Below are 281,945 nucleotides of genomic sequence, written 5' to 3' on the forward strand. Positions count from 1 at the left end.
TTTTAAAGCATGGGGAAAACAGGGGCGTGTATTTGAGGGTTGTGATGTTTTCTCGCTTCTTGTCCCTCCCGCGAGGTTGGATTGTGTTTAGCTACCGGGATTTTGCAGAGTTGGCATTCTAGAGGAAGAGGTCACTCAGGTCCAGAGACGAAGCGCAAAATGCCGGGGGCTGGGGCTAAGAGGGGAGGAGAGTGAAGGTGTGGAGTAAAAAAGTTTCGGGGCTTTTCATATCTGTGGAAAAAGGCTTGGTGTGGTCATGCTTTTGTGGGAAACCCAAACCAAGGAAAATTCATGCAAGCTGGCCCTCTTCGGGTCCTGGAGGTCCTGCCGCTAACCCGGCTGCTGGATAACAGTTCCGTTCATTGACGCATCAGATTGTTTAGGGGCGCCTGCTTAGGCGAAAACGCCCATCTCGACCTCGACCGTGACATGGCTTCTTCCCAAGTGCCTCAGCTTAAGGCCCTTTTTAAATCCTTGCACATTCCTGCAAGGAACACGTTTCATTCTTGGGCGCACACAAAGTCGGCCGCTTCCTGAGGTGGAGCTGCTGACGAGTTGGTTAATAACAGGGCTTCTTTCCGCCTCCACTTCCAACCTTTGCAGTTTCTCCTCTAATGGGGCGGAGTCCAGTCTCTTTAAAAGAGGATATGGAACCCCCACCAATACCGAGTTAGCATGAGTGCTCTTCAGAAACCCCGGCGTTCGCTCTGCGGAGCGAGAGGGGAGAAAGAAACCGCATTTTCTTGGGTATCCGCCAGCGCCTGTGGGCTAGACCGTGTAGCGTGCGGGTATGTGTGTGCGTGAGTGTAGGTACGTGTATGTGTGCGCCTTTGCGTGTATGTGCGTGCGTGCCTGTGAGCGCGTGCTTGTGCAGGGCAGGGTAGAAGAATGAGAGCGGCGGATACGAAAGCTGCGCTTTGGCTGGTTACAGCGCGTCATTATTTTTATCAGATGTATCCTGTTCAGCAATCCCATTGTTAAAAAATACGAAGCAGTAAGTTCTTTTGAAAGTTCTTTTAGATTTACTGAGTGAATTTAGTGATAAATCATATTTTTAAAAATGTAAATGTCAGCTGCCCTGAAATTCAAAGTCATCTATTCCATTTTTGCTTTTCCTTTCTAGAATATGGTAAAGGAAAAAAAAAGGGGGGGGGGAGTTAAAATATTACAGATATTGAATGGGCAAAAAAAAAGATGCTGAATGGCATTTTGTGTTATCTTTTTAAGCTGCACTAACGGTATCTGCTAGCCGTATGTGGCTATTGAGCACTTGAAATGTGGTTATTTCTACTGAAAAGCTGAATTGTTAATTTAATTTTAACTAATTTAAATTTTAAAAACGGATTTCAGTTATTGGAAAACCTTTAAGTGTGTTTGGAACAACTTGGGTATACGGATATATTTTTTCAACTTAAATTTTGTGAAATCTGAATTTAGAATCCAAGTTGAGATGTGATGTGTGAACTACTAGCAGCATTTCAAAGACTGAGTACCAGAAATTTTTTTGTAAGTATATTGAAAAGCTCATTAATAATTTTTATATTATTACATGTTGAAATGATAATATTTTGAACATACTGGCTTAAATGAGATATAACATTAAAATAAATCTTACTGGTTGAGTTCGAGCCCCGCGTCGGGCTCTGGGCTGATGGCTCAGAGCCTGGAGCCTGCTTCCAGTTCTGTGTCTCCCTCTCTCTCTGCCCCTCCCCCGTTCATGTTCTGTCTCTCTCTGTCTCAAAAATAAATAAACGTTAAAAAAAAAAATAAATAAAATAAAATAAATCTTACTGGTTGCTATGGTTTGAAATGTGGCTACGAGGATATTTAAATGTTTATATATACGTCATACATATTTGTATTAGATAATGTTGCCTTCATCTATTAAACATAGAATACTAGTATCTGTTGTTCGTGGATATATTTTCTTAAGTGGTTAAAAATGAGAACATATGAACAGGATGGATACATTCCAACTTCAGGGTGGGGTTCATCTCTCAGGAGAGAGGCCATGGATACTATCTAGGAATGGTTTAAAGGTGGGGTCTGTTATATTTGTAAGTTTTTATCTATTAAAAAAGTCTGAAACAAATGTGTTAGGATGCTGGATTTCTACATTTTTATTTTTAAAATAATTCATAATGTTGTTTGGTCCTTGCCCTTAGAAGTTTATAATCTGTCTCCTGCAAAATATGACCACGTTAATTCATGCATATGTGTATGGTTTAACAATGTATCAGTTTCATATGAATTTTACTGAAGTAATGATTTGTGGCTAGGCTTCCTTTACACACAATACAGTTTTAAAAAGAGCCAGTTAAAACACTCCTTTATTGCATACTAGGATCTTTTCTAGGCCCTGGGATAAAAAAAAATAATTGAAACAGGGCCTTAGCCATTTTAGAGTTCATTGTCTAGTAGAGTAGACATGCTGCCAAAGACTGAATGTTTGTGTCCTCCCAAAATTCATACGTTAAAACCTAATCCTCAGTGTGATGGTGTTCAGAGGAAGCATCTTGGGGAGGTGATTAGGCCAGGAAGTCGAGCCTTCATGGATGGGATTAGTGCCCTCCTGAAAGAGGCTCCTGAGAGCTCCCTCATTCCTTTTGCCCTCTGAGGACACAAGTGACAAGATAGCATATATGAACTAGAAAGCCAACTCACCAGACACAGACCTGCCAGCACCTTGGTTTTGAACTTCCCAGTTTCTAGAACTATGAGAAATACATTTCTGTTGTTTATAAGCCACCCAGTCTATGGTGTAATTTTTATAGCAGCCCAAACAGACTAAAACATATGCCTCAATAAAATGAGAAAAAGGTACAAATTTAGTGCACAGGAGGCAATAATTCATCTCTGGCAAGTAGAAAGCATTCTTGGAGTAGGTGAACTGTCAATTCTCAATGCCTGATTTAAAATATATCTACAAGTGACTCTATTGTTCAGACAAAGAAATTTTCATAACAACCATAGTTCATTGTTTATTTCTACAAATCTTCACATTCAAGGCAGGTAAGAATTCCTTCCTTTAAGTATTCACAGCATAGGTTGGAATCAGGTTTTGGGGAGCTTCAAACTTCTATAATTTGAGGGGTCTTATTTATTTATTTATTTATTTATTTATTTATTTATTTATATTTTAAAAATTTTAACGTTTATTTTTGAGACAGAGACAGAGTATGAGCAGGGGAGGGGCAGAGAGAGAGAGGGAAACACAGAATCCGAAGCAGGCTCCAGGCTCTGAGCTATCAGCACAGAGCCCCACATGGGGCTCGAACCCACAAGCTGTGAGATCATGACCTGAGCTGAAGTCAGAGGCTCAACGGACTGAACCACCCAGGCACCCCAATAATTCTATTTTATTACACTATTTTACACCATGATTTCTTTTACTTAATTAAAATAAAGCAAGCATACAAAAATGCATAAAACATAAATGTCCAGTTTAAGTAGTTATGGAAAAATAAACATCTATATAACTGCTACCCGCATCCAGAAAAAAGAACTTTGTGGAATTTTTGGTTGACATTGCATTGAATCTGTACATTAACCTAGGAGAGAATAGACATCTTTACAGTCCTGAGCCTTCTAATCCATGAACATGATATAGTTTTCAATTCATTCAGATCTTCTGTAATGTCTCTTAATAAAATTTTGTCATTTTGCACAAGTTTTGTATATCTTTTATTAGACTTATCCATATGTACTTGATATTTCTGATGCTATTATAAGTAGCATCTTTTTAATATTCCATTTTCTTTGCCAATGTATAGAAATTAAGCTGCTTCCCCCCCCCCCCCCAAAATAATGTCTGGATTCAGCAAACTTTCCTGTTCATGAAATTTCCTACTCATAATAATTTACCTATATATTCATTTAGATTATCAGTGCACTCAATCACATAATTTGCAAATATTGAGTATTGTTCCTTCATTTCTAATTCATTTGCTTTTCTTTCTTGCTCTGCTACATGGCTAGGACTCCAGACCAGTATTAGAAAAGAAGTGTTAGTAGGCATCCTTGTCCTGCTCTCAGTCTCAAAAGAAAGATTTTCTGTGTTTTGCTACCATATATATATATATATATATATATATATACATATATATATATATATATATAGTGTTTGAGACAGATAATTTTGTCTTTTTCTAAATTTTTATACTGTTTACTTGCTCATAATATTCTCTTATGTTTTTAATGTACACAAGATTTGTACTGCTGTTTCTCCTTTCATTCTGGATATACTTTCTCTCTCTTTTGAAACAGACCTCACTAGAGTGTTTTATCAATTTCATTAGGCCTTTTAAAGGACCAATTTTAGTTTTCTTCATAGTTTCTATTTTTTTTCCTTTCTTTATTATTTTCTTCTACTTTGTTTATTTTGCTGTTCTTTTACCAACTTCTTTACAAATATGTGAATTAGAAGCTATATCATTTCCCTATGAATACTCCTTTGCCTATATCCCACAAGTATTGATATGTATTATCATTGAGCTCAAAATGTTATTTAAATCCATCATGGTTATTTTGTTTTTAATGTTTATTTATTTTGAGAGAAAACACGAGCATGAGTGGGGTAGGGACAGAGAGAGAGGGAGAGAGAGAGAATCCCAAGCAGGCTTGAACCCACAAACAATGAGATCATGACCTGAACTGAAATCAAGGGTCAGACACTTAACTGACTGAGCCACCCAGTCTCCTGATGCATAATTATTTAGACGTACATTTCTTAATTTCCAAACATATGCAGATAATCTGCTACCCTTACTGATTTCTAACATATTTGCATTGTCATTATAGAAATATGTATGACTTAAATCCTTTAAAATTTATTCCAGTTGGCTTTTTAACCAAGAATATGGTTGATTTTTTAAAAACATTCTGTGTTTAAAAGCACTTTATATTCTCCTATTAGGTTAGTATTCTATTTATGTCCATTGGTCCTAGTAATTGTGCTATTCACTTTAATGTATCCCTAGAAACTTTTTGTCTGCTTGTTCTACCAATTAGTAAGTTAAAATATCCTATGCAGGCTTGTAAATTTGTTTATTTCTCCTTTTCATTCTGTCAATATTTGCTTTACATATATTGAGACCATGTTATTTAGCTGACACAAATTTAGAATTGTTATATGAACCTGGAACTGAATATTTTAACATTCTGAGATGAACTTCCTTATCTCTATAATGGTTTTATTAGCCTTAAATTCTATTTTGTCTGGTTGGTATTAATAGAGTTACACCACCTGCCTTTTACTTATTAGCGTTTGCATGATACACTACAGTTGACTCTTGAACAATGTGGGGTTTAGGGGGCTGACCCCTCATGCTCATGCAGTCAAAAAGCTGTGTGTAAATTTGACTTCCCCAAAACTTAACTACCAAGAGCCTGCTGTTGACCAGAAGCCTTACTGATAACGTGATAACATGAATAGCCGATTAACACATACTTTGTATGGGTATATGTATTATATACGGTATTCTTATAATAAAGAAATGTTATTAAGAAAATTATAAGGAAGAGAAAATACATTTATAGCACTGTACTATAAAAAAATCCCCATTTAATTGAACCTGTTAAGTTCAAACCCACGTTCCTTAAAGATCGACTATTTTTTCATCTTTTTACTCTCAGTCTTTCTGTATCCTGTTAACTTAAATGTGTCTCTAGAGAACATAGTTTTGCATTTTTTAAAAATCTAGTCTAATCTTTGTGTTAACCAGGGCATTTAGTCTATTTATAGTTACAAATTACTGATATACTTGGGTTTAAACCTACCATCATCCATCATATTTTGTGCTTTCTATTTGTTGTTCCTACTTGTTTTGCTTTCTTTTGGAGTATTTTAAAATAGTTCAGTTTCCTTGCAGTGAATTTGGAAGTTATAAACTCTTTTTCTATTCTTCTGATCCTAACAGGTACAGCATATATCCTTACTTTTTAAAGTCCAATATTAATCTTTACTTTGCCTTCTTTCCAGAAAGTACAAGGTTCTTTTGAGGATCATCTCCTCCCCGCCCCCCGCCTCCTCCTCCCCCAGCTTCTTTTGTTTTATTTGTTTATTTTAAAGTTTATTTATTTATTTTGAGAGAGAGAGAGAGAGAGAAAGAGTGAGTCCAAGCAGGGGAGGGACAGAGAGAGAGAGGGAGAGAGAGGATCTCAAGCAGGCTCCACACTGACAGCATGGAGCCCAACGCGAGGCTTGATCCCAGGAATTGCGAGATCATGACCTGAGCTAAAAATCAACTCAAGTGACTGAGCCACCCAGGCTATTTTTAAGTTTTTCTCTTTGATTTTTTGTGGTTTTACTTCAATAATATGCCTTTTCTTTTTTAAAAATAAAAGTACTTCATTTGGCTTCTTAAATTACAGATATCTTAAAAAAAATTTTTTTTTAATGTTTATTTATTGTTGAGACAGAGAGAGACAGCACGAACGGGGAAGGGTCAGAGAGAGAGGAAGACACAGAATCTGAAGCAGGCTCCAGGCTCCAAGCTGTCAGCACAGAGCCCGACACAGGGCTTGAACTCATGGACCGTGAGATCATGACCTGAGCCAAAGTCGGATGCTTAACCAACTGAGCCACCCAGGTGCCCCTACAGATTAATATCTTTAATCACTTCTCAGAAATTCTAGCTATTATCTCTTCACATATAATTTCTGCCCTTATTCTCTCCATTTCTGGAACTCCAGTGTATCTCAATGTATCTTCCATGTCTCTTACTCTATCTTTAATATTTTTAATTTTTAATTTTATTTTTTGCTTCCCTCATTGTGTATTGTTTCTTTTAGCCTATCTTGCAGTTACTCATTCTCTTTAGATACACTTTAAAATTTATACACAATTTTTATACTTTTAGTTATTCTGTTATTTTACTTTATCTTTGGTTAAAATGTGTCAACTTCTGTAGTTCTAGTTCCTGGACAAAATTTATAAGCTTGACTTTTTCTTCCATGACCATAGCAAGCAGAGTGATTTTTTAGATAATGTTTGTTATTAAGTCCGTGTCTTTTGTCTGTTGTTTCTACTGGTGTTGGCTCATTCTTGATTCTTCTTGCATCCTATTATCTTTGATTGTTTGCTGTTCATTTTATTTGAAAAATTAATTATAGAAATAATTTGAAGTATTGGATGATGTTATGTTTCTCCGGAGAGGAGTTTCATTTCCTTCTTGCAGGTCCATAAGGGTGCCAATAGTCCTGCATCAATGCTTGAGGATTTCTGAGTCAACCAAATGATTCCAGTCCATATCCCCATTTTTGGACTATGCTTCTTGGGGTCCTATCATAGAGTGGGAGTTTTCACTAGGGTTATTGCATATTGGACTCTAACCTTAGATCCGTGTGACTGCCAAGTGCTTGGTTTTTCCTCTCACCTCCTTAAGTTGCTTGGTTGTAAATAGTGATATTTATGTCAAAACAACATTCACTGATACTTTTTAGAGTGTAACATTTTGGTCAGCATATCACTGCTGTTTCCACTGTGATTTTCTTCTTACCAGAGCATGAAGCATACAGAAAGCAACGTAGTTCCCAGATACTGCTGGAGCTTGCTCTGGGTACAAAAATATATGTGGCTGACTACTACCAAGATGGAATGGTATTAATCATCAAAAAGGGACTGAACATAGCTTTAAATCCCCAGGATCAGAAAAGAATTCTTGGAACGTCCCCTCATCCATAATCCAATAAGATCTCAAATGTTCCTGTACACTGTTTAGTTGCATGGGTTCAGGAAAAATAGTTTACTAAAATTCTTTTTTTTTCTTTTTTTTTTTTTTTTAGCCACAGAATAAAGTGCTACTTCTGTCTGAGATTCTTCCATTAAATTTTTTTCTACACTGTATGCCTCAAATTTCTCATCAAGACTAATTCGTTGCATTATTTCTATACATAGTCTTAAAGTCATAGCAGATGTGAACATCTAAATAATTGGCTCTAATTTGGCTACTGACAACTATAACATTCTTGTTCATTACTGAGGTCAATAATCATAGTACTTTCGGAGAATTTCTTCAAATCTTTTGAAAACATGGGACAAAAATTTATTATACTAGCTTTCTTTAAGAACACAGGGTCTGCTTAGTTCTGAACGTTTTCATTCATTCTCCTGTGACCAACCCAGAGCAGAAAGGAGAGTAGAAATAAATTCACAGACACTGAATTGTCAGCAAACAGCTGGAGAAAACCCCAAACTCCAAAATTCCATGAATGCTACAAAAGGCAAGTGAGACTAGAAGCACTAGGCAGCAAGCCCATGAAGGAAGTCAAGAGAACATTTTGAGAAAGAACTGAGATTGAGCAGAATCCAAACACTGACGAGGGAGAGACAGAGGATAGAAAGTGCCTAATCAGAGATAGGAGATCTTAGAAAGCACCAGTAAAGTACTTTTCTAAAAGCAATAATATCTTTGAAGGCAAATTGTCCCCCTGTGGCCTGTGAATAAATCAAGAAGTCAAGGACTCTGTGTGGAACCCCTTCAGAACCGGATTAGGTGATGAGAAGCAGAGTAAGGGTGGCTTCATAGAGTTGCCATATTTTAAAGAAATAGTCTTTTGCCATAGCAACAGTAGAGAACCCATGAAAGATGATTTCCATAAAGCTACCCTGGCCTGCCTTTCTACTCCTGATTATAGTCCAGGAAAATTCAAGTCATTCAAATACGAGGGTTATGAAAGTCACCTGCATAACATCCACTCAAAAATACAGTGAGAAAACTGTGAGATAGAGTAGACAATTTTCCTACAGAAGATGAAAATTTACCAGAATATTGTTATAAATGAAATTTATAATTCTATATCCCAACGTGAATTTGAAAAACTTACTGAAAGATTCATCCTGTGAAGTAAAAATCACAAAGAAGTGATAAAGATAAGACTCAGGTAGCAGGCAGCTAGAAAACAGGTTATTAATGTCTACTTTTTATATGAATCTAATCAGAGAATTGATTATTTTGACATTTTAGGAATACACAGTAAAGAATTAACTTTACTCAGAAAAGAGGTCTGGTCTTTACCCTCATGTCCTAGGAGGTGATCTCCAAGGAGAGTGGCTTTGTTTACCCGGAGCTTTGGGCCACACTGGACAGTTTAACAATGTGATTTATGATGGGGGCTTTGGGGCACATGGAATCCTCTCTACCTCTGGAGGGGTTGAATGCTAAAAATCTGCCACAAGGGCAGTCAACCACACCTACGTAGTTGAGCCCCAATACAAACTATGGAAACCACAGCTCAGATAAACTTCCCTGGTTGGCAGTATTTCCTATGTATTGTTGCACAGCATTTCTGGGAAAGTAACACTGTCCACAACTGACAAGGACAGGACAACTGGAAACTCCACGTATGGAACTTTGCTGAACTCTGCCCTGTGCACCAAATCCCTTGGCTGATTTTATCTGTATCCTTTTGTTGCAACCATAACTGTGAGTGTAACAGCTTTCAGTGAGTTCTCTGAGCCCTTTGAGTAAATTATCAAACCTAAGGGTGATCCTGGGAACCTTGAATATGAAGTTGGTATCAGAGTAAGGTTGTCTCATATAGACTTCTTCCCTAACTTTGCAGGAAATTTTTGAAGTTTTTGCCACAAAGCATATAATTAGATTCTGTAAGTCATGCCTAGTGATAGGGTATATTTTGTATTTATATGGAACAGACCCTGATGACTGTACGTGTGGACTATTTGTGTGCTTCTGTGAATTTTTGTAATACCAATAGTTCTGCTACATTTATTTTAATCCTATCTTATCTTTGATATAGATAATAGGTTTGGTCCATTAAAAGGCCTGTTTTTAAAAAAAAAAATGAGGGCGGGGGCGGCTGGGTGGCTGTCGGTTATCCATTCATTCATGATTCCGCTGTTCCTGAGTTCGATCCTAGCATTGGGCTATCTGCTATCAGCAGGGAGCCTGCTTGGATCCTCTGCCCCCTTCTCTCTGCCCCACCCCCTCATGCTCATGCACATGTGCACGTGCATGCCCTCTCTCAAAAATAATTTTTAAAAAACGAGGGCAAATTAATGATACTGTTCTGATAAGGAAAAAGATAAAATATGTCTATTTTTGCCATTGGTGTGTAAGATTAACAATTCAGTCTAGCTAGAGAAAGTGTCACTCCTATACCTAGCAACAGTGACTTCAGGATATATGGACATAATGAGAAATTAACATTCTTTTTTTTTTTAATTTTTTTTTTTTTTAACGTTTATTTTTGAGACAGAGAGAGACAGAGCATGAACGGGGGAGGGTCAGAGAGAGGGAGACACAGAATCTGAAACAGGCTCCAGGCTCTGAGCTGTCAGCACAGAGCCCGACGCGGGGCCTGAACTCAGGGACCGTGAGATCATGACCTGAGCCGAAGTCGGCCGCTTAACCGACTGAGCCACCCAGGCGCCCCGAGAAATTAACATTCTTTACGAGTTTCCTTTTCTTCTCCTGTGTTCTGTCACTTTAGCCACTTTTGTTACCTTCAATTCCCTTGAAGACCTTCCACCTGCTTGGCAAAAATCAACCTTGTATCGGTCCAATTTTAGTTGACTGCCACTTCCTCCAGAGTGTTTCACTGCAGGTTCTTCTACCCATCCCTAGTTAATATCCAGTTGTCAATACTTTTTCTGCCCTCTTGTTTTAACCCCAAAACCAGCCTGCTATTTAACAAAGAAAATTGATGCTACCCATCAGAAATTCCCTGGTTGTCTTGTGCCTACCAACAAAACAATCTGCATTCTGACAAATCTCACAGACTTCTTTGTTTTATTTTGTTTATTTTATTACCTCTCCTCTCCCACAGTTTTTTGTTCCATTAATTATCTTTCCCTTTTTCTTTCAGTCTCTTTTTACAAGCTGCAAGTTTCTCCCATGTTAAAACAAAGACCCCATACAAGCTAATACCCCTCCTTACCTCTAGGAGGCCGTCTAGATATTTAACTAAGCTCTTGGATTTCTTTAATAGTCAAGCTCCTTAAGAGTAGTCTTTGCCTCCCATTACTTCCCATGCTTAAAACTCCTCTTCCTTTCCCCATCCCCATTATTTCCTGTGATCTACAAGATGGTCTGAGCCCTTTATAAATTGGCCCCTGCCCGCCTCTGTAGCCTCTTCGATACCACTTCTCACGTTACATTCTATACTTCTGCATTACCCAGCCACCCTGAGCAAACCATACTGCTTAAAGCATGTGCGCTTTTCACCTGCTATTTCCTTTTTGTGGCAATTGCCATCCCTTCCTATTACACTATTCCACCCTATTCATCCTTCAGACCCTACTGTGGGATCACCTTATCTCTGAAACCATCCTTTTAGAAGTTTGAGGGAACCAAGAAAGCAATACTAGGACTCCTCACCTTGAAAGCCAGCTGGGACTTCTATTGCCCTTGCATTGAATCTACAAATCAATTTGGATTCTTAAACAATATGTAAAATTTAACTTTTTATTATACATTACATATTATATTTGTTTCTAGTTCTGTTACTTTTTTTTTTTTTTGAATGTTAAACTAATCTTGTTTAAATCTTGTTTAAACTAATGATGTTACCCTTTTTCTGTGTTGTCAATATTTTGTTTAGGATTGCTGCATGTATATTCATGAGACACTGGCCTGTAATTTACTTTCTTTGTAAAGCCCTTACCAGGTATTATCATCAATACAGTTGCCAGTTTTAGCAAATAAAATATGGAAATACTCAGTTAAATTTGAATTTCAAATAAACAAAATGTTAGAGTATGTGGGTATCCTGTGCAATATATTACACTGGAACATCATTCATTGTTTATCTGAAATTCAGATTAACTGGACAACCCTAGTTACCACTGTTTTGTTTACTTCACAACACAAGTTCACAGTGTTTCCTCTTTTTGTATTCTTTGGAAGAATTTGTGAACTTCTTAAATGCTTGATAGACTTTACCGGTAAACCAATATGTGCCTTGAGTTTTCTTCATGGGAAGGGTAATTAGGGACTAAAGTTATTAATAGATCAAAACCATTCAGATATTCTATTTCTTCACCTGTCAGTTTTGTTAAGACGTGTTTTCAAAGAATTTGTCCATTTCATATACATTTTCAAGTTGATTGAACATGATGTTTATCTTTTAATGTGTAGGATCTTTACATTCTCTTGATATGTTGATTCTTCTGTGAAATGTTCTTTTTATTTCTAGTAATATTGACACAAATTTGACAGATTCAGAATGTTTCCATTACAGGGGTCTTTCATCTTGTCCTTTATGGCCACACCCCCTTGACCCCTGACAACCACTAAGCTGTTCTCCATTTCCATAATTTTGTCATTTCAAAACAAAATATAAAAAAACCCATGGAAGTATACAGTATGTGACATTTTGGAATCGTTTTTCTTCATTCGATACAATACTCTGGAGATTCAACCAGGTTGTTGCCCATATCAATAATTTGTTCCCTTTTTGTGCTGAGTAGTACGGTATGGATGTAGCACAGTTTATTTAACCATTCACCTGATGAGGGACCTCTGGATTCTTTATAGTTTGGGGATATTATGAATAAAGCTGCTCTAAATGTTCATGTACAGGTTTTTGTGTGAACACAAGTCGTTTTTCTGGGCTAAACTCCCAGGTGTGCAATTGCTAAGCTGTCTGTATTTTCGTATTCAGGTGTTTAAAACTGCAGCTGTTTTCAGAGTGGCTGTACCATTTTACACTGTCAGCAGCATTGTATGAGCGATCCAGCTTCTGTGTATTCTTGTCGGCACTGGGTGTCGTCAGTTTTTATTTTAGCCATTCTGATAGGTGTGTAGTGATCTTTCGTTGCGGCTTTAATTTGCATTTCCGTAATGGTTAGTCATGTTGAACATCTTTCCGTTTGCTTATTCACCACCTATATACCTGCTTTGATGAGTTCCTGTTCGTCTCTTTTGTTCATTTTCTAATTGGATTTTTCAAAAAGCTGTTGGGGTTTGAGAGTTCTTTATGTGCTATAGATATTAGTCCTTTGTCAGGTATGTGGTTTGCAAGTATTTTCTCCCATTGTGTCACTTGCCTTCTCATCCTGTCTTAATGTTCTCCACAGAGCAAATTTTTTTAGTTTTCAGGAGGTCCAATTTATCAGGTTGTCCTTTCACAGATTGTGCTTTTGGTGTTAAGAACTCTTAGCTCTGGATCACAAAGATTTTCTCCTGTGTGTTTTTTTTTTTTTCACCTAAAAGTTGTATGGTTTCACATGTTACATTTAATTATATTATCCAAAATGAATGAATTTTTGCCTAAGTGCATAAGGTGTGACAGTTAGGCTAAGGTTCATTCTTTTTTTTTTAATTATTTATTTTGAGAGAGAGAGAGAACCAGTGGGAAAGGGCAGAGAGAGCAGGGAGTAGGGGGCAAGACAGAGGATCCAAAGTGGGCTCCGAGCTGACAGCAGTGAGCCTGATGTGGGGCTTGAACTCATGAACCATGAGATCATGACGTGAGCTGAAGTTAGATGCTTAACCAACTGAGCCACCCAGGCACCCCTCCCTTTCTTTTTTTAAATCTATGGGTGTCTCTTATCAGTTGTGCAAAATTCTTGGCTATTGTGTCTTCAGGTGTCTCTTATCAGTTGTGCAAAATTCTTGGCTATTGTGTCTTCAAATATACCTTTCCCCCATTTTCTGTCTTTGCCTTCTGAGACTGGAGTTACATGAATGTTAGAGTTTTCCACGATGTCACATTTATCTCTCATGCTCTTTTCTGTATTTTACACTTTTCCTTGTTTCTCTCTGTGCTTTTGACCGGTTATTTTCTTCTTACCTATCTTCCTTTACTCATACTGACACTGTTTACCTTTTTTTTTTTTTTTTTTTTTTTTTATGCTCATTATTCACAGTGCCAGGATGGCTCAGTCAGTTAAGCATCCAATTCTTGATTTTGGCTCAGGTTATGATCTCACGGTTTGTGGGACTGAACCCTATGTTTGGCTCCACATTCAGAGTGCAGAGCCCGCTTGGGATTCTCCCTCTCTCCCTCCCTCCCTCCCTCCCTGCTTGCATGCTCTTTCTCTCTCTCTCAATAAATAAATAGGCTTGAAAAAAAAAAAAAAAAAGAACTTGTGGCCATTAAAAAAAATAAAATAAATGCTTATTATTCTTTCTTATATTCCTACTTTATTTTAGGATTATTTTCCTTATAGTACCTACTTCAGAAGTCTCTCTTTAGAGTTAGGCTGTTGATCTCACAAGTTTCCTTAATCTTAAAATATTTTTGCCTTTATCTTTAAAGTTTTGCTGGTTGCACACAGTTCTAGGATGGATCATTCTCTCAGCATTTGACAGGTATTTCACTGTCTTCTGGCTTCCATTGTTGCTATTGAGAAGTCTGCTATCAGTCTATTTTCCTTTGTAGGTGAGCTTTCTTTTCTCTTGCCTTTTTCAAAATCATTTATCTTTGATATTATGCAGTATCTGTGTTGTGGATTTCCTTTTATTAAACTACTTGAGTTACTTTATGCTTCCTAATTTTGAATTCATGTTATGTTTTATTTTAATTTTTTCTAATATTTATTTTTTTGAGAGAGAGAGCTGGGGAGGGGCAGAGAGAGAGGGAGACAAAGAATCTGAAGCAGGCTCCAGACTCTGAGCTGTTATGACAATATAGAGCTCACCGCGGGGGCTTGAACCCACAGACCGCAAGATCATGACCTGATTCAAAGTCAGACGCTTAACCAACTGAGCCACCCAGGCGCCCTGTTATTTATTTATGTATGTATGTATGTATGTATGTATTTATTTATTTATTTAATTTATTCTAGAGAGAGAGCACGAGCTGGGGATAGGTGCAGAAGGCGAGAGAGAGAATATTAAGCAGGCTCCATGCTCAGCACAGAGCCCAACATGGGGCTTGATCTCACAACCCTGGGATTGTGAACTGAGCTTAAATCAAGAGTCGGATGCTCAACCAATTGAGCCACCCAGGCACCCCTGTCATTATTTAAAAATTCAGCTACAAAATTAAAATAATACCATTTCTTGCTTTCCTCTAGTCTTTTTTTCCTAGGACTAACCATTTTGGAATATTGATAAACATTGTTCTATTTTCAAACTTCCTCAGCTTCATTATTTATATTTTTATATCATTCTTCTGTGCTTCGTTCTAGGTAATTTCAATAATATCTTCCAGTTTAATTTTGTTTTCAGCTATAATTGGTTTAGCCCATTCATTGAAGTTTCAACAATTATGTTCTTTATGTTTGAAGGATCCATTTGGTTATTTTTCAGATCTTTCTTATCATTCCTGATAGACACCTGTTGTTTCCTCATCTTTATAACTTCACCCTTTTTCTTACTAAAAAAAGTATTCTTACTATTCTGAATCTAATGATTGTAATATCTGAATTACTTGGGTGTTCAGTGCTGGCTTTCTTCTTCATGTGCTTGGTCATCTCTGATTTTGTAGTTATATTTATTTGATCAATCTGTGATTCTTCTCTTAAGGTTAATTTGGGCTATTTTCCATAGTGAGGATTTTCATATGTTTCTGCCAAGAGAAAAAGTGTGCTGCCGACATACTACCATTATAGTTTCTTTATTTAATGTCCCCACTTCATTTTCCCTTGTTTTGTAAACTGCTGCTTTGGGCATTTGTTCCCATGGTCCTCAGATTTACTTACCACTTAAAGGTAGCAATTCTGAGTTTAGCTCATGGTTGGTGCCTCTCCCTGGCCCTTATTTTGGTGGCAGGAGGAAATTCCTTAGATATTTCCTTCATTTTTTGCCAAACTAATGCATTAAAAAGAATAATTTACCAATAACTAATTTTTGGAGGAATGTAAAAATACCCAAGTATCTAGTTTATCATAATACAGAAAGCTGCAATCACATGTTCCTCTTTTACATGAAAGATGCAAATAATCCATTTTGGGATCTGGGGATTGCTTTCAGGTAAAATCACTACTAATAATTCATTCAATTCATTTAATTCAAATTTACAAGCACTTAAGTGCCAAATGCTGTTAAAGGAGGAGAAGGAACCATGTCTCTGCCCTCTTGGGATCTAGTTGACAGCATATGTACTAATAATGAACTAACTAATGAACTAATAAGCAAACAAATACATATAGTATTATAGGAGGTGATTAATGTCATAAGTGTTATGAGAGAAAGTTGGGCAGTGATGTTTATATATTTAAGCTTAAACCTGAAGTGAGGGAGCCAGCCATGATGAGAAAGACGGTAAGGGCATTCTAGACAGAGGAACAGCTTGTGCAAGGGCCTTGAGGCAAAAAATTTTTTGAAGTGCTTGAGGAACTGAAAGATTATCTACAGAGTTACACCATAGTGAGAGGGAGGGTGATTGGAGATGAAGTTGAAGAGATGGGAAGAAGGCAGATCACAGGTAATGATAAGGTGTTAGATTCTGTTTTATGTAAATGGTAGGCCATTGAAAGGTTTTATGCTGGGAAGTGATTGATCTGATTTGTTTTGAGAAGATCATTCTTACTATTCTGTGGTGGATAGACTGTGACGACCAAGAGTTCCTGGAACTGGGAGACTAGTTCAGAGTCTGTTGCCATATTCTAGGTAGGAAATGACTGTGGCTTGAACTTGAACTTGTGTGGTGATAGCAGGGATGGAAATAAGTAGAGAGATTCAGAGAATATATTCTGGAGGGAGAACAGAGAATGTGTTTTTTTTAAAAATATAGCTGAGGATGCAAAGTGGCTGTGTAGGAGGAGATCACACCTAAGTAGTTATGCTACATTAACTCATATCTGAAAGGCCATCATCTCACGACAACCTTCTCAGTGATACAGCCCTCCTGAGCTGCTTTAGATGTAAGTTTTAAAATGTCAAAGTGAATATTGAAGGGGAGAGCATAGGTAGAAGGCTGTGAGGAATACTGTGATCTTTCCTCAGAGGGGAATCCAGGAGGATTAAAACTAGAATGGCCAAACACTTAGTGCTCCTCTGGGTTTTCTGGTGAATTTATCATAAATAAGTTACTCCAGAAATAAGATTTGTCTTGCTTGGGGTTGCAATGCAAAAGGGGAAAAATGTTGTTTAAAAAGTTATGAAACACTGGCTAGGTGTAACTGTTAATATTTAACAGTATTGATAGGAGTTTATTTTTCTGATGTAATAAGGCTGAGGGAAGATTGCTACTGGTGTTACTTCAGCAGTTCAACAATGTCCGGGTTGGCATCTACGATTTTCTTGCCTTTCCCTCATGCTAATCAGAGTAGCATTCTCATGATTTAGCATTCTCATGGTTGGTTTGAACCAGCCATGTCAATACCCTATTTGTAATCAAGATATTTTTTAAAGGAAGAAGGTTATTGGGTAGGCAATTAAAAAGTTCTGTACAATGGGAAGTGATTGACCTGATTTAAGAAGAGTGATAGAAGAAGGAATAGAACAAGACCATGCTGCTTAAAATTCTTGAAACAGATAAAAAATTCTTTCAAAAGTTTACAAATTATTTATTGATGGTAATGACAGCTAAAAATAATCCCAGCTTTGTAAACCTACAAAATAATATGTTCAGGTACTCATTAAATTGACAAATTCACTCAGTAAATCTATAAGCCTAGAACATCTAGATAGCAGTGTGCCAGGTCCTATGGATATAAAACAAGATACACATTCCCCGTCCAAGAAACTTCTAAACAATAATTCTTTCTATCATACTTTCTTTATAAAACTCTGTCATTTATTTGTTTTTGAAATCGTAACAACTGTGTGCAAAAGAAACTTTTATCTGATGAAGAAATTAATAGTAGGCCTTGTAGATTCTTGCCCATACCTCTCTGGCTTTTACCACTTCAGTGTTCTCAGGCAGATTTGTAGCTGCCAGTTTCTGGATCTCTTTTCTCCCAAGCATGGAAGGCAGCCCTGTCCCCGTGTAGTCAGGGCAATTTGCAAATGCCTGACAGTTATCCACTCCCCATCTCAGCAGCCCTCACCAAATGATACCCCAGCCCTCTTGCCCCCCAGGTGGGATAACTTTGAGGTATGTGTTTCATACCATTTTCCTGCAGTTTTCCCATGGGATTATGCTTCAGTCATTACCAGTGTGGTTGCTGGCTTGATAAGGTACCCTCTATTTATTGCCTTCCCTTCTTTGTCTTACTTTCCCACCTCCTGCTGCTGTTTCCTGAATCCTCCAGATAAACTACCTGCACCCAAATCCTTGTCTCAGGCTCATCGTGGGCATTTCCACCAGGTTGTTTTCTCCATACCCACGCCTCAGCTAAAATGCTTAGTTCAGCGGGTGGACACACGATTCAAGCCGGTTGGAATCCTTCTCAGGGAATTTTGTTCAGTCTGAGACAGGGAGAAAGGAGCTCTCTTCCCTCTTTTTTTTTTTCTTCTCCCCATCGTATTTTCAGGACAGTGCCTGGTATAAAAGTAGGATCTTGCTAAATATTCGCTGAATATTTAAGAAATACAATTCCTGTAGTTTCTTTGCTGCCAGCTGCATTTATGACCAGACATTAATTTTAAAATGTATGAAATACTCTTCTGGTAGATCACAGTGTTAAGGCATAGTATTGCAGTTGAGAGCATGGACTCAGGAGCCAGAATACGTGAGATTTAAGCTCTGCCAATTGCCAGTGGTTCAACTATGCTGGTGTGTCTGTTGTCTTTCAGCTCTTTCTACCCTCTCCTCTGTAGTGTAAGGGTACTGGAGTCCTAAAAATCATTTCCCAGATTCACTTGCCAGTTGGTCTCCAGTTCCATTCTGCTAACGGGAGATTAAAAGGCAAGAAGAGGATGGAGGCATTTTTTCCCTTTCTTTGGGCTCCAGCAGCTTCAGCAACACTGTGCTCCTCTACTCTGGCCCAGGAGGTGGGGGTGGGGGTGTGTGTGTGCATCTGAAGGCTGCTAGCTTCTCGGGAAGCAGGTAGAAATAGTAGTCCTAATAATGCAACAGCTAAGTTCCAAATGCCTTAGAAGCACAGTATGTGTAGGTTTTGGATACTACTGTCTTCTTGGTTCCTCCAGTGGTAGGATGCTGGCTCTGCTTGCAGTTCCCTTTGGATAATGATACCTTCCTCCTTGTTACTCTTCCAGACTTTCTGTAAAGATTCTCCCAATAATAATAGAGGTAATAACATTACCTCTGAAATACCAATTTTGGTTTTTCTTTTCCTGACTGGATACTGACTGATCATGTGACCTCGGGCAAGTAACTTTTTGCCTCAATGACTTCCTCTAAAAAAATGAAGATAGATAATAGTGTATTTATCTCATTGGCATTACTAGGATTAGATGAGTTAATGTTTTTAGAGTACTTAGAACAGTGCCTGGCACAGACACCATGTTAAATAAATGGTATTGTGTATCATATGCTATTGTTAAATACAGATGGTGTTAGCCATTAAGTGTATAAAATCTGATGTCCCTCTGTACGCACCTGTCACTTTGTGCCCCCTGCCCCATGATCCTCCCTTGTTATTACTACTTATCACTATCACTTCCCTACCTGTGACCTCTGTGCCCTATCTTCTTTGCTCATCTCTTCTTTCATAAATCAGCACGTATGGAGGCACCTGGGTAGCTCAGTCAGTTAAGGGTCTGACTTCAGCTCAGGTCATGATCTCTCAGTTCATGGCTTTGAGCCCCGCATCTGTGCTGACAGCTCAGAGACTGGAGCCTGCTTCAGGTTCTGTGTCTCACTCTCTGCCCCTCCCCTGCTCACACTGTCTGTCTCTCTCTCTCGGAAATAAATATTTTAAAAAATTTAATAAATCACGTATGTTTTTCAGTGTCTTTTTCTCTCATTTGCTTTAGATATGACATAGACATCTTGGAGTCCCATAGGTTTAAATTTTTTATGAGGTTATTGTATTTTAAGATGTGCAGTGCTGAGAGCAGTATGCAGGGCAGGAAGTGGCCCTGGCAGTGGAAGACTAGCACTAGAACCTGAAGATGAATCCTGAATCTTCAGAGTGGGATGTCAGAAATGCTTGAGAAATAGATTCTTTTAGTTAAATCTTGTCCACATTAAGACTATTTTACATTTGTATGGAATTATTTCATTGGCTACTGTTTTGGGATTTTGAGAATAGCTTTGTTTTTTTATTTCATACTCAAAAGGGAGAGCAGACTCAGATTTAGGGTTACCTTTACTCCATTCCCAAGATCCTTGAGACCAAATCCCCCCTGAAAACAAAATAAAAAAATGTGGGAATGAGATAGGCCTAGACGTTACTGGACAGACAAAATACTGCTGTGTCTTTAGAAGGGTTGGATCATTGTCCAGAGAACTGGTTACAGAAATTCCTAGAATGCTTGTTGAAGTTGTCCACAAAAAGGTCACTTCGATTTTTACTGTGCTGTAAACTTTCAGTTTGTCTTACTAGACACAGAGTTTGTACAGGTATCCCCCACTTTATGAAAGTTTGTTACACCATTTCACTTTTAGGAAAGACCTACATCAGTACCTATTTTCACCGACCAAAAGAAACCCTAAGGGGATTTTCACTTTACAAAAAAAGCAATTACTATCCCATAAGCCTTTCATAAAAGTAAAGTGGTGTAACTTGAATTTTTGGGAAGTAGGGGATACTCTTCCCTGTATACTATTTCAGCTTATGGAAGGTTTCATAGGAACGTTTTACTATTGGATAATAGGGGAAACCTGTATTTTTTTTTTTATTATAAATTAGTCCAATCTTCAACTATGCATAAGTGCATTTTTCAGTCTAATTAGAATTCTAGCTTTAAATTTAGATGGATATTTATAAAACTACATCTGAAAACCTGTTGCTTTGTAATAGATTATTAAATACGATCGAACTGGGGCACCTGGGTGGCTCAGTCGGTTAAGCGGCCAACTTCAGCTCAGGTCATGATCTCGCGGTGGGTGAGTTCAAGCCCCGTGTCGGGCTCTGTGCTGGGCTCTGTGCTGACAGCTCGGAGCCTGGAGCCTGTTTCAGATTCTGTGTCTCCCTCTCTCTCTGCCCCTCCCCCGTTCATGCTCTGTCTCTCTGTGTCTCAAAAAGAAATAAAAACGTTAAAAAAAAAAAAAATTAAAAAAAAAACGATCGAACTACAAAGCACAGTAACAAAATTATTTTTATTTTTTTGGTAACAAAATGATTTAGAGGACAAAATTATGTCACACTTATATTCATATTAATATGAAATTTTAGTCATTACCAAACTCAAAACTATCATTGGCTATATATAAGATCAGTATAGTATTAATATACCACAAATTAACTGGAAACACCTACAAAAAAGTAGATAATTTGAAAAGAATCTACAAAAGAAGTATTTTCCTATTGTATGAAAGCCATAGATATTCAGGCAAATATGGGCCAAAGTAACAATGCTATTATAATTCAAGAGCTGCTGACACTCTTAACTACTATTTCCTAAAATAGAAAAGTAGTATTCACTTCCTCTCAAGTGATCCCTACATTTTCATATTGTCTTCTGCAGCTCTCATTGTTAAAGTCTAAAGTTTTTACCATTTTGTTATAGTGCTCTGCTAATAGAAAAACAAGTCACTGACTTAAAAAAAAAATTCTATTGAGGTAAAATGTACATACTTTTTACCTAGTATAGTGTACAGCTTAATGAATTTTTTTGTTAATATATATAGTTGTGCAACCATCATTGTAACCCAGTTTTAGAATATTTCTATCACCTAAATAAGTTCCATCATGCTTCTATACAGTCAGCCCCTGCTCCCACCTCTAGCCCTAGGGCAACACTCTTCTGCTTTGAGTGTATATATTTACCTTTTCTTTTTTTTAAAGATTTTGAGTGAGTGTGAGTGTGAGAGAGAGAGAGAGAGAGAGAGAGAGAAAATATGAGCGGGGGAGGGGCAGAGTGAAAGGGAGAGAGAATCCTAAGCAGGCTCCTCGATGTCAGCACAGAGCCCAATGAAGGGCTCAAACCCATGAACCGTGAGATCATGACCTCAGCCGAAATCAAGAGTTGGACACTTAACCGACTGAGCTACTCAGGTGCCCCTGTATTTGCCTTTTCTAGAAATTTCATGTAGATGGAATCATACAGTATGCTGGCTTTTGTGTCTGGCTTCTTTCACTTAGCATGTGTTTAAGGTTCATCCATGTTATAGCTTGTATTAGTGTTTCTATTTCTCATTTCTATTAGTGAATTGTATTCTAGTGTATGGATATACCACATTTTTGTTTACTTACTCCCCAGTTAGTGCACATTTGGATTGTTTCCAGTTTGGGGCTATTACAAATAAAGCTGCTGTAAATATTCACATACAAGTTTTTTTGGGGACATAGGTGTTTATTTCTTTTAGGTAGATGCCTAGAAGTGGAACTGCTGGGTAAATACATTTTTAATTTTTAGAAGCTCCCAAACTATTTTATATGCTGACTGTACTATTTTACATTACATACATAATATATGAATGTTCCAAATTTTCCACATCTTCACGAACACTTGTTATTTTCTGTCTTTTTAAATTACAGCCATCATAGTGGGTCTGAAGTGGTAATCTTATTGTGGTTTTCATTTGCATTTTCCTAATGATTAATGATGTTAAACATATTTCAGTATGCTTAATAGCCATTCATCATTGGCTTTTTTAGCATAGACTAATTTAAGACCTGGTAGCCTATGTACAGAAGGGGGAGTTTTTGCATGTACGTGCGTGCACACACACACACACACACACACACACACACACAAACATATCTATGTAACTAGCATCCCAAGGTATAGCTCGCTGGGCATATGGTTTTATACATATTAACTTTTATCACTTTTTGAATAATGAAAGACCCTTATCCCTCTTACCATTTGCGCTATTGTTATATATTCTACTTACACAGATTATAAAAAACCACCAAGACATTATTATTATTGTGATTTTAAACAAGTAATAGTCTTTTAAAATTTATATAATTACCCTTGCTTGTGTTCTTTTTTTTTCCCTGAGGATATAGGATTATTTTCCTCAGTCAGAACTACTGGCAGTGACTTCTTTCAGCTTTTGTTTGTCCAAAATCTTTATTTTGCCTTAATCTTGAAAGCTTTCCCCTAGATATAAAACAAGGTTGGCAGGTTTTTTTTTTCTTTAGCAATTTAAAGATGTAACTCCGTGGTCTTCTGGATTTCATAGTTCTATCGAAGAGTCAGCATCCAGATTTACTGCTTTCTAAAATTTACTCTTTTTTCTGGCTCTTTTAAGATTTTGTTTGTCTTTAGTTTTCAAATTTTATTTATTTATTTATTTATTTATTTATTTATTTATTTATTTATTTGAGAGAGATAGAGAGGGAGAGAATCTCAAGCAGGCTAGTGTGAACCCTGACAAGGAGCTTGATTCCACAGCCCTGGGATCATGACCTGAGCTGAAACCAAGAGTTGGACTCAACCAAGCTACACAAGGGCCCGTTTTCAAATTTTTTATTATGATGTGTGCCAGATGATATCTTATACTAAGAGGATCTGACCTTTCCTCTGTTAGGCAGAATCAACCCCTCTAATAGGTAGAAGGATAAGGAGTTATCTTAATCCAGTGAAGGAATAAGCTGTACGTATCCAGGCTATGCTGTAAAGTTTTAGTAAGACCCAGTTCACCTCTGGCTCATTCCTGTTCTTCAGATATCGTTCCACGGCTTTTGATTGAGGGCTTGGTGGTCTGAGAGACCTGAGAGACTATGGAAGATTTCTGCTTTTTGATGGCTTTGAGTTTGTCTCTCTACCTTCCCACCTACACAGTTTCAAAAAATGGCAAATATCTCAGGAGATCAGTCTTGTGTTTGTGACAGAACCTCTCCCTCTCACCAGACTTTTATCCAGTAAGCACCATAAAACCTTGGGAGATTTCACTTTGTTTTTAGAATCCTCTGGCAAAATTTTCTAGCCTTCCACACCACCTCAGAATTTAGCCCATGTAGGTAGAAAATAGGTCATTATGTATACTTAGGGGTCCTCTAGTTTCCAACTGTGTTAACCCCACACAGCTGCCAAAAGCTTGCTGGGTTCTCTTTCCCTTAGTAAAAGCCCTTCAACCTGGGATGAGTCCGATTGATCCTCAGTTCCACACTGAAAATCTACAAATTATTCTCAAAAATCATCAGTACACCTAAAAAGAGCTCTTCTGTGTCTGGAATTTTAGTTTGAATTATTTTCTGATTGCTTCGATAGATCTACAATGTACTTAAAAACATGATTTTTGCAGTTTGTCCTTTTTCCTAATTGTGGCAGTGGAGGCTTTTAGAAAATAAATTACTTTATGGCAGACATCTAGTTCATATTGATTCATAAAAATAGTCAATAGTGTTTTTTTGAAGAAAAACAGAATAACTTTGTTTTCTTACCATTTTTTATTGAAAATGCTGGCAGTAGAATGAAAGACTTAACCTGCATTTCCCTTTCTTCAAAAACATACTGTTGAACTACATCACTAAACTGAATCTCTGGAGTCAGTATACAGTTAGGCCTCAGAACCAGTGGTCTCCCCACAAGTGGATGTGCCTGCTTGATAATACTCTAATATGCTTATCCTTCCCCTCTCTTTTAAAAACAACCTAAAAATATTAAATTTCAATATAAGACTAATCTTTAAGACACTAATGTGTGTGCAGGGTAGCGGTTTTCAGTTTTTTTACATTAACTTGGCAACTTGAGGGAATAAGAATTATTTTATATGCAACTAACCTTATGGTAGAGAATATTTAATTTTAGCTAATTGTAGGAGTTAATTAAGAAATAAAAAATAATTATTGAGTTTATTATTTACTGCTTAGTGTATGGTGGGGAGGGAATTTATTAAAAAAAAAAGGAAAAAGTATATAATATTCTCTTTTATCAGGATTTCCCAATCTGGTTTGATGACTAGATTATAAAAAGTCCAAATTTTTAGGATAACTGAATGAAAAAATGATGGGAATTTCAATAGCACAACTCAGTGCATTGCTACACAATCCAGTTTAGATGAATTCCAGTTTATCTACAGAAATAGCTACCTATATTTTTAGATAGATTTATTTTGAGATAGATATTTTTAGCTAGATTGACATTTTAGATGAATTCCAGTTTATCTACAGAAATAGCTATCTATATCTATATCTATATCTATCTATATCTATCTATCTATCTATCTATCTATCTATCTATATATATTAGAAGGAAACTACATTGGAAACAACTTCAATCCTCACTCACAATTAGCTTATTGCTAAATATATAAGTTGTTACAATTGTAAGAAGCTGAACTCAGGTAAAGTTTGGCAAATAAAGTTATATATTCGCATTGTCTTGGGGGGAAAGAAAAACCCCTGGTTAAATAAATTTACCAGGAGAATAAAGTGACTAATATTGTGTAATCTAAAGTTTGGTTTATATAATTTATTACATTTGAACAGCTATAAACTCTTCATCAAATACTGTTTTGAAATAATTAGGCTCACTACTAATTGGTACTCATAACCTAAGGATTTCCTAGAACTTGAGTTCTTTATCTTTTAAAATTTTAATTATAATCTCTTGACCACCTAACAATTGCAAAAGTTCAAGTATTTCTTCCCACATTATGAACACGTATTCACAGAATTATAGAATCATACAACTTAAGAGCTGAATGGTACCTTAGAGATTATCCCCGAAACCTCATTTTATAGTTTGTCAATCAAAAGCCTAGAAATGTTCAGTGTACTGTTCAAGATCACAAGCCCTTGCTGGATTTTAAGTTATGCATTCTTTTTGAAAAACATAAACACTTTCCTTTTCATCATCTTTTAGGAAGATACATCATACTAATAATAATAAATTTAGAAAATTATTTTTTAAATACATGAAATTGATGAGTTCCTAAAAAGAAATGTCTTTAAATTTAAGTTTTAGAAAACAACCTTCTTTTCCTATTTAGAACCATAATGAGTAGAAACAAGAGAAAGACCTTTAGTATTACCTATTTATAGGACATTTTAGTTTTCTGATGAAGTCAAAACAGTATACCAGGTAATTTGTAATAGTGAACCAAACCTCGAGTATTTAACTCATCTTTACAGAACTGGGACTAGATTTTGTGTGTGTGTGCTACCAGATTCTGTGTATAGGTTTTATTTTAAAAAAAAAAGAAAGATAGAAAGAAAAAAGAAAAGGGTGCTTCTGTAACCAACAATTGTGTAGATCTCACTTAAATTTTATTTATCACTTTCCAGTGCTTTTTGATGTTACTTCTAGGCCAGGAAGTACAGCCTAAGAATAAAGTCTTAGTATCCAAATTAAAAGTAAATTGAATATGGAAATGTTTTCCTGTTCTCCACTGTGACGGGAGTAAAGAATGGAAATTGGTGTGAGCAGGGTTGGTTCCTTCTTAGGGTTGAGGAAGATTCCAGGCCTCTCTCCTTACCTTGTAAATGGCTAACTTCTCCCTGTGTCTTTTCTCATTGTCTAACCTCTATGCCTTTCTCTGGGTCCAAATTCCCCTATTTATAAGAACACCACTCATTGGATTAGGGGCCTGTTCACCTCCATATATAATATATACTTCATCTTAACTGATTACATCTGCAACGACCCTATTTTCAAATAAGGTCATAGCCAGAACTGTGCTATAAAAAGCACATAAAAATCCAACTTAACAAATCATACTACATTATTCAAAGAGCAATAAACATTACACTGTAAAAATTTATTTATAAATTCAGTGGCATTAGTACACTCAAAACGTTAGCAACCAGCATCCATTTCCAAGGAAAATACATTTGTAAAAATCTAGTTTTTAATAGTAAATCTAGGTAAAGAGCTGCTAGTTCTGAGTTATTATTGACTACGGTTGCTGTATATAAAACCAAACAGACACAGTCTAACATTTAAAGCCAGTGAATTTACTGAGAAAACAAGAGAATATTTAAAATGTGTTGAAACCCAACAGTGCAACACGTGGGCCAATAGGAAAAAACAGACCTCAAAACTAAATGCGACACAGAAGTAGCATACTAAGATGTCAGTGAAAGTCCTGCTACTTTGGGGAAAGCAGCCTGTGATGCTAGTAAGCAGTAAGGTAGCTTTGGTGCGCTCTAACTGAAACGAAGATTCTCAACCTGGGGCTGGAAGAGTTTGTAAAACGCTGCAAAATGCGCCTGGCGAATATAAGCAGTTGGTGGGTGCGGAGCATTCATTGCTTTTATGGGCGTCTCGACAGATCTTTGATTTTAAACAATTTTTACATTTTCATATAAGAGGCACAAGACGTGAATACCGAGGTGACACCTAGGCTAGGCAGAAGGGGCGGACCAACGCCAGGAATCCGATTTCTCTGCGCAGCGCTCCCGAAAGGCTGAGCCGGGGCCAGCCAGGCCGGCCCAGCCGGGAGTCCAGACCCGGAGAGAGGGGGGCGGAGCCAGGGGAGATAACTCCCACCTCCAACCCTTCGGGACCCCAGGGCGCCCTTGTTTACCTCCGGGTAAGGGGCACCCGAGACAAAGGGGGGGAGGGAGGGACTTGCCGAGGGAAACTCTACCGGCGGAAAACGCCTCGCTCAAAAATCGTTTCGTAACACCTCAAAAGAGGGGGAACAGCCACCCTCCCGCGACCCCCGCGCCCACCCCCAGGTTCCCCCCTACCTCCGGTCTCGGGTTCTACCCTAGCCTCAGCGAAAACGGGAGGAGCTAGGCAATAGGCTCCTTCCTCAGCTTCTGTTTGTTATTTTTTGGACCCTGCGGGGGTCACACGGCCCAGTGACTACAGCTCAGGAGACAGCGCTGCAGGGCCTAATTGGGGCTGAGGAGACAGGACCTGGTCAGTGGTCGGAGAAGGGGGAGGGCAGGCTGCTTCTGTTACCTTAGCGCCTGGAAACCTTGCCGCCGCCGCAGACCCCTGGAGGACAACCCTGTTTCCTGACTTAGTATTTTTAAATCTGGCGGGGCTTTCCCTTTCAGGCCAACCACTCCCCCCGTTTACCGCCCCAGCCAGTCAGAGTCAGGCCCGCCATTTTTCAAACCCTTTTCCCGCCGCCAATCAGGATCGAGCAGTACATTCCTCTCCTGACCGGTTCTAACGGGTCTGGGAGTTAACGACCTGGGCGACCCACCGAACCTGCTAGGCTGGGGCTGGAGGGACGGGCCTGGCGAGACATTGACCAATCGGAGGCCTCTGTGGCGTGGGGGCGGGGCCTGCGAGGGTTTGAATAATCACCAGAACCAATCAGAGAGGCGGGGGTGTGATCTGTGGCCCGGCTCGTCAAGTTACCGTGGCGCGGAGAACTCTGCAAAACAAGAGGCTGAGGATTGCGTTAGCGATAAACCAGTTCACGCCGGAGCCCTGGGAAGGAAGCGTCTCTGTTGGATCCGGCCCCTCCGCGGGACTCTGAGGAAAAGCTACCACCAGGCAAGAAGCCCCTTCAGCCCCTCCGTGTTGGTGGGCCTGCCCTTCCCCCTTTCCTCCTACCCTTCTAGCTGGGCCGGGTGCTGTGGCTCTCGGGGGTTCGACCCGGCGAGCGGAATCTGGGGTGCGGGCCGGTGAGGGCCAGGGACTGTGGAGGGCGGGCGGGCGGTCGGGGCCGGCGGGAGGGCGGGAAGCTCATCCGGGCCCGGTTTCAGTCGTTTTTTGTTTTATTGTTTTTGTTTTTGAATGTCGGTCGCGAGGCGACAACTCTGAGTGGGGCCGGCGACGTGGAAGCCGGGGGAACGTTTCTGTCAGGAAGGGTGTCTCGCCGGCGCCCCCGGCGTTCCCTTCCTCGGGCGGGGGCCGGGCGGCGGCGTTTCGGGCCTTCGGGAGAGACGCGGTGCCCGCGCGCGAGGAGCCCGGCCGCGGCGGCCCCGGTCGGTGCCGGGAGGAGGGCGTGTGCGCGGAGGCGGCCGCCCGGGGCGGGCTGGCGGGGGAGCCGGGCGCCGGCCGCCTTCCTCGCGAGAGGGGGCGGGCGCGCTTTTGGGCGGGAAGCCGAGCCCCGCCGGCGTCCGCCCACCGCTCGTCTTGTCCCCGCTAGGTAGACGCCGTCTGTCACCATGGGCAAAGGAGACCCCAACAAGCCGCGGGGCAAGATGTCCTCGTACGCCTTCTTCGTGCAGACCTGCCGGGAAGAGCACAAGAAGAAACACCCAGACTCTTCGGTCAATTTCGCCGAATTCTCCAAGAAATGTTCCGAGAGATGGAAGGTGAGACCGGAATTCGGACAGAGCTAAGGGCTTTTCAGGTGTGTTGTTTTCTTGGCTAGGACCTTAACCAGGTAGGTCACTTGTCACCTTCAACTTTCCTACGGGGGGGGGGGGGAGTGACCCGCCCAGATACTTTATTTAGAGTTTTGGGCAGATGGCTTTAGGTTTTTGTTGGCTTCTAAGACTGCTAAAAGTAGAAGGCTGCTAACCAAGGAAAATGTGGCCCTTAAGGATGATCTCGAGCTTTTTTGGGGATGTATGTAGCTTACGGTTTTGCTGTACTTTGACTGCTCCTTTCATGCCCATAGACCATGTCTGCGAAGGAAAAGTCGAAATTTGAAGATATGGCAAAAAGTGACAAAGCTCGCTATGACAGGGAGATGAAAAATTATGTTCCTCCCAAAGGTGACAAGAAAGGAAAGAAGAAAGACCCCAATGCTCCTAAAAGGCCTCCGTAAGTTCATTTTAAAATCAGTCAGATTGCCCCTTTAATTTTCCATTCAGTATATTCACTGTTGGCTTCCTTTCAGGTCTGCATTCTTCCTGTTTTGTTCTGAACATCGCCCAAAGATCAAAAGTGAACACCCTGGTTTATCCATTGGGGATACTGCAAAAAAATTGGGTGAAATGTGGTCTGAACAGTCAGCCAAAGATAAACAACCATATGAACAGAAGGCGGCTAAGCTAAAGGAGAAGTATGAAAAGGTACGTTCCTAACCTTTTTAAAGCCAAGGTTAAGGTAAGATATCTTCCAAATAAGGATTTTGGAAATGGGTATGAACTACAGACTTAGGAAGTTAATCTTGTATTTATGGTTGTCAGCTGCCTATGGAGAAGGTCTAGTGAAAAATAACACACTTAACATAAGCGAATTGAAACTTCCTTTCTTTTAACTGAAACTGGTGTTGGTAGCGTTGGTAGATTCCTGTGTATGGACTCGTGTGTAGTTCTAGGTCTCTTAGTTTTAAGAAACGGAGGAAGAGATATGTTGTTTTATGTAGATGTGTCTGAGATGTGAGGTTTTAAATGGATATTGGTAGTGAAAGTTCTGACATGTATATATAACCCCATCATTTTAAATCATTAGCCTTCTAAAGCCTAGAGGGAACAAATGCTCTCAACTGAGGTAGACTTTGAATACCTTTTTAGACAGGGTTATTGGTCAATAATCTTCAATTGTTTATAACTTTGTGGTTTTCACAGTTGAGTAATGACACCGGATGCTGATTTTATTTTTTTTGACAATATTTCAGGATATTGCTGCATATCGCGCCAAGGGCAAAAGTGAAGCGGGAAAGAAGGGCCCTGGTAGGCCTACAGGTTCAAAGAAGAAGAATGAACCAGAGGATGAGGAGGAAGAGGAGGAGGAGGAGGAAGATGAAGATGATGAGGAAGAGGAGGAAGATGAAGAATAAATGGCTATCCTGTAATGATATGTGTGGAGTGTGCGTGTGTGCTCAGGCAATTGTTTTGCTAAGAATGTGAATTCAAGTGCAGCTCAATATTAGCTTCAGTATAAAAACTGTACAGATTTTTGTATAGCTGATAAGATTCTTTGTAGAGAAAATACTTTTTTAAGAATGCAGGTTGTAGCTTTTTGAGGGGCTACTACATACAGTTAGATTTTAAAGCTTCTGATGTTGAATGTTTCTAAATATTTAATGGTTTTCTTAATTTCTTGACTTGTGTATTGTAGCACAGCAAACTTGTAGGAATTAGTATCAATAGTAAATTTGGGTTTTTTAGAATTTTGCGTTTTGTTTTTTAAAAAAAATTTTGTAATAAAATTATGTATATTATTTCTGTTGTCTGTCTTAATGTGCTATGCTTTCTCTTTAAAAATACTTATGGTCTGGAACTGTTGACTTTTTCTTGTATTTCTGCCTAATAGTTCTTAAACACATTGATTTAGTTGATTTAGTAAAATATTTGGTTTAAAAGAAAGTTAAACATGCCCATATTCCTTTTTACAAAGTTTTTTTAAAAACAACTGGAATTTAATGAACTTCAAAAATTGGTGCGGTTTTACAAAATGAGTTAAGTTTTGTTCTTGACACTGCTATTCATTTATTAGCTAACTTGTCCCTTGGGTTGTTTTTTTTTTTTTTTAACTGACTATCTTTAGGGAAACTTTAAAATGAGGCAGAGGAGCTGGTATATAGTGAGTCCATACCTAAAAACATAAACTTTTAAAAACCCTCATTAGTAACAGGTTAAGTTTTCTGTTAGGAACTAGTTCAAAGTAGATTACCAGAGTGAATTTTGAACAAAGTCTTCAAAATTGGTGCGGTCTTAAGCTTTAGAATTTTGGGTGACCTAACAAAGCTTTCAAGGTGGTTATTGTGATCTGCCATGACTAAATTTCCTCAGGATTTGTATTTACTAGGAATAGCAGTTATTTGAGAAATGCTCATTTGAGGGAACAATTGTTTCTATTTGAATTTAGATAGCTATTTTGAATAATCAGAGACTTCTAATGAAAGTTGACCTGTTGGCCAAGTGATCACAGAACAAATCTATTTGTTAAATAGTTAAATCTGACAATCCTGGTTACCTATCAAGCTTAAAATAGCCAACATTCAATTACCAATACTTCACAGCATTTTAATATTAAAGGAAAGCATTAAAACTATTCAAAACCTATCTAAGATGTTAAATAGTTGCTTCTAAAACTGAAATAGGGTAAAAGTCTGTTTTCTTAATGATTTCTAAGTCTGTAAATTAGACCCATTAAGCAGATAATATCAGATTTCTTGTTATCTTTTGGGGTTTTTCTGACTGCTTCAGTTCTGTACTTTATAGTATAAAAACACCTCATGTGTCTTAAGCTGTGAACAACTCATTCTTGTAATTAAGAACTGCTCCGCAGTAGGTTCAGGATTTGGGGTGAGTAATGTTTGGTATTTTCTAAGTGTGGATCAAAATTTCAAATACCTCTGTAAAATTACATCAGTAAATTTTCAAGACTAGGTGACTTCAAGGAGTGGTTATGTTGGAAAGCATTGAAATAGTGTTTAAGAATTAAGTTCCATCCCAGACCTGCTGATACTTGGAAGTGTTTATGAAAACTCCACCCCCTTCCTTTTTTTAATTAGAAAAAAAATAGATTGTGTCTTGATAGAAAATGTAAAAGAGCTATGTAATGGATAATTTATACCCTTACTTGATTCCCAACTACCTGGTTCTCCCAAGAGGCAACCACAATAATGCAATAATTTATCCTTCAGTAGAGACTTAAGCATAAAGAATCCTGCATATACATGGATGTAAATGCTACACAAATGGAAGCTTTATGTATTGTTCTGTCCCTTACTATCATTTTAGAGATTCTGTCAATACAGTATAACACTGTATTGATAACACAGTATAACAGTATAATACAGCTGCCACTTTTGATAGCTGCATGGTATCCCCTTGGATAGAGTATAATTTAATCAGTTACCTAAAAGTATTTTAAAGAACAATATTGTGAATACGTTTATATGATTTCAAGAAATATACATTTTAAGATTTGCTGAGTATAATAGCCAGAACCTGTACCCCTTGGAACAATATGGGGGTGATGGGCACCAACCCCTGCCCCTAATGCAGTCAAAAATCTGCATACAACTTTTGACTCCTCAAAAACTTTACTTCTAGCTATTGACCAAAACCTGTACTGGTAATATGGCTGATTAACATACTTTGTTATATGTATTTTGTATTGTATTCTTGAAGTAAGCTAGAGAAAAAAATGTTTCTTAATCATAAGAAAACCATAAAGTATATTTACAGTATTGTACTGTAAAAAATCCACGTGTAAGTGGACATGCACAGTTCAAACCTAAGTTGTTCAAGGGTCAACTGTACTTGGTATATGCTAGGAACTGCTCTTATGTTCTGTTAACTTACTAAAGCCTGCCAAAATTGCCCTTTATAGAGATTGTACTAATACGCCACAGCAATGAATGTTTTAGAGTGTCTATTTCCTCACCTCAGCAACATAACAGTCACTGTTTTTTTTTGTTTTGTTTTTTTTTTTTTTTTACTTGTTTTGAGAGACGGTGAGCAGGAAAGGGGCAGAGAGAGAGGGAGAGAGAATTCCAAGCAGGCTCTGAACTGTCAGCACAGAGCCTGATGTGGGGCTCGAACTCATGAAATTATGAGGTCAAGACCTGAGCCGGAACTGAGTCAGACGCTTAACCGACTGAGCCACCCAGGTACCCCAGTTATCAAACTTTTTAATCTTAGCTATTCTGATATTCTGATATAAAAAATGGTTTCTCCTATTATGAGTTCGAGCATAGTTTTACATTTAAGAGCCGTTTATGCCCTTTGGTCTTCTAACTGGTCTTCATATTAGTGATTTGTGAAGATTAAGGAAAGTGACCCTTTTGTGACCTGCATTGTAAATATTTGTCATTTGTCTTTTGACTTTATGTTTTCTTTCCGCAAGGATCTATTTTTATGTAGGCAATTTTACTCTAGTGGTGTGGGGAGGCCTTTCCCACTCAAAGATTATAGAAAATTATCTGCCTTACTTAAAAAAAATATTAATTAAATCTTTGATCTTTCTGGAATTTATTTTGGCTAAGGACTTAAGTGGCTCAAATTTCTTTCTTTCCAGATGGCAGCTACTACTTTTGGTCTTTTTATTTGTAAAAGGTGGGTTAGAAGATCCTGAGGTTTCTCACATATCAATGCAATCAGTTGCAAACTTGCTCCATAGATGACAGCATGCCTTTTTGTAATTATTTAAACTGCATTATTTACTAAGTAGTAAATCATAAGCTTGCCTTAATACTAGTACAAATACAGCATTATCTTAAACCTGACTATTACCACATATGTCACTAAAAATACTTTACAAAGCAGCAATGATTTTATTTTTTGGGGAATAGCAAGAAGAAATATAAAGGAGCTGTTAGGTTAGGAGCATAAGATCCAATCCTTTTAAAATAAGACATCTCTCTAGAAATAACCCATTTTTGGATTCGTTTTCATAAGATAACTATTGGAGACGATGGCGTTTTCAGAGAAAGAATATTGGCAAGAAATGCAAAGATGTATAGAGCATACACAGGGAAAAGGGCTGGATGTGGTGAAGTGATGAGCATACAAGAAAGTAAGCTCAATGAAGGCAATTAATTTTTTTGTTTTTGTATAATGCTCGGTACCCTGTGCCAGAAACATAGTAGGTCTTCTATAAATATTTATAAACAAAATGCCCAAGAAGAGGCAGCTACTGTTTAACTTAGTCCTGGAAATATGGACTAAGTTATGGAAATATGAGTGTAAGATTCCCAAATACCCTAAAATTTCAAGTGGAAACAGAAATCTAGATTATTTTTTTTTTTTTTAAGTGAAATGTGAATCCTAAATGTTGGCAATGAATTCAACAGGGTCAAAGAAAGCATCTACAGGTAAGATTCTACCAAAGGGTTAACAGTTTGCCACTTCTATAAATTAAATAGGTAAATGTAAGATTATTACTAATATTGAGTTAGACCTCTTGATAAAAGTTTATGTATGCCTTCCAGCTGAGCATTGTTTTTGTAGTTGTATAAGAAACCCTTCTCACCCTGGTAGGAAACTCCTGTAGCTTCTTATCGTGTAGTAAAGGTACCTATAGACATTGTTTCTGAGGTCTTAGTGGAATTCCATTTTGTTCCTGGTCCTCTCTGTTCTTTTGGACTTACAGTGCGGACTCCCTCAGTGAGCCTCCTCCTAGGAATTAAATAGTGGGCTCAGGAGCAAAATTGTCCATTAAAAGAAAAGAAAAATAACTTTTAAGCAACATGTAGCATCAAACTTGAGAACTGGAAGTGACCTTTATATCAAATGATCCAGTCTCCTTCCTGAAGAAGACATGAAAATCAACAAGGATAATATCCTAGGGCATCAGGTAAGACAATAAAACACTAATCCACTTATATTTGTTATGTTATCCTTTGATTCTTAACATTTTCCCAATGAAGATGAAATGGCTTATATAAAGGACAAATTAAAATACAGGGGGCACCTAGCTGGCTCGGTTTGGTTGGGCATGTGATGCTTGATCTTTGGGTTGTGAGTTTGAGCCCATGTTGGGCATACAGATTACTAAAGAAAAAATACAAAGGGAAAAACAGGGTTATGAGGAAGAGGAGCTTACCCTTGGGACTCAGAGTTTGAGTAGGTCTCTATTTCTTACTGGTTTGATAGCATCAGACAAGTCATGTAACCTTTCAATTTCCTTATCTATAAAATAAGAAATTTTGAGGATTAAATGAGGTAATACATTTAAGACACTTAGCTTGGTGGCAAGACATAGTAAATAATAAATATTAGCTAAAAGTATACATAACAGCATGTAGGTATGGGTTAATATAGTTGCTATGGCTAATAGTATCAGGTTCAGTTCTGAGAATTTTCAAATCGCTTTGTTTTTTTCATCATGATAAATGTACTCCCTATGTACTTCCCATCCCCTATTTCACCCATCCCCTAACCCACCTCTCCTCTGTTAACCATCAGTTTGTTGTGTGTTTCTTGGTTTCTCTCATTTCTTTTCCTTTGCTTGTTTCTTAAATTCCACATGAGTGAGATCACATGGTATTTGTCTCTGACTTATTTTGCTTAGCATTATACTCTCTAGCTCTATCCATGTTGTTGCAAATGGCAAGGTTTCATTATTTTTTATGGCTGGGTAATATTCCATTATGTAAGTGCCACATCTTTATCCAATTGTCTACAAAAGGCCACTTGGGCTACTTCTGTATCTTTGCTGTTGTCAATGCTGCAATAAATATGGGGGTGCATCTATCCGTTTGAATTAGTGTTTTTGTATTTTTCTGGGTAAATACCTAGTAATGCAATTACCGGATCATAGGGTAGTTCTATTTTAAATTTTTCCAGGAACCCAGTTCTGAGATTTTTGACACTCAAGGTAGAGAGAAAAACGTTACATGGAAAACAAATTCCTCCCACGTGGTTCTGGAGGTACTGATACTGGAGTTATGTCCTTGCCTTTATGTCCTTATGTCCTTGACTCCCAATACTAAATTTGAGCTTGGACAAGTTATTTAATCTATCACATATAGATGTGTGACTTCCTGTTTCAGTTGCTTTTGATTTTACGAAAGTGTTTGCTGATGTCTTGGGAATTGCCTTTTTCACTTAACATTATCTTACTGACTTGTTTATAGTTACTTCATTCAGATTCATTGCTGTGTAATGTTGATGGGTATTTAGGTTGTTCTTGGAGGTTTTGCTATTGTAAATGGCAGTGCTTTAAAAATTCCTGTACCAGTCTCCTGGTATTCAAGTGCACTCCCTCCCCTCCAGTAACCTGCCCTGTAAATTCCAGCTGTCCCAGCAGCCCAACTCTATTATTTGCCTCTTCAGCTCAGCAATACCACCACTGTTTGCGCTCCACTTTCCTGTACCTTGATCACAAAAGTTCTCCAAGGCAGACAGACATGGTAAACCTAGTATTCACCTTGCATGTTTCCTTTCCCTTGAGTATCATAGTCTACTTTGCCTATTAACCAATTCCTCAAAACATGTCATGGCCAGAAATGGAAGTCTTTTCAGCTGTATTTTCTACTCAAAATTTTAGTTTTGTTTTTTTTCTATGTTTAAGCATTAACACAGTTGGGAGTTTATTTGGCCATGTGAAAAGTCCAAGAGAAATTTCATTCATTGAAAAAAAATTTTTTAATGTTTATTTATAAGAGAGACAGAGTGCAAGTGGGGGAGGGGCAGAGAGAGGGTGACACAGAATCCAAAGCAGGGTCCAGGATCTGAGCTGTCAGCAAGAGCCCAATGCATGGCTTGAACCCACGAACCGTGAGATCATGACCTGATCTGAAGTTGGACACTCAACCAACTGAGCCATCTAGGTGTCCTGAGAAATTTCATTTAAAGATAATTAAAGACTACATTATCCTAAACATGCTTCAAGACACACTTAGTTCTATCTGAGGGTTAAATTAGACCACTGAAAATTACATTTTACGCATGGAGGTGAGGTCAAGATCATTTTTTCCGGTATTGAGAAACCATTTACCCCCAACTTAAGAAGCAGCTTAACTAGTGAGCTTCATTTCTTCATTTGTAAAGTGTAAATGTTAGCTCCTATATGAAACACAGGTACACACAAATAGCCTTTATGTAGGGTTTTCAGTGTAGCTGTCTTCTGATTAAAAACAAATTTTAAGACTTTGAAGCCAGATAATAGCTAATGTTTATATTACCTTGACTGTATGCCAGGAACTGTCCAAACCACTTTATGTATGTTCATACAATCCTAATAAAATTCCTTGAAATAGGCACTGTTATTTTCCCCCATTTGCAAATGGGGAAATTGAGGCATAGATAATTTTCCAAGGTCATATGAGTAATTTGTAGTTGGACAGAGATTCAAAACAGACTGGTTATCATACTATATTCATTCAGATGAGCAGGTTGTAATATCGTTCTATTATGAAAATAAGGAACCTCCCATACCACCTCGGCTCAGATGTGAGGTCAAATATGGGCATTTCAAAATCTTAAAAATGAGAATTGCAAGGCAATTATTGGATTTAGCTTAGACTCAGTCCTTCCTTTAACCTCAATTCCAGGAATAGCGGTCCACAAAAATCATTCTCTGACTTCTGTCCATTTTCCTGCAACCAATTCTGATGAACGATATGCATTTTCATAGTGCTCGGTACTTTTTAAATCTGCTTTCACATGGATTAATTTTCACATACCCAAATGACTGGGCTACTAGGTATCTGGCGCAGGTCAAATATCTGTCATGTTTTCCATTGAATTATAAGTGGATTTTTTTTTCAATTACATTCTGTCCAGAAATGAAATATATTCCAAGATCCCCATGAGACTGTTTCTGAAAAAATAAATGAACTCCCATTAACTCCAGTCTGGTCCAATGTGACTTTTTAAAATTTCTATGGTATAGCAGCTGAGAATTAGAGGACGGGACAATAGCCAAGTCAATTGAGAGAAAGTTTCCCAAATGAACTCTACGACTTATTGGAATGTGAGCAGCCACATCCTCTTTTGAGATGTCGCCTGTTGTGCCAAAAGGTCCTATGGCCTATTTTTTGGTAGGCTTCACTTCTCTCTATACTCACTTATCTGTCACGTTGCAAAGAGTTTTGACTTAAAGAAATTTTTACTTTCAATAGGCAATCAGATAACAGAAAACACTGCCAAGAAAGATAGATGTTGCTGGGGTTTTTTATAATTGGATAAGTGATTTTTGTTTTAATTTTTAAAATATTTTTTATTTATTTTTGAGAGCGAGAGCAACAGCACAAGTGGGAGAGGGGCAGAGAGAAAGGGGGACACAGAATCCGAAGCAGGCTCCAGGCTCTGAGCTGTCAGCACAGAGCCCGATGTGGGGCTTGAACCCACAAATCGCGAGATCATGACCTGAGCCAAAGTTGGACGCTTAACTGACTGAACCACCCAGGCACCCTGGGTAAGTGACTTTAAAAAAAAACAAAAAAACTGCTATACATAGGCAACCAGAGGCGAAAATAAACCTTTGTTTCTTTCCTACAGATAGGTAAGCTCCGTGTATGCTAAGCACATTCTAAGCAGAATTATAACCAACATTCAAGCACATAGTCAACATATTACTATGGTATATATTTTAGCTATTATGTTAGTGTATCTGGTAAACAATAAAATAATTATTTCAAACATGCAGTGTTTGGATTTAGAAATGATTACAAATACTGAAAAAAACCATGGATTAAAATACAGTATTTTATTTTTTTCTCACCTAAAAAACAAGCAACCCAGAATTAAGATATACATAAACTTCTCAAATTTATCCCTAATAAAATTTGAATATTTATACAATTTCTACAGAAACATACAGTGTATCAAAATCTGCATAAATCAAATTTATAAAATGTGTAGAAATGCATAGTGATATTATCAACTTACAAAGCAAGGATATGGGAATTATTTCCAAAGCAGCCTACAGTAGAAAATAGTCCTATGGCAGCAGCTTCTGATGTTTTTCATGTTTGGTACAGTTTCTGATTTCAATATATAGAATCATTTTCATAGAGTATTAACGAATTGCACAAAGTACCCATTTAAAATTTACATGCACAGTTTATGTGCCACCTTTCTTAGGCCTATGCATAGTTAGCAAGGTTATAATCTATTCAACAAGGAAAATGGAGCCTATTTGCAGAGATACAAGTAATTGAAGTACCAATTGTCTTAGTTTCCTTTTTATAGTTGATTTCTTTTGCAATTATATAAGCATATATAAATGTATTCCTTTTTAAACATCCCTAGAGATGAATGAAAGTTAAAATGGTTGATCACAGATCAGTAGCAAAATACAAATTGACAATTCAAAATTATAAATAAAATTCCATTCAGGATGTTTAAATCTGACTCTCTAAATTTAAGAGCTAAGCTTGGAAGAAAGAAATCTGTAGGCTTTTCTTCTTTCCTTTTTTAAGCTGTAATTAAAAATAGTTCCCTCTGGCAGTAGTTTGTGAAATTCCTTTCATTGTAATGATATCATGATTACAGGATCAAAAATGCTTAATTTACTTGCCATTCCCCATTTCATCCTTTTTCTTTTTCTTTCTTTCTTTCCTTTTCTTTCTTTCTTTCTTTCTTTCTTTTTTTTTTTTTTAGCTCAATGTAGCATTTTAATCTTTTGGGTAACAAAAGACTATTTAGAAATTAAAACTGAATTGACCACTTGCACTGTTTGGTTTTCCTATAGTAAGTCTTATCTTAATAAATGTTTAAATCCAAACAAGTCTTCTTTTTCACTGGAGAAATACTAATAGGAATATGCCTCCTAAAAAAAATTAAGAAACACTAGAGAACCAAAACCTAACCTAACAGAAGTTCATATTTGTTAATGAACTGTATTTTTAAATAGATTTTAATTTAAAAAATGTGTAGGGAATTTCATTTGGATGAAGATATACATGAAACATCCATTCACTCTTGGCTTCATAGGTTGCACAGCTTAGGTTAATAATGCACAGGAGTTTTTGTAAGGCTTAATCTAAAAAGGGCTTGGAAATTCTTACGTTGGTCAGAATGAAACTCTGATGTGTTTACAGTGGTGTTTTGTTATTTTTGTTACCCCCATATTTCAAGATTTCGAAACTGAGAATTACTTATAGTTTTCTATAGTGACAGGTACTGGGGAAAAGTAAATCCCAGATGTCAGTGGACAATTTTTCTCTAGTTGGTAGACCCTCTTGACTGATCTTGGGAGTCAGTATCAACAGAGAGCATTGGGAATGCCAGCATGTAAGGAAGTTAATGCCATACAATCTTCAACCCTATGAAATAGCCTTGGGATGTTCCATACTGTCTTTTCTTTCTCAAGCCGCACAACATTCAATTTCAGAGCAAATGGTAGCATGTAAATTCATTTCTGAGTAATAAAAGTATTCCTCATACAGATGACAATTCCATCAATACCATCCTAAAAATTTCATCAAAAGCTCTTGAAATATATACTGAGAAATGAAAGAGGCACTAAATGTGTTGAAATTCACCTTTCAAAAAAGCAGCATGACTGTGAAGGAAGGCCACCTTGGCTAAGAACCTGTGGCAGTGCTTCATAAAGATGTAAAATTAAATAAAGACACAACAGGTTGATAATCACCAAGTTATATATGAAAGTCTGGTTACTCCAACCTTTTTTCAAGTGTGTTAAAGAAAAAAAAAAAATCAAACTGCCTTTCAGACCCCTGAGTGTAATCCCAAAGAAGACAACAATGCTTTTAACTCTGTTCTAATTAAAACAGAGCTAAATGCACAAATTACCAACATCATCTTAAAACAAAACAAAAAAAGATGTAAACATCTACAAAGTTTAAGGTAAAAGCAGTTTTGTAAACAGTAACTGCAGATGATAATGTTATTGTAAAATCACAGTTTATCAACATCCTTCAAACTGATCAGGAGGTTCTGGGTTTGGAGCTGTACAGAGTTAATAATAGTTGCAGCAGGTTTCAGGCGGTTTTCAGTCCTGTATAAATTTATGTGTCAGTAGGTAGGTTATTGGTTTCTTTTATTCTTTCTAAACACTATGGATGTTATTCATTTCCCACTTTTGAGTCATTTTACTGGAGTCACAATTGGAGATGAACACTTGATGTAGGATGTCTGAGCGATCTAAGCACTTTCCTGAAGGAATGTGAGTAAATCTGTGCAGGTTCTGGAAAACAAAGGAGAAAGGAGTTTTAAATGTGCACTTTTTTTGATATCACTGACATTAGAAGAGTCATTACCTGGCTTTCACAAGGAGATGGTTCTAGAAAATTGGACAGGCTTAAGCTAAACATACCTCAGACTTTGGAGTTTCCCTGATTGTCACTCTTCTAAGTCCTTTTATTGTTAAGTCATAATGTACTGCTGGTACCATAAATTCAATGGTATACAAACTTCTTCAGTTCCCATCCTGGCTAACGACAAAACTCTCCTTCGTGTCCTCAGGACAGAGGCCTTTCATGCTACACTTCCCTTCATTCATTCTGTTTGTAGCAGCAATTGAGGACTGATAGTTGCAAAGTCTCTGATCTATCTCCTTTCCCACACCCACTGCATATGCTTTAGTTTAGCCCTCATCATCTATTGTGCATTTCTTCAATATAACTCAGGGCTTTGCATACTGTAGTCCTCAGACTAAGACTGGGCCCGTAAGGTCAAAACTATTTTCATAATAACACAAAGACCCTATTTGCCTTTTCACTGCACTAACATTTATACTGATGGTGCAAAAGCAATGGCAGGTATAAGTGCTGGGGCCTTAGCATAAATCAAGCAGTGACATAAGTGTTCTAGTAGTCTCCTTATTCATGGCCATACATCCAAAGCTAAAAAAGAAAATGCTAGTTTTACTTCAGGATGTCTAATGATGAAACAGTAAAACGACTAAGTTTTATTAAATATTGACCCTTGAGTATACTTTTTTTAAATTTTTTTTTTCAACGTTTTTTATTTATTTTTGGGACAGAGAGAGACAGACAGAGCATGAACGGGGGAGGGGCAGAGAGAGGGAGACACAGAATCGGAAACCGGCTCCAGGCTCCGAGCCATCAGCCCAGAGCCCGACGCGGGGTTCGAACTCACGGACCGCGAGATCGTGACCCGGCTGAAGTCGGACGCTTAACCGACTGCGCCACCCAGGCGCCCCCCTTGAGTATACTTTTAAAAATATTCTGAGCTGAAATGGAAAATAGGCATAAAGCACTTCCGTATAGTGAAGTGCAATGGTTATCCTGAAGGAAAAGGAAAACACGTGGGCACTTGTTTGACCTGAGTATCCAACTAGCTGCTTTTTTCATGTAATGTCATTTTGACCTGAAAGGAAAACTCTAGACAAACTGTGATTATTCAAACTTGGGACTGGGTAGACATTTTCTGGACAATGAAGTAAGCCTGTCACTTAAAAAACAAAACATCTGACAGTATTTGTTGCCACTGATAGAATTTGAGGTTTAAGCAAAAATTAGAGTTGTGGAAAACGTGTACCCACCACCATGAACTTGACAGCTTTACCATGAAATCAGTGGTTATATCTGTGATTTTTTTTTGATACTGTATGATGAAATGTGTCAACATATGGAAGACCTACATAACTTGGTGAATCAATATTTTCCAAACAAGCAGTGCATGCGTGATATTACAAAAGCAGACATGGGTAAAATAGATTTTAATGTAATATAGGGCAAAATGTTCACTGATATGGTTTCAGAGTCTATGCTGCAAATGATCTTTAAGAAACTACCACTTATCTAGTTGTGGGGTGGCATCAAAGAACAGCTACAATGACCTGAAAAGCCTACTAAATGAACCCTCTCTTCTCCAGCTGCATGTTTGAGTCTGATTTTCCTCATATATACTTCAACTAAAACGATATATCACATCAAATTGAAGGTAGAAACAATATCAGCTGTCTTCTATTAAGCCAGACATTTAAAGGGATTTGAAAAACTATAAAGAAATGCCATTCTTCTCACTTTGTTGAAAAACTGTAATTTGTCATTCAAATTGTTTATATGAATATGTAGTAGGGTTATTATTACTTTTACATGAATGAAAACATACATACAAATACAACAAAAATACATACTTACAAAATTTGTCAGGTTTAATTTCCAACCAGAAAATATTGTTAGTTATAACCTAGATAAATAAAATCTGCGTGTGTGTGTGGGGGTCTCAATAATTTTCAAGAGTGTAGAGGGAATCTAGAGATCGGAAAGCTTGAGAACTGCTGACTGAGCTGATCTGCTTATCAGTCCATACTTTGCACAATGTTTCTAGAATTATTTTCCTAAAAGTATCCACTGTTTCCTATCACTGTGTTCCTCAAATAATGTCATTCACTTTCCAAAACTTACAAAGTGAAGTTGAATGTTCTTTCATGTGGACTCCAATTCAGGGATACCAAACTAAACATGATCCCTAGAGTTTTCTACAGTTTTACTCCATGCCTTTGTTCACCCAGTCTTCTTATTTATCCTCCATGAAAAGCCTTTTTATCTCTCAAGACCTGGAACAATAATACTTCCTATATGAAACTTGTCAGAGATAATTCCTCCTATTAATCTCTTCTTTGTTAACCTAAAATATATACATTCCATTTTTTATCCATTAAACTACTTTTGGATGGTAGTTTCTGGTCTGCTAGAGCCTTCTTTTACTATTTTACTAATACCATTTTACTAATACCCTATCATTTATTGCTATTATTCATCTTTGTGGAAACAAATGCTCTGTTCTTCAGGATTTATGTTCATGTTCTCCTTCCTAACTTGTTATAAGAAAAAAATCAGCAACTGACATATACTTACCACTTCATGGTAATTATCTGGGAATGATGATAACTGGGAATATTAAGCTGGGTCATAATACCATCACTACATAGCAAATAAGGGCTTGCCTAACAGACATGGTACGATAACAACTACTAACTGAGCAAATGAAGTTGAGAGTTGCCAGATTCTTTTGGTTTGGGGCAGCTTTCCCAACTTTGTGTTTCTCAATAAATTTAGTCAAGTCTAGACTCTGAAAATTATACATCAATCCATTAATAGGTTGGAATCTTCAACTTGGCAAAGAGCTTTGAATATTCACAGGTGAAAGAGCAAAACTGCTCCTGCAGTGTCAAGTGAATAACTAAACATGACCTTTAAGCAAGCAATAGGCAATATTTATCCAGTTGTGTTTAGCAAATAACGCTAATAAAGAGAGGTCACGAAGGCCCAGATTTCCAAGTGTTATTTGTTTGTCTCTATCTCCACCTGCTGGACAACATGAAATATAAATGCAATATTTTAAAAGATTTTATATACATATAATTTCAATTACATATGTAATTTTTAAATAATTTTACTTTAATGAATGACTCCTTTAGATTTAACAAATAAGATTTCGATATTAGAACAATGGTGATTACTGCCTCACAGAACAGATTTTTCCCGTGTTACTGAAATTAGCACTGGGTCTTCATAGACATTCTGTGACCTCATTACAGGACGTTATACCAGAGAATGAAAGTGATGCTTCATTATGGAACAAGGAGTCACTCAATGCTCAGGAAAACAAATGACTAACTAGAGGGAAATGCAAGTCAACCTGAATGCAGGTTTTAAGGTTTATACATCTAAATTTTGTATGGTAGATGTTATTAAAATGAAATCACAAATAATATCATTTCAGGAGTTGAAATGCACAATACCTTGAAGTACTGCCATTCCTTAAATTCATTTAGATTACAGTGTGTAATCATAATTTTTGATCCATCAGGCCCCTTTGTCAAACACTGGTCATATTGCATAAGTTGGTTAGCTTCGTTGATTCGAAAAAGCTATTAAAAAAAAAAAAAGAAATAAAGTAACAGAGGCACTTTCTCTTCTAACATACATTATTTTATTTTAAAGATTTCACTGTTAAGTAATCTCTACAACCAACGTGGGGCTCAAACTCACAACCCCGAGACCAAGCCTCTCATGCTGCACTGACTGAGCCAGCCAGGTGCCCCAGATATACATTATTTAAAAGAAAAAAAGAAAAGAATGAAAGAAAGAAAGAAAGAAAGAAAGAAAGAAAGAAAGAAAGAAAGAAAGAAACTTAACTCAAAATTAAATTCAGTGACTATCTTACTTTTCTATAATTTTTCTGTATGTTCAGAATTTTAAGTCCAGAGAGAAGAACTATATTCATTTTGATATTAACGAAGACTCCTATTAACACCTAAAGGATTATGTTCTTTAGCCTCTTGGATATAGAATGGGTCACTAACACATATTTATTATGTACCAACAATGTAAGCAGATGAAAAAGTAGAAACAGAGCTGATGACATTTCACAGTCTAAGTCAGAGACAAGAACAATACCCATATAAGGAAATAAAATATATTAGTGAAATATACTTACTGGCAGTAACATCCTAGCTTATAAGGGGGAAATGTGGAATACTGAAAAATATTTGCAAATAAAATTGTTCAGAGAGTTGGCTTACATGATTCTATACTCACACAGGAATATATTCTAATCTCTTATATCAGACATAAATTCTAGGTTCAGATTGGTTCTGTGAAAACCAATAATGCTGTCATCCTCCTCATCTAAATAAATGTTTTAGCACTGTCAATTTTTTTTATACAATGGTTTACTTTACCCAAACAAAATTATCAAATTAAAAAGCAAACTAAGCCCCGTGATCAGTAAGACATTCTGCTCCAATGCAGCAGACCTATAAAAACATAGAAATATGGTTATTTACCTGATTCCCTCCCATCCGGTGGCAGGGTCCTAGTTCAACAAAGCCTCCATTTGTTTTCCCCATGCTATCAATGCAGTAAACAGTTTCAAGGCCTCTGATCTACAAAAATGAACAAAGAGCCAAAGAGCAGGCAACAGGTTAGCTGTAATGCACTCTAGCTTCAGAGAAAGAGGGTTTCATGCTAAATACTGCTGTTCACGGTAGAAATCTGGGTGTGTGTAATGCCAGGTTTTGACGGTACTATCAGTCTTGGAGTAGTTTACAGCATACCAGTCATCTCTGAAATCGTTTATGATCTTGAAGTCAACACTGGAATGGGCTCATCCCAACTGTGGGCACTGGTCTATAGATTTTGATAAAATACCACAGAGGAAAGAAAATTAAAAAGATATCATTAAATACAATTCCAGATTCATGCTGATTCGTGTGGATGAGAAGCAAATAGAGTACAGTTACCTATTACCTCAGTGGTAAGAGACACTGGCCCAGAATTGAATATGTAAGGGAACTCTTCCAAATGGCTCTGTGACAATTTTGGCAGCTGTCTCCAAGGGGCCTAGGGAGCAAAGATTATGGCGAATGGGCCAGGCAGTAAGACTTTTCCCTGACAGTGAATAATGTAGGTGAGAAGCAAACGCAGGGGATCATCTTTGGGACGCACATTTTGTGTAAAAATCACCTTTTTTCCTTTCTTGGAAACACTATATATTCGTATCTCAATTATAAATTACTATAGTATTTGGATAAAATGTTAAAAAAAATGTTTATTCTTTCAGCAAATATTGACTGAGCACCTATGATGATGAGTGCTTTAGCAGATACAAGGAGAATCAAGTCATGGTCCAGGACCCTCATGTCCGTGAGAGACTGAAGGCTAAGTGTCAATCAGGATGGAGGGTTGGGCATGTGAAAAAAGGAGGCTCTTGCCCTGCCTGGAGGAACTCTAAAGACTGCCTCAAGGGGACATGCGGTCTAAACGGGTAGGGGTTTACCTTGCAAAATGGAAGGAATGCTGAGAAGTGAGGTGTAAGGTACAGGGGCCAGGATGGGGATAGGGTTTAGGGTGAAGCTATATTTGGGGGTGAACTTCTAAAGGGAGAACAGAAAATTTCATCTATCCATTCACTCATGTCTTTATTCATCAAATATTAAGTGACTACTGTGTCAGGCATGTGGCAGGCTCTGATACACCAGTGAGCAAAATAGATAAAAGGTCCTCGCCCCAGCGAACTTACATTCTAGGTAGGGAAAGAAACTATAAGCAAAAAACATAAACACGTTTGGAAGCAGTAAGTGCCATGGGGGAAAAGAAAAGAACAAGTTAAAGGTGGTGGCTAAGGCTGTTTGGGGACGGCAGGCAGATTCTCATTGAGAAGGTAACACAGTTTGCTATAATATGCTATGATAGAACATAGAGATGAAATAAAGAGTATGGGGAGGTACGTATTAAATCAAGATGTGCACAGCGTAAGTGTCGGTTTCTTTTATTCCCAAACTCTAAATGTCAGGGTTCCTTAGGGATGGATCCCATCTTCTTTTATCCATCTCTGTTTTCTCCCTAGGTGAGTTCATTCAGTTTCATGAGACAATCTACCCGCTGATGGCTCCAAATGTACATTGCCTCTTTTCTGGGCTTCAATATCACATAGTCTGTTATCTACTTGACAGCCGCACCTGGATGTCCAGTAGGCACTTCCCACAATCAGAAAGCCAATAAAGAACTTGCTATTCCCCCACGCTTCCCCCTCATCCCCTCCATCAGCATCCCAATCTCAGCTGCCACCGAATCAGCTACTCAAATAAAAAAACACAACTAGTCATCTTGGCCCTTATCCTTCACATACCCGTCTGTCAGCGATCTGCCTCCAGATGAATTATGTACCTTGCATTTGTCGGCTTGTCTCTGTTCCATTTTTGACATCCTCGTCTCAGCCACCATCGTCCTTTCTTACCAGAACTACTCTACTAGTTTCCTAATTGGCATCCTTGTTTCTACTCTAAATCCTCACAACAGGGTGATTAAAAAGCAAGGCATCAATCAACTTATGTTACCTGCTTAAAACCCTCCCACGGCTTCCCATACCTATAGGATAAAGGCCTCCCTCCTCATTAATCTCTTTTCTGATTATCATAAAGGCAAAGCATTTCCTGACTCAGAGCCTTCAACCTCACCATTTTCTTTACTTGGAACACTCCCTCCTGGCTCTCTGGTTGATCACTCAGATTTCAGATTAAATGTCACCTCTTCAAAGGTGGCTTCCTTAATCTGTCCCTAAATTCTCTTGACCGTCACCTGTTTATTTCCTTTGAGGGCCTTACCACCATCTGCCATTATCTTCTTTGTTTCCCTTTTGTTGTCTTTTTCCCCCCAAGGGGAAAGACCTGATGAAAGGGACCTGTTTGTCTTATGTCTACAAGAGTGACTGGTACATAGTAGGCCCTTGACCACTATTTGTTGAATACTTAATTACACAATGATACATAAGTTTGAAAGTTCATGGCATGTTTAATATACCCATGAGGCAGCAGCATTAGGCTCATGGGTGGGGGGACATGAGAAATGAGATTACAAATGCAAGTCTGAAGAAACAAAAAAATGACAACAGCAACCAATGCCTGACCTTACTTATTTTCAGTTACCATCAATCCATTCACTCATTTGACAAGCATTGTTTGAGTGTCTGTTGTGTATGGGGAGGTCTCTGTGTTAGTCCATTGGGACACAATGGTGAACCAGGTCCTGGGTCGAGAGACTGGCTGAGAGATAGGCAATTTTGAATGTTATGAGAACCCATGGAAAGATCCAGAACTCAGTTTTTCTGACAGAGTGGGGAAGGATAAGAGAGGCTTTTCAGAACTGGTGCTCTCTAAATTGCGAGCAATAGGGTAAGTTGGAATTGGTCAGGAAAAGGAGTCAGAGTGAGGGGCAGGGAAGTGGCAGAGGCTGCAGGGAGTGGACAGTGCTCCAGGATGGAGAGCCAGGAGTCCAAAAGCTGAGAGCAGGGGACACAGTGGTCAGGTGGTCAGGGGAGGTGTTAACAGTCTGGTAGAAAGGTGGGGGAGGACAGTTTTTAGAGAAACTTTTCCCCAAGAATTTTTCTCTTTCACTCACACATTTCCATCTTTCTCTGCCTTCTCCCAAACTCAAGTCTCCAAACATACATAGTTTTTGAGATCTGAATACCAGCTGGTACTTACTTCTCCCCATTCAACATTTTTGGGTGGCAAAGGGTAGTGTGAAGTTATGTCATAAGCTATTTCTTCCATGAACCATTTGAAACTTTTGCAGTTGTGATCCTCTCGAAATTTTTTCAGCTCAGATATATCCCCATATGCTAATGCCTTTGATTCAGGACGACTGGCATAGAAGTAGTCTTTATATTCATCCCACCACACCTCTACAACTCGAACATAATTCTGTGAAAAAGAAAAGATGATGAGAAAGGAAAAGATCTGCAATGCTGTCAGCAGCCCATCTTAGACACATTAAATATGACCAACGTATAATAAACTCATTTCAATAGGACCTGATATTTAATAAAACAAACGCAAGTGAGTTAACGACTCTAATATGTCAATTGCTAAGGGCAGAATGTGATGCATGTTCAACTAAGAAGTGATGGACACAGAATCTGACGTCACTGAGCTGTAAGATCGCATATTCTAAGATCATATATTCTATCCTGCTTTTAGAGGAAGAAGGTGAAGCCCAGAGAGGGTTTAGGGGAGGCTGGCGGAAAATGGGTGCTCCTTTGCTCAGAACAATCTCTTTCATTTAGAACCACACTACCAGCATGTGTAGGGAAAAGGCTCATTTCAGGAACCAGCGTGAAAAACAAGAGCTCTGTTGAATAAAACACATTTTGTTTGCAAGTGGCTTTTTTGGTCACATTATGACTGTACTAGAACCATTTTGCTATAACCCAGAATTTATAGGATACTTTCACCAGTTGATGCACTTTAAGGGAAAGCAACTAAAGAACAATAAAATAAGTTAATATTGTGATAACTGACAAAGATCTATCTGCTAAGGCTTAACTGAACAAATGCCTGTAGGCATGAACGTTGTAACAGATTGAGTACATTCTCAATCTAGTCCCTTGGTCTTGTACGTTATTCATCAGCATATTTTCTTTGTAAAAGGCCAGAGAGTAAGTACCTTTGGCATTGCAGGCCATACAGTTTCTGTAGCAACTACTCAGCCCTGTTGTACTGAGGAAGTAGCTGGAGACCATACGCACACAAAAGGATGCGGTGGTGCTCCAATAGCAATCACTTTATTTACTGAAAAGGGCTGGATTTGGCCTAAAGGCCATAGTTGCTGACCCCTGTGTTACATCAGGAGTAGAAAATACCTTGCGTTCAGACTAAAATTCTCCTAGGCTATAACTACCAAAAGGCGAACATGCTCCCACAGGCATGCTGTTGCAAAAGCCCATGGGTTCAAAAAAGTTTTAAATGTGTAATATTGCTGAATATGTTTAAAAAAATTTTTTTTTATTTATTCATTTTTGAGAGAGAAATAGCGCGAGTGGGGGAGGGGCAAAGGTGGGGGGGTTGCGGAGAGAGAATCGTAAGCAGGCTCTGCATTGTCAGCGCAGAGCCCAACACAGGGCTCGAACTCATGATACCGTGGGATCATACCTGAGCCAAAACCAAGAGTCGGATGCTTAATCGCGCAAGCCACCCAGGTGCCCCCATTGCTAAGTATTTTTAATTTTTGCAAATTCATCCAGAATTAGACACAGCCCGTGTCTAATGAACACGAAGCTAAATACTAATGAACACGAAGAATGAAACGTGCATACATAAGGTTATAGCAACACAAAGAAGGAGCATTTATTTGTTTGGGATGGAGAAATCCAGAGGGCCACCATGGAAGGGCACTGGACAGCTGTGTCTTGAAGGAGTGGTTAATTCTGTGTGAACGGTAGTCCGGGCAAAGAGGAACCCAAATGAAGTATGGCAAATCATGGTGCATTTGTAGTCCTAAAAGTAGTTTACCACAACTTACCTTGTGTTTTGCAAAAATTAAGGAGTTCATCTAGCAAAGCATTTAGATTCGTGACTGGTACATAATAAGTTGTCAAAAAGTGTTAGCTATGATTATTATTCTTTTCTAAAATTCTTTGAATTTTATCTTTTGGCTGACAGTCATCAAAAGGTTTTAAGCAGGTACAGGTATGAGATTTAATGATCAGGGGAACCACACTGGTGGTGAGTGGAAGACAGATTAAAGGGGATTGAGCCTGATGGTGGAGAGCCAAACAGGAGGCAATTCAATTATCTATATGGGAGAGATCTGAGGACCTGCACTAAGTATAGGAAGGAATGGATTTCGGAGATAATGTATGAGGTAGACTCTTCAGGGCTTGGTTCAGTGGGAGGGAAGGGAGGACTACCCCAACATGCCCTGTAAGTTTCATTTGTGGGCAAACAGAGAATATAGGAAAGGGAAATGCTTTTGAGAAAAAGTTAAAAAGTTCAGCTTTGACTCCATTGAGTTTGAAATGTCTGAGGGTCATCTGAGAACATAATTCTGAGAGGCAACTGACCATTAAAGTCTGAGGCTCAGAGAAGACACACGAGCTGAATAAGTCGACATAAACCATTATTAGCACACTGTGGTTGAAGTGGATGATGTTAAAGCTGGAGGGAAAAAAAGCACCTGGCACACTCTAGCACTCACTAAGTGTAGACTGAATGTTACATTTATCAGATAGTTTTTATGATATGTACAGTTCATTTTTAGAGTGGATAAATATTTCCCTCACATCTCTCTTCCTTGTAGCACAGGCCTTCATGAATCAATGTGATCTTTCATTCTTTGTGATTATGGGTCCAAATCCAAGGGCAAGTTCTTTCCTGTAATGCCAGTCAGGCCTGGTGTTAATATGGTGCCCTTTGCTTTAGCATGGACATTTTAATCTCATCTCCTATTCTGGCTGGGGCTCCCTTTGGCCATTTCTATGATAATTTGGCTGGTTAGAAAGCTTTGTTCATTCTTTAAGCCTTGTCATCTCTGCTTCGATTATCTATTTCCCTTTAAGGAACTATCCCAAGTTGCATCTGTAGCCAATAATAAACTTCCTTCTGACTTCCTTTTGACTTGGTTAGGGGCTCCAGAAAATGAATGGAATCAGAGTCCTATGCTCTTAGAATTTATGGAAACAGCACAATTAAAAAATCTTCAAAGTTGTTTGGTCGAGAATAAAGGACTTCATCTTCTTAGCCTCTGTGTGAAGCTTTTCTGGTTTGCCCCTGGTTTGAGGGACAAAAGATATTAATCTTTTGCAAGCACTGTTCAAAAATTTGATTTTGTTTACTATACAAACTTCTAACATGATTACTTTAATTTTTTTAAACAAAAATAATATTTTACTCAAGTGTGAATAATAGAAGCTGATATTTTCGTTTCAACTACTTTCCTACAGCGTGGTAGTCCTTTTTGAATTTATTTGAGATGTCTTTGTGGAGAGCATTCAATATAGAAATCTTAATCTGAGTGGGATACAATGAATAATCTTAAAAAATAATAAGATCCCTGACAAACATAGATACAAAGAGCCTCAACAAAATATCAGCAAGCTGAATTCAACAATACATTGGAACGATCATCCATGATGATTAAGTGGGATTTATTCTGGGGACGCAAGCATGGTTCAACATCCACAAATCAATCAATGTGATACACCACGTTAACAAAAAGAAGGATAAAAATCATATAATCACTTTAATGAATGCAGAAAAAGCATTTGATAAAATTCAACATTTATGATAAAAATTCTCAAGTGGGTATGTATAGAGGGAACATATTTCAACATAATGGAGACCCTATATGACAAGCCCATAAGTTAACATCATACTCAATGGTGAAAAGCCAAAAACTTTCCCTCTAAGATCTGAGACAAGGATGCCCACACTTGCCATTTTTAATCAATTTAGTATTGGAAGTCTTAGCCATGGCAATCAGACAAGAAAGAGACAAAAAAGCATCCAAATTGGAAAAGAAGTAACACTCATTATTTGCAGATGGCATGACACATTACATAGAAAACCATAAAAACTCTATCAAAAAGCATTAGAAGTAATAAATGAATTTAGTAAAGATGCAGGATACAAAATTAATACACATAAGTCTGTTGCATTTCCATAAGAAATTAAGGAAACGATCTCATCTATAATTGCATCAAAAAAAAATCTAGAAATAAATTTAAGGAGGTGAAAGACCTCCAAAAACTATAAGACACTGATGATTTTACCATATATTAACTAACTAGAATTTAAATAAAAACTTGAAATAAAAAAAAAAGACAAGACACCGATGAATGAAACTGAAGGCAACACAAATAAACGTAAAGATATACCACACTCATGGATTAGAAAAATCACTATTATTAAAATGTCCACACTACCCAAAGCAATTTACAGATTAAGTGCAATCTCTATCAAAATACCAATAGTATTTTTCATAGAATGAGAACAAATAATCCTAAAATTTGCATGGAACCACCAAAGACCCCAAATAACCAAAGCAATCTTGAGAAAGAGGAACAAACTGGGAGGTATCATGCTCCCTGACTGCAAACTACACTACAAAGTTACAATCAAAACAGTATGGTACTAGCACAAAAACAGATATAGACACCAATGGAACAGAATAGCGAGTCCAGAAATAAGCCTATGCTTATATGGTCAATTGATCTTTGACAAAGAAGGAAAAGGGGAAAAGACAGTTTTCTCAATGAATGTTGGGAATACTGACAGCTACCTGCAAAAGAATGAAACTGGGCCACTTTCTTACACCACACACAAAATAAACTCAAAATGACTAAAGACTTAAATGTAAGGCCTGAAACCATGACATTTCTAAGAAAACACAGGGCTAAGCTCTTGGACAATATTATTTTTGGATCTGTCTCCTCAGGCAGGTGCGACAAAAGAAAAATAGACAGATGGACTACATCAAACTAAAAAGGCTTTGTATAGTGAAGGAAACCATCAATAAAATGAAAAAGCATCCTACTGAATGGGAGGATATTTATTTGCGAACGATCCACTCAAACAGGGGTTAATAGCGAAAATATATAAAGAACTTACACAATTCAATATAAAAAAACAAACAGTCCAATTAAAAAATGGTCAGATGACCTGAACAGACATTTCTCCAAAGAAGACAAACAGGTGGTCAACAGACATATGAGAAGATATTCAACATAACTAATCATCAGGGAAACAAAACCACAATGAGATATCACCTCACACCTGTCAGAATGGCTCTTGTCAAGAAGACAAGAAATATCGAGTGTTGGTGAAGATATGAAGAAAAGGGAACCCTCATGTGGCTGTTTTCGAGAATGCAAACTGGTGTAGTTGCTGTGGAAAACAGTACAGAGATTCCTCAAAAAATTAAAAATAGAACTACTCTACAGCCTAGCAGTTCTACTTCTGAGTATTTACCCCCAAAACACAAAAACACTAATTCAAAAAGATATATGTGCCCCTATGTTCACTGCAGTATTATTTACAATACAATTTACAATTACAACAACCAAGATATGGAAACAACCTAAGTATCCATTGATAAAATTGATAAAGAAGATAGATGTGGGGTATATAGATATATTCTCTCTCTCCCCTCTCCCACACACAGGATGGAATATTACTCAGCCACAAAAAAGAATGAAATCTTGCTGTTTGTGAGACCATGGCTGGACCTAGATGGACAACATGGCTGGTGTTGTATGAAGTGAAATAAGTAAGGCAGAGAAAGACAAATACCATATGATTTCACTCCTCTGTGGGTTCTAAAAGACAAAGGAACAAACAAAGCAAAACAGAAAAACAGATTCATAGATACAGAGAACAAACTGATGATCACCAGAGGTGGAGGGCAGATGGGTGAAATAAGGGAAGGGGAAGCCTGTGTGTACAGCACAGGGAATATAGTTAATAATATTGTATTATTACAATATTATTGTAACAGATGGTAGCTGTTACAGATGGTGACAGATGGCAGCTAGACTTACTGTGGTGATCATTCCATAATATATATAATGCATAATGTATAATGTACATAAATGTTGAATGCCTGTGTATACCGGTAACTTATATAAAACAAATATATATAATATGTCAACCATACTTCAAATAAATACAAAACAAAACAAAACAAAACAAAACAATAAGGTGTTTCATGAATAAGTTCAGCTTAAATTAAAAGGGGGAACCAGCATGAGTGCTTAAACGATTTATCCCATTCAGGGAGCTGACATTTAAGTGACCACCACAGCATGTGGTACATAAATGTGCCACGTGTGGTGCAAAGTTCCCTAGGCTTCTCTCCTTTTACCCAAAGACTCACCTTCAGAGTTGGAGAAGACCCAACATAAATGGGCGGAGGATTCCCTTGCCAACCCTCAAGACGGTAGATGTGTCCAACGCGCGAACAAGGGACAAACAGTAATTTGCCGCCACACTGCCATATCTATCAGGGGAAAAAAAAAAAACACGTGCAAGTTGTTTCAAATGATAAAATATAGTTGAAAATTTGTCTTATCAAGGTAAATATAAAATCTAAATTAGATACAGTGTCCATGGGGAATTCATAAACTAAATAAGTCCTAAAGTGATTTGCTTGTTTTTCAAACTCTTATAATAACGAAGAATGCAGTCGGGAATGCAGTCACGTTCAGCCACTAAGGGCCTCTTGTGTACCTGCAGCTTTAAACACCCTTTCCCCAGCATAACCTTTCAAAGTCACGCAGATTCTTGACTCCTGATACTATTCACTGTTTCCACTGCTAATGTATTTCCCACCTGGGTGATTAGTATAATAACCTCCAAACTGGCTTCTTCACCTCCAGCTTCTCTCTACTCAATGCTATCCTTATTTATAGTAAGAGATTATTCTAGCTAAAGGGCAGCTTTGGGTCATGTTATTCCCTTGCTTAATATCTTCAATAGGTTGCCACTGCTTATCAAGTTCAGTAAAAATCTCTTGGCTCAGCATTAAAGGCTCTCTTCCATACAGTCCTAACATACTTGTCCACTTTATCTTCTTGGATGTCTTTCTCCATGCTGTCTGATTCTGCTAAACTGCTCCTGTTTCCTGAGTATAATCTTCATGTGCCCACTTTTGTACCTTTCCCCATTCTATTTGCTCCGAGGTCTCTCACCTCTCCTTTTATCTCTGCTTATCAATACCATGCCCGCCTTTCTAGTTTGCCTCAAATGGTACCTCCAGTAAGATGCTGTTTCATTTTGAAAATTTTTTATGTTTATTTTGAGAGAGAGAGAGAGCGAGAGCGAGCGAGCTAGGCAGGGGCAGAGAGAGGAGGAGAGAGAAATCCCAAGCAGGCTCCATGCTGCCAGCGCAGAGCCCGTCATGGGGCTTGAACTCATAAACCATGAGATCATGACCTGAGCTGAAACCAAGAGTTGGACGCTTAACCGACTGAGCCACCCAGGTGCCCCCACAATGCTGTTTCTTAATCATACCAATTGAATGCTCTTTACCTTCTCATCATATTATGAATTTGAGTACAATTCTAATCTCTTCTTATGAACTCTAAGTTCTTTGAGAGCAACGACTGAGTTGTTCTTCCGTCTCTGGACATTTAAGACAAGAGACAATAAATATCTATTTAACCCAGTTAAACCCAGTTACAGTTCTCTTTTGGGAAATGGGGGTGGGGATGGGTCGGAGCATGGAAGGTATCATTGTTCAAGGGCTGCCTCAGCAACAGGGCGGGTGCTGCAGGGAGGCAGCTCCAGGGTCAGTCTGAGGATGCAAAGTCATGGTTGGGATCGGTTTCTTTCCTGAATCATCATGTCCCATAGAGGTAAAGGGTAACTGTGTCAGTGGATGGTCAAATGTGGCTCCCATACAGTGCAGTTTCTCCAAAGGGCTTTTATAACAAACAAAGACTTTAATGCACAGAAAGCCTGGGGGGTGAGGTGGGGAGTGGGAGGAGGAGGTATTTTCATTTTTGAAGTTTGCTGGCCTCAATGTTGAGATGAGCCATATAAATATGCAACAAGTCTGGATTTTGCATTTTGCCCTATTTCCCCCCAAAGGCATGCATTTTTGTTAGTCATTCTTTATAATTCGGAGAAATGCATTAAATAGATCTTTTCCCAGAAAAACCAGCCTTATCTGAAAGTCACCAAAGTCAGTAATAACTACGTAGAAAACTGCATTTGTTTAAAGAAAACGTTACCTTGTATGAGATCTCAAAGTTTTCACCACCCCAAATCTGGAGACCTGGATCATACAGACCCAGTTCAAAGAAGAACTCTCTTTCAATGGCAAATAATCCACCAGCCATGGCAGGGGACCTAAGAAAAGAAACAGTGCAATAACTAATAAAGATAAATCCCAGAATCCCTTCACTAATAGACAACAAGCCTTTTTGGAACATAGTCTAAGTAATGCACAGAAGAGACAAAACTGATGGCCAAACATTAAGAAATTACAAAGCCTTCACAAAACAATCGGTTTATAATTCATTAATGAATTTACAATTTGTCTGAAATTCAATTGATAGTTCACTACAAATTAGGGCGTTGCATCATCTTGCCATTAGAGGGTGCCTTAGTTCCTTTGTTGGTTTAAAAATTAAGCCTTGAGAGTTAGTTAAGACAGAATTTTCTTTCACTCCTAAAAATCCCGAGCCATACAACCATGGCCTGCTAACTGCTCCTACAATGATTTATGAGTCATTCTAGGATGAGTGAAACCATAGACCATGGAAGTAGTCTGTCATTTTTTAATTTTATAGCTCAGGGGCATGCCAAATAAGGGTGTAAATCATTGTGGAACAGCCACAGTTCATTCAGAGTTTGCAAATGTAGCAAAGAAACGACACCAGGGAATTAGACATTAGCTATTTACTGTGTCAGGAGGCAGGAATGCAAAACGGTGATCTGCGGAGCTTCCTGAATGGAATCTTGAATTGGGCACTTCCTAGGGACGAGCCATTCTCATCACTAGAGCAAGTGATAAGGGGAATCATTTTCATCCTGTTCCCCACCCCCAATTAATTACTATGTACCATGGCTCTTAAGTAGACTCTCCGTCAGAGTACTTTCTTCCTCGCCACACCTGATATTTAATGTCACTAAATCCTACCGATTCTACCTTGAACATCTATCTTGAGCCCGTGTTCTACTTTCCAACATCACTGCTGCTTCCATCCTAGACCAAGCTACCACTGCTTGGACTGCTACGGGAACACCCCGACGGGGTCTTTTCTTCTATGCTGCCCCCATCCCAATCTAATCATACAGCAGGCAGAGTGGACTCAAGCTGGGCCCAGGTGATGCCAGACTCTCCCGAATCCTGAGTGGGCTTCCTCGTCCTGAGTTCTTCTTCACTGCTCTGCTCACATCTCCAACAAAACCAACTCTCTTCTATCTCAGGGGTTCACCTCTGCTGTTCGCTCTCCTGCAACGTTCTTCCTCTTTCTCCACAGGGCTGACGCCTCACCTTTCAAGCCTCAGCCTGCAGGGGGGCCTTTGCCAGGGAGGCTGTTCTGGCTCCTCCCGGCTGGATGAGGTTCTCCTTCCCGGAAGCTCCATGTACCCTGGGATTTTTCTTCACGTGACTTACTGCAGGTGCTGTTCCTGAGTTATTTGTGTAGTTATCTGTTTAATTTCCGTCTCACTCATTACATTTTAGGTGCCACGAGAGAATGTACTTTTTAAAAGTTTATCCCCGGAAAACAATGTCTGGCACATAGTAAGTACTCATTAAATATTTGTTGAGTGGATAAATAATAAATCAAGTAATACTTTCAATATGCATGGAAATCACATCAAGTGAAAGTCATTCTCTTATGCCTTCTCTTCTCAAGACATGCTGCCTAACCTGGTAATAAGCAGCACCAACATGTTCTTGGTTACTTCCTTGTCACATTTATTTAACTGTCGTTTACAATTATTATAACTATGCTTTTTTGATCTTTAAACATATCCCCACTTAGTATATCTTTTCAAATGCATCTTAACATGAAAACCACTTAAAAAAAATGTCTTTATTAGCTAAACCCAGGGAATGAGCAGAAATGTAAATATAATCATTACCCTTTATTTTTTACACCCAGAAGTATTCGTTAAATCAAGTGGGTAAGCAGTAAATTCCTGAATTGTTTCAAAACAGAACTTGAAAGAGAAATTTGGAAAGTGTCAAAGATTAAAATTCTATAATTTCCTTATGTTTGCCATCTCAGTATCTTGTATCACGGCATGCCCAGATCCCAGCAGCATTTGCATGACATTAGAAACACCTTCCCAAAAGAGTTCTAGCATCATCAGTAGTATAACAAGGAGAGAGAGACCAAAAGCAGAACCATAAGATCAGAAAAACAAAATTAGACACACTTAGAAGCCTCTGCTAACATCTGACCAAACATTTCATTTGGAGTCACTTTGAAGGACCGTAAAATGTTTCGGTTTAGAGACCAAACGAATAAAGCAGCAGAACTGTTCTATTTTATCCCGTAAGAAGGGACAAAAGCTGATTCTAGAATAAAGTTTCCTTTTAATCAAGTGCTCTTCTGAGAAGGAAGTGATAAAGGATTTCGTGTAATATTTTCCAAAGTCATGTATTTTTTTTTTTTATTCATCAGATTTAACCGGTACAAAATTAGTATTTACGAGTTAGCATACAAAACACAAAGAAGAAGAAAAAAAAAACCAAAGAAATCTCTTGCTATTTCTCTTTCATTGTTAACGCTACAACCAAGGGATCAAAGTGGACATAAAACCAGGATTGTAAGTAATTTATGCATTTTAAATTTACAGAATGAAATTATGGTCAAAAGAATAAAACTCGATGTCTAGTCTAATAGGAAAGGAGGGCTAAAGTTTTTTTCACTCGTATTCGCAACTAATGCCATATAACCTCCCCCTGCCATCCCCCCAAAAGTGGAGCTTGCATTTAGAGAAAAAAACAATTACAAAGTAGTAAAGGTGAATTCAAGCTTCAGAACTAATGTTAGGGGAAAAACTGTTACAGAATCTGAGACAGCACCTACAGTGTTAGTAACACATTTTTTAGCTTGGCAAAAGGTTAATAGGTTAGCAGCAACTGGAGAAAAGAAAAACATGTAAGTGATTTAGTGATTACCGATATGGTTCAGTTTTTGTCTTTCTCATTCTCTTCTCTCGAGGGGTCAGAGGCACCCGTTTCCAGAGCATACTCCAATCCCATGCTCCTCGGGCATACCCATCTTCGTCACCACCCCCTTGGGGTACAATTTCATATGTGTTGCCATTTATGACATCTATAATCGGCACAGTGCAAATGGTTCTGTATTGTGTTGATGATGGCAGCAAAGATGAAATGGAAGGTATGTATGGACCCACATATTTATACAAGTACATGGGGAAGGAAAAAAAAAAAAGTACTTAGATAGACATTCCACGTAAGAAAATAAAGTAGTAGTCTTTACCGATAAGGTTCAGTTTTATGTTTTCTTTTGGCCTTTTCCTTGTGGCTTAGAGGAATACGTTTCCATAGTAAACTCCAGTCCCAGGCCCCTCTGGCAAAACCATCTTCATCCCCACCTTGCTGTGGTTCAATGGAATAATCATTCCCATCTATGTAATCTATTAGAGGCACAGTACATGTAGTTCTGAAACATTTACAGAAAATGAAAAAGCATTTAAGAACCCAACACTGACTAGTTTAGCATGCCTAGCTGTATTATCTCTTTTTACTGTTGATTTTTTTCCCCCATTAGGGAACTTTAATATCTAATGGGAAACAGAAGTAAATCAATGTCTTTAAAAGTCAAGGAGCCCTTTTCTGTAACGGAAGGACACAGCAGATTTTTCCCTCAGCTTACAGACAAATGCTGAAGTTAATCATGTTTCCTCATATTTACTTTGGTCCTGTGGGCAATTTTCTCTTGGTGGTTTTGCATTATTTACAAAATTTTCTTGACTGTTATTTTCCTCCTTATACCTCCATTAAAAAAAAATGAATACAGGGGCGCCTGGGTGGCTCAGTCGGTTAAGCGTCCGACTTCGGCTCAGGTCATGCATGATCTCACAGTTCGTGAGTTCGAGCCCCTCGTCGGGCTCTGTGCTGACAGCTCAGAGCCTGGAGCCTGTTTCAGATTCTGTGTCTCCCTCTCTCTCTGCCCCTCCCCTGCTTATGCTCTGTTTCTCTGTCTCAAAAATAAACATTAAAAAACATTTTTTTAAATAAAAAAAATGAATATAAACGTGACTATGAGCGTGAATGTGAATGCGTGTGAGCGTGAATGTGTGTGAATGAGTGTGTGCATAGAGAAATAAAACCCACTATGTTCTTAGTGGTTCTCCCAACTTTCTGTTGCTTTCTATTCCTTTGGAAACAGTTACTATGAAAACCTGTTCCTGTTCCTTTACGTGATCTTCTTTTCCCTCTCCTTTTATTGCAATAAACAAAAAACACTGCCAAAAAGAAAAAACAAAATAACTGCTGTATTATATTCCTGCATTTTTTAAAAAAGAAGAGGGGAAAAAAACTCTTAAAAACCCTTAAAACTTGCTGACAAACTTAAGTAGTGGCCTGAGAACTTGGAGCAAAAAAAATATCTTATATTTGGGCTTCATAAAATGCTAGTTCTATACGACTAATTAGATGGAGGATCAAGTCTGCAAAGACAATTTGGCTTGTTTCAATAGTCATCCTATCAGAAAGGATTTTAACATGCAGTTCCCCAGAGATTACAGCTTTACATAACCATGTTAAGGTGCTTTTTAGATGTTTAGAAACCAAGGAAAAGAGAAAAACCTATAGAATTCTGACATGGGGGAAGTGGACTTGAGACAGATGCGGTATTCTCTGCGGACCATGGATTCCCATGGGACGGTGAGGGTGGGGGGGTCACCGGGGCGTACGTGGGAATGCCACAGGACCCTGCGGAAAACCACCTCCTTATGGTGCCTGAGGACTGCTCGTTTTCACCTGAAGAGGTGAAGGTGTGTTATCTTTCTTTACTTCTCACAATTCTCAGATTTCTAAATAAATAGTGTAAAGCGTCCCGGAGAGATCTCGGCTTGAGAGTTTATTGGCTGTTTGAATTGGGGCAAATTAATTAACTCCTCTAGGCCTCAGTATCTTCTTCAATACAATGGAGCTAATAATATCTATCTTGCAGAGGTGCTGTGAAGATTGAATCAGCGTGTGAAAAATGTTCATGACAGGCTTTCAGACCAAATCCATGGATAATTAAACCCCCCAAAGTTCTTCCTTTGATTCACACCATTCGCCCCAGGGACAGATTTTATTTCCCTCGATTCTGAAACAGTCAGAATTCTGGACTAAAAGCAGCGAAGGCTTTTGGAACTAGGAGATTAATGCTGCCTTCTATTGTTCAGACGCTTCTGTAAATGTGGTCATCGCCACATTTCTACCGCATGGCTACCTATTTCTAAACTTTAAAGTTTCTACAGGAACCCAAAGCTTTGACACGAGTAACAGCTGCTCCTTTGTATCTAAAATCGTAATTCAAAAAGGCTTAAAAAACCAAGAGGTATCATCTCAAAGCATGTGCCTTCAAGTCTTTAGCACTGTTATCACAGTGTAGAGGGAACAATTAACGTCACTCTCAGACAAAGCTTTTGGAGCTACAGGGTTTTCTGTTCACTAACCCAACCACAAGATGATTCTTAAGTGAGACACCCTACACTTATCCCGAATGCTGGACTGCCTGCATCCGAATCAGCTTCCAAAGGATCCGTCTGGCTCCAGCCCAGAGAACCACCGGCCGAATGACAATGCTTAAAACGCAGCGCTTGAGGCGCTGAATGGAACTAGAATCAGGAGAAGGAGAAGAATATTATTTGTCCTTCTCGGGCAAGGTTTACTTTTCACCCAGGAAAGAAAAAAAAAAAAAAAAAAAAAAGCCAAGTAACGTTACCTGTCCTTAGATATGGGAGCTACGAGCGGTGCATACCAATTAACTGCCACCTCACAGTGGGCATCAAGGTATATCAAAACCTTAAAAAACAGAGGCAGGGAGAAAGAACACTCTTCACATATGGTACATCGCATATCACACACAATTTAACATTAGATGCTAGTAATACATTAGCATTAGAGTCCATTCTGACATAGAAGGTATCGGTTTAATAAAGCCAGCATTTCGTTTCAATTAAAAAAAAAATCTGAAGGGTACTTAAAAACGGATACGATCTTTTAGTTACCAAATCCAAGATGTTAACATTGTGAAACAGCGAATGTTTCCTACCTGCCCAAGTTTAGCCTTCTGGGCACCAATACTTCGTGCTTGAATTAAACCTTCTCTTCTTTCGTTTCGAAATACCTTCACTAAGCCATTCCACAGCTTAATATAGTCATCTAGTTTTTCTTTTAAGTGTTCTATGGATAAAAGAATTCAATCAACATAAATGATATTTATGTACATAAACCGGTTAAACTCTAAATTTTCTCAAAAAACAGGAATAGGCAACAGGTACTTTGTGCAGTCCAGCTGGTCAAACAGATTGAATGTTTACAGGGAAGCAAGGTAAAGTGTATTATTTGAGTTCATTTTTTTGCTTAATATGCCTACAGAGAGCTGGTTAGCCTGACAGTCATCAAACACCTCTCCAAATGTTAAATATATAATGACTATGTCAACTGACATGAAAACTTAAAAAAAAAAATCTGCATATTAATGTCATATCTAAAATCCTTAAGGCAAACATTTTGGTTACTTTAGCAGAAGTAATGGTTCCAGAATTCTGAAGATACACGGGCTATAAACAACATTATATAACTTTATTGGAATCTACATAGGGTATAGGTTAAAATTGGTCTCCGGGCCATCTTTCTCTAGCTATACTCAGTGGTGAAGGTTGAGGTCTTGGTGTGATAAATATAGTCATCAAGTTGCCAAATAATAACCAAAGGATCCAATTTTCTCTGTATTGTGGGTATCAACAAGTATATGTATGGCTTCATGTACATGTGTATGTATATATATAACTACCACGTATACATAAGTAAATATTTAAATATAAGATTTATGTATAACAAATAAACATATACATATATTTGCAATCTGGTAGAGGAAACTTTGTCAAAACAAAGACACATTTGCCAAAGTTTCCACCTTGGTTTCCCAGTTGCAAGAGAATAACTTTTTTTTATTTTTTAAAACTGACATCCAAATTAGTTAGCATATAGTGAAACAATGATTTCAGGAGTAGATTCCTTAGTGCCCCTTACCCATTTAGCCCATCCCCCTCCCACAACCCCTCCAGCAACCCTCAGTTTGTTCTCCATATTTATAAGTCTCTTCTGTTTTGTCCTCCTCCCTGTTTTTATATTATTTTTGTTTCCCTTCCCTTATGTTCATCTGTTTTGTCTCTTAAAGTCCTCATATGAGTGAAGTCATAGGATTTTTGTCTTTCTCTGACTCACTAATTTCACTTAGTGTAATACCCTCCAGTTCCATCCACGTAGTTGCAAATGGCAAGATTTCATTCTTTTTGATTGCCGAGTAATACTCCATTGTATGTATATACCACATCTTCTTTATCCATTCATCCATCGATGGACATTTGGGCTCTTTCCATACTTTGGCTACTGTTGATAGTGCTGCTATAAACATGGGGGTGCATGTGTCCCTTCGAAACAGCACCCCTGTATCCTGTGGATAAATGCCTAGTACTGCAATTGCTGGGTCGTAGGGTAGTTCTATTTCTAGTTTTTTGAGGAACCTCCATACTGTTTTCCAGAGTGGCTGCACCAGCTTGAATTCCCAGCAAGAGAATAACTTGTCTGTGTCACTATGAGCCCTTGAAATTGGTCCATCACAGCCACAACTAGCTCTTGGATCTCTAAAGATGTTTCTTGGGGACACAAAAATTATTTTAAGTTGTTTAAAACTTTGGACCATGAATACATAAATAACAAAGAAGATATATTTAGAGATGAACTAGTCAGACTGTACACTTAATACTTGACTCATTTTTAGGGAGCAATACACTTATACATGGGTATTCAGGATTGAGAAGAAAAAATCAACCTTTTTCTATTTTGGCATCCAGTTTTCATGAGTAGCATAAATAAAATTCTCATGCTGAATTATATTTTTTCCCCAGAATAATCTAGGTAATTTTTCCCTTCAATTTAAGTGACTTTTTTTTTTTTTTTAATCTTACCTTATTTTTTTTCAGCTTGGTACAATCCTAAATTACTTTTTAAAAGCACCCTCTGAATTGCATTTCCACGTTTTTTTAATTTAAAAAATTTTTTAAATTTACATCCAAGTTAAGTAGCATTTAGTGCAACAATGATTTCAGGAGTAGATTCCTTAGTGCCCCTTACCCATTTAGCCCATCCGCCCTCCCACAACCCCTCCAGTAACCCTCTGTTCTCCATATTTAAGAGTCCCTTATGTTTTGTCCCCCTCTCGGTTTTTATATTATTTTTGCTTCCTTTCCCTTGTGTTTATCCGTTCTGTGTCTTAAAGTCTTCATATGAGTGAAGTCATATGATATTTGTCTCTCTGCATTTCAGTGCTCTCTTGACTATGTAATCTAAATAAATTTAAAATATATTGTTATGGCCAGAAATGAGTTGATGGCCTGTGCTTCAAATTTAGATTCTTAGTTAAGATGGTCCAAAAGGTAAGTTGGTCAGTCAAATGACTTCTGGCTTCTTTGGGATCTCACACCGTGGTAGATTCTAATCATGTTCAAAACATTCGCCTCTCCTCGGGGAATGATTATTCTCCCCAGCCTGCTGAAAGTAGGCTTAGACCATGTGGTTTGCCATGGCCAACCTGCTGTGGACAAAATGATGTGAGGCACTTGTGAGCGGAAGTGTTAAAATCCCACTAGTGTTTCACCATTCTCTCTTCCTTTGCACGAGGCGGGCAATGCATGAGTTCAGGCTGCCTTGCAGTGAAGGTGTGGGGCATTGCTGGGGCTGAGCCACAGAAAATGCGTAGTATGAGCCAGAGAACTGTATAACTCTGTGTTGTCATGAGCCACTGAGAGTGTGGAGACCCATTTTACCTCGGCCCCACTTGGCCTCAGCTGGCTGACGTACAAGCATAGAGGAGTGTGCTCTATTTAAAGGCCCCAACTCTTGTTTAGAGAGGACACTGTGTTTTCCAGAAACCCCAGTGTTATAAGCAGCCAGCTCCTTGTGAGGTTTGATGTTAGTAAAGTGTTTTGTCTTTAAAGGAAAAATGGTAACTCAAACTTTTAGTTTCTGAGTATATCGGGGAAAGAACAAACCAAATGTTCGCTCATTAAGGATAGGGCTGACAAATTTTACGGTTGTTATGAAATGGGGAAAATTAAAGGCCTTCTGTACTTCTGTTCAAGGGGAGCGCCAACAATGCCTCTCTGCACTCTGCAAGATAAGCAGGTCCTGCACTTGACTGCTATTAAACTGCGTTATAAGAGGCTGAATGTTAGAGCACTAATCACACAAAATAATTAAAGTCAAATGGACAAAAAAACTGAAGTCCAAATTCTGTTCTCCTCTCCTGAAGCCAAGCAGTTATTTTAGGATGGGAACACATTTTGGTGTATCTGCACTTTTTATTAAAGGATATGCTAAGCCTCTGCTTGTATTAATAACATAAGGCTTCTTAAAATCCACATAATCACATACACGAGATTTCCCAAAGTCATTTTTGTAGATGTAGGTTTTCGTAAATCTAAAACACTGTTGGTACCAACAATATCACTTCAAAACATATTTTCAAATATTTATCTTGAGACAGGAATCGTATTCTTAATGAAAGCCCTCCTGTCATAGAAAATTGCAGTCAAGATGTCTAAGGTAGAGGGCATCTGATAGGACTAAACATTTTAAAAGATTACACTTTTTAGTGTAATTAAAAGTGATTAGTTGAAAAAAGTGCTTAGTTGTACAAAGATGAGGGGAAAGGGAAATAGGCCTTATTTCTATTTCTTCTCCGTGCTGACATCTGTGTAGATCAATATTCTGATCATGTCCTTGCAAAAACAGCAGAGGTTTATCTAGACTGCGAGAGTTACAAATTAAGTTTTGGAGAAAGCTTGTGTAAAGCCATTCTGAATGGTATTTTCAGGCTACCCGTGGTCTGTCTTCACCTCTAATATATTCACTTGTACACAAAAATTCTCTGCGAGACTTATTTGCCAAAAAAAAAGCAAATACCTTGTTGTTATTGAGTAGCCTGAGTGCTTTGGTCAATTTTCAAAGAATCTAATTCAGTTTTATGACAAGCAAAGACTAGTAAATAAATATCCAGATCTGGGTTTCAGCAGCACCATTCTTTTTCTTATTTAGCATGCTGATTTGGGGCCTGAACTATAACATTATCTATCTTCTAATACTTGTGCCATTAAGAAGATATATTCCGCTTACAATAAATGTTAATTTAAAAAACCCACTTATCTGGGAAACCACTGCTCAATCTCTCTCTTGCCAAATTGAACCAAGGTTAACCAACACCTCCCTAAACGCTGTAATAGCTGGCTCCTTAAAAAGAAGAAAAAATACAACACAATTTCCTTTTATTCAACATACTAAATCAAATACAGAACGAAATAAGCTGTAGTAGATACTTCTATTATATATAACAATGGTCCGCGGTGTCTGGTCAAATTCAATGTTTGTATCATTGTTCAAATGCAAAAATTAGGCTATTAAATAGGTATATGGATTTCAGGTTGACGGCTATGGATGGAGCGTCTCGTAGCAATACAACATAACACAATTGCCCTTTTCAGTCTTTCAATAAATGATCTTCATGGCCCCATTTTTGCAAAATCCAAGGCCCAAAGAATTGGTGTAGTGTAAGATGGCAGTTAAATACACAGACTTATGAGCCTGTAGATTTGGATCTGTTAACTAGTACCTCTGTGACATTTGACAAGTTACTGAACATCTCTGAGGCTCCTGTGTAAAATAAAGATAACGACAGTATCCATCTCAAGGATTATTGCCAGGATGAAACAAAATAATTTATGTATGATGCCTGGCACAGTGCCAGCTTGGTACCAGATGCTATCAATAGATGCTAATTGTTAATTTTTAAAGACTAATTATTTTAAAATCACACTTTGCAAGTCTTCATAATTAGCTTATTTCATAGAAAGTCAATTTTCCACAGCCATTACCTTTATTACTGAAATCATCAATTAGCACAATTTCTGCTAAATATTTCCTTGGAGTCCTTTTAATGACACTGTGGACCGTTCTCATGAGGGTTGACCATCCTTCGTTGTGGAAGACAATGACAACGCTGGAAGTGAGCAGGTTTTCATCATAATGCCAATACTTGCACCTGTGAAAGGAACATTTAGTCATGTTTATTTAGAGGCAATTGGTAATGCCTCTGCAAACTCACTGCGATTAGGTTTTCTGGTTGGATTGAATATTACTGACTTAAACGAGGGAAGCGGATGAAATGCAACCTTTTACATTTTAACAGAAACGCAAAATGGAAGAGAGAAGATGCTACGAGATGAAGTCACTCACAGAGCAGCTCCCTAACCACTGGCATTTGCTGTGTGGTAAAGAGAATTAATTTCTGAATGTATGCGTCCCCGCCGGGGGCACTCCAGATTTTCACAGCAATCAGAGCTGGGCTTTTTTCCCCCCATGACTTAGATCTCAGTTTACTCTCCTTTTTAAAACTTGAGTTTCTAGTGCACAGATTTATTTCACTTGCTGTGTATGAACCACCACATAGCTGGATTTGAAAGGTGTCCTGTTCTAATGTGGCCAAAACCTTCAGGAAAAAAAATGAAATAGGCTGACCTATGGCATATAGCAGACATTACAAAATTAACTGTTGAATGAATTTTAAAAATCCTAGTAATCTGGGGTGCCCGGGTGGCTCAGTCAAACATCCGACTCTTAATTTCGACTCAGGTCGTGATCTCATGGTTCATGAGTTCTCTCTCTCCCTCTCTCACTGCCCCTCTCCCGCTCGTGCTTGCTCTCTTTCTCAATACAAATAAACTTGAAAAAAAAAAATTCCTAGTAACGTTTAGTTATTAGATTAGCTAAAGAAGATATTTAGCTATTTTACACAAAACTATTTGACACAACTACAGTAGGAATAAAGTTGCCAGGAGCCTTTTTCTAATTGAAAGGAAACTCAGAACAGGGCCTGATAAAGACTCAAGGAGCCAGGGAAGGTTTAGTGAGTTTCACAAAAAATACACACACACACACACACACACACACACACACACACACACACACACACCAAGCATATATACATATATATGTGTGTACATAGACACACACATTGATATTTGTTTGTTTTTTTAACGCCAAAGCTTTTCACGAAGTAAATAAGCTTGTTCCCAAGATTAAATTTAAAGCCATAAAAGCAGTAATTAACCTTATCAGCTTGATAACCTATACCGGGAATTAGAATAGGAACCATTATTTAAAATAGGTCCTGGTCTGATTCAGATGGAAACAACCTTTTCTCCAAGTGTGTATTTTCCTTTCAAAATTGTTCTAAATTATTTATGTTCTTAAAGGTTGATTTTTATACAAATGCAGATTGAGTCCGGTAATCCACTTAAATCTTATTTCCTATATCTGCATTTTCTCATTAAAGGAGTATTAATTACCCATTATGCTCATGCTCTCAGCTAGACACCAGAGCTGCAGCACTGAGAGGACAGCACGGTCTCTGCCCTTATGAAGCCATGGTCCTACAAGGGAATTAAGACACAGAGCAAATATTTGTACTTTCCAAGAGTGTCGATGCAAAAACCAGGGTGCCTACGACAGGTGGACCTCGCTTAGCCTCGAGACATGTGGTCAGGAAGGACCCCTGGAGCTAGTGATTTGATTAAAGATGATTAAAAAAAAAAAAAAAAAAAAGTACTAAGCCCCAAGAGATGGGGAGGGAGTGGGGAGGAAAAGATAAGAGCACAAGAATGAATCGTGTGCATATGATTGCAGGTATTATGGGAACTTGGAAGATCTATATCTTTGGAACATGTAATTAAAATACGAAAAATAAACATAAGTTAAAGAGGAAAAGTTACAAAGAAGGACATTTGCGGTAGAGGAAATAACAGCATCTACTTATTATGTGCCAGGCACTATTCTGTTTTACTTTTAGTAACTTATTTAACCTGCGAATACCACTATGAGGTTAGTACTATTAATATCCCCATTAAAAAAATTTTTTTAATGTTTATTTATTTTTGACAGAGAGAGAAAGACAGAGCATGAGTGGGGGAGGGGCAGAGAGAGAGGGAGACACAGAATCCGAAGCAGGCTCCAGACTCTGAGCTGTCAGCACAGAGCCCCACGTGGGGCTCAAACTTACAGACCATGAGATCATGACCTAAGCCGAAGTCGGACGCTCAACCAACTGAGCCACCCAGGCACCCCTTAATATCCCCATTTTATAGATAAGGGGACTGAGGCTCAGAAAGAAATGATTTGCCTAAGATCACACAGCTAGTAAGTAGTGAAGGCAGGAAATAAACCTAGGCTATCGTGAATTCACAAGAAATCTTATTAAACATAAAACAAACGTAAAAGAAAAAATACTAGCTATTCCTATGTATGAATGGCTAAGAACTGATCTAAGAACTGTTGATGATATTGAATATCATTTCAATACAAGGCACCCATGGAGCATATTGTTATGTGATGGGAGCCCTCTCCTCTCCTCCCCTTTGCAGCCAGGAGATAGCCCCAGGAATGGGGAAGGACTGGTGGGGTATGGCACCCTATAGTGACAAGTTAAACCAAGAGGGCTTTCTAGTGTACCCCAAAGTTGAGAGGGTCCAAATATTCTTTCAGAATAGCAACTTAAAAAATACAGCAGTGGAGGAATGCAGATCTTGAAAGAAGATGTGATGAGTGCTTCTGGAGAGAAGCAACCCAGGCAGATAGGTCTAATTTTAGACGGTAGGAATAACAGTCCCCCAAAACAAACTGTAACTCAGATAGATGGAGGCTCAGGCAACCTTGTTCCTTCTCTGAGGACAACCACTGGGCTTAACACAGCAGAACCGGATGGCACAGACACCAATCAATTTATAACAGACACGAGAATTGGTGAAAATATTCAAGACATGGGAGGACACTTGGGACTTGCTGATTTCTAAGGCAGAAGATGACAACTTGGGGAAATAAGCAGACAGGGACTCTGAATGGCAGACAGAAAGGAGTTGAAAACACACAGAGACTAGAGGAGGGAAGGCAGAGGTACAGTGAAGACGGGAGAGAGGGTCCCATGAGGGGCACCGTCACTGTCCTGGGGAACTGCATAAGTGGAGACAGTTTAAAGATCTGGGCATGCTACCTTGCCTTCTTCCACAGGACAAGGGGAGAAGAGAACTGGAATAGAGAGTGTTGTCTCGCCTCTCCATCTCCTCTTGCCTATGTACAGTTTGGAAATAACTCCAAAGATGTAAATGAGATTGTGTGCCAGTAACATCTCTTGGTGTATACTTTTCCTATTTGTCTCAAAAATTACAAAAGCATTATATAACTTGTGCAACACAGAAGGTTATTAAGGTGGAGGTTCCCTCCCTTACCTCTCCTCAACTATGCCAAATCTCACATCCTAGGAGAAATCACTGTTAATAGTTGGCTGTGTATTTGTAAATTTTTCTTATGCAGGCATATAAATGAGTATGTATGTGTGAGTATATATATATATATATATATATATATATATATATATACACACACACACAACATATTCAGATGAATATGTATAAATTCTTCTTCCATGTGAATATGTACAGATTTATCATATTATCTAAATCTTTTTAACTACTGCATAATATTCCATAGTATGGCTGGTCCATTATTTAACCATCTGCTTACTTTTCCACAGAAAAGGGAAGGAGAAGCTTTTCTAGTGAGGATGGGTAGAAAATCTGGAGGGAACAAGATGGGAATAAAAGCAGATGGAGAAAGGGACTTGTGCCTGGCCTCCAGTTCTGACCTTTAGGAGGAGACCACCCCACAGGGTGTGGCTACAGCACAGAACAGAAATAATTCTGATGTGTATTCAGGCAGAGAGAGTTAAAGACAATTCCCTTTTCCACCTATTCTCTGCAGGCTCCCTTGGCTCTAGGTTGGAGCCAGAGAGCCTAGGATGTCCACATGCTTTCCATGGGAACATGGAAGGTAGCTTAGAGTTAAGATCCACGGGCCTGCTGGGAGTCACCACGGTAAGGGGTAAGATGACATTTAGCAAAGTGATGGGGTAGAAGGCTTAGCCAGGGACTGGGCCGTGGGGTTCAGAGGATCCACAGTATCAGTGGAAGCCAATGTAGAGTGAGTCCCTGGAGTGGGGCAGATGTCGGAAGGGACCATGTGTCCCAAGGGCAGCAGGAGAATTGACCAGAAGTTACTACGGCAGGGGTTCCTTCAGCAGCAAGTGCAAAGACGTCATACACCTGGGAAGACAGGAGAAGGCAGCAGAGATGGAGGGTAAACAGACCAGAAGTACCCATAGCACCTCAAGGATGCAGGACCCTTCTATCATCTGGATGCTACAGAAGAAAGGAAGATGAGATGAGACCCTATGGAGGAGAAACAGCCCAGAGAGGGAGTTTGAACTTCAGGCTGATTGGCCACTAGCCGAAAGGAGACCTTTAAGCCAATGCAGACTGGGTGACTTTTAATTACTAGCTTTCACTGGCCACCATCAGCCTGAATGCAGGTTCATGAGAAAGTTTAGCTCTTTGGCAGCTTCTCTGATTTTCCATTGTGAGATGAAGCCATTGAGTGGAGCATACAGAAAGAGACCTTATAATATACAAAGCCTTGATGTTAAGACTTGTTATTGAAAGAAGCCCCCATGGTACTGTAAAACCCCCTATTTTGCATCCTTTCTCTCACTTTACTGGTGGAGAATTTGTAATCAGTTCTAATAAGAAGGAAGGCCAACTGAAGCAAGAATGCCACATTTAAGTGGATGGGTTATGTTACAGACTTTGGACTAATGTCTGCTCTCTGGCGCCTCATCTTCCAAGAGAGCTTAAAAATCCTCTAACGTCAAGGACAGTAGTGCTTTAGCATCATCAAGAGACTGTTCTGGTCGCAAATATTCACATTCAGATTATGGGTTTGCAGTGATTAATGCTATAGTTATTCTTTAAAGTCATTTAACACAGTATTCATGGGGGCTATGTGGGCCAGGTGCTGGCGATCAGAAGAAAAGATGGGAATAAAAATTCTCACAGTGACTCTTCTAGAACTTAAAAAAGTAAATTTCAACCCAAAAGTGAAATGCCTGTGTATAATTTACTTGTATTCCCTCAGTACCAGATGTTTTTAAGATCAGTAGTTTGATACATGGCCTTGTTGTGTCTAGACTTTATCAACAAATAATATCTAATTCAGCAGACTATGAAAAACAGTATTTTAGGCTGCAAACCTCTGCAATCCATAAAAACTATCATTAATCTACAGGGGTGTGTGTATGTGCGTGCATGTGCACGCACATATATGCATGCTTTTTTAGGCATAGGAAACAAATTCTCAATTTAGGAAACACTGTTTTTCTTTATACACTACCTACTTTTATTTTTAAATCAATTAAGAATCTTTCCTGTCTCCATCTAAAACCTTTTTTGCTCATTCCCATGATAAAAGGAAGTGGAAAATTAGTTATGATTTACATGAAACAGTGCTGACACCCAATGGTTGAATAAATTAGTAATGTAGAATATAAAATTTAACTCAGCATTCAGAAACCAATATACATTTTCAATGAAAGGAGAATTATCACTGTTAAACCAAATCACTCAAACTCAACAGACTGGGGGGAGTGGAATTTTACCCAAGTGTTCAGTTTCTACGTACTTTGATTGGAAATGACACAAAGTAAGCCCCTTAAGAACATGCTATGGTAGATTTTATTCCTTGCAGTTCATTACACGTACCAAAATAGAGAATCTGAGCGTCAAAGAAATTTATAAATTACACTTCCTGATCACCATTCTCTGGATATGCTCTTTTCGTCAATGTATTTCCCAGAAAAGCCTGCTATAATCCAGATGTGGAATTGCCGACATAAAGGTGCAATCTTACAACCCTTAATCTGGCTACAATTCCTTTACAAAAACAACTTAAAATTACACTGGTACTGGATATATTTTCTGCAACAATATCATACTGCTAGCTCACAAACCCCTACAACTTTTCTCCCCCAATTACTGCTAAGCCTAGTGTTTCTCATTCTGTGTTTTTGCAGTTGAACTCAGCATAAAATACCTTGTTTATATTTATTTTGCATTTTTGGTTGGGTATGAGCTCCAGCAGTCTCTGCTCTCTTAACCATCCTTCCTCGTTTTCTATATGGAAAATTGGATTAGTATGGTTTCTATCTCTGGAGCCACTGTTTATATGGACGAATATGAGAAGGTCAAATATAGTGCTTGAAAGCTATGTGTAATCCTTAAGAGGTTGCTATCACTCTACTCATCAATTTCATCTAACTGCACTATCATTCACACTATATTTCTTTACCTAGTCCACAGGGATCTGAAAACTTTACTCAGCTATCCTACTAAATCAAGACAAATTAGGTATCACACAGTCTCCTGGTCCACTAATGTAAACGCATTTTTTTTTTAAGATACAGTTACTAGTTGGTTTGATTCCTTTTCATAGACTCACACTGGTACCTAGTGAAGGTGACTTTTTAAGTATGAATAAGTGGTCTCTTCTAGGATCTTAAGAGTCGTCCATCAGTGTCAAGTTTCCAGAACCAAACATTCTCTCTCCTCTGGAAAATGTTTAAGGCAGTATTTTCCCACCTCCAGTTCCCTAAAATCTCTCCTCTTCTTCACAATACCTCCGGATTATTGATGGTACTTCCTTTCAAACTCATCTGGTAAGTTCCTCAGTATCTAGTGCTAGACGATGCTTTAAAAGCCTCAACTAAAATTTAATATACTTAGGTGCCTCCTTATTCTGTGCTCATTATATTTGAATTTAATTCCCTCTTAACATGCTGTTATAAAACTTTCAATATGGAGATCACTCCTTAGGCATAGCAGCAAATACTTGCCCAAGCTGGGCCAGAGGCCCCTTTCTGGACTTTGAGCTTCTGAGATTCTAGTTGGGCTCTTGAATGATCTTGTGAGGCATAGGCCGGGTAGCTATTTTCATGGAGAAAGAGAGAAGTAGAGATAACAGTCTATGAACTGCAGAAAGAAAGAGCATCTGACTTTGGTTCGCAACTTTTCATTTCCTAGTTCAGTCAAGTGTATTTCCTGACCTTAGGTTCCATGAGATACTCCTACATCCTTTCTTCTTTTTTTAATGCTTATTTATTATTTTTAAAGGTGCTTTGTGGGAGATTTTATTTTTTTACACTCAAAAGACATTTTTGTAAATTCTGATACAGTCACGATTATACTATCAGAGTATTTCCTTGTTTTTTACTTCAATAGAAGGATTTTACTTAGAACATTGAGAATAATTTTTTTTCAAATGTGTGAAAGTAGAGTTTTATTTTATTTTTAAAAATTTTTTAAAATATAATTTATTCTTGAGAGAGAGCGAGAGAGCACGATCAGGGGAGGGGCAGAAAGAGAGGGAGAGGGAGAGCTCCCTGTCAGCATAGAGCCCGATGTGGGGCTTGAACCCATGAACCGTGAGATTATGACCTGAGCCAAAACCAAGAGTTGGGGGTGCTGACTGAGGTACCCGGGGCACCCAAGGCACCCAAGAGATACTCCTACATCCTTTCAGTTAATTGCTTGCCACCCCTCACCTCCACCATTTTTTCCTTTTTTTTTCTTTTAGCTTAAGCTACTTGAGTAGATTGGTTTCTGGCAAATAATTCATGTTTAACATGCTACTCTTGATATTTTGGTAAACTTTCGTTCATTATGTATATGTCTTCACAGAATTAAACTTAGAGATTTTTCACTATCATTGAATCAATGAATCAATCTCTTAAAATTTGAAATTACCGGAGATGTTCCTCAATGATCATTGTTGAAGTCACAGAAAGATGAAGTACAGGTGGCCTTACTACAGGCCACTATTATCTGGTACGTCCTAAAAATAACTTGTATGAACGTACAAAATTGAGCTTAAGAGAATTACACATGCTAACCAAATAGGAGGCTGATATGTTAAACTGATGTGAAAAAAACCCCCACAAATTTTCATGTAATGTAGTCACCACTACAATAATCTGCCTACAAATTCTGATTACAATTGGAATGTTGCTTGGTGAGATGGAATCTGACAGTCTTACTGGTTTTGAAAGCTCCATGCATCTTCATCCACAATAGGGTTTGCTGAACAGAGTAAATTCCTATTGGCTGACTCAGGTCCCTTCTCCCATGGATAGCTGGGGGTATAATGATCACATAGTTTCTTTGGCTCCTCTATTCTCATCCCGTGGAGATGAATTCCTTCTTAGCAATGTATTCTTTCTTTTACAAGGCACAATAAAATTGAAGCTTTTAAACAATAGAATACCTCGATGCCTTCAAGAGCTTGTATTCCCTTCCTTGATTACTAGAAGCTCTAAGATGATCTACTTCCTTTCCTTCAATATTCTTATCAATTCCTCGTATTAGTTGCTCTTCCCTTGAAGGTCAAAATTAAGCCTATCATAATAGAACCCACTCTTCCTTAACCATCTACAACATGAAAATGTCAGCACAGCTAATCGTCAGAGGTTCTGCTCTCAGCCAAAACAGAATTTTCATGTATTTTGTTAATACATATCGGATGATTTGATCTCAAAAAATTTTCTAGGAATACCCCTTTTCTCCATGTTGTACTATATTACAGAATACCACCCATTCTCTTACTTAGTGAATTAGATATTAATGAACAAGAGAATAATAATCTTTAACTTCTGCTCTATTGGGGTTAAAGGTCAAAATCAATGAACACAGAATTAATGGTCGGGTCTACAAAAGTTTTTTCAAGTAGACCACCTTTCAGGATTAAATTAGGTAAATTGAAAACACACAGCTGTCTGCCACACTTGTTTTGGAGTTTGGTGCATGGTGCCATAGTTGGAATGTGGGACACCAGAATGGGTATGAAGGAAAGGAAAATGGGTTGCTTTAGCTCAGAATACCCATAATCTCTATCAGGTCCACCCTCCCAATCAGCTCAATCTAAATTAAAAAACCCCACAGGCTTGCTGTGTGTGCCAGGTTTTAGGACAAGTGCCCCCAGTTCTGTTCAAGTAGTGTATTTAATTCTTTTTTTTTTTAATTAAAAAAAAATTTTTTTAACGTTTATTTTATTTATTTTTGAGACAGAGAGAGACAGAGCATGAACGGGGGAGGGGCAGAGAGAGAGGGAGACACAGAATTGGAAGCAGGCTCCAGGCTCCGAGCCATCAGCCCAGAGCCCGACGCGGGGCTCGAACCCCCAGGCGCCCTCGAGACACCCAGGCGCCCCTTAATTCTTTTTTTTAATGTTTACTTTTGAGAGAGACAGAGAGAGACAGCATGAGCAGGGGACAGGCAGAGACAGAGGGAGACAGAGAATCCAAAGCAGGCTCCAGGCTCTGATGTCAGCACAGAGCCTGACGCAGGGCTCGAACCCGTAAACCACGAGATCATGACCTGAGCCGAAGTTGGACGCTTAACCGACTGAGCCATCCAGGTGCCCCAGCAAGTAGTATATTTAAACTTTTCTTGGGATGGATCTCATTTCCCAGGGTAGAGATAAGGTGTGCAGCTTTTTATCATGTCTAAACCATTAACGTGTTAGAGGAAAAGGGGGGAGATTCTTGGCAGAGCAGAATGACTAGGACCAGAAACACTCTAGCTCATCTCAGCTGATTCTTAAGGCAAGAAGCCACAAAAAAACATTAGTAAAGACCACTGCTTTACATAGCTTACGTAACAAAGAACAGGGCCATTATCTATCTGTCCAGACCACTTGTGAGCTCCTGGTACCCAGGGCTAAATAAATCTGTATTTATTTCCATTCTCTCTAACCTCTGAGGTTGCCAGTTTCCTGGCACCCCAAGTTAGTGGGAGACAGCTGTCCAGTCATTAGCCACGACAGCTCAGCTGCCAGTGATCCTCTAAACACAGCCACAGTATGGTTAGAATTCACAGCTCCAAAACCGCCGCAGGCCTCCTAAAGCTTACATCATCTTTGGGCCACTCAGCGTACGGTCTCTGTGACAACCTTAGATAATATGTACAAAGCCTGGGACGGAAACCTTCGAGCGTGGCTTTGGAGAATACCTCCATTTCAGCTCTTTCCACCCATGTTCCTCCTCAATGAGTGTCCTGACAGACGAGCCAGGCGTGAAGGGCATTTTCTCCATTTTGAGATACTCTCCGAGGTGATGGAGGAGAGAAGGTCACAGTCGACAGGGGTCAAGAGTGGTTCCGCAGGGATGAGTGTATGTCCCTTTGGTGAAGACGCTGCTGGCCTCAGCCCAAGGATTTAGCCCAAGGACCTCAGCCCAAGGATTTAGCGAGCACGGCCTGTGTGAGCAGCAATGGAAAGCCCCTCACCTCAGCGAGCCACAGAGAAGGAACCTGAATGACCTTGAGCAACCCAAGGTGATTCATTCCCGAGTGTGGGTTCAACAATCCCAGTGGACTCCCGGAACTTGGTGGGAGAATTTGAGGGCTCTACAATTCTAGCAGAGTGGACAGTACCTGAGTCAAAGAGTGTTTCTGCTATTGATTATTGTGATCTCATTTTATCCCAGAAACGTAGTTCTAACAGCTCTTCTAGTTTCCAAAGCACCACCATACACATCACTATCTCCTCTGCGTTGCACAGTAACCCTCCGGGGTACACAGGACAGGCGTTAGTATTATTCAGTTTCTACATCAGGCCACTGAGGCTCCATGAGGTTATAGGACTTGCTCAAAGTCACCATCAGTGACAGAGGAGAGATTTAAAAACGAATCCTTTGACTCTAACTTTAAGGTTCTTTCCTTTAAGCCAAAGACTTACAAAAGGATTACTCACACAATATATACTTAAAACAAAAAAAAAAGGGGAGGGGGGAAATGACTTCTTTCTTTTCACTCAATACCCAGGGGCTTCGTGGTCACTAACAAAATGACTGCACACAGTTCTGTAGATTTCTGCCTGATTTTAAGGATTGAGAATACTAAACAAGACATCAGGGCAAGCTAAGAATGCTGAACTATGTCACTGGGTAAAGGTCTTCAAATGTTTTTTTTTTTTTTGAAAAGGAAAACGTACATGGACAGATGTGTCCACTTAATGATCTGAAATGTCAAACCATAATTTAAGAAAAAACCTGGCAAGGAATCCCATGAATGGACATATGTTCATGTGCATATCTCTGAAACTCTCTGGGAAGGGAAAATGAACATTTCACAGTGTGAGCCATATGTTTCTAGCTATATTGGACTCTAATTTCAAATATGAGCTTACATGCCATATTCTGATTTTATAGAGGCACCAGCTTATCAAATACCAATACCTCTGAGCTGAAACAACCAGTAACAGGAGTAAGGATCAAGTTGGGTGGGTGCCAGTGTGTGGGTAATGACACTAACAGCATGAACCAACACAGGTTTGCATTTGCGGCTTATTCATTTATGCTGTGCCTTATTCCACAAAGGACTTTGAGCAGCTTACAAGCACAGAGAACGCAAAAATATTATGAATGTTAAAAATAGGAGGGGGAAAATGGATAAAGAAAGAATGAGGGGAAAAAAAAAAGGAGGAATCAAGAACAACGTGTTAAAACTACATACCAGTGGGCCAAGGACTCCTGTGTGCACAATTCTGAGGCACGGTTCACAAAGAATACCCTATGAATAGCACTGCCCTGAGCTAACCAACATGGTAGTCTTGGGTGCCTTCCTGTCCCTCCTTATTAATGGACAGGCCACAATTTGGCTTGAATTTCCTAGCAGGGAAACCTGGTCTAATCCGTGTTTAACAAACCAGTTGTTCAGAAGTACAATATTCTTGCTGTGAAGACCAGATGGGAGTTTTTTCTAAGGGGTCCTCCTTATGGCAAACGCAGCAGTGAGTTTCACTGGGCTGTTATTCATGAAGGCTGTCAATGGAGACCAATGGCATTACACCAAAATACAAGTTAGTAAAAACAGTTGTGCAGAGACCAAGTTGGGAATTTAAGTTCAACACAGATTTGAAAATCACACTTTGCAAACATTCTTTAAAATGTTTATTGAGTCATCTCCTCTTCCATGTTTCATCATTCAGTGAGTATATGCCTTCTCAATGTACTCGCATTACAAGCAGGAAATCACATCGACCATATGGAGGACTTGTATTTCTAAGAGCAAATTTCGACACTGCTAATGACTAAAGAGGTATGAGCTTACAGTGGTAGCATGGTAACTTTAGGTTGGAGTTAGTAAATAATTTCCCAACAAAGAATTGTGAGATATTGAAAGAGTTATCAATATAGGCTGTATGGTATTTACTTGTGGAAGTCTTAAACATGGACTGATACTAATGTTCCTACAGCAAAATGAGGAGATGCACTAGATCATTTTTTAAAGACTCTCAACTATAAAACTATGATTACAGATGTGGAAAAGAGTACATAATGTACAACAGTTACCATTTATAAATTCACAGAATATGCAATTTCTGGAGCTAATAAGAATATATTAACTCTTCAGTAATTTATCTTATTTAAGGTATTAGGAAGGTAGGTTGTTCATTTAGCATGTAATTTAATGGACACACGAGATGTTTAATAAGTATTGTGGTGAAGAAATCTGGTAATACTATTTTGAGAAATCATTAAAGTAGTCTACCTCTTTTCCTGCATTAACTGAATTACCTTTACTTCTCTCTTACATCTTTGCTTTGTTGACATTTTCTAGAAAATCAAATCGTCTATTAGGAGGCTGATGAGTCACCAAAAGTGAGTTGGAGTTAGTTATCAACAAGTTTATGGCTTAAGGGCGCTTGGGTGACTGAGTTGGTTGAGCCTCTGACTCCTGATTTCAGCTCAGGTCACGATCCCAGGGTTGTGGAATCGAGCCCCGTGTTGGGCTCTGCGCTGAGTGTGGAGCCTACTTTGGATCCTCTCTCTCTCTGTCCCCCTCCCCTGCCCCCACATACCTCTCCCCTGCTCGTGCACTCTCTAAAAGAAAAAAGTGATGGCTCAAACATGAGATAGAATTATAAAGTAAGAACTGAAAGGATATGCTAATTCCTACTCTAAAGATGGCAGAGGACAGGAAACCTCAAACCACAATTCTGGAAAACATTTTAGTTTTGGTTTTAGTTTTAGTTTCCTTGGCAGGAAACCCAAGAACTGAACACATGTGAACATCAGAAGTGAGGTACAGTCAATCGTCATCTGGAGACCGTACTCTTACCAATGGGTTACCTTCTCTCTTCAGAGTCCCTGCGGATAGGATAGGGGAAGAAAAAGAAGAAAAAAAAAGGGGGTGGGCGAGGAAGGAAAAAGAAAAGAAAAGAAAAAAAAGAAAAGAAAAGAAAAGAAAAGAAAAGAAAAGAAAAGAAAAGAAAAGAAAGAAAGAAAGGAAAAGAAAGGAAAGGAAAGGAAAGGAAAGGAAAGGAAAGGAAAGGAAAGGAAAGGAAAGGAAAAAGAAAAGAAAGCCAAACAAATCTGTTCTGTGTGAGATGGAAGCCAATAGAGCAGCATAGACCAGGGATGCTGTAGACCATGGAGGGGAGACTCCAGAGTCGAAAAACATTACCAAGTAAAAGGAAACAGCAATTAATCCTTTGATTTAGTGATTCCACAAAGAAATCTGTCCAACTGAAGTAATCAGCAGTGGGCACAATAATTGACCCACAAGCTTGCCCAATGAAGCATCCTTTGTAATAGTGAGGAATTGGAAACGACCCAAATGTCCCCAAATGAAGGACTGGTGGAATAAATTCTGGTCATCCATGCAGTGCAATCTTTTTTTTTTTTTTTTTTTTAAACCCTACCAGGGGTAGGTGATTCTTATTTTCTTCTTTTAAATTTTCTATTAAACATATGCTTTCCTTTTTTGAAACCTTTACAAATAAAATTGCTACTGAAGCAGCAACTACAAGTGAAAGAACGTTACTTGGCAGCTTTGTAATCAGCAACCCCTGGGCAAGAGGTCTGTCCCGATAACTCTTTTCTTATTAAAACTATCACATTAAGGCTTTCCCCGGAACCAGAGCTTTACCTGTGTAACAGACTTAGACCAACTTTCGGCACTCGCTTTGTAGCCAGAATGCATCTCTTCCAAAAAGTGAGGGCATATTTTTAAAAAAACATTACTGTTTGTACCCATTCACATTTTGATTCAATAATGGGCTATTTGAGGGATTGGCAAATCATACTTAAGGTGCCTCTGCATTTCATTTCTGCCAGTTTTTTCCTTCCTGATACTAGTTGGTTACTCCGCCAAATTCCACCTGACTATAAAGCCCTTCTAGATAGTTGCTATCATGTCATGATAGAGCAAAAGCCCCCTTAGAGCAGAGCTGCTACGTCTAGACAAATGGGCTTAAGTGGGAAAGGAAAACACAAAGATAATAAGAGCTCTGTTGGAAGAAATCTTTTATGAGGGCCAGCGGTCAACTTAGGGAAGTCTATAAATCTAAATAGGAAAGCCAGTTCTTCTCAGTTCCAGTATGGCGTTTCCAATATTACTAGATATGCTTGATTATCACCATTTCAGAAATAAAGTATTTCACGTGGTGCACAAATGATACCTCTTTAAAATCTGCCAACAGCCTTAGAAATCCTGAATATTCCAAAGCAATTCAGGCAAGTCCAATTACGTTTCTCAAGAGTATAACAGTTTGGCTTTTCAATTCCTTTCTAGAGCTATGAGTGGACATCACTTCCCAGGAATCTAAAGAACTGTAGTGATTTAATACATCGACTGCCTTTTTAGTTCCTCCACTCTCCGAGGGCTCCTCTGATCCGCCGTGCCATTGCTGACAGCCTGCTTGCATCTGAGGGCCCCAGATTAATGTCACGGTGCTAACCTCCATGGTGACCTTTTGTACTGAAGCCTTCATGAAAGAAAGGAAGCCATTTCTGCAGCTTCCTCATTACCTGAGATACCAGGACGCAGAACACCATTTTCCTCCTAACATTTTTATTTACAAAATGCTTGTCGCCAAAATAAAAAGCAATTTTTTTTTCAGTTGCTAAACTCAAGACCTTACAGGAGCAATTTAATTGAATCTCTTGGATACCTGAAGTCTTGCTTTCTGAAGCGGATGCCAATCTATTGAAGCTTTTTTTCTGGGGAGCACAGACAACTGTAAGGGTTACTGCCACCTTTTAAAGGAGAAACGCCTAGGTGGCTCAGTCGGTTAAGCGTCCGACTTCGGCTCAGGTCACAATCTCACGGTCCGTGAGTTCGAGCCCCGCGTCGGGCTCTGGGCTGGTGGCTCAGAGCCTGGAGCCTGCTTCCGATTCTGTGTCTCACTCTCTCTCCGCCCCTCCCCCATTCATGCTCTGTCTCTCTCTGTCTCAAAAATAAATAAAGGTTAAAAAAAAAATTTAAAGGAGGAAAAAAAGGGGCGCCTGGGTGGCTCAGTCAGTTAAGCGTCAGACTTGGGCTCAGGTCATGATCTCACGGGTTCGTGAGTTCAAGCTCAGCGATGGGCTCTGCTTCCCATTCAGTGTTTCTCTCTCTGCCCCTCCCCTACTTGTGGGCTCGCTCTCTCACTGTCTCACTCTCTCTCAAAAATAAATAAAAAAACGTCAAAAAATATTTTAAAGGAGAAAAAAGTGTACTTCTTTCTATTTACCTCCAAATTATTCCCACCTTAATTTTAAGAAATTTCTCTATGAAATTATCCATATCCTTACCTATTGGCAATGACATTGTTAAAACTAGTGACTATACTTCAAAGCACATTTTATTAGCATTTTATATTTTCAGGTTCTGGTAGTATGCACACACTTACATTATCTTGTTCTTTTATCCACAGGAGTTATGTCAATAACTTCCCCCAAATCAGCTGTGGGACAAGGTCTCTCTAGTTTTACTGGACCCCAGGAGTATATAAACCCTTCCCGGATCATCCCTGCAACTACTTCTGATCCTCAAAAACCATTCATTCCTTCCCCTGCCATTATTACAATTGGACTTCATGGCCATGGTCTTTTAGACTTTGTTGTTTCTCTGAGACCAAGACTGAGGTAACAGGGGTGATATTCTTTTAACTATGTGCTTCCTGGAAAGAATTTATGTCACTTCTCCTGAGGAGGGGAGATAAGATTAGTAAGTATTCCTGATATTAGTCTAGGCTAGTTATTAGGAAATTAAACAGATTGAGTACAGCATCTAAACATTTAGGTAAGGGGATGCACTTGCCTGAGAGTGTCCTATCTCATTAAAGGGCCACCAGTACCTTTGAAACTCAGATTAGGTGTGCTCATCAACAGAGACTATTTCATCACTTTGTCTAATAAATATTCTGAACAGTGCAGAAAACCTCCCATGTTTCATCGCCCATGCCACTGACTGCAGGAGCCTCTGTTGAGCACATCCTGGCAGGATTCCAGATTCCTTCCCAAGATCATTTTAGTAGTAAGATGTAGTAAAGGAAGTGGGAGTGAGGTGGGGAAGGAGGGGTGGGAAGGAGGCAAAAAAGATGAACTGTGGAGGTATATTTATAATAACTAGGCCAGTTTATGTCCATTCTTTAAAAAGAAAAACCTAATATTCTATACTTTTTGGTATTGACATTTCTAAAAGCCATTATCGTATTTCCTTTCCGGCATAAATTAGGTAAAAAAAATTGGTTTACTAGAATTACCATTTTCAGTGTTCCTAAAATTTGCATTTACCATTAATGGGATAGTGAGCACGATGTTCTTTAACGATGTATGAAATATTTCTATGAATAACCTGGGCTCCAGGTTCATACATACAAATATATTCAAACATATTATGCGTGGAATCTGTATTTGTTAATTTGCGTACTCCCTAAATTTTATTTTCCACCCCCAAATCAATTCCTGGGACACGGTTACAGTCATTTGAGAACATGTGCACAGCAGCCAAAAAAACGTGAATTGCAATTGAGTTGCCTATGTGAAGACACTAGAGGGTACTCTGCCTTCTTGTCGTCACTCTGACAACTGTAAACAGTGTCCTTTTCTTTGGAGGGTGGGTGATGGGTATTGAGGGGGGCACCTGTTGGGATGAGCACTGGGTGTTGTATGGAAACCAGTTTGACAATAAATTTCATATTAAAAAAAAAAAAAGATGTGGAAACCCTCAATGTCTGTCAATGAATGAATGGATAAAAAACACTCTGGTATAAATATACAATAAAAAAATTATTCAGCCATAAAAAAAATTTAAAAAAAATAGTGTCCTTTTCATAGTCTATTTAGGGCCATCTCCTTCTCAGTTTTGTGCTTTTTGTTGGTGATTTCATGGTTTAAAATGGCTCCCAAACATAGTGGTTAAGGGCCGTCTAGCGCTCGGAAGTGTGAGAAGACTGTGTCGTGCCTTATGGAGAAAATACTGGTGTTAGACTGACCTCCTTAAGACATGAGTTCCAGCGCTGCTGGCCATGAGTTCAATGTTAAGCTGCAACACTATATGTTAAATAGGGTGTTCTTAGAAACAAAACACACATATATCAAGGTTAGGTATTGATCAGCTAATGAACCGATGTGACCGGAGTCTCACAAGAACCTAACCCTGTGCTTGCCCTAGGAGCAGTGCCTCTGTCTGTATGTATTCCTAGCCCCATGCTCACGGTGACTTCAGAGAACACAAACACCTTGGTAACAAGGACTGACTGCATAGCAAAATGCACACGAACAGAAATTCAAGTTCACCAATAAGGACGGCTACAAAAAGTCAGCTATAAAGTCTGTCACACCTTTGCACCACCCACTATAAAGGGAAAGCATGATAGGTGGATGAATTTTTGTCTTATGGGCTAGTGCTGCTGGCTGCGTTGTAACTGCAAGCAACTTGCAAAGATTTAAGAGACAGAGACAATCACATTCTCTCAATTAAAGTGAAATTCATGCTTTGAAAACAATTATGATGATGCCAGAGAATAGGACTTTAACCAGGAGGGCCATAAAAAGGCAGGGTAAGTGAGGAACATTCTGTAAACTATTCAGGGATACCTTATATAATAAGGAGGTGCCTGAGAATTACAGGAAGCTGCCAAAAGAAGAGAAGCAGGACAGAGTCAGAGAAAGAGAGGTCTTCGCCACTGAGCGGTGGGAGTAACCAAGAGCCTGCCACTCAGAAATGCACCTGTTACACACACTGTTTAAAGAACAGTGTGGTCTCTTGCTTAAATGACGGTCTACACTATAAAGAGATGCTTAGAGTTAAAAGAAAAATCGGGTTAAAACATTTCTAAGTTTAGAAATGACAAAGGTGCTTATTATTATGAAATATTTACAGACCTAAGCCCTACAGCCCTGATGCATCTTCCTATTTTCTTCACCTAATGATACCAATGATAGCTTCATCACCCAGTACTTTTGAGCAAGTGTTTCTTTTACTGTGTGCTATATCAGGGACTCCCTTTATGTTTTCTCACTGTCTTTAGGACTATTCCTCCTCTTGTACAGAACTGCAGGATGAAAGACAAAGATGAGGCTGGGAGCGCACACCTAGCATGACGAGACCTATGTAGGAGAAAAAGCTTCTGTAGGCTTCTTACCCCCCAAGGATGAGGGTGGCTTCCAACCACTGGGACCTCCATCCAAGCAGCAGGGCTCATGTTACCTACTGTTTTACGCCTTCACGTTCTTTGGCACATTTCATCCTCACGATGATGTTATGAGCCAAGTATTTTACCCCTATTTGCTAGAAGAGGCCAGCAAGGTTCTCTAGATGTCAACTATCGTTCAACTCTGTGTGGGATCTCCAAGAGGTACTTCCTGTGCCCTCATGAGCTCAGCACTCTCAGGTACTGCCCCCTTTTGCCTCTAGCTCAGGATCATCAGGGGGTGCCCTGTGGCAAAGGGGACTCAGCTCCTGTGAGGCTGGTCCCACCGGTGCACCTGCTATAAGTTAGGGACGTGTCGAGGACACCTGCCAGGCTAAGGCCATGGTTTCGTGTTGTTTCAGGACCCACTGGATGATGATCTGCCCCCAGCTTCGACACACCCTCGAGTGTGGGAATCTGCTGTCCCAGAGTTCTGCAGACATTCTAGCGAATGTTTTTTTGTATCATCTCCTTGGTATTTGAGTATAAATGAGTGCAGGGGCCAGGCAGGGAGCACGATCTAAATGACAGGCACTGTACAAACACTGCTGCTCTGCTCTGGGACCACACTCAGGTGCCTTTCTGTTCTCTCCTTATGATGGCTGCTTCTACGTTAGATTTAAGCAGAGACCCTTGTTGCAAATAGTTGGGATTTTAAACACCTACATTTGAGGGGACAGTCACTTTGGAACTTGACAACATACTCTCCTTTTGTTTCTAAGTATAAAAACGTTAGTACTATAAAAATGTCTCAAATATTAAATTTAAAATGACTGCTCTGGGGGTGCCTGGATGGCTCGGTCAGCTAAGCGTCCGACTCTCGATTTCGGCTCAAGTCATGGTGTTGTTGCGTTTCCTGCGTTCGAGCCCTGCATTGGGCTCTGCGCTGACAGAGGAGAGCCGGTTTGGGATTCTCTGTCTCCCTCTCTCTCCGCCCCTCCCCAACTCGTTCTGTCTCTCAAAATGATAAATAAACTTAAAAAATTGAAAAAAAAATATATCGAAATAACTGATCTGATAAACAGACCTTCCTGATCCTTTACCTGGTGTGGTAAATAATCCCAGAGACTTGCATGCACCCCTGGCCGCCACGTAATCTCGGACGCGTACTCTTTGGACTTCCTGTTCCTTTTCCACAAAATGTAGAAATGGTACCGGAGACCCCCCTGGCTCCATTTAGCTCTAAAATTTTGAGTCTACGAAATTCGTAATGTCTTACGAGCATGTTTCTTGAAGTGTCCAAGCCATGCCCTTTAGAAGCTGCCACGTGGCTCTGAAAGTGCCATCTTGCGCACTTGGCTCCCGTGCGCCGTGATCAGCAGCTTATCTGTGCGGTCTGAGGCGTGAGAGGAAATCAGACACCCGGATGCAGGATGGTGACGGAAGGGGCAAAACCAAGGACGGGAGTGTGTGGGAATCCAAGGCAGCGTGGGGGGGGGGGGGGGGGGAGGGGGAGGGGGAGGGGGGGGAGGGGGGGAGGAGGGGGGGAGGAGGGGGAGGGGGGGGAGGAGGGGGAGGAGGAGGAGGAGGAGGAGGAGGAGGAGGAGGAGGAGAAAAAATAAGGGCCCACACCGCCATCGCTACAGCCATAAACAGCGCATCCTTGCTGCCTACGTGGTGTTAGCAGGGCGCTAATCGTACCACGAGACTTAGGTCAAGTAGAAGAGGCTGGTGAGGGGTGGGAGGGAGGGAGAGGAGGGTGGGGTGGGAGGGAGGGGAGGGCGGGTGATGGGTATTGAGGAGGACACCTTTTGGGATGAGCGCTGGGTGTTGTATGGAAACCAATTTGACAATAAATTTCATATATTGAAAAAAAAGAAAGAAAAAAAGAAAGAAAAAAAAGAAAGAAAAAAAAAAGAAAGAAAAAAAAAAAAAAAAGAAAAGGCTGGTGAGGCCGAAGCACAAGGTCGGAGGGAAGTATAGAGAGTGATGAGCTTATACAACAAGTTTTTGTTTTTGTTTGTTTAGGTTCAAAAAAGTGTGAATATATGTACATAAATGTATGGGAAAAGAACTTGAATATTCAGCAAACAGCAGCTGCCTCTGGAATGGGAGAGAGGGGACTCTCTTTCACTTCTTAATCAAGGTGGCAAAATGGGTTTCCTCCGACTCCCCGGAGGTGACAGACAAAGGTCAACAGGAAGAGACATTCGCACAGCAGGATTAGATCCTAGAGGTGCCAGCAGGGTTGAGTTTGGCAAAATAAAACGGCTGAGTGCCTCCCTGCTAATCCGTCCCACTCCCCTTCCTGCTCCTGGGGAAACCAAAGAGGGCTGAGCCTGGTATCCTGGCAGCCAGTCTGTTCTCTCTGCCAGGCTGGGCATAGCACTGAGGGGCTGGATATCAAGTGCAAGTTCTGCCAAACAGAGCATATACTGCTAAGGTGCAGGAATCAAAGCAGCGCTTGCCTCTGCTTGGCTACCGCGCCGCTTAAGCTAACAGATCCGGTATCTATTGTTACTTTCCAAGAAGAGCTGTCGCACCTGGCACCGGCCCAGGAGCTGCCAGGCTCCTCAGCTCTTCCAGGAAGAAGAGGCAATGCCAGAACAGAAAGCACTCTGCTAAGCTAGAGTGGGAACAGCTGCACACCAGCTGCTTTGCTGGCTGGTTCTATTCAGCTTTTGTATCTAGAGAAACATTGTGGAAGACCCAGGGGAGAATGTAGTAACATAGAAAAAAGTAATTTTTAAAGGGAAGGGGCCTTGGAAGATGTTTAGTGGTTTCCAAACTGAATTCAGGAGCCTGGGGTTTCAAGGAGGTGCAAAGACCCAAAGCGGAGAGTTATGAAGAAAGTCACTTGAAGGAAGGATTCTGGGGGTTGTGTGGCCAAAAACACGGAAAACTCCTTTTTACAGATAAGGAAAATTGAGACTCAGAGAGGGCTACGTGGGGTGTGCTCTCAACTCATTCTATATGAGGACAGAAATATGAGAATCAATAACAAAAGTGTATACACATATATTGTACTTTATAATGAACGCTGATGAGAAACATAAGGCTTAATTCAACTGTCTTGTAGAGTTAGCTTTTTCTGATTTCGTTGTGTATCTATTTAAAGTTTTACAGTCATGGGGCGTCTGGGTGGCTCAGTCGGTTGAGTGTCTGACTTAGGCTCAGGTCATGATCTTGTGGTTCATGAGTTTGGGCCCCGTGTCGGGCTCGGTGCTGACAGCTCAGAGCCTGGGGCCTGCTTCGGATTCTGTGTCTCCCTCTCTCTGCCCCTCCCCAACTCATTCATTCTCTCTCAAAAATAAACATTAAAAAAATTAAAGTTTTATAATTATTAGAATAGGAATAATAAGCACCGTCTGATTACTCAGGTATTATACAAAAGATATTCTTTCAAAAATGGAAGGGTAGGATGGAGTGAAAAAAAAAAAATTAAAGGATCCCCTCCAGTTACTAGATTTTCCTCATTAAAAATTTGGTCCTGGGGTGCCTGGGTGGCTCAGTCGGTTAAGCATCTGACTCTTGATTCTGGCTCACGCCATGGTCTCAGGGTTTGTGAGTTGGAGCCTTGCATTGGGCTCTGGTACTAATAGCTTGGAGCCTGCTTGGGATTCTGTCTCCCTCGCGCTCTGCCCTTCCCCCACTTGCTCTCTCTCAAAATAAAAATAAACCTAAAAAAATTTGTCCTAAGACTAATTTTAACTTCATAACTTAATTACAATACATAGGATAAAATACCAATAAAATGGCTTTTTTTTTTTTTTTTTGGTCTAGTAATTTGCTAAAGAGTAAGGTTTTGAATGGAATGGCTTAGCACATGTGCCGAACCAAAGAGCTGGCAGTTTGGAAGCTAACTTAGCTCATCTAGTATAATGGCTGATCAGAAATTACCACGTTACTGCTATTGGCCTCATTTTATGATGCACTTAGATGATGTATTGATATTTATCCTAGTATTTGCTCTAGACTTTAATAAATATAAATAACTTGTTGGCCCTCTGCTGTGAATTCCTGAAATATCAAAAAATGCTCAATACAAAAATATTATTATAATGAAGTATCTGGCCAATACATTGTTGAACTTTGAATCCTTGGTCTGAATCCCTGTTTACTCCCATGAGATAATTTCTGAATCATTTAAATGATTATGATAATAAGCTACTCCAAATTTGGAGGCTGGCTGCATCGTACCGTCTAAAAACATTTCTGTCCCAGGAATGGTAAGGCTGGCCATTTTTTTTTTTTTATTACTTTATCCATCAGTCCCACGTAATTAGTCCGGTGATAGGATCTCAAACTATCAGGTCATCTACCCTTCTGCAGATGTTCTAGCACTTCTGTAATATAAAGTTCTTCTTTATCAGTTAATTAAAATAGCGTTCAATTAAGTTTTGGATTAGGTAAGCATCTTAATTATCTGAATCGTCACTAACCATGGAATCTGGTGAAACTTCCCATGAATCAGGTAGAAGAATTCCAACTTAACTTTATAAAATAACATTATGATCTGTCAGTGATCAAACCGAAGACTTGAACGTGACAATTGTTTTTCTGAAGGCTCATTTTTATTATTTATCTAATTTATTCTAAAATCTATGACGGCGCTGCTTGAAGTATGATCCACACAGATCCCTAGCGTCCCCAAGACCCTTTGACGAGCTTGGTTAGGTCAAAATTATTTTCATGATATTATGACCTCAATGCCCTTTTCACCGTGTTGACACTCACTGTGATGGGGCTTTGGCGGATACAACTGCTGGCATCCCAGCACAAATCAAGGTAATGGCACCAAAAGGTACTTGTGTTCATGATATTCCTCATCAACACACAAAACAAAAACAATGCCATCTACACGGAATGTCCTTGATGAAGCAATAACTCTTCCTAGAGTTTTAATTTATTAATTTTGTTAAGCCCATGCCTTCTTAATATTCTGTGAGACAAAACGGGAAGGATGCCAAAAGGACTTCTGCTACAGATCTAACTATGATGGTTGTGGCAAGGAAAAGCACCTGTGTAACTGAGTTCCAAGGTGAACTCGTCAATTTTCTCACAGCCTGCAATGTTCACTTGAAAGACGCAGTGGATTAAACTAAGGTCACTCAGACGCGGTTATCTGGCATTTTCTCAAATGTGAATGAAAGGAACCTGTCACTTCAAGGAAAACAACTGACATCATTTGTTTCTGAGGATAAAACTTGAGCTTTCGAGCAAAACTTAGGATTTTGGAATTATGCCAGCCTCCCAGGAGATAAAGCCATTTCTGATGAGACTGATGAGGCTATATATAATGAAAGTGTCAAATTTCATTACAGTTGAGTATTTGGAAAATCTGCATTATGCGGGATGCTAATATTTGGAAGATCTGCGTTACTTGTGATACCAGTATTTTCCCAGTGACGAACACATGATGTTACATCACTCGAGGGGAGAAGGCTCACTAATGTGCAAGATACACTAACAACAGAGTATTACTGTTCACCGGTATGGTTTCAGATTCTACACTGCAATTACTACTACCTGTTGCGTTCTGGTACAGTGTCAAGGAAGAATATCGACAATTATCTGAAAAGGCGATTAAAAATACTCCTCTTTTCCAATTACGTATATGTGCGAGGCCAGGTTTTCTTCATATATTTCAACCAAAACGACATACGAGCATAGACTGAATGTAGAAGTAGATACTGGAGTCTAGCTACCCTCCAGAAGCCGGGCATTAAAGAAATCGGTAAAAATGCAAAATCATTCCACTCTTATCATACTTTTTTTTTTTTTTATTTTGGAAATTTTATTTTTCAAGAAATGTGTTAACATGTCATGGGTTTATTATTAATTGAATAAAACTTCTGCTTGAATTTCAATATGGTCAATTTTGATAGGTAGGTCCCACATAATAAAAGCCTAATAATGTGGGGCTGTTAGTAATTTCTAAGCATGTAAAAGGGGCCTGAGACCAAAAGATGAAGAACTTTTGGTCCATAGGATCCGAACAGGCCGTCACTCAATAGGTATTTTGTTATATGTTTTACTTTTACATCATTCGTTCTGATACCTGCTGATACGTAATTAAAATATCAGTGCTTTAAAAAATAACTAAAAAAAGAAAGTATCAGTGCCTTACAATCGTCCTAATATGTATATTATAAAATTATCTTCACAGGTTAATATATAAGCATTGTCAATATTTTTCCTACTACTTAGAATAATTCCCTCCAACAAGTATTAGTAATTATCCAGATTTTTTGAAAAAAAGGGCGGGGGGATAGAAATAAGATAATTCAAGAGGAGAATGGGTTGAACAACTTAGAAAAACGTTCAGACAAAATGCACCAAATTCTGAAAGTGTCATCAGTGGCCACCACTGACTGAAAGGTGGGATTAGATAAAAGGCAGGATTGTTTTGTTTTGTTTTAAATAGTGGAATAAAGGGTGGCTCCCTGCATCGAACCCCCCGGTATTTGTTACACAGAAAAAAAAGTGAGAGAAAGAGGTATCCTATATCTGTGAATGATTACTGTAATGCCACTGCTCATCTTCAGATATATTCTGCCATGATGTAGCCCAAGGCCCCTCACAGAACCCTCCAGTATGTAACAACTGATTTTACCAAGGACCAGGTTTTCCTATTTGTTTGGCTCATTCGATCAACCTGTGCTTATTCTTATCCACAATGCTATAAACATGATCTTGGTTCCTTCCATTGTATTACCACCCGCCCCCCCCCCCCAATGTTACCTTAGAGCCTTTTAATCAGGGGAGAGATTTTGCCCTACCCGGGACATGTGGCAAACTCTGGAGACATGTTTGTCTTGTCACAACCAGAGACAGGGGTGTGTGTGCTACTGGCATCTAGTGGGTAGGTGACAGAGATGCTGATATACATCCTACAATGACAGCCCCCGTGACAAAGAATGTGATAGAGCGGAGACTGAGAAACCCTGACTTAGAGGGAAAAAAAAAAGGTCTGCAAGAATGAAATAGAAAGTCTTTGCCTTTTACCTTTTCCTAACTTTCTCCGTTTTTCCCTTTAAGAAAGTTAACACACTGTGGTGTCCGGTAACGTAACCCCTTGGCCATTGATTAGTTGAGCATCACCAACAAGGCAGTGTGCTCTAGAAGCCAGATTTTGAAACCCGGAGCCACCATTGTACAGTTACGTGACCTTCAGATTACCTAGTCCTCTGAGCCTCAGTTATGGCACCTAAAAATACAGTGGAAAAAAAAAATATATATGAGGTTTCAATATGGGGATAAAGATTGGATATAGTGCATTAAAGCCCCTAGCACGCTGCCGGACATCCAGTAGGTGCTCAATAAATGGACAATAATGCTATTGATCCTGTCATTTAATGAGGACCTTCTGTCTTCACTACCTGCCACATCAGAAAAAGAAGGGAGCAAAGCACCGTCACAGTGACAGAACTAATTCCGTGCAAGTGGAAGACATGCTTACACTGCTTTTCAAGTGACTGAGAAATCTTTCCAAAAAAACCCCAAAAAACAAAAAAACGCCCTACATATAAACAACTATAAATAAATGCCCAATGGCTGGAACCTGCCCTTCTGTGTCTTTTTAGGCCTATGGCGTATGTCCCCCAGCACACCCTTAACTCCAACCCGTCCTGCCCCGGCCCCCCACCCCCAATGTCAGGCATATGACTGTGGAGGCAGAGGCTAGCGTCACATGACAGAAGACAGAGAAGGTTAAGAAGTAGCCAGATCTAATCTAGACGGTTTCACTGATTGAGTTTGTGCTTCTTCTTTGCTTGATTTTAAGTAAGACGACCTGGGGGCACCTGGGTGGCTCAGTCAGCTGAACGTCCAACTCTTGGTTTCTGCTCAGGTCATGATCTCACGGTTCAGGGGTTCAAGCTCTGTGTGGCGCTCTGTGTTGATGGCATGGAGCCTACTTGGACTGTCTCCCTCCCTCTCTGCCCCTCCTCTGCGCGCACACTCTCTCTCTCTCTCTCAAAATACACACACTTAAATTTAAATAAGTACCTGATGGTACTTTCCTAATAAGATGTGGTTCACACACACCTCAAAAAAAACTTCTATGAAAGAGTTTTTCTGTTTTCCTTCAATCCTCCTTTCCTATTCTCTCATTCAGAGAAGAAAGAGAGGGATAAAGATCTTCCCAGGAAGGGACCCGCACCAGCAGCCCTGTAGCAGAGTGTGTTGGGGCTCTGGAGGGAGCTCCTGCCTCACAAAAGATGAAACAGCAGCCGGCCATTCACATTTGCTTTCGGTGAAGACTTTACAGCTCTTTCCTTTAAAGAGACAGCAGTGCATCTCCAGGGTCTTAACATGCAGTTTAGATGCTCAAATCTTTCTCCAGAGCCCTTTAGCCTGGCTTTTGATTTGCTCACTGGGACCTGCTATCCTGAAGAATGAGTGGATATTTTTCTTTTGGTTAGAATGGCAGTGCTCATTCTGAAATAAGTTACTGGGTTATTAAAAATGTGATTTTCCTCCTACACGTGGACTACGTTTTGGAGAGTGGAATCTCCCTGTCTGATGGCATGAGGAGGAAAGCAAAACTATGGGCCATTTCCTAGTGATACGCTAGAAGATATTACTGAATTTAAACTGCGGTTTTACATAATTTTAACTCACGCAATTACCTTGACTGCTTTTTACTTCTTAGCATGTCCACCTTACATGTCGCAAGAATGATAAAAAAGAAATTCTATTCATGACATACTAAGTGCATTTTTTACATGGTCAGCTTAAAGTGAGCAAAGGTAGGTTATAAGTGCATTTAAAAATTTTTTTTTGAATATTTATTTTTTTGAGAGAGACAGACAGCACAAGCTGGGGAGAGGCAGAGAAAGGGGAGACACAGAATCCGAAGCAGGCTCCAGGCTCCGAGCTGTCAGCACAGAGCCCGATGCGGGGCTCAAACCCACAAGCCGTGAGATCATGACCTGAGCTGAAGTCGGACGCTTAACCAACTGAGCCACCCAGGTGCCCCTATAAATGCATTTTAAGAGTTGCATAACAAATTATTCATCTTACTACTTCTACAATCCTTGCTTAAGAAAAATATATTGGTACTCGATGATCCTGCTTTACAGCTCTGTCCAGGGACTTGTCTTTACCCTGAGGGAGTGGTCAAAATTGCTCCACAGACTGAGGAGTAGATATCAGTTGGAAACTCAATCAAGAGGAAGGAAGGTTTTAAGCTGGTTCAACCACTTTTAAAGACTGTCATCTCTCCCAGATCCTACTTTTTGCTTCTCTCCCAAACTGGTCCTTTTTATCAGATATCCCAGAGGTATCTGCATGTGTATGTGTGAAAGGCGTGAGGCTGTCATCTGTGGTTTTTATAGCTTATCGTGGCAGTAGTGAGTTCTGGCTCTAAACTGGGCAAAGTTTTTCCTGAGTTCTGGCTCTAAACTGGGCAAAGTTTTTCCTGAGTGTGTGGCCCAACGAGAGTATTCCCTTACTGAGCGCTATCTTCCAGAATGGTTGTGGGGTTTCCAGAATAAATAAGGGGTAAGGTTCTTCTTTTCCTTAAATGTTGATTTATGTGTGGCTTAGCAGTTAACCAGTTTCATGTACATAATTTATCTTAAATGTGGAAACACCTTATAATGACTTTGCAATCATACTATGCTTCTATGTCCAGAAGTTTAGCTCTAACTACCATTTAGGTAAAAATTCAGACACTTCTGCTACACTACTAGATAGGCAGACAGACAACTCCTGGTAAAACTCTGTTTTGCAAAATCATGTATTTTAAAAAAAAAAGGAAAGGAAAAGAAAATAGGACTTAAAGGAAAAATAGGGACAGGACCAGACCACTCAAAACTGAGGGAATGTTGGGACCACATTCCCCGAGGAAAACAAAATCAATCAGTGTAGTTAAAAATCACCACTGACGTGTGCACTTAGCACCAAAGGCCTCCTTTGCAGGCTGTAAGCCCACAGCTTGTGTTTTCCTTCCTATAGGTCCCGGGACCTTCACCAATCAATTTCCTCTCAGCTTCTTTGGATGCACCGGCAGCTTCCCTGGACAGCTTAATATAGTGGCAAGTGTAGTGCATCTTGAAGCCATTAAACCCCCCATTTCTTGCCCGAAAGAAAAGTATTTCAGCAGGATTGTCGGCTTTGTTCTTAAGGTCTTCATAAATATATTGCTACGGTGGCCACTTTGTGAGAAGCCTCGTCCTCGATCACTTCCAAACATTAACATGCAGGAGCTCTAGGGACCGTCAGGACTTCCCCACTGAATTGATACCATTTCTCTTACTCACTGAACACACGAGAGCCCACATGCATTAAGGAGGCACACGCTGTAATGAGCAGGCTGTAGCTAATGGTCCTGGCTGCATCTGCCAGTCTGAGCTGCTAAATTACCAGAGCGGGTCATGCCAACCCTCTGCGGGAAGGGCTGTGTGTTCTGACAGCCACACTGCGCGTGGCAGGCCTGGATCTACGTCTGGAACTCTCCTTGGTGAGGAAGTGATAACCTTGTGGCAGAGGACAAGGACTAAACACTTTGAAATGATTGGTAGCTCCAAAACTGAGATGCTTTAGTAGGAGAGGGAACAAAAACCATCCCTGAACCATGGCAGTGCTCCTCATGGGTGGGAAACTTATCATAAAGAGGATTCAAAAAAAAAAAAAAAAAAAAAAAAAAAAAAGGCAAGATTTTCCTGAAATTGTCATTGGGATGTTATGGGATATCTAGTAGTGCCTCCTTATTTTTTTCTTTTTTAAAAATATTTACTTTTGAGAGAGACAGACAGACAGACAGATAGTATGAGCAGGGGAGGGGCAGAGAGAGAGGGAGACACAGAATCTGAAGCAGGCTCCAGGCTCTGAGCTGTCAACACATAGCCCGACACGGGACTCGAACCCACAAACTGCGAGATCATGACCTGAGCCGAAGTCGGATGCTCAACCAACAGCCACCGAGGGGCCCCTCCATAAATATTTTTCTAACTAGCCTGCAGGGAACTTATTCTGAATTGCTGGTTGGGGGCGGAGGGCTGTGAAAAAACAAAAACGAGCAACCTGAGTCTATAATTTTTCATCAGGCATATCTTACAGTTTTGTAAGGCTCGTGGTGGGGATGAGAGGGAGGGGGTCGCAGATAAGGGCAAGGGAAATGAAGCTAAGTCCCCTTTTAAAAGAGCAACTTGGAAAATGACTAAAGAATGGGAAGGACCTTCTCAACCAAATGAGGTCTTGGCAGGAGAATCTCGCGAGCAAGGGAAGTGAGCCATCCCAGGACTCTAGCAAGGAGAGAGGGGCACTCCAGATGGCTGCTACTCTGGTAATCGTGGCTTAGAGCACATTCCCTCCATTTCCAGGTTTTGTAGGCTCACTTTATGAACGTGCTACCTTCTCAACTGCTGTTGAAATTGGGGTGACATAAGTTACCCCCGATCTCTGTAATAATTCCGCTTGGGCTAAATCCATGTCGTTAGCCAGGAGCTTAGACAAAAATCAGCTGTGCCACCATCATTGAGAAAACTCTGAAGTGCAAAGTGTGTGTGTGTGTGTGTGTGTGTGTGTGTGTGTGTGTTCATATGTAGGTGTTTAAAGGAAAAGGAAAAAGAGAAACTAAGCAACACAGCACAACTTATTTTTAAAGTTAATCTGGAAAACCTCTGAACTCATAAAAAGTAGCTTCTGAGGGCAAGCATTTTCAAGCCAGTTAGAAAGTAATATTTTTGGGACGAAAAAGAAGGAATATGTCCATCATGGGTCATCTGAAAGCAATTTCAAATGTGCTTCTTATGGCCTGGATCTAAGGTTGCCAAATTGTGGTTTGAAAAATGAGACATATCTTGGGCCATCTATGAGAGAAAAGGACAACGTGTTAATAATTGTGATCAGTGCAGTGTGAACGGGGTCCACCATATATTATGATAATAGAATTTGGGACAAAGTGCTGAAATACATGTGCATATATACACATATACACAGGTATATATGTGCATATACACATATACATGTATATATAAATATATATATGATTTACATATTATTCTAATAATTCGTTTTGACCTCTTATGACCAGCTCCTTAGAGTTTTAGTTACCTCTCACTGAAACCTACGGGTTGTACGTGGAAACTGAAATTTAAAAATAACTATATCATTTCAATTAACTCAATGTTTTAAAAATAGCATCTGCTTTTTCTGAATTTTTTATTTTAATGTTTTATTTTCAAGAGAGGGAGAAAGAATATGCACAAGCCAGGGAGAGCGAGAGAATTCCAAGTGGGCTCCACACCCACAACCGTGAGATCATGACCTGAGCTGAAACCAAGAGTTGGACACTTTACCCACTTAGCCATCTGGGCGCCCCCAAAATAGCATCTGTTTGGGGGCGCCTGGGTGGCGCAGTCGGTTAAGCGTCCGACTTCGGCTCAGGTCATGATCCCACAGCTTGTGGGTTCGAGCCCCGCGTCGGGCTCTGTGCTGACTGCTCAGAGCCTGGAGCCTGTTTCAGATTCTGTGTCTCCCTCTCTCTGTGACCCTCCCCCGTTCATGCTCTGTCTCTCTCTGTCTCAAAAATAAATAAACGTAAAAAAAAAAAAAAAAAAAAAAAAACAAAATAGCATCTGTTTTATAAATTATAGCACTATATTCTAAACAAACACATCAGTGAGTGAAAGCTGTTAACACGAACAGAGAAAGAAAAAAGCTCATGATCACAATTCACCTTAAAATTAGAGTAGAAGCATGAATATTTTGCTATCAGGTAAGAAGACAACTGTTTGGTATATACGTCATGAGTGTAAATGTAAAATATCTTTAAAAAAAAACCCTTCAATTTCCCACAGACAAGCTTAAGAAAGGTATTAGCAATTAATCATATTAACATTTGTATAGCTCTTAGAATTTTTGGAGCACTTTAACATCTTTGTAAATGCAATGAAGATAGCTTTCTACAAAATAAAAATGCAATTGGTGTGTAGGTAGGAGGAAAGGTTAAATATTAGAAGCAGATGAATTTGCTCAGCAAGTCAAAATATTTGATTCATTTGTTTGAAACAAAATAGCTCAGATGATATACCTCTGATTGTCTGCCTTCTTGGGCAGAAAAAGGGCAAGAATAATTTCCATGTATTTGTATCAGCAGCTAGTTCATAGTCGGGGAAAGAAAATCTGGAGCTTTATTTCAAGGAAATGGAACAGACTTTTCTACCTCTTCCCAGGAACAGGCTCCTCATCCTGATGGGTTGGTTCTGCATGAATTCATCTAAAGCTGGGGGGCAGGGCGCCTGGGTGGCTCAGTCATTAAGCATCTGACTTCAGCTCAGGTCATGATCTCACGGTTTGGGAGTTCAAGTCCCACATCTGGTGAGCTCCAGCTGTGCTTCAGGTGAGCCCTGCTTTTCTCTCTCTTTCTCTCTCTCTCTCTGCCCCTCACTCACTAGTGCCCTCCAAATGAATAAACAAACAAACAAACAAACATATACATAAAGCAAGCAAGCAAGCAAGCTGGAGGGGAAAAGTGGTTTAGATAACTGAGCTCTGGGCAGAGCAGAGGATAGTGCCATCCTTTGTGTTACTGCCCTTGGATTTATCTTTGATTCCTCCTTCCACTCCGTCAAGCTGCCAAGACCCACTGATTCTAACTCTTCTATTCTCTTACTTCAAGTCTCCTTCTTCTGGTTCTATAATCTTCGCTGAAGTTCCGGCTCTGATGCTACTAACCCACCAACGGGTCTCCACTCCCAATCTACTCTTGACACCTTTACCAGTCTGATATTCCTAAAGTTCTCTTTGTAACCTTCAGCGGGTCTTTCCTGACCACCAGTCGGTATAGACTTTGTGAATGGCACTGTGATCTTCCGCACATGACCAAACCTATCGTACCAGCTTCTCTACATATACTTCCTGATCCAGGTATGCTATACCACTTGCTTTCTTTCTTCCTAGTCAATGCCTACCTTTACGTCTTCTAAACTTGTAACTCTTCCTGGGGAAACCCTACGCATCCTCCAGGCTTTGCTTTGGTGTCCGCCCCATCAAACTTTTTCTGACTCTCCCGTAACTTGACATGCCCCTCACTCCTCTGAACCATATCATTTTGCTCAGCCCTGTCCTACGACCCATATGCTATGTATTTCTTGCCCTTCTCCCCAGGGGCAGATGGGGAGCCCCCTGAAGGCAGGGACTGTATTTTGTCTTTGCTGTATTTTGTCTCCTGATGGGTTAGCACAGTGTGTTGCTCATTGGAGATACTCAATATCTGTTGAACTGTGAAGAAAACGGAATGTGTTTTTTATAGAAAATACGTGTGAAGGCAGGTGAAGTCATCCTTGGATCAAGTCTCTAAAAAAGAAGCAGGCCTCCAGTTCACTCAAAATACAATTACTCACTCTTTTAACGAGCAATCAACAGCCAGTAAATTACTCAGCCAGTGCATGTAATTCAAAGCTGTAACATACATAAGTATGAGTCATGTTGGCAGCTGGGCAGTTCTGTCCTGCTTCTAAGGTAGAGAACATTCATCTGAAAAGCCTGTGGAGCAGCCACAAGAATGAACAAGTTAACCACAGGGTCAGATGCCACAGCTGGACAAACAGCCCCAAAGCTTGGTTTCTAAGTTTGGCAGGTGGCTCATTTAAACGTCTGATGGAAGCAAGAAAACAAGGCTGATAAGGTCTATCTGCCAAAGCTGCAGAAAGTCAGCAACACCAAGCCAGTCTCTGGTGGGCTCTGTGTAGCGTATTTTCCGTGAGGGATGAGCGTGAGGGACCCTGTGTCTGTGTGATATGGATGCATGCTACGTTTTCAGTATGTTTCCACTAAAAGAAGAAAAGTGCTAATACGCAAATTGGATAAGACGCCAAATTTAGGGATGTTTTGTTTGTTGTCGGTCTGTTTATAAATTCTTAAGACTATTTACATCCTAATTTATGAATAACTCTTAGAAATTGTTATTCTACACTGAATTTTCAGTGTTCAAAGAGGAACGAAGCCTATCTCTCTTTTTTAACTCAAGTTTAAAAAATAATCTGGACTCAGTTAAAAAAAAGTTTTCGGGGGTTATAATGTTTTGAGTATTTTGAAGCATAAAAAAAAAAGGTGTTCTCACTAACATAGAAATATTTAAGAGGGGCTTAGGAGCATTTGATGAGATAGCCTTGGGTCCTTTGGCTTGACTGGGGACACAACCCTTACAAGAATGATACACAGAAACATGCAATATCCTATTTCTAAGCACTTATGCAAGAGAAAAGAACATGGAAAACAATCAGCCTATGACATGAAAGAAGGAAGGGAGGGAGAGGAAAGTAAAGAAGGAAGGACAGATGCAATGAGGAGAGCAAGAAAGAAAGGATGGGGGGAGGGAGGGGAGGGAGGGAGGGAGGGAGGGAGGGGAGGGAGGGAGGGAGGGAGGGAGGGAGGGAGAGAGAGGGAGGAAGGAAGGAAGGAAGGAAGGAAGGAAGGAAGGAAGGAAGGACATTATAGGAGAGCAAGGAGGACCCAGAGAGATGGGAGGTTCGAGTGGCAATTGCTGTGTCTAAAACATTTATCAAAGGAGAGGTGAAGGCTTTGCCATCATGGAAGGTACAAGTAGAAGTGAGATGAAGATAAGGCCGCGTGTGACATTTACATTTTCCAAAAAGCAACAGAGGACCTCAAACTTAATAGTAACTGAAAACATTAAAATTTTGACATGAAGATATGTGATCTGAAGAAAGTACCACCGCAATAATACAAAAATCATAATAATAAAGTGAAGAACACTTAAGTTTCTAACACCAGGCCTGTGAAAAAACACTTTTAACCTATTACGTCATTTAACTCTAGTGCCAATCCTGGGAGACAGGTGTTGTTAGACCCATTTTAAGGATTAGGTAACTGAGGGTTAGAGAGGGTAAGTAACTGATCTAAGATCTCATATCTGGTAATGGAGCCAAGGTTTGAACCCAGCAGATTCCATTCATTCATTCACTCATTCATGGTCTCAACAGATATTTACTAACTACGTGTCAGTTACTGAAAGACAGTCAATAAACAACTAAATAAATCAGGATCTATATAAATTTGATAAATTATAAAATTAGACAAATACTATGAATGAAATGGCCAGAGAGCAGTATTAGAAAATAAAGCATGGCATTTGCAACTAGGCAGCATGGTTGGAGAGGTTCCACTGAGACCTAAACGATGGCAAGGAGCCAGCCACAAGAAGGGGAAAAGCATTCAAAGAAGAGGGAAGAACACATCAAAGAGACCGGAAAAGGTCAGCCTGGCTAGAGCATGCTGGGCCAGGCGGCACAGTAACAAGAGGGAGGGAGGGGTTGAGGCTGCTGGTTAGAAGTCGGGGTTATATTTAAGTGCACTGGGAAGGCAAAGCATTGTTGAAGATAAGCTAGATCTGTGTGGTTCAAAATACCACACTGGCTTCTGTGTGAATATGGAGGAGGAGAAACCATGAAGGAGACTCCTACAGGATTCCAAGGGAGACGATGGTGGCTTGGAGTTGGGTGGAGGACTTGGGTGAATGCACCTCAGAAATAATCGGAGACATATTTTGGTGACAGGAGCTAGAAGCCTTGCAGATTAGAACGGATGTGAGGGGTGAAGGACAGGGAGACACAGAGGCAGACTCTAATCCTGTGTGCTTCTGCATTATAGGACATTTGATTTTCTTAGCATATTTCTTATATGGAAAAACGAGCTAGATTTATATTGGTGTTTTTAACAATCTTTTATAAATAGTTCACGTGCTAAAAATCTCTGTTTCTACACTTAGCTCACCCACTGACTGTAACAACGCACTGAGGCATATCACTTGTGAAAAGACATACGGTGAGGTGAGGTGAGGTGTGGTGGAAAGATAGGGCTTTCACACCAAACCGCCTTGCGCTGAACCACGGGGCAAATACAAAGAAGTCAGAGCTCCAAGCTTCAGACTTGACTTACACAGGTAAGAACTCTCTCACAGTTTGGTTGTGAGAATTAAGAGAAACTATAGTAAGTCCTGGCAGGGAGTAGAAAGTCAATAAATGTTACTCGCTGCCCACCCCCTTCCCTTCCCTTCTCAGTGATGAGAATGCCATCAATAGGTTCTCAGAGAACCTTCTACAACACAGATCAACAGTATGATTAAGTGCTATATTTTAGTTAACTGGGACACACTCCAGATAAGGGACTGCAGAGCCTCTTCTGGGTCCTAAAGAATACTGGCGTGGCAGTTCCAACTCTGTTAAGAGCCACCCTTAGCCCCTGACTGGGGAGGTACAGGACACCCAGTTAAATTCAGGCTTCAGATAAACATCAAAGTATAAGTATGTCCCATACACTGTTTGGGATATATTTAGGCTGAATGTTTTTCATTGTTCATCTAAAATTCAAATTTAACGGGTGTCCCTCTATTTTTATTTGCTAAATCTGGCAACCTTATGACTAGGCAAGCCTCTACTTTGATTTGGAATAAATTGAACCAGGAGAATTCTTCCTTCACAGTCCCTTGAGATGTTCTAGCTCTTCTCTGGAAAAGAGGTTAGGTATCTCACCACCATGGTTCTATACTTCTATTCCTCCAACCTTCTTTGCACATTTCATTCACCCCATCTCACTCTTACAGTAAATATATGAATGGGGGCGCCTGGGTGGCTCAGTCGGTTGGGTGTCCGACTTCGGCTCAGGTCATGATCTTGCGGTCCGTGAGTTCGAGCCCCGCGTCGGGCTCTGGGCTGACCGCTCAGAGCCTGGAGCCTGTTTCAGATTCTGTGTCTCCCTCTCTCTGCCCCTCCCCCGTTCATGCTCTGTCTCTCTCTGTCTCAAAAATAAATAAACGTTAAAAAAAAAACAACAAAAAAAACCCAATAAATACATGAATGGCCAAAGTCTACTAAGTAGGACTATGTTAGGTACAGAATCTTTTCAGTGACAGTGACAAAAGAATGCAGTGACAGTGACAAAAGGGTCTGCATGTGTGTGCATAAAGGTGTCAACCTCTTAAGATAAGGATATATGAACAACACAGCAGAATACATTGAGATTTTCTAGTAGCATGGAATTAAATTTGCATCTATGTTAATGGAGGCTACTTAGATCCTGTATGAGTAGAACCTGTTCAGAAAAAGCTGAGTTCATCCCATAACCACTGTCTATCACAAGTTAAGAGCTGGAAATCCTTTATTTTAAATCAAACTACATGAAAATAATGTGAAAGTTTATCTGTTTGGGCGCTCCTTTTGCATATGCTCAAGAGTTTCAATTTCCAGTTGCAGTACTGAGAAAAAGAATTAAGGGAAACATCAGTATCTAGTTAATTATGTAAGACATCTAAAGCAGCGTTACTATTTGTTATTATTCCACAACAAGACAAGGAGCTTGATCCAGAATGAAAATCAACACATCAAGAAAGTTTTGTCATTAAAAAATTGTCACTTGTACTAAACAAAGTATTTAACGGTTGGTTTACACTTTGGTACAAGTTCACGTTCTCATTGTGGATTGGTAACAAAAAATTCACAGACCGGTGCCAGTCTAGCGACATTTGCGTAGCACTGATGTAAAACCCCCAGAATTTTATATGTCATACCTTCAATCTAATGGCATAAATGAAGTGATCTCCTCCTTCTCGCCATTTTGCGGACCGAAGAGCCTTTTACCTCCTTGAAATAAAGGCAAAACTATTTTCTCCATCCTAACAACCTAACTAAATATCTATCAAAACAATAGTTGCCCCAGTTTTAGAAAGAAGAGGATGTGTGCTTACTCTTCTTGTCGTAAGTCATTGACGCTGCGGTCCAGTGAGATCATGTCACTTGCCACCATGTTAAATCCAAACTCTTTAATGCTGGCTTGAACTGCATGTTTGAATTCTGGTCCCAAAACCAATGGCTTGGCTTTCTCTCCAGGGCCACCAACCACTCCATGAGGCTCAGGTTCTTTGGGTTCAAAGTTACCGAGGATCCCTGGGCGTAGCACAGGATCTCGGTAGGTGAATGTCTGAGGCTTAAATGTGAGATACTGCCTCTGTATTATGTCTTTCTGGTTATCTCCTCCAGCATGGCGCTCTTGTTCATTTCTCGCCTTGTTTTTTCTTCTAATAGACTCTAAGTCCACTTCTACTCCTTCAACATGAGGCCATGGTACCACAGGTTTGAATCTGTCATCCCCAGGAGCTAATCCATTGCCTCCTCGGTTAGGCATGGGGTTATTGACATCTCTGTCTTCCTATACAAAAGGGAGGGGGATATACAATGAGTACATGAAGGCAAACCACAGCAGAGTTTATGATACGAATTTTCATGTTCATAAAAGGCTGAGGCAACAATAAAATGATTTAAAATGTTAAACAGAAGCAGGCTATTGATCAGGACTTCCCATTAAAAGATATCTTTTGGTGGGGGGAGGACATCCCAAGAAGGACTCTTTCTTTGCCTTACCATTCCAAAATAAATGAATGGATGCATTTTTTTTTTTTTTTACTTCTCCCCTTCTAAAACAAACTTTCTATCAAAGACTTCTTAATAAAGCACATAGTTATGGATTAAAGCAATGGGATTCTAGGAACTTTGACAAAAAAAGGACATTTAATAGGTCATGTACAATATGTGGTTTTCCCTGATGTCTGGTATATGATAAATAGAACTATTTGTCAGTAATACAGCCATATGGTGGCAGTGGTGTTAGATGTCACCCATCACTAGGCTGGCTTCGTGCCTCTAATGGCAGAGGGAAAGGCAGGGATATGCAGTCAGTATTTTCTACTGAGTGAGAGTGTAGCTGAATTCAGAACTATAAAAAAATGAACAAAAACGCTAATGACTAAGCAAGTCAGTTCAGGCTTTTAGACCACACCCAATACCTAGTTTGCCTCATTCCAGAGGCAGCCCAAGTCAAAACAGCTTTTGCACATCAGGATATTCCTTAAGGGCTGCCTCGCTTTTCTGTGTGGACCTTCCTCATCACCAATGCCAAGCTTTCCGTCAGAAATCCTGAGTGCTTCTGCTTCTGAGCTATTCTATGTGAAGTTTTTGCTAAATCGCTACCGTTCTTTGCACAGAGCAGTGTTTCTCAACATTAGCATCACCTCAGTGGCTTTAGACAATCCTGAGGTCTGTGTCCCACACCCCTCAGGCTTTGTGATTTAATTGGTCTGGGCATTCAGAGTTTTAAAAGCTCCCCAAGTGATTTTACTATGCCTCCAAGCTTGAGAACCTCTACCTTAAAGGAAGAGCTGCTAGCTATAATTAGACAAGAGGATTATTGAGTATGCACAGCTGGGGAGGCAAGGTGAACTTAGAACTGCAAAATAGGCTAGCAGGTCGGCCGTTTCACTGCACACTACAATTATCTGATTCCTTCATAGATTCATAATCGAGTTAGTGCCATCGGACCAAGACGTGTCGACAGTGGTAGAGCTACCTTGAAGAGTTAAGTTTAAAGACTTTATTTTAAAGAGTACAGAAGGTGCCAGGTATGATGTTGTGGCATAAGATGCTATCTGCTGGCAGTTCTAGAAACAAAGATCTCTTCAGAAAGCCAGTTAATCTGGGTTGCCCGGGTGGTTCAGTCAGTTAAGTGTCCGACTCTTGGTTTGGCGCAGGTCATGATCTCGGGCTTCATGGGTTCAAGCCCCGCATCGGGGTCTCTGCTCTCAACGTGGAGCCGAGTTTGGATCCTCCGTCCCCCTCTCTCTTTGCACCTCCCTTGTTCACGTGCTCTCTCTCTCTCTTTCAAAAATAAACCAAGAAAAAAAAGAAAGAAAGAAAGAAAGAAAGAAAGAAAGAAAGAAAGAAAGAAAGCCAGTAAATTCAAATGTGAACTTAGTTCAAGAGTTGGTAATAAGGGCTAACGATTGATTTGAGGGGTGTCAAAAAGGAATTAAAAAAAATGTCTTTGTTTAGGTAATGTAAGCACATGATAGAAAATTCAAAGGATCCAAAAGGGCATATAGCGAAAAACAAGTTTTCCTGACCCCCCTTCTATAGAGGCAACCATAGCCAGCACTCAGTGAATCTTTCTAGAGAGGTTATATGCATGTATAAACGTACATATGTATATGTAACACAACATTTTAACATGGGATGTAGATTTTAATTGGCTCATTAATTAAAAAGGAAACCTGTACGATGTTACAAGTGGTTCAAAGGTGAATCCAAAGAACAAATATCTAAATATCAAGAATAGGGCGCCTGGGTGGTTCGGTCGGTTAAGCGTCCGACTTCGGCTCAGGTCATGATCTCACGGTCCGTGAGTTCGAGCCCCGCGTCGGGCTCTGTGCTGACAGCTCAGAGCCTGGAGCCTGTTTCAGATTCTGTGTCTCCCTCTCTCTCTGCCCCTCCCCTGTTCATGCTCTGTCTCTCTCTGTCTCAAAAATAAATAAGCGTTAAAAAAAAATTAAAAAAAATATCAAGAATACTGCAAAGAATTTACAAATAGACACAAAACTGGTAACATCGGTTAATATCTATGAGGCAATAGGCAATTGTACTCCACGGTAAACAATTTCAATTTCAGTGGACAAGAATCTTTTGCATTACCATCAGTCTTCCATCATTTCTAGCACTGTAAAACAGCCCAAAGATACTGAAAGGGCAAGATAACCTAGAAGCTGAGCCCGATAGTACACCTAGTAATCTTTTGGGCACATTTCAAAGCTTTTCCAGAATGTTCCTCCTGTAACACAAAACTAATTATAAAATTCACACTCAGCCTGATTACAGAAATGTGATACCTTTCTTCAGGCATGTGTAGGTAGATAAGGCTTCTGGATCAGCCTTCTAATCTTCACACACCTCAGGAGCAAGGACTTAGCTGGAGCCTAACCTGTGAGCCCTACTGATTCTGATGATGGAAAAAGTGTTCCATGTCTCCAATTCATCTCCTGGTTCTTTCCAGAAGAGAAGTGTTGTGGCAGTGTTGTAAGGAAATTCAAATAGAAAAATCATTACAAAACTCTTAAGATACTGGACCCAAACTGTTGATGTTGAATGAAGTATAGCACATACAGAAGAAAGACAGTCTCCCCAACCCCAACTTTTCACATCAAGACTCTAGTGAGTCATTAATTGGAAAGGTAAAAAATGAGGAGAAGGAAATGCCAATAAATACAGAAAAGTAGATTGGACAGGTCATTGGATGTCAACATCCATAACCATAGCATCCACTCTGTATGTTGCCTAAAATTCCATAAAGGGAAAAGTGCATATTGGAAGAGTATGGCACACAATAGTACCTAAAATCATAGTATGTGAATAAATGCATACTATGGTTTAAGCTGGCCTACGCTAATGCAAAACTTGCAAATTTAAATATTTCTCAAATTCGCCCACCCCAACAAGAGAATATTTAACGGATTTAAATGTCATGCTTATCTTCCTCCAAAAGTTGATCTTTTCTTTAAGGGTTCTCTTATATTCCACTCTTGGTGTCCTTTCTAGTTCTCTTAGAAGTCTACCTATCATTCCAGGGGCACCTGGGTGGCTCAGTCGGTTAAGCAACCGACTTCGACTCAGGCCATGATCTCACGGTTCATGGATTCGAGCCCCGCATCGGGCCCTGTGCTGACAGCTCAGAACCTGGAGCCTGCCTTGGATTCTGTGTCTCCCTCTCTCTCTGCCCCTCCCCAGTTCACACTCTGTCTCTGTCTCTCAAAAATAAATAAAAATGTTGAGAAAAATATTTAGAAGTCTACCTGTCATTCCACCTTTATTCTGGGTTAGGTCATTCTTTTCCAAGCATCACGACCCGATTTACACTGACCATTCCTGCATCCCATTTCCTCAGCCCACATCACACTTCTGATCTCCAAATCTTACAGTTGGTTACTTCCTAAATTTCTACTTATATCAATCTAGTACCTAAGTTTAAGATACCCCAAACTGAACTTACATTTACTTCACATCACAAACCCATTTCAATTACTGTCTTCCCTACTTTGGAAACTGGAAGCACCATCCACTCAACTGATCAGATCCAGAGCCTGCATTTCATCCGCAGCCTCTTGTTCTCTTTTATCTACCCTACTGGTATCTAATCAATCACTAATACCTATTAATTGCTATTGTCTTTGTAGCTCCTGAATCTGGCCACTTCTCTCCATTACCCTCACTGCCACTGTTTGAGTTCAGACCACCCTCACTTCTTAACAGGATTACTATAAAAGTGATAACTGATGACTACAAACACTATGTTCTAAGTATTTCATATATATATGCATATATATTTCATATATTTCATATATATTTCATATATTTCATATATATATCATGTATTTCATATATATATCATATATTTCATATATTTCATATATATATCATATATATTTCATATATTTCATATATATCATATGTATTTCATATATATATTTCATATATATATTTCATATATATATTTCATATATTCCATATGTATTTCATATATTTCATATATATTCAAATATATATTCAATATATATAAGAATATATATATTTCATATATATGGGAATATATATATATTTCATATATATAGGAAAATATATATATTTGAAATATATGTATATGAAAATATATATATATGAAATATATATATTCCTATATATATGAAATATATATATATTCCTATATATATGAAATATATATATATTCCTATATATATGAAATATATATATATTCCTATATATATGAAATATATATATTCCTATATATATGAAATATATATATACATTTTTTTTTTTTTCACCAAGAGTTGGTTCTGTGATTACCATCCCTATTTTACTGATAGAAAATCTGACAGAGGGGTGTTTGGGTGGCTCAGTCAGTTAAGCGTCAGACTTCAGCTCAGGTCATGATCTCATGGTTCATGAGTTCGAGCCCCGCATTGGGGTCTGTGCTGACAGTTCAGAGCTCGGAGCCTGGAGCCTGTTTCGGATTCTGTGTCTCCCTCTCTGTCTCTGCCCTTCCCACTCATGCTCTGTCTCTGTGTCTCTCAAGAATGAATAAACGTTAAAAAAAAAAAAAAAAAGAAAATCTGACAGCGAAGTTACTTAACATCAGAATCAGTACATCGTAGGGCCAAAATGTGAATCGAGAAGTCTGGCTCAAGAGTCCATGCTCTTAACCACTCTACTGTAGTGCTTCTCATTTTAATGCATGCACTTACTGTCTCTCTTCACTATTTATTCTACACAGCAGCCATAGTGACTTTCCTAAAATTCAAATATGACCATGTTACCTTCCCAATTTACAACACTCCACTGCTGGTCCACTTCCCTCAGGAGAGTTTATATTCTTTAACCAGGTTAATAAAGGTTTTCAGGGTCCAGCCTGCACTTACTTCTTCACCATACCCTCTAGAGGAGGAGTTAGTTAGCTTTTTCTGTAAAGGGTCAAGTAGTGAATGTTTCATACCTTGCAGACCACAGGGTTTCCAATGCAATTATTCAAGTCTGCCATTATAATGCAAAAGCAGCCACAGATACATAAATGAGTGGGTATGGCTGTGTTCCAATAAAACTTTACTTACAAAAAGACAGGCAGTAGGATGGATGTAAAGCCACCACTCCCTCCCAACCCCTGCACTAGACTAAGTTCTGTGAAAAGGTAGGCGCCATGTCTAAAGTATGCACCATCGCATTCCCAGTGCTTACCCTGGCACATAATTCCTCAATTATATTTACTGAATACATTAATGAGTCCCCAAATTTCTCCTTTGGTTATGAGAGAGACTCTAAGAAGAAAAGGAAAAGAGAGAATGGAGAATATGGAATGGGGAAGAGGGGCTTGGATCCCTCCAAGCCAGAAAAACTGAATTTGCTCACTTCTTGAAGCCTGTTATGTCATTAAATCTGAAAGCAAATAGGAGAATGGTCTAACCCCAAGCCAATTAAAAATAGTCATGTCAAGTCTTAATGTTATAGGATTCAAAAAATGGCCACAAAGCAGTGTAACACTCAATTTCCCCGAGAAGGAAAACTACATAGTACTTCTTCCTGAGCGTGAATGAGAATCAGTAGATGCCTTTGTGACTCACTGGTACTATATCATCTTCATAAGCACAAGCTGATTTACTCTATGGTCAAAAATCAATAAATCACTGTTGACTAGACATGGAAAAGAGACTCGGTAGATAACTGCTTAAGATCACTATGCTCCTAAAGGTGGAAACTAAAAAGGATAATCACTCATCATCAGACGGAACTATGGGATTATCAGAAATCAGGTCAGACTATTTACTTTCCATCTTACAATTTACAAAGTTCCCCCTTCACCCCCAGATTCTACTTATGTGTGGTATTTTTCCAAGATGGCCATGCCTTGGTAGGAATATGAATACAAAGGGATTTAGAGAAATAGTCTTGAGATATAAGCTTGTTTGGATTTCAAATTATAGGTGAACCTAGAAGACTTAAGCTCTCATTGACAAGCGTCTGCAGTCACATGGTCGCCTGAGAAATTATAATTTAGCTTTAGGAAGTAGTCACCGCTAACAACATTCACACTATTTGGTTATCATGCTGCATGAGCCACCGAACTTAAAAACATAAGTCAAATTTAATTTTACGGTTTAAAAACCCTCTTGATAAAAAACACTTTTAATTAGAAAAATTACATCAGCATCTTTTCTCTAGCTCCACTTTCTTCTGCTCCTTCTAGGTGAGTAACGGGGACAAAGATCAGGGACAGAGGTAGTAAAAACAAGGAGGTGCCTAAGTTCAGAAGACACAGGGTATGCCTGTAGGCTGGACCTCTCCAGACTCTCATCATATGTGGCAGAAGGTGGGTGGGAGAGTGGGTGCTCCAGCCTCGGTATCCTTGTCTCTCTCTGATTAGCTAGAGCTGGATTCTTAGCTAACTCATCCCCGCTGACGTTTTGTGCTGACTGAATTCCATTCACTCTTGCTCCTTTCAGAGGACTGATAGTGACTGCATTGGGGGGTGGGGTCAGTGGCTCTGTTGGTCATGAGAGGAGGGGCAGGGGTCAAGTGATTTGTCTGCGTTTAATTAGAGCTGAAACTAGAAAAATCCAAGGTTAAACCGAGACCTTACCAGTCCTTCAATTCCTAAGAGGTTCTCCCTTATGGCAAGAGACCGATTCCAAGTATGTTTGAAGACCCATAAACTAGGAAGAGATTTTAAGGCCAATGGCAAGGCCTCTGTTAGCAACTCGGGTAGAATTGAAAATGGAGAAGGGTGTGAGGGTGTGTATCACCCTTCTGAAAGAAACAGACTCACATAGTAGGGATTTCTATTCTCTACTCCCCTACGACCCCTTTGTAAGTACCAGGCCAGGTTATAAAACAAAAGGTAACAGAATAGAGAAAACAACGTTTGACATCACAATAACGGCCCACTGAAAGAAATCCAGGTCAGCACCTCTAATACTATGTTAGGCTTTGGCAGGGTAGCAACTAGTCACAGGCTAAGCTAAGTACTGTACAGTAAGCCAGACTGACCCAGACTTCGTCTAGGCACCACAACATCGAGACTGGACCGTGGAGACCAGCCTATCACATATAGCTAATGGTTAGTCCTTTTATTTTCTCTCAAAACTTACGATACCCTACGGCAACCATAGTTACAAATGGGTAAGTTAGTTTGGTTGTTCTAACCACCTAATGGAAAGATTTTACCAGGTTCATACGGGGGCATTTTGAGTCAATTAAATGCCACCCCTCCTTAACCAAATAAGCAAAATACAAAGTGCAGTATATAATACAGATCTATCCTGTACTATTGTGAACACTACTGAAATTAACAGGTGTTCTCCTAAAAAGTTGACTAGGTCATAATTTGAACATTCAGTCATCTTAATAAAAGAGAGATTTCCATTATAAAAGAGCCTCCCAATAAACTCCATAGCTGTGTAACTAGTCGGTTTTTGCAGATTTGGATTTCCATGCATATCACATGTTATTTCTGCGTCGACATAATTTTCTGGAGATCTCTGCACATCTTGAATAATCACGGTCAACAACAGAATATCTGGATATGGCAAATTTTAAGTCTTGGGCTCTTTTCAAAATTCAAAACAAAATTTAGCTCGACCAAAGTAAATGATCGAATTGGTGAAATTATAACATCTACTTTTAAAAACCAGGTCAATGCATTGCATTTTTAAAGGTATCAGGCTAAAGTACAAAGTCCTCAGTAATAAACATTTTCAATTTTCAACATAGAAGTTCAAACCGTAATTGAAAAAAGGGAGAGTTCACGCAAAATCCTTCTCCATATGAATACTATTATCTCTAATGTTCTATGTCGCAAATGTGAAATGACCATTCAGCACCAGTAGTTCAAGCCAGCAGTTCTAAACTCAGGAATCGGCTCCGGATAAATGCCCTCGCAGTCCTATGAATATTTCTAACACCGCTCTTTCTGAATTGCCTTAATATCTGTTTACATGCTTCTCCCAGTCAGACTGAGGGCTCTTTGAAGACAGTGAGTGTGGATCTGCGTGTCCCCACACAGGGTAGACAGTAGGTACCCAGTTCATGTTCGTCACAGACCGAGTAAAGGGAGAACACTGAGCTGTGGGTCATCTCTTCCTATGTTAACAGAATGTAAACGAACTTTGGAGCCACTGTCTTGTGCCACTGCTTGGCTTGATTTAAGCTAGCATTTTGAGAATCCAAATGAAATAACTAAAAACATTACTTTCCCTACAAAAACATTGCAAATCTAAAATTCGAATAATCCTTTTTTTAGTTGCTTCTCTTCTTCAGATTTGGATAAATCATGTCGGCAAGTGAAATTTGTTACTTCATGGAAAATGAGTACTTTATTTAAACACGAGAAAGTAAATCTGCTGGTGTTCGTCTTAGTCCTCTAAGCCAATTTATCTTGCAAATGGTTTCCAGCTAAATTTGGTGCTTGTTTTAAAACAGTAATAAGATAGGGCTTCTAAATCAGGTCAGAAAGATATCAGATAATAAATACTCAAGGGGGAATAAATTAAGAGAAATAAGCAACTAAAGGACCAAAATATAGGTTAATGTCTCCAACAGGAAAAGAACAAATTGGTTATCCTTTTACAAAAAACAAAACATTTTTATTTGGAAGACTGTTTAATGGTCCAGACAAGTAACCTGTCTATGAAACGTGAATTTTAAACATCTTTATGCAATCCAAATATTTTTTATTTTCCAGAGACCTTATGAAAATGCATGCCTTAGCTCATGAACTGAGTCATGTATATTTACAGGCTTAAAACAAATACTTCTCTTGTGAATATTTAATATTAAATCTTTAACTGATTTGAACTGAATTTTAAGAATCGAACATGAATATCAAGCAATGGTCAAGAGATCATTTTTCAGTATATTTCAAAATATACTGAACAAAGCCATAGCTGTCAAAGTTTATGCCATCATTTCAGTGGTAAGAGCGCTGATGTCAAGACAAGGCTATAAATACAAGGTACACCAATATCATTTAAAAGCTCCAACTCCCATAGGTACTAAAAGGCAGATTATAATACCTCTTAGAAATCATAAAAGGATGTAGAGAGTAGATTTTAACTCTCTCTGTTTGGGAGCTAAGCAATTACTGAGTTTTGAAAAGAAAGCTCCTAAGAGGAGCTTTTTCATTCTAAAAATGTTCATTCTAAAAATAGCAAATAATAAGTTACATAAAATATTTTAATAAAATTGTCAATATTTTACAATAAATATTCTAGTACATTGTTACTACAAAATGGCCCATCTAAAAATAAGAAAGGTATTGAAAAGGAGGAAAAAAAATGAGAGCAAAGCAATGAGAGCAAGATTATAAAATGAAATCTGTGCAGATTTTTAAGCACATGAATAATTTATGCACGCATATATATGATATATGCACATGGAGAGAGGAAATACACATTTAAAAACCAAATAGCTTAGTGGGATAAGAAATAAGAAATTAATCAGGCTGAATGGACCCTTCAAAAGAACATTATGACATTTCATCAGGTGGAGAAAGGAAGAACTACTTAAGAGCTGAACTGATTGAAAATGAGGTCCCATCTGCTCCTCTTCTGCCCACTCACTTGATGTTCTAGAACCTTCTTTCAGTTTATGCCAATTTTAGTTTTTTACCTAGAAGAGCTAAGAATTATCCTTTACTCTCTTTCTTCGATCATCTTCAAAAGAGCAATCTCTACATCAATCCTTGGGGATCACAGTGTTAACACTTTTTCTTAAACCGAGGAAAGTGTTTATTTAGTCCTATCCTTTGATTCATAGTTCCAGTACAATGCACTTCAGAATCAGATACCTGCCAAAGCTAAGCAGTTTAATTCTTAATTCTCCTTCACATCTAGCAATCCCAGGGAAAGCATATAATGATTTTCAAATCCTCCTGAAAACTTTATTGGAAATTATATCACCAACAGAACCATTAATAATTCTTATGACACCAAGGAAAACATTTTACGGAGTGAGAGCAGAATGAGGTCAAATGCGGTATTTGTGTTGGGAGAGAAGGTCTGTAATACCCTTTTGAAAGCTGAAAAAGCAATGTCCTATTATCCCTCTAGGGGAGAAATTCTAGAATGAATACAGCACTCCCACATGAAGTGTTACTACTTTCTGCAGCTGGAAATCCATAAAACAACAGCCTTTCCTCTAGTGCTTCCTTGCATTGCCCTGAAGCTTGGCTTTCATAACAACTCAGGAAAAGGTACTTTAATGCACAGCTTCAGAACACATACATTTTGACTGGTGTCAGATAATCTTCTCTTGTGAATCTTAGGAAGAAAAATCTCCTCAAGAGCAAGAGTACCTCAAAGTTTTCAGGGTGGAGCTATCATTTAAAAAAATTTTTTTTAATGTTTATTTTTGAGAGAGAGAGAAACCAAGTGTGAGCAGGGGAGGGGTAGAGACAGAGGGAGACACAGAATCCGAAGCAGGCTCCAGGCTCTGAGCTGTCAGCACAGAGCCAGACGCGGGGCTCAAACTCACAAACTGCGGGATCGTGACCTGAGCCAAAGTTGGATGCTTAACTGACTGAGCCACCCAGGCGCTCCATGGAGCTATCATTTTAAAGCGTGACACATTTTACTACCACGTCATGACTAGATGTCCACTTTAGGAGGATGGGTCAAGGAAACGGATTTTTTTTTTTTCCTGTGAGACAGGAAAAATACATTCAGAGTAGACAGAGGTTATTTACGTAATAAACTTTGTCGCATTTTACTTTTCAATTATCAATTACTGATTTCAAGGGAGAATGCTTATCCCATGATGCTCTGGTTTATCCCAAGTGTTTCTTGGCATTCAGATTAGTATTTACATGTGTCATTAAAGGTAAAAGAACTGTTCTTTGAGTTTTCCAAATATTACAGGGCTACCGCCTGCCAGGCACTGCGTGCCCTACCACGGAGAGAGACACAGAGGTGGAAGGGAGGTCTGAGGGGGCTGTAAGTGACTGAATCTTTGCTTCGAAGCAGTGCACGCTCCCCCAGCACGAAGACGGTGAACGGTTGGTAGGCAAGGAGGCAGGGGTAGAAAGTGGAGTTTGGCAGCTATTCTAGACGGAGGCAAAAGCACAAAAGCATAAAAGCACAAATGGTTTGGTGTAACGAGTGCAGGGGACATATGGGGAGGTGGCAGGAGAGGAGACTTGAGATACTGGCAGTATCAGAGTGCCTCTTAAGAAGTGCCAAGAAGTTCAGGCTTTATCCCCTTAGAAATGGGAGCCCTGAGAGGGAAGCATGCCAGAGCAGAGCTGAATTTTGGAATGAGTACTCTGATGGAGCAAATGAATGGGAAGAGGTGCCAAGATGTTTTCAGTGGGAGAAGAAAAACAAAAGCTTAGAAAATACGGGAGAAAGTAACGCAGGAGAGAATTTCAAGGAGTGGACAACGGGGCTAAAAACTGCAGGCAAGTTGTTACATCAATGAGAATTCCAAGGTCTGAAGGTACGGGCGATGGAGGTATTTTAGTCTCGGTTCTGCAGCATGAGTCACTCACCAGCTCTGTGCTCTACAACGCTGGCAGAGGCCCCAGGAGTGTGGATCTAGAGGGGCCTCGGGACTCCTCACAATCCTCTCCTACCCAGCTGCAGATGGAACTATCCTATTTTCTATCATCCAGAGCACCTGAGGCATTTCTGTGATCCTCCTGTTCTGCCCAAGACATTCCTTTGGAATAGTTTAATTGATGGATGCCAAATACGTACTGAGCACCTACGCTGTACCCGGCTACAGGGCTACGGTGATGCGCAGACACATCCCTGCTCTCGTGGAACTTTCTGTCCAATGGGGGACGCACAGAACTAGTCATAAAAATATGCTGTTGTAAGAGCCTTTTGGGGAGGGTTGATCCACCCTACTCGAGGAAAGGCTTCCTTGAGAATGAAGCACTGCTGAGCAGAGGTCTGAAGGAGGAGGAGAAGCGAAGTCAGTGAAAAGAGGAAAGAATATTCAGGGAGAGGACCTGCCACGCAAAGTCTTTACGGCAAGAAGTCTATGGTAAGGAGGGAGGACTACACGCGGCTGGAGTGCAAAGAATTAGGCAAGCCTGACGCCAGATGAGGCAGAACGTTAAGTAGTGGCCAGACCAAGCGGGGTCTGGTGTCGTGGTGGTTGACCTTGGTTGTCATATGGGGCCCTGAGCAGCCAGGTCAGTTTTAATGCTCCTACAAGAGATGGGAACATTCTGAAAAGAGCCAACTGGCTGGGGAGTAAGAGAAGAGACTGGAAGGAGGCCAGAGAGGATGAGGGTTAGTTAGGAAAAGGAGAAATTTCATGAAGGGCTGGATATGGGCAGTGTCAGGGATGGCTCTAAGGTGTCTCACGTACAACTGGATACTGTCTATTCACTGAGAGGGGAAGCTCTGAAGAAGACAGAAGTTCAAGATGATGATGCCATTCTTGGACATGAGAACGTTAAAGTGCTTCTGAAACATTCGAGAGAAGATGGAAAAACAGAGTGTGTATCTCAGTGACCGGACTGGAGAAGATACATTTGGCAGACATCTTTATATAGGTAATAACTGACATAAGGACTTGGATGAGTCTATTCGTTAAGAGGCCATAAGATGGGAAGAGGAGGGGGCCATGGACCTTCTCCTTGAGAAATCCAACCCTTAAGAGACTGGTGAAGGAGTGTGGGACTACCAAGCAGCCCACATAAGAGGAGGGCTGGATTTAGCGAGACCCACTCCAGTGGCGTAATGGAGTCAACAGCCCAGAGTCACTGGGCTGAGGTGTGGGGTGGAAGGTGTGGAAACGGTACCAGCAAAAGTAGGCTACGTTTGTGAAAAGTCGGCCGGTAAAGAGAACAGAAATGGAGAGGTGGCTGGAGGAAATGAGGTGGGGTGAGAGGTTTTGGTTTGTTTTTAATGGGCAACTCCTGAGCGTCTGCAAAAGAAAGGCAAGAGTAAAATATTCAAACACATGTGAGAGGAGGAATCATCAAAGGGTAGGGAGTTTCTGACACTGGGGATAGGTGGGAGCCAAAGCAGAGGTGGGATTAGCCAGGTCAGGCGGAGGGCAGCCCTTCTGTTGTAATGCCAGGGATGAAATGGGTGCAGACACGGGTACTTTGCTCTTCCTTGGGATCCAAACCCTCTCTGCTGCTGTCTTTATTACTCCAACAGCCTTCCTGATCTAACCTATTCTACTACCTGGAATCAGACTTACCTCTGCTAAACAATCCTTTTCACAGTGCAGGTCAGAGATTTCTTTCAAAAAACAAAACAAAACAAAACAAAACAAATGGAAAGTCTTCCCATCTTTTTCTAACACATCAGGTTCAAAATCCTTTGCCTGGCCTTCTAACTGTCACTCTTGGTTACTCATTCAAGCTGTCCCCCATACTCTAGTCAGCTGGACCCTTTCAGGAGATCATAAAAGCACATCTTCAGCCCGGCCTCTAGTTTGGTTCACGCTGTCAGCCTTAGCCCCCAGCACTGCCCTGTCGCCCGCCTCTTTCTCTCTAGGGTTCGGTTCCAATTCCTTTGATGAAGATTCATCCCTGCCATCTGTTCCGGTTCCAGTGATATTTTCCCTCTCATGAATTTTGCCTCCTTAATACTTTCATAATTCTCTGATTATCCCATGTGCTAGTTTTTCTTCTCCAATCCGATGAAAAGCTCTACATGAGGAGAGTCTTAGTCTTTCACTCCTTCTGAGCAGTAAGAGTTTGTATTATGTATCTTCCTTTCTCCTAAATTCTCTGACATTTCTATTTTCCTTATTCTTAAACCCATATGCAAATAACACCTATTCTATAGGAAACATGTTCCCTGGGCTCCGTATTTTAGAGGGGAGTTCTGCCTTATGTGGTTTAGACGGATCTTAGGTGAACAGCAATGAAAAGTTTGATTTAAAAAAAGAAAATAACCGGGGGCGCCTGGGTGGCTCAGTCGGTTATGCGTCCGACTTCAGCTCAGGTCATGATCTCACGGTGTGTGAGTTCGAGCCCCGCGTTGGGCTCTGTGCTGACAGCTCAGAGCCTGGAGCCTGCTTCGGATCCTGTGTCTCCCTCTGTCTTTGACTCTCCCCTGCTTGCACTCTGTCTCTTCCTCTTTCTCAAAAATAAACATTAAAAAAAAATAAAAAATACATAACCAGACATAGGTAATTATGTTACATTCTCAGGGGGCTCACAACAATCCTACGATAGGTCCTATAATTTTATTTTCACATTTTATAGTTGAGGTAGTCAAAGATTAGAGAGATTGACATGTCCGAGGTCACATAATTCATAAGTGACTAATCTAGGACTTGAACCCTCATAACTACAAGTCCTGAGCATTTAGCCACAAATGCTAAGCTACTTGACATACAAATGCTTGGTGATCACTTCCACTTTCTAGAAATTTATTAAAAAAATTCAGTTGAGAGGCCTTTAAAAATGTTCAACTAATAGACACTTTAATGTCTCTTTATTCTCCTTTTTCATCGCATTTATAAAGTCTGCCTTTGGCAACTTCTTACACCAAAGAAATGGCCCATTCTGACAGTCTAAACAATGAGATCTGCCTTGTCAAAGGCTTTTTCGCTCCTTTAATGTGTTAGATGATTTCCCCTGACAGCGTGTGAAATAAGGGGAAGACATTTTGAACTAATTTTACACAAAGAATTAAATCAGTCTCATAAGTAAGGGCTGAAGTATTTTTGGTCCTGCTAAGCTGACTCTTGTAACCGATGTTCTACTGTGTATTCTGAGCTGTTCAATCTCCCGCGAAACAATACTCTTGGCCTTTTTGTGACTAAAAAGCATTGCTACAGCCGTGGAATAAAACCAAATTCCTCACAAGCCTGTGACTGTGGCTTCACTAATAGTCTACTCTAACTGAAAACTTATCAAATGGCTCCATGAAGATGGTCCCAGAGAGAATTCTACCCTCAGGGAGGAGTTTACTCCTACATTTTTCAGGACGTGCTGCCCAGATACAAGACCAGAGCTCCATTTTTTTTTTTTTTTCCTTTTACGATGTAAGAGGTCTCACTTAGGGACAGGAGGGAAAAACCCTCCCAGAGTATGTATCCACAAACACCACAGTCTGTCTTCTAGGATATGGGAGGGTGCTCACTATGAAATTCCAAGGAGGATTAGGAGTCGCTTATCAAGTCACTGCTTTCAGAGAGGATTCAGGGTGTTTCCCTCACCTATTCTGCTACAGCATGAGGTAGGTTATATTTACATTAGAACATGAAAAATAGGACACAGTCAACTTTAACTTTCCATTTCTTCCCAGTTCCATCTCTTAATCTTGCTCACCACCATCTTTTAGAAGTGAAAAGCAGTATTCTCATTTTAGCATAACTATGTTTGTAATGCTTACATGTCTTTCTGGAAAACCTTAAAATGATAAACCCAAGAAACTTTTTGGCACTTTGGGAGAAGGCACCACAGCAGCTGTTGAGCAACAGGAAGCAATCCCACCAGTTAGCTGAGAGAAGCCGGTCAAGCAGATATATGCTAAGTTTAGCTGTTCTAACACATTCCAACCAACTTCATTTGGTCACACATAAGCTACCAAAGTAGTACAGCTGAAATCTGAGATCCTTTTGCAACTGAAGGTGAAATGGTGGCAAAAAATATGCACAGTACTTGGAATGGTCAAGTCTTACCCAATACCTCAATTTTATTTTGACATAACCTTCTGATGACCCTAAGTCATTTTTTTTTTTGTTTTGTTTTGTTTTTCTATAAACAAGATTTCCCTTTACCTGGCACAATTAAGGTAAGCAACACATTTATCTTTGCATCTATGAATGAATGGAAAAAGGAGGCTTACTGTTACTATAGTACATCCAAAGATAGCCTGCTAAAGATAGCCTGCTAAGGTGTCAGTCATAAGCATTGTCAAAGTAGCAAAATTAGCAAAGAACCTCCAAAGCCTTAAGCAGAAAAATGGAACAGATTTTAAAAACAGTGATAAAATCAGCTTATCACTGGAAGTATTTTATTGAATGCTGATTCAATTCACGATGATGATGATAGGGTGAGAAGGAGGTTGAAGAATCCTTACAATGTTACAAGTGCGATTTCAAGTGCATTCCACCCATCTCTTTTCATCCTTGAAATAACCCTTTTAGCCAGGTACCGTCATTATCCCATTCTCCAGATGAGAAAAATGAGGCACAGAGTTTAAGTGACTTGCTGAAAACCATACACTCAGGTGGTAGTAGGGACAGGATTCAAATCCAGGGTCTGTGGCTTCAGAGCCCATGCAATTAACTATTACCCTCACGGGAGGTGCGGGGGTGGGAGGGTGGGGAAGGCATCCATAAGGTCTTTAGAAGTTTTAGCTACATAAAGTGGTAGGTACCTTTAAGATTTTATAAATACCAAAACCTAAATATATTCCTTAGAATCAGTTCATTTCAGAAGTTCATTTTTTTTTTTCTAAGTTTATTCATGGGGGGGGGGGTGGGGGGGGCTGGTAGAGAATCCCAAACAGGCTCCACACTGTCAGCGCGGAGCCTGATGCGGGGCTCGAACTCACGAATCAAGAGATCATCACCCTAGCCGAAGTTGGATGATTAACTAAGCCACCCAGGCACCCCCAGTTCATTTTAATAAAGTTTCCTTTATGTTAAAACCAATATAATGCTCTTAACAAGAATTCGTAGAAAGATAGTTCGGAAAGGGCTATTTTAATAGAAGTAAACTTCTGGAAATCCGATTCCCACTTCAGAAAGTAGTAGTAACTAACTGAGGCCCACTAGCCTAGGTGAATATCAGGATGAAGGTAAATGTAATATACCTTAGAACGATACACTCACATGATTTTATTTCTACAGAGAAAAAAAGAAATGATTTCCAGTTAGTCACTTTGGCACCTAAGACAATCAAACTGAGCTGCTATGCTTGCTCTTCTGATTTCAGAGAGAGAATCGTTTTCAAATATCGTCTATTTGTCTGCCACTGGCGAATATGAAGTAAATAAAATAGGGCTTTTCAAATTGACGCTAAGGAAGAGTTACCACCACCTCTACTCCCTGAGGCATGTGAGAGTTTCTGAGAGGCACCCTCGGTCTGATCACATGCAGGTCTCACTAAGATCACATTTTCAACAAGTTTCTGGCACAGCTTCTTCAGGCTCTGCTTGTTGCTAGCCTCCTAGAAGGCTAAAAGTCAGTGATGACCTCAAGAATCATAAAGTCTTTTTAGCAACATATCAGTGGTTCTCAATCTTTTTAGGGTCATGAAGATCTTGGACACTCTCCTAGGGGGAAAAAAACCCCAAAAAACCAGTACAATGTTGGTAGAGTTCTTTGTAGAGCCATCTGACTGTATGTATCAAAATCCTTTAAAACGTTCATTTTTTTCTCTAACTGCCAAATTTCAGAGCTGGAAATATATCCTAGGGAGATAACTCTAGTTACAGAAAAGACAGTATGCATAAATATTCACTGCAGCATATACTAGCAAATATACTAGAAACAAATAGAATGTTTATAACGAGAGAATGGCCAAGAAAATGATGTTACCTTCATACCACTGGATAGTCTATAACTATAAAAATGTTTGAGAAAAACAATTCTTTGGGAAAATTCTTACGATTTAATGCCAGTTTTTAAAAAGTAGAATACAGGGGTGCCTGAGTGTCTCAGTCGGTTGAGAGTCCAACTTTGGCTCGGGTCATGATCTCGCGGTCTTTGAGTTCGAGCCCCGCATTGGGCTCTGTGCTGACAGCTCAGAGCCTGGAGCCTGCTTTGGATTCTGTCTCCCTCTCTCTCTGCCCCTTCCCTGCTCACACTCTGTTCGGTCTCTCAAAAATGAATAAAATGTTAAAAAGTAGAATACATACATTGAATATATATACTGCTTACGCCATATAATCAAACATGAAAAAAAAACCCAAAAATGACTACTAAGAAAGTTAAAAGTAGTGATTGTCTCTGGAGGTGAGATTTTAGATGATATTTTCTCATCCCTTGGTTTTCCTTATTTCCAATACTGAGCATATGTTTGTATAAAGTTGTTAAAAATTATTAGTTTCCTCCTAAACTTGTTTTAAAATTTACTGACAAAAATCCATTAAAAACAGTTGATAGTAGTAACTTAAGATTTTGTTTTCCATTAGGAGGATCTACATCAATAAACTGTAGAGCTGGTTGACTGCCAAAGAGGTCACCGTGCATAATTTAGTGATAAAGAGGGGATATACTACAAGCTCAGCTGAGAGATGGCTCAGAGAAACAATACTTATGATCACAAAAATATTAAGCCGAAAGTTCATACACAAGGTGCAGGTAGCATATTTCTCATTTGAGTACACTACCAAACTTTAGGGAGCGTTAAAAAAACAAAACCAGGGGCACCCGGTGTTGCTCAGTATGTTGAGTGTCTCTGCTTGGGTTTTGATCTCACAGTTCGTGAGTTAAAGCCCCATATCGGGCTCTTTGCTGTCAGCTTGGAGCCTGCTTCAGATTCTGTCTCTCTCTCTCTCTGCCCCTTCTCCACTCTTTCTCTCGCTCAAACAGAAACAGACATTTTTTAAAAATTAAAAAAAACAAAAACAAAAAAGAGAAACAAAACCAAAGGACAGCTTTAAATTTTTTAAAAGTACAAAAAACAGAGCACAGGGAATTCAATGACTAATCACTTGGTCAGTTATCAACTCCTTAAAAGCAAAGAGGAAAGAATTATGTTGGAGGACATCCTCTAAAACAAGTCATTCATGAGGTAGAAGCCCAAGTGCTTTATGTGAACATGCATACATCTCTTTCAAAAAGAATACTTTATCACACTGTTCTCTATTGATCTCTCTTGCTTATTCTTGCTTCCAGTTCATCCTCAAGATACTTCTTTAAAGGGAGTTAAATTTAAAATTTTTTAATTAAGTTTAAAAAAAAATTAAAGAAGTTGTGGGGTGCCTGGGTGGTCCAGTTGGTTAAGTGTCCGACTTCAGCTCAGGTCATGATCTCACAGTTCACTAGTTCGAGCCCTGCGTCGGGTTCTGTGCTGACAGCTCAGCGCCTGGAGCCGGCTTCAGATTCTGTGTCTCCCCGTCTCTCTGCCCCTCCCCTGCTCATTCTCTCTCTCTGCCTCTCTCTCTGAGAAATAAATAAAACATTAATTTTTTTTTAAATTAAAGAGGTTGAATTAAAAGCACTTCATTTCTAGCTTACAGAATACTGTAAAGCAAAGAAATGTTGCTGGTTCCCAAAATTCAGTGCAAGGAGAAATGATTAAGTTTTAAAAACTGCGGAACGAACATACTGAAAGTATTTCGAGTTCCTCCAACAAAAATGAAGACCAGATATATGCCTAAAGCAAGAAGATAACAAATAGTGTACTTACAGATGCAGGCTGACCTAATTCAAATATAAATCAAGCATTTCTTGTGCTGAGAACACTTACGCCCCCGCAAAGGGACGGGGTACACCCAGTAGGAGGGAAGTGGCAGTTGGTTGTCAATGACACCCTATTCCAGCCCTTGCCATCCACAGCTCTAAACTGACAGGTGGAAGTGGGATCTCTGTGAACCAGGCCACTTCTCGGTCTCCAGCTTCACACGGAGGACAGACTGCTGGGACAGCTGGGGAGCAGGCTAAGAGAGCAAGGAAAAAATCACGGGATGACGGATGCATGTTGAGCGTCAAAAAGGAACAGTTTACCAAAGAACGCCTTGAAATTCAGGAGTTCCCAAACTTGAGTTAATGGGAAGACTATCTCTTGCACTGACCTGAGAACCATCCCAAACATGGTTACCAAGTGAAGTAGAGTAAAATTCTGATGACTGAATGAGGGACGACAACCACGCGATGCCTCAAATGAACAGTATGAAAGTTATCTGCACGTAAGAATTTTGGCCCAGTCAATAGCATACAAGGTAAGGAGCTGAAAGCTGATTAAATTGGGTTTAAAAAAAAAAAAAAAGACTAGGCTTATGTTGAATGGCATGAGAACAAACTTCTCTGAATGTGAATTCTTCAACAGGAAAAACAAAAGGATAGCCAGGAAGAAAACAATGGTCTTTGTCAAGAACAATTTGCTTTGGAGAAACTATAGCAAATCCACTGGACATGCTGTGAACACTGCAATAATCACCCAGAACCCCTCCAGGACTTACGGACTTAACTCCCCCAGCTGCTGAGATTGCTGGTGGAGAACGGCCCTCACTGTCGGCCCTTGTTGGGATCACCCCTGCTGAAGAAACAGCCTTGCCCAAAGTCAAGCCTCCTTCAGGGACAGTCTGAGGACCAACCTCATTGGTCGCTGCAGAGGTTAAAAGGGCCAGCCTCCCTGCTCCAAGTTGGAACAACTCTGAAGAACCGTCCTAGCTTGAGAGCCCTCCATGGGGTTGGCTGAGAACTTTGCAGAGACGGTTTACAGCTCAACTTCTCGGTGTATTTGTGCTTCCAACCCGTTCCCTCAGAGGTGTTGAGCCCCAGACACCCTCTCCAATAGAACCCGCATCTGAACCTCCATCTCAGAGTTGGCTTCCTGGATAACCCAACCTGTGGCAGAAGGCTAGACTTGCATTTTCCTCGAAAAGTCATTCCAGAAGCAGACACTACATATATTTAAATCCATCTCCTCACTTATAAAAATGGAATAATATGGGAGTACAGGGCTACTGCAAAGATTAAATGCAGTCACGTATAAAATACTGAGTGCCTAGCAACACCAGATATGCAATATAATGTCACATCATTATTAAATATTAAACTGGTTTTCAAGTCAGGATTACTGTTTAAAACCTCCTGAAGAAATGTAGGGAAGATGTTGTAGAGAACGGGACTTTGAAAATACAAAAAAAAAGTTATCGTTCATTTTTTGCTTCCCAGTCAACATTTTCCCCATTTCTTCACATTTTTCTCTCTGTGCCAGTTATTGCACATTACATTGTAATCAAATTATGAAAATGTCTTAGGAGGAGAAAATGGAAGTGGGGATATTACCCAAAGCAAAACAGATCTCACACGGTCCAACACTCCTGAGACTGACGGGGGCGGTAGGTCCTGGATTTGTTATTTGAAAACACAAACCTACAAACTGACACCGATTTCTCCCCAAGATTCTCAGGCAAAGGGTCTGGGGGTATAGGAATTAATAGGTTTATCAACTCCTCAGGTAGAAGAAAAACTGCAAAGAAATCTTAAACTTCAGAATTTTATTTTTAGTAGCAATAATACTCATACTATATCATTAGCAATAATACTGACACAGTATCAGTATTTCCACTAATACAGTAACTTTAAACATACATATATACGAAGGAAGTAGGCAAATCTACTAATAAGGACCACAGTTTTCAGAATAAGAGACACAAATGTATTCAAAAAAGCTGAAGTTAAATTTAATTACAAACATCAATATGATGATTAAAAAAAGTAAACATACTTCCTAGCCCCATCTGCCGAAAGGGCTTAAAAGCAATGAGGGGAAGGAAAAAGAAAAAAAAAAAAAGAGGTTAGAGTGGGAGAGAGCCAAAGCATAAGAGACTCTTAAAAGCTGAGAACAAACTGAGGGTTGATGGGGGGTGGAAGGGAGGGGAGGGTGGGTGATGGGTATTGAGGAGGGCACCTTTTGGGATGAGAACTGGGTGTTGTATGGAAACCAATTTGACAATAAACTTCATATATTGGAAAAAAAAAAAAAAAAAGCAGTGATATAAAAGAACGAACATGCCCAATCCTTAGAACTTGATTACGAAATACCATGCCCCACTGAAAGGAACTGAGCTGCTTGGAGAAGTGGCTGATTCTATGTCTGAGGCAAGAAATCACCAGGTAAGTCAACCTGGTTGTGTCAGAAAGAAAAGTAGCACTGAAAAAAAAAAAAACGGGGAAATTTGTTTAGTGAGATCTACTCCAAACAGGGTAATTATAAGGGAAGAATTAGACATTTACACCTTGACTTTTTAGAATGAGCTATAGACCATCCACGGTTGATGAAGGGAGGCTCACCTTTGCAGAAGAATGCCAGCTAACCATGTAGATGAAACCATCAATTCTGACTGAACAACAGTCTCCAGCAGCGACCAAAGGATGCTGAAACCTTTGGGTAAAAGGTTGTTGGGGGAAAAGGATATTCACATGGTCCCAAAGTAGTGCTCACATGCATTTGCTACCAAAAAAAAAAAAAAAAAGAGATCTGGCAGCTACCACTATAAATAAGTGATTCAATAGCATCATTAATAATGGAATCATCTGACATAATTTGCCTCCCAAAGTGAGGCAATATGAAGTCCACGCATCAAAGAAGTATTTTTAACAATGTTTTACCAAATCAAATCAAGACCTATAGAGGTAAGTCTACGTATACAGGAAGAAAGGGAGGGAGAAGAGAAAGCAAGCAAATTTGTCAAGAGATGAACAACTGTTGAATCCAAGAGGTGTTCACATGGATGCTCGTTGTATTGTTTTTTCAACCTGTGTGTGCATTTAAGGTGACATACAATGTTGCATTAGTTTCAGGTGTAGAACATAGTGATTAGACAGGTCTATATGCTCTGCTATGCTCATCACAAGTGTAGCCACCACCTGTCACCATACAACTATACTATACAACATACACTATTACAATACCATTGACTATATTCCCTACGCTGGACCTCTCACCCCCGTGACTTATTCATTCTATCACTGGAAGCCTCCCACTCATTTTCACCCATTTTGTCCATCCCCTGCCCCGTTCTTGCATATTTGAGGAAAACTTTTATTATAAAACGCTAGAGAGTAAAAAGGTGGTTTTTTGTTGTTTTTTTTTTAGTTCTTTGAATAATTTAGTTTGACATATTTTGGACTGGGGGTCTCATTCATGGGAGTGTTAGTTTTAGTCCAAAAGGGAAGTAAAGGAATTCCTAAAAAAAAAAAAAAAAAAAAAAAAAAGCATACACAACACAATGCATTGCATAATTCTTTTTAATTCAGTAACATTTACATTATTGACCAGACATACTCAAGAATTACACAATTGTTTTGTATGAGAACCAGCAGGTCTGCTTTTCTTGGACCAAAACTAAACTATCACAATGAAAGCATACAAATCTTGCTGTACTAATAAGAAAAAAAAAAACCCTACTAAATTTACTCACTGAATTTATTGACATTTAACATGGGTTAGGATCAAGGCAAGATATAGGAGGAAAAAAGGGGTGGGAAGGACTACGTCATTTAAAATGTAACAAAAGGGGGCACCTGGGTGGGTTAGTTGGTTAAGCATCCCACTCTTTATTTCGGCTCAGGTCATGATCTCATAGTTCATGGGATCAAGCCCTGCACTGGGCTCTTGGCTGACAGTACAGAGCCTGCTTGGGATTCTGTCTCTCTTTGCCCCTCCCCCACTTGCACTTTCTTTTAAAATAAGGAAACATTAAAATAATAAATAAATAAATAAATAAATAAATAAATAAATAAATAAATAAATAAATAAAAAAAAGCAACGAAAGGAATCCTATGCAGAATACAGAGACTGTCTGACTTGACTTTTATTTTTTATTATTTTTTTAAATGATTAACTGATTTATTTATTCTACATTTTTTTTTAAACATTTTATTTATTTTTGAGACAGGGAGAGATAGAGCGTGAACAGGGGAGGGTCAGAGAGAGAGGGGGACACAGAATCTGAAACAGGCTCCAGGCTCTGAGCTGTCAGCACAGAGCCCGACGCGGGACTTGAACTCACGGACCGTGAGATCATGACCTGAGCCGAAGTCGGACGCTTAACCGACTGAGCCACCCAGGTGCCCCTATTCTACATTTTTAAAAGTAATCTCTACCGTCAACGTGGGACTCAAACTCACAACCCTGAGATCAAGAGTTGCATGCTCTACTGACTGAGCCAGTCAGGCACCCCTGTCTGACTGGACTTCTAAATGATCAGAGGAAGTATCAATGATCAAAATTCTCAGAATCATTTGGTAGATGCCTTTGAAGGGCTCCCCTTTTGTTAAAATTGAAAGACTGCTTATATCCTTAGGAAGCTCCATCTAAAAGTACAAGTGTCTCCCAAAATGGATTCAGAGAAGTGCTGAGGCTAGAACAGAAATTTTTTTTCCCCTAAAGGATGATTCTGTCTGTGAAAAAAAATTATAGTACTATTGCCAAAAAGAGCCAGAGCCAGAAACTAATGTTTGGTGCTTCTGACTTCAGCAGCAATTTTATTTAAAACACTGATGGAAGTCAATGATAAAGGAGTTCAATCTCAGCTCAAAAGGAGGAGTCAGGAAACCTGATTTCTGGCCAGTGTCTTCCGCTAATTAGCTATATAATCTCAGGCAAATCGCAGTTAAGTCATTGGTAAAATTGGGAAAATAATAAGTATCCAACCTCACAGGTCTGTCAAGAGGATCACATGAATTAATCTGTGGGACAGCATTTTATTTAAAGTCCTATTGAAATTAATCTAGAATGGGTAGGAATAGTTTAAAATTCCTAAAGAAGTGCTCAGAATGTAAAAATCTTTGTTTTATGCCCATAACTTTTCCAAATAGCCAATTTAAAAGCAAATCAACACCAAACCTAAGTATAAGGTACAGATCATTAAAATAATATTGAGATCTTCTATGTGCAACAAACCCTCCATTCGTGAAAAAGTTCACTAAGGGGCTACTAAGGAGGTACTGACACTACAGAACAGAACAATTCTGTGGAAACTGTGTCGGGGCTCCATGAGGAGGTAGGTACAAAGGTAAAAGGCAGCATTCACAACCTTTAAGCTAATTTTATGTCTTAATTTTATGTCTTTTCAATCTCACATTTTGAGTCTTTTCAGGCTCACATTTTGTATTTTGCTTTTTAAAACAGTCGTTTTTCTATTGATTCACTTTTACTGTATTATACAGAGTATCCATTTGTGACTGTATAGAAAGAAACAAACCAAAAAAACCCAAACAGATTGTTTGAGGAGCCGTATTGGAGCCGTACTGGAGAGCATAAAGTGATGAAAACTGCCTGCCCCCTCCTGTGACTCATGCAAAAATTTCAGTATCTCTCTCACTAGATCAATTTCCCTCAAGAGTAGAAATTAAAGAGTGGGAGGAGTCAGATAAGTCAGAATGACACGCCACTGAGGTAACTGCAATCAATTAATATCCTTGCCTATTTAGTAAAGCCTGATGTGACGGCAAAACTTGCCAACATTTGAATCAGAGATGGGTTTTAAAACTGGAACCTGCCTTTTACCTTTTTAAAATAAAATTAAAACAGTTAATCTAATAACTATTCAATAGTCAATACTACTGAAATATTCTTGAAATATTAAAATTCTCAAGAGAGCAATGCTACGTAAAGACTCTCCCCAGTCTGCCTCTAGAGACTGCTATTTAAAAAAAAATTTTTTTTAACGTTTATTTATTTTTGAGACAGAGAGAGACAGAGCATGAATGGGGGAGGGTCAGAGAGAGGGAGACACAGAATCCGAAACACGCTCCAGGCTCTGAGCTGTCAGCACAGAGCCCGACGCGGGGCTCGAACTCACGGACCGCAAGATCGTGACCTGAGCCGAAGTCGGACGCCTAACCGACCGAGCCACCCAGGCGCCCCGAGACTGCTATTTTAGATTGTGGTTTTGTCCTATCGGTGGTACCATAACTTCAAATAGTCCCTTAAAAAAAATAACTCTCCCTGGGGCACCTGGGTGGCTCAATCGGTTAAGCGTCCGACTTCGGCTCAGGTCACGATCTCACCATTTGTGAGTTCGGGCCCGGGTCAGGCTCTGTGCTGACAGCTCAGAGCCCGGCGCCTGCTTCAGATTCTGTCTCTCTCTCTCTCTCTCTCAAAAAAATAAAAATAAAAATAAAAATAACCCGCCCCCCATTGAAAAAAAATGAGCTGGAGACCTTAACAGGCACCTCACCAGAGAAGATATACAGATGGCAAATAAGCACATGAAAAGATGTTCCACAATATATGTCATCAGGGAAATGCAAATTTAAGAAGTGAGATACCACTGCACACTATTAGAATGATCAAAATCCAGAACACTGACAACATCAAAGGCTGGCAAGGATGTGGGACAACAGGAACTCTCATTACTGGTGGGAATGCAAAATGGTACATTCTGGAAGACAGGTTGGCGATTTCTTACAAAATTAAACATACGCTTATCACATAGTCCGGCAATCATGCTCCTTGGTATTTACCCAGGAGTTGAAGACTTATGTCCACACGCAGCCTACACACAGAAGTTTACAGTAGCTTTACTCATAATTGCCAAAACTTAGAAACGACCAAGATGTCCTTCAGTAGATGAATGGAAAAACCAAACTACGGTACATCCAGACAATGGAGTATTATTTAACTTGATTAAAGAAATAAGCTATGAAGCTTGAGAAAGCCATGAGAAAACATGGAAGGATCTTAAATACATATTAGTGAAAGAAACCAGTATGAAAAGGCTGTATGATTGCAATTATATGACATTTTGGAAAAGGCAAAACCATAAAGAGGGGAGAAAGATTAGTGGTTGCCAGGGATTGGGGCGGGGGTAGGGGGTGGGGCAGGAGGGACTAATAGGTGGAGAACAGACGATTTTTACGGCAGTGAGAATATTTTACATGCTACTATGATGGTAGATATGTACACTGGTCCTAACCCATAGAATGTAGGACACCCAGAATGAACCCTGTTTTACAAACTTTGGACGATAAAGATGTATAAATGTAGGTTCATCGATTCTAACAAATGTACCACACTAGTGAGGGATGTTGATAATGGGGGAAGCTGTGCATGGGGGGAGGGCAGGGGGTATATGAGAAATCTCTACACCTTCCTCTTAATTTAGCTGTGAACCTAAAACTACTCTCAAAAATAAAGCCTATTTAAAAAAAAAAAAACCTACAATATATTTCACTTATTAATTAGCCTCTCACCAAAAGGTTAGGTCTGTATACTCATATTATTCATAGCTCACTCTATTTAAAAAGTTTAGCTCAGTACTAGTTACTTTGTTATTTCATTTACATTGACTTATTAGTGGGCTGGAGAAAAACTCCATAAAGGAAGAGACTATATCCTTAGTACTGTATCTTTCTGTTATATCCTTAGTACTAAGCATATCTCCAAGAAGACAGATACTGATGAAAAGAAGTAAAAATAAAACAACCAAAATGACCAAGTCTTTGGAAGCTGGTGGCTCCCTGTGATGAGGGACCATGACCCATTCATCCTTGCACATTGAGCAACAAGCTGGACCTAGAAACAGCAACGGTTGGTAAACGCTTGTTGAGTGAAATGAGTGAAATGAATGAATGAATGAATAAATGAATGGGATCATGAGACAACTGCCAAAATTTAAAAGAATATGCTTTTCAGCCTCTACTTAAGATATTTTAGTATTTACTCTGTAACTGTGCAGAAATTTTATTTTACTATTATTTATACTGAATACTATCAATCTTTCTACAATCAACAAACACAATGTGAACCGTGATGCTTAAACTAAAAAGAAACAAAATCTTAGTGGCTGAGCAACTTCCCTAAATTAATCTTCTTAGAGTACATGTATACAATTCCCTTCAAACAGCACTCAAAACATGCACATACACATACACCCTTCTCAATGGCTACTGTCAGATGTAGTTTCTATAGCAAAGGACACAATATATTCAGGGGGAATTTTAGGTAAGTGTGATACTATCTTGATCTCCGTAATTAGAAAACAAAACAAAAAAAATCCTCTCAAATTTAAAATAAAGCTTTATGCCTTTCCGAAAATGTCTCACATTTATTCAATTAGAAAATGGTTAAAATAAAACTACTCACCCAACCTCTGAATTCCAACAATTGTTTCTAAGCCTGGGTTTGCAGAAGACTTTTTTTTTTTAAATGTAAGAAGCCATATTTCATTCAAAATGAGATGACTTCTAATCTACAGAAAATGTGTATGCTAAGATTTGAGATAAACCAGTTTGCTTATCTATCTTTATTATCATTTAAACTTTTAAAGAAACTCTGCCAAGTCCAATGCCAATAGCTTAAGGTATTGGAATTTAATCGGTCTTCCTATCCTGTCTCCAGAAGCCAGATGACAATTTACTGAAGTGATCCAGTCGGAGAAATTAAGGTTATTTATGAAATTTAATCAGAACCCTCTGGAGCCTGATGGCTTTATGACAGTATTTTATAAACAACTGTCAGCACCCTTAGCATTTTTTCCCATTAAGACAGAGTATCTAATAGTAGGGACTATCTTCAAAAAGCAAGGTTGCAAGTTTTTCAGCCCCACCTTCAATGACTGTCAGAGGGAAGTCAGGCTGCAAAACATTTGTGCCTCACCAAATCTGCACAGAAGTTCGTTCTGTATTAAATTTCATCCTCACTGTGTGCCCTAAAGTGCATACGGGGAAACGTGGGGAGAAAGGTTTAAGAAAAAAGACATATGGCAAAAACACCACCTCCTGACATTTAGGTAAAGAAATGGAGAAGACTACCACCTGAATCTCTAGGCAACGCAGATATTAAACCCAATTAAAATAAAAATTTTTTTAATGTTTATTTATTTTTTGAGGGAGAGAGAGACAGAGTGTGAGCAGGGGAGGGGCAGGAGAGAGAAAGGGAGACACAGAATATGAAGCAGGCTCCAGGCTCTGAGCTGTGAGAACACAGCCTGATGCAGAGCTCAAACTCACGAACTGTGAGATCATGACCTGAACCGAAGTCGGACGCTTAACCAACTGAGCCACCCAGGCGCCCCTAAACCCAATTTAAATAAGGCTTTTCAAGGAGATTTAGGCTGCTTTCTTTGTGCATTTTATTTTTAATTTAACTTTATTTTTATTTATTATTATTTTTTTGAGAGAGAGAGAGAGAGAGAGAGAGAGAGAGAGAGAGCGCGCGCGAGCATGAGCAGGGGAAGGGCAGAGAGAGAGGCAGACACAGAATCCGAAGCAGGCTCCAGGCTGTCAGCAGACAGCCTGATGCAGGGCATGAACCCACAAACCACAAGATCATGACCTGAGTCAAAGTCGAACGCCTAACCAACTGAGCCACCCAGGAGCCCCTCTTTGTGCATTTTAAAACAATTTTCTGCAGAACTAAAACATGACTTCACTTCAACATTATGTTCTTAGACATGTCAAATACAGGTATACCTGGTTTTACTGCACTTGACAGATACTGCATTTTAAAAAAAAAAAACACAAATTGAAGGTTTATGGCAACTCAGTGATGAACAAGTCTATCGGTGTCATTTTTCTAACAGCATTTGCTCACTTTGTGTGTCTTGTGTGGGATTTTGGTTATTCTTAGAATATTTCAGACTTTTTCATTTTATTTGTTATGGTGATCTGTGATCAATCATCTTTGATGTTATTACTGTAATTGTTTGGGGGCACCATGAACTACACCCAGATAAGGGCAAACCTAATAAATGTGTGTGTTCTGTTCCACTGATGATCCATTCACCTCTCTCCCTCTCTTCAGGCCTTCCTATTCCCTTAAGCACCACAATGCTGAAATTAGGTCAACTATTAACCCTAATCCTAATAGGCCTCTAAGTGTTCAGGTGAAAGGAATACTCACACATTGAACACTTTCAATCAAGAGCTAGAAATGATTAAGCTTAGTGAGGAAGGCATGTCGAAAGCCAAGAAAGGCTGAAAGCTATGCCTCTTGTGCCAAGCAGTTAGCAGAGCTTTGAATGCAAAGGAAAGGTTCCTGAAAAAAATTTAAAGTGCTATTCTTGGGAACACACAAATAAGAAAGTGAAACAGCCTTATAGCTGATGGGGGGAAACTTCAACGGTCTAGATAGAGGAGCAAAGCAGCCACAACATTTCCTTAAGCCAAAGCCTGATCCAGAGCAAAGCTCTAATTCTCTTCAATTCTATGAAGGCTCAGAGAAGTGAAGAAGCTGCAGAAGAAAAGTTGGAAGCCAGCAGAGGTTGGTTCATGAAGTTGCAGGAAAGATGTCATCTCCACGGTGCAAGGTAAAGCCAGAAGAGCTAATGTAGAAGCTGGAACAAGTCGTCCAGAAGATCTAGCTAAGAGAATTAGCAAAGGTGGCTACATTTAACAGATTTTCCATGTAGATGCAATGGCCTTCTATCGGCAGAAGATGCCATCTAGGACTTTCATAGCTGGAGGGGAGAAGTCAATGCCTGGCTTCAAAGCTTCAAAGGACAGGCTGACTCTCTTATTAGAGGCTGATTAGCTGGTGACTTTATGTTGAAGCCAAGGTTCACTGACCACTCCAAAAATCCCAGGACCCTTAAGAATTATACTACATCTACTCTGTGCTCTATAAAATGGAACAACAAAGTCTGGATGATAACACATCTGTTTACAACATAGTTTACTGAATATTTTAAGCCCACTGTTGAGAACTGCTCAGAAAAAAAGATTCCTTCAAAATAGGACTGCTTACTGACATTGCGCCTGGTTACCCAAGAGCTCTGATGGAGATGGGCAATGAGATTAATGTTGTTTTCATGCCTGTTAATGCAACGTCCATTCTGCAGCCCATAGATCAAGAAGTAAGTGTCATTACTTAAGAAATACATTTTGTAAGGCTATAGCTGTCATACATAGGGATTCCTCTGATGGATCTGGGCAAAGTAAATTGAAAACCTTCTGGAAAAGATCCACCATTCTAGGTACCATTAAGAACATCCATGACTCATGGAAAGAGGTCAAAATATCAACATGAACAGGAGTTTGGAAGAAGTGGATTCTAACCCTCGTGGCTGACTTTGAGGGGTTCAAGACTTTATTGGAGGAAGTAACTGCAGATGTCATGGAAACAGCAAGAGAACTAGAATTAGAAGTGGAGCCTGAGGATGTGATTGAATTGCTGCAAGCTCATGATCAAACTTGAAGAATTGCTTATATGGATGACCGAAGAAAGTGTTGAGATAGACTCTACTCCTGATGAAGATTCTGTCAAGACTGTTGAAATGACTACAAAAGGACTCAGAATATCACGTATCTTGGTTGATAAAACAGTGGCAGGGTTTGAGAGGACTGACTCTAATTCTGAAAGAAGTTCTTGGGGGTAAAATGCTATCAAATAGCATCACATGCTACAGAGAAATCGGTCATGAAAGGAAGTGTCCATTGATGCAGCAAATTTCATTGCTGTCCTATTTTAAGAAAGGGTCAGTCATCAACATTGAGCCATCAACACTGAGGCAAGACCCTCCACCAGCAAGAAGATTACAATTTGTTGAAAGCTCAGAATAGGTTAGCATCTTCTTTTTTTTTTTTTTTTTTTTTTTAGCAATGAAGTCATTTTTTAATTAAGGTATGTACATTAAAAAATTTTTTTTAATGTTTATCTTTATTTTTGAGCAGAAAGAGAAAAAGTGTGAGTGAGGGAGAGGCAGAGAGAGAGGGAGACGCAGAATCTGAAGCAGCTCCAGGCTCTGAGTTGTCAGAACAGAGCCTGACGCGGGGCTCGAACTCATTAACTGCGAGATCATGACCTGAGCTGAAGTCGGACGCTCAACCGACTGAGCCATCCAGGCACCTCAAGGTATGTACATTTTTAAAGATAAAATGCTACTGAACACTTAATAGACTACAGTATAGAGTAAATATAGCTTTTATATGCACCAGGAAATCAAAAAGTTCTTGTGACTCAATTTATTATGATATTCGCTTTAGTGTGGTGGTCTGGAACCAAATCCACAATATCTCTGGGGTATGCCTATATTCACTAGTTATTAGTAGACACAAACTAATGGATTATACTGTCACATGATATAAAAATGAATTTTTGACGGACGTAGGATGGATAAAACACTTCATTCATTTAGATTCTACTTATTTGGAATTGTCGATTAGTAACAAGGTTTAAGTTTACCTTTGAATTTTTTACAAATTAAGTGTTTGCTAAAGTAAATCAGTGGTTGCAAAAATATTAAAGGGAAGAGCTAATATTGAACCATCTTAGATAGAAACAGCATATGGACATCATTCTCAGTAATCATTAAAGCCAGCTTCAAAGATAAGAATGTCTGTAAAAATGCAGTTGATACTGTCTATCAAACCTAATTACTACAACAGTTTCAAAATAATTGACAAGAAAAATTACAGTTTTTAGATGGTTCTGTAATTCTAACATTTCATTAGACAGAAATGAGCCTCTTGATTTTAAAAGGTAAAGGTTTATTCTATCACATAACTAAAGAATTCTTGAGACTGGCATCCTGTCAAGATAGTTAAACCTACAGCAGTATTAAATTTTCTCTAAGTGACCTTACTTCCCAAGGTTGATTTTTTTTCATATCAATTTCAGTTGCATGTAACTTTATCCTTCTCATAAATGAAAACATAGGCATGTTTTCATTTTATGCCTTTGTAAGGTTGTCTGGAGAAACAGATTCACACAAAGGCTTTTTCTGTTTTGCTTGTTTTTTTTAAATATAGATTACTGTCCTCACAGCTAGAAAAAGATACTAAGATCACCACTGCTGGAACTGTAATCCCAGAATGCTCCTTGAAAGGATTCCTTGAGCCCAACAGTCTCCAAATCCCAGACTTCTCAGGTATTCGGGTCAGCAACGTGCTCTCCCCCAGCTAGCAGTTCTGATCCTTACTTAATTCAGTTCCCCTACAACTCAAGTGTATTAAAAAGAGAAAAACGGGCGCCTGGGTGGCTCAGTCGGTTAGGCGGCCGACTTCGGCTCAGGTCATGATCTCGCGGTCCGTGAGTTCGAGCCCCGCGTCGGGCTCTGTGTTGACAGCTCAGAGCCTGGAGCCTGTTTCAGATTCTGTGTCTCCCTCTCTCTGACCCTCCCCCGTTCATGCTCTGTCTCTGTCTCAAAAATAAATAAACGTTAAAAACAAAAATTAAAAAAAAAAAAGAGAAAAACAGGTTTCAGAGGGTTAATTCAGAACCTCTTGGAGAGTTGGATTGGCTCCTTCAACTAACCTCCTATGTGCACCCGCTATGTTCCTGGTAGACTCACCTCTGGAGGTAACAGAGATAAAAGTCATAGCATCTGCCTTTTAGGAGCTTAGATTCTGATGGGGGAGAAAGAAAGCAGGCAATTATGATAGGGTTACAGAAAGGAATGGGTCCACGCGTCCAAACCACAACTTGGCTACATGAACTGGCATGTGGCCATCAGTGAGGCTACAGGTATTCCTGAAGTACGAGCATGGCGGGATGCCAGTATGTGTTGGTACTGCCTCTGGTATTAGACAAGTGTTGAATAACATTTTGGAAAATACCATCCAACCACTGGGGCCAGAAGGAATATAATGGAAAAAAATCCATGAAACTGCAAATCTGGGAGCAAGCAAAGGACAAGGGTGACAGGTTACTACTTACTGCTCGATTCCTTCGAGGTATTCTACAAATTTTCTGCTGCCAAGTGCCAGGAACGTGACTCCCTACCAGACTTGAGAACCTGGCTTTGGATTCTTGGTTGGAACAGCTCTACTGAGAGTGTACGTAATGTGTACATGGACCAAACATGTCACTTTTTCTTATAAGGGCTCATCTGGGCCTGTGTCTTTCTTCTGTTTGAAGATTTCTTAAACTCTGGTGTCTTCTTAGTGCCCTCAGTCCCCTGCAGACTCCGTTTAATCACACCAAGATCTCGTTCTTGCTCTCGGAACACACTCTGTGGCCCAAGGGAGCAGGCTAGCTAGAGATAAGAAGCCTGAAGCCACCATAACCTCACAGAGTGATCTGGGTCAAATCACAAGTTAATGACTTCTCTAAATAAAGCTTCTTAGGTTATCAAAATCCAAAGACTGAAATATCACAATGTGGACGCTTAAGAGTTTTTAAAGAGCTTTGTACTCTGTCTTTTGAACTGAACAGTTTTAAAGGAAACACTTGACCTTCTATTAAAACATCGAGAATAAAGGATATAGTCTAATGATTACATCTTAGTTATGCTTTGCAAAAAATAAAATAAAATAAATAACATTGGGTTGTGTACTATTTTCAGAGGCATCCTGATCTTTTTTGCAAACCAGAGACCGAGGTTTACTAAATTTGACCGGAGTAGTGTTAAAGCCTATATATTAACTTTATAAAGTAAAATACTCAACATTAATAAAGTACAGTATCAACATTTCAGAAAATGAAGAATCCATTTAAACTTCTCTAAAACGCCCTCAGTCTAAAATTAAAGTTACTATGAAATATTACGAAGAATCCTTCTTAGAAATAATAGCAAAGGATGTTCACGTAATTCACTTAAAGAAAAAAAGACTTTTAAAACTAAAGTTGGTAAAAACAACTAGATTTGACGTGCTGTATGCATAGCAGTGCTTTACTATTTATCGGAACAGTTGTATTTTTGTCATTTAATCTTTAATTTCGTAAGACTGAATTTTATTACAAATTTCTTGGTTGGCAGCCTTTCAAATATTACTAAAAAGTAATCACCATGTAGTTATCAAATTATAGTTTTCAAGATATGGGCAAACAGTCTCCTTGATTTGATTGTGGAGTACAGTGCATAATAAAAATATCAATCTGGGACTCTTCTAAGACAATGTATGATTATTCATATTTGTTCATCACAGCTCGATTGTATTAGAGACTACTGCTCATTGCCTGATCAGTTTTTACAAACACTGCCAGAAAAATAATAACTCCTTTTTTCTTGCCGGCTTTCAGCCTAGTTCTCTTTAACATTCATAAATGGCAAATACTTAGCTTCTAACAAACTCCCAGGTTTGTGGGGAATCGTTCCTCACTGAAGAAGCCTGAATAGCACAGAGTTGAGGATGGGGTTTATCAGCTTTAAGTCTGCAGTAAAGACTCTGTCCAGAAGAAAAAGAAAAATACCACTGGATAGGAAAACAACGTAAAAAAGAGAAATCAATTTTTTTCTTATTTAGCTTAAGGATCTTGAATACGAAGAATACACCAGAGCACTCAAACAGCGTGTCTTCCGTTTATCATTTGGTCAACTGAAAACTAATATGTACATATTCTCAGATAATATGTTAGCAGTAACTTAAGCAACCCTTATGTCCCAGTACATTATATATACAATTATGTACCCTTGCCCAGTGTGATTTCTTCCTGAAGTGAGCAAGTATTTTAAAAAAGAAAATCAGGGTTGTGGTCCCAAGATTTAGTACTTTCCCTAAAAAGTATTTTAAAATTCTGGTTCCTGTACTCAGTCTTAAGAAACCTATTTTTGAAGAAATAATCATTCTCTATTTCATGCCCAATGATGAACAGAATACAGATGGAATTTTCAAACACTGAAGTCACGCTATTATCTTCATTGTATTGTGTTTATAAGTTGAATAGATCGATCTTAAAACATTTTTAATCATTTTGTTATTGCAAATCATATCTTAATAAGCTATTACATTCCAACAAAAGAGGGCATCATAGCCAATTAAAAAGAGAAGCCAGTGAAGTGAGTCAGAAGATAGTGGCAGAACAGAGGAGTCTGTGTGTGACCTGCAGTTAATCCCTTGATCTCTTTGGATCTCAGTCTGAACTTTACATTTGTAAAAAGAGAGGCAAAACTAGATGGTAAAAAAGAAAAAAGGAAAAAAAAAATCAGTGGTTGCCAGACGTTGGGTGGGGATGAACAGGTAGAGCACAGAGAATTTTCAGGGCAGTGAAAATACTTTATGATACTATAATGATAGAGACAGGTCATTATACAGTTGCCCCTTGAACAACAAGGGTTTAAACTATCATGGCCCGATTATACATGGACTTTTTTCTCTTAATAGAGTACAATGCTGCAACTATGTTCTCTTCCTTAGAAGTTTCTTAACATTTTATTTTCCCTAGCTAATTTTATTATAAATAAATTTAATATGTGACACCTATAACATACAAAATACGTGTCAAACGAGTGTTTACATCAAGGGCAAAGCCTCTGGTCAACAGTAGGCTATCAGTAAAGTTTTGAGGGAGTCAAAAGTTATATATAGATTTTCCACTGCCCAGGGATTGGAGTTACTAAACCCCCCACCCCCCGCCCCATGCTGTTCAAGAATCAACTATACATTGTTCAAACCCAAGGAATGTGTAACACCAAGAGTGAATCCTAATGTAGGCTATGTACTCTGATTATGATGTGTCATTGTGGGTTCATCAATTATAACAATGTGCAACTCTGGTTGGTGGGGGAGGTGTTAGTAATAGGGGAAGCTATGCAAGTGTGGGGTCAGAGGGTATAGAAGTCTCTGTACTTTCTTCTCAATTTGACAGTGAACCTAAAGTTGCTCTAAAAAGAAGTCTTTGGGGCACCTGGGTGGCTCAGTCAGTTGAGTGATCGGCTTAGGCTCAGGTCATGATCTCACTGTTTGTGAGTTCGAGCCCCGCGTCAGGCTCTGTGCTGACAGCTCAGAGCCTGGGGCCTGCTTCGAATTCTGTGTCTCCCTCTCTCTCTGCCCCTCCCCCACTCATGCTCTGTCCCTCTCTAAGAAATAAACATAAAAAAATTTTTTTAGAAGAAGTCCTTAGAAAGAATATATATTCTTTTACTTATATAATGTGTGTGTGTGTGTATATATATATATATATATTCTTTTACTTATGTAAGAATATATATATATTATTTTACTTATATAAAGAATGTATATATATATATTCTTTTACTTATGTAAAGAATGTATATATATTCTTTTACTTATGTAAAGAATGTATATATATTCTTTTACTTATGTAAAGAATGTATATATATTCCTTTACTTATGTAAAGAATGTATATATATTCCTTTACTTATGTAAAGAATGTATATATATATTCTTTTACTTATATAAAGAATGTATATATATATTCTTTTACTTATATAAAGAATATATATATACACTCTTTTACTTATATAAAGAATATATACATTCTTTTATTTATGTATGTATTCTTTTATGTATATATTCTTTTATTACATATGTATATGTATATACATATACACTATATATATATGTCTAGATAATCTAAATTCAAGACTCTGAACTAGAAGCCACATAACCATCCTGATCACTGTTTAAAAAACTGCTTAAACAGACTGTTTCAACAATCTGGAACTTTAAGATGCTTTTTAAAATCTAGTAGTTACTTGTAGGGCACTATGGATACCCATTACTTTTTCTAATAGTCCTTGTTAATTACTTATAATTTCTGTAGACTTACAATGATTAAGAAAACAATTATCAATTAAATAAGTTGCAAATATTTAATTGTTAAATTCACTCGCCCAAAATTTAACTTTTATTAAAGTGCAGTCACTTCATATAAAATTAGTGTTAAAAACCACACATTTTTCTCCATATCCTCAACTAATCTAAAATAATCCTGGCGTTACCTTTGGATGACCTGAGATTTATTATTTTTCAGTGTAGTACTTGTGCTGCCCTTGTCAGCTCGACGTAAAAGAAAAAAGAAAGCTATTGTGACTCACCCTACAAAGAATGCCCATAAAATTACATAGCAGTCAACCATACTGCCTGCTGATAGCTGGCAGTCTTGTCATTAAAGATAGGAAATTTTAACCTGAAATTCAAGGCTTGAATGTGTTTTTCGCACTTTGAACATGGATAGGCTGAAGAACTTTTATACCGGATCATGATGTCCAGGGATACATTAAAATAATTACAGTAAATCCAACTGCTATTTTGTTACAGATTTTTTTAAGACGTTTCAAAATAGTAGCCCATGATGCTACATAGACTCATGCTAACGTCTAAAAGACGTGAAGAATGAAAGTACATATAAAATCCAGTCATGCCCATCACAATGAAATTTCAATTAGCAAAAGTATTTAGGCAATGTGTGCGTGTGTGTGCATGCCTGCACACATCACCAGTGTGGTATTCTTATTCTACACTTAATTTCCTCAGAAACTAAAGATTAATCTGAAAATCCATTTTGTTGCCAACCCCTGTTGTTATTGAAAATCCACACAATGTTAGTATATGGTACTTTCTTATCGGGTATGTTAGACATGATGAGCAGTGTGGTAGAATACTGGGATGTCCGATTTGTCAGTGGAAGACAGGTTTATGTATCATTACTCTGTGGGAAAGCTCATCGTATGGACACGTTCAGTCACAGGTAAAATGAAGAAACAGGACTGGTTCAGTGGTTTTTAAAGGTTATAATCAACGATGTACCTTCTTCATGCCCAGACTCACACACAGAGTTTTACCTCAGTAGAACTAGTGGGGGCGGGGGGGGGGGGGGGGTACAGACAGGAATGCATATTTTTTTAAATTTTTTAAATGTTTGTTTATTTTGAGAGAGAGAGAGAGAGAACGCATAGGAGGGGCAGAGAGAGAGGGAGACACAGAATCCGAAGCAGGCTCCAGGCTCTGAGCTGTCGGCACAGAGCCTGATGTGGGGCTCGAACCCACGGACCGTGAGATCATGACCTGAGCCAAAGTCAGAGGCTTAACCAATGGAGCCACCCAGGCTCCCCAGGAATGCATATTCTAAAAAAGTTTTGAGGTGGCTGTAGACAAGCACCCTCAGCTAAGAACTCCTAGAAATGGTTATTTTCAATACAAGGACAAAGTAAGACAACGCAAAATTTAGAAAATCATCACATGTGGCTATTGAACACTTAACACGTGGACGAGTCCCAACTTGAGATGTGCTGTAAGTGTAAAATACACACCAAATTTTAAAGGAAAAAAGAATTTAAAGGATCTCAATTTTTTAATATTGACATGCTGATCTGGCATTACTTTGGATATGTTAAGTTAAATAAAGTATGTTAAAATTAATTTCACCTCGATTTTCAAAACTTTTGAATGAGGCTACTAGAAACTTACATCATGTATGTGACGTGCATTGATTTTTCTGTGGGGCAGCACCAGAATAGTGTTTCAATAAAGTATCTTTACAGAAAACATTTCATTTTCAACATTTTAATGTTTTGTTGAAGAATCAAAACAGAGGGATGAGACTAATATAGCAAATAGAAAAGGGAAAAGAATAAAAAGGATAAATGTGATTTTCTGCTCTCCTGGGCTCCTGATAAAGATTTGGGCAAAGGTTATACCATTTTTCATTTTGCTTTAGGTAGGTTTATGAAAGAGTCAATGTAGGTGAGTTTCCAACCGTTGAAATTCTATCTGCCTCAAACACATGCTCTCTGCCCACAGGGATTCCAAAGCATAGGTTTCTCGGCATCCTTCCTGCCAGGAAACAAGTGCTCATTCTTCTGGCTGGAATGAGTCATGTTTATGCTACAATGTTTCTGTGTAAGTATAATTAAATAAGTATTTCTCGAATTGTTAGGTGCCCGGCTCCGCCTGGGCACAGAGGCATGCGAGGTCAAAAACTTTCTGTGCTGGTACCCTATGCAGGTAGGCTAGGCGTGGGCTGTCAGAGGAGGTGAGAAAGGAACCTGATAAAATGGCCTCAAGGTCATCTACACATTCCCGAGGAAGGCAGTGACGGAGGCTGGGTAAGGCTGCCAGCGATAGGGAGAGCAGATTAGGTGCTGGGGAAGTACTGGCAGGTGCCAGGGAGTGGAGACACACCTGCAGTGTTGACAGTGAAATCCGGCTAAGTGACCATCTTCCTTTTGGGGCCAGGTAACTACTCAAAAATGTCAGTGGGACACTGTACATGTTCACAGAATCAGAGAGGAGCAGGGTTATTGGCAACGTACTGCATTTTCCAATGCTGGTCTTGGAAGCAAGTGAGAACAAAACCGACAAGGAACTGGTATAACATAGAAGTTCTACTTCTCCAGCCCCGCAGGAAAAAAAAATACTGAATAGCTAAGAAATGGGTTGACCCGATGCAACCTCATTCAAACTGTATAATAATACAGCAACCTTTTCTTCTTATAGAAGGGAAGACAGAACACATCAGCTAAGAATATTTTTAGAAAAAAGAACAATGATGGGGGGGGGATGGAGGTGGGGGGAGAGACTTGCCCTCCAGATATTAAAATGGATTTTGAAATCACAACAATTAAAAGTGTGGCACCAGTGTAGGTAAGAGACAGATTAATGAATCACGGTTTAGAAACAGACACAAATGCATGTAAGAACTAAGTATTTAATAAAAGGCGGTACTTCAAAACTTTAAATTATTTAATAAATTATATTGGGGCAACTGGGTAAAAGAACTCTGAACCATTCCACCCACCAAAACAAATTCTGGAAATGAATAAAGATTTAAATGTAAGAAAGAATTCATAGAGGTATTGAAAGAAAACAATCTTAAATTGAAGGACTTTCTACATACGGCACCAAAGGTAGAAACCAAAATAAATCATTGGTAGGTTTGATTATAGAAAAACAATTTTTTTTTTTTAATTCTCTATATCCAAAGCCACTGTAAAGTTTAGCTGGAGAAGGCAGGCTAGGCACATTCTCATCTTCCTGAGAATTTAATTTAAGACATAGGTACAAGAAAGGAAACTTGTAATAAGAGAAAGGCATAAGCAGAAAGGAGTCTTTCTGGAAGACAGGAAGCAAATGAGAGAGGGCTGAGACATGAACCAGGCTGAAAGAGGGGCTTTGGAGATGGATGCCAGTCCCGTGAAGACTACAGAGGACAGGGAAACTTCTGGAAAAGCTCTGGTCTCAGAATGCCCAGGTGTAGATGAGCAGGAGAGTGAAGGTGGGTCGAAAGGGTACAGATGCTAATATTCTCATTTTATAAAGTTGGGGGTTGAGAGAGGCTGAGAATGTAATACAAAAACAGGAGATGAGGTGTGTTATTTTGAGTCATAAAGAGAAGAACATTTAAAAATCTCAACTTTTAGGGGCACCTTGTGGCTCAGTTGGTTGAGTGTTAGACTTCAGCTCAAGTCATGATCTCATGGTTCGTAGGTCTGAGCTCTGCATCAGGCTCTGTGCTGACAGCTCAGAGCCTGGAGCCTGCTTCAGATTCTGGGTCTCCCTCTCTCTCTGCCCCTCCCCACTCGCACTCGGTCTCTCTTTCTCAAAAATAAACAAACATTAAAATTTTAAAAAATCTCAACTTTTACTAGAATCAGAGGTTAAAAAAAAAAAGAGTAGGTCAAATTTGCATCTTTTATATCAAGGAGCAAATAGAAATTTTCCATTGTTAAATCAAAAACAGGAAGAATTGCCTATTTTCTAATGTTATTGGAGAAACAGTCTAGACTGTAGTTTTTCACTTTTTAAAGATTTAAATCTTTAACCATGAGTAATATTTTAATTTAGAATATGAAAAAATGGGGTGTCTGGGTGGCTCAGTCAGTTAAGTGCCTGACTCCTGATTTTGGCTCAGGTCATGATCTTAGGGTTTGAGGGATAGAGCCCTGTATTAAGCTCTACCCTGTGGAGCCTGCTTGGGATTCTCTCTCTCTGCCCCTCCCCCATGCTCATGCATGTGCACCCAGGCTCTCTCCCAAAATAAATAAACTTTAACATATAAAAAAATAAAAATAAAAATGAAAGACAAAAAGCTGTCCAAGTATTTATAATATATATGGCAACCAAAGTGTTAATAGTCTTAAATCCCAGACACCCCTCAACCCTCCACAAAAAAATCTCTCGCGAATTTTTAGGAAAAAACAAACACATCTATGGAAGAGAATGGGGGAAAACATAAGCGGGTAATTTACAAAAGATGACTTCAAAAGGTTAGCAATAAAAATGATGTCCAACCTAAAATTTTTTAAATGTTTATTTATTTTTGAGATAGAGAGCTAGAGTGCAAGCCAGGGAGGGGCCAAGAGAGAGGCAGACACAGAATCTGAAGCAGGCTCCAAGTTCTGAGCTATCAGCAGAGAGCCCAATGTAGGACTCGAACCCACAAACTGCGAGATCATGACCTGCGCCAAAGTCAGACACTTAACCAACTGAGCCACCCAGGTGCCCCTGCCTGACTTTATTAGTAATATAAAAACAAGATTTCTTTACCTACAAAATAGACACAATATGAAATGATAATGTGGTTTTCATTTATTAGTAAGAGAATAAACTTAACACCTGTGTAAAAGGCATACTCTTTGACCCAACAATTAAAATTCTAGGAATGGAGGTGCCTGGCTGGATCAGTTAGTAGAACATGTGACTCTTGATCTTGGGATCATGAGTTTGAGCCTCACATTGGACGTGGAGCCAACTTTAAAAAAAAAATTCTAGAAATTTATCCTCAGGAAATTATAAGGCTACGGATGAGGGGAGACAGGCAACCTATGTACCACATATATACATATAACTCAGTCAGTTGAGCAAACCACCTTGGCTCAGGTCATGATCTCATGGTTTGTGGGTTCAAGCCCCGTGTCAGGCTCTGTGCTGACAGCTTGGAGTCTGGAGCCTGCTTCAGATTCTGTGTCTCCGCCTCTCTCTGCCCTTCCCCTGCTCGCACTCTGTCTCTCTCCCAAAAATAAACAAAACATTTAAAACAACAACAACAAAAGAACGTGTATACAAAATGAGCTATATCTCTTACAGAACGGCTTACAACAGCAGAGGGGTGGGAAACAACCTAAATAGAGCTTTGACTTAATAACTTTACTTCTAAATAATTTAGAAAGTATTGAATGAGGGGTGCCTGGGTGGCTCACTTGGTTAAGCGTCCAACTTCATCCTGCAGTCCATGAGTTTGAGCCCTGCATGGGGTCTGTGCTGATAGCTCAGAGCCTGGAGCCTGCTTCAGATTCTGTCTCCCGCTCTCTCTGTCCCTCCCCCACTTGCACACTGTCACTGTCTCTGTCTCTCTCTCTCTCTCTCTCTCTCTCTCAAAAATAAACATTAAAAAAAAGTATTTAATGATATGGAAGATAAGAGTTTTAAAAGAAAAAGACTGAATTATGGATGTAAAATGAGTCACCTCCCCTTTTTCAAAAGTGTTTATGTATTCTATATGAAAAAATACATAGATGTGGGCAAATGTTAGAATAATATACACCCAAATTTAGCAAGTTACCTTCGGTTAATAATTCTTATTTTCTTCTTCTTCATAGTTTCTACAAAATTTTGAACCGAGAAAACATTTATGATGGGGCAACTTTCACGGCAGGATCACTTTCGTGTTGCAGTAGCAGGCACATCACTAGCCTCAGTGACAGGGCAACAGGTTCCCTTTGGAGAAGTTCTAGAGCCTACGACAGTCCCAGGTACTGAAAACAGTTATAACTGGGACAGCTAGGAGAAAGAAGGAGAGGGCAAACTATCGCATTCCAGACTCAAGTCAACACACGGGGCAACACAGAAAGACAGCAGACGTGGAGTCCGCTTACTGGATGGTAAACTCCAGCGACTCAGGGACAGGAGACGTAAATGGAGAAGCTGGGACGGCCACAGTGACAGACAGCAAAGCGCCCTCTTCCACGGAGGGCCCAGGTGACGACAACAGTGGTTTCCAAAGACAGCAGCAGCAGAGGCTATGTCACATCTTGGCTGCCAGCTGAGTTGTCTAAATCCAGAACTACTCAGTGGGAGGGAGACCGTGGACTGGTCAGTAAGGACAACCTGTCCTCACCCCACCCCCACCCCCAGCAACAGGCCTCTCGGGGCTACTGCACACTGTGCAGATGTGAGAAGGGTAACTCCCCCGCATCTTTCCAGATTCCTTTCTATATTTGCCATTTCTTAGAACCCAGAAAGGCAGAACACTCTTGAGGAACCTACAGATGAGTCTGAGAGTCCAGATGCACACAGTGGAAGCAAGCAGGCCTCTGAACGCTACTTCGTGGTTTGGGGACTGGCAAGAGCGGTCATCTTTCTGAACCTCTGTTTCTTCATCTGTAAATCTGGGGCCACGATGGTACCAATCTCAAGAGGATGCTGTGAGATCAGCACAAGCTCCTAGTGTGTATCCGACAAAACAATAGACTTTATGAGGAGAGACCAGGCAGCATCCTGTCAAGGACCAGATCATACGGCAGAACAGATGCCGTAACTGGCCCAGAAAAGAAGAAGTTGTTGCGAGCCGGAATGCACAGGTCAGGCTTCCTGGAGGAGAGGATTTGAACTAGACTTTGCCAGCTAGCTAAGAATGGAAAAGGCAGGAAACAAAGTAAAGAGGGTAAGCACAAAAGGCGACTGCATGATCAAAGGCGGGGAGACAGGCCCAGCCCCTCTTTAAGTGATTTTTCAGGCTCTAACCCCTGTAGATCTGCACTAGGAATCAACTCACAGGCTAGGGGAGAAGTAGGTGGCAGTGGTTTCTGCCTTCTACAACGTATGGTGCAGGGCTGGACCCACAACAATCTGTGCTTCTCTTTCAGAGAGTTCTCATTCACCCTAGCTGTCTGAGTAGCCTGGCGTTGAGGATGAGTCAGGAAAAGCACTTTTTAAGTAATGTTTGCTTCCCAAGTTTTCAGAAATACAAGAGTGTTTCCATTTCTCAAAAGGAAAATGGTTGGTATCGTACAATATCAAGGCTGCTACGAAATAGCAATAATCACCATCAGAAAAAAAAAAATCAATGCATATTATGAACTTGAAAATCAGACTTCCTGATCAATAATTCATAAAGATAGGATCTCTTGCATTTTCTTTTAGAAAGATTTTCCTCTCTTCCTCACTTTAGAAGCGCAAGATCAGACCTCCATTTATAATAGGGCTGTCCCTTTTCTCAAAACTTCAAAAGGCACAAGGACACCAAAGTCTGAAAGTTCTCTGCCTTCCTGTTGAGGAAAGGCTGCAAAATGGCATCTTAATGAGAGCTGATAAAAAGATGTTTGTAGGGTTCTAGACAACCTGGCCAGAGCATTACTAGGCACTCCAAGCCAATTAACAGGGAAGGTTGTAAGACACAATCAGGAATTACTAGAAGAAGGGTGTTTTTTCTAAAATGTCCTCTTTGATATCACTTGTTGGTTATATGCTCTGAATGGGAGTTGGCATTTTCATTAAGTTAATACAATGTTGAAGTGAATCCTATAGACTGAAAATGACTTACTAGTTTGGCTCAATATAGAAATAGAATATAACCCAGTTCTCTTTGCTCAAAATAGATCATATTCTAGTCATACAAATAGCTGTGAATTCATTCAAAGCACTTAAAATTTCTTCTTTATTTTTGTCCGGATTCCATAAGGCAACAAGGTGCCTTCAGAACAGCAAGTACTTTCCAATTAATCATATGTGGGTTTGTATGAATGTTTGGCTCTTCCATTTCCGATCTGTGTAACTTTGGCCAAGTTTGTAATTAGTTAATTTATTAGTTTAAAAATTCTACCTCATACTGAAAAGAATATGAGGTGGCCTACCTGAAAACAGTTCGTAAAACTATGATTTAAAAAATACTAGGCAGAAAGGAGAAATGAAGGCAAGAAAATCAGGGGAAAAAATACAAAATTCATTCTAAAAGATATTACACAGTTGCGAAAGGTAGGTAAAAAAAACAAAATGGCTCTGAACTTAAAGACATTAAAGTCAAAAAAATAATTTACAAAGCCATTAGGTAAACCACTTAATCTGAATAAGTTTGAGATGGATCACAGATCATGACGGTTTATTGTAAGAATTAAATCCTCAATGAAAACACCTATCATAATCCCTAGGACACAGTAGCTGTCTCCTAAATGTTCTTTCTTTCCTTTCACTTAAGATTCTCTGTGATACATCTATTTTAAGCTGAGGTTCAAAAGTGGTATTTGAGAAAGACTCTTCTAATCTTTTTCCCATTTCGAACATTACTTTTGTCTCACTGAAATAAAAAGCAACACTCAACCGTCTACCATCTAGAATTTCAGGATTACAGAATCTTGTACTAAAAATATGGAAATAACTCTACCCTACAAAATATACTTCCTGCAACGTCCTTTATGAGTAGACATTCACTCCCACTCCTTAGCATATTCTAAAGACCAGACTGTCATAAAAAAAAAAAAAAATGCTATTAGCAAGCTGTGAAGGATACATGCTATTCAAATAACTAGAACAACACAGTCTTGCACATGGAACCCTAAAAAAATGTGTAGGAGGTTGTCAGTTCTTTGATATTAGTGTGTTAATTAGGATTCCCTAGAATAAAATGATATGTCAAGTGAGATACTCATTTTTTTTTCTTTCTTTAAAGAATAGAAACCTACAGATTTTAGAAAGCAGTGTCCAAGAACAAAGTGGTCTTAGAACATGACAGCACGTATGACATACAGATAGCTGAAAATAGTTTTAAAACAGATTAATCTCAGTGGCTTTCTTTCTGCCTTAACTAAGCAAGGGAAGATCTGGCTCTCTGTAATGGAAAGACCTGACATTTTCGTTCTCTTGGCATAAAATTGTCATGTTGCAAAAGGTGAGTGACTTTCAATAGAATGCAATTAGATGAATTCCAAGGGCTGCTACAGAGTTAGACATATAATTGGTTAGCTAAATGGCTTCTTCCACGTACAAAATAGAAGTTTAATAATTTCTTTAGCTATATAAAAATCTCTCGTTTTTATCTAAATGGTTAGGGAATGAATTCTTCAGGTTATGAATGTTTGCAACAACTGGCGTTTTTTTGTTCTATACACGAATTGCCAATTTTCTAAGATTCAGAAATCAATAAAATGCTACAACTATTCCAGATAGATTTTAACTCTGGTTGATTCAGAAGGGACACGGTGAATCTTTTAGTGCCTTAAGGTCACTTTGATCATCATTACAGAACTAGGATTCTCATCTAACCTAACCCTTCCAGCAAGGCTGACTGCAGATTCTAATTTGTTCCTTCCTACCCTCAACCCTATTACCAACTCTCCCCTTGCCCACCCACCACTACCCCCCCTCCCCGCCAAAAGGCTTATGAATCCTTCAGAACTTTTTGTTAAAAAAAAAAAATTAACTTGGGTAGAAAGCAGACAAAGCAAGTTTTGATCTCCTTTGCTGAGTAAGAATAGTTCATACATAATGAGTGATCATATCATATAGGACACTCATGGACAAGCCTGGGCACTATTAGTCGGGAATGAAAGATATCCAGGCAGCTGGGCTGTGCCATGTCACCAGGAAGTCTTCTATGATGATGATATCATTACCCTCTGATGATGCTGACAACGACCATGGCAATGATTTTGATAGGAATATCACACCATCATCATCTATTTTAGCAAGTGGTGCCTACGTTAGGGGAGGCACTATTCCAAGAACTTTGCAAAAACTAACAATCAGCTGAAAGAGACACTTCAGGGTCCCTAATATTCAGTCACAGAGGTTCAATAACTTGTCCAAAGTTATAAAACTAGAATGAGACAGTGCTGGGATTTCAACTTAGGCAGTCAGGCTCCCTCTGGCCTCAACCACTACAACATGCTGCCTCCATCATACATCTTAGCACCTGTCCCCTGAATCTGGAGTCTTTCGCCTTTGAACTACTCTACTCTTTAAAACATAACTGTATTTGGGGCACCTGGGTGTCTCAGTCACTTGAGCGTCATGATCTCTCAGTTCATGAGTTCAAGCCCCACCTTGGGCTCACTGCTGTCAGCGCAGAGCCCGCTTCAGATCCTCTGTCCCCTCTCTCTGCTCCTCCCCCGCTTGCACCCTTCCAAAAATAAATATTAAAAAAAAACAACAACTGTTCTGTGTCTGTAGCACATAGTACCTAGCACACAACGCTAACAGAAATGAACGATTTATGAGACACACAAAATTGGGATTATGAAATCTTTCTCACATGTAGGCTCTTTGCCTTTATTCTCCTCAAAGTGTGCTTCAGAAGACATGAATTCCTGTTTTGATTTTCTCTCTGCCTAGAGTGTTCTATCCTCAAAGATTTTTGCAAGTCTTATTCAGCTGCATGATTCCAGTTATCATGCAGACTCCAGCTCAAGGATCACTTTTTTTTTTTTTTTAAACATTTATTTATTTTTGAGAGACAGAGAGAGACAGAGCACAAGCAGGGGAGGAGCAGAGAGAGAGGGAGACACAGAAGCCAAAGCAGGCTCCAGGCTCTGAGCTGCCAGCACAGAGCCTGACGCGGGGCTCGACCTCATGGACCGTGAGATCAGGACCTGAGTGGAAGCCGGCCACTCAACCAACTGAGCCACCCAGGTGCCCCACAAGTATCACCTTTAAGAGGCCTTTGCTGAACATCGCTCAAAGACGGTTCTCACCTCCGGAATATCCGGGGGGCTCGGCCAGTTAAGTGTCCCACTCTTGATATTGACTCAGGTGATGATCTTGTGGTTTAGGAGACGGAGCACCATGCGCAGAGCCTGCTTGGGATTCTCTCTCTTCCTTTCTCTCTACCCCTTCCCTGCTTGCACTCTGTCTCTCAAAATAAATAAACATTAAAAAAAAAAATGGTTCTCACCTCTCACCCACAGCACTCACACTGCTTTAAGATGTCCAAAGTAGTCATCGTTATCTGAAATCATCATTTCAATCTTTTACCGGTCTCTCTCCACCTCCCCCAGCCCTCTCTGGGGCAGCCTATGACGGTGTCTGCAGCACACGCACGGCAAGTTCTCAAACAATATTTACTAAAATAACGGGATTAAAGTTAAATCAATGTCTTTAAGACTTTTCAGACTTGTTAATTTAAAAGGGATGGGGAGGCGCGCCTGGGTGGCTCAGACGGTCAAGTGCCTGACTTCGGGTCAGATCATGATCTCAAGGTATGTGAGTTCAAGCCCCGCATCAGGCTCTCTGTTGTCAGCACAGAGCCCGCTTCAGATCCTCTGTCTCCCTCTCTCTGTCCCTCCCCCGCTTTTCCTTGCTCTCCCAAAAATAAACATTTGGGGCGCCTGGGTGACTCAGTCGGTTAAGCATCCGACTTCAGCTCAGGTCATGATCTTATGGTTTGTGGGTTCATCGAATTCTATGCTGACAGCTCAGAGCCTGGAGCCTGCTGCAGATTCTTTGCTCTCGCTCTGCCCCTCCCCTGCTCATGCTCTCTCTCTCTCTCAAAAATAAATAAACATAAAAAATAAATAGTCATAAATAAATAAAAGCGATGGGGGTATAGTAAACAGTTTTTGCCCAACTTATCTGGCCCTAGCAATATTTTGTATTGTTAATGGAGCCCCTCACAGGAGGGCACGCTGGGAAGTACCACAGAGATATATCTACTCTATGAGAGACTCTGGACACTGCTTAAAGAGTGGCTTTTTCCTCAAGCCTTTTTTCACTAAAGGAACAGGTTAAGTAAGATCACTGAAGTAAGTTAGCAGTAGTCTAAGGAAGAGAATTTGGGGGTCGCAAAGCTGAATAGTCAGTTAACTTATTCATATATCTCCCACTTGATAAACTTCCTTATCTAACCTTGATATACTTCCCTTTTCTCACATTTTTATTACTCCGAAAACTCAAAACCAACCAAAGAAAGGAGGGCTTTTCCTTTAGATATTTTTCTCAAGGCGGGGAGAACAGCCAAATAATAGCTGGCTAATAATAGCTAAATGCAAGAAAGACTATTTTCCTCTCAACTGGAAGTATTGACTCGTAGATGCCACTTCTTTGTGTTATTTTCCACAGTTGGGAAGTTATGAAAAGTAGGGTTAAGCTAGGGTTTATATTCCTGCCGACCACTTCTCACTTTCTCCCTTTCCTTCTTCGCACACACACAGAGCCCTGGGCTTCTGCTACACCCAGTTACACCTGCTTCCTGCTTCCCCTAACCACTTCCCAGAATGCAATAGGGGTAAGGGAGGCCAGGAACCTTAACCTGGAAACATGCATCAAGCAATGTTTAATCCTCCTGGCAGCAATATGAGGTGGTACAATCTCCATTTTACAGATCATGAGGGTAAGACTCAAAGATTAAGTAAGATCTCCCATTACACCTAGGAACTAAGGCTGGACCAGGGCTCATAATCAGAATTTTGTGGCTCGAAAGCCCATCCACCTCCCACTATTGCACATTCCACCTCTTCATCTCCCAGCTTCTCTCCAACCAGAGCCTGGACACCCCTGGGTCTGGGATTTGGGAGAACCCGAGTGAAGCTGGCTAGCCATGAAGCAGCAGAAAGAGGATCACGTCTCCCCCTTGTGCTTATGCTGCTGCGTGTAAGAGTCCCAGACAAGAATAAACTGTGTCCAGAGTTTAATATTTGACAACATTAGGTACTATGGAATCTAAGCTCATTAAAAAAAAAAAAAAAAAAAAAAAAAAGGAACACCTCTGATGACAACAGACATTTTTCATCCTTTTACAGGACAAGATTTGAGAAAGAAGAGAAAGGTCTTTTCCACATTTCTGAATTAAGTTAATTAGGAAATGAATTACTTTTATCATAAAAGTCTGGTCCAGGATTTATCAAAGCTATCCCTATTTTTTCTTTCCCCCCATATACATGAAATTTCTTTACTGTTCTCAGAGAACATGTTAGTAGGGTACCTGAGTGGCTCAGTCAGTTGAGCATCTGACTGTTGATTTCAGTTCAGGTCATGATCCCAGGGTCATGGGATACAGTGCAGATCTCAACAGGGGGCTGAGCGTGGAGCCTGCTTAACTTTCTTTCTTTCTCTTCCTCTCCCTCCCTCTGTCCCTTTCCCTCTGCTTGCACCGTAAAGTTAAAAAAAAATGTTTTTCTAAAAAAGAGAACATGTTATAATAGGCTTCAGATGCCATATAAATGTATAAAAGCTTAGATTACAGAAATCCTGCATGGCAGTATTATTTGGTTTAAGAGGAATATAATTTCAGTGATAAGAGTCTGAAACTCTCGGGTTACTTTCCAGAGTTTGCAAAAAGAAAGCATTCATGGAATTAGATCCCGACTATCCATATCTTGACAATCCCAAACAATATAGTTCCTTCTGTTTCCCTTCTAAAAAACAAGGAGGAGGAGGAGGAGGAGGAGGAGGAGGAGGAGGAGGAGGAGGATGACGATGACGAGGAGCAGGAGGAAAATTTTAAAAATTTCACCTTCTTTGAAACACATATGCCTCTCAAATGTACCTCTGGCTGTCTGGGCAAAGAACCCAACTTTGATATACCTCAATCTGATATTTAAACAACAGGAATAAATGATGATAATATTCAGGAAGTAAAGCAAATTACAAACATGGAAACACGCATGGAAAGTGCTCTGAGATTAGGCCATTATTACACTACGGCACCATAATCACCAAACTAATTTGTTTTCATGACAACCAAACAACAATCTTCATATTACCAACTAGTAGGACCTATCGCTGCTCCAAATTCCAAGTTCTTTTTAGGAGGTGTTACGCAACACATAAAAAGTTTTCATTTTAAACAACTTGGACACATTCCCACTTAATGTCTCCATCATTACAACGTGAACTAGGAAACTATAAGGCAGTTATATGCAATATAATATAATGCACTGTCCAAGAGTTCATTTTTCCTATTAATTAGTAAATTATCAAAACTAAGTATCTCGTTCACATGGGAAAGCAAGTAAAGTAAGCAGTTTGCAGTTATTAGCAATTTCCATTATCAATGGGAAGACAGTTACTCTTTGTATAATGTCAATAAGATGCACATTTTAGTTTTAGGGTTTACATTAAAATGTCAACAGAAGGCACATGGTGAGGTGTATTCTTTTTCCTCATTATTAAACCCCATGTGACATTTTTGAAAGCTTCTTCGGATTCCATGTCAGATCTAGCGTCTGTCTACTGTCTAAGAGACTGCACATCTGAGGAAACCAAATATAAATTCCTTTACCTATCTCATCCACGTCATCAGTTTAAATAGCTGTTTAAGAGGAACAACATTCATAGTATGCATGAAACAATTTTTTTTAATTTTATTTTTTTGAATTTACATCCAAATTAGTTAGCATATAGTGCAACAATGATTTCAGGAGTAGATTCCTTAATGCCCCTTACCCATTTAGCCCATCCCCCCTCCCACAACCCCTCTACTAACCCTCTGTTTGTTCTCCATATTTAAGAGTCTCTTGTGTTTTGTCCCCCTCCCTGTTTTTATATTATTTTTGTTTCCCTTCCCTTATGTTCATCTGTTTTGTCTCTTTAAAGTCTTCATATGAATGAAGTCATATATTTGTCTTTCTCTAATTTTGTTTAGCATAATATCTTCCAGTTCCATCCACGTAGTTGTAAATGGCAAGATTTCATTCTTTTTGATTGCTGAGTAATACTCCACTGCATATATATATACCACATCTTCTTTATCCATTCATCCATCGATGGATATCTGGCTTCTTTCCATACTTTGGCTATTGTTGATAGTGCTGCTATAAACATGGCAGTGCATATGTCCCTTCAAAACAGCACACCTATATCCCTTGGATAAATAACTAGTAGTGCAATTGCTGGGTTGTAGGGTAGTTCTATTTTTAATTTTTCGAGGAACCTCCATACTGTTTTCCAGAGTGGCTGCACTAGCTTGCATTCCCACCAGCAGTGCAAAAGAGATCCTTTCTCCACATCCTCGCCAACATCTGTTGTTGCCTGTTAGTGTTAGCAATTCTGACAGGTGTGAGGTGGTATCTCATTGTGGTTTTGATTTGTATTTCCCTGATGAGTGATGTTGAGCATTTTTTCCATGTGTCGGTTGGCCATCTGGATGTCTTCTTTGGAAAATTGTCTATTCATGTCTTTTGCCCATTTCTTCACTGGATGATTTGTTTTTTGGGTGTTGAGTTTGATGAGTTCTTTAAAGGGTTGGTATCCAAAATCTGTATCTGATATGTTGCTTGCAAATATCTTCTCCCATTCTGTTGGCTGCCTTTTAGTTTTGCTGATGGTTTCCTTCGCTGTGCAGAAGCTTTTTATTCTGATGAGGTCCCAGTAGTTCATTTTTGCTTTTGTTTCCCTTGCTGCTGGAGATGTGTTCAGTAAGAAGTTGCTGCGGCCAAGGTCAAAGAGGTTTTTGCCCGCTTTCTCCTTGAGGATTTTGATGGCTTCCTGTCTTACATTTAGGTCTTTCATCCACTTTGAGTTTATTTTTGTGTATGGTATAAGAAAGTGGTCCAGGTTCATTCTTCTGCATGTCGCTGTCCAGTTTTCCCAGCACCACTTGCTGAAGAGACTGTCTTTATTCCATTGGCAATTCTTTCCTGCTTTGTCATAGATTAGTTGGCCATACATTTGTGAAGCTCTGTGAAGAATGCTGGTGTTGATAGGGATTGCATTGAATATGCAGATTGTTTTGGATAGCATCGACATTTTAACAATATTTGTTCCTCCTATCCAGGAAAATGGAATATTTTTCCATTTTGTTGTGTATTCTTCAGTTTCTTTCATAAGATTTCTATAGTTTTCAGTGTATAGATTTTTCACCTCTTTGGTTAGATCTATTCCTAGATATTTTATGGTTTTTGGTGCAATTGTAAATGGGATCGATACCTTGATTTCTCTTTCTGTTGCTTCCTTGTTGGTATGTAGGAATGCAACCGATTTCTATGCATTGATTTTATATCTTGCCACGTTGCTGAATTCATGGATCAGTTCTAGCAGATTTTTTGGGGAAGCTTTTGAGTTTTTCATATAGAGTATCATGTCATCTGCAAAGAGTGCACGTTTGACCTCCTCCTGGACGATTTGGATGCCTTTTATTTCTTTGTGTTTGTTGTCTGATGACTGAGGCTAAGACTTCCAATACTATGTTGAATAACGGTGGCAAGAGTGGACATCCCTGTCTTGTTCCTGACCTTAGAGCGAAAGCTCTCAGTTTTTCCCCATTGAGGATGATATTCGTGTTTAGTCTTTCATATGTGGCTTTTATGATCTCGAGGTATGATCCTTCTATTCCTACTTTCTTTAAAAAAACCCTTATCAAGAAAAGACGCTGTATTTTGCCAAATGCTTTCTCTGCATCTATTGAGAGTATCATGTGGTTCTTGTCCTTTCTTTTATTGTTGTGATGTATCACATTTATTGTTTTGCGGATATTGAACCAGTCCTGCATCTCAGGTATAAATCCCACGTGATTGTGGTGAGTAATTTTTTTAACGTATTGCTGGATCCGGTTGGCTAATATCTTGTTGAGGATTTTTCCATCCATGTTCATCAGGGAAATTGGTCGATAGTTCTCCTTTTTAGTGGGGTCTCTGTCTGGTTTTGAAATCAAGGTAATACTGGCCTCATAGAAAGAGTTTGGAAGTTTTCCTTCCATTTCTATTTTTTGGAACAGCTTCAAGAGAATAGGTGTTAACTCTTTCTTAAATGTTTGGTAGAATTCCCCTGGAAAGCCATCTGGCCCTGGACTCTTGTTTTTTGGTAGACTTTTGATTACTAATTTGATTTCTTTACTGGTTATGGGCCTGTTCAAATTTTCTATTTCTTCCTGTTCAGTTTTGGTAGTGTATATGTTTCTAGGAATTTGTCCATTTCTTCCAGATTGCGCATTTTATTGGCATATAATTGCTCATAATATTCTCTTATTGTTTTTATTTCTGCTGTGTTGGTTGTGATCTCTCCTCTTTCATTCTTGATTTTATTTATTTGGGCCCTTTCCTTCTTCTTTTTGATCAAACTGGCTAGTGGTTTATCAATTTTGTTAATTCTTTCAAAGAACCAGCTTCTGGTTTCATTGATCTGTTGGGGTTTTTTTTTGTTGTTGTTGTTGTTGGTTTTTTTTGGTTTTGATAGCATTAATTTCTGCTCTAATCTTTATTATTTCCTGTCTTTTTCTGGTTTGGAGTTTTATTTGCTGTTCTTTTTCCAGCTCTTTAAGGCGTAAGGTTAGGTTGTGTATCTGAAATCTTTCTTTCTTCTTTAGGAAGGCCTGGATTGCTATACATTTCCCTCTTATGACTGCCTTTGCTGCATCCCAGAGGTGGCATGAAACAAATTCTTAATGGTAATTACAGATTGTTCAAAGAGATTCATCAGGGTAAGAACAACTCTGTTTCTACACTGAGAAATTATCTTCAGGACCCAATGTTCCTAGAGAAGAAAATGTTTCTGGACTATATTCAGATATTGAAGTCATTGGGAAGGGGTTGTTTTTATTCCTTTGCAGAATGATCCTATGATCCTGGAAGAGTGATCAAAGAGAACCAACTCAAGCATTTACAGGTCTTCTGCAATGAAAGGCACTAGGTTCAGACAACTGTTCCAAATATACAACTCCCTTCAAAGTAAGCCTAGAACTAGACCCACTCACTCAGATCCCTTTCCATTTTTGGAAGATTGTTGCCTATCCATGTTATCGATCATTTTAGTATGCTTCAAGAAAGAACTAAATTTAGTTATAAATACTCAGAGATGAGGACATACAAGTAAAAATAAAGTATGACAAACTTGTTGAAGGATACTTCATCAAGCCCAACAGTCAATTCCAAATCCCAAAGGCACTTTGTATTTTGGTCTTGAAATTGAAGGAACCAAATGGTTTTGGGGCACCTGAGTGACTCAGGCGGTTGAGCGTCCAACTCTTGATTTCAGCTCAGGTCATGATTACAGGGTTGTGGGATCAAGCCCTGCACCAGATTCTGTGCTGAGCATGGAGTTGCTTAAGATATTCTCCCTCTCAGGTCGCCTGGGTGGCTCAGTCGGTTAAGCGTCCAACTTCAGCTCAGGTCATGATCTCACGGTTCATGGGTTTGAGCCCTGTGTTGGGTTCTGTGCTGACAGCTCAGAGCCTGGAGCCTGCTTCAGATTCTGTGGCTCCTTCTCCCCCCCCCACCCCCACCCCCAGCTCATGTTCTGTCTCTCTCTCTCTCTCTCTCTCTCTCTCTCAGAAATAAAAATAAACATAAAAAAAAAATTTTAAAAAGATACTCTGTCACCCTCTGCCCCACTTGCACACACTCTCTCTCAAACAAAAAAGGAAATAAATGGTTTTATAGATACTTTTAGTGTGTGTGAAAACAAATTTTATAAACAAGTGCATTACTAAACCAGCACTGAAAATTAACATATGCTATTTAACCACTGATTCTAGGTTGAAATTTAGTGAAGGAGATCTGAGCCAGAAGTTTTCAGGTTTACAAAACCTTCCATTGATCTCTTAATAGCAACAAAAGACGGAAAGGATGTTTTCAGGATTCAGATTGGATGCTCCTATGGCTAAAAGCCAGACTGCATTTACCTCCTATAAGATAAAATCTTAATCAAAGACTCACATGAAACCACCTCCCCAAAAGTAATTTGATTCAAAACCTGATATTAATTTCATTTTATTATCGGCAACATCATCTCTCCCTTGTTTCTGAAGATAATGAATTCTTAAATTTACACGCAAAGCCATGGAATATGACTGATTGTAAAAAGTATTGGCAAACAAAATTTCCCAACAGTTTTCCAGTTTTTAAAGAGCTGCACTGTGCTGTATACTAACCCTCAGGCAGTTAGACAAGCTTTCCATGTTGATAAGTAAATTGCCTACTTTAAATGCCCCTTAAAACAACCCAAGACATGTACAAAACAGGCCTCTATAAATACTGTTTATTAACATATTACATTAAATCTGACAATAAGAACTCCAATTAGTTTATATCATAAGTCTCCATAACATTCCATTACCTCTTAATGCTTTTAACATTCTGCAAAATGAACACAGTAAAATAAGTAATAAAGTCATGAAACAATCAGTCGAACTATTAAAGAAATATTTAATTGGTTCCTAGACAATCAAAAAAAGAACTTAAACCCATTTACAAATAGGAAAATTGAAAACTAAGTCTAATTGCTTTCACAGTACAATTCTAGAACTACATAGCATATGAACAAAATTTATATTAGCCCAAACTCGGAGTAAATACAGCAATAAAGTATTATTATTGTTAACAACTGAATATATTTAGTCTTTTTAAAAACTTACGAGTCTACAGTTTTTGGTACAATCATCTATCTTATAAGCCACTCAGATACCTCCCTAGTAAATGACAGATTTCTTTCAAAGAAACTGATACTTTTCCTCAGCCAGAAAAAAAACAAATAAGTAAAGTTTTGGGATTTTGATTAAAGCAAGTACGCTACTCATCAGCAATAAACTAAATGTCAATAATTTGGGAGGTTATGAATTCTTTTTTTCTACTTTGTTGTCTTCTGGATTATCATTCACTTACACAAAAATTTCCCCAAATTTCCTATGATATACACTTATAGAGTCATACTGTATACCATAGTTAATGACTGTATTGTCAAAAAAGATAAACAAAAAGCCATACATCCTAAATTATAGAAAAACAAGTTTTACTCTTGTACAAAAACATGCTTCATCTTCCTTGATCATACCTCAAAAACAAATTTGAGACAAGACAGAGATAGCAATAGATATAAGGCACGGGCAAAACAACTTTCTGTATGTGACTTAAGAGCCTTACTCAAAATCTTCCTCTCTGGCTTATAGATGAAATTTCTATGATGGTACCCATTTGTTATAGAAGATACAGAAACTCATTTAAGTAAAAGGGGACTTCTAAGGACTCAGGCAAATGTCACAGAACTTAATCTGTAGTTAGAACAGGTAGGTCTCATGGAAATTGGAGGATCTTAAGGCAGAAATAGCAGAAATAGAGTATTTTTGTCTGTCCCTCTCCATAACATCTTTCTTCTCTGTCCCTCTCCATAACATCTTTCTTCTCTGCTTCTAGAAATAAAGTTTACTTCGTTCCTTTCTCTGGTGATGGGTTTCCTCAGTCACATACAAATGTGACTTCGATGCCTGAGGAGCTGACCATGGTGCTGTGTCTTACAGACCAACTCTGCATCATCTCTTAGGAGACAACACCACATGACTCAAAAATCCTAGCACCAAGAATATAACTGGTTTAGCTTAGATACCCCTGTTCGATTACCTGTGTCTATGGGACAGACCTGTCCCTTCCGTGCCACGGATAGGGACAGAGAACTGAGACCGGGATGTGGCTTAAGATGGTATAAGATCTCCTTAATTGTAATGTTATACAGAAGATAGAGAATATTAACCACTGGCACAAACAGGAATAGTGAGGGAGAAAGGCTCAGGCAGGTGAATTTTTATTCTTTCGCTACAATTTAATTCTGCTCCCTTTCAAGACAATGATGACCACTCGAGAACTGTACATATAAAAGTGACCTGCCTCTTCTAGTGACATGGCAGCAGCCAGGGCCAATATTTCACTGGTTAGAGATTCTGATACTCAAGATAACCTTTTATATAGAGGGAGGCTCCACATATAGATGGTCAAAACCACTTTGTGAGGGACAAGTAATATACAGACAGATGAGCCAGCTTCAATTTGAAAGTAAAGTAAGATAAGAATTCTTTGCTTATAAAAGGGGCTTATCTCAGCAAGAATATGGCTGAAGCGCAGAAAATTGTAATAGATGGGGGCAGGAGGGTGGATGCCTAGAAAATTCAAAATTCTGACACAAGGAGAATCCCTCGAAGACAAAACAAGGACATTTTTAGAGCAAGTGAATAATGTTACTTCGTACAGAAACTGGTAAATATATGGCAAATGCCACTGTAATAATTATTTCCTTCTTTCCCCTCAAATTCATAGCTTCTGCTTGCTGCCCTCCCCCACAAGACACGCCAACCTATACACGCTCCTCCCAGAGCCTGCCAAAGCCCTACTTTTGAACAGGAGCTCAAAAGCTAATTCTCCTCCCCAGGCCTGTTCTTTTCCACTTTCCAGGTACAATTCATTCTATTTTAATATTTAACATGTAATATTACTATCTTCCCAAGTGCCTTGTACCACAAACTAGGTTGTTACTTCCCCCGAGGACACAGACTGTATCTTAGTCATCTCTGTATCCTCAAGGCCCAACACAACGCAAGACACCTAAAAAGTCTAGTTTTTTAATGAGTCACAGATACTAGAAATAAACTCAAGAAAGCCTCAAGGAAATTTATAACAGTTTCATAACGGGTTTCAAAAGGAAAGAAAAGAAAACCTAAGCTGCGTCCTTAACCCAGGAGAATAAAAGGATGGGAGCCACGCTCTCGTGCATAAAAATAGCTCTGGTGTGGCTGTGAGACAGAGTTTCAGACTGGGCAGACCACCGTTCTCCTTAGGGTGCAAATAAGCAGCACTTGGCAAAGAAAGTTTATTCTTGTCTATATGAAGAAGTCAGATCCATATCACGTCCAGTCCAGATCTACCTAATTTCTCTCACAGTACTATTTGGCCCCAAACCTTCCAGCATGAAGTTTCCAAAGGAAGACTCTATATCCAGTACGTTAGCTCTATATCCAATAGCGTTTAACTATTAAACTATTGTCTCTCAGCTCCAAACCCACTATATTTATATACACATATATCCACATATTTATGTACATATGACATATGTAGTTCTATATTCTTCTTTGTGGTTTGGAACTCTGCAAACATTTCTCCTTTACCAACTGCCACCCTGTTAGGCTTCGCCAACAGGGGTCGTGAGAGGGAGACAGCAGATTCCTCCTTTGCTTGCTTGCTGTCCAAGTCCAGGCATTTTGCCAGGGCAGCTGAAATGGTTCTGGTCTCCAGCATTTATCCAACCTGGCTCCATTACGGATTTCTCCCAAACAGCCTCATTACATTCTAGAGTTACAACAGGTAGCTAGCCAGGGTCCCACCATGCCACCCCCAGAGATCCAATCTGCTGGGCCTTCCTGCAAGCTTCTGAATTCTGACCATCCCAACCTCTTCCTCTTACCATGCCTTCCCCCACTGACCTGCCCTGCAGACGGTAGCTCTTTTAATCACTATCCCTGTGTTTCCTCTATATCCCAATTTTGCTTTTTCAATTCTCCACTACATCTTGACCACCCTGAGCCCTACCTCTTAATGTTACTATGGGAAATTATAGACTTCTGCTAACTCCTCCAATGATCCATACTCCTTCCCTGGTCCCCTGTCAACAGCAAAGGGGCCCAAAAGTGACTTTTTAGCAACACAGCATCAACCCTGACAATTCCATGCCTCTTCTAGATTTTTGACAGTGGATAGAGAGTTCTGATGCAAAGAGTAGGGACTGTTCCCATTGTTGGGGGGGGGGGGGCGGGGGGAGAGGCAAGAAACCATTGAATCTATTATCAAATAAGAGAAGAGGCAAAATTTTAATAATCCATGATTCAACGTCATATAAAATTACTGACCATCCATAAACATTGTTTGGTGATAATGGGTGTGCAAGAGAAACTTAAAATCTGGTCCTGTTGATAGGAGTTTAGCAGACAAGTCTGAAAAGAGTCTTGGATCAACAGTTAATGAAGTAATGCAAAAATACATTTTACGTTTGGGTGAGAAAACCAAACTTATACCAGATACCAAGATAATTGTGATCTTTCTAGGGAAGAAGCTGAGTAGAACTAAAAGTTGAGCTACCAAGGGACTTTTGATGTTTGCTCTTATAACTTTATAATTAAAAAACTTACATGCTATTTTGTGGGAAAGGCTCCTATACCTCCCAACATTCTTCCTCTCCTATTTACCACCTCCCTAACTTCTGATTTTTAGCTATGCAGATGGCCACCCAGAATATACATTTCTAACTTCCCTCAAAGTGACTACCTATTGGCCAATGGAATGTGGCTGAACATGCTATATAGAGGTGGAAAGATGGAAGGAAACTCCCCTTTCAGTTTCTTTCCTTCCTACTACTGGAATGTGGGCAAGGTGGTGAAATCTCAGACCACGTAGAGGATAGCAACTCTCTAGGAATGACAGAATAACAAGGGAGAAGGGGCATGGATCCCTGATGACATCACATAGGTCTCTGAAGAGTTGCTAGATCAGTTTGGCTATTTACATAAGAGGGAAAAAAAATCCAGCTTTCTGGATTTCTCTGAAAGTCAAATCTGTATTTTAATTGATATAAACACCAAACATCTAGTTACCATCCCTTGAAATTCACAGAGAGCCAACAAAACCAACTGGTAACTGGACTTTTGGTTTGCCCTTCCCATATTTCCCCAGGGAAGGTTGGGGTGGTGGTAGAAATCACTGTTTCCCAGCAGGTACCACTCAAAAACCTCCGGAGGCATTTGTGCACACCAAATAGAGAGTGAAAACAGTCAAGACAGATGATGTTAATTTTGTACACAAAAGTAGCTTGGAATAAAGGAAGAATATCCTTAATTACTACAGGGAGTTTCTGGAAGAAAAGGTAGTGCTTTCAGTGTAAACTTTATTAGACTCATATTTTAAGAAGCCTCCCTCAATCTTGCCTATGCAGAAAAATTTATCCACATAACATACTCAATATGACTTGGGTTTTATGTGCCTGAAAAATATTTACAAAAGCATTTAATTGGTTTGGGGGAAACTGTTTTTGATATTTTCATGATACGAAATGAGTTTCCAGTAACTGAAACACAATTTATGCACTGGACATTTCCATACGAATGGTGATGATCAGTAGGATTTTTCTGCAATTATAAAATACTTACTGTGCCTGAGAATTTGCAACAGAACTAAAATCATTTTTGATGAATAGAGCAAGATCATGGAGTTGTGTCCCACTGGAAAGCAACACAGGGAGCAGGCCCACCAACGCCAGTGTGGGAGGATTCCATGAGTTCAAGTCTGAGGATTAAGAATGAATGCAGGTCTCACTGGGAGGTCACTACCAGGGGACAATGAGGATTTGCCAACTGAACAAAAGCCACTAGAACAACTTGGATCTCTCTTTTCTAGGACAGTAGGACCAGAGGCTAATTGGCAGAAAACCAAGAGAGCGCTGTAAAACAGGGCCTTCCCTCAAGGAGCTTACGACCAACTGGGGAAACAGATATGTGCTAACCAGTATTATAGTTATTTATAATCATGTTCCACAATGAGGAACCTTTCTGATATTAGAGATATCCGAGCAGACTGAAGTAATTAAAGAAAGCTTTAGAGGGGCACCTAGATGGCTCAGCCGGTTGGGCGTCCGACTTAGGCTCAGGTCATGATCTCACCATCCGTGAGTTCGAGCCCCACTTTGGGCTCTGTGCCAACAGCTCAGAGCCTGGAGGCTGCTTCGGATTCTGTGTCTCCCTCTCTCTGCCCCTCCCCCCGCTAATGCTCTCTCTCAGAAATGAAATAAAAACAAAAAAAATTAAAAAGAAAGAAAGCTTCAGAGAGGTAAAACCTGGATGGATCTTAAAGGATGGTAAAATTCAGACAGTTGGAAAAGGACGTGCCAAATATGAACATGTAAGTAACAGCCTAAAGGCAGAATTCAACCAGTTCAGGCAGCTAGATTCTTCCTCTGGAGACAGGTGTATCTGTCCACACAGCATGTGCCAGTAACATCACCGAAATAACTCTCTGACTTTGATTCGGCTATTAGCAAACTCTTTTCTCAGGACACTAGAGTTCTTTATAGACTGAGTCAGTTACCAGGTCAATTTGTGAAAGATGAGCTAAAAATCTTAAAATTTATTTCCTACAGGACTTTTCAGAGCTTTTAACATCCTGATGTGCCCTGAGAATCTCTGCACGCAACATTTCTCAACCTTATTGACCCAAGAACCCTTTTTAAAGTAACTCCCACTAATGTATCTTGGTTCACAGAACATGGCTCAGGAAATGCTACTTGGTGGTAATGAAGGCAGCCTGAAGGGGTGGACTCTTCTGTCAGACTGGGTTTGAACTCTAGTTCCATTACCTACAAGGCTAGGTGACAGGCAAGGCATTTAATTTCGCTAAGCCACAAATGTCCTCATCTGTAAAATGCCAGAAGGTTAAATTGGGAATGTAAACACACCTGGCAGAAGGCATAGTAAGATCTCAGTAAAAGTTCCTTGTCAGTATTTGATGTTCAATCCATTTTCAGACTAGATTTCCAGCCCCATGGTGAACTGTTACTATATTGTACAAGAATAAACAAACTGTGTGTGTATGTGTGTGTGTCCTTAAAACAAGTTTCAAGGAAAAGAAAGAGCCTTATCACTGCTCAGTGACATAGGTCCAACTATGCGATGACTAAACGAAAGGGCATAATTTTAACTTTTAAATGTTAATATGGAGAATAATCTCTAAGAAAATCCAGGAGTGGCTGAGTTGAATCAGCTGGGAGAAAAATTACTCTTCACAACAGAGACAATAGGAACAAAGATAATAAAATTAAGAAAACAATGTATTTACTAAGCCTCATAATTAAACCCATGGCAGGGACTTGGATTTCTTAATACTTCTCCACTAAGCAGAAGTTTTAAAGCTTTGGAATGTTCAGCAACCACAGCTCGGAATTAAGTTGTAGACTCTGCTTGGGGGAAGAATAAGGAAGAGACAGTGAAAATAAATAACTTCAGTAGTTGTTCTTCCAGTTTCATTCTGCCTTAGATCACTTCTTTTGCTCCATTTAATTGGTAGGTTAGCCAGAACCACCTAAAATTACTTAAACAGCAAAACTTGGAATCAACCTGTTTTTTTCTTTTTGTTTTTAAAGGGGCAGGTGGGAGAACAATTTTGCAAATATAGTGCACACAACCAGGTAGGATCTGTAATTCCCAACTCGGGTCTTTCTTTTTTTTTTTCCCTTTTTCCCTTAATGTCCTCTTCCTTTTGTCCTGTGACAAAAGTCAGTCTAGGAGAGAAGACTCGTCCCTTTTGCACTTATAATTCAAAGTTGTGAATTCATAACAAATTCGTGTAAGTATTTTCCTTCTTTTAAGCACTCTTGATGCTGTGTACAAAGTATTATGCTCATCCAAGAAGACAAAGAAGGGGAAACAACTGTAAGACTGCAATTTAAATGCTCTCCTAGGAGCTCTGGTAACCTTAACCTGATGGAAACACAGGAAGAGTGCTGCGTCCACTTTACAGATGAGGGAAAGGAGCCTTGGAGAAGTCAAGCCACCAGGCCAAGCTCACTGAAGCTATTAACAGTATTTACAGCAGGAATTCAACTCGTATACAAGGAGATCAGCTTTTATTTTAAATCCACTAGCTTGAAGGAACTACATACCACACAGTGATTTTAAATATCAATATAATTTCCCCAAGACATTTAGTATTATGGGGATTAATATTCAGTTAACAACCCAATGTTTTTTTTTTTTTTTAATATTTTTGAGAGAGAGAGAGAGAGCTCGCGCATGAGCAGAGGAGGGGCAGAGAGAGGGAGACACAGAATCTGAAGCAGGCTCTAGGCTCTGAGCTGTCACCACAGAGCCTGACACGGGGCTTGAACCCACAAACCACAAGATCATGACCTGAGCCGAAATCGACGTTTAACCAACTGAGCCACTCAGGCACCGCTCAACCCGACTGTTAAAAAAAAAAAAAAAAAAAAAAAGGTATGTGGTTTTAGATCCCCATCTTTCCTAATACACACTCCCAATACAAATGATTGTCCTAAGCCATGTCCTTGTACTATATATATACAAAGCTCATCCTTTTAGATGGCACACCTTCTCTTCTTCCTACACCTTCACGCTCAAATGCTCCGCCCTTCCCTCAAGCTCTGGTAAGGAATACTATAACCAACTTGAATGTGCCTTCCCTACAAATCTTTTATTATTGTTATTAATTATGGACTTACTTAGGTTTTTCAAAATCTCAATGAGACAGTGGCAAGAAAATACCACTAAGATATCAGATTATTCCAAAACCATGAGATTGCTGAATTTCTCAAACCTAAACAGAGTTTAGCTTTCTTACTGGACTCACGTGCCCTAAACATAACAGAAACTGTTACAGTTCACAAAACAGTAAAATCAAAGATGGGCAGGGGCTAAGGCTTACAAACAAGGAAATAAAAAATTTCCCCAGCAGCACAGATTTGACCTTCCCTACTTCCTGATAACTAGCCTAGAGTAGGAAATTCTACATTTAGTATTCCTGAGCGGTAGCTTGTGCTAAATAGCCAACACATTTTACTTCACTCCATTGCCTGAGACAGGAAGCAATGTTGTATTATAAAAATCACACAAATGTAGTACCCGTATTCTTAGAAGATCAAGGAATTTTCTCAGTGAAGAAACTGTAGTAATCCAAATCCTAGAGGACATTAGCTTCCCCTCCCCAGAAGGAATTTTTCTATTTTTCTTTTTGAGACCGATTCATCTTCACTCCTAGCAAGAAGTTAGGCATATAACAGACATTGTCCTTTCAAGATTCCAGGTGCCATTAAGCGCACCATTCACTCTTTAAACCTATTTAATGAAGTCATGCACACTGCTACATGCTTTCACAGAACAGTCAAGAGAATTCAACCAACCTAAGTCTTCTCTGGGCAAGGCAAAGGTGATTTCCAAGTGATAACTGAGCAGATTGAAACACAGCGAATTTCTCATGCTTTTTACTTTACCACAAACCAGTGAAAGCACGATGGTTTTGGTTTTGGTTGTTGTTTTACTTTTTTTGAGTCATCTAACAAATTAAAGACAAATTTTAAGTGTACACTTGGGATATCCTAAACAAAAACAACTATGAGTATCAGTACTGGCCCATGAATTTAGGAAATAAGTAAATATATATCTAAATGGAAGGCACTAGAAATAAATCAGGAACCTGAGTTAATAACTGAGTTAAATTCACACTGAATTTTCCGATTTTTTTTTTTTTTACACCACTTGAACTCTGACAAATGGACCACCACTTATAGTCACCTGATGAGAGATGAAAGGAATGGAAAAAAGTAGATTGAAACTTCAACTTTCAAAATATTAACATTTCAAAGTATCAACATCACTATTCTAAGTTTTTTCAGGAAAATGTTCCACCTAGTATTTTAAGTTTGATTTGATTTTCATCACTGCATATACGAGACTTTTTTTTTTACTCGTTTTTTTGTTTTGTTTTATGTTGTTTTTGAGGGAGGAGGGGGGCAGGGAGGAGGAGGCAGAGAAAAAGGAAGACAGAAAACCCTAAGCAGCCCCATGCTGTCAGCACAGAGCCCAACACAGGGCTGGAACTGGCAATCTGTGAGATCATGACCTGAGGCGAAATCAAGAATCTGATGCTTAACTGACTGAGTCACCCAGGTGCCCCTATAAGGCAATTTTAAATTAAGTCCATGCTGACCAAGTCCATCTGCCATCTTCTGACTGAAAACAATCTCCTGCATGAAAACCAAAACTCTGATTTTTCTTCCATTCCTAGTCAATACTCAAAGAATGCAATAGCTTCTTAGGGCATTTTGTTAAAATGAGACACGTAAGAGAACTGTGGGCAGGGAATATAGGAATTACAGAAAGAGCAAAAAGTTGTTTTTTTAAGTTCATTATCTCTATTTGAGAAATGAGATTTTATTTTTTCATGAGTGCTGATTCACCACAAGAGTTACAGGTATGATAAAGGACTGTGAAGGTTTAGTTATCTTTAATTAAAAAGATCTGGGTATATTCAGAAAATGCAACCAGTGTGTTAGAAAACTATGAGTAAGCTGCTGGCTTCATCATTCAGAAGCAGCATGCTGTGTGCCCAAATGGCAGGCGTGGTTTTTCTAGCCACCTCAAGGTCAACAAAATATATGGCTGACCTTTAAAAGCTTGAAGGAATCATACTCATATTAGGCACCCACTGGGACCCAAAGAAATGGACCAATTGCTCAACAAATGCCTCGTAATCAGCAAAAGGAATCATATGTCCCAAGGGAGAAAAAAAATAGATTTCCGTTATTTTCATGAAGAAATGAAAGAAAATACTAGGGGAGTTATCGCAATTCATTAGAAAATACTGACTACAAAGATTGCCTTTATTGTCACCTTAAGTTTCTGATTTTCTAGATTAAAAATCTATTCCTTAATTGCCACTAACAATTTCCTTTGACCTACTCTTTCTTCATTTCACCAGCCCTTCTAAGTCATAAATCATTGCACAAGATATATTTGCTTTTAAACATAAGCACCTGTTATTTGAGCTAAAGAAGTAGACGCAAATGAGTACATGTTTCAAACCACTCACTGTATCTTGAGGAAGTGAATTTTGCCAACACTGAACAAAGATTTTAACATTTACTTTTCTCTTAGTGTTACCAGGTAATTGAGCAGAGGTCAAGGATGACAACTGCCGCTTATGAAACATGATCGTACCACGGTGGAACTATTTATTACACTCTCTGGCTGAGATGGTCTTTGGTTTAGTCACAGGTGTAGGCTGCTCAGGCAAGAGTGGCTGGCACTCTTCCTGGGGTAGTAATTCATGGAGAGTAAAATGAAGCCACGTTCATTAAAACCGTGCTCAGATTTCAAAGAGGATGCTGAAAAAAATAATGAGAAGACCCACGTAGTATAGACGTATTTTGACCCATACTTGCGATGATGCCAGTTTTTAGGAAAGAGCATGATCTGGGAAAAGGTGTGGTATTTTGGGTGCTATTATCTTTGCAGGTTTGATACCACTCTTCAAAACTTGCAGTTAATAACTATGATCACATGTACTCTACATTTATGTATTCATTCACTGTGGAAAAAATGTATTTATCTCACCTTTTGCTGGCCAAGTCAATGGCTTTGGAAATTTGCACAAAGATTCTAAAAACTAGCTTTCAATGCTTGTTTTCCAGGCAAATGAACTTTATTTATCACAAGCCAGAGCTCTGCTCTCAGTTACTGAGAGCTCTGCTCGGCTGGATATCATCTAAGCCCGGAAGATGCTCCCTGCTATCAGTTTGGGGCCCACCGTGGTCAGCTCCAGGGTTCGTCCCCAAACCCTCCAGGCCATGCAGATGTTGTACTCTACATTTATTTTAAAACAGAAGAAACAAGGTTAAAACCATGTGTCATGGTTTGGAATCTAAATGTTAACTATGATAAAAAGAGTAAGAGTTATCCTAATTTCATACAGAAAATGTATTTCTTTAAAATACCAAGGCATTTGGAAATCACGCTATTTTAGCACATTTTTAGAAGACAATTTCAGAAAACTCTTTGTGAGAAGTATTTTTCTCTTTGCCACCCACCAAGGTCTCCCTGAACTGTAAGCAAATTTAATTGACCACCACAATGGCAACACTCTTCCCCAACCTTCTTTTACAAACACTGGACTTCAACTTTCCTCAGACCATCACAGAGAACAACAGTAAATGAAACTGCATGCCTAATTTCCCCATTCCATCAATCCTTTGCTTAAATGTTAAAATATAATTATGTATTTTAAATAATCAAAATTTCCAATTTTGACAGTGATCTTCTAGTTTAAAAAGCTAAACACTCAACAATAGTAAAAAACCCTGCATGTGTAATGTAGTAAGATTTCAGTCATTTCCATTCCATTACTCTAAAAAGCACTTTGTAGTCATTATTCTGTACCATAATTGAGAGCTTATTTGCCAAAAATCTAATGGATTTTTTATTCATTTTAAATCACCCTGGCAAGAGTTAGCACTCTTTTGAACAGGAGGTTTTAAACGCTTTCTTTCAAAAGAAAAGATGTAAAACCCTGCAAACAGACTGTAAAGGTAACAAATACTGACTTACATAGGAGATACCTTACTGTATTAAAGATTAAAAGACTAATCCTGTCGGATTAAATTTTAAGAAGGGTAATGATCAAATTGTCTAATAAGAACTGCATAGCCTGGGTATTGTATGTAAATGATGAATCACTAAATTCTACACCTGAAACCAATTTTACCATATATGTTAACTAGAATTTAAATTAATACTTGAAAAAAAAAACCAAGAATCGCATAGCAAAATATTCAACTGCCAGAGAGGTTTGGATGGAAGTCCTCCCAAGTAAGCATAATTAAAACCTATACTTAATAAGCCAACTGTTTGAGAAAATGGCTTAAGACCAGTTTTGAAATGGCTAAAGTGAACCTTTGATTGCATAGGTACATGGGCTGTTATCGACAAAAAAAACTCCAGTTGGTATAATATATTGCATGGTAAATTTTTCAAAGCAAACATCTCCCATCACAGATATGTACCATAGCTGCATTTAAAATCAAGCAAATAAAAAATTCCTAACTGATTTAGCCCTTACTAGTTTTTTCCTGAGTCATTTTTGAAATGTTTACACAACTGACTAATAAACTATATGTCTCAAGAGAAATGGAACCCACAGATCATGCTTCTTCCCAGTTTTCTGCATCTGAACATCTTTATCAAGATATCTTTGATATAATCTGGCAAAACGACACTTACATGACTCACTTCAGTATACTGATCATTTTTGGTTTTTGCAAGGGTTTTAAGAGAACCACTTTTCCAATAACAGATGCTAATAAAATGTATATGAAATATTTACTTTAAATTCAACAGAATAAAATTTAAAATGCAGTAGTAAGTGCTGACAAAGAACCCCTAAAGCACTTCAAATATCATGACTTAAGGACTTTTTTTTAGAATATAAATTGGGTATTGTTCTATTTTTTTTTCCTATTTAGCCTTCTAAAAAAATTATCAAAAAGAAATTCTCAGAAGCATAAAGATATTGTAATGATATTACTTCAACAAGTGTTAATTCTTAAAATTCTATGAAACTGTTCAAAAGTGTCTCTTACACTACATTATGAACCTGGGACTACTGTTTCACTTCAATAGCTAGACTCAATGGGTTAGTTTGATATCAAGGGTTCTAGCTGGAGGAGTTAGGCATTCATACAGTTGTAAAAGCTATTTGTAAACCTTGCTCACATCAAAAAGAGTATCTTATCAACCTTATCAACCAGTGTGTGTGTGTGTGTGTGTGTGTGTGTGTGTGTGTGTGTGTGTGTGATGTTTCTATTAAAAAGAAAATCAAGTCAAAGGATAATTATAGACAATCTAAAAAATAAAAATCATGGCACACCCACCTTCTCATAAGAGTGATTTAAAAAAAGCTTTGGCAATTTCTCAGTTAATGTCTCCTTAAGGCTTACTCTTTAACATTACCAGTGAACATGTAGTAGTAATTTTTTCTTTTTAATGTTTATTTATTTCTGAGACAGCGAGAGACAGAACAGGAGTAGGGGAGGGGCAGAGAGAGAGGGAGACACAGAATCAGAAGCAGGCTCCAGGCTCTGAGCTGTCAGCACAGAGCCTGACACGGGGCTCGAACTCACAAACTGTGAGATCATGACCTGAGCCAAACTCGGTCGCTCAACCGACTGAGACACCTAGGCGCCCCCATAGCAGTTTTTGAAGTACTTCAATACTGAAGTGCTAATGAATATTGTAAAATATTTTATAAAGGTAAGAACTACAAATGCTAAAATTATGTTTAAGCCAGATAATCATGAAGCATGTAAGTTTACTATTGAAGAAAAGTAGCATACCTCTTGAGGCCCAAATGTATTCTTAAACCCAGGGACTCAATAAAAGATTAAAAAATGATTTGGTCATTTATTTTATTCTCCTACAGAACTGCTCCCAACAGTATGTGATTTAATTTTAATTCACCCATTTTAAAATATCCTTGGTAATAACAAATTCCAATTGCTTTGCTTGGAAGCCTATTAGCAGACTAGTTGGTATTGATATAATACTGCAGTTAATTGTACCTTCTAGATTTGGGAAACCAGGCTGCTCCGCAGCAATTCTATAAACCTAATTAGATAATGCAAAGTTAATTTTTTTTCCTCAAGTTTCAGCGTACTAGTTCTTATAGACGGTGAACTGAATCAGGTCTCCCTGTTGGCATGTTTAAATGCTTCTCGGGAGTAACGCTTTAAAATGCTACCAAGCCCAGAAGGGAATTTATAATGGAGCAGAAATGAGAACATTTCTCATTTTGAAATATTCAGGATTCTTAGCAAATGAGGCAACTGAAAGCTAGTCCTTCCCTCTCCAGAGCAGCCTTAAGCCCTGGGTAACCGCAGCACACGTTACTGAACTGAAATTGCACTGCTTTCGGGATCACAGGACTGAACTAGAATTAAACAGTAGACCTCACTGTAAAAAACAAATGTTACCTGAAGTGCTGAGCAGGGAATTTGCTATTTGTTTTTTCCCTTTAGTTATACATCAGGCAAATTAACGTATGAACAACTAAAAACCACTTAATATTCCATGGATGAAGTTTCTTTTCCAACTTTAAATATTAAAATGCTGTTCTGGCCACAGCTGTTTAGAAGTTACTGGATTCCAGACCAGAAAGGTGCAAAAAATGCCTACGATGAATTACGATCATTTTAATATCATGTGTACGGAAGTATATATTACCACAACCACATGATTATGGTTTAGCTTAAAATATATATGTACAGATGCGTCTAAGTACACACACAGTGCAGGAGGGGTGTAGAGAGGAACCTAATTAAGGCAGAGCAGATATAATCCAAAATGTCTCAAGTTCCTCTTTGATAGTTAAGGTTCTCAAAAAACCAAAACAAAACAAAAAACAAAAACAAAACCTTTTCCCTTCTTTTTGTGTTTTTCCTCTAGTGAAGGTGATTATTCATGAGACACTCGAACTTGTTTTCCTTCTGAACCAGTTTTCCTGGGTCGTCATATAAGAGGCCACTGCAGCCCCTCCCTAGACCCCAGGACTATGTACAGGTTAGTTTAGCAGGCAGGTAAAGGAGCTTCCACAGCCACTTACGATATCCTCAACTGTGATCAATTCTCGCCCAAATGTTGCGATATTTGAAATTGCTGATGGTCCTGTCCTTAAGTTATCTTTGCCCAATGTTTTCTACAGGGCAATATTCTCTAAATCATTCTAGTTCAGCCTATGCCTCCTTTCATCCCTCCCTCTCCCAGGACCTGAAGGAAGGCATCTTCCAGGTTTCTTTTTTCCTACCCATGTTTTTCTCCTCTAACCGTGCATATGCCCTTCATTTACCAATCCAGTCCTCAGGCTTCAGACATATTCCTACCACTGATCTGCATACTTTGCATCCAGTCCTGATCCTATTCTGAGCTCCATCTACCTGGTAGACACCGCCTACAAAATATGACATGCCCCTCCCCCCTACAAATACTACATGCCCAAATCAAACCAAAGTTTTGTGTTACAGCCTCCAAATCGACACAGCCTCTAGACCAGCACTTCTCAAAATATGATCCCTGGACCAGCAATGGCGGAACTAGATACAAATGCAGATTCTCTGCCCTACCTCAGGCCTACTGATTCTGGGCAGGAGGCAAATACTTTAACACACCCTATAGGTGAGGTGAGGCCTACTGAAATTTGAAAAACCCTGCTTTAGACAGTTCTATTCCTTAAAGGCATCAGCATCCTCCCCTTCTAGGTCCATCCAAAGCTTCCTCCTCCCACCAGCTAAGTCTGCTTTTATAATCTCTCTCCTTATATTCACTGTCTTGTTCCCTCTCCTATCTTAGGCTTCATCATGTCCTATGAAACATTTCTCTCCTCACTGAAATTCAGCCTGTACTGTTTCCAGATTATTCCCCAAAGCCCAGCTCTGGCCATTCACAGTATTTAGTCTTCCAGGGTTCAGATTGTGTTGGTCTTTCTAGGGTTCTCTCTCCCATTCTTCCACACCCGAATCCCATCTTCCAGCCACACACTCCCCAGGATTTGCTTCAATCTTTCATGCCTTTGTACATACCATTCCTCTGGCCTCACACACTTGTCCCTCCAACATGCCCTTTCTAAGGGTCTGACTGCATCCAGTCTTACGGACTAGATGCCGCCTTCTCTGTGATCCCACAGAACCCAGGGGACTTAGCTAACACAGTTCTTGCCTCACCACTGCAACCTGTTGCTCAAAAAGTCATTACTCGTTTTGTTTATCTAGGACCACACAGTGAGTGAGAGGGCCATACAATTTATCACTCAATCCAAGGCCCTGCTTACATCTGCAAGCTTATCAAGTACTGTACTCCCTTTAAACTCACCATGCCGACCTCAGGGGCTTTGCAATTCCTGTTCCGTCTGCCTAGGACATTCTTCCCTCAGAATTACATTAGAGACTTATTCTTTGGGCCTCTGCTCAGCCACTGCCTCCTGACCTTCCCTGCACGATCCCCATGCCCCTTTCTCCTTCATGTTATCCTGTATTGTCTTCAGTGTTTCTATTTGAAATTACCTCCCTACTGTCTCTCTGTCCCCTTTTCAATGTAGTACACTTAAGCGAGTCTACTTTGTGAAAATCTGCGGTGTTTGGTCAGAGAGCATCACTCTGAGGTCCAAAAATGGGAGATTGAATCTGGCTCTACCGCTTACTAAGGAAGTGACCTCAGGCAAAGAGCTCACCTCTCTAACTCAGTGGTCTCCTCCATAAAGTGATGATGACATCAGACTTGCATTAGAGGGCTGTTGTTACAATTAAACAACATAATACAGGTAGAATGCCTACCTGGCACAAAGGATTCAAGGTATGTTATCTATTATCACTGCTATTATTACTTGCTGCTCAATGGTAGCTCCAATGCCTCGAGCAATAGATGGTACTTAGTAGACAAGCAATAAATATTTGAAATACTTGAGAGTTGGTAAGTAAATGGATGTCATCACCCCCTCAACTCCAAGCTTTCCAAAAAGCTCCTCTAAGTGCTGAATTAATGACACCCCAACCCTGTTCCTTGGCCTACCTTCAAAATGTGGCCCGAACTTACTTTCCCAATCTTACCTTCCATCGCTTTTCTCCAGTAAAAACCAGACTTTTCTTCTGGTCTCACCATATTCTTTCAGTATACAATGTTCTTCCCTGCGTCTCTCCCCCAAATCCCACCGCCACCCAGGTCTAGCCCAATGCCATGCTCCTGCTTCTTGCCTCTGAACACCCGCCTCCCACAACCGGGCGAGAACTTCCTTTTTATGACTGTTACATATTCACACAGATGATCTCACTTAGGAGAAGAGCTCGGAGTCTGTGTCCTTTTGTCATTTCTCCATCTCCACTGCCCAGCCCAGTGCCTTGTGGAAAGCCCTCAACACAGTATTTTGAGCAAATGGATGGTTGGAAGTTGGGAGCCTCTGTAAAAAGGCTTATAGATTAACCAGCCTTATATATCAAAAGAAAACTGCAATTATTACGAACACACCTACTGTGTGGTTATTAGGTCAAGACCTGAGGAGCGTCTTTATTATGTCAATACATTTTACCCTCTCCACTGTACCGTATAGCATCTCTAATGTCTAGAGCCACGGATGGCATTTAGTAAACAATAAATACGTGACATCTCCTAGGGGCGCCTGGGTGGCTCAGTCGGTTAAGCCTCCAACTTCAGCTCAGGTCATGATCTCACAGTTGGTGGGTTCGGGCCCCGCGTCGGGCTCTGTGCTGACAGCTCAGAGCCTGGCACCTACTACAAGTTCTGTGTCTCCCTCTCTGTCCCTCTCCCTCTCATGCTCTCTCAATAAATAAATAAACGCTAAAAAAAAATATATATATATATATATATATATATATATCCTAATTCTTAAAGGATTCTGTCCACATCGTTAATACGTATTTCACCCTCTTGCCCATCCCCCCTCTTCCACCATACAAAATCCAACTATAAAATCATTCCTTCCATAGACTCAAGCTATGTCCTTTTTATCCTAGAAACTCTAAATTCTTAATTTAACCACTTCTCTCCTTCTGCCAGATTGTACATTCATTCTTCAGGGATGAAAAGTCAGAATTCAAAACACGAACAAAGACAATGATCTAAGGTGGAAGTCAAGTAATCACAATCATTTTCCTCCATTCAAGAGCCACTCAAATCTTGCTGTTCTTCTAACTCGAGTTAGAATTTACAAACATTCTGTTTACAAATGGCCCGAGCTCAGAATTCTGATTTTTCACGTTGCATTATTTTCTTTCTCCTTCTGTCTCCAATTTGCGATTGCTGATCTAACACAGCTTATACTAAAACCAAATCATAGCCTACAGCTTATCTCCCATTCCATGCAGCCAGTCTCAGTCACAAAATAGTTATCCAAATTCAACCACTATTTAACAGTTCTCATTCTTCCCTTTCTAATAATTGTGCACTCCCTGGATGACTATTCTCCACCTTCTCCACCTACTGACCTGGCTATTAACAAAACATATTCTGTGACAACCCTCTTAGTGTTTCCTTATATTGCTACTGGATTAAGGAAGAAAGGAAAGAAACCAGGCTCTGAGAGTACTGCACCTTTTTCTTTAACTAGAATGAGATCCCTTTACAGCAGAGACTTTTATTTGAGGTATTCTTGGTATTCTCCAATGGGGTCTTCCTGGAAGGGAGGTGAAGATTGTGGTAGTTAACAGGATTGATGCCTGACCTTTGACCACTGGGTGGGCAACACTTCCACAAAATCCACAGATTTAGAATGCTTAGGAATTTGTGCATTTCTAGGATGTCCAGACCTAAAGGGGGAGACATAAATGAATGCTTCAGCACCTTGGTAGGTTGGTAGGTGGGGGAGATACTCATGGAATGAGCTACCCCAAGAAACATAAATCCTGCCTTCAAGGGACTCGTCAGTGGTTCGCAGGGATATGTGAATGCTTCTGATTCTCCACACAGAAGAAAGCACATGTACATAAAAGTCTGCATGAATTTCAGGAGATCTATAAACCTCAGATTTCTTGGTCTTGGCAATGTGGGAGTTTTCATTGCAGGTGTGGAGGCAGGACAGCAAAACAGAACAAAAACCAATTCTGAGGCATTTCCACTGGGGAAGTGAGACAACAGTGACCACTTAAGACGCTACACTTCTCCTAAGTGATAGCTCCATTCCTAATAACATAAATGGAGCTTTCATTTGGAATAAAATCTTAAGGTCAAGGGCACTCTTTCAGGTTGCAACAAATCACCATGGAGATAAAGGGTCTGGTAAGGTAGAACTTGACTGTGACTGGGTAACGAATTCTGTCACTCCTCCTCATTCAAGCAATACTCCTTTCAAAGGGTCTTACCTTGCTTATCACCTAAAACCTCTCAGCCCAGAGATGATTCCTGAATTAGCCCCACTATGCAGTACATAGAATCATCAGTACACCTGCAGCTTCTCATCAGCGCCGAATTTGCTATAACCAAACCACTGAAGATCTCTCAATATTTCCATTACAAACCTTTACTGTCAGAGGCTTAGGATTCAACTTGAAACACTCCCGGCTAAAACCTGGGATATGGGGTCTGGAGATACTATAATTTAATTAAAGGAATGCTCTGCACTTTGCAAGTACTAAACAGATGGCCTTAATAAATGCTGACCTGAAACTATCCAGAAGACAAAGCCTAAAAAAAGCAAGCCTTCCCACCGTAAAATATAACAAAAATGTAGGAGTGCTTGTCCTCAAGAACTTTCAGTGTAGCAACTAATCCATCATCCTAAACCTCCTGACACCTTCTCCTCCCCTCCCACAACCAATCACCTAGTCCTGACACCTTTGCATCTTTAATAGTTCTTGAATCAATTCTCCACTTCCACTGTCACCCAGCCAAGCCAAGCAGTATCATGTCCCACCTGAACTATTATAACTTCGAACAGGGCTCCTACTATCTGCTTTGGCTGTAAATCAATTCCTACTTCCTGCGGGCAGCCAAAATGATCTTTCCAAAACACAAATCTGATCACATCTCCCCTACTTAAAAATCCTGCAATCGCTTCCTGTGGCTCTAAAGGCCTAATCTTTAGCGTGTCTACAAGACCCATACTACCTTTGCATCCTCACTCCACCTCTCCCTCTTACTCTCTGTGTTCTAATGATATTGGTCTTCTTCCAGTCCCTCAGTTCACCATACTTTCTCCTACCTCAGGATCTTTGCACATACTTCTCCCTCTCAGGAATGCCCTCCTCGCACATCAGATCAACAACTGTCTGTTCAAATCTTCAGATTTCAACTCAAAAGTCATTTCTTCAGGTAAGACTTTTATGATCAAGTTCCTGTTTTCTTATCCCCTATGGCTTTTCTTCACAGCATGTAGTATTAATTTTTATTTGCAGATTTGTGTAGTCTTATTCATGTGTTTTTTATTTCCCCACAAAGCTGTAAAATCTAGGAGCTTGGGGTAAGGCATATTTCCTCAACAACTAGCATTACTACATAGTAGGCACTCAAAAATGTTAAATAGATCAAGTCAAACACAACAGAGTACAATTTGAACAGTAAGATTACCTTTCACGTCATTCACCTCAGAGAAACGGCAAAAGGCCTAGAGATAGGAAGGAAATAAGAAATGTGTTTCTCCAGGCACATGGGTGGCTCAGTCGGTGGAGAGACTGACGTCAGCTCAGGTCATGATCTCACCGTCCGTGAGTTTGCGCCCTGCGTCGGGCTCTGTGCCGACAGCTCAGAGCCTGGAGCAGAGCCTGGAGCCTGCTTCAGATTCTGTGTCTCCCTCTCTGCACCTCTCGCCCACTCACAGTCTCTCAAAAGTAAATAAACAGTAAAACATATATATATTAAAAAAAAAAAAAAAAGAAAGAAATGGGTCTCTCATCCTGACCGTGGGTAATATGTTTTGCAATAATGACCTCATCCGCTGGACAGATATAAAGAAGTAGTCCAGGTTGAGAAAGAAAAGAAAAAAAAGAAAAAAGACCAGGTTGCTACAGACTTTGTTGCCTAGAACATTGAAAGTACAAGACAAAAAGTGGCACAGGGTGGAGCCATGAGAAAAAGCTTGCCAGAGTAGAGGCAGAACCTTTATTTGGTAGATTGCTCTAGCCTATTTCAAGCCATTTACAGGGATTTATAGGGATCCAAAAAGCCCACATGTGGATCAGCATTAAAGGAGAGGCAGGTGTCTCACAGTGGGTGGAGATGTCTGCAATCATAATCAAAGGAAAAGAAACAGAAGGGGGAAGGGAGGGAGTCAAAATCTGAGTACTTGTCAGAATCTTCCCCAAAAGAAACGTTCTTCTAGAGCTAGATCTCAGAAGTTCTTAGGACAGTTCTTAGTAAAAGGAGGCAAAGGTCCCTTGTTTATGCTCTTAATGATTTATAAGCTATGCCTTAAATTGCTTAGTTAACGTTTGTCTGTAAAATTAATAAAATGATTTGGCTTTCCTGATACGTGATCATTCTTTTCCATGTTAATTACATTTAAAAGTCTTAATAAGCTAGCTTCGGTCTTTGGCAAATGATAGAAATTACGATGGACCCAATGACAAACTATCAAGTTGGACCAAAAATCAGGTATCACCACCTGCTACTGAGCGATTAGCATCGTGGCTGGGCACTTATTATATATATATATATATATATATATATCCACTATAATAAGGTATTTCAAAAGAGATAGGCTTTGGTACAGATCCTCCACCGCCTCTTTAAAAGACCTGTCATTTGAACTGCAAGACATTCTGAATATGGCAAGTTTTGTCAAACTTTCCTCAGTTTCTCTCCCAGAAAATGGGGCTTTAGCCTTTCCAGCTCTCTGGAAAAAAAGGTCATTTGATGACGTAAATTACTCTCCATTGCAATACTGTTATCTTTTATCAATCATTTTGAAAGCAAAATCAAAGAGGTCACCATGGGTCCATGAGATAGGAGAGGCTTGAAACCACAAAGACAATGAAGAGGGAAACTTCGTACTTTGCATTATCATTAACTTAGATGATACAGATAGGAATCCACTCTAGATACCATAAAGAGATTTCAAGGCAGTGAAGTCTAAAAAATACTAAAACTTAAAAGGGTAAATCTAATTTCATCATATAGGGTGAAACTGATACGGAAATCTCTTCCTAGCATTCTTATTCTTGAAAGAGAGCCTTCTCACCCAACTTCCTGATGCTGTTAGTGCTAAGTTAATAAAGGAGATCACACAGACGCAAGTAGGTACTATTTACTACAGAGCACAACTCCTCCCAAGGCCCTTGGGCCGCTTCAGTGGCCCTGAACTCTTCACGCCCTGTCTCACCCCGCCAAGGGCAGCTGGCTCAGGGGGCTCTCCGGGCTCCGGGATGAGGAAGGGGAGGGGTGCGACGGGTTCTCTTCTGGGAGCGGATCAGGCCGGGGGCCGAGGCCGGTACGCAGCCAACCAGCTGGGTCGGCGAAGCCGCAGTCGCCGCGGCCCCTTCCCGGCGCGGCTCGCGGTAACTAACGTTCCGAGGCGCCTGACTAAACCCTCAAAAGCAAGGGAGTGTCAAAGCTAACACTCGCGCCTTGGGCGGCAGACAAATGCGTCCCAGCGGAGAAGCCGGGAGCTTCGCGCCGCGGCGCCCCACGGCGTCGGGCTGGGCGAGCAGGCAGCCAACGCCAAGCGGCGGGGCGCCGGCACAAGTTAGTTTTCCGGCCCGAGCAGCCCTGCCACCGCCCGGGAAGAGGAACCGGCCCCACGTCCCGCGGACAGAGCCGCCGGGAGCGAGCGAGCGGGAGGGCAACGCCGCTCGGGAAGAAGGGACTTCCCCCGCGCGGCGTGGACCGCGGTGGAGGGGCCCCCGAGCCGCCGGGGACGCCCCTCAGCCACCCGGGGCCAACCGTCCCTCCCCTCGCCGGGGAAGCGAGAGGAAGGGCCGGTCCAGGGCGAGGCCTCCGCCGCACATCGCACCCCGTCTCCCCGCGACCGGAGTTGGGAGGGGGAGGCGGCGCTCTCCGTACGAGCCGGAGGCGGGGCGCCATCTCCCTCCCACTCCCGGCAGGCAGGCGGGCCGGGGGAGCCCGGGGCTGCGAGCATCCCGGACGGGCGGTGGCGGGAGGGAAGACTACACCGAGGGGCCTGGTCCCGAACGGCGGTGATGGTAGCGGCAGCATCTCGCCTCCTTCGGGCCTGCACGCGCCACAGGCCGCAGCCTGGACCAACCTGGCGTCCCCCGGCCGCGACCGCGGCGGTCCCCGCACTGAGGAGTCGGGGGTCGGGGGTCGGGGGTCGGCCGGCCGCGGCCCCCGCTCTCCTCCCGCTCCGCCCCGCAGTCCCGGCGTGGAGCGCGGCCGCGGCCAGCGGAGCCCCGGGGCGGGGAAGCGCGGGAGGAAGGGGCGGCGAGGGGGCGGGCCGGCGGCTGGTAGCGGGGGACCCGGTGCGCGGGGCTCGGCGCCCCAGATCGGCCCGCGCTGCGCCAGCACCACCTGCGGAGCTGCAGCGCAACGCCGCGCCCCGACCCTGCCGCCCCTGCTCCCGCCACGCGCGCGCGCAAACAAAACAAGTTGCAGGTCGCCGCCGCCGGAGGGGGCGGGCGGGTCACTCACCCTCATCCTGCTCAGCGGGCTTGGGTCGTCCGGGCGCGGGGACAGGGAAGACCAGAGGACTACTAGCCCCAGGAAGCTTCCCACCACCAGTAAACTGCGTAAGATGAACCCAATCTTCAGCCTCATCTTCCTCCGCCGGCGAGAGACACAGAGCCCGGCGCAGCCGCCGCCACAGCTCTCCCCTCCCTCCTTCCCCCTCCTCCGGCTCTCCACCTCCTCCCTCCCCCACCCCTACCGCTTCGGCTGCCGCCCTCTCCGCTGCCTGCCCTTTCCAGCTCCAGATCCGGAACTCCCCTTGGCTCTACCTTCCCCCGGGCTCTTCCCTCCGCCCCCTCCCCGCGGCTCGCCGGCTCGGACCGCGCTCCGCCGCCGCCGCTCCCCCCGCCTCCCTCCGGCGGCCTCCGCAGAGCTCCAACCGACCCTTGTGCCTCGCTCCTCGCTCTTCGAAGCTTGCTTTCTGTGTACCTACCCCCTTCCCGGTCCGCAGTCCCCTTCTTCTCTCACCACTGTGCCCAAGAACCCCCTTCACAATTCCCTGTTACCCTAGAACTAACTTACACTTTCCCCAGGTCTGGTCCTTAGCCTTTGCCCCACCGCTCAGCTCTTAAAGCTTCCAGATTCCCAAACTTTTGGTTTAATTATGGGCCATAACTCTGTCCTTACCATCCGTGCCCTCCAGGATCCCCCACCCCGCCGCCACCCACCCCTCTACGCCCAGAGGACCGGGAGCCGCTCTCGGCTGCCCCTCCTTTTCTTACACCCACTACCCGGAGACCCCTGCCGCAAGGCTTGCAGGAAGCAAACCAGGAAGTCAGGGCTACCGCTGCCGCAGCAGCAGCTCCACGTGGCTGATTTATTGCTGGGAGGGTTTTTTCTTATTGATTGTTCTTGCTTTTTCACACGACTCCTTAAGGAGGTGGATTTGTAACCGAAAGGCCCAAGTGTGATGTGCAAATATCACTGGACTGGAGGGACTCACTTGGAAAGCCAATATTTCACTTTGTCTTGAGCTAATTGGAAGAAAGCCAATCTCGTGCTAATAGATATCAACCTGGTTCCTGGGCTGTTTGTATTCTGAGGCAGAGGATTTGGGGTTTTTTAAACAATGCTCTACCCTCGTTGCCTCCCTCAGACCTGATTTTTGCCACTTGATGGAGGTTCCTTGATTTCTGTTTTTCAACCCCTCTTCCTAAATTATACAGGAAAGGATATTGACAAATGTTTAGCCAAATGCTTCACGCTGAGGGAATAATTCTGTGCCCACATCTTCCAATAAAGATGCCAATCACTTTATTGCCAAGTGAATGTGATTACATTATCAGTGTGCTGTATCTTAAACTGCCTTATTTAAGTTGAGCAGAATGTTTAATATTTTATCCTAATATTTAGGATGGTAAAAGTTGATCCTTTTCCCTAATGTTGACTCATATCAGAAGGACTTTAAGAAAAGTAAAACCTGGTTATTTAAATTTTTTAAATGAAGTAGAGAATTTGAATCATCCAGATAAAGATTTGTAACAAACTAACTTCATGTGCTTCGGTAATTTGGGTTACACTACCTAGTATATTGGGGAATTTCGTGGATGCCATAATTTCGGAATTTCCACAAAATATCTGAAGTGATATCCTTGTGAACAAAATGGGGAAATGTAGAATGGGTTACAACAGAGTTAGGTGTATTCTTGTCTGGCTGAATCACTGTACACAATTGGAGTATAAGCCTAATATACAGACCACCTGGAAGAGGCAGATCAAGTGTTGACCACACATCCCCATCTGACTCAGCATTTTTATCAACCACTTAAGTTAAAAACCAGTTGCTTTTAATGTAAGAAGAGGGAGATTTTGCTGAAGACTTTTTTTTTTTTTTTTTCCTTCGGTGAAAAAGACCTGGATATTTAATTGATTAAGTATGAACCTGTTGGGTAATATAAAAAGCTAACGCCCGCCGCTGGGTCAATTCAGGTCAATGTTGCAACCCAGAAATTGCCTGTTAATAAGGACTCAGGTGATTCTGATCCAGATAAGCTGTGCATCACCTTTGGAGAAACAGTGAAAGAAAGAGATGCTTGGGGAAAGATTTATGTAGGTTTGAATAGGATCAATTGTGGACCCAACTTGAGCTACTCAGAAGGGAGGAGGGACTCCTTTTGCAAAGTGGACAGTTCCCTAGACAGAGACTGGGCTTAGAACAGGTGACCTTCAAGGGATCTCATTCTGATCACATGAGAGAATAATTCCATTTGAAATCAGCAGCTGTAGTCCACCAGCAGTAGTTAAACCTTTCATTTGTGCTCTCATTTTCACAGTCCGAGGAGACAGTTTATTATTATTACCAAACTAGGAAGTTTCATTTTTACTGTTATGAGCATAGCTTGGCAGATAGGCAAATTGAAAGTGGTACTTATTACTCACTAAAGTAAAGGGAATGATTCTTGGGTCAAAATAGCATTCAGAGAAGACCCTGCAATCCCCCGTTACTTTTGCACATAGAGAACTTAAAATTTCTGTGAAAGGATGTAAAGTTAGAAATCGACAAGGTGATATATAGTTGTAAAAGCCCATGTTTCTCTGAGTCCTAGCAATGTTTAAAAGAAACTAAAAGTATACCTTAAAATATATGCGCACTGGGGTGTCTGGATGGCTCAGTCGGTTAAGCGTCCAACTCTTGATTTCAGCTCAGGTCACCATCTCATGGGTCTCGTGAAGTTGAGCCCTGCATCAGGCTCTGTGCGCTGACAGTGTAGAGCCTGCTTGGGATTCAGTCTCCCACCCTGTCTCTCTGCCCCTCTCCCACTCTCTCTCTTTCTCAAAAATAAATAAATGTGTGTGAGTGTATATATACATATATATATATATATGTATATATACATATATATATATATATGTACATACATATACACCCACCGCAACATTTGCTGGGAGGTAGCCTCTGTAGAGTTGACACAACTCTGTTTAGAACATGAGCTACGTTCATGGGGCGCCTGGGTGGCTCAGTCGGGTAAGTGTCCACCTCTTGGTTTTGGCTCAGGTCATGATCTCACGGTTTCGTGAGTTTAAGCCCCACATCGGGCTGTGCACTGACTGACGGTGCGGAGCCTGCTTGGGATTCTCTCTCCCTATCTCTCTGCCCCTCCCCTACTCGTGCTGTCTCTGTCTCTCTCAAAATAAATAAATAAACTTAAAAAAAAATGAGCTACATTCAAAGCTTATGTCAAGGTTAGTCACTTAACCTCTCTGAACCTAGGACTCCTATCTGCCTAGCAGTGATTATAATACTTCACAATATTATTAAAAGGAATAATGGAGGTTAAGTACATATGCAATAAAATATAAAGATATACAATGTAAGGATAGTGGGATAGAACAAGTCTCAGTTGTATATGGGCATAATTTTTTTTTTTTTTTTTTTTTTTTAATGAATGCTATAGTAGTTGTATGACAAGGATTTTTATGCTGGAATACTTCTGGGTTGTCTAATCCGGGTTCACTGAGGAAGAGGGTAGAGATTAGAACTGCACCAGAGGGACATAAAAGATGGCCAAGACACCATTGTTCTCAGTCAGGTGGTAGGCCCGGACATGGTACCTTTGGCTAGGAGGCCAGCAGAGAGGGCTCAGAAGCAAGGTAAGGGGAGGGAAGAGAATTTTTGTGAATACCCAATGTGTGCAAGATGCTTCATTTAACCTTTGCACACCCTTGAGTGTGGCTGGTATTACTGGTCTCAATCTGGGGTTCAAAGCAGATCTTTCTAACCTTGAAATTCTTGCCACTACATGCATACTCCTCACCAAGCTGTACTAGCATATAAATAAGTGTTTTCAGACAGGATGCAAAAGGTCAGGGCCTAAAGATTTGTTCATTTTTTTAAAAATTCTTCCTGGTGTCTGCTCTTTTAAAGGAGAACCCACCAGAAGGAATTGTGTCCATTCTTGGGCTACAGTTTAAAGGTGCAGTGCACCTCCGGGGCCCTCACCACACCTGTTTCATGCTGCAATCAAGCTGAACCTGAGTCTCTAAATGTATCTTGAACTCCTTGCCTTCAGGCCTTTGTACAGGAGTTCCCCTGAAATGACACCTTAATAGAAGGCTTTCCCCCGCTCCCTCCCACATCCGTCCCACCACTCCCCATGTCCCTCTCTAACCGATGTACTGGGATAGGTACCCTACTAGGTGCTCTGGCTGCACCCTGCACTTTTCCTTCGCTGTGAATGACCGCTACATTGTAATTGCTTAATTTCTTTCTCCACTCCCAGATTAAAAGGTACATGAGGGTGGATGTCTAGGTAGATAGATAGATAGATGTCTATCTAATTCATCATTATATTCCTGTGTCTAGTGTGCAGAAAGGGTTTAGTAAATATTTTCTGATGAAATGCTGAATGAATAATTGGATTGAGAATATGAAGTGAAGAAGAAAGGTAGATGAGGAGTCAGGGTTATGTCACCTGCTCTTCCTCCTTAGCTGGAGGTTCTCCTTCTGAAGGTAAAACTTTAGAGGTTTTATTTAATTAGAAAACTGATTACTTTGCATGTTGTCAACAGCAGCAGCTGGTAGACTGATGTTTCCCCTTTAATCCGCATCCTACTAGGGCCACTCAGGACAAAAGGAAAGGGGTAGTTTAATTTAAATAGAGATTTTTGTATCTACTAAGATCCCCCCCCCCCCCCCCCCCGCAACCCTCCCAAAAAAGAAAGAAATTAAGTTGTATTGAAATGGCAACATGTAGCCATGGGCAATTACCATCTGCAACCAAATTTCAATTTTCACTTTGTCTGGCTGCCAATAACTTAGGTTAAATTAGAATCAGTGACCTATAAATTACTGGTTAAATCTCCTATTATCTACTCTGTAAACAATCTAATCACCTCTTTTCAAAGATGAACACCAGTGATAGTACTTTTAAGTCAAGAATGTGTTTTATCTTTTTTTAAAAAAAATTTTTTTAATGTTTTATTTATTTTTGACAGAGAGAGAGAGAGAGCATGAGTGGGGAGGGGCAGAGACAGAGGGAGACACAGAATCAGAAGCAGGCTCCCGCTCTGAGCTGTCAGCACAGAGCCCAACATGGGGCTCAAACTGACAAGCTGTGAGATCATGACCTGAGCTGAAGTTGGAAGTTCAACTGACTGAGCCACCCACGCACCCCAAGAATGTATTTTATCTTTTAGAAAAGAATTACTATTTAGGTATTTTTAACGTGCTGATAATTTTAGTTTGTTAAGAATATATTAATTTGTGCCCTGTCCATTAGCTATGTCTTACCTCGTAAAGAACTACCCCCAAATTTAGCACTTTAAAATAACAAACTTTTGTTGTTTCACAGTTGCTGAGGGTCAGGAAAGCCGGAGTGGTTTAGCTGGGTGGTTCTGGCTGAGGGTCCCTCACGAGGTTGTTGCCAGGCAATCAGCTGGGGCTACAGTCATCGCATGGTTCAACTGGGCTTGGAGGCTCTGCTTCTAGGTTCACTCACAAAGCCAACAGGCAGAGGCCCTGCGTGGCTTGGTCGGTTAAGCGTTTGACTTCAGCTCAGGGCATGATCTCAGGGGTCGTGGGTTTGAGCCCTGCATCGAGTGTGGAGCCTGCGTCAGATTCTGTCTCTCTCTCTCTGCCTCTCCCCCAGCTCACACTCTGTCTCTCTCTGTCTCTCAAAAATGAATAAATGTTAAAATTAAAAAAGAGAAAAGTTTAATTGGCTTATAAATGTAACTCAGAATTATAGACAATTGAGGGGAGGCTGGGTGACTCAGTTGTTGAGTGTTGGACTTCAGCTTAGGTGATGATCTCATGGTTCGTGGGTTCAAGCCCTGCATCGGGCTCTGTGCTGACAACACAGAGCCTGGAGCCTACTTCAGATTCTATGTCTCCCTCTCTCTCTGCCCTCCCCCAATTATTCTCTCTCTCTCTCTCTCTCTCTCAAAAATAAATAAAAAACAAAAACAAAAAGCCAACAGGCAGGTCTCACTTCCTCACTGGCTATTGGTGGGAAACTTTAGTTCCTCATCACAAGGGCCTCTCCACAAGACTGCTTATGACGTGGCAGCTGTCTTCCTCCAGAATGAAAGATCTGAAGGCAAGAGACAGAGACCTCAAAACAGAAGCCACTGGGAATCAAGTATCTGGGTCAGAATAGTAGTTTTTTTCATTTATTATTTGCAGCGACTCAGTTATGTGGTTTTCATTATGAGATGCTGAAATCTTTCAAAAGGAATCCAGATCTTAAATAATTACTTATTTCTGATTATCTCGCAGAGAAATAGTCTGTGTACTGTCTCCAACTATAAAATAAAGGAGTTGGACTGGATGATCTTTAACTCCTTTCAATATTGAAATTCTAAGACTGTCCTGTAATGTTAATGCATGGTTGAAACTTGTAAATCTATTTATTTATTTCAATCTAGTGTGAATACAGCAAAGTAAAATTCTGCCTTTAGACATTTTTTTTCTGACATGGATTACTGCTTCTATTTTGAAGGCAAAAACGCTTATTTAGAAGCCCTCTTAGATTTGACACTAGCAGACTCCTCATAATTCAGCACTGTTTTTGGACTCCCGTAATTCAGAAGTGCTCTTCCGATTTTAACCATTTATTTAAGAGGTGATTGAAACAAATTTTATCTCTTACTTCTCTTGTGTGGAACCTGTTCAGCAGCTTACCACTGCTTGTAGTATGAAACCCAGATTTCTCAACTTATTACAAAGACCTTTGTGAGCTTGCCTCTACTTACCCCCACAGCCTCGTGTCCGGTCAATGACCTCGCGTTTCCAACTTAAACTATAGCTACATTGACCTTCTCCCCATTTCTGGAACAGGCCAAATTCTCTCTCACGTCTAGGCCTTCGCGCGTGTTATTCCCTTACCTGGAGCACTCTTTTCAGCACTGACTCCTTCCTACCAAACTTCTGATCATCCCTTCAATTCAATTTATGTATCAGTTCTTTCAGAAACCTCCTGATGGTTCTCTTCAGACCCCACCCACCCTTTGCGAGATTAGGGGCCCCTGCTTCGTGCTCTCAGAGCACGCAGTACATCTTCCGTCCTGGCACATAGAGCTCTTCTTGTAATTGCTCTTTCAGTGGTCTGTCACCCCCATTAGACCAAGTTTCTTAAGGACAAGGGCCGTGTTCTTTCCATGGGTTGTTGTAGTCCTAGATGTTCACGGTGCCCAGCACACAAGAGATGCTCAGAATGTGAGAGCAAATGGGTGAAAGTGTATTTCACATGCTCACTCTGGGTTGTAGGCATAGAGAAGTCTGGACGCATTGAGTAATAGAAGAGATATTGCATGTAGGTACATAAAGAGAAAATGTACTTGTTCATTGTTCAGTTGTTAAATAACTGAGGAAAAGGTGAAATTTCCAGACACTAGCAAGATGCAGTATGGCACAGTGAGGAAATACAAAGTTTGGAATTAATTACTGGATCCGTAGTCTTGTCTCGCCTCCAATTCCTGGATCACTCACGGTGATGTCTCTGCACAATCTCTCTGTAGTCTAAAAATCTTTTTGTGTGTGTGCAACTCTGCTTACCTCCTCTGAGATGTCTGAAAAAAGCTTCTGGATATAGTCCATCACTAAAAATAACCTAATCTTACTTATAACTAATTAAAAATATGCCAGGTAGTTCTGTCACTAAAAATACAGATCTTAGGAACTGAAGCTCCCTTCTTGCTACACACTGCCCCCACGTCCCCTCAGCTTTGAAAATCTTTGCCTTAGTTTTCCCTAATCTCTAGTAGGAGTTTCAGTACAGCTTGATAGTGTGATTAGAAATGGAGATACTTTTTCTTTCCCATGTTTTAATAATTTCTAATAAACAGATCTCAAGAGAGGATAATAGCTAAATGTTTTTGCATTTTTTAGAGTTGAGTGGCTTTGCCCTTTTTTGGGAGCTGGGATAGGAGGGGACACTGTTTTACATTTTTATCTGACCAAAGTGAGTACTTTAATTCCTAGATAATAAACTGATAGCTATTTGAAACTACCTGTGTGTTCACTGATGCCAAGGTTTATATGCACAAACTGTAATAGGACTTGGAGTGATACCTTCACAGATTTCAGTTTTAAAGGCTTCTTTCATGTCATTTAACCACACTCTGCTGAGAACTTCAGTCTTTCTTCAGTGAATTTCAAATTTTAGCACTTGAAGGGAAATTAGACATTAGAGTCTAGCCGAATCTCCCATTTTACATATGACAGGTGGGGTTCTCTGTCCCTCTTCTGACATAGTGTCTTTTCATCCCATCCCTGTTGCATCAAAACAATGCTCTGAGACATTATCAGTATTACAGAAACAGAGGCTAGTTTGTCTTGAAGGTATCAGGTTGTGTGTGTGCAACTCTGCTTAAAGAATGTGAGATTCTGAGCAATGCATTTTGCTGAATCTCGCTGGTCTGACCGTGATGGTTGTAGCTGGATAACAGGACCTCTAGAAGGATATGAAGATGGGTAGACCAGGAGGGAGGAACCAAGGAGGAAGGGACATTTTTGTGCTTGTCTGAGGCGAACTACAACCTAAAAGGCATGTGGCAGGAACAACGAAGAAGTTCTTTGCATCATATTCTGAATTTTTTTTTATTAATTATAAGTGGGTTGTTTTAAGTAATGGACTATGCCTCAAAGCTGTTTCAGACATTTCAAAGGAGCTAAATTGACGTTGCATGCAAATAATCCATCACTAAAAATAACGTGATTTTACTACAGATTATAGTCTTACTATAGCCTGTGTAGACTACAGAGACACATGCAGAAAGATTATCCTAAATGATCCAGGAATTAGGGGCTGGGCCAGGAGTAGATATCTAGGAATTCCAAACCTATTATTTCCCCACTGTGCCACACTGCATCTTACTGATGCCTGGAAACTTTATCTTCTTCAGTTATTTTCTAATAACTGAACAATGAGTAAGTACATTTTCTCTTTATTTGAACGTGTGGTCCTACATTAAATGACTATTTGGGGAGTCACACCTGGGAGATGTGAGCCAGGAGTGCTGATCTTCAGAGAAGCTCAAAATACTGTCATTTAGAGAAAGGTACCTTTTGGCATATTGCAAGGAGTTTTGAAATTTGGATTTTAATTGCATTTCTTTTTGGAGAATGGTCTTTGAGGACTTGGTCTCATAGGATGTCATTCTATTTCTCAAACTGTGTTAAAATGACTTTTAACAAATTGAATCACTTTCTATGATCTTTTATTGTATATTTGTGGATATTTCTATTCAAGTTTTTTTTTTTTTTGAGCATATATCGTGCTAGGCATTATTCTAGATGATGGGATATAGCAGTAAGCTATAAGAGCAGAAATCTCTGTTCTCATGGAGTCAGACAATAAACAAGATATGTAAATCATTATCTATTATTATCCAATAAACTGGTGTATCACTTATGGGCCAAGCATTGTTCCAAGAGTTTACAAGATTAACTCATCTATTTAGATAGCATCACAGAAGATAAATGCTAGGGAGAGAACTAAAGCAGGGAAGCAGGATTTATCATGCTGGATGGGACTGAGGGAAGGTTTCAGTTTTAAGGAGTCTGAGAAGGTCATTGAGAAGACAATACCTGAACAAGACCTAAAGGGATGAGACAGCAAATGAAATGGATATCTGAGGGAGATGGCCCCAGGCCAAAAGAGCAACAAGTAGAAAGGCCCTTAAGAAGAACATTCCCTCTCGGTTTGGGAAAAGCAAGGACCGAAGGAGAGCTATAACTGAGAAAGTGAGGGGTGACTGTTAGAACCCAGTAATGACGGTGGCTTTAATTTACAGACATATGGAAGCCATTGACAGTGTGGAGGGGTGGCTGATCTAATTTACATGTAAATAGTCTCACAACCTCTGGCTTCTGGAGTTAGTGTGGGAAGGAAGAAAGATAAAAGGAAGGAGCCTATTTTGAATAATCCGGATGGGACTTCCCGGTAGTATGGACTAGGATTAGGACAGTGGAGATGGTTAAAATAGGCCAGAATATGGATATATTTTGATGATTCTTCAACTATTATGTTTCCAAATAATCGAGCTTGTTGTTTTGCTTCCAGACTCTGCAAGTAGTTAAATTAATAGTCTGTAAAACAAACTCTTTAAATGCTCTGGCAGTACACATTATTTTAAAAAGCTGTGTAAGCAATTACTCAGCAATTTGTTCTAGAGTTTCATATATACAGTATATTTTAAGTGGAACCACTTGTGTTTGGAAATAAAATCTCCCATACAACAATGGCAGTTTAGATGTCAGGACCAACCAATCTGATGAAAACAACTGAAAATGCCAGGTAAAACATATTTTAAATCTTTCTAATGCATCCTTGGGTAACAAGAAAATAGAGAATATTAAGGTCAAGATGGAGGAGAGAGAGTAAGCTAAACACCGAAGCTGGTGTTTTGCCTTAAGGGCTCAGTCCAAACCTGAGGTGCCTGAGTATCACTTACGTGCTGAGTTAAAGGATTTAGGAACAGAAAATAAATTCAGGACCCACCAATGAAGAGTCTAATGGTACCCCCAAAACTAGGATCCGCAAAGGGTTTCATCCCCCAGGTGAGGGGGGATTAACCCATTCTCCTTACCACCTGAAGAGAAACCTTCCTCTGCACACATCCCACACCAGCTATCTAAGAAATCAGTCATTATATATGAGCCATCATGCTGGTTTGCAGCCAGAATTCACACCACCTGGATGTGACCACCTAGAAAACTCTCAAACCAAGAACTTAATTTAAAGTGGTCCCGGACCAATCATGTCATAAGGCATCTGAAAAGCAAACATAACTCCTTTTTGAAAGAACCCTCTTTACCTTGTGCTTTGAAAAATGTTCTGGGGGTGCCTGGGTGGCTCTGTTGGTTAAGCGGTCGACTTCAGCCCAGGTCATGATCTCGTGGTTCATGGGTTTGGGCCACCTGTGGGGCTCTGTGCTGACAGTTTGGAGCCTCAAGCCTGCTTCGGATTCTGTGTCTCCCTCTCTCTCTCTCTCTTTTCCCCTCTGCCGCTCACACGCTCTCTGTTTCTCTCAAAAATAAACATTAAAAAAAAAAATGTTCTGTTCCTGTGGTCCCTAAGAAAATGAGTTGCTCACAGCTGAAACAATATACTGCAAAATATGCTGCATAAAAAATTTAGCATTTGGAATTATCGGACACTATAAAATAATCATATTTAATACATTTTAAGAAATGAAAAGAGCTCTGAAAATACAAATGAAATTGAGAAAAGATCTAATTTCCAGAAACAAAAAAATATAGATAAAAAATTTTAAGTTAATGGATGGATTGAACAGCACATTAGAATTGTTATTGACTTTTCTCATCCCTTGGCTTCTGAACTCTTGGTTCTTTTTCCATCTTTCAGCCACTCATTCTGTCTTGCTCACTAAATTCTATAATCTAAAAGGACAGCATCATTTAGAACTCAGTTCTAGTTCTTTTTCGTTTCCTCAGTTTTTAATATTTGCCTAGATTGACCCATTTACAAGATTTCAACTATGTTAATAATTGCCATACCTGAACTTTTAGCACAGACTTGTTTTCTGAGCATTAGACCACAGGACATTTCCTACCTGGAACTTATGAGTCAGGCTTTCCAGAGTATAATTCATTTGTTTTCTCACCAAGTCATCTTATTTCCCCTAGGCTCCTGACTTAGCCATTGACACTTTAAAAAGAAATTTCTAAGACAACTTCCATAGTTTCTTTCACTTTTTCCTTCCAGACTCAGGTATTAACAAGTCAGGACCGCTCTATCACTGATATTTCCTTTTGCATCTATCTGTTCCCGCTGCTATGATTCAGTGTCCCTTGCAGTTTCTTTATCATGTTCCCATCTTACAATCTCTTGTTTCTTTTTTTTTTTTTTTAATTTTTTTTTCAACGTTTTTTTATTTATTTTTGGGACAGAGAGAGACAGAGCTTGAACGGGGGAGGGGCAGAGAGAGAGGGAGACACAGAATCGGAAACAGGCTCCAGGCTCCGAGCCATCAGCCCAGAGCCTGACGCGGGGCTCGAACTCACAGACCGCGAGATCGTGACCTGGCTGAAGTCGGACGCTTAACCGACTGCGCCACCCAGGCGCCCCATCTCTTGTTTCTTAAAGCCATTCTAACCACTACTAGAATTGTTCTAAATATAAGTTCAATCATTTCACTCCTGAAACAAAACCTTTAGAGATTCACCCTCAAAGGTGGTAATTTGTTGCATCCTGGGAAGTATAATCCCCTCAAATAAAGGAGTCAAGTGTAGTATCAGTGACCTGGTTGGAGTACCTCCTAAGGATTGTATGTTTCACGAACATTTTGACACGGCATGTTAGAAAACTAGATAGATGGTGGAGAAGAAGATCCTGAGGTATCTTATCAGATAAATCTTTGATAGAAAATGTGTTTTATTGGGCAGAATCATTCACAGCAATCTACTCTCCTGCTTTGGATTTGAGAAGTGGCAGTAAGTGAAATCAAGTGCATTCACGCAACCAGTTGACCGCTAGATAAATGACTTCAGTGAGAGTAAGTAAACTGAAAAGGTCAAGGTAAGGCCCATAGAGGAAGTGCTACAGAAAGAGGGAACACGAGTTTGGAAGTTTTCAAGACATAGGGGAAGAACGTAAATGAATTTGGGTGGGCTAATTACTATGAAAAACAACTCCAAAATTTCAGGGACTTCGGACAATAAAAATGTATCATGTCACAGTCCCTTCCTCTCTGGGGGTTGGTTGAGGGGTGAGGAAGGGACTCTGCCTCCATGCAGATCTCCTTTGGAGATACAGGCTCTTCCCGTTCAGTGAATCTACCATCTCCTAAATAATCCACATTCTCCACTGTATTCTTTGCATCCAGCTGGTAATTTAGGGTAAAAAGAGCACACACAGGATGCCTAGGAGGTGTTTTAAAAGCCAGGTTTAGGGGGTGGTGGATATCCCTTTTGCCCGATTTTATTGGCTAGAACTCAGCTACATGTCTATTGGTAAGTGAATAGGTAAATGGTGTATTTGGTCCTTCAAACCATGCTCTAGAAAATATTTGGTAACATGGGAAAATGGAAACAATAGAATATTAAGTGGGGGGAAAACATGATACAAAAGTAAATGCACTCTGGTTCCAACTCTATTAATAAGGGAAATGATGATTTTCACTTTTATGAGACTATAAGGTAATAACCCATTAGCATTTTGATCTCTATGTGAATAGTGGGATTGTTGGGAATCTTCTCAACACTTTTCTCTCTTATCTAAATTATTAATAATGAAAGTGTTACTTTTAAAAATAAACATCAAAAAATGTAAAAAGAAAGAAAATGGTGTGTCTTTAAAAGATTTCTATATTCCTGGAAATTACCCATCAGAGGCCTTATACACAGTAGATACCTAATGCATATTCATTGATTGAACCAGTATGACTGAATGGAATAATTAAATGGAAAAGCCTTAGAATAAAACATTAAGGAACAGTTATTTCCTTAGTGATGCTATTTAAATGTGGCAACTGATTAGCTGAATTACCACACTTTCTAGGGTACTGTTTACACCATTTAGTAATATATATGACCATTTAGTCATACCTGGAGTAATATATATATTATTGCTTCAATATTTTTTATTAAAATTATATACTTTTATAAAATTAGATTTGTACTAAGCAATGATACGAGTAAAATCATGGGGTTGTGGTATTAAGTTTTTTAATGTTTATTTATTTATTTTGAGAGAGAATGAGAGCAGAGGGGAAGGGCAGGGAGGGAGAAAGAGACAGAATCCCAGGCAGGCTCCATGCTCAGCACCGAGCCCAACTCGGGGCTTGATCTCATGACCTGAGCAGAAATGAAGAGTCAGTCTCTTAACCAACTGAGCCACCCAGGCACCCCGTGGTATTAATTTTTCTATACATATTAAAATAAATACATAATTAGCAAAATAAAAAATATTATCCCTACCCCCCAAGTCTACCTCCCTTTAGAAATAACTAACCTATCATCGCTTCTCAGTCCTTTGGCTAAGATCAAGTGTAGAAATAACTGACCAATCATATGTTATATTTCCTATTGCATGTTTTAGGTTCAAGCTTCTATGTGTAGAAGGGTTTTTCCACCCAATAGAGTATCTAGTTTTATGATTTATGAACTAGTTTTGTGATTTCTGTTTATATATAGATACCAAACAGTGAATGTTTAATCATTATATAAGTTAACTTATCTTTTTGGCATTTTTTTTTTTAAACAGTGAATACTCTATCTCCCCTATGTTTAATCGTTACATATGTTTAATATATATATGTTTAATCGTTATATAAGTTAACTTATCTTTTTGGCATTTTTTTGAACAGTGAATACTCTATCTCCCCTACACCCACCCCATTTTTAATGGAAGCCCACTGGTGTGACATAGAATGTTCCCATGACAAAATAGAATAAGTTAGTTATATATGGGACATTTATTTTAATTTTTATTTACTTAATCTCTACACCCAATGTGGGGCTCAAACTCACAACCCCAAGATCAAAAGTCACATGCTCAATGTGCCTGGGTGTCTCGGTTGAGCATCTAACTCTTGATTTTGGCTCATATCATGATCCCAAGGTCATGGGATCAAGCTCTGTGTCAGGCTCTGCATGGAGTATGGAGCCTGCTTAAGATTCTCTTTCTCGGGGCGCCTGGGTGGCTCGGTCGGTTAAGCGTCCGACTTCGGCTCAGGTCATGATCTCATGGTCCGTGAGTTCGAGCCCCGCGTCGGGCTCTGTGCTGACAGCTCAGAGCCTGGAGCCTGTTTCAGATTCTGTGTCTCCCTCTCTCTCTGCCCCTCCCCTGTTCATGCTCTGTCTCTCTCTGTCTCAAAAATAAATAAACATTAAAAAAAATTAAAAAAAAAAAAGATTCACTTTCTCCCTCTGACCCTCTCCCCCACTCGTGCTCTCTCTCTCTAAAAAAAAAAAGAAAAGAAAAAAAAAAGAAAAGGTCACAGCTCTACCAACTGAGTCAGCCAGGTGCCCCTCTATGGAGCATGTTTTAAAGACCATAAGTTTTTGGTTTGCACATAGCTGAAATGAGTAAAGAGATATCTGTTTCTTGAGATCATAATCCTATTCCCAGAGATGATAAGTAACAAACAACAACAGCCATAAAAGCTGGTCCATAATCAACTTTATATGAGGTTTCCTTTTGAATGACAAGAGACAAACTTTGGGGTTTCTGTCACTAAAATAAAAAATACAGAGGGAATTGTAGAATCTATGTCTGGGGAAATACTTAGGCTAGAAACCTGTTTGGGATGATTTATGTCTTGTTCAAAAGTAAGGGCATGGTTTCTTTGTTACTTCTGGCTCAGTAGTCATTATTATTAAGTTTCTCATTTTTTTAAAGCCAAGTGTTAAGAAAGGGATGGGAACAAGTAAAGACAGGGCAAAGTCAGCAAAATAATAGTTGAGATCTATAGCAAAGCAGAATGACTTAATAGGTTACATTAGGTAGGTTAAGGTGAAAAACCTACAATATTTTCTTTTCTGGTATTTTTAAAAGAAAATGAGAATCTTCAACAAAAATCCCATCTACAAAGACTTTGGATGATTCCATAGAACAACGGCTGATGTACATTAGCATTCATTGTGGGACACAGACTTTGGGAATAAACCCTTTCCTGAATACTGATGACCGTAAACACACCAGCTGAGCTATTTGTTATTATTACAAATTAGATGTGACTGAACTCCATTATATATATAACTCGTTCCATCATGTAATTTGACCATTGGGCGTATTTTAATTATTGAACCAAGAAATGAATAACTGGAAAGGATGACACCTAAGAAGAAATTAATACAAATTTTTCTGGATTGGCCTACCACTGAAGAACTACGAATTGGTTTTTTCCCCCTTATCTAAAAAAAAATATTCATACATCTACAAGATAGAGGTAAAGGGCAGGAAAATAGAGGAAGGAAACACTCTGGATTGAGGACCTACAGTAAGTGTTCCATGTACCCCATGTTTTACATGCTTGGACCCTAAGCCCTATTATATGTTGATTGCTCCAGTGATCAGATGTCCTGTGTACTGTTCTCCCTCTTGTCTAACGGTATCTGAGCTTTTCTGTTGTCGCTACTTGATTTAAACAGCCTGTTCCATGCGTTACTCTAAATTGCTTCGTCTTTTTTGAAGTAGGATGTAAATTATAAATAATAAGTGGTGAATTTGGCCAGTTTTGACTGACCTCGTTAGACTTTAAATGGGAATCATAGAGACACACAAATGTACATTTCAGTTGCTTTGGCGCCGAGGGGTAATGGCTAGAGTTCATAAATAAAATAACAAAAATGATTCTGTCTTGCGTGCACCGCAGGGGAAGCAACAGAGAGATGTAGTCCTTGGCCCATTCTGGTCAGGAAGCTGGGAAATCACTGGGCTGTGTATCCCCAACAGGCAGACCTGCAGCCCAGCCTGTTAACACTGAGCAGCTCCAACTGCATGATCGAGGGCAGTCCTCACAACGTGGGAAAGACTGTGGGAAAGACTATTGTTTGATTGTCGGTCTTCTCAGCCACATTGCACCAAAGTATCTCTCCTCAATTTATTAGAGTGCAAGAGTCTCTTACCTTCACAAACTTGGATACGAGCAAGCTAAATTAAGCTATTTTACTTGCTTTGTTGGAAGAGGGGGACCAGGGTCAAAGTAACCTAGCCTGAAAGCACATTGTGCTGGTAGTAAGGATTTGAACCCATTCCTGCAAACTTCCAGTCCAGGGTTCCCTTTACTTCTATTTCAAGCTGAAGACATGTTTCATTTGTTCAATTTAGTGAAGTAGTTGTAAACTGGGCATGGGTGCTGGAGATACAGCTGTGGACAAGACAGAAAATCCCCTGCTTTCGCAAAGCATATGTGCCCAGAGGGAAGGTAGGCTTTAAATTATATAATGTGTATTATGATAAGAAATACTTCAGATCCCGGGCATGATTCCGTGGAGGCGCCTGATGATCCCTAATCTAGTATATCCAAAGACCTCCTGAAAGACATGGTGTTTTAAGAGAACACTGACAGACTAATGGGCGTTACCCAATCAAGGAGGTGGTGTGGGGCGGAGCCTATGCAGACTGCCCGAGATGAGATAAAGAAGAGAAAGAAGTCCTTAAGGTTGGCGTGAGTGTTCCAGGATGGGCAATCACTACACCAAACCAAGGCCTTTAGAAGTAATCCTAAAGACGAGGGGAGAGGGAGGGAAAGAGGTTGCCAATGGGTACGGATTGAAAGCCGCAGAGAGCGCTAGCATTAGCTAAATACCCCAGAATATGCATGTTTCAGCTTAGATCCCCTCGGCCGCATCTCACCTGATAATGTGAAGAATGCACACACAGTTATTTTCCTAAATGTAGAGTGGGGGAAAGAGAAGCCAGTGCTCTCCTACTTGACGCTCTTCTTCAACTTCTTCAACATATGTCTATGAATAGCTGCTGTATTCAAAGGCATACACGCCTTGCACCGGGCGCTAACGAAGATTTAATGGGCAAGTGAATTATGTGTTGAGTGTCTGCTTGCTCATGACACTCTCAGAGCTGTGGTTATGGGAGGGCTTGTTTACACCAATGCGATGAAAAAAGAGGACAAAACTAAATGAGATGGTCTGTCTGCAAACAGACATTCTACAGATGGCTTAATGTTTTAATAAGCAACTAAGTTGGTCTCGGGATTATATCCAAGGATAAGAGAACTGGGGAGTTTCGATTTTTAAAAAAGATTACTCCTGAATTTCAATTTTATGGTACCAAATTACTCTTTGCTGAAAGATAAGAGTGCCAACCATATGCCAGATGCCCCAAGTTTGCCTTCTTTTTTAAAAGGACTTAAATAACCTATTCATAGTATTAAGGGAATTTATATAGCTTTCTTCTTAACATGCTATACACCAATTTTCACATCTCAACACGAACAGGTTTCTTGTTGTGTTTGAAACATGCTAAGGTGTCATGTCTTACCATTCTTATATGATTTCATTGATACATTCACTCAACAAATACTGAGTGCCTAGTTGTACCAGACTGAAGATACAAAGTCCTGTTCTTAAGGGGTTTATAGCCTGGAAAATTGGAATGAAATGATTAATGGTTATGGAAAGTATTTCTTAGCCATTCTTCTTACTACTACCTCTAATAAAAAATTTAAAGTTGCATTTTATAAACATTTTCAAATCTCTCTCTTTTTTTTCTCTTAGAATTGTGTGAAAATGCTCTTTTTCTGGGCATCTTTCACTTAGTGTTATGCCACAGAGGCTCACCTCATGAATTAACAAGGAGATTCACTGCCATGATTCATCTTAGTTAATTCTTTATGTTTAAAAAGGAAGGAAGGAAGGAAGGAAGGAAGGGAGAAAAGAAAGGAGGGAAGAAGAAAGAAAAAAAAGAAAGAAAAATAGAAAGAAAATGCTAATGAGCATAGCTCTCCATGAAACTCTTTATGGATAATGTATAATAAGAAAAAAATTAAGCAAATTTTTTGGGGAACAGCAATTTAAGAGCATAGAAAGGAAAAGTGAAATATAATAAATAGAATTGTACAATAATCAGTTACTGTTAACCAAAGTTGGGAAAACAGGAGATTAATAATCTGTCCATACAATCTAAAGAAAATCCTCAATTACATAAGCTAAGATCTTAAATAAGACATGTTATCGAGAGGAAATAGCTTACTGCAATTCCTTAATTCAGCATTAAATCATATTTCAGCCACCAATTGCCCTTTTGAAATCCACCTAGTGACTAAAGGTATGTCTCTTGCCTAGAAATAGGTCAATTAAATAACACATTGCAAATGAATATGAATTTCATTCATATGAATGTGTGTTCATATGAACACATTGCAAATGAATATGATATGTGATATCTGATTTCATAAGTCGTTTAATGCTTAATAAGACAAGCAAATCAATCAAGGGGAAAAATAGTTCAAATCTGTTGATGCTGTGGATTTTGTTTTGCTTCTTTAATTTTAAAATCCCGGTATTACAAATCAGAATTTTTCATTACATTTCTCTTTTCTTCAGTCTCAAGTGCCGGGTTATTGAATCCATTGTGTTATATATGTAAATTTTAAAGTGCAAATTGTTTTTATTTCATGTGCTTTGAAAAATGTTGATTGCAGATAGAAGGTGCTATGGATAAGAATTCCTAACTGCATACAAGTAGGCATTTTTAAAAACTGTGCATCATTTTATTTTTTTTAAGTTTATTTACTTATTTTGAGAAAGAGAGCAGGGGAGGGGCAGAGAGAGAGGGAGAGATAAACTCCCAAGGAGGATCTACACCATCAGTGCAGAGCCCAATGTGGGGCTCAAACCTACGAACCATGAGATCATGACCTGAGCCAAAATCAAGTCAGTCACTTAATTGAGCCGCTCAGGTGCCCCCAAAACTGTGCATCATTTTAAATATGCATCCTCATACTTTCGGATTAGTGAGTTAAAAGAGGAACATTACCATTTAGAGTTTCCATAAACTTGCATTGACTGATTGCCCAGAGTTTAAGCACAAGTGATTTTAATAATATCACAACCTCACTCAGTAACTCACAGCGGCTCCAGACTCGTCTTTTGTCTTTATTTGGGTCCTATTGTCTACCACCCAGTTTAGAGCTTATTGGTAGTTTTTTAAGTTTATTTATTTATTTCGAGAGAGAGAGGCAGAGAGAAGGAGACGGAATCCCAAGCAGGCTCCATGTTGTCAGCACAGAGCCTGTTGCCAGGCTCGAACCCACGAACTGTCAGATCATGACCCAAGCAAAAGTCAAGAACCAGATACTTAGCCAACTGAGCCACCCAGATGCCACTGAGATTATTGGTAGTTTTAACCAAGATTCAGTAAAGCCCTTTCTTAATTCTATAAATTTTAAGAATAATTGTTTCAAAGCATAAAGTACCAGAAAATTATACATTGAAAAACTGAATACTAGAGTTTTATGAGAGGAGTTTCATCAAAGCACACATTCACATCCTGCAGGGAGCCTAATGGTGGTACCTCACAGAGACTTCTCCCTCCTCTTTTCCTCCTGGACACATACAACTTTAGCACATTTCCTAGATTCGCTTCTTGGCGTCATGTGACTGAGTTCTGGCCAATGAAAATTATGCACACCATTTGTAGGTCTGCCCCTAAAAATCATCTTGCACAGGCCTCCAAGTTCTGTCTTTTCCTTTGAGCCTCAGATGCACAGAATTCAAGGAAAGACTGAGGTTTGGGGGATGGAAAGAGGCCACTCTGAGGCAGTACATGGAATATTTCCCCCCCTCTCCCTCCCATTGCACTTGCACTGGATTGTGACTGGAGCAGGAAATGAACCTGTATTGCATTAGGTCCCTGAGGTTAGGGGTTGTTTATCATAGCAATCAATACACGACGTGTGATACAGTTGGTAAAGAGAGATAGTGGGTAGGAGAATGAGAAAGCAAATATCCTTGCTTTCTAGTTTGCCACTAATGCTTTATTGCTGTGTGGAAATGAATAGAGCAACAGCGAAATCACGTGATATGAGTGCCAGACACAAATAAAAAACTTACTAAACCAATATATTAAGGTTCAAATATAGTTGAGTATCTTGCTACCATCTTGTTTTTTGTTTTTCTTCAACCAAGTTCTGCATATCTGTGTCTGCAGACATACCTGTGTCTGCATATCCAAATTCTGCATATTTCCCCAAACATATATAGCTGCTGACTTGTCCTTGGAAGCAATTATTCATGTCTTCACTCAGTATTCCTCCCCCCCCCCCCCCACTGATTATTTAGCTCCTATCCTCCACTCCTTTTCTAAGTGCTTAAAATAATTTTCTATGTTGGGTGGCGGGGTGGCTCATTTGGTTAAGCGTCCAACTCTTGGTTTCGGCTCGGGTCATGATCTCACGGTTTCATGGGGTCGAGCCCCACATCAGATTCTGCTCTGACCCCATACAGCCTGCTTGGGATGCTCTGTCTCCCCCTCTCTCTGCCCCTCTCCCATTCATGCTGTCTCTGTGTCTCTCAAAATAAATAAGTAAACTTAAAAGAAAAATAAATAAATAAAATTATTTTCTGTTTTTCATAAGTTGTTGATAACCACTGAATTTGCAAGGGGAGGAAGACGGAATCAATTTTTTCAGCATAGAAATAAAAGCCAGTTTTTAAAAATCACAATTTTTTATCGTTAAAAAATAACTTTTTTTCCTGTTTTTTTTTCTACCAGATATTACAGTATGTTATAATGTTATGGTAATCAAAACCAGAATAGTGATAATGCCACAACAGACAGATCAATGGATTGAAGTAGAAGACCCAGAAGCAAACTCAAGTATACATAAATGTCACTGTTCTGTATACTGAATGTATACAAAAAACGTGTGTGTGTGTGTGTGTGTGTGTGTGTGTGTGTGTGTTTCTGAGCCTTCAGAGTGAACATCTCTGGTTCCCTATATTATGTTTTATTTCCTTTCATTTATATCTATCTATGTCTATCTACATCTATATCATCTATATCTATATCTATATCTATCTATCTATCTATCTATCTATCTAGTAATACCATAGTGCACTAGCAAAGCCTCCAAAGAGGCTCCCAATATTCCCCACCTCCGGGTTCACACCCAGTGCTCTTGGATCACTTGCTCTGGGGAGGCAGGCTGTAGTATGAGAGGAGGCTCCACGCAGCCTCTGGACCAGCCCATGTGACAAGGAACCGAGGGCTCCAGCTGGCAGCCAGCAAGCAACTGAGGCTGCCAGCAGACATGTGAGTGAGCTTGGCAGTGGATCCTCCCACAGTTGAGCCTTCAGATGACTGTGGTTCAAGTGACAGCTGACCCCGAAATGCTCAGCTCTGACGGTCCCAGGGTCCTAACCCTCCCAAACCGTGGGAGACGATAACTGTTTGCTGTTGTAAGCTGCGCTGCTCAGTTTGGGGGGTAATTGGTTACACAGTAGATAATTAAAACACATGGCATATAAGTGAAATCAACAAAACCAGGGTGGGTCAGTGATTAGTAAGTTAGATGCTTTGACGGGTTTTGACACTTCTGTTGCATCTTAATTGTTTTCCTCCGAAGTGTCCCCTTTGGGTAAACAGTGTTAAGAGTGGTTACCAACAGGACATTAGAAAAATTAACAATTAGCTTTGGGGACTAAAGTGTAACCACAGCATTATTTTCCATTTTATTAAACTCATTAAATAGTATTGCAGTGTATTTGTTTCTATTAAAAAACATGATATTGGACTCCGGGAGAAAAGCTATTGCAAATTAGTCTGAAAACTCTCATTTCTTTCATAGCAACGTGTAATAATATCATAATTGCTTAGTGGGAGTTCAGAGATGGACTGACTTTAACATATATTTAAGCATAATACTATAGACAAACAAGTTCGCCTGCAGTATTTGAAGATAGTCATTTTCTTGTAAACATCCTCCTTTATGTTACTAAGATGGTTTGCAGTCTCTGTCACTGTTCTTGGCAGAAAGTCAAACTTAGCAGAGTAACTGTGTGAATTCTAACAATGTCTGAATTAGTGAAGCCCCAAATAATGAAGATTTATTATGTTTAAGGGAATTAGAAAAGTCTAAAATCCCAAGTTATGAGTCAAGGCAATAGTTCCCAGCCGCCTTGTGACCCTTCCAGGATGATATCCCCGGCATTCTCCATGCTTCACTAAGGCTGGAATTCAGCTTTTGGTACTAAGTTGTCTCAATCTTGGCCACAGTGGTAATTTCATTTTCCCACTTGTTTTCCCTCAACTAGAAGGACTGGGGGCAATTGATTTTTCCATGTAGAAAAAGAAATTGGATTCTTACTTCACAATCTAAAAAAACACATTTTTTTCCCCACATGAATCAAGGGCTCATATGTAAAAAGCAAAACTTCAAGAATTTTAAAAGCAAATGTAAAAATTATCTTTATGACCTTGGAGGAATGTCTTTATCAAAAACACAAAAGTTGCAAATCATAAAGAAAATTTAACTGCATCATGAACTATTCTCTCTCTCTCTCTCTCTCTCTCTGTTTTTACTCTTAAATATTACATTACTAATAAGCATTTTTATGGAGAGCAATGTGATTTAATAAGCTTCATTATTTTTGCAATTTGGGTATAAAATTTAGTAATACAAAATAAGGAATGGGGCTCTAAGTTTAATGTGTGTGTGTGTGTGTGTGTGTGTGCGTGTGTGTGTGTGTGTGTGATATTCTCGGTTGTAATGGCTATCCTAGCCTTATTTTCCTCATTCATATTTTTCTCAATTATTTTCTGGATTTTCTCAATTATTATTTTCTTTTGGTGCTGTAGTATCTTTGTAAGTTACATCAAAACTAATGAAGTAGGGAACAAATAAATAATTTGAACAAACCATTAGATTCAATTTATGCTCCCAACAAATAACCATTTATAACTCAAGCCTTCAAAAAATTATAACAATTTCATAATGAACAATGGATAATTTATGGAGACTTTGTGGCAGCAATGAATACAATTATGGGTCAATTGTCTCCAACAAATAACTTCTGGAATATCCACACTCCTTATAATCTCAGAAACAGAATACCAAACCTATCAGTAAGAGATAATATTTTCTAGTCATTTGAGGATTCAATTTGTTAGATTATGTCGTTAACTTTATCAGGTTGTGTCTTATATTGCATTTGCTAAATGGAAGACTAGCTACTCAAACTTTACCTGAGGTTCCTGTAAGCCTTCTCAGAATACAAAGAAGGATGAGGGACCAGCTTTTGTTCTTCACAATTCCAGTTTGTTATATGATGCAGAAGTTACAAAGCTTTCATCAACAATTACTGACTACTTTCATTGTCATCCCCATGTGGGAGTTCTGAAAGACCGTTTGAAATTCGTCCGAGTAACAGAAGAGAGTGCACAGTGCAGCCTTCTGGATTAAACAAAGAATAAGAGAAAAAATATTCACTTCTATCAAAGGTGCAAGCAATGGAGCATCAACACAAACAAAACAAGCATCAGCCAGAAAGCCTATAGGAAACCATGGGAGGAAGATCAAAATCAGATTCTTAGAAGGTGAATGGTACAAAGAAAATGCAATGTTATTTGCAACCGCATTTTTTACAAAAGAGAGACAAGTCTGAATAGACTATTATTAGCTAGACACTTCTTCACAAACTGAGTTTCAGACAGTGGTTCAAGTTACAAGGAATCCGGCAGTACCACATACAATACTGAGCAGGAGTTCACAAAAATATTCTGCCCCTAGCATATTCAGACCAACCCAAATCATCCACAATCAGTAAATTGCTAAAACCGAATTTATGGAAAAATCATGAGTATCTTATACATTTTTCTAAAACGATTAGGGTTTAGATGGTTTACGGATGGGGGTGCATCAGAAAAATTCCAAAGATGGCTTAATAATCCCTTATTACAGTTAATTAATGTCATTATAGCGGTTGAGAAAATTCCAGCTCAAGGTGAAAAGCCCACATCATTCTAGACTTATTCACACCTTTCAGGGACCTAAGTATCTTACATCAATATCATTCTATTTTAAATGTACAAAATGATTTACTTCTTTGACACTAAAAAAGTGAAATGTCTAATTAGAGAATATATTCAAGATTTATGATGACACCTGACAGATAATATAAGAACTTCCTAAACTTAATGCACTATTATAAATTGTACCAATTGATCATATTAGCATAAATGTCAAAGTAAGATTCTGAATACCTGAAAGTAATCTTACTTTGGGAGGGAAGAATCTAATCAGTGAATGGAACTCCTGTGATAATCATTATGGTGGTTCACAAATTCCAGGCTGTCTCTCTTTCTCAACACACGGTAGGATTGTATTTCCTTGTGTGCTCGGAATTAGGTGTGGCAAGTGATTTCTTTGGCTAGAGAAAGCAAAAAAGGCAGTGTCTCCTTCCCCACATCCGTTTTCCCCTCCGGCTTTGTGACTGACAATATTTAAGACGGCAGCTGCTCAGCCAGCTGGGAGCCCGGAGAGATTATCAAAGGCAGAGTCCGACTTCAACCTGCACTAGAAATAGAGCAGAAGCAAGAAATAAGTAAAATTGATGCTTTAAGCCACTAAGATTTTGGAGTCTGTCACTGTGTCACAACCTAACCAATCTTGCCGCGATACCATAGGCAGAAGTATGCAAAAACATCCTTATCAAGAGTGAAATAAAGAGATTTTTGGTGTTTATTCTCTTTGAAGAATGACTAGTAGTTGTTAGGAGAAAGATATTCCAAATCACGTCAGTTTGTTTGGATGTAACAAAGATGTGGCTGGTGAAGTAAGTGGAGTATAGATGGTATATGTTATGATACACAATAAAAGGGACAATGCTCGTCATGTCCCAGGCAACTATTGTGCATTCTTTTGCGTTTATTTATATTAAATGCATAGGAAAAAATATTAAGAGTTTATTTTTTAGAGTAATTGATTCTCGTTCCATTTGGGCTCCGATATTTATTGTCCTGAAATGAGCCAAGGCAGCAATTTGGGAATCCTTTTTTTGCTTTGTTTTTAAAATTCAAATCATATTGTAGATACCCATTGACTTTATTTAAGGGTTTTTTTTTATTATGTTAACTTTATGAGGGAAGGAACATCACTGCTTTGTTCAAAGCTCTGTCCCCCATAACCTAGAATAGTACACATAATAAATAGACTTAAAATAAGTATTTTTTGAATGAATGAGTGAATCTATATTCTTGCTAGAAGTTTTCACTAACTGCAAGGTCAATGTTAGCCCACGGTCTGAAGTGGCTCTCCCACAATCCAAATACCATTTTAAACTTCAGTCAGAGAAGTACAGGTATCTTTCACTTTTTGAATGTTCACGTTCCACTACTTTGCCTTTATGAAAAACCTACATTAGTAGTATGGTACTGTCCCTGTTTTCACTAAAGAAAAGAAACCTCAAGAGGACTTTGCTTTCACAGAAAAGGCGGAGAGCGAAAATAGCATTCGGCATTTGTTTTGCAGTGAGCTGTTCCAGGAGCAGCTTGCACCCTGAGCAGAGAGGAAGAGTGGCCACCCCAAACCCCTTCCTGGGATCTACACTCAGCAGCTCAGCCTCAAGCCACCGTGGCTTTGAACTGTGACGGTGAGCGTCTGTGTTTTGGCTTAATTTATTCTGTGCATCCGTTAGCAAGATGTGTCCTAAGGAATCAGAAAAGCTTAAGGGAGTTTATTTTTTGGGTCTGGGAATGCTCAAAACAATTTTCCATAGACATTAACGGTAATTGCTTCTTTGCTTTCTGTCATTTGGGGTTCTGAAAGCTTTTGGGGGTATACTCTACTTTGGGGTAGCAGAGGAATCCTGTATTGTGTCTAGAACAAATGAAGGCTCTCTACTCTTCTTAACCTTCTGGAGTATAACATTTAGTTAAATTCTAGTACCGCACCCTAAGACCGACATTAATAAACTCAACTGCAGTGTTGTCTGAACTTGTTTTTAATACCATGGTGACCCCAGAAAATGATAATATTTGTAGGATACAAGTCGGGGGGAAATGCCTTGCTGGGCCACTCTTAGGCCTGAGGGACTAATACACTGTCAAGAACTAACGTATTTCTCTTAGAGAGTCTTTTGTTTCTAAAGAAATTGTTGTTTGAGTGCTGATAACGAGAGAATATTTACATGACGAGGAGAGAGACCTTTGTTATGTTGACGAACTCTTCAGGACCCAGGAGAGGACATACAAATGAACAGGGTGCTTCTGTCACGTACATGCCAAGATCACCACAGCACCCATAGGAAATGATAAGATTTTGGCACACTTGTGATACACTGTTTGCGGAGTTCTGCTCTGTTGTGTCAGGAGAAAAACAAGTGAGATGGAAGGAGAAGCCTTGAAGCCACAGCCTTAATAATTAGACTAGCCCCAATTAATTAATTACCTCCAATAAAAGACACTCTGCACGTATTGGCTTATTTAACCCCTTTAACAACTACATGGGATGGGTGTTATTTCTTTTCCTTTCCATTAAGGAAATCGAAGCTTAGACATTTAGTGTTATATTCGGGTCCATGGGAGTGGTAAATGCCAGAGCCGTGTTTTGAATCTAGGCCGGACCCCCAAATCCCACATTCTTTTCTCCGCAAACAGCAGGACATAAGGGGCTTCTGTGTGCCTAAGTGTCTTCGAATGTTAAAGGACTCTTATGTGACAGAGAGAATAGAAAATTCTAATACTGTAGGAGGTCAAGCTAGTAGCTATGAGTGGAATCGTGAAGGAAGACAGGCTTTACCTCAGAATAAGGAAGAAATGATAATCTCATGAAGGTAGAACTCCCCCCATATGGTATTTAGCAAGTGATTACTTCTTAGGGAATTTTAGAGGAGACTCTTGTTTGGACGACCTCTGCTTTCTTCCAACTTCAAGAGTATGATGTTATTGGAATATAAAAAGCATGAGAAGATCCTTTTACAAATATCGTTTCTCTTACATGAACTTTCTAAGGAGGGATTTGTATTTTAGATTAACTACAGGTGGATGAAGAGCTCATTTGAGTTCTTGATCCAAGAGAGAAGGATCAATAATTCTCCAAAGAGTTTACAAGTGCCTTTGTTAGAAGACTGCCCTATTATTCTGCACCTTCCAGGGCCTGGGCCTGGAGTTTTCCTTCTGAAAAATCAAAATACAGTCTGCAACTCCCACCACCGCAGGACTGAGATGGACCAAAGAGTATCCATTACTTTCCATAAGTCTTCCCAAAGAAGTGAATGGACACCAATTAGCAAGAAATCTTGAAATCCATAGATTGTCCTACTTTGGGGAATGGTTTAAGTGTTTATTTCATGTGATTTTGTTGGTATGTGTAAGAGAAAGCACTGTATTTATTTTCAGATTTTCTCCTCTTTTTTTTAAAGAGGGCATAATACCTTTTTCATTTCCCCACCACCTCTTTAAAAAACACACTTCCAGTTTTTACTTTAGAATAGCAACTACTCTGATAAATCAAGGGTTCTCTAAGAAGAATATTTATATCCTAGGGGCACCTGGGTGGCTCAGTTGGTTAAGCTTCCAACTTCAGCTCAGGTCATGATTTCACGGTTTGTGAGTTCGAGCCCTGCGTCGGGCTCTGTGCTGACAGCTCAGAGCCTGGAGCCTGCTTCAGATTCTGTGTCTCCCTCTTTCTCCCTCCCCTCCCCAGTTCATGCTCTGTCTCTCTCTTCTCAAAAACAAATAAAAACAGTAAAAAAATGTTTTTAAAAAGAAGAATATTTGTTTCCTTGAGAGATTAAAATAATTTGCCACTGACGTGGTATAGAGAACATGGAAGACCAGCCAGCATCTCTGCTTGCTATCCCCTACCAATGTTCTCCCAGGCTTTGTGCCTTTTCTCTCTCCTCTTTCCTTTCTTTCTTTGTCTCTTTTTAAATGTTTATTTATTTATTTTGAGAGAGAGAGAGAGAGAGAGCACAGGAGGAGGAGCAGAGAGAGAGGGAGACAGAATCTCCAGCAGGCTCTGAGCTGTTAGCATGGAGCCCGATGCCAGGCTCGAACTCACGGACCCCAAGATCATGACCTGAGCCGAGATCATAAGTCAGATGCTTAACCGACTGAGCCACCCAGCTGCCCCTCCTCTTTACTTTCTTTAGGAGTCCCACAAAGAGTCTGAAATGATTTTGGAACTGTAAATGTTATCTCCTTGATCTTCATTCTCCAAAACCAAAGGTGATTAAGAGACAAAATCTAAACCATCACAGGGAAGGAAATTCTAAATAGGGATGTGACTGTTCAATCACTTGCAAATGATCTCCCTTTTCCTTGACTAACAGTATCCTTCCTTACAAGGAAAGAAGAATGATCGAAGACAGAGGGAATGTCTAGTGGATCTGGATTCTAGATAATTCTGTCATTAATAGCATTGATCATTTGTTAAATGAAGGTGAACACAAAAAATATCAATAAAATTTGCTGAATGATGTCTACCTAGATAAAACATCTATATGATTTCTTTCCTGTCGCATTTTTCCTACTATTTTTTAAAAGCCAGATCATAGACAGGTGATCAAAAAATGCTTGTTGAATAAACAAATGATATATCATGATTGGGAGATAATGGTAGAGATAATTATAATTGTACAGGTGATTATAACTCCATAATCCTTGATATCCATATTTAAGATAACTGCCTGGTAAGTGAAACCACCTTAAAACTCAAGTCCTTTCAGTTGTGTAGATTCATTAATAAGGATCTAAGACAAACTCAAAATCTTAATTTTGCTTCAAAACAATAGGACCAGTGATCATTTCTTCTTTCACAGGCCGAGAAAATGACAGAGTGTTTAAGAGTGTAGGGACGCCTGGGTGGCTCAATCGGGTCAGCATCTTGACTTCAGCTCAGGTCACGATTTCACGGTTCATGGGTTCAAGCCCCACATTGGGCTCTGAACTGACAGCTCAGAGCCCGGAGCCTGCTTCAGTTTCTGTGTCTCCTTGCCTTTCTGCTGCTCCCCGACTCATGCTCTCTTTCTCTCTTAAAAATAAATAAAGATTAAAAAAAAAAAAAGAGTGTATATTCAGGTTTGAGACTGTTGGAATCCAGCTCCATCACTTATCAGCTTTATCACACTGAGCAAGTTTCTGATCTAGGTTCTCTCATCTCTATCTATAAAATGGGGATAACTCAGAGGGCTATTAGGAGGATTAAATGGGATAAATCTTGTAAAGTACTTGGCATATTTTAAACCCATATACTATCTCTAGAAAGTATAGTCAGGGGCATCTGGCTGGCTCAGTCGGTAGAGCATGTGACTCTTAATCTCAGGGTTGTGAGTTCTAGCCCCATGTTGAGTGTAGGGATTACTAAAAAAAAAAAAAAAAAAAAAAAAAAAAAAAATCTTAAAAAAAGAGTGCAGTCACTATCTTTTATTCAGTACCAGAAACTTTGTTATTCTGAAGTCTGGGGACATAATGCCATGGAGGTTTGTAAATGGGTTGACGAGTGCTTCTAAGCCTAGGCAGAGTTCAGAATATTATCCTAGAAAATAAAGAAGAATACTGTGTAAATGGAGTTGCAAATCTCTTTGTATTGAGCTGGCCGTTCAGTACGGTAACAATCTTACAGACGCTCAAGGTATTCAAGCTTAAGACAATCCCTGATGAATTAGTTCAATTACTGTGATGTGGGCCAAAGAGCAAGGTTACATACATCCTTTTTGAGAGAGAAATACCATTTTATATTAGTTTTCAGACTCCTTCAGTTAGATTTTCCACTGGGGTGTTTTTTTTTTAACAACATTTAAATTTAACTTCTTGTTCACTTTTCTTACTACTTGTTTTTGTCTAGCATGATTTTTGTGCCTTCAGGTGCATATGAATTATTTATGCACCCATATGATTTTCTTTCGACATCTCCTTGCTATGTTTTAAGTGAAAAGTTATGAAGGAATATTAAATAAGATGAGAGCAAAGCCAAGGGAAATGCAATATAGTTATGTGTGTGTACCGATAATTCCAGTCGTCAAGTCTTAGTGGACTCAGCTGAAAAAAACAAAACAAAACAAAACACGTACCTGCCTTCACAAGTTGCTCATTTTATATCACCCTAAGGCAAGATTATTTCCTAGAAGACATCATTCTGTAATATAACCCGTTCTCACCTCTAAATCTCCATAGCCCCCACTCCAAATACCAGGTAATTTTACTAAATCATACTACATTTTGTTAGTAGTGTGGGGAAAGGGACTAAATGAATGTTGGATCATCTATTTTGCCACAGGGTAAATTACAAAGTTCCATTTCTCTGAATCAAATGCATTTGCAAATCAAACCCTGCAGTAGCTGCAAAGAAGCAGACATTGCTAGACTCATATTTTACATTCATTTTAACTCATAAATCTTTAGAGTGCCGTTTTCAGTCCACAGATACAATTATATATCTCTCTCCATGCTGTTCACAGAGAGTAGAAGAATTTGCCACTCTTGCACTATTCTATCTGAACAATTCATATCCTTAACAGGTCTTTCACAGAGACCCATCTCTCCCTTAATCTTCTCCCAAAGCCATAACACTCATGCATTTTTCTATGATGGAGAGACAGTTTTAGTATGAAATGCCCAAGTTTGCATTTTCATCTTCAAAATCTCCTCTCTGTAGGGAGTTAGCCCTTTTCTTGGCTTTCAAGGAAAGAAAGAAAGAAAGAAAGAAAGAAAGAAAGAAAGAAAGAAAATGGTGTTTTAAGTCTAACTTGACCTTGGGTGTCTTTATATCACCTGACACCTGTTTCTTTCTTCTATCCTCACGGTTGGCCATACAACTTTTGTGTTAAAAATTATACCTCATCCATCACAGAGTTAGAGATCAGAAAAAGTGCCTATCAAAACTGTTGTGAAAGAAACCATGTGCTGACTTTCAACTGGCTTTCCATGAAGGCGCTAGGTAATATATTTTAGTAGCTTGTGGCATTCAGAAAGCAAGATCATAGGGCATTAAGTCAACTACAACAAACAATAAACATTTTTTCCCCCATCCACTACCTAAACCTGCTCCAATATATCTTGTGGAATCTTTTATTTCCTTTTCTTTTGGTGACGAAAGAAACCATGCTGTTAGGTAAAACGACCTCTAAAACAACAGTACAGTAATGGGGTTAGAGTAGTGTGTTAGGAGTCTAAAAATCAAGAATGGCCTGGAATGCTCTGGAATTTTTAACAGTTCTCTTGGGGTCCTGTGAGTTGATTTCTCTTTCTGTAAAACATACACTGCCTTTTATCTACTACAGTAAGAATAGAAAAATAATCTCAGAGAACTCTCAGCCTGGTGTTTTATGAGAACTTTAAGGTTTTTTAAAACAATTTTTTTTTAAGGAGCACAAGTTCATTTACTTCCAGATATCAGCTGTGTTGTAGCTTTACATTCACAGTCCCTGTATATCTGCTATTTTAGCTAGTGACACCATTCCATGTTATTTTTTGTGGCCTAATAAAAAAAAATTAGATCCTGAATGGCCACCACAGATCTCGATGTTTCTCTTTAATGTAATACCTCTGTTAAGCAGTTTATTTTAACTTCTTTCTTTTCCAGATTGTCCATGTTGGAAGGTATACTTTCTATTCCTCTCCAGTAATGATAAAATTGACTAGATTTGATAAATCTTTCTGTGTATAGATGTTCAAAACTCCTATTGATCCACTGTGCTTCCATGGTAAAGACAGAATTGAAACATCAGCCCTAAAACAAGATAACTCCAGGGCCAGCACGAAGGAAGCCAGCCAGCTGCTGGGTAGTTCTGATACCAGAAGGATTTCAAAACCTTCCCTCTGTAGACGATCAGTTACACACCCACACGGGGGGCATCAAATGAAGGTGGTGACCAGGGTGGAGTGGATGGAGCTCTGCAAGTCCTCCAGGTCAGTCCGGCCAACCTGTAACTTAACTATTCTCATGGAAGTGCTGTCACCAGACTCCCAGGTCGGTGGCTTTAAGCCGCCGGGGGTCAGAGGGAAGGCATTTTTTTTTTTTTTTTTTTTTCTTTTTTCTTTTTGCTTCTCTCGAGATGGACGGAGAGGAGAACTCAAATCGATTGTGCTGATCTCACAGGGACATCCTGATACATACATAGCTTTTGCTTTGAATATTCTTTATTTTGAGAGAGTGAGCACGTGCAAGCGGGAGAGGGGCAGAGAGAGAGAGAGGAGAGAGGATCCCAAGCAGGCTCTGCACTGTCAGCACAGAGCCCAGCCCGTCAGGAGGCTCCATCTCACAAACCATGAGATCGTGACCTGAGTAGAAATCAAGAGTCGGACATTTGCCAGACTGAGCCCCCCAGGGGCCCCCTACATACCTTTTTAAAACTGTCATGGGAATGAGCTACTCTGTGTTACCAACAAAGAGTATTTCATCTTTGACAACTGAGGCTGTATGGTTAGGTCCCATAAACCTCCCTTTCAGTCAGTAGAGATCAAAATACGTGTGTAAATGTTCTGCCTAAGTTCGGTTTAAACCCATTCAGATAAGGACCAGTGTTTTTCAGAGAAAGCTCAAGAATGTGAAAAGGTGGTTACCGAGGGCTTTCTTTTTAGGAGCTGCCTGCCAGGTACGTAAGGATGGGATGAGATGAGCAGACGTGGGCAAGGAAGTGGCTCACTTCTGCTTCCAGCAGCCCATTTTCCATGATTCCTCAGGTTCTGTGTTCCAGTCTTTCCACAGGCCGCAAAGTTGAGCTGGAAGCAGATTCGGCCACATCAGTAATGTTGGGGAACAGGCTTTTTAGGAGGTGTGGACAATGTGTAGCGGATACTGAGGCGAATCTTCGTCCCTAAGAGAAAACTGTGCACGTTGCTTTCTTCTCTTTTCAAGATTTGTATGTAATTGCTCCTGGATCGACTACACGCTTTTCTTTGTTGCTGTTTGCATTCTTCTGTTTTCACAGTTTTTGACCTGCAGAGCTCAAACAGCCGGTCTCATCTGGACAACATGAAGAGATTATTCCCATTGTGTTGTGTGTGTGTTCAAAAATGTTTTGTAACAAATGCATACGTGCGCTTGACAGAAGAGTCTCATGTTACGTTTGCGCTGAGGCTCAGAATACAACCGTAAATGCCAAACAGGTGCTGGAAAGAGCCTGCAGCAATTATAGCAGGGATGACACATCAGGAGTTGTCATAATGACTTAACAATTAAGGGTTAGCTGAAGATCTTGTTAAGCTCAGGAGACTGCTCAGTATCATCATCGCATAGATAGAAGTGCAACAATTAAGCCGACTTGCCCCGCCATGTCCTTGTTCAGAACTGAAACCGCCGTTTGGATTCATGTTTCCCTGTTTCCCGACAGGCTCATTTTACCAAATGACAAGATTAGGTGACTGGTGGGTTTTGACTTGCTTTTTGTTAAGAGGTTTATTTTTATGTGTTTTCTGTTAACTGCCCTTTGCCCCCAGCTTACGCTGTGAATGAAATTATACATTTTGGTAAACTGTGCTCAAGTCACAGATGTCTTTACTTCATAAAGTTATGTTGGCTATATCTAATGCAATTCTTTTTCTTAAAAAATTTTTTTTCTTAATGTTTATTTATTTTTGAGAGGGAGAGAGAGAAAGAGCATGAGCCGGGGAAGGGCAGAGAGAGGGAGATACAGAATCCGAAGCAGGCTCCAGGTTCTGAGCTGTCAGCACAGAGCCCAACACGGGGCTCGAACCCACAAACTGTGAGATCATGACCTGAGCCGAAGTCGGACGTTCAACTGACTGAGCCACCCAGGCGCCCCTGTAATTGTTTTTCTTATCAACACTGAAACGCTATTTGGGAGGAAATCAACAAACCATCGTCAAACTCAGCTGAAAATCCTTTCACAGATTCAAAGTGCTAACCAAATTCTTACTGACATGAGCGTACAGAAGGGTGGAAGCTAAATTTGATTTCTTCTTCCAAACGCTAACATTCCAGTTCACTTTTGTTTTCTCCAAAAAAATTTGTCTCGGCTAAGATTTCATTTCCACGTGTACATTCCTGCTTTCCTTTATAGGCTATAATTAAGTCTTTTCTGTGCTCTAGCTGCAGTTCATTCCTGGCACTGGGTAAAGAGCTAAGATGTTGCTTCTGCCCATTCTCCCCACAAGAAAAGTGGAGTTAACAGCAGAATGATTACTGGCTTTTCTCACGTGAATCATAATACACATGACAAAACAAATTCGCCTTAATACAAAATGGAACGTAGAATCTCATTTCATCAGCGACCTGCCAAGTGGAGCCACTTATCATTCTAAAATAATATTAATCTTTGCAATAATGTTTCTTTCTATTTTCATTCCCCCAAACAAAATGACGTGCCCATTCTTGGGTTTTTGTGTACTTTCCCTTTTTAAAAGCAATTAACAGACTCTGTGGAAGTATTGCTTCATTTCTTCCAGTCTGGTTTTTTTAAGGTCAGAGTTAAATTCAGTGTGTTTCAGAGCTAGGTGCTGGGAGAAACACCCTTCTTTCTGGTTCTTCTAATGGAATGTCGATTCATTTTCCTTATTATGAAGGAGGAAAGTGGGCATTGGGAAAAACAAAACTGACGTCATAACCTTAGGCTTAGTAGATGAGGTGTAGGATAAATACCTAAAAAATACTTAGCCACCTGAAAAACAACAAAAATCTTAACAGTTTTCAGATGAATCTTGCATATTATTAACACCTCTGCAATTAGGCAACTGAGACCTAAAATCTAAGAAAATTTTAAGATTATAAAATGGGTCAGGAAATGGGAATTAAAAACTAGCCTTCAGACTCTTTGTTCTGTGTTTCATTGACCAGATAAAAGGAGGCTCTAGCCTTTATCTTCTAAAAACATACTCTCTCTACTGAGTTTTTCTGGGATTGATTGCAGACTTCACAGTTCTCTGTCTACTAAAGGAATTTTGCAATATGACCTTTTCTTACGTACTTGAACCAAGTTGCCCATGAATGCCTCTACTTGTCAGACTTTCCATGAACGCAGAGCAGTGTATTTATTCCTGCTTCTTTGCTAATGCCCCACCCTTTTTCCAAATAATGCTGTCTGTAATTCTGCTTTTCCCTGTTTGGCTTTCCACCCCTGGGAGTTCAGCTCTGGTCTTTTTTTTCTTTTTTAATGTGTATTTATTTATTGTGGAGGGAGGGGCAGAGAGAAAGAGAGAGAGAGAGAGAGAGAGAGAGAGAGAGAGAGAGAATCCTAAGCAGGCTCCGAGCTGTCAGTGCAGAGCCTAATGTGGGGCTCAATGTCACAAACCATATCATGACCTGTCAGCTCTAGTCTTATCTCCTTCATTAAGCCTTCCTTTGATGCCTGCAATTAATGTCAGTCTCTCTGTCCTGTGAACTCTGAAACTTACACCTATGCTATTTTATATTTTTATTTTGTTTATATATGGCTTTACATCACATGTGCCTTACGAACCATATTTTATTCTTTTATATCCACCTGCAACATAATAATTTTACACATCTTATTTAATTGAATCAAAGGGTTAAAAATGGTCAATGGGCTCCTTTTGAGGAAACTAAGTGTTATAAACTGAATGTTTGTATATTGCCCTCCCCCCCCATTCAAACGTTGAAGCACTAATCCCCAGTATGAGTACCTGGAGGTGGGACATTTGGAAAGTAAATAGGTCATGAGGGTAGAGCCCTCATGAATGGAACTAGTGCTCCTATGAGAAGAGGCATGAGAGGGTATCTCTCCCCACCATGTGAAGACACAGCAAGAAGGTGGCTGTCTGTAAACCAAAAAGAGAGCTCTCACCAGGAACCTGACAATGCAGCACTCTGATCCTAGACATTCAGCCTCTAGAACCTCAAGAAATAAATGTTTAAACCACTTAGTCCATGGTATTTTTTAAAATTATTTTTTATTTTAGAGAGAGCGTGAGCAGGAGAGAGGGGCAGAAGGAGAGAGAAAGAGAATCTTAAGCAGACTCCATGCTCAGCATGAGCCCAACACAGGGCTCCATCCCAGGGCTCTGGGATCATGACCTGAGCCAAAATCAAGAGTTGGATGCTCAACTGACTGAGCCACCCAGGTGCCGCTATGGTGTTTTTGTTATAGCATTCCAAACTGACTAAAATACTTAGCAAATGAATCAGAGAACAGAAAACCCAAACCAGGTGGTTTAATAGAAAGGACTTAATATGGAGAACTAGTTACAAAAGTGTTGGAAGAGCTAAAAAGGCAAACAACAAATGGTAAAGTTAGAGATTAGTAATAGCAAGAATTTTCCAGCACTTCCATGGCTGAAGAGAAAGAGGAGGTGCTTTCACCAGAGTTTAGGAGTTGGGGCTTGGGCCACCAAGAATAGGGCTGCGTGGGAGAAGCTGGGACCATGGAGAAGACACAACCATTGCTGGAAATACTGTCCAAAGCAAGGAAAGAAGGAAAGGCATACTCTGGCTTCTCCCCACCTCCCATACTCCATACTCCTGCTAATGACTTTTATTGGCCAAACTAACCAGAAGCCAATTGGCAAAGAAGCCTGGGCAATGTATTTTGCAGAAATCAAACCCCTGCGGTACAGAACGGAGCAGGAGAAGCAGAGGAAAGGAATCTAAGAATAAATAGACGAATGATTAACAATTGATAGGCCAGAATTGAACAAATCCAAAGCTATTCTACATGTGGTGAAACTACAAATAGTTCAAAGAAACTCCTAAGTAACTAGTTTCTTTCTTTTTTTTTTTTTTTAATTTTTTTTTTTTCAACGTTTATTTATTTTTGGGACAGAGAGAGACAGAGCATGAACGGGGGAGGGACAGAGAGAGAGGGAGACACAGAATCGGAAACAGGCTCCAGGCTCTGAGCCATCAGCCCAGAGCCTGACGCGGGGCTCGAACTCACGGACCGTGAGATCGTGACCTGGCTGAAGTCGGACGCTTAACCGACTGCGCCACCCAGGCGCCCCTAGTTTCTAATATCTTTGTTAGGATTACCATTTCTGAATGATCACAATGATTAATTTAGACTTCTTAAATAACAATTTATGATTGAAAAGAAATGCCAAGATTTTCTATATTTGGCCTGTTGGTCCAAAGGATTACAACTATTCTGGCACCTGTCACCTCTAAAGAAATAATTTCCAAAATACATCTTTTAACTTAGTTCTCTAAATTCTGGCTACTCCCTCACTGATACCTACTTAATAAATTTTCCACCTGTTAGCATATTGAAGCTAATCTCATTCTTTTGTTATTAGCTAAGACATTTTCATCTGAAAGAAATAGAAATCCAACTCTAACTAGCTTTAGCAAAGCAGGCAATGTATTGATTTGATCTAACTGGGAAATCTAAATCTTGCATTTCAGGCATAGCTAGATCCAGGAATTTAAAAGGTATCGCTTAAATTTTGTTTCTATCTCAGTCTCTGTTTTTTTTTTTTTTCTCTACCTCTTCTAACTCTGCTATGCTTGCCTTTATTTTTTTTTAAGTTTTAATTTAAATTCCAGTTAGTTAACATACAGTGTAATATTCGTTTCAGGTATACAGTTCAGTGATTCAACACTTACAAACAACACCCGGTGCTCATCACAAAAGGGGGACTCCTTAATCCTCATCACCTATTTCATCCATCCCCCCCACCACCATGCACACACACCCCTCCTCTGGTAACTATCAGCTTGTTCTCTATAGTTAAGAGTCTGTTTCTTGGTTTTTCTTCTGTCCTTAATTCTCAGACATGCTGGCTTCTTGGGTGACATATGTAGAATTAAGAAAGAGCTCTCATTGGTTGGCTTGGATCACATGCTCACTTAGAGAACCATTCAGCAGGGCCAAGTCTGTGGTAGATTCTGATCAGCTAGACCTGGATCAGAAAAGTACCGCTTGTAGACGGGTTGAGGGTGTGATATTTCCCATCCAAATGCCATTACAGTTTGAGGAGCAGGTTGTTTCCAAAGAAAAGGACACTGAGAAGATAAAAAAACATGCACTCATTACGTTCTTCCTTCTTTCTCCTCCTCCTAATTTCTTAAAAAAATTTTTTTGTTTTTGTTACTAGAATTTTGTCAAGCATGTTATAAACCACCTAGTCCCTATCTCTTGCTTCCAGACCCAAACAATCCTCAAACCCTATAACTTCTTTCTTGAAAATAATTCTATTATCTGTCATTTGCTTTTATTTTCACTGTTACTACTTTAATTTAGACCAGATTTTCTCATCCTTGGTGCAATTGACATTGTGGGCCAGATATTCTTGGTTGTACGGTGTCCTCCTGCATGTTGTAGGATGTTTAACTGCATTATTTATGGTGAGATATAGTGAAGAAAATCCTGTGCTTCCAAACCATCCAGAACACTTGAATGGCGTCAGTTTCTCCCAATGTACATAAATTGTGGCCAGTTACATGAAAGAAAGTGTAGGCAGACTATGACTGTTGTTGTCAGAGGCATCCTGCCTTCTTCACTCTCTCAGACACATGCTAAGATCACCACTGAATTGCTGAAGAGTTTTCATTTCTCTGTGTAGTAATAGGTTGTTCTACATAAACTTAATTTCATTTTTCTTAAAAAAATGTTTTTAATCTTTATTTATTTTTGAGAGAGAGAGAGCTGAGGAGGGGCAGAGAGAGAGGGAGACACAGAATACAAAGCAGGCTCCAGGCTCTGAGCTGTCAGCACAGAACCTGATGCAGGACTCGAACTCAAGAAACGCGAGTTTGTGACCTGAGCTGAAGTTGGACGCTTAACCGACTCAACCATCCACGTGCCCCAATTTCATTTTTCTGGTCTATTTTTTTTTAAGTATAATAGAAATGTATGAGCCTTGAACCCTTTCCTGGGGGTGGATGTTTTAACCTACATGAGTCAACTGGCAAGTTTGGGTTCACCATCACTCTTGCAAATATTGTCTCTGGTGTCTCTGACATTCTGGGTTTCTTGACTGGCACAATGGCCTCTGTGTCTTAGCACATCCAGCAGTCAGCTGACTCCTCTTTCTCTTGGTGCCAGAGAGAATGGGATGGAGAAGACTTTTTTATTCTTCCTCCTGTTCCCTTGACCCTTTAGTGTCTTCAACAGGAAAACATCAGATGGCACGACATATATAATATCTAGCAAAGCCTAGTCATAGTGATAAGTGGAAAATGAATGTTAACATTTATTAAGTGCTTACTAGTTACCTTTCACTATGTTGGAGGTTTTACTAAATCTCAACAACGATATGAAAATGTACTACTATTGTGCCTATTTTATATGTGAGTAAACCAACTTGCCCCAGATCCTAGGCAGTCTCAGAAATGTTCTTAACCACTGCCGAGATGCAAATTCTAAATATGGTTGACCCTTGAACAACGTGGGAGTCAGAGAGGACACCAACTTCCCACCCCCAATCAGTCAAAAATCCATATATAACTTTCGACTTCTCCAAAACTTAACAACTATTAGCCTGTTATCAACTGGAAGCCTTACCGATAACGTGGATAGTTGATTAACACATACTTTGTTACAGGCACTATATAATTTATCCTTACAACAAAGTGAGCTAAAGAAAAGAAATTGTTTTTAAGAAAATTATAAGGAAAATAAGATAAATACATTTACAGTACTGTACAGTATTTATTGAAAAAATCCACATATAAGTGTACTTGGCAGTTCAAACCTGTGTTGTTCAAGGGTCAAGGGTCAACTGTAGTTTGGAATGTTCTTTCCTTTCCTTTCCTTTCCTTTCCTTTCCTTTCCTTTCCTTTCCTTTCTTTTCTCCCTTCTCTTTTCTTTTCTTTCTTTCATGTAGGCTGTCCACCCAACAAGGGGCTTGAACTTACAACCCTGAGATCAAGAGCCTTATGCTCCACCGACTGAGCCAGCCAGGGACCCTGAGTTTGGAGTTTTCTTTGTACATTTAAAAGAAATGACCACAGATGCAGGTTTTCACAACGTGAGTGTCCATGTGCTGGACATATTCTGTTTGTCCTCCAGATCTTCTGTACATTTTCCCACTCTGTCTTGGCTACCAGGAGTTGACCTTGAACTGTGTTGATGGCTCCCTTACCCTTCGCCCCAACGAGAGATTGGAGGGAGAAGGGGGAGAGAGGTCAGCTCTCTCCTGCCTCTTCATTGCCCGCTGGCTGAGTCCTGCCACTACAGGTGTGTGAAGCTCTTGTCATATGGCTCTTTCCACTCAGCACTTTCTGTCTCCAGGTTCTGGCAACCATTCCCCACTCTGTCTAGGGGTGGTAACACCTGCAGTGCCAGCCCTAGGAGGTACACTAATCCCTTATGGTTTCTTTACACCCTGCCCACACCTTTGTAGATTGACCTTTCATTAAACTCTCCTCGGATTTCCCTGTTATGAGTGTGCCGTGTGTTTCCTGCTGGGAGCCTAACTGATCCAGTCTCTGTGGGCGTTCCCCCATCCCCGACCTGATTTGAACTTCAGTGCACACTCCTGGCTCCTGTGCCCTCTGAGTAAACTCTGCACGGAAGGAGAATGTTCAACTCTGGTTCTTTCCTGATTCCTGCAGGCTCGAGTAGTTGGGAAGGTGGTGGGCCTTGGGAGAAGGGGAAGGTACAAAACTTGCCTCCAGTTCCAGTTCCAGTTCTGTCTCCCTACCCAGAGGGCTTCTGGGTCTGCTGATGCCTTGTTAACTAATTACACCTCTCAAGAACTTGAAGTCATTATTTTCTCAGAGAGAACATGGCCTAACCTAAGCGGAGGAAGATGATTTCTCTTACTAGCAGGGCTGTGGCCCAGACTTGCAGAAACAGTGGATCTTCATTATTGTGCCTAAACTCATTGGAATCAGATTCTTTTTTTTTTTTTTTTTAAGATTTTTATTTTTAAATAATATCTGCACCCAACATGAGGCTCGAACTTGTAACCCTGAGATCAAAAGTCTCATGCTCTACCAACTGAGCCAGCCAGGAGCCCCTCACATTTAGATTCTTTTCTGCTCTGCCTGGGGCCCTGGCAGCATGAACAAGAGCCCGTAATGGCTTTTAGTGGCTTCCTGGAGAATGTTACCAACTGTGATAAAAATTACTCTGATTCAGAATTTGGGAGTGGAGATTTAGAGAGATGCTCACTGATTCTTTCTTGTTCATAAGTAATTGAGATAAACAATCTTACTTCTTTGGAGTTGTCTTTCTGCTTCAAATTTTCCCTCAAATTCTGAATATAAGAGTAAATAAAGAGTCCTAGGCAAGATGTTCAGAGATGTATTTAAAACTTTGCTTTTTAAAATCTTTTTTAAGTTTATTAATTTTGAGAGAGAGAGAGTGGAGATGGGCAGAGAGGGAGGGAGAGAGAGAGAGAGAGAGAGAGAGAGAACCCCAAGCAGGGTATGCATTGCCAGTGCAGAGCCCAACACAGGGTTTGATCCCACAACCCTGAGATCATGACCTGAGCCCAAATCAAGAGTCACACGCTTAACCGACTGAGCCACCCAGGCACCCCCAGAGATGTATTTAATTCAGTTTTTGAAGGGTCAAGAGGTCTTCTTGCAGGAAGTTCCAGATGTTGGTCAGGGATTTTCTAGGTGGAGAGAACAGTTTGTGCAAAGGCACAGAGGCAGGAGAAAGTATAAGAAATTTAGGAGAACTGATGACAGGACTATAGGATTCCCAGGGTTTATCCAGTTCAAACATCCTCAGACACCAAGGATGAGAGAGCAGATATGATGTCCACAAGGCCACCTGGGTGTGTATAGTGATATCTGTTCCAGTTCGTTAGCGCCTTTATATGGGGCGACCAAATATCCTAGCTACCCAGGGCTGTTCCGATGTTTTAGCACCAGAAGTTCTGTGTCCTAGGAAACCTGTTAGTTCCAAACAAACTGGGACAGTTGGTCATCCTATGCAGGCATAGCAGTTGTTAAAAACATTGGACACCACCCCCGCATTAATATATATGCACATACACAGTAATACACATAATGCATTCTGTATGTGTATTTGTGTTCTTGGGTCCTGGCTTTACAGGTTTATGCCTTTAATAGCACCCTTGTTCCTTTAGTTTTGAGCAGGATTTCTAACCCAATACTGTATTCCTCTCGCTTTGACAGTCTAAAGTATTTTTCCACACATGTAGTCTCGGAGGCATCTTGAACTTCCCTTTCCTGCTATCAGAGTGAGTTTCCCTCAAGGATCTTTGAAGAACTCTCTTCAGACTTTTCTGCTTAGAGGAAATTCCTTTTAAGCCTCAGAAGATGGCTGGCTGTATTAAAAGAAACGCTGCTATGACTGGAATGTTTGAAGACTGTTCCAGAAATTGTGGGCTCATTTTGGTTTTAATTTTAGCCCTTGAATTACGTATTTAATATAGACCAATTTGCAAGAAGAGGAGATATCCCAGCTGACTGCTGTGGCAGGCGGAGTGTTCTTTCTATCTGCCATTCTCTGAGCCAAACAGCTGCTCGCCAGGCAGCTGCTGTGTGCTGCCATCCTGCCGGAACATTCTCCTGCTTTGATGCCACACCTGGAAGCCCAGAATGTCACTGGACGAGTCGAGCTAGGTGATGCACACCCCAGAAAAGTCTGTTAGCGTTCCTTCCTTGACACGCCCGAAACTCACAGACATCTGTAAACGATTTGCCAAAAACTAATGTCTATGTTGAGTTAGAGATCTGAGATATACCTGCTTAATGTGAAGACGTAGTCATGTTTGGAAAATCTTCTCTTTGTCAGGCACTGAAACATTCATCTATAACTCCAAGAGGACAGCAATTATCTCCAAGCTTGCAGAGTTCTCATCACCATCACTATTATTTTCATTTTGCTGGAAAATCAGCGGGAGGAACAACTGCCCAGGTTCATGTTCCAAGGAGTGACTTTCATGCTCCACTCTTGCCCCCAGGGTCACGTTTTTTATGTCTAAGCTTTTGCTAAATCCATACCAATAAAAAAAAAAAAAAAAAAGCTGGAAGGTTTCCTCTGCTCTGGCCTATTCTGCCTGCTAGACATTGCTTAGTTACAAATTCGACAAATATTTATTGAGCCCCTCCCACATGCCGGATCCTGGTGACGAGATCCCCACCTCTGTTGTCTGATCGGTGGCGGCAGTTTCGGACCACACTCGGAAGGGATAATTTGGAGAAGGTGCTGGTCAACCCATATTCCATATTTGTAAGTTCTATCCCTGTTTTGCAGTGATTTGAGGAAGAAACCCATACAATATTTAGGATCATGAAGAAGGAGCTACTTTCTTTCCAGGAAGCTGTAACCTTTTGGGGTTTGAAAGGGATTTGGCAATCCTGTGGTCACACAGTGTCAAGGCTATCTCACTGATTTTTGCATATCTGTGTTTATGTGCCTTCCTGCCCTCCCCTATCACCATATGAGCTCCCAGAGAGTGGGCTGGGTCATATTAATCACAGTATTCCCAACGCTTTAGTATCGGTAGGTATGTCGTAAGCGCTCCAAATTGATCGATAAGCGATTGCATGAAGGAACCGCCCCAGAGAGGTAAGTGACTTGGTCAAGGTCCAAAGGTCTCAGACCTGAGACTCAGATTCAGATTCCCCGCCCTTTCGAGTCCAGTACTTCTCCTCTTTAATTATTCGTATCATGCTTAGAAACGGAATTATTCGTATCATGAGGTGGTGTGAAAGCTTCCTCTGAAAGGGATTGGAGGCCAGGGGTATCGAGATCAAGTGAAGCAATGACAACGATAAAATGATGTGTTTTAAAGTTTAAAGATACTGACAAGTTAGGCTCGAGGGCACCTAAGTTTCCTTCCTTAACAAATACATACTGGGTTTCTCCTACATGCCCAGTACCACCTGGATTCTAGAGATGCCGCTTTTCATTTTCTTGTCATGTTTAGGAATTTCTAGGATGAGATATTTGGTTAATTGACTAACTGTGATTTTTCTGTTAATTAATTATCCGTTTAAACAATTCTCTACCTTTCTCTTGAAGGCCTCGGGGGCATGTTCTCAGGGTCCTAGCACTATTTGGAGCATAGTTTGAAAATTCCTGATGCTGTCCTTCCAATTACTCATTGATCAGGAAACTGGAATTCAGAGATCTAAGGCACTAAAGGTTCACTGTGACAAAGATAGTTGGAAACAGAGCTCGAGAAGACCCTGGATGTGGTCACCAGCCAAGTTCTCTTACGGTAAAGCTTTAAGATACTGTTCAGGAGATAGTTGCTGGACAATTTCTGTGTGTGCCTCATTAATACATCATCAGGACCACTTAAACCTAGCAATGAGAAAGTCTAAAAGTCAGCCCAACCTAGGTTCTAAGATAGGGTGAGAGGCCTGAGTCAGACAGACAGACGGACAGACAGACAGATCCAGACAGCCCAGCAGAGTCACTGGGAATTATTGCCTCCATATCACGAAAGCACCTGGCAAATTGAGGCTTTACAGGTGGAGTTGAGTAAAATTAAAAGCAAATGGTTGTCTAATACAAGAAAGCAGCAGGAAGAAGTTTGAAGAAAATCAGTATCCTACATTTTTCTGATGAGAAGGTTAGGCAGAGGACTCCTGCTAATCTGATAAAAAATTTCCTGTTATGATGCCACTTTTGTAGAAAAATTAAAGCACACATACAATGAATTGTGAAAGGGCGTGTATATTAAATTCTTTTCTTTTTTTAAATATTTATTTTTGAGAGGGAGAGAGAGAGAGAGAGAGAGCATGGAGGAGGGGCAAAGAGAGAGGGAGACAGAGGATCTAAAGCAGGATCTGCGCTATTCGAGCAGAGCCCAATGCTGGGGCTCAAACTCACCAGCCCTGAGATCATGACCTGAAGTCAGAGGCTTAGCCAACTGAGCCATCTGGGCACCCCAAGGGGATGTCTACTAAATTCATTAAAAAAATTTTTTTTAAAAATCTTTATTTATTTTTGAGAGAGAGAGAGATGGAGTGCGACTGGGGGAGGAACAGACACACACACACACACACACACACACACACACACACACAGAATCTGAAGCAGGCTCCAGGCTCCGAGCTGTCAGCATAAAGCCCCTTGTGGGGCTCAAACTCATGAACTGTGAGATCATGACCCGAGCCAAAGTCGGACGTTCAACTGACTGAGCCACCCAGGTGCTCCATTTCTTAATAGAGGTTTTCTTGGGAGATCAAAGTGAAATTATGAGGCACTTTTGTTTACTATTTTTTTTTATTTCTATCAGTTCCTTGTTAATTAGTAAAAACAAGAGTGCCAAAAAATAATAGATTTAGTTTTTTATCTTGTTTGAGAAGCTGTTAAAGTAATGAAAATTTTATAAGCATTGTATTTAAACAAACACTTAGTGGAGCATCTATTATGAGCATTAAGCTCAGTACTGTGTGTGGAGGAGTCTTGTCAAAACTGCTGATGTAAAGAAAGCGTCTAAATATTGTGCTGTGAGAATGTAAGGAGTGGGGGTGGGCTCGGTGATCGTTTCCGGCAAAAGGTGACATTGGAGCAAAGACTTGAAGCATGAGGAGAATTTCCTTAAGAAGCAAATGTGGTAGATTTCTCCTTCCAGGTTGAGAGAACAGCATGAGCTCCGTGAAAATGTGACAGCACACAGTCCTCTGGGACAGGATAATAGATTTGTGTGAATAAAGCACATTCTCCTGAGGCAGGAAAAGGAGTGTTTGATGTAAAGAGCTTCAAATGTTATGCTAGAAAGTCGGGCTGCTCTGTAAGTATTAGGAAGCTTTGTGATGGAGGAAATAAGTAAAATGCAATTTTACTTATATGTCTAGCATGAAAAAAATCATATACTGGTTTATGTATGTATATATATATATTCTGGTTTATATTTTATATTCTGGTAAATCATATACTGGTATATATATATATATTCTTCTATGCTGTGTTTTAATAATTCTCCTTCCTCCTATGTATTAACATTTTGTGAATGTCTTTCATATCAATAAATACAAACGTGCATTATTTTTATTTTTATTTTTTTAATTTTTTTTTTCAACGTTTTTTTATTTTATTTTTTTATTTTTGGGACAGAGAGAGACAGAGCATGAACAGGGGAGGGGCAGAGAGAGAGGGAGACACAGAATCGGAAACAGGATCCAGGCTCCGAGCCATCAGCCCAGAGCCTGACGCGGGGCTCGAACTCACGGACCGCGAGATCGTGACCTGGCTGAAGTCGGACGCTTAACCGACTGCGCCACCCAGGCGCCCCACGTGCATTATTTTTAAATGTGACATATATGGAAGAACTGTAATTTATTCACTAATTCCTACTAATGGATGTTTAAATTAGTTCACATATTTAGATTCATCAACAACACTACCACAAGCATGATTTTACATATATCTCTGTTTTCTTGTGTAATTATTTCCTTTGAACAACTTTTTGGAAGTATACTTGCCTATTCCTTTCTAAGGGGTCCAATTTTTCTTTCATGTTTCACAAAGTCCTTCCCCTACTCCAAGATTTTTATCAATGTTCACTATTATTGATACTTAAAATGGAATGTTTTTAATTTTGTATATATAAATCTCAAGCCACTTTAGATTTATTTTGGAATACAATATGTGATGAAGAATCTAATCTATTTAAAAAATAGGGGCGCCTGGGTGGCTCAGTCGGTTAAGCGTCCGACTTCGGCTCAGGTCATGATCTCACGGTCCGTGGGTTCGAGCCCCGCGTCGGGCTCTGTGCTGACAGCTCAGAGCCTGGAGCCCATTTCAGATTCTGTGTCTCCCTCTCTCTCTGCCCCTCCCCTGTTCATGCTCTGTCTCACAAATAAATAAACATTAAAAAAAAATTAAAAAAAAAATAAAAAAATAGCCAAAAAAAAATAGTTTGCCACTTGTTTTGCTGACTGTTAAAGAATATATTTCTTTCCTATTGTTTGGGAGTACTTTCCTAACTATACACTAAATTCTTACATTGGATTTCATTTCATTTCATTTCATTTCATTTCAATTTTATTTTATTTTATTTTATTATTTTATTTTATTTATTTAAAAAAAGAATTTTTAAAAAATGCTTATTTATTTTTTATATAATAGGGGAGGGCAGAGAGAGAGAGACACAGAATCTGAAGTGCCTGTCAGCACTGAGCCCGATGTGAGGCTCAAACTCATAAACCGTGAAATCATGACCTGAGCTGAAGTCAGATGCTTAACCAACTGAGCCACTTAGGTGCCCCCGATTGGATTTAATTGTAAATTGAATTGAATTTTTGGATATAGTATTTATCCCACCCATCCATTCTGGACACAGTGCCACAATGCTTTAATTTTTGTGGCTTTCCAATAGACAATCCACAGTAGGAAAATCTCCCCTTAGTGGAGCTCATTTTAGGTAGTTTCCTGCGTGTGCTATGGTAATTCCTCTCCATAAGCCTCAACTTTTAATGAAAATCTTCATCCTTAACAGCCGTATGTTAGTGACACTCTCGGGAATGATGAGATTAGGAGTGTTCAGCCTTAAAGAAGGGGATGCCAAAAGAGACACAAGTGGATGACCTATGAAAGGGTGGAACATTTAGAAAAATTGGAGACATTATTATTATTTTCTCTAAGGAAAGAGTGAGTCCAGATGGCTGTAGATGTTGAAGACCCAAAGCTTATGTATATTATGTATCATATTATATACAAAATCATGCATTTATTTTTAATAAAGTGGTATCACACTCTATTTACAATTTTATATTCTGCTTGCTAAAAAATTCATATTATTTTAGAGGCATTTTCTTTAAAGATATATTTTTATACTTTGTAAATTTTATTTTTATTGGTTGCATAATACCCCATCTGTTGGATGTCACAGAATGTCACGATGCCTTGTAAGTTGCATAAGAACACCTCACTTCCAACGTCTTATAGAGGTTAACTACAGAGGAATAACTTGGAAGCATTAGAAGATGCCAGAAAAAAAAGATATTTTTCTCTGTGCCTAGAAAATATAGTACTTGGCCAAAATTGCTTGACTTAATGTTTTTCAGATTCAGCTGTCTTTTAGTAGATTCACTCTTGAGAATTATGTGCTCGAGTAGCTCTTACTAATTTATAAATCCAGCCTAGTTATTTTCCTTCAATTATTTTTTAAGTATTGGCATATTGTAAGTAATGTTTGATTCGTATTCTTCTACCTCAGAAATCTTGGTATTTCATTAAAGTTTTAGGAGTGACCCTAAACCTATGACTGAGGAGACATTTTCATCTTTACATAAATGTATACTCAAAACATTTAACTGAGCCTGGGTGGTTCAGTGGGTTGGGTGTCTGACTTTGGTTCAGGTCATGATCTCATGGTTGGTGAGTTCGAGCCTCGCATTGGGCTCTGCGCTGACTGCATGGAGCTTGCTTGGGATTCTCTCTCTCTCTCTCTCTCTCTCTCTCTCTCCCCCTCTCTCTCTGCCCCTCCCCCCATGCTCTCTCTCTCAAAAATAAATAAATAAACTTAAGGAAAATCTTTATATCTGAGGCATGCTACATTCTAATTTCTAATGCTGCTGATTTTGTGCCTTTTATTTTCTTGTCAGAAGTTTTGTTTATTTTATTGATCTTTCAAAGTATTAGCTTTTATGTATATTAAGAGGAAAAGAAAAGGAGAATATATAAAATAGATCAAATTTATTGCTGTTTTTTGCCCACTTGGTCTATTTTGAAGAGAGAGATGTATCAAAATCTCCTATTTCTTACTGTTTTCCTATTAGCTTTATAGGTTTCAGAGTTGTGTTCATAATTTCATAAAGTTTACTGCTGTTACATATTCTTTCTGGTTTGCACCCTTTATAAATATAAAATATATCCTTTTTTTAAAGCAGTAAATGCATTTTTCTTTACATTTTATTTGGTCTAATATTAAGGCTTCAATATCTAATTTTTTTTTGCCATAATCAGTCTGTTAAATATTTTTCTACCGTTTTATTTTTTACCTGTTAGTGTACTTTCTGTCTGCTTTAGTGTCTACCAAACGTAGGGTTGCCTACACCTCTCTGGTTCACTTCATAAATGTTTTTTTGTTGATTGCAGTAAAAGAAATGCCATATGTAGAGATCAGCTAAAGCGTTCACTAGTCTTTATTTCCTATACTATGCAATGCTCAAGTAATATCTAAGTATTAATAACATTGTTGCAGGTATCAGCTTGAAGGTGGGAATCTTTAATCAATCCAAGTGGTCTTGGAATCTGGGGCTAGCACTGTTTACTTGGTGATTGCAGAGTGAAGGGACAGAAGAGAGAGGGGGCTTATTCTCAGCTAACATGAGTGGGTTAACCTGCTTTGTATCTGTAGATGGTCTTTCGATTTTTTTTTTTCCATTTGTTCTTTGGAATTTCTCAGTGGTTTCTCCATGAATATTTTTCAATTTTTAAACGTTTAAATTCAGCATCTTTCTAAATTTCTGGGAATTTTTCTAACATTCTTTCGTTGGGCTTCCTAATGCACTAATGTATTCCTTGGCCTTGTCCCTTATGCTGTTTAGTCCATCGGCTGAATTTTTATTGTGTCAATGACAGTTAAAATTTATCATAGGTGCAATATCTTCTTAACTCTCTCCAAATATAATAATTATGTGGTAGACACTTTGTAGGTTGACAACCTTGCTCTATTCGAGGTGTTATAATTTATAAAAAGCTTCACCTGGATGTGGCTGTAAACTATAATTCTGGCCAAGTTTGTTGGTGCTTTTTTATTTTCTTTATTTTCATTCATAGGATGCAATTATGTGGTCTGGAGTTTCAGCAGCCATCTTGCAGCCATTTGGATGAAAGCCACACTCTAAGGATGGCCGAGCAGAAAGATAGAAAGAGCATGGATCCTGATGGCATCATTGAAACTCTACACTACCCTTGGACTACGTCACATCATTCTTCTCTTTATATAACAAAAATAAACCTACTTTTCAGTTGGCTTTGCTATTATGGAATTCCTGATAAATGGAACTGTTTTTAAAATATATTTTTAAAATTATTTAAATGTTTTTTTTTAAATTTATTTTTGAGAGAGAGAGAGAGAGAGCGCACGCAAGAGACTGAGAGAGAGGGAGACGCAGAATCCGGAAGCAGGCTCTAGGCTCTGAGTTGTCAGCACAGATCCCAACACAGGGCTTGAACTCAAAAACTGCAAGATCATGATCTAAGCCGAAGTTGGATGCTCAACCGATTGAGCCACCCAGGCGCCACTGAATATAACTGATTCTAAAGTTCTTTACTGATTGATCTCCTGGTTTATTTTTATTAGTTTTATTAGGTCCTCTGCTTATTGAGTTTGGTGCCCCTCTCATGGTGTGGAATCTCTTCAAGTAATTATAATTCTTGTTTGGCTGCTCATCTCTTTAATTAAGAATCCCTACTTGCCTATCTATAGAGATTACCTTGTTTTGTCAATAGTGATTGTTGGGGAAGAAAATGTTTCCAGGGAGAGACAGTCACATGTCCTTGGTATGGAGTCATTAATCTTTTCCATCAGTAGCCACCTGGGGTCCCATTCTGCTTTGCTGGCACAGCCTGAAACCTCTGCTATCACGAAAGGCCACAGCTGCCCACGGCTCGGCATAAGTGGGTAGGGGAGAGTAGTCATCCCTGCCTACGTGCTCCAGGGAGCCATCTAAATTAATCACCAGTGGTTTCCCAGTGCCCAACCCAGAACCCCCCACTTTTCTTTAGTAAGATAATCTTTTCCTTGAACTGTTTCTGCCCTAGTAGATGCTGTCTCCTGCGTGTGGTAAGATTTGTAGTTTCCTCTTGTATTGTTTGAGTATCCAATATAGTATGCTTTCTATTTCTCAGAAATGTCTCAACATTTTTTTTCTGCTGACGGTACTTTCTTATGTTGGGGGGCTACTCTGGATTTATTCTGTTTTAAATGGGGGTTCTCAAACTTTAGTCTGCATCAGAATCACTGGGAAGGTCCTGCTAAAACAGATTGCTGGGTCTCACCCTCCAGTGTTCCGGTAGATTCGGGGAGAGGCAGGAGAAATTTGTACTTCTAATAAGCTCCCAGGTGATACTGATGCTGTTGGGCCAGGGAACCATATTTTGAGAACCACTGTTTAAAAACATATCTTTCGGGACGCCTGGGTGGCTCAGTGGGTTAAGCGTCCGACTTCAGCTTAGGTCATGATCTCACCGTTTGTGAGTTCAAGCCTCACGTCAGGCTCTGTGCTGACAGCTAGAAGCCTGGAGCCTGCTTCAGATTCTATGTCTCCCTCTCCCTCCTTGCTCCTCCCCCACTCATGCTCTCTCTCTCTCTCATAAGCATTAAAAAAAAATTTTTTAAAACCCACTTTCATTTAATGAAACTTTGGAAAACAGGTGTGTACGTGTGATTATTGTACTAATCCAATCTTAGAAGTTTGGTTCATTTCAAACAAATTTTATTTTCTAAAATTCAAAATTTCGGTAACTGGATATTCAAAGCTGAGGAACAGACCAAGCAAGATACTAGTTTAAGTTTTAAATAACTTCCTTAATACGTCTTGTCCGTTTACAACTATTCTAAATCTATAGTTCCTGAGTAATCTTATACCCACTGTTGTCTTCCAGAACTCAATGTTTTCACATAGTTCAAATTTTAAGTGAAGAAAAAAAATACTGGTGTGTGTGTGGGGGGGGGAGGGGGGCAGCCTACTTTTATATCTTTGCATATATAAATATGTAGTCTTTATGCACAAAGAAGAATTTGGACACTTAAGCATTGTTTTGAAAATCTATGTTTTTAGAAGAGTAAAAAGTCCCAAAGTGTGACATGTCAGGCACATTGCACAGTGTAGCTTGAGACCGACTCAGATAATTTAACCATCTACTGAAGCCAATCCACTCCCAGTTTTCCCAAAGTAGCCACCAGTACCTGAGAAATCCAAACAGAAGAGGGAGGCCAAATATATATTGCTTCCTTTTGTCTCAGCTCCTATTTCTCCGTTCTTCTTGGGAATTTATTTTCAGGCCCTGGCATGTGATCACGTGCTGGTTTTCAAGATTAAATGTTCACATCCACCTTATGCTATGTTTTTACAGAATGAGGCTAAAAGCATGAACACATTTAGAAGAATTACTTGCATGCATGTACCTGGAGGACACAGAATGCAATATACATAGCAACCTGCATGGTTTATTTTAACCTTGAGGCTTTTCTCCTTCTTTATAACAAGACAGCCTTCTTCCTCTGAGTCTCCTTAACTTAAATATTTGAATGTGCTCTGAGGTTGTATTATTCCCACTACCTGTCATTGAGTGCTGAGCTCAAACACTGCCTATTTTAAGCTCTAACTCCTTTAATTTAAATTTGCAAGTCATTATTACCCCCTCAAATTTGAAAGGCACATTTCTTTAAGTGCAAAAATCACACTCAAGTGAATCAGTTTAGGCATAAATATAAACAACCTTAGAGTAAAGGAAATCTAAATTAGCCAATCTTGTATTAGCTGTAATCTGAACATATCACACATATATTTTAGGCTGCAACATTCCTACTATAACCTAACAACTAAAAATACTACCTGTGTGCTTGAGGGTAAGTTATGACTGTCATGGGAACCATAATTTTGAAATTGAGATCTGTGGGCATAAATCTCAGCTCTGTTTCTGCCTAAGCCTGAACTTCAACAGAAAAGAATATTTGGGAGGCTCCTTTGCATATTGTAATGATAGCATTTGGCCTGACTTGAGCTATTGAAATCATCATCCTTTTTTTTTTTTTTTTTTTTTAGATATACCTGTGTATGAAGGTGCCCCCTAGGATAGGACACCAGCTAAATATTGCTGCTCTTCTTAGCATTGTCTGATTGCACTGTAAATACACTAGGAAAGGATGGATTGAATGGTCATTGATGTCTGAGAATCTTCTAGGTGAAAGAAATGAAGAAAGAAGAGTAATAACATCTTGGAAGTCTTTGTCTACTATTTGGGTAAAAATAGTATAGCTGACGCTTAAACAACTCGGGTTTGAGCTGTGTGGGGCTACTTATACACGGATGTAGAGAGCAAGATGGAGTCACTCATGTCAAGCAGTGACATAAGCAACAGGGCAGTATAGCTAAGGCCAGATACCAGCAAAACCAGCACAGGTTGATGATGCCCAGAACTGATAACAAGTGGAACCAGAGCAGGTGTGCAAAGTCCCAAGCTTGATGAAACTTCTTTGAAGAGGGAGGATTTTTGCAGCAAACTGTCAGACTCTCCTGACACTGACCCATTCAGGTTTAACCACATCAAGAAGGCGACTGCCACAGAAGGCTCTAACCAATTGATCTCTGAACATAACAGATTCTCCACTGCTTGAAAAGAATTAGCAGCACATGGCAAGAGCTGACCCTGACCCGACTGAGTCCTCATCTCAACTGCATGCTCATGGGCTGACTTTGAGTTTAGTTCTTTAACTTCTTACTCTTGTTGTGGCATGTTGGCCGTGTGACTTTGTATTGTGCTTCGCCTTGTGTGATGTGTATGAAGCCAAGTTCAATGCGCAGTGAAATGTCACTGAGTTTGGAATCCTGAAGCTGCTTGACAATTATATTAACCTTGCTTTATGATTGAATGAAGCTGACATCGTGGTAAGACACAACTCAGGTGTGTGCCTTCGTAGCGTGAGGGTGAGGTTTTGCTTCTTCAAGAGACGCTGGGTGACCCTCGTGCTTCTCTTGGTCAGCTCATGAGAAAGTGACTCACACCGTCCGGAGCCACACTGTTGGAAATAGAAGCCCACAGAGAGGGGCTTGTAAGAGGGCCTGCCAATGCATGTTGACCAGGTGGAATCGTCATCCCGACACACTGTTCATCGGCGGTAAGGAGCTAAACTCAAAGCACAGCGTTGGCTGGTCCTGGTGGCCGAGGATGGCTGAGAAGATGGTTTGGAAGGTTGTGAGTAAAAAAGAGGTTGGAGGGTGGGTGGAGGCTGGAAGAAAGGGTAATCTTGGGTCTGTCCATCCTAATACTGTTGAAGCAAGAGATAGACATGGGGGGCCACCAGGTGCACTGCCTACGCGTGGATTGTTTACGGTGCAATGCAGTAGATGTCTTTTTTCTTCCTTATGATTTTCTTAGTAACATTTTTCTCCCAGCTTAATTTATTGTAAGAATACAGTTTATAATACATATAACATCTATATGTTAATTGACTATTATATTATTATTATATATATATATAATATATTATATTATATATATTATTAGTAAGTCTTCTGGTTGACAGTAGGCTACTAGTATTTAGTTTTTGAGGGAATCAGAAGTTACTTGCTGAGTTTGGACTCCACTGGGGTTGGCATGCCTAACCCCCACGTGGTTCAAGGGTCAACTGCCTTATCGTGAGATGAGCTGTGGCATAACAGCTGTGGGCATAAACAGTGGTGGCTTTTTGTTCTATTTTGTGTGAAGAATTTTAGAACATGAAGGTATGGCACTGGAAAAGGGGCTTAATCTCTCAGAACACCTGTATCCTTCCCCATAAGGAGAAGATAATAATACTCACCTTGCAGGATGTTTGTGAAGATTGAATGAGATAATATGAGCAAGATGCTTAACACATGGCTTGTGCATGGCACACATAGGCACTTCATAAAGAATGGTTAGTATTATTGAAGAAATTGAATCCAAGCAAGAGAATAATGATTACCGAAGGAGATATAAGCCAAATCTGGGCTGATCCCATGTGTGTGTTTTAATAAACAATGCTTTAAAGAATAATTTCTAGCCAAAAGTCACATTAAAAGACATCTCACTGAGGAGAGAGAATGAATATTTATTTGAGCAATCACTTCATGTTAAGCACTTGTAGGTATATCAGCTCTAGGTATATTATCAGGCTAGTGCTGTAAAACAAAGTACCACAAAACTTCATGATTTAAAACAATACATACTTCTTATCTCAAAGTTTCTGTGGCCTGGGAACCTGGGCATAGCTTAGGTGGAGCCTCTGCTTCAGGGTTTCTTACAGGCTGCAAAGTGTAGGCCAGGACTGGGGTCTTATCTGAAGGCTTGACTGGGGAAGGATCTGCTGCAAAGTGCATGTGGTTGTTCACAGAATTCACCTCTTTGTGGGTTGCTGGACTGGGGACCTCAATTTCCAGCTGGGTGTGGGCTTAAACTGCCCTTGTGACATGGACCTCTCCAATGTGGCAGCTTGCTTCATCAACACACGTAAGCCAAAGAGGCTATAGAGAAAGTCTGCTATCAAGTTGAAAGTTTCAGTTTTGTGTAACTTGATCATAGAAGTGACATCCATCAACTTTGCTGCATTTCATTGGTTAGAAGCGACTCATAGGTCCTACCTACACTCAAGAGGCAGAGATTACACAAAGGTGTGAATACTTTGTGATCTCCAATGGAGATCATTGGAGACGATCTTGGAGTCTGCCTGCCATAGTAGCTAACATGGAAATGATAGAGATTGTAATTATAGCAAAAATCAACAGTGCTGACTATGAACCATGAACTTCTCTAGGCATTTACATTTGTTATTTATTAATCCTCCCAGCAATCCTATGAAGTAGAAGTTATTATTATCCCTGTTTTAGTAATGAGGACACTGGGAGCATAGAGAACTTAAGTGATTTGACTAAGGTTACACAGCTAGTAAGTTGTAGAGCTGGGGTTTGAATCTTGACATTTTTTAAAAAGTGTATTTATTTATTTTTGAGAAGGAAAGCGAGTGCAAGTGGGGAAGGAGCAGAGAGAGAGGGATAGAGAGAATCCCAAGCAGGCTCTGTGCTGTCAGCGCAGAGCCTGATGTGGGGCTCGAACGCATGAACCATGAGACCATAACCTGAGCTGAAACCAAGAGTTAGATGCTTAATCAACAGCCACTCAGGCATCTCTGAACCTTGATGTTTTAATTCCAGAATCCTTATTCTTAACCACTATACAACACTGTATATACTCTATGGATCTATACTATGAAAATGATGTGATTTATTGACAAATGTGGTAGATTTGCCTATTTCTTATTTCTATATTTAAAGGAGTTGCCTGCTATTAGAAACATTACATGAAATTAAAGTGTTCTAAGTAGGTGAGGTAATGTGTGTACTGTTGCATAGTAGATGCTCAGTATGTGTTAGTTTCCTTCTCTTGATTCCGTAACCAAGATGGGCACAGCAGAATTAGGGTAGCATTCCATGAAGCAGACTTTGAATGGTATTCTACTATGGCAGCTCTAATAGACTAATACAGATTCCTATCCAGTTAATCTCTCCATCGCCTACAGCCCTGTCCTCATTGCCCAATTTTTTCTAGTGGGTGAGCTCCCGCAGACATGGCTAAGTTGGGAGCAAGTGAGCTGTGTAGCCCTGCCCCCTGGGCACAGGCATTTATCCCAGCAGTTCACACTTGATCCCCGTTTGTCCAGTGGACTCGTTCTTGTGGGAATTTAGAGCAGGGACTCAAAAACTCTAGTTAGTTTGATGTGATGTATAACAGAGAAAATACTGAAGCCTAGGCTATGGTGACCTTAAGCATGCTGACCTAGAGAAAATAGGTCTTTGGGGGAGAAAGAAGAGAATAAAGCAGATGTACAGAGAGAGGACATAAGAATCCAAGAGAGTGGCCTCAGAGAAATAGAAGGAGTGGCCTTACTATGGACTTTCTGGTTCTGACTTGCAGTCTGTTGAGAGGTCCTATTCAAGCTTTGCACTTGGTTTCTATGAAATATCTCTGATTCTTTATAACAATTCCTCTTTATTTCAGCTATCTCCAGGCAGCTTCTGTTTCATGAACCCTAAGAAGTTCTTAATAAGACATATGGAAACATGTCTAATTACGGCCTAAAGCATGAATTAAGTAGAAATCCCATAAAAAACAGAAGGTTAATTCATGAATTTGCTAATCATTCTCCCTTGCTGTGGAAATAATGTGAATTTTATTCTTAACCCCATGGCAGTTATAGGTCTCTATTTTGTTTATTTATTTTTATTTCTTGTTCATATTCTTCATATACATTATAAGTTTTTCTAAGGTAGGGCCTGTCTATGATTTATAGCAAGAATAAGGAGAATGTATTCTATTTATTCATATGTTAGATTATTGAGTATATACTTTGGAGAGCTTTTGGACTTAATCTTGGTCAAACAAATTTGAATTAGACTTTATTTCTATCTTAAGTATTTCATGTTAACTGGTAAAGACAGACACAAGGCACCCAGGTTTGGCCATGCAGACTGTTCGCTATATAACTCCAGGGGTCACATTCGAGATTACTATGCCTAGTGATTCCTGGGGTGTGCAGCACACAGCATTCATTACCAAATATGGAGCTCTGAAACAGCTAAGCATAAGGCTATGTGATCCCTGCTATAAAATGTATGAACAAGTCAAGTGAGGCATAATTAATTCTGCCTGAGAGGGGGAAAAAGGAAAGGAGGCTACATTGAGGGTGAGACATTTGACGCCTGCATGAGAATTTTCCACGCAGCATAAACAGAAGACAAGTACATTCCTAGTATGGAGAGTAACAAGAGTAAAGAGAGTGGGATCAAAAACAGTGCATGAAGGGGATGGTGGAGGAAGGACCTCCAAAACCTACTTGTTCATAAAAGCAGTAAGAACACTGGCAAAAACCGTCGAAATCAACTTTTTCAGAACTCTTGAAATTAACTAAAGGCTTGAAGCAACAAAAGGAATGTTTATTCAAGAAAAGTGGCAAGATCTAAAAAGCAAACAATACAAACAAATCACAAAAAGCTAGCAAGCCTGGTGACAAATTTTAACTTGTCCTAATCCTGTCACTCTCTCCAAGGCTGTAGCCTCGAAAACCAATAGCTTCGTAACAAGAAAGTGTCCCTGACTGAGTCCATATATTGGACTTAGAAAACAAACACTTTAAACCACCTGTTATAAATATGTTTGTGGAACACCCCTCATCTATTATTATTATGAGAAACAAAATTATTATGAGAAACAAAATAGAGTTCTGTGGTGACATAAATTGAGAAAATTATGAGTTAAAAATGTTATTGCAGGACATGCTAGTACCTTTCCTGTACTAATATACATTGTGATTATCCAACAGTGGAATCTTATAGGCATTTTCCGAACTCCTTTGACTACAGAAACAAAATGTCAGAAAATATTTACTCATAGCTTAAGGGAACAGTAATGATTCTTTACACATAGTTTGGGGAATATATCACTATAATCTCCATATTAGGGTAATTACTAAGGTAGGATATGGTCTTAACTAACTTGCATGCTGCCTGCTACAATGTCCCTTGCACCTTACATGCTCTGTGATTGTCAACTGAAGGAATAAATATAAGAAGAAAAGCTAGAGAGGGGAAAAACAAGTTAGAGGAACAGCGACAGCAACAAAGCAGGATAAAGATTCCTGCCCCCCAGCCTTGGTTCTCCGTACCCATTCTGGTTATCCCCACATCCCCACACCTGTACTGTTTGCTACCTCCTTCCCACCTCAAGACCCAAACTGATTTTATCCTAATGCAGGCTTCACAAAAGCACTTTGAATTTCATCATTGCCCTTCACTATTTCCTATCTTTTTTTTGCTGGTTCCTAAGCTAAGTCCAGATGAACTTGAAGGTCCAGTTTAGCTCTCAGGTAGGATCTGAGACACCGACGTCTCCATTCAGGTTTCCAGGACTTTGCCAAGCCCAACTCCGAGGATGCCCGTTTCCTACCACTTCTCTTCTCCCTGTGGCATATCAGATAAAGCGGAATTCTAGCGATTGGGCAACCCGAGGGGTCACACAGAAAAACCTGTCTCAGCCTCATTTGAATAGATATTTCAAACATAGTTCCCTGAATTATCCTGGTATGGATACTCTCTCTTACAAACACTTGTATGCCCAAGTTAAGTTTCTTTGTTACGTTCAGTGACTTACCTCTCCCCTCCATCCCTCTCCCCTTCTCCACTCTCCCATGCAGCAGAGGGTTAAACTAAATATCAGAACAAGGGAGGGAACATTTTATTTTAGCATGGTTAGTGTGGGTATGATGAGACTCGGTAATGGAAGATATCCTAACTAGATGAGGGTTGAGCAACGCCAGTCCCAGAAACAATGAAATATCACCTGCTGAACAAACCACCATGTATTTCACTGACAAGGGGAGAGAGCTGAGGTCTTAAAGAAAGGAGCTAATACTTAAGGAACTAATACTGAAAAAGAAAAACTAAAGCATGAGGGTGCAGGAGTGGTGAATCGTATGTAAATGTGGAAACTTACTAAGAGTTCTGTAGAGCTCTATGATGAATGTGCATTTAAGCAACAATAGTCAATTTTCCAGGAAACATCGTTATAGCATATTTTGATGTGGACCTTTTGAATGAAGCAATCAAAAATGTTTGTTCTGATAATGAACAATAAGACTGTAGCTTTAAAAAATGAGCAATTGAGAGGGGGCGGCTTGACCAAAAATGAAGATGGTAAAGAGAATTCCAACTGTTTGTTTTCACTGCCAGAGTATCTGGGACATCTTAAGAGCCCTGTCAGGAGAGCTATTCTACATCTAATTCAAGTTCCCCACAAGTGTCTCCTATTTCTTCGGGTATTTGGGAGAAACATTGAAGGTCCAGAGAGTCTCTGGAGTAAGGTCATTGTAGAAGAGTTAAAAGGGGGTCACTTCTACAAGGGCAAGAAACCCTTTCTTATATTAGTCAGTGGCAGCTGTTGGCTCTTATTTGTCCTTCTGAGAAATGGGGCAAAACTGATAAACTTTAGGGGCTGAAAATGTATACCTCATAGAAAAACAAAGCATATAGAGCATCTCAAATCTCAGAGTTAAGAAAAGTTCCAAAATTATTGACACAATAGTCACAACCCAGCAAAGAGAGAGTTGGGCAAGCACTGGGCAAGAAAGGGTGGGGACAAAATATAAAATAAACCACATCTGGTGAAAGATGACAGGAAAGCTGAAGAAATATATGAATATAGACATATACAAATGCAATTTATATTTATGTGTGTAAACATCAAATTTGACAGCTATTTATTGAAAATGGATTTAGTAAGAGATGTATCACATCTGAAGGATGTAACGATACCAATATCCATTATGGCTGAGTTTAAAATTATGAGTTACTGAGGCTGTCTCCTTATATCTGCATAGGATTTTGCACTTTAAGGACTTACATTTGATTATCGTGGGGTTAGTGTGTTCAAATATTTGCATTTCTTTTCCCAACACCAAATGAAACAACACAATTTACATTTTATTTCTGATAGGTCTAAAACCGTGAAGGGTGTAAGATTTTACTCTTCTCAAAAGATACTAAGTTAGCCTGCCCCAGCTTTAGGTATCTGCTGACAGAAGAATACAAGAATCCTGGGTCAGAGAAACAATTTGTTACTCACAGCAAGAAGAGCATTCAGAGCAGCATTAAGGGTATGGGTTCTCACTCCCTAATCCCCACATGGTGATGTGATGAGGGCCTGAGTTTACCTGTGCATTCAGTGAGAGCTTATCACAGGAGAGGAGTCCCAAGACTGGGACCCTCTGAGCTAAATGGGACATCTCATTCTCCCCTCTGGAGAAAGAGAAATGCCTCATTCTCTGGAATGTCAGCAAATGTCTCAGCATGGGAAAGAAGAGGCCTTTATCTTTACTACCTTGGAATATCTCTGGTGAGATACATCTCTAAATCTCTCTAGAGGATTACACTGTCTCTAGCTTCCAGGCTGCTTGAGGCTGCTGGTTCTTCAAACTTGTCCTTAACTCAGAAGGCTTAGGCTGTGCAGAAACGCAAGAAATCCATGGAGAATTGCCTCCCAATGGTTTATATTTTTCAAAATTTTATTTTTTTCCTTTTTAATAAAGTCATAGTTTTCTTAACTTCTTTTATGTTTTATCATTTTTGACAAATTTTCCTCTTTTCATACTTATAGGCTTTAATATTTCTATTACACAGGAACGTCTTTACCTCAAAACTGATTCTTTCGTGACTTCTTCTTTGATTTCATTATTTATTCAATAGTAAACATCATATAGATTAGGCATGATATCATAGAAAACTCAACCAGTATAAACACATATAAAATTTCATTTAAAATCCCATGATTCAGTTATACCTGGGTACATAAATCCATATTTGGAGATAGAGTATTTTATGTTAATGAGGTCATTAACATGCAGTTGGGAAATCTTTCATTATGTCATTGATTTCTTTTAATGTTAATTAACAAAGAACTGTAGCACGCTTTTTAAAAATTATTTTGTTTTATTTATTTTTTAAATTTACAGCCAAGTTAGTTAGCATGTAGTGCAACAATGATTTCAGGAGTAGATTCCTTAATGCCCCTTACCCATTTAGCCCATCCCCCCTCCCACAACCCTTCTACTAACCCTCTGTCTGTTCTCCATATTTAAGAGTCTCTTATGTTTTGTCCCCCTCCCTGTTTTTATATTATTTTTGTTTCCCTTCCCTTAGGTTCATCTGTTTTGTCTCTTAAAGTCCTCGTATGAGTGAGGTCATATGACATTTGTCTTTCACTGACTGACTAATTTCATTTAGCATAATACCCTTCAGTTCCATCCACGTTGTTGCAAATGGCAAGATTTCATTCTTTTTGATTGCCAAGTAATGCTCTATTGTATATATATACTACGTCTTCTTTATCCATTCATCCATCAATGGACATTTGGGCTCTTTCCATACTTTGGCTATTGTTGATAGTGCTGCTATAAACATTGGGGTGCATGTGTCCCTTTGAAACAGCATACCCGTATCCCTTGGATAAATACCTAATAGTGCAATTGCTAGGTCATAGGGTAGTGCTATTTTTATTTTTTTGAGGAACCTCCATACTGTTTTCCAGAGTGGCTGCACTAGTTTGCATTCCCACCAGCAGTGCAAAAGAGATCCTCTTTCTCCGTATCCTCGTCAACATCTGTTGTTGCCTGAGTTGTTAATGTTTGCCATTTTGACAGGTATAAGGTGGTATCTCATTGTGGTTTTGATTTGTATTTCCCTGATGATGAGTGATGTTGAGCATTTTTTCACGTGTCAGTTGGCCATCTGGGTGTCTTTTTTGGAGAAGTGTCTATTCATGTCTTTTGCCCATTTCTTCACTGGATGATTTGCTTTTTGGGTGTTGAGTTTGAGAAGTTCTTTATAGATTTTGGATACTAACCCTTTATCTGATATGTCGTTTGCAAATATCTTCTCCCATTCTGTTGGTTGCCTTTTAGTTTTGCTGATGGTTTCCTTCGCTGTGCAGAAGCTTTTGATTTCGATGAGGTCCCAGTAGTTCATTTTTGCTTTTGTTTCCCTTGCTTCCAGAGATGTGTTGAGTAAGAAGTTGCTGCGGGCAAGATCAAAGAGGTTTTTGCCTGCTTTCTCCTCGAGGATTTTGATGGCTTCCTGTCTTACATTTAGGTCTTTCATCCATTTTGAGTTTATTTTTGTGTATGGTGTAAGAAAGTGGTCCAGGTTCATTCTTCTGCATGTCGCTGTCCAGTTTTCCCAGCACCACTTGCTGAAGAGACTGTCTTTATTCCATTGGATATTCTTTCCTGCTTTGTCAAAGATTAGTTGGCCATACGTTTGTGGGCCCATTTCTGGGTTCTCTATTCTGTCCATTGATCTGAGTGTTTATTCTTGTGCCAGTACCATACTGTATTGATGATTACAGCTTTGTAGTATAGCTTGAAGTCCAGGATTGTGATGCCTCCTACTTTGGTTTTCTTTTTCAAGATTGCTTTGGTTATTCGGCGTCTTTTCTGGTTCCATAAAAATGTTAAGATTATTTGTTCTAGCTCTGTGAAGAATGCTGGTGTTACTTTGATAGGGATTGCATTGAATATGCAGATTGTTTTGGGCAGCACCGACATTTAAACAATATTTGTTCTTCCTATCCAGGAGCATGAAATATTTTTCCATTTTGTTGTGTATTCTTCAGTTTCTTTCATAAGCTTTCTATAGCTTTCAGTGTATAGATTTTTCACCTCTTTGGTTAGGTTTATTCCTAGATATTTTATGGTTTTTGGTGCAATTGTAAATGGGATCGATACCTTGATTTCTCTTTCTGTTGCTTCCTTGTTGGTGTGTAAGAATGCAACCGATTTCTATGCATTGATTGTATATCTTGCCACGTTGCTGAATTCATGGATCAGTTCTAGCAGTTTTTTTTGTGGAATCTTTTGGGTTTTCCATATAGAGTATCATGTCATCTGCGAAGAGTGAAAGTTTGACCTTCTCCTGGCCGATTTGGATGCCTTTTATTTCTTTGTGTTTGTTGTCTGATGGCTGAGGCTAAGACTTCCAATACTATGTTGAATAACGGTGGCGAGAGTGGACATCCCTGTCTTTTCCTGACCTTAGGGGGAAAGCTCTCATATTTTCCCCATTGAGGATGATATTCGTGTTTAGTCTTTCATATATGGCTTTTATGATCTCGAGGTATGATCCTTCTATCCCTACTTTCTTAAGGGTTTTTTTAATCAAGAAAAATGCTGCATTTTGTCAAATGCTTTCTCTGCATCTATTGAGAGGATCATGTGGTTCTTGTCCTTTCTTTCATTGTTGTGATGAATCACATTTATTGTTTTGCAGATATTAAACCAGCACTACATCCCAGCTATAAATCTCAGTTGGTCGTGGTAAATATTTTTTTAAATGTATTGTTGGATCTGGTTGGCTAATTTCTTGTTGAGGATTTTTACATCTGTGTTCATCAGGGGAATTGGTCTATAATTCTCCTTTTTAGTGGGGTCTCTGGTTTTGGAATCAAGGTAATGCTGGCTTCATAGAGTTTGGAAGTTTTCTTTCCATTTCTATTTTTTGGAACAGCTTCAAGAGAGTAGGTATTAACTCTTCCTTAAATGTTTGGCAGAATTCCCCTGGAAAGCCATCTGGCCCTGGACTCTTGTTTTTTGGGACATTTTTGATTACTAATTTGATTTCTTCATTGGTTATGGGCCTGTTCAAATTTTCTATTTCTTCCTTTTTCAGTTTTGGTAGTGTATATGTTTCTAGGAATTTGTCCATTTCTTCCAGGTTGCCCATTTTATTGGCGTATAATTGCTCATAATATTCTCTCATTATTGTTTTTATTTCTGCTGTGTTGGTTGTGATCTCTCCTCTTTCATTCTTGATTTTATTTATTTGGGTCCTTTCCTTCTTCTTTTTGATCAAACTGGCTAGTGGTTTATCAATTTTGTTAATTCTTTCAAAGAACCAGCTTCTGGTTTCATTGATCTTTTTTACTGTTTTTTGTTTTTTTTTTTGTTTTTTTTTGTTTTTTTTTTTTGTTTCCATAGCATTGATTACCACTCTAATCTTTATTATTTCCTGTCTTCTGCTGGTTTTGGGTTTTATTTGCTGTTCTTTTTCCAGCTCTTTAAAGTGTAAGGTTAGGTTTTGTATCTGAGACCTTTCTTCCTTCTTTAGGAAGGACTGGATTGCTATACATTTCCCTGTTATGACCCCCTTGCTGCATCCCAGAAGTTTTGGGCTATGGTGTTATCATTTTCATTGGCTCCATGTACTTTTTAATTTCCTCTTTAACTTCTCGGTTAGCCCACTCATTCTTCAGTAGGATGGTCTTTAGTCTCCAAGTATTTGCTATCTTTCCAAATTTTTTCTTGTGGTTGATTTTGAGTTTCATAGTGTTGTGTTCTGAAAATGTGCACGGTATGATCTCGATCTTCTATACTTACTTAGGGCTGATTTGTGTCCCAGTATATGGTCTATTGTGGACAACGTTTCATGTGCACTGGAGAAGAATGTATATTCTGCTGCTTTAGGGGATGAAATGTTCTGAATACATCTGTTAAGTCCATCTGGTCCAGCGTGTCATTCAAAGCCATTGTTTCCTTGTTGATTTTATGTTTAGATGATCTGTCCATTGCTGTAAGTATGGTGTTGAAGTCCCCTACTTTTATGGTATTATTATCAATGAGTTTCTTTATGTTTGTGATTAATTGATTTATATATTTGGGTGCTTTCACATTTGGAGCATAAATGTTTACAATTGTTAGGTCTTCTTGGTGGATATACCCCTTAATCATGATATAATGCCCTTCTTCATCTCTTGTTACAGTCTTTATTTTAAAGTCTAGATTGTCTGATATAAGTATGGCTACTCTGGCTTTTTTTGTTGACCATTAGCATGAGAGATGGTTCTCCATCCCCTTACTTTCAGTCTGAAGATGTCTTTAGGTCTACATCCTCTTGTAAACAGCATGTAGTCGGATCTTGTTTTCTTATTCATTCTGTTACCCTATGTCTTTTGATTGGAGCACTTAGTCCATTGACATTTAGAGTGAGTACTGAAAAATACGAGTTTATTGCCATTATGTTTCTTGTAGAGTTGGAGTTTCCAGTGGTGTTCTCTGGTCCTTTGTAGTCTTTGTTGCTTTTGATCTTTTTTGTGTTTTGTTTTGTTTTCGTTTTTTCTCCCTTCAGAGAGTCCCCCTTAAAATTTCTTGCAGGGCTGGTTTAGTGGTCATGAACTCCTTTAATTTTTGTTTCTCTGGGAAACTTTTAATTTCTTCTTCTATTTTGAATGACAGCCTTGCTGGATAAAGAATTCTTGGCTGCATATTTTTCTGATTCAGCACATTGAATATATACTGCCACTCTTTTCTGGCCTGCCAAGTTTCTGTGGATAGGTCTGCTGTAAACCTGATCTGTCTTCCTTTGTAAGTTAAGGACTTTTTTCCCCTTGCTGCTTTCATGATTCTTTCCTTGCCTGAATATTTTGTGAATTTGAATATGATATGTTTTGTTGATGGTCGGTTTTTGTTGAATCTTATGGGAGTCCTCTGTGTTTCCTGGATTTTGATGTCTGTGTCTTATCCAGGTTAGGAAAGTTTTCTGCTATGATTTGTTCACATAACCCTTCCTCCCCTTTTTCTCTCTCTTCATCTTCTGGGACCCCTCTGATTCTGATGTTACTTTTTAATGAGTCACTGATTTCTCTAATTCTTAAAACATGCTCTTTTGCCTTAATCTCCCTCTTTTTTCTGCTTCATTATTCTCCATAACTTTGTCCTCTATATTGTTGATTCTCTGTTCTGCCTCATCCATCCTTGCCCGCCGCGGCATCCATTTGTGCTTGCAGCTCAGTTATAGCATTTTTTATTTCATCCTGACTAGCTTTTACTTCTTTTGTCTCTGCAGAGAGGGATTGTAATCTACTTTTGACCCCAGCTACTATTCTTATTATAGTGATTCTAGATTCTGGTTCAGACATCTGTGTTGATTAAGTCCTTGGCTGTTGTTTCTTCCTGTTCTTTCTTTTGGGGTGAATTGCTTCATTTTGTCATTTTGAAGGAAGAAAAGGAATTGATAAGGGAAAAAATTAAAATTAAAAAATTAAAAACAACACACACACACACACACACACACACACACACAAAATCAAATAAATGATGCTAGATTATAGGTGTGTTTTGGTCTGATTATTGAAAGGAGCTTGATAGATTAAAGAAAAAAAGGGAAAAAAAAGTTTGAAAATTTGAGAAAATGAATACAATGAAATAGAATAAAATGAAATGATGGAAGTAAAATAGAATTTGAAACATTTACAAAAAAATAAAAAATTTGGTAGAAAAAATATTTTTAATAAAAGTAAATTTTTTTCTTTCTGTATTCAAGAAAAAGAAAAAAAAACGAAAAGGAAAAGAAAGAAAAAAAGAAAAGAAAATTGAATAGATGGACCAGCAGACAGACTGAAATACAATTGAAATTACATTGGTTTCCCCTAGAAGTCAAATTAGGAAGCACTTTATAGTGTGTAAACCAAACAGGTGGAGAGATTTGTGGTGTTCCTGAAGAGTGAGGTTGGCCCAATTGGGTAGGGTTAATGTAATAGCTCCATTCTCCACTAGACGGCACTGACTGGGGTGGATTGTTGTGGTGCTCGTAGGTGTGTATGTGCACGCGAGGCAGGGGTGAAAATGGCATCACCCAGTTACTCAGTCTCTAGTATGGGGAACTCTGTGCACTCCCTGACCAGCAATCATGCACCTGTCCTTTGTCTCCAGCTTCTATCCACTTCCCACTTCTATACTATCTGTTACCAAGCTGTCAGGTTGCCAGGAAGCACCTCTCTCCTGAGTTTTGTCTCAGATGCAGCTGTTTTTCCTGGCCCCTTACTTCTGAGGGACTGCAGCTTTGACCTACTCAGATCTTCTGGGGGGGGTGTCTCACTGAGCAATGGCCAGGTGCTGGCTGCACCCAGGAACGTTCGTGGGACCCTGCTGCTGCTGCTGCTGCTGCTGCCCAGAGACTGCGGCTGAGCATCAGCCTGCCCCAGAAAAAGTTCACACAAGCATGTAGCAGCAGCATTTCAGGGATTATGGAAAATCACAACACACATCTGGCACCAGGCTTCACCCTTAATGACCTTGTTCCAGCACCAGTGAATGTGGTTGTTTTCTGGGTCTGCTGGGACCAGGTGGCTGCAGAGCCTCTACCAAATGTCTTTCCAGCAGTGGAACCGCTTCTTCCCATGTGGCCCGAGAACCTTCTGGACCCCACTTGGCTCCTGGGGATTCACCCTTCCCACCAGAGCACCGCCAGATATGGAGCTGCAGAGTTTCAGACTCTGCACTCCCTCTGTTGCTAGAGTCTTAATGGAATTTAAACCCTCTCCTTTCTCTTTCTCCCTTTTTAGTTCAGTCCCTGTGGCTGTTTCCACTTTTCCACTTTCTCTCCAGCTGCTTTTGGGGGGAGTGCTTTTCCCGAATTCTCCCCCCCCCCCATCTCCGTCCTCTCTCTGCAAGCAAAAACAGCTCTCTGCCCTCTGCGGCTTCTCTCTCCCCCAGTTCACCTTTCCATGACCATGTACCTGCTGAGTTCTGTGGTTCAGGTTGTGCAGATTGTTGTGTTAATTCCTCAAATCAGTTTTCTAGGTGTGCAGGATGGTTTAATGTTGATCTGGCTGTATTTCATGAACATGAGATACAAAAAAACCTTCCATGCTGTTCTGCCATTTTGGCTCCTCTCTGTAGCATGCTTTTAATGTTTGAATTTAATTTGCCATTTATACAACACACATTTTTTTTTTTTTTTATTTATTTATTTATTTTTGGGACAGAGAGAGACAGAGCATGAACGGGGGAGGGGCAGAGAGAGAGGGAGACACAGAATGGGAAACAGGCTCCAGGCCCCGAGCCATCAGCCCAGAGCCTGACGCGGGGCTCGAACTCACGGACCGCGAGATCGTGACCTGGCTGAAGTCGGACGCTTAACCGACTGCGCCACCCAGGCGCCCCACAACACACATTTTTAATGGTAGAAAACAACCATGGAAGAGGAAAGTGGCCCCAGAAATTGCTTCTCCAGTTTAAAACTGTTTTCTAATTATTGATTATCCCACCTGTTCTTTATGAGTGTCTTCAAACCAAACCTCTTCTATAAAACCTAGTATTTCCCTCAGACCAACATAGTATATCCTTCCTCTTTGTAAGGTTTAAGAATAATCTAAAACTAAGGATGTAAATTTCACCAGGACTCTCCCTTCATCTCTCGTCTTTGCTCCTCATAATGAAATTTAGCGGTTTGTGAATTATGGGTTTAGCATATATTAGCATATAATGTGGACCACCTCCCCCACAACTTGCTTATTTATTTCTCTTAAGTCACTAGCTGCTATGCTTCCCCTCTTTATGGCACAACATTGTGCCTTGTTTATCATCTTTCTATCATACTCACCAGGCTTTACAATGCGATTCATAAAAGAAATATATCAACAGTGTTAATGGCCTCAAGTGCTAATTGCTTTTCTTCTCTCTGTTTAACACTTTATTTGTAATGTAGTTGTTTCTTTAAACTGTTGGCTTTTCTTGCATATGTCATTAAAAACCAAAGTTTTCTCTGATAATCCTTGAAATTTTAAAGAAAAAAGCAATGAAGTTATGAACACAGGAATTCTTCCCCTCCTTAGCATCTTACACTGCTCGTTATAGATTAAATGTTTGTCTTCTCCCAAATTTCATGTGTTGAAAACCTAATCCCAAATGTGATAGTATTTTGAGGTGGAGTCTTTGTGAGGTAATTAAGTCATAGGGGTGACGCCCCTGTGAAAGGATTAGTGCCCTTATAAAGAGGCCCAAGAGCTCCCTTACCTCTTCTACTGTGTGAGGTTACACCGAGAAGACACCATTGAGGAAGCTGGCCCTCACCAGACACCAATTCTGTGGTTCCTTGGACTTTCTAGTCTCCAGAATTATGAAAAATAAGTTTCTGTTGTCTGTAGCTACCCAGTTTGTGGTGTTTTGTAACAGTACTATAATGGACTAAGGACACCAATCATTTTTTTAGGTTTCATATGAGTTCATTCCAATAAGCAAATGAGTTTATATTCATATATGCCTTTTCATATAAATGAATCACTTTCCTTCACAAGATGGCTTCCCAGGGAAGCAGACTCTGAGGGGGGGTTTAGTGGGCACAATATTAATTAAGGAACGCTGTTTAGTATCAGCACACAAGAAAGGGAAAGGGGGAAGCAAAATAAGGTGGATGGAGAAGGGCAGCTGGGATGCAGACCCAATGGCAGCCCCTGCCTGGGGGAACTCTGGAGCCAGAATAGCTCCTCAGAGTTGTCCAGAGTCAATGTGGCCATTCTACCCCTGCGCTGAACCACCATTGGATACGGACCCCATCCAACGTCCTGGGAAGGGGTGTGACCTCGAGTAAGGCTCACTTTCCAGCTGAGGCAATCCTTGAAGGAGCTGCCATCTGCAGGCCCACAGTGCTCTCAGGAGCTGAGGTACCTTCACTAGTTGCGGGGGCTCTTGGAAGGGTGCCATACGATCCACTGCAGTGCCATTGGAATCTGTCTTTTCTAAATCTTGCTCTGGAAACAATTCTATGCAGTGCTCCTTTTAAAGATCTTCTTTTTTCTTTTCTTCAGGATAAACTTAATCTATTTCTAGTTCCTAAGCCTAGTATCACTCTTTATTCTCTTCTTGCATACTTAAAATATCTGTAGGTAATGTCTTTAATCTTGCTCGATTGCTTTTCTTCTCTTATCAGTCTTGACTCTGTTGACAGAATTGTCTCCTAGATATTGTCTTTTAATATTTTACTCGAGTATTTTACCTTTGCTTTTTCAAGCTTGTACTTGATGAATATCCTAGCTTTTGGGAATATTTACTTTGCTCTTTAAAATCTTTGCCTTTGTGCTTTCTGTTGAGAGTTTTCTATATATCATATTTTAATAGGTTCCCCTGTTTTCTGACACATTGAAAGGACAGATCCTCACTCCCTTAGATCATTTCTCTTACACTTTCAATTTCCTTCTGACAGGAATTTTTTGGTTTTTCATTGCTGAAACTCCCATTTCAAGAAGTTTAATAAATAAATGAAATAGAAGTCCCTTTCTGAATGTATTCTGAACTTCAGACAAGTATGAGCCCCACTCATAGGAGGAGCTGTAAGAACTTTATCTGCATTAAATGAGGTAAAGGCAATTTGCCTTATGCCCTGGGGAGAGGGATAAAAAGAGTGGAGGGGACAGCAAGGTTCATGTCTTTGATTTGATACAGAATTTCACCCCTGAATGAATCTTTTAGAGAGTGGTTCTCCAAAGGGAAGCGGAGAGAGCTGCAATCACAAGGGGGCCACTGCAATATGGGGGTGCGGGTGGCCCTGCTCTGGGGCCAATGTGACAAATGTGACCAAATAGGGAGCAGAGCCTCTTCTTCAGAGAACTCACTCTAGCTCGCAGAGGAATGCGGAAACACAGGGTTGATTTGGCAGCTTGAAGATTTGCCAGACATCAGGAAGCAGTAACCTTAGCATGGGAGCCTGGTGGTGAATTGGCCTAAAGGACTCGTCGTAGCACAAAGGTTAATGTGTGATTTTAAGTCATTCACTGTGTACTTCTCGTATGTTCCACCATTCTCTCCTCCAATGACTTTTAGATCTTTAGTAACATCCATTACCCTCATGGATACTTAGTGAGTGGGCTCTTATTTATTTTATTTTGGTGAACATCAAGGAGATAGGCATGTATTGTGGTTCTGGGTCATTGCAGTGCAGGATGGAGAATGCACCAGAGCAGAAGCCATAAACCAGAGTTGGCCTTGACCATATGAGCCCCCAGGGAAATGACTAATGTATTGGGGAAATTTTGAATATCTGATGGGCATGAATAGGGGTCCAATATGATTACACTTAAATTTCAAAGAGCAGGGAACCCTAGGGGACATGTGGGTTACATGGACATCTCACTGCTGCTTAGCATTTTGCTGGCAACCCTGTTGACCACCGTTATGGGTTGAATTGTGTCCTCCTAAAAATCACATGCTGAAGTTCTAACCCCCAATACCTCAGAATGTTTCTTTATTTGCAAATAGAGTCATTGCAGATGAAATTGGTTAAGTTAGGATGAGGTCATCCTGTAGTAGGTGGTTCCCTAATTCAATATGACTGGTCCTTATAAAAGGGGGAAAGTGTGGACACAGATGGACAAACTGAAATGATTTCAGGTGACGAGACAAAGAGTCTCTAGTCAAGGAGAGAGGCTGGGAACAGATCCGTCCCTCACAGCTCTCAGAAGGAACCAAACTTATCCACACCTGGATCTCAGCCTCCCAGCCTTCAAACTGTGAGACAACACATTTCAAGTCACTCAGTTTGTGGTACTTTATTACAACAACCCCAGCAAACTAATACAGCCAATGAGATGAGCCTTGACGCCAGTCACCTCATGTTTCATCTTTTCATAGTTGGTGTTACAATTTTTATTTATTTTATTTTATATTTTTAAAATGCTTATTTATTTATTTTGAGAGAAACAGTGTGAGTGGGGGAAGGGCAGAGACAGAGAGAGAGAGAGAGAGAGAGAGAGAGAGAATGAATCCCAAGCTGACTGAGCCACCCAGGTGCCCTGGTGTTATAATATTAAAAAAATGAATCGAGTTTTGTGGTCATTTCATACCACATATCTGCACATATGTGCTATTTGTTTTAATATTTTTTTTTTACATTTATTTATTTTTGAGAGACTGAGAGAGACAGAGTATGAGCACATGAGGCACAGAGAGAAAGAGAGAGAGAGAGACACAGAATCCAAAGCAGTCTCCGGCTCCAAGCTGTCAGCACAGAGCCTGAGGCAGGGCTTGAACCCACGAACCATGAGATCATGACCTGAGCCAAAGTCAGATGCTTAACCAACTGAGCTACCCAATCGCCCCTGTGCCATTGGTTTTAAATCTCCCTACGTGAAGTTTTGCTTTTTCTATGATTGTATGACGTTGTTACAACTCCTAGATTTTCTATGAATTCCCCCCTTTTCTTTCCACTTTGACTCCTCAGGTGCTATATTTTCATAAAATGAAGTATCTCCTATTCTTATTTCCACTCTGTAATTTACACTCTTTGGCATTGCTCTCTCCTTTGGAGGAGTTCCATCCACTGCAGATCTAGAATTCTTAATTTCTTTGTTTTTTTCCTACAATTTCTCTGAATGTCCTCACCTCATGTCATTCCTCTTCAAGCAGTTGCAAAGCTATTTCTTTTGAAACAAATATGTTTTTCATTACTTTTCTTTGGTAAATATAGTGCTTGTTCATCTTTACCTATTTTGTTACTTTTCACCCTTTTACAAACTAAAGTCCATTTAAAAAAAATCTATCTATCTATCATCTATCTATCTATCTATTATTTGAGAGAGAGAGAGTCGGGGAGAGAGAATCTTAAGCAGGCTCCATATTCAGCGTGGAGCTCAATGTGAGGTTACATCCCACAACCCTGCTGCGATCATGACCTGAGCTGAAATCAAGAGTCAGATGCTCACCCGGCTGAGTCACCCAGGAGCCTTGTGAAATCCACTTAAAAAAATTGTAAATAATCTATATCTCTTCTGGAAATCCCTTCTTCAGGTTTTTTTTTTTTTTTTTTTGGAGCCTTTTTATTTTCATTCTTACCCTTGAAAATAACGAAGGTAACATAGTTATGCCTGAGTTCCTTCATTTCTCTTCCCCTTTGCCTTTGTAATGATAAATTCTTCAGCATTTAGATGCTTTCTTTGTGATCAAAGTTTCTCACGAAATTTTCTTGCACTATCTCCCCCAATGAACCTAGTGAAAACAAACTGGCAAAAACCAGTAAAACCACATATTTTGGGGGACATTCTCACAAGTGCTTCAATTTTTCACTTGTCATTGAGTAGTGTAGGCTTAATGCCAACACAGACTGTCAGAGAGGTCACATTGATGAGCCATAAATGCCACATAGTGAAAACAAAATGTTTGAAGTTTATTCATTTTTTCAGTATGATGCAACAACATTTAAAAAATATTGTTAATTTCATTCCCTTAATATTAACCTCAAGAGAAGCTAATGATGACCTTTTATTGTTAGTTTTTTTCTTATCTTGAAGAATATTGAAACCACACTAGGAAGAATAGCTTAAAAACTTATATTTTGAGCCTACCTTTTATTTTAATGATCTTAAGCTTTTATGAAAACATTGGAAGCATTTCAGTAAAAAATCAAAAACATTAGGATGCTATTAATAATTTAGAGTCTCAAGTTCATGTGGGAATGTTAATCCCACTTACCAAAGAAGAGTTCATTATGACTCATTATGATTAAGACCTTGTAACTGTGGAGATTCGGAAGTGTGAAAGTATGTTGTTACAGACATACTGAGCATCAAATCCAAATATACCAGCTGAATAGATTGTGATTATGAGTCTCTGATGAGTTTTCCTTGAAGGTTTTACTTTAAAAGTTAAACTCTGATCTAGACTTTCAAAAAAGTGGAATGCTATTCAAGTTTGCTGCTTCTGAGAATATCTTGCTAGGTCTATAATGGCTGCTTCAACGATCTTAGAGTTGAACTAGTTAAACAAAAACTGAATCTTTCAAACAGTAAATAGTGTTACATTTTGAAAGAAATGATTACATCATTTCAGAGGCTTTGACAGGCAGAAATTATAAAATTAGAAGAATGAGGGAAGATGGCCCAGAGAGGTAGATGCTAAGACTCTGGGGTTGCCTTGGGGATGGGTTGCTTTGGGGAAGAAAAGGAGGTTGCTCATTTTTCATACCCCATGTGCCTCTGGGATTAGGGATAGGGTTGCTGTCCTCCTTACTATTTCTGTATAACTGCCACAGTTTTGTTGAATACCATGCTTCATTGAAGCACATTCCTTTTGGCTCCACTAGCCTCTCTTCCTTTTCATTATCATGAGCTTCTCATTACTCTTATTTATTAATGAGTTTTGTATCTGTCGCATGGTGATCATCTCACCCCAATCCCTGCTATGCTATATAAACACATGACCCACTCCACACTTTGGCCCCTCTTTTCTTGACTTTTTCTCTCCAATGACTTTCTCCTTTACATCACCTCTATCTACTCCATGAGTCACATCCTGGAGCTTAAAACACCCAATACTTAAAATTCTAACTCACAAATCTGACATTCACTCTCTGATTAAAGCCAGACTTTTTGTTCAATTACTTGTATTATCATCATTTTTCAAACTCATGTGGGCATAGGCTCTATTAACAGTTCTGACTTCTTTCTGCTTATTAGCCTATTTTATCCTTGCTTTCTTCCATGTCTAATTTAGATTTGATGAGCTATCATTTCAACGCATGTCTTTCTGAGTTCTTGTTGAAGAACTGTTGGAGAAAATTGTATAGTGGGGCAGATATTCACCACCACAAATTCATGATTAGATAACTTCAGTTGTCTTTCAAATGTTTTCTGAAAATCAATCAATACTACTCTGATTAACTTGCCTACCCATTCCCTGCAATGTCTATTTCAGACCACTACCCTTCTCAAACCTTCAATTCATTAATCCTTCTCTTTTCTCTTGTTCTGGATATAACTTTGCTCTTTACAAAGAAAATAGAAACCATCAGAGGGAATGTTCTCAACTCCCTCTCCCTATCCTTTTCTTTAAGTTTAGTCCTTACACATGTGCTCAGGATCCCATCTTCTGCTGATTTAGAAAAGCTATGTCTTCCATAATCCAATCTCCCTTCTGTACCATCAACTTTTCCTTTTCTCAATGGACCCCTCTGTTCAGCACTGAGGTATGTTCAAGTCTCATCCATTTATGTTTTTTATGGACCTAACCAGTTCCAATTTTGTCTTCTCTACTCATCTTCCATGTATAGCCAACCTCTTGAAAGACTTGTTGTCTACACTTACTGTATTTATCCACTCCTTTACCCCTTAATCAATACACTCTCAAGTACTTTCTGCTCTTTTGTAGAGATGATCCTTTTTATCATCAGAAGTTACCTTCATGTCACCAATCCAGCAGGCATTTTTTTAGTCCTCTGTGAAACCTTGGCCTTTGGGAAGCCACTTTTCTGATTTTCTTATCTCTCTCTCTTCTTTGTCTCCTTTGCCTGTCCATTTTCCTCCCCAAAGCATCACCCTACATCCTGTCTCTAGACAATCTCATCCATTCTTATATTTTCACCATCAACATTCCAGTTCAATATCTTTATCCCATAACTCTTACCTGTGGGATAAACATGCAACTTCCCGACAATATATACACCTGATGTCCTCAGAACACCTCAGATTCAGCCTTTCTAAGATAAACTCATTGTTTCTCCCACCACCAACCCACCAAACTTATTTGCACTAGGGTTTTCTCTCTCTGTGAATGCCATCATTACCCATCTATTTGTGGAAAGAAGCTCAAAAGGAAGAATTCCTCCCTGACACCTCCATCTCCTTTGTCATCTATAATCCAATCTATGATTAAGTCCTGTTAATTTCATCTATTTTCTTCCATCTCCACCACCACCATCCTAAGTCTATCTATCATCAGCTCTCTCCTCAGCTATTAATTATAGCCCCTAATCATTTCCTTACAACTACTTTTGCTCATCTGGAATCTCTAAGTTGTAGAAAATGTTGTAAAGTTGTAAAAACATACATCTGTTGTTATTACTTTCCTGCTAAATATCCTTCAGTGGATCTCTGTTGCTTTAAGAAAAAAGATCAAAATCATTATCGTGTTGTTTAAAGCCCTTCAGCCTCTGGCATCTCTTCAGCTTCATCTCTACCACTTGCCCACTTAGTTCATCTGTTCCAGCCACAGTGACTTTCTTCATCTCCTCATATGCATCATAATGATCTACCCCAGGGCCTTTGCATGCATATTTCTTATTCCTTGGATAATCTTTCCATATCCTCATTCTAGCCTCCTTTACCAATAACTGGTGTTTGTGGAAAATCTCAGAACAACCCTTTTATAAACCTGAGGGCCTCCATTCTCTGCTATGAAAATTGTTTTTTTCTTATGGAAAATAGATGGAGCCAAAAGTATCTATTGTTTATTATTCTAAGCAAGTTTTACCAAGATCTCTGATTCCCTTCCCCAGAAGAGCAAATGTAATATCTGCAGAATGTCTTGCTCAAAGACATTCTTTTGCTTATGTTTATGCTTTGTTTAGAGATTATACTTGCTTCCTTTTTTATATTATTAGAAAAGTGGGAGAAATTTGTTCCTTGGAATTCTGGGCGAGGTAAGAATAAAGATTGATTATCATTAAAGGCTAGCAATTTCAATTTTTTGGGGGGGGGTTCTTTTTTTAAAAATTATTTATTCAAATCAAACTAGTTAACATATAATGTAGTATTGGTTTCAGGAACACAACCCAGTGATTCATCACTTACATATAACACCCAGTGCTCATCCCAACAAGTGCCCTCTTTAATGCTCATCACCCATTTAGCCCATCCCCCACTTCCCTTCCAACAACCCTCAGTTTGTTCTGTATTTAAGAGTCTCTTATGATTCCCCCCCCCCGCTTTGTTTTTATCTTATTTTTCCTGCCCTTCCCCTATGTTCATCTGTTGTGTTTCTTTTTTTTTTTTAATTTTTTACTCTTTATTTATTTTTGAGAGATAGAGACAGAGACAGAGACAGAGTGGGGAAGGGACAGAGAGGGAGACACAGAATCTGAAGCAGGCTCCAGTCTCTGAGCTGTCAGCACAGAGCCAGGTGTAAGGCTTGAGATCATGAACCGTGAGATCATGACCTGAGCTGAGGTTGGATGCTTAGCCAACTGAGCCACCCAGGCACCCCTGTTGTGTTTCTTTGTTTTTTTTTTTTTTTTTAATTTTTAAATGTTTATTCATTTTTTTTTTAATTTTTTTTTCTTAATGTTTTTTATTTATTTTTGAGACAGAGAGAGACAGAGCATGAGCAGAGAAGGGGCAGAGAGATAGGGAGACAGAATCGGAAGCAGGCTCCAGGCTCTGAGCCATCAGCACAGAGCCCGATGCGGGGCTCGAACTCACAGACCGTGAGATCATGACCTGAGCCGAAGTCGGACACTCAACCGACCGAGCCACCCAGGCGCCCCTGTTTATTCATTTTTGAGAGACAGAGAGAGACAGAGTGTGAGCTGGGGAGGGCCGGAGAGAGAGGGATCTGAAGCAGGCTCTGGGCTCTGAGCTGTCAACACAGAGCCTGATGTGGGGCCCGAACCCACAAACCGTGGGTTTTGGCTCATGACCTGAATCAAGTTGGACACTTAACCAACTGAGCTACCCAGGTGCCCCATCTGTTGTTGCTTATTGGCAATTCCAATTCTTAGAGAAGGTCATAAAGAGAATAAAAATGCCTCTCCTGTTCCTCCCTTGTACAGTAGCCCAGCAGTGCTGCAGAGGTACAGGCATTTGCCATGATTTCCAGAACCTTAAAGATGTTGGAAGAATTCCTCCATGAGACAGAGAGCTGGAAGCACTGATGGTAATATCATTAATATCATTTTCATTTGAGAGAGTGTAAAGGGACAGTAAAACCTTTTTGACTGGCCTTTCTCTCAGGGCCTTGATACTTACGTCATGTTATGTTAAAAACAAAAACCAAATTCATGCCTAAATTGGCAGGTCTTAAAAACATGTCTGCTCATCCTTTGGCTCTGAGGTCAAATGTCACTTCTTGGAGCAAACCTTTCCTGAATGTACAGTTGAGGTCACGTCCTTCATTGTGTGCTCCTGCAGCTCATGGTGGTTTTACTGCATAACAGTCATTCCACCTGTAGTCATGATATGGTCAGATTATTTGACTGGCGTCTGGCTTCTCTATCAGAATGTTAACTCCAAGAGAACAGGAAACACATCTGCATGGCTCATCATTTTACTTCCCGAGGTCTGCACAGGGTTGGGTTGTGCTGGCTGTTTGACGAATATTGGTTGAATGAATGAACAGATGAAAGAATGAATGTAAGCGTGGAAAAAGTCTTTTGTTTATTATTTATCTGTCCAGTTAGTAGTCTCAGAAATACAGAATCATAATCTGAAAACCCGGGGCACCTGGGTGGCTCGGTCAGTGGGGCCTCCAACTCTTGATTTGGGTTCAGGTCATGATCCCAGGGTGGTGGGATCGAGTCCTGTGTCAGGCTCCATGCTCAGAGTGGAACCTGTTTGAGATTCTCTCCCTCTCTCCCTCCCTCCCTCTGCTCCCCTCCCCTGCTCCCTCTCTCTCTAATAAATAAATAAATAAATAATCTGAAAATCCTATTATAATTTATATTTAAACATTTTTTATTCAAATTTTGGAGGAAATTTCCCAAAGAGAGAAAATAGCATTAAGATAGAGACAATTTCTTTGTGGATAGAAACCATATCATTGTTAAAAGGCGCTCTTCCTGCTTGCTTTCCTCTCTGTGGTATCTGTGAGGAGTGCTGAGCTCTGTGTGCATGAGAGTGTGTGTGTGTGTCATGCAGTCCTTCCCAGGTCCATTTGCAATATGGCCTGGGTTTGGTGGCAATGGTCACTGTTTGTAAAACCTGCTGCTCTCTGTTTTTTTTTTCTTTTCTCTCTCTCTCTCTCTCCCTCTTTGTGACACACATCTCGTGTATTCACAATGACTCACTTTCTCCTCTCCTAGGTGCCGCCACTCTTCCCAGCAGGTCATGGTTATTGCCACATGGCTTGATTTTGCGCTCGTACTGTTCCTTCTATGGATCTTGTTCTGTCTCCGCTCTTTGCATGACAAATGCCTGCTCGGCTGGCTTCCCCTGACAAGGCAGCCTGCCTTAAGCATGACAGCAGGACTTTCTGAACAAGCTGCATTCCAGACTGATGCTGAAGATCCTTGTCCTTCCATCTGCTTTAGGGAAGAAAAGTGCACATTTAAACCTGACCTTGAATTCCTAAGTGTCAGTCAGGGAGTACACAAAATGACTAGGTATTTTGCAGCACGTTCACTCTCCCACTAACACCACTCAGTGCTAACAGGCAGTTTATGTAACGAGCTTCTACATCATCCCGTCCAGCTTGGCACCTCTACCCCCATTTATCCTGCAGCCAGCACCCACCTGCATGGTGAAGAATTCACTTTGGCTAGTTTTTTTTAAATTTTTTTTTTAACGTTTATTTATTTTTGGGACAGAGAGAGACAGAGCATGAACGGGGGAGGGGCAGAGAGAGAGGGAGACACAGAATCGGAAGCAGGCTCCAGGCTCTGAGCCATCAGTCCAGAGCCCGACGCGGGGCTCGAACTCACGAACTGCGAGATCGTGACCTGAGCCGAAGTCGGACGCTCAACCGACTGAGCCACCCAGGCGCCCCACTTTGGCTAGTTTTTAACTGCTCCTCCACGCCCCCCCCCCCCCCCCCCCCCGCCCTTCTTTCCCGTTTCTGCCCATTATTCCTGGCTTCTTTCTTGTTAAAAAATCTCTTTCGGCCCCTGGACTCCACATATCTGATTTTGTTATTCTTGCTCTAACAATCTGCATTCCCTCTTCTGGAGATTCTCTTTTTCTTTTACTTCTGCTGCTTTCATCGATGATGGGTAAATTAATTTCCTCAGTGACCAGTTTGGCTGCCAGAACCTCACTTTCTCCATAGACTCCACTGACTGCTGCCCCCACCGGGTGCCACCCAGTCCTATCAACCAGGAAGATCCGGATGACTACGGGGCCAAATTAGTTTTATTTTTCTTCCAAGAAATTTGAAACAAGGCGAAACAACAGCTTCCTGGGTGTTGACATAGCTGGGGATGAACGGGTTTTGTGTATGAGTAAATTTGGGATGTTCATTGTAGAATGAAAGACAAGATCTGTCATTTTATCTTTAATTTTTTCAAAACATTTATTTATTTTTGAGAGACAGAGACAGAGCACGAGTGGGGGAGGGGCAGAGAGTGAGGGATACACAGAATCCGAAGCAGGCCCCGGGCTCCCAGCTGTCAGAGCCCAGTGCGGGGGACGGGGCCTTGAACCCACAAGCAGCGAGATCATGACCTGAGCTGAAGTTGGATGCCCATCCGCCTGAGCCACCCAGGCACCCCTGTCATTTTAGTTTTAGAACAAGAAGTCCAATCTTTCAAATCTGAATATGTATATTCCAACATTTACATAAAAATGTTAATTTTTAGAAAGACATTTTGTTTGCTATTGAAGTAGATAGGTGACATTATGTTTAAATTACTTGCTGTAGTTGTTTAAACATTTGTCTGACCACAGAGATGATGAAGGTTCCAATGTAACCTCACCTCTGGCCTATTGCTGCTGCGGACCTGGAGGTAATCTTTGAGTCTCTTTCCCTACACCTATTCCCTTTATTTCAGTTCTTGATATAACCTTCTCTCCACTTTCCTCACAGGTTACCATTGCCATCATCTTCAGGGAATCTCAAAGTCAAGATTTGTACAAGAACTCCTTGTTACAAACAGATTCTGTACTTGAATAGAGGCTATTTTGTTACCTTGTGATATGTGAGATGTTTTCAAATTGTTCTGGAATGCCTTAATTCTTACCATTCTGCTTTGAGAAGTCATCAGCCTTAAGCTGCCCACTATTTGAGTCAAGACATTGGTCTCGTGAATCTTTTGCCAATTTGTCCATTGCAGCTCGGTAGGAACCCGGGTGCCATTTTTCTTTTTCTGCCGTAGAATTTTCCATTATCACATAAGATTAAGCAAGCACCCATTAAAAATATCCACCACATAGCTTTTTGATTTTACTCTGAACTACCATTTTCAAATGCATGGGGACATATTTTTCACAAAATCACAGATTACGATTAATCCCCTCTGCTTTAAATTCAGGGGCAGCTTAGTCGAGAAAAGCAGGATGAAGGCTGTCCGGAAGTCTTCGTCTATGGTTCTCCAGATGTAATTAACATTCACCTCTACTTGCCAATATCCTTTAGATTGTGTAAGCTGTTAGCACTTGGGGGCATTTCGTTTGCATTCCATGAGGCTACAGTTATAGAAAAACTGCAAAATTTTTACTCTTTAATCAATTCTGCACAATTTAGACTCCTCTGGAGAATTAATTAAATATTCAGTTATTTTAGAACTCCATCGTTGAAGGCGAATTGTGATTAAATAACACTTTGGCTATAAGAGACACTCCAAAATTTCGGTCTAGAATATATCATGTAGGAGGAGGTGTAACCAGCAGTCTCTCACCTTCGGGTTTCTGAGTTTCTCCAGATGTCTCTTGTGCTCATTTTTTTCCACGGTAATTATATGAGTGCTTGAGAAATGATGATCTGGTAGTGAAAATCTAGAGATGCGGTCAGCATGGCTACATCATCAGCGTGGAGACTTTACAGATGATACTTCCAATCTGAGCCTTCGAGATGTTGCACCGTGACCTCTGCTGATGGCTTTCTTTCTCAGTGCCACAGGTTGGATCTGCTACGTGTATACAGTTGGATAAAGGGTAGTGATCTGTGAGAAGAGATAGAACCCTGGTACCTACTGGGTTAGACTAGTGAATTTTTCTACAGAAAGAATCTATGTAAAAAGTATTTGTAAACAGAAATGCTTGGAACATCCTCATCTTATTTGATATACATAGATCTGTATTATTTTTCCCAGGTAATTCATTAGAGAGGGGTGTGTGTGTGTGTGTGTGTGTGTGTGTGTGTGTCTATGCATTAATTTGGTATCAAATGCATAACTTCAATGCTAATAAGTTGCTAAGTATGTACCCATTAATGTAGTTATTGAATATTCTTATTTAAGTATGTAGACTTTAGAAAAACCTGTAGTTGATTTCATTTGCTTGCCCACACATACTGGCTCCTACTTAAAAATGTGCTTTGGCAACAGTAATGACTTGGATTTTAGGTTTTTTTATTCTGTCAGATTCTGGACTAACTGCTTTAAATACTCATCCCATTTTATCCTTAAAGTTTCTAAAACCCATTTTACAACTGAGCAAACACTTTTGGCCTCATGAGGGTTCCCTATGACTACTGTAATGAGGAAGAAGTGTTTTGAGCTTGACTTTGTGTTCTGCACCCCCGGCTGGCACGAGTCAGGAGTAGTTGGAGTACTGTGCAGTTACAGCCCATGCAACCTGGCCTGAAGAAGCCATGAAGGTCAGTCCTTCTGCGTGGAAAACTCTGAGCAGCACCTGTTTGTTGTCTTTTTAATGTTCATTTATTTTTGAGGGAGAGAGAGAGAGAGAGTAGGGAAGGGGCAGAGAGAGAGGGGGGCAGAGGACCCTAAGTGGGCTCTGTGCTGACAGCAGAGAGCCTGATGTGGGGCTTGAACTCACAAACCGTGAGATCATGATCTGAGCTGAAGTCTGACACTTAACCGACTGAGCCACCCAGGCACCCCGAGTTATCTTTTCAGTCTGGAAAGGAAAATGGCCTGATGTAAAGTTTTACCCTTGTCATGATCAATGGAAAATAGTTTGGCGGGTGACTGGGTTCCTGATGGTTATGAATTTACCGAAGACCTTAGACATAGTATCTCACACGACTTTGCTCTAAGGACTCACTTTATAGTTTATTAACAAAGACAATGGATTCATACTCAGTTATTTGTTTCTATCATCTGGAAGCCGTGGCTTTATGGAAAAACCCTTTTGAGGATTTATTGTGTCAACTGGCCCATACCTCTTACACATGCTCCATGCAAGCTTTTAACTGTATGCTCTTGGACCAATTTACGGTGCTTTCCCCAGTTATAGTACACGGGCCTTGGCACCAAGGAATATAAATAATTACACCTAATGACCAATTCAAAATGTTTGCTACTACTCATGTGACCCTGGGTCCCATTGGTGAGGGTCTTTTTAAAAAAATTTTTTTTAAATGTTTTTACTTATTTTTGAGAGAGAGAGAGAGACAGCACATGAGCAGGGGAGGGGCAGAGACAGAGGGAGACACAGAATCTGAAGCAGACTCGAGGCTCTGAGCCATCAGCACAGAGCTGGACGCGGGACTCGAATTCACGAACTGCGAGATCATGACCTGAGCTGAAGTCAGATGCTTAACTGACTGAGCCACCCAGGCGCCCCAAGATGCAGAGGTGTTTTGCAATTCACTTCATGCTGGCTAAGCACAGAGAGGATGGAGGGTAGCATCCAGCATCCACTGGCAGCAGAGTCTAGCCCTGTGTGGTAGCAATTCATGTAGTCACACCCGAATGAGGCAATTTCTGTGGCACAACCTTGCCCGTAGCTTGGAGCTACTCACCTCTCTTAATTTCCATCAATTTCCTCCACCTGGTTCTTTTGTCGAATCTCTGAACTAATCTTGCAATAGATTTCTTTTCTGCTTATGCTTTCCCATGTAATTCTTGCAACCAAGAACACTGGCTGCTAGAGGTGTATGTTCTGATCCCATCTTCAGCGGAGAATTTGGGTCATTGAAAAGTTATATTGGGGCCCCTGGGTGGCTCAGGTGGTTAAGCGTCTACCTTCGGCTCAGGTCATGATCTCGTGGTTCGTGAGTTTGAGCCCCGTGTCGGGCTCTGTGCTGACAACTCTGAGCCTGAAGCCTGCTCTGGATTCTGTGTCTCCTTCTCTCTCTGCTTCTCCCCCACTTACGCTCTGTCTGTCTGTCTCTCAAGGATAAATAAACGTTAACAAATTTTTTTTAAAAAATAGAAAATGTTACAGAGACTACCTTCCTAAAGTTTTTAGACACTTCTTAGCTTAAGAACACAAAGAATTCATGTGATAGGCTGTCACCAACCATTGAGGCTACTGCTAGGAAAGGTCAAGTCGTGCTGATGAAAATAGAGAAGGAGGCTGTGCCCTTGCTTTCAACATATAAGCACGGTGGTAGTAGTTAATAGTATAGGTCTATCACTGTCCTTCTGAAGAGTCTGGAAAGGTGGTGCTTCCTATTGCTTTTCTGCTGGCCAATGACATGCCCCTTCTCCACGCACTCGGCTCTTACCTCACTTCCTTTCAAACCAGCTCCCTGTGTTGTCCCATCACAGATTTTTCCTTCTCTGAGAGGAATTTTAGACAATGATTTCCTCCAAAAAATAGAATCTTACTCTTTTATGAAGGGCTTTTCTGACCCAAAGGACAGCAAAAATGCTCATCTGGTTCTTGGTGAAGCCTGACCTTTGAAAGCTTCCTGAGAAGATGCCTCATGGTTACCCCTGGGGAGATGTTTCACTCTCTGGTAGCTTTTTTTCATCACATGCATTAAGTAAAAATTTCTCTGTCCTTAATTTCACCTCAATTTATTCCTCCTCTTCAGCTCAGTAACGACTCTGACTGTTGTTTACACTCTGTGGACAATTTCCAATGGCAATCACGTCTTCTTTGGGTCACTACTCAGCAGAGCTGGGCATTTTAGAGATCCTTTACTCATTCCTCTTTGTATGTCACTCCCTTTGCCCTCTCAGTCAGGTTTGTGCTCTCTCTTAACTTCCTTCAGTTTTAGCCCAATTGGATATATGATTAGCATATAGATTTTCCCTGCTGCTGGCAAGGATTTTGCAAGTGGTTGCAAAAAGAAGCTATGAGCTTTTTAGAAGACCCGAGTTCTAACCCACCAAACTCCACAACTGCATGGACCAATATCCTTCTTCAAATTCCCCTTTATACCAAGTTTGCTGCTGATAACGGGAAGTTAATTGTAGGGATTTGATACAAAATTCAGATGGAGTTTGTATTTTGTACAGCTCTTTCCCTTAGGCTGTGAATCTCAAATGATAAAGTAGGATCAAAGATTTCAGTTATCTTATTGTGCTCAACTTCAGGCAACGTCACTTATCTTGAAATTGATCGTCGAAGTCGTTAAATTTATCTGCAGTGGCTTATTGCTCTTTTAATAACCACCACTCTTTTGTAACAGGTGTCTCTCTTGCCAGGGATAGCTTCTGTGATCCAGAAACTCCAATCTCCTCCAGGATCTAATGTTAATTTTTGCAGCTGTCTTGTTATCCAGCATTGTCCTTTGTTTTGCTTTAAGGCAACCACACAGGCATACTTATCAAAACTGCACAGTTTAACTGCCTATAAAGATTGCGCCTAAGCTATCTACTTAGTGGACTGGTGAAAACTGGCAACTGAGAGGACAGTCTTCCCATTCCCATGGCAGTACAGCTGGAGCATTTCCTCCCACGTTTGAAAATATCAGTGAGCTATTTAATATGCTTATACTAGATCTCTTTTTTTTAAGTTTATTCATTTTTAGAGAGAGAGAGAGAGAGAGAGAGAACAAATGGGGGTGGGGCAGAGAGAGAAGGAGAAACAGGGGGCTCCAACTCAGGAACAGTGAGATCATGACCTGACCAGAAATCAAGAGTCGGATGCTTAACTGACTGGGCCACCCAGGTGGCCCTTATACTATATCTCTTTTAAGAAAACTTTGAAGTCAATGAATGAAATATAGAAGTCTGCTTAATGTTGGTAGAGCAATGGCCACCTCGTTCGTTAACATTTGGCAATTAAGAGTTTGGATTGGCTTTATCATAAGTGTTTGCCTGAGTAGATTAAACTTTATTCTTTACTGGTTTGCTTTTTTATCGCCATTTTGGAACAGGGTGAAGGCCTCATATTTTAATAGGCTGTACGCTGTTTTCTCAGGACCTGCCTTGGGTGGAAAAGCACTTATGCTGCCTCTATCCCTCTAATCTTAAGAGACCAGAGGCCCTAAGACACATAAGAGTGAAAGGCTGGTGACTGAATTTATGAGGCATCTACTCTCCGTCTTTGTGCTGTTGGCACGACAATGGAGAACCTTCACATGCCCAGTGTTTCCCCACAGTCAGAATCAGGGTTACCTTCAAGTGTCAGGATGAACCGTGCCTATGCCCTTCTCTCATGCTGTTGGAAAGCATACCAGAGATGTGAGGGAGAATGGTATTCTTTTAGAAAAAAATTCAAATTCCTCTAACTCAATAAAAAATTTAGAAACGTTAGAGTTTTACATGTTAGTAATAAATTAATTGTGACAAGATACATGAGTAGACCAAAGAAGGAATTGAGCACTGCTCCCTTTTCCCTGCTCCCTGTCAGGATTTCAAGGGCAGAACAGCAACGTTCTATCAGCTAGTTGGGCCAGAGGGCAATATTTAGGAGAAGGAAGGAGAGAGGTTTTCTATTCCCAAGGATGTGTAGTTCCTGGTTTCCTTCCTTTATTGAGAATAACCAGCTATTTTTATTTTATAAAATTTGGTCTTCCAAAGTATTCAGTAACTTCTTTCCTTTTCTTTTTATCTTATTCTTTGAGAAATCTCCAGTCATCTATTAAAAAACAATAGTAAAGGAGAGTAAGGTTACTATTAAGACTGTTTTCCTTTAAACATTACATCTGGCTATGCTTTTGTAATTCAACAAGCAGATTTTCAGCCTGCTGGCAAGGTTTAGAGAGTATCTGAAGAGCCTCTCTGTGAATTCGATTATGTAAACAGCTTCATATGAGAAAGCTTTGCCATGAAGCGATATTACGGGTTTCTGAGAGCTTGTATGATTAGTGTCTGCCGTTCAGTCACTCAATAAATGTTTGTTGAATGAATGAATCAGTAGCCAATAGCATTAACGCATTGCCAGACACTTGTAATATCTGAGTGCTGTATAATTCATTAGCATTAAAAAATTTTTTTTTACTGTTTATTTTTGAGAGAGAGGGAGACAGAGCGTGAGCGGGGGAGGGGCAGAGAGAGAGAGAGAGAGAGAGGGAGACACAGAATCTGAAGCAGGCTCCCGGCTCTGAGCTGTCAGCACAGAGCCCAATGCAGGACTTGAACTCACGAGTGGTGAAATCATGACCTGAGCCAAAGTCAGATGCTCAACCGACTGAGCCACCCAGGCACCCCCATTATCGTTTTTGCATAGTGTGTAGATGAAGCTACTTTGTTTACTCTAACACTGCCAATGATATTCTTATCCCAACCCTCTAAAGGAGGGAAAAAATATGTTCCATGTTCTCCAGATTATATTCTTACACTTTAACATGGATTCCTTTTTTGCTTTCTTGTTATTATAAAATCACATAACTTTCCATTTGCAAGGGATGTTAGAATACAATTTAGGAATGAATGTTCTAAATTATAGATATTGGGCTATTTACCCATGGTAATGTGGCTGATTAGCAAAGTTTAACTTCTATGAAATTAGAGTTGGTGACCTCAGGAACTGGAAACAAAAAGAAAATCAAAACAAAACAACTCTACTATATGTACGGTAAGCATTGTTTCTCTTGTGGTGACTTAGAAGAACAAGCACAGCTGGTCAAATCCAATGTGCCTCGAAGAAGTTTAAGAATAGTAATTCAGGGTGCCTGGGTGGCTCAGTCAGTCCGACTTTGACTCAGGTCATGATTTCACAGTCTGAGAGTTCGAGCCCCACGTCAGGCTCTGTGCTGACAGCTGGGAGCCTGGAGCCTGCTTCGGATTCTGTGTCTCCCTCTCTCTCTGCCCCTCCCCTGCTCATGCTCTGTCTCTCTCTGTCTCACAATAATAAGTAAACATTAAAAAATAACAAAAACAAAAAGAGAATATTAATTCACATCAGGTCAAAAATAGTACCTATTAGGAAAGCAATGACTGCTTCCATTGCTTTTGATTATTTTCCATTTGTGTGATTCGGCAATATAAGCTAAATGAGGTAAAGTTCGGAGGTCAAGAACAGTTGGCAAACCTTCGGTTACTTCTGAAGCCTTTTTCTGTTGTTATTGGTCGATGTTTGCCGTAGACTGACCTCCTTTCTCAGTTTCATGCATTTCTTCTTGCCCAATTAGTTTTAGAAATCAATGTCACTACTCTGAAAAGCTTTCAAATCACAGATTCCTGCTTACAAATAAATAAATGTGAATTCATTGGGTAGACTTCCTTACATGGCTTCTCCTGTTTCTTCTCCTCCCTCAGCACCTGGTGCCCCCAGGCTCTCTTGGAAAGGGTTAGTGCTCTTACCATTAACAGCCAAGAGGCCAAAAACTGTAACACAACGGGACCCCTCTGCCTTAGCTTTACTGAGGTGTCAGTCATTAAAATGAGTATCTCTCTCAAGGGACTCAATATAACATATCTGTATTTGCCTTTTCCATCAATAAATAGAAACTCCGTATGTAATTTGTATACTTAACAGCTTGTGTTGGATCTTTTTTTTCTTGTTCTCAGATTCCTTTCTCTACTGACGATCTCTAGTGCATATCATTGTCGTGTACACTTAGAAAGGGGAGAAAGCATCAGCATGAGATGGAAAAGAGAAGGGTAGCCTTTCTGATTTGTGCTTCTTCCAACGGAGGGATCTGCTCATGGGAGAGTTTAAGCGGTTCAGACTTGTTAGAGATTCGCCGCAGAGGATTTGTGCTCTTCTCTGGAGACGTTTTTTTTTTTTTTTTTTTTTTTCCCTGTTCACTGCCTAATGGGGTATATTTTGATTGTGTCTCTTTTTTTTTTTTTTCCTGGAGAAGCAATGATCAAATTACTCACTACATCAATCAAAATAATTTAGTTAAGGTATATTTCTCATGCTTTAGAATGTGGGCTTCCATTTATATTACTTTTCTCCCTCTCTCAATCCATCTTTCTTGTTCTGTCTCCTTTTCTTTCTGTGTTCTTCATTTTCAAGGGTGAGTTATGGGAAATATTGAGAGTAGTACAAGAAAGTGGGCATTATTCCTGACATCCATCTGTCCATCCATCCATCCATCCATTCAACAGAATTTTTAAGCATCTAATATACACATATTTTATTTTATTAAGTTTATTTATTTATTTTGAGAGAGGGAGAGAGTGGGGAGGAGTGAATAGAGGGAGAAAGAGGATCCCAAGCAGGTTCCACCCTGTCAGAGCAGAGCCCAACACGGTTCTAACTTACGAATCATGAATTCATGACCTGAGCAGAAATCAAGAGTTGGGCACTTAACCAACTGAGCCACCCAGGTGCCCTGAGACATATTTTAGATAAACTGATTTCTATCCACACAGGTCAATTGCCAGAGTAGCATTTAGGAGGCTTACATTTGTTTTTGTTTTGTTTGTTTGTTTTGGTCGGTTTGTTTGGTTTATAAAGCAAATGATATATTGTCTTCTTATTTTTGTAAGGGCTACAGAAGTCTTGTTAGGAACAAACCCTGTGGAAAATAGCTTCATTTCACAGTAGCCTTTCCCCAGTTTCTTTTGTCTTGGGATGCAGTGAAATTGAACAAACACAGCTCATCACACATTCTGAAGATGGGGCACATTTATCAGGCATTATCACCACATATTGATAGAGGAATTACCCATGTTGAAATGCAAAACCAAGGAAGTAAATTAGCAATAAAAACCTAATGTCTTCTTTACTATTTTGTTTTATTGCTACATTCTCTGACAGCAGCCTCGTTCCCAACTCCTTATTCATCAAGTAAAACACAATGCTATTGGCAATCTACATAAAGGAAACTACAAAATAGCAATTTTAATGTTGTGGGAGGCATTTAATAATTCAATTGTTTTATAAGTTTTACTTTCATTTTTCTTTTATTTTTAATTAAATATATACAATTGCATATCAAAACAGAGAACACTATCTTTCCTTTTCAAATCACCTTCTTTATGAGATTTTTTCCCCTCTAAATTAATCTGGTTATTATGATGTTATTTGGATTCCCTGATTTGATGAATAAAGAGTTTAAGGCCATTTTCCAGCATTGAATAGCCTAGATATCACAATCTAGCTATAATAGAATCTGAACATTTTTATTCTAGATAAATCTTCATGTTCAAATTTGAAAATAGCAAAATAGAACTGCTTAATCTACATGATTTCAAAGAATTCCCCAATAAAGAGAATCTAAGTACTCAAATACAAATCCACTTTGTGAGCCCTGAAGGGGAACAGGATACGCTACCCCAAAATATGCTACTTTGGCATAAGAATGATTTTGAGCCAAGTCATTTCAGAATTAAAATCCTTATCTGCCTAAAAGCAGAGACTCTCAAAAGAACTCAAAAGACCTCAACTCTCATAAACCCCCTACCTCCGGGAAAAGTTCTAGTCTTTTCTTGCAGACAAGAATTTGGCACCACACCCAGATAGACATGGTCACAAACTATCATGTCCCTCATCTATTCTCCTAGGGACCTATTTATAGTTCCAAAAAAGTCACTTGCTTTTCCATAAGTACTTTTTTGTCCCTGACTCCCCTTCAGAGAAGAAATTTACTCTCCCAGAAGTAACCCTCTGCCTGTCTCCATCTCCCATGCAGATAGTATATAAGCCACATTCTAACTGCCTCTTTGAGTCACATTTTTTAGTGAACTTCTCTGCATAAATACATAATCATACCTGTTGTTTTCTTACTCATCGTTTATCAGTTTAATTCACAGTTCTCCAGAACTGCACCTTAGAGGGTAGAGGAAAATTTTCTTTTCCTGCTCCAACAACTCCTAAATGTTGGCTATGTGCGTTCTGTTTTATGATTTCATCTCATCCATAAATCTTTTGTTAGTGTCTTAAGAAGAGGATCACCACATGTCCTAGTTTTCCCAGTCCTGGTTTTCATGTTTTTCCTCCGTAACTATCAATAATATCTCATTTCACTTTCGAAAATTATCTGGTTTGTACAATAACATAGTCATCCTACCTAAGAATCACTTTGTTAAATCGCAAGCTGCTAGAGGACAGACTATTATTAAATATTAACCTGTTTCATTCACATTTTGCCTGCAAGTTACATGGTGATTTCTTACTCATTTTCCTACTTCATCATTACCACAAAGAAGAAGATGTAGACGATTTAAAGATTCACCTAGTTCCAAATGGGAGAGAAAGGGCCACAGCTTGGGCAAGAACAGAAGTTTTGGACAACTAACTGGGCATTTTTTCCCTAGCTATTTGTAACTTTTGTTCTCACGTGAAGCCTTGCTTTTGCTGGTACTCAACGAGCATTTATTGAATTAAATCTAGAGAGAGTATGAAGTCCTCTGAGAAAGAGTCCAACCTACTGACATCGCCTGAAACATTTTTTCTTAGTTTGGGAAAAGAGAAACCTAAAATATGATGTGAAGGAAAATAGGGGACTTTGCTGTTCTAACATTTCTCTTGACCTCAACAAGAAAGATGTTCTGACTTCCTCAAGTCACCAAAAGAATTGCACAGACCCGGCGTTTTAACTTCATTTTTGGAGGGAGTTTACTCAGGATTGATCGAAATAGGGGAGAATTTAAAAAGAAAGGAACAGAGAAGAATAACTACTCAGAGCCTTGCTAATATCTTTGCATCTCGGGCCAGTGGCTCAGTTCTGGTAGCAGATAGCACAAAGTGTGCGGATATTCATCAACATCTTTAGAAGCTGCCACCAAAGCCCCCTCTCATTTTTTCCTGTAGCCTTTCTCCCTGGCCATTTTAAACCATCACTGCCTGGACCCCACAGGCAGTTTTCTCAGCCGACTGATGTCTGAGGAATGTAGAAACAAGGTCATTAGCTCTCCCCCAGTTAAGGCTTTCCTGTCATTCACAGTAAAAGAGGCTCCACTCCATGTCCTTTCTCAAGCAGAGGCATTTATTATCCAGATGAATTGCCTTAGAGATTGTTTTATTTTAAACAGTTCAGTGACTCTGCATAGTTATTTAATACTTGTTTGAGCTCCCATTCTTTATAAACCCTTGTCTTCCGACTGAAAGCGGTTGTAGAGAATGTGTGTGTGCCTGTATGTGTCTGACCCTCACCATTTGCTAGTAGGTAGATATTAATGAGAAGTGGCTCCTTGCTTCCAGGGCAGCATGTCTTTTGTGAGATTATTTCCTTGACATCTCAGTCACTCTGACACTTCCCTGCTGCTTCCTCCAGGACATTAAAAAAAAATTATCTTTAGGAAAAATAAAGCATGTCTGTTTCTCTCTCTTAAACCTCGCCCCCCTGCCACTTCCCCACCTCCTTTCATCCCTCCCTTACTAGGACAGGGGAGCACTGGTTACAACTTCAGTTTCCTTGGTTCTCACTGGCTCTAAAAAGGATGGAAAGTCCTGAGGGTAGATATTTATTTTTTTGATTGGAGATGCACTGTCTAGATTTTGGCTCTAAAAGAAGTTTTTGCATCTAATGCCTTTTTATTCCTCCAAAAAGTCTGAACACATGCGGCTTGAATTTCTGGCACATGACTACATTATAAATTCTGCAACAATTTGCTGGGCGATAGAAATTTGAATAGCAAATATCGGTAAAGCAAACCACCTTTTCCCATAGGCTGTTTCCTGCACCTGTTGAATACGCGCGTGTGTGCACACACCCACAGAAAAACATTTGGGGGGAAAAAGTAATTTGGAAGATTTTCTCTGGTTGACATTAGGGACTAAAATTTAAAGAAACTGAAAAGAAAAGAAAAAAAAAGAAATAAATGCTCTCTGTTAACTTTTATTTTTGCAGACAGAGGACGAGGGAGAAATAACCTTTGAAAAAGAACTTAGTATTTATTTTCAATGAAAAGAAGGTTAAAAATCCAAGAGAACTGCAGTTCCAACATGGCAGAAGGACTAAGATTTTCTTTACCTTTTGCCACTATTTCTAATGAAGTTACTGTGCTGAATTGAACATAGTGAGACAGTCTTGCACTTAAAAGAGTTTTAATTAAACTTGCAGCATTTTTCAAAGATGAAAGGAACCATAGTTCAGTCATACCCGCACGATGGTTTTGAAACGAGTTTGGCCAGGTATTTGCTACCAAAAAGTAAGGTTTCTTTTCATTAGACAGAACTGGAGAAAAAGCATGGTCTAGGCCAGGCAGGCTGATATGCTGAAAAACAATGTCGAGTAAATTATTTAGCCTCACTATGCCATCTTTTGCTTTTCAATACTATTCTATAGTAGCATGAAGTTTACTAGCAGCTCAGAGGAAGGAACAAGAACAGTTAAATTGCTAATGTGATGCTCAGTACCAGGCACTTAATGGTAGGGGTCTTGACCTAGTCATTACACTTCGAGAAATGTAAGTGATTAAAAAGATATTTACTATGATAACATAATACTGCCTGTTCTTAGTCTTCCAGTTCTATAATCCCGATTTAAAGAACTTTAAACAAGCTGTAAATATTTATTGAACTGAGTTACACTCATTTGGATTTTGAGTGAGTTGATTTTATCATTTCTGATGGCTTTTGAATATAATCATGGTTTCTAAATACGTTCAGTATTAACACAACTGTCTTTAAAAAGGTATTTTATTTTATTATTTTTTAATTTTTTTTAACGTTTATTTATTTTTGAGACAGAGAGAGACAGAGCGTGAACGGGGGAGGGGCAGAGAGAGAGAGGGAGACACAGAATTGGAAGCAGGCTCCAGGCTCTGAGCCATCAGCCCAGAGCCCCACGCAGGGCTCGAACTCACGGACCGCGAGATCGTGACCTGAGCTGAAGTCGGACGCTTCACCGGCTGAACCAACCAGGTACCCCGGATATGTTCAGCTCAGTCTAAGTTTAGCTGTGGTTCCCAGCTGGCCATTCTCTCAGGCATCTGTAGCCCATGTATGTGAGCAAGACAACCATGTCAGGGAATTAACTTGGATTTACCAGTGGTAAGACATTAAGAGCTAGTAGGGGACAAAGCAATTCATTTTCTTTTTGATTGTAGAATTATCTGTTTCTAGCAGCCTTATCCAGAAATTCTGATTTAGCATCCCCAGAAGAGAAAGTGCTACAGAGGAAACTCACATCAGTGCATTCAGAGTCTCAAATGGCTAAGAGATGTACTTGGGCAGAACTTTTCAAAAGTCAGAGTATTGAAAGAAGGTCAGTTTGGAGGCTTACTGCAAAAGAAATGCAAACTCTTTGCTTGGTGGCTGTCCCCTTCCCCCACACTCCAGGGCTGAGGTTAATAATCACATTAATAATCACAAAGTGCAAGTATTTGCTTTAGGATGTTCTTCCAGAGATATGCAAATAGCTTTAGTTGATCACTTCTTCAAAGCACCCTGGAAATCTCATTAAGAGAAACTAATCCTAAATTCGTTTGGTGTTCTTACTGTAATAAGTTTGTGGAAAAACCAACAAAAACACACGGGTACGGAGATGAGCAACCATAACTAAGGGGTTAAAAATGGAGGCCCCCAAGGAATGATTGTTCACAGTTTTTTGGAAGTATCTCCATGTAGCTCAATTTGGCTTTGCTGTGGACCAATGGCCCTATAGTGAAGTGTGACTTTCCATGGAGAGTGGAAGGAGCGGAGGCCTAAGCATCAGAAAGCCTGGCTTCCAGTCCTGGCTCTTCCAGCCTGGACAGACATAACTTGTCACAAGTTAATATTAATCACAAATATGGAGAGTGGCACCCATCAACTGTTGACCTTGATCTGGCAAGCCCCTTGACTCTGAGTCCTTCAGTTTCTTCATAAGGATAGTATTATTATCTACCCCTGAGATAGGGAGGAATGAAATAAATGTAGTATCATTTTGAAAAACAAAAGCAATAACGTGAATAGAATCTATCTATCCAACTAACTACCTACTTACCTACCTACCTAATCTATTTCCATCCTGTACCATAAACACGAGAATTAATAATATGGCTGTGATGGGGATCTACTGTTTTTAGCTTGGAAAAGTAGAAAATGACTTAGTTGATTTCAAATAAATTTTTAATTAAGTTATAATTGTCTTAAGGCAATAAAAAGATTTAGGTAGGTGGGTATAAGAATTGTTAATTTAAAAGCTTTCGTTGAGCAACTTGTAAGAACCTATTGCACACGAATGCAACAAGCGATCCAAAAATAGAACTGGTTTTTGTTATGCTGTCTGAAGAGAAAGGGTGAGGCTAGCTGGTGTCTTGCAGACATAAGAATTACTAAATATGGGACATTTTAACTTTCCTTGGAGGAGCCATCAAGTAAACAGGCAGGTGGACGGTAGACAGAGTGACCATCCCATTTGCTATCCACACCAGCCTTTACTTTTAATAACCACATGCGAAGTAACCGCTTGAGCTAAAGCCGACCCTAAACTAGCCTTTCCTTTTAAGAGTAAAACGGGACACAGGACAGCAGGCATAAACCAGGACTGTTCTGGTAAATCAAGACCCATGTCGCTTACAGACACCCCTCCCCCCCAGGTGAGTAATGTCAGAATAAAATCATTAACAGCAAGATTCTGAAATGTAGCCAGACTTCTGTGCTGAGGTCGGTTGCATCACGGTGGGACTGAAGCAAAGTGGAAGAGGGGCAGATCGCGGAAGCCCCGGGAGGCTATTGTGTGGTGAGCAGAAGGGGGCAACTTCAGGCGAGAGGGACAGGAGAAAGGCTCCCAGGCTTCTCTGAAGCGAAGTATCAAACACGTGCCTGAGCGGTTGTCTGCTGAGAAGTCACTGTACCAGACACGCCAGCCTGGTGTGTCAAGCGGAGAGATGAGGGACTGTGAACAAAAGCTGCGGGCCAGTGAATGTCAAGTCTACCAAATAGAGTTGCAAACAGCTCCTGGGTCTGCAAGCAAAGGCTACAGACATAAATCAAAGAGCAATCTTCCAGCGTCAGCAGCGTGGGAAGGACTGGCTGCTCGTCACGCTTCAGTGTCCTCCTCCAGGGTCTCGCCGGTAGAGAGTAATTACAGTTAGTGGTGTGGTCTGAGACTTACGATGGCCAGGGTAGACCTTGTGGATGAGGCGAAAGGAGAGGACGATGCACCCCCATGTTACAGACACGATTTACCTCTCCCCATTGGTATTCATTCTCACAATCGTGGAGAACCACTTAAAAATAGTTTCCCTTTGAGGTCTTGCTTCTCAGGATTTAGATAACATGCCTTGCTTATTTCCTCATCTCCAGCACCTGTTTATGAAAGTGTATTGCAGCCTTATATTTCTGCCGGGGAAGAAGCCTAAAGAGATTTGACTCCAGGGGTTCCCAGGGAGAAAACAATGTTCACAGTCATTGCATATTATTAGGATGGCTCTAAATTCTAAATGATGTAACCAGGAAGCATTTGAAGGCGTCCGGCGGGGAGGGCTAGGGGTTGTCCACTCCCGGGGAAGATTCTTCAACATTTAGCAAGTGAAGTCAAAAGCAGGAGCTCACCAGCAGCTCTGTCCTGGTCTTCAGATGTGTGAAGTCCTGGGCCGGGAAGGTCACCCAGTGGTGGGTATGGCCTTCCTCCCATGGCTAGACAGTTGGCTTCAAAACTCGAGTGCCATTGGCTCTTTTGATGTATCTGACACAGACTTTAGGGTGCCAATTCCAATAAAGGGTTCTTTTTCGCAATTTCCTTAGTTATGAAAGAATTGTAAAGCTTTCCATGTGAGGGCAAGAATCACAAAGTAGTTATTTATATGCTCTTTACTTGCTTTTTGGCTTTAAAAACAACAACAACAACAACAACAACAACAACAACAACATATGATT

At 39.8% G+C, this 281,945-nt stretch overlaps 2 protein-coding genes across 4 annotated transcripts; one reads left to right on the plus strand and one right to left on the minus strand.

The window, feature by feature from the left end:
• Positions 1-28,139: 28,139 nt before the first annotated feature.
• On the plus strand, positions 28,140-30,840 carry HMGB2 (high mobility group box 2). Of its 2 annotated transcripts, none has more exons than XM_019440994.2 (5): positions 28,140-28,274; positions 28,873-29,041; positions 29,350-29,495; positions 29,572-29,746; positions 30,295-30,840. In XM_019440994.2, the coding sequence occupies exons 2-5, from the start codon at positions 28,892-28,894 to the stop codon at positions 30,454-30,456; spliced, it is 633 nt and encodes a 210-aa protein (XP_019296539.1). In that variant the 5' UTR covers positions 28,140-28,274; positions 28,873-28,891; the 3' UTR covers positions 30,457-30,840. The 2 variants fall into 2 exon arrangements, with proteins under 2 accessions (XP_019296539.1, XP_019296540.1); XM_019440995.2 differs by having other exon boundaries at positions 28,146-28,274; positions 28,877-29,041.
• A 7,924-nt stretch (positions 30,841-38,764) lies between these two features.
• Positions 38,765-185,467, minus strand: GALNT7 (polypeptide N-acetylgalactosaminyltransferase 7). Of its 2 annotated transcripts, none has more exons than XM_019440996.2 (12): positions 185,261-185,467; positions 105,107-105,567; positions 67,932-68,098; positions 63,050-63,180; positions 62,720-62,799; positions 59,935-60,117; positions 57,026-57,143; positions 55,168-55,290; positions 49,002-49,220; positions 45,804-45,902; positions 44,757-44,885; positions 38,765-41,228 (listed from the first exon to the last, which is right to left on the minus strand). In XM_019440996.2, the coding sequence occupies exons 1-12, from the start codon at positions 185,384-185,386 to the stop codon at positions 41,091-41,093; spliced, it is 1,974 nt and encodes a 657-aa protein (XP_019296541.1). In that variant the 5' UTR covers positions 185,387-185,467; the 3' UTR covers positions 38,765-41,090. The 2 variants fall into 2 exon arrangements, with proteins under 2 accessions (XP_019296541.1, XP_019296542.1); XM_019440997.2 differs by lacking the exon at positions 59,935-60,117 and adding an exon at positions 60,260-60,442.
• Between the last annotated feature and the right edge of the window lie 96,478 nt (positions 185,468-281,945).

This window comes from Panthera pardus, unplaced genomic scaffold (assembly GCF_024362965.1).
Source record: "Panthera pardus isolate Hobbes unplaced genomic scaffold, ASM2436296v1 HiC_scaffold_13, whole genome shotgun sequence".
NCBI lineage: Eukaryota > Metazoa > Chordata > Mammalia > Carnivora > Felidae > Panthera > Panthera pardus.

What these genes read in the sequence shown, in the direction of transcription:
- GALNT7 (XM_019440996.2), bottom strand. Translation starts at nt 185,386, where the DNA reads ATGAGGCTGAAGATTGGGTTCATCTTACGCAGTTTACTGGTGGTGGGA. An exon ending in AATGACTTACGACAAGAAGA is followed by an intron (nt 68,099 to 105,106) that starts GTAAGCACACAT and finishes TTCCTTTCACAG; the next exon opens with GTGCAAGTATTGGCATTATG. An exon ending in ACAAAAACTGAACCATATCG is followed by an intron (nt 57,144 to 59,934) that starts GTAATCACTAAA and finishes TTCTTTTCTTAG; the next exon opens with GTCCCCTGCCATGGCTGGTG.
- HMGB2 (XM_019440994.2), top strand. Translation starts at nt 28,892, where the DNA reads ATGGGCAAAGGAGACCCCAACAAGCCGCGGGGCAAGATGTCCTCGTAC. An exon ending in AATGTTCCGAGAGATGGAAG is followed by an intron (nt 29,042 to 29,349) that starts GTGAGACCGGAA and finishes TCATGCCCATAG; the next exon opens with ACCATGTCTGCGAAGGAAAA. An exon ending in AATGCTCCTAAAAGGCCTCC is followed by an intron (nt 29,496 to 29,571) that starts GTAAGTTCATTT and finishes GCTTCCTTTCAG; the next exon opens with GTCTGCATTCTTCCTGTTTT.